This window comes from Hetaerina americana, unplaced genomic scaffold (assembly GCF_022747635.1).
Source record: "Hetaerina americana unplaced genomic scaffold, ioHetAmer1.1.p SCAF_9, whole genome shotgun sequence".
NCBI classification, from domain to species: domain Eukaryota; kingdom Metazoa; phylum Arthropoda; class Insecta; order Odonata; family Calopterygidae; genus Hetaerina; species Hetaerina americana.
The window spans coordinates 76,646,889-76,935,246 of NW_027287538.1; the positions used below are offsets into that span (position 1 = coordinate 76,646,889).

The 288,358-nt window shown below is 40.1% G+C and overlaps 12 protein-coding genes across 21 annotated transcripts in view; 4 read left to right on the forward strand and 8 right to left on the reverse strand.

The window, feature by feature from the left end:
• The first annotated feature begins 980 nt into the window (after positions 1–980).
• Positions 981–49,551, forward strand: inaF-D (trp-interacting inaF-D). 2 transcript variants are annotated; one of them, XM_071597619.1, is made up of 4 exons: positions 981–1,170; positions 17,676–17,989; positions 43,710–43,992; positions 49,175–49,551. In XM_071597619.1, the coding sequence occupies exons 2-3, from the start codon at positions 17,689–17,691 to the stop codon at positions 43,985–43,987; spliced, it is 579 nt and encodes a 192-aa protein (XP_071453720.1). In that variant the 5' UTR covers positions 981–1,170; positions 17,676–17,688; the 3' UTR covers positions 43,988–43,992; positions 49,175–49,551. The 2 variants fall into 2 exon arrangements, with proteins under 2 accessions (XP_071453720.1, XP_071453719.1); XM_071597618.1 differs by lacking the exons at positions 981–1,170; positions 17,676–17,989 and adding an exon at positions 35,122–35,848.
• A 75-nt stretch (positions 49,552–49,626) lies between these two features.
• LOC139698727 (nuclear pore complex protein Nup133-like) lies at positions 49,627–103,826 on the reverse strand. The gene is made up of 23 exons (XM_071597620.1): positions 103,528–103,826; positions 103,262–103,386; positions 102,811–103,139; positions 100,027–100,245; positions 97,735–97,923; positions 96,483–96,615; positions 94,007–94,183; positions 91,629–91,791; positions 89,702–89,855; positions 85,978–86,167; positions 83,605–83,714; positions 81,394–81,500; positions 81,192–81,291; positions 80,584–80,703; positions 77,587–77,721; positions 76,776–76,977; positions 75,811–75,944; positions 68,388–68,482; positions 68,102–68,240; positions 67,554–67,745; positions 67,196–67,299; positions 59,411–59,532; positions 49,627–49,771 (listed from the first exon to the last, which is right to left on the reverse strand). The coding sequence occupies exons 1-23, from the start codon at positions 103,635–103,637 to the stop codon at positions 49,641–49,643; spliced, it is 3,480 nt and encodes a 1,159-aa protein (XP_071453721.1). The 5' UTR covers positions 103,638–103,826; the 3' UTR covers positions 49,627–49,640.
• Positions 103,827–103,911: 85 nt separating this feature from the next.
• On the forward strand, positions 103,912–104,750 carry LOC139698682 (uncharacterized). Of its 3 annotated transcripts, none has more exons than XM_071597556.1 (3): positions 103,912–104,049; positions 104,143–104,387; positions 104,474–104,750. In XM_071597556.1, the coding sequence occupies exons 2-3, from the start codon at positions 104,162–104,164 to the stop codon at positions 104,599–104,601; spliced, it is 354 nt and encodes a 117-aa protein (XP_071453657.1). In that variant the 5' UTR covers positions 103,912–104,049; positions 104,143–104,161; the 3' UTR covers positions 104,602–104,750. The 3 variants fall into 3 exon arrangements, with proteins under 3 accessions (XP_071453657.1, XP_071453656.1, XP_071453655.1); XM_071597555.1 differs by having other exon boundaries at positions 104,156–104,387; XM_071597554.1 differs by having other exon boundaries at positions 103,912–104,387.
• Positions 104,716–128,621, reverse strand: sav (scaffold protein salvador). Its single transcript, XM_071597557.1, has 10 exons — positions 128,255–128,621; positions 128,115–128,185; positions 126,181–126,302; positions 123,017–123,167; positions 120,964–121,095; positions 119,090–119,261; positions 116,587–116,833; positions 111,844–112,049; positions 108,148–108,313; positions 104,716–105,497 (listed from the first exon to the last, which is right to left on the reverse strand). Exons 1-10 carry the CDS (start codon positions 128,343–128,345, stop codon positions 105,380–105,382), a joined length of 1,476 nt encoding a protein of 491 aa, XP_071453658.1. The 5' UTR covers positions 128,346–128,621; the 3' UTR covers positions 104,716–105,379.
• A 1,354-nt stretch (positions 128,622–129,975) lies between these two features.
• On the forward strand, positions 129,976–131,011 carry mRpL11 (mitochondrial ribosomal protein L11). Its single transcript, XM_071597912.1, has 3 exons — positions 129,976–130,252; positions 130,333–130,522; positions 130,631–131,011. Exons 1-3 carry the CDS (start codon positions 130,118–130,120, stop codon positions 130,894–130,896), a joined length of 591 nt encoding a protein of 196 aa, XP_071454013.1. The 5' UTR covers positions 129,976–130,117; the 3' UTR covers positions 130,897–131,011.
• Positions 130,999–140,276, reverse strand: LOC139698943 (ribosomal RNA processing protein 36 homolog). The gene is made up of 6 exons (XM_071597911.1): positions 140,067–140,276; positions 139,493–139,638; positions 139,293–139,407; positions 131,458–131,586; positions 131,268–131,385; positions 130,999–131,180 (listed from the first exon to the last, which is right to left on the reverse strand). Exons 1-6 carry the CDS (start codon positions 140,079–140,081, stop codon positions 131,014–131,016), a joined length of 690 nt encoding a protein of 229 aa, XP_071454012.1. The 5' UTR covers positions 140,082–140,276; the 3' UTR covers positions 130,999–131,013.
• Positions 140,277–154,903: 14,627 nt separating this feature from the next.
• drongo (Arf GTPase activating protein drongo) lies at positions 154,904–181,991 on the reverse strand. 2 transcript variants are annotated; one of them, XM_071597971.1, is made up of 11 exons: positions 181,728–181,991; positions 181,445–181,538; positions 181,246–181,352; positions 180,433–180,622; positions 177,097–177,316; positions 175,620–175,682; positions 167,172–167,420; positions 165,733–166,011; positions 160,991–161,113; positions 157,909–158,141; positions 154,904–156,186 (listed from the first exon to the last, which is right to left on the reverse strand). In XM_071597971.1, exons 1-11 carry the CDS (start codon positions 181,889–181,891, stop codon positions 156,136–156,138), a joined length of 1,773 nt encoding a protein of 590 aa, XP_071454072.1. In that variant the 5' UTR covers positions 181,892–181,991; the 3' UTR covers positions 154,904–156,135. The 2 variants fall into 2 exon arrangements, with proteins under 2 accessions (XP_071454072.1, XP_071454073.1); XM_071597972.1 differs by lacking the exon at positions 175,620–175,682 and having other exon boundaries at positions 181,728–181,990.
• A 178-nt stretch (positions 181,992–182,169) lies between these two features.
• LOC139698887 (uncharacterized) lies at positions 182,170–193,779 on the reverse strand. Its single transcript, XM_071597840.1, has 6 exons — positions 193,066–193,779; positions 192,743–192,821; positions 192,190–192,621; positions 189,494–189,807; positions 184,700–184,915; positions 182,170–183,854 (listed from the first exon to the last, which is right to left on the reverse strand). Exons 1-6 carry the CDS (start codon positions 193,212–193,214, stop codon positions 183,473–183,475), a joined length of 1,572 nt encoding a protein of 523 aa, XP_071453941.1. The 5' UTR covers positions 193,215–193,779; the 3' UTR covers positions 182,170–183,472.
• A 6,361-nt stretch (positions 193,780–200,140) lies between these two features.
• On the reverse strand, positions 200,141–224,537 carry LOC139698715 (propionyl-CoA carboxylase beta chain, mitochondrial-like). The gene is made up of 10 exons (XM_071597600.1): positions 224,260–224,537; positions 224,024–224,137; positions 223,829–223,954; positions 213,449–213,595; positions 212,165–212,284; positions 209,601–209,788; positions 207,924–208,129; positions 206,441–206,649; positions 204,947–205,145; positions 200,141–200,432 (listed from the first exon to the last, which is right to left on the reverse strand). The coding sequence occupies exons 1-10, from the start codon at positions 224,440–224,442 to the stop codon at positions 200,311–200,313; spliced, it is 1,614 nt and encodes a 537-aa protein (XP_071453701.1). The 5' UTR covers positions 224,443–224,537; the 3' UTR covers positions 200,141–200,310.
• A 6,882-nt stretch (positions 224,538–231,419) lies between these two features.
• Positions 231,420–271,484, reverse strand: Cul3 (cullin 3). Of its 5 annotated transcripts, XM_071597599.1 has the most exons (16): positions 270,141–270,285; positions 269,731–269,949; positions 268,692–268,889; positions 259,986–260,171; positions 257,494–257,697; positions 256,373–256,552; positions 254,521–254,799; positions 252,519–252,695; positions 246,449–246,619; positions 245,969–246,076; positions 245,770–245,894; positions 244,793–245,180; positions 242,503–242,811; positions 238,325–238,452; positions 232,205–232,255; positions 231,420–232,118 (listed from the first exon to the last, which is right to left on the reverse strand). In XM_071597599.1, exons 2-15 carry the CDS (start codon positions 269,785–269,787, stop codon positions 232,231–232,233), a joined length of 2,535 nt encoding a protein of 844 aa, XP_071453700.1. In that variant the 5' UTR covers positions 269,788–269,949; positions 270,141–270,285; the 3' UTR covers positions 231,420–232,118; positions 232,205–232,230. The 5 variants fall into 5 exon arrangements, with proteins under 5 accessions (XP_071453700.1, XP_071453698.1, XP_071453699.1 ...); XM_071597597.1 differs by lacking the exon at positions 270,141–270,285 and adding an exon at positions 271,440–271,484 and having other exon boundaries at positions 231,420–232,255; XM_071597598.1 differs by lacking the exon at positions 270,141–270,285 and adding an exon at positions 270,708–270,722 and having other exon boundaries at positions 231,420–232,255.
• A 487-nt stretch (positions 271,485–271,971) lies between these two features.
• Positions 271,972–280,433, forward strand: LOC139698751 (serine/Arginine-related protein 53-like). Its single transcript, XM_071597657.1, has 6 exons — positions 271,972–272,314; positions 273,078–273,206; positions 273,304–273,438; positions 274,062–274,345; positions 278,222–278,424; positions 280,174–280,433. Exons 1-6 carry the CDS (start codon positions 272,229–272,231, stop codon positions 280,264–280,266), a joined length of 930 nt encoding a protein of 309 aa, XP_071453758.1. The 5' UTR covers positions 271,972–272,228; the 3' UTR covers positions 280,267–280,433.
• A 1,792-nt stretch (positions 280,434–282,225) lies between these two features.
• Positions 282,226–288,358, reverse strand: part of LOC139699108 (integral membrane protein 2C) — a 21,523-nt gene continuing 15,390 nt past the window's right edge. For both annotated transcript variants that reach the window (XM_071598132.1, XM_071598131.1), the window contains 3 exons: positions 287,077–287,191; positions 285,130–285,279; positions 282,226–283,871 (listed from right to left, as the gene is read on the reverse strand). In XM_071598132.1, the coding sequence (XP_071454233.1) occupies positions 283,636–283,871; positions 285,130–285,279; positions 287,077–287,191 (501 nt within the window). In that variant the 3' untranslated portion in view covers positions 282,226–283,635. The remainder of the gene's footprint in view (positions 283,872–285,129; positions 285,280–287,076; positions 287,192–288,358) is intronic.

Here is a 288,358-nt window from a genome sequence, read left to right on the forward strand (position 1 = left end):
GTCCAACGGACCTGTGGTTTCCAGGATTCATTACCAATTTGTTTCCGTCCATATTATTTCCAAGGGCACATACATATTTTGTGGTTCACCTGTGCCTTCGTTAGTGGGAGAGGTTACTTTCTCTTGTCACGTGACGCCATCGCTATAAATGTTCCATTCTTACTTACCGATTCGTTCTCTTTTGAATGTCGGAACGCGCTAAGAACTCCAGTCCGATGCCACCGCCAAAACAGAGCGGAGAACGGTCCCCCGTGTCAATCGCTCCCACAATCAAGAAGAGTAGCTAGCACCGGAGGACGTGGCGTGCGGAGAGGGAGATGGGGGAAAGACTGCAGCCGAATGGAATTCGCGACCTCCGCCCACCTCTGGCTCTCTCTGGTGAGCAATCTGTTTCGTTTTTCCACACTTGCCTGTGAGGGAAGGAACAAAATTTGCGATTATTCAGTGATATAAAAGGCTATCATCCTTTGCCTCTCCGTTACAAAATATTATGACAATACTGCGGAAGCATTCTCTTGATCCTGATAATTCAGATCAATGTCGTCGGAAAAAAACCGTGCCGGCTGAAAATCGGACCTCGCGCAGGTTCTTCCACCCCCCTTCCCCCCCCCCCCCGGGACGTGGGGCGAAGGACATGTTGGGGAGCACACCCCTGGAAATGAATGCGCGCTCGATTTTGTCTTTCGGGAGGGGGGGAATTTGTTTCACCGTGAGGAAGAACACCGGCGTGGGCAAACAACGAAGGCTTTGGCAGATTGGCCCCGGGTGGAGTGGGGGGGCGGGCCCCTTCCCCACCCAGAGGCGACCCCAGTTCGTTGTGTCCTCGGGACCCCCTCAGTGTGGGGGAGGAGGGGGGGCGTTCGGCGTTTCGTAAGCCGTGGGAGGAAGCCAAGGGACGGAGCCCTCCTCTTTTGAGGGGTGGGGAGTGGAATTAAGGACAGGGGAAGGGGGAAAGGTGCTCGTCCGTCGGAGCGGCCAGGGTGAGGGCGCAGTCCATCGGGAGTCTTCGCGGCCATCGGTAGGAACGCGGCGTTTGCTCTGCACCAAACGGGAACCCCCCCCCCCCTGTGAGCAGAAGAGGAAGAGGAGACTAGAGCAGGGGGTCGCGCGCCGCGAGAGTTTGGCCAGGCGAGGAGCCGGTGATCGCGCCGTGGACCCTTTCTCTCGACGGTAGGTATTGCCCGCCGAATGGTGCCTTCGTGGTCCCTCAAGTTACCTTCAGGTCAAAGGATAGGCAGAGTAGATTCAGCTCGTCATACTGCTTAATCCGCACACTCCACCCTGACTTCCTTGAAAACATCCTTCATGGAAATCCCCTGCAGCATCATCTGTGGGCCAGATACATGCGTGGGTGATGTATTGCTCCTCGGGCCACGTGCATAGAATGGATTCCCTCGAAACATTAAAGTCCCCCTCAGCGCTCTCTCTTCTCTCGCCTTCGCCTCCATCTACTCTCCCTCGGAAAGCACCTCCCTCAATCTTAATATATGTCTAACCTATCAAAAACTCCACCCCTCTGTTTACATAAAATCCCCCTACGAACATCAATACCCTAACCAGCTGCCACCCTCCTCAATCAACTCAATGAAGGCCCTCCTCCGCACTCACTCTCACCCCGTTTCTTAATGATCCTAACTCCACGGACGCATTCTACACAAAGTTTTCCTCCTCCGCCACCCTTAACCCAACTCCATTCTCTATAAACAATTCCTTTGACGCTCTCACCCGCCTAAACCTTCCCTAGACGCCAAATCGCCCCTTCCGTCTCCATCCGCAAAACACACTTCCCAGGAAAGTAATCCATTCTAACAAACCAAAAGATTGCAACAAACGTAGATAACAGAAAAACACATCCATTCCACAATTAATATTTATTGACGATCGTAGTTTCGCCCTTCTCCTTCCCGTCGACCGCTTCCGACCTTACCCACAGATCCCTCCCATTCCATTCCCAATCGCCTTGACCTGCCCTGCCCGTCACTCGCACCCTCAGTTTTCTTCCTTCCGTTGAGAAACGTGGTCGGGCCACCGAAATACTGAAAAACCAGAGCAATGAGTCTCATTATTTTGTATTTCTAAGTTACATATTATTATTAACATTATTAGTTAATCTACCGGTCAATGTAGGTTTTTGGATGGATATAAACTAGCAAATACATATTCTGTGACTCCTAACAAAAACACAAAATCCAGCAGCCTATTCTACATCTGGTCCCTCCCTTTCATCTCTGAGTACTTCCTTCCTCCCTTCATCCCGTCCAACATCCATATCCTGTTCCTACCCTTTCCACGCTTGCCTAACATTCTCCCGTCTGTTACAGTCTTCAACATCCCACTGCTTATACTCATTAGATTTTCCCAGCACACTCTATCAAACGGTTTTTCGAAATCTACGAAACAGGCAAATACCTCCAGGTTGTACTCTATATTCCTCTCAATTAAGAATCTCATTACTGCAGTGGCATCACGCGTACCTCTCCCCTTTTCAAACCCAAACTGATCATCCCTTAAGTAATCATTTGCCTTGGTCTCTTTCCTTTTGTTTATGATCCTTAGAACAACTTTAGCTGCGTGGGATATCAAACCTATTGTCCTGTAGTCCTCACATTACGTAGCCTTTACCTTTTTGTAATAGGAACTAACATTGATCTCACAAAGTCTTCCGGCAAGATTCCGTCCTCATAAATACTACGGATCAGCCCATATAGCCTCTTTCTCCCACATTTTCCTAAACATTTCAGTAGTTCCGCAGGAATGTTATCCACCCCCCCGGCCTTACTTAGTTTCATCTCCCTTAATGCCCTTTCTATCTCATCGTCGAGTATGCCTGGACCTAAGCTATCTTCCTCTACGCCAACCATTTTTCTACGATAGTACTTAGCTCTTTACCATCCTCCATGATTTCCTCAACAGCCTGTTGGTACTCCTTCATTTTCAAACCATTTAATGCTTCTACATTCCATTTTCTACCCCGCCGCCCCTGCCTTATCTTTTTGAAACGGACGCTACATTTCATAACAACTAAATTTAAGCAGTGGGATGTTGAAGACTGTAACAGACGGGAGAATGTTAGGCAAACGAGGAAAGGGTAGGAACAGGATATGGATGTTGGACTGGATGAAGGGAGGAAGGAAGTACTCGGAGATGAAGAGGGAGAGACTAGATGTAGAATAGGATGCTGGATATTGTGTTTTTGTTAGGAGTCACAGAATATGTATTTGCTAGTTTATGTCCATCCAAAAACCTACATTAATCAGTAGATTAACTAATAATAATATATATAAATACACACATGTGTGTATATATACATATGTGTACATATATGTGTTGTATTTGGGTGTATATATATATATACACACACACACACATATATATATATATATATATATATACTATATATATATATAGTATAAGTAGTATATATATATATATAGTATATATATATATAGTATGTATATTTCTATATAATATTATATAAATTTATATGAAATGGAACGCTCTTCGGCGGCGCACAGATATGTAAAGTTGCAGATGTTGATTTTTAAAGCATGGAAACACAAAGAAAGGACACTCACACTTGAAGTTTCGACGGCACGGCCGTCATCATCAGATATTGATATCTAGGGTGTCGCCGCGGGAGAGGCCTCCTGTTTGCACAGCCGTCTTTTATCGATCTGCATGTCTTTCTTGACAATAAGGAAACCGTCTCAAGTAGTCACCTGCATTTACGTCCCCTCAGCTGCCAATGTAGCTGACCGGACATCTCGGACTGCCCTGCCTCTCTAATTATGCTTTGGTTGGCCATCTTGGCCGCCTAGGGTAGGGCATACGTATATAATTGGGTAGGCGTCTGAGTCTTTGGTTGCTTGAGGTGGCGTGTCTCCAGTCCTGTATGACCCTACCGCGGTCGGTCAATCACGAAACAACGAATGAACGTGGGGAGAACGCGATAGCTTTCTGCATGAGAAAGGGTTTAACCACGACGAACACTTGATGAAGAAACGCAATAGAATTGGAAAATGCCTGGAGATTCAGTGAGAAATATATGAGACAACATTATGGTTACGCACAGATTAAGGAACAGCATAATCAATTCACACAGTCTCCCGGGAACGGATGCGAATTTAGATCATAATTTAGTATTGATGGAGGGTAACGCCAGAATCAAGGGGATGAAATAGAGAAGGTGGCTGGGGAAATGGAATGTAAGAAGCATTACTAAGACGAAAAGAAAGACGTAAGAGTGGGCAGTACAAAATTACTAGTAAGGACAAGGAGACGCGTGAGTTATGGGAATATCTCAATAAAGGCACAACGAAGGGGACAAACGAAATTACGGGAACAGTGCATGCGAAATGGACAAGGAAACCATTGATTTCAAGCAAGATAATTAGAAATATATATAAAGAGATGGAAATGGAAGAATGCAAAAACAGCATTAGGGATAAAAAAGTATGGAGAGTTTAATAATAAACTGAGGAGAAGCGTGGTGGAAGACACAGTGCCAGGGTATGGAAAGTTTACAAGTTAAGTTTGAAATTGGTGCGTCGTGCAGGAAGGTGAAAGCACTGTCATGAAGTATCAAGGATAAATCCGAGAACATTAACATAGGCACGGATACGGCACGTAAATTACTAATTTAATCAGGAAGATATGCAATAGATAAGGAAATAAAACAGAATTTATAGGGTTAAGGTATGAAGGTGAGTAAACTTTGTGAAGTGTACGGAGACGGAATGATGAGTGAAGGCGGAATGAGGCAGCGGTGCATTCAGTTTAAAAATGGCCGAACGACGAGGACCACAGTGGTGGTCAGCCTAGCCTTGTGACAGATGACCGGACGGATGGACCGTTCTTGGACATAATGGACTTCAGTCCGTTCACTCTCGAACAAAAAACACCACTTAAGTACAACACTGTCACACATCACTTAGTCGGTGCACTGCACAAATTCCCTGATGGTGAATATAAGCAGCTTTGAAGTTTATTGCCAGCAAAAACCTTATCACTAAACTGATTTTACGTTTGGTGGGATTTATAATTATATTGTTCATTATGACTCACTACTGCAGGCAGACAACAAACACGCCTTCCAAACACTGCAGCTCCAGGCGTACTACCCTGGTGCGTGCGTCAAATACAGCAAACATTCGGCTTCCCCGCTTCTTTGCTCGATACTTGCAAAAGTAAGTTAGTTTCTGGACAGAACTAGTATTTTAAATCGTAATTTCCTGAATGTCAAAGGTTTTCACTCATATATATTTCATACGTCGTTTTCTTGCCGTAAAATTCGGAACAGTATTTCAGCCCTTCAAAAGTTCAAGGATAACACTAGGAAAACCACAGCTCTGTCTGCTCTAAAAGCCTCTGCCATCACAACTCGCAGGAGTATGCCTGACCTGGTCGAGGGGAGCCGGCGATACGAAAAGAACATTTTTTAGGAACCTCTAATGCAGGTCTCATTTCTGTCAAAGTCTCATTTCTGTCAAAGTTAAATAGGTGAATTAATGCTCTGAACTTTCATTCGTCGATGAATGAAGGTTCAGAATGTTTCACCCCCCTCGACACTGAACAAATGAATGAGGAATCGCTGTTTCTCCGTGGTGTATGTTGAAAGTGGAGCGGCGATGTTTGCACTATTGCTGAGTTATGGCAATAAAGCTAGCTGTTAGAGGCAGGTCTCTCAGTACTCGTCAACCACGGCTATCATTGTGAAAAACGAAAATCGGCTTTCTCACGATGCTTCGAAATTGTAGCGCAGTTTAAAAGCTTTCACTTGACATATCCTCGCATTAGACTGGCAAGTTTAGTCGTAGATTATTAACTTAGATGAGTGTATCATAGGGCCAGGCAAATTTGATTGAAAAACAGAAACGGTATTTAGGGATTTGAAGTGAAATAAGACCATGGAAGTAGACAATATCACATTAATTCACATATCACACTATTCAATGATCCAGGAAAAGGTGGAAGGAAGAGTTATCGTAGACTAATTTTTGGAATCTATTAGTAAGGACATGCCCGAAAAGATTCTTTAAAATACGTTATTTGAAATCTTATAAAAGGGAAAGGCAACCATATACGAGGACTACAGAACTATAAGATTCATTTCATGCGCAACTAAACTTGTTCTTAGGTTCACGAATAAGGGGATAGAGAAGAGGACAAATGATAACTTAGGGGATGATCAGTTTGGGTTTAGGAAGGGGAGAGGTACGCGTGATGCCATTGCAGTAATGAGATTATTAATCGAGAGGAATATAGAATACAACCAGAACGTGTTTGCCTGTTTCGTAGATTTCGAAAAAGCGTTCGGTTGCGTAAATTGGGCCTATTTGATGAATATATTACAGAAAAGAGGAATAGATTAGAAGGAAATGAGGCTAATCCGCAACCTGTACATGTCTCAGACCTCTCAGGTGCGAGTTGGGAACGGGAAGTCCGGAAGGGCAGTGTTAGGAAGAGGTGTAAGGCAGGGTTGCCCATTATCACCGTTGCTGTTCCACCTGTATGCAGAGGAAATTATTAAAGAGGCATGGGAAGAACTGGAGGTAGGAATGAAAGTGGGTGGGGAATTCGTAAAATCAGTTAGGTTTGCTGATGACCAAGCTTTATTTAGTCAATCAGCCAAGGGGTTGCAAGCATTGCTGAGTGAATTGGAAATTCAGTGCGACAGATATGGAATGGCAATATTATCAAAAATAGGTTATCAAAGGTTATGCGGTTTTCCGGAGAAAGAAGGCTAAGTTAAACGTTAAAATAGGAGAGGAAAAACTAGAGCAGGAGGAACAGTTTACTAAAATCTGAAGTGTTTTGCGCCAAAACGGTCGCGGTATTAGGGACGCAAGGAGAAGAATTGCGTTCGACAAATAAACTTTCACAAGGAGGAGGGAATTGATGACGGGAACGTTGGGTAAGGAAATTAAGAAGAGGCTCATTAAAACTTTGACTAGGAGCGTAGTGATGTACGGCGCGGAAACGTGGTCACTGAAGCAGGAGGATAGACGTAGACTGGAGGGTTTTGAAATGTGGGTGTGGAGAAGGATGGAGAAGGTGGAATGGACCAAAAGGAAAACTAATGAGGAAGTACTTGGAAGTACTTGGTGGGGGAGGGGATTGCTGGGATAAATCATAAGGAGACAGTTAATTAAAAATTGGCAATTTTACACGAAATAAAAGTTATCGATACGACCGGTTTCAATGTAACTACATCATCATCGTCAGGTAACGGTCATTACTCCGAGACCAGTATATATGCTGAAAAGCAAGTAAGGGAAAGGTAGTGGAAAAGAGGGGAAGAATGATGACTCGAAGTGATGGCTGTTACATGATGATGTTGTTGTTACATTGAAACCTGTCGCATTAATAAATTTTATTTTGTGGAAAATTGCCAATTTTTAATCAATTGCGATATTCCACCATATCACGCCTGAGACGTCTCTTTTTATAAGGAAGCAGGAGAATGATGAATGAAGAGCATTTTGATTGGCAATGGGATGTTGAAAACTGCAATCGAAAGGACAATATTAGGAAAAAGAGGAAGGGGAAGGAATAGGAGAGTCAAGTTGGACGGAATGAAGGGAGGAAGGAAGTACACGCTGATGAAGAGGGTTGCGAGATTAAACGTCCTCTAAATGGACATCACGAGAGAGTGACAGTGCCTCTTGAACATCCGTTTCAACCTCTTGTATCCGTTGAGGCTGGCCAGCTATGGAAATCGATAACGGTCACGTGAAGTTGTAGGCGTCGACTTCCGATGGCTTGAATGCATTTAAGAAATTGGAAGACTTTGCTAGAATCAAAGGAGTTCCGTCGGTGTCGATCCTGGAGAATACCGGGGAAAAAACTCCTCAAATATTGCCAATATTTCTTCCCGTTTGCAGTGATTGAAATTGAAGACATATTGGCGGGACGAGAGCGCGGCCGCGGAGACAAGCACCCTGGGGGGAGGGGGTTAATTTCACGCATTCCCTCCTCAAAGGGGAGGTTCCCACTCTGCCACGCCCGCCCCCCAACCCCGGTGCGTCCCTCTCTCCAAGGTCACTTCGACACTTCGTTGTGGGAAATGGCTTCCCTACGCGGAGAGCTGTTCTCCGATTGGTGTCCTTCCAATCCCACGTTCCGGTGCTCTCCCATGGGCAATCGACGGTTTCCACCCCGTATAAAAATCCATTCATTTTACACGAATGCAAATACATCAACTGGCAAACAATTGCACCATAGGATGCAGTAAAAAGTTTATCCAATAACGTGTAAGCAAGAATTTGAAAAGTAAGAAGCGAAATTCCAGTACCACATGGACATCCCCGAACGGTCTCCTCCCCGAAGGGCACAGGTAGGGAATGTGACCCGACGCTGCAGGTATAGTTCAGTGCCGTATTTCCCGGCAGATTATTCTTATCTTATTCCGATCTACTCCCGAGCGACTTTAACATCATCTGGTTCCCATGACCGACACGTATGCAACGGAATAAGGACGTAAAGGCGCACTGTTTTCACCCGCCAGCATCGCCGCACGGCGGTGTGCCCTGGTGCTGGCGTGGCCTTCCGCGCCCACGACGGACACGACGGCGCGTCTACAGGATCGCACCCAAAAGTGGTAGGACTGATTTTCTCTGGCGCGAACGGAGCGGTGGAGGGGGGTCTGCCTGGCAGGGTAAGGTGGAGGGGGCTCTTAGCAACAGACAAACACCAACCTCAGTCGCCTGCGGGCTGTCGTTGAGTGAGGACACCGTTTTTAGTGACGCAAGTGTTTTGTCCGCGTCGAAAAACAAAATGAATCTGAATTTAGAGCAACGTTATTCCGTGAAGTTTTGTGCGAAACTCGGGAAGACGGCAACTGAGACCCTCGATATGATCAAGCAGGCTTATGGGGACACTGCCTTAAGCCGTTCCACAGTATTTGAGTGGCACAAGTTGTTTAAAGAGGGTAGGGAGCTCGTTGAAGACGACCATCGCTCCGGACGGCCGTCGACGGCAAGAACCGACACGAATGTGGACAGAGTGAGGACACTGCTGAACACAGACCGACGCTTAACCAGTGAAGAAATTGCAGACCAGTTGGGTCTGTCTGCATCCAACGTCCAACGCATTATTTCACAGGATTTGGCCATGCGCAAGGTGTGCGCCAAGATGGTGCCGAAAATTCTGCCATGGCGCGCTCGTCGTCAGACAGCTCCTGGCCAAATACGGCGTTTCCACGTTGCCGCACCGGCCCTATTCTCCCGATCTGGCACCACCGGACTTCTTCTTCTTCCCCCTGATGAAAAGACAGCTCAAGGGACGACGTTTTGACTCGATAAAGGCCGTTCAAGTGGCTTCGACGAGGGTCATCGACGGCATCCCCAAAGAAAATTTCCAGCGGGCGTAGGGGGAATGGGAGCAACGTTATACTAAGTGTGTAGCAGCTCAAGGAGCATACTTTGAAGATTATTAAGTCGATGTATTTATATATAGTCAATAAAATTCTTGTAAAAAAATTAGTCCTACCACTTTTGGGTGCGACCCTGTATTTCGACGCGTGACAGACGGAGGAGAGGGATAGGTGTCCACCGGCCAGAAGGAGTCGCAGCGACAGAGGAGTGAGGACCGCGCCCACATAAACCCTCTCGTCACTGCACGCCTATCCGACGCCGAATTGACCACTTCTCGGTCGAATGCGAATTCGGGCTCAAATCACGAACCCATCGCAGAATATTTTTCGTGTTCCACTTGATTTGATGGAGAACTTGAAATTTGTTTATTTTCTTAAATGTTTGGCAGTGAAATATTGACTTTTTTTGTACACGAAAAGCAGTCAGAATGGGGAATTTTTGCCATTCTAATAATCTCTCGAATTTAGAAATCACCTTCGCAATTACAAATCACGAATTATGCGTGCATAATTCATGAGTATCCATATTGATGAATGCGAACTCTGCAAAATGAACAAAACCTGTACAAAACCATGAGCATATAATTGGCTATACTGCATTGAATGAGTAAATGTCACAAAAAGTTGATGTGAGGTAATAAATTGCGAGCAACACATGAAACTTTATAAATCTTATTTAGACACCGGCCATTTCTATGTTTTGCGCAATTTCAGGTGATGTGTTGAATAAGAGGCAGGAATTCTGTGGACTTTTGGGGAATGTGGAATCGAGCAGATCACAAGCGCAAAATGGTTTCCTTTACCGGGACTCGAACCTCGGATCTCCGACTTGAAAATGATTTCATGGAGAATACCAATTAGGCTTCATTAAGGGTTTACGCGCGATGCCAAAGTAGCATTGACCGATTCGAAGGAATATGGAGTGCAGCTAGGATGCATGCGTTCGTTTCGTCGATTCTTAAAAAGACGCTCGGGAAATTCGATCGGGTGAATTTAATGGAAATATTGCAGATGATAGGGGTAGGCTGAAGAAATAGACGGCTTAAGACATGCCCCGGAAAGCTCACATGTGGAGAGCAGTTAGAGACCATTCCTGTTGTTCTATTTTATTCATATCAACCCATCATTAACAAAGACTGAGGGCGAATTATGCAACTTCATCATCGATGAATCCTTTCATTTTTGAAGCGTGAAAAAAATTAATTTCCTACAGTCACCGACCCCTAAAAATATTTTGTGTCGATAGTTCATATTTTTTTTAAATTCTATTTTTGGGGAAATAATACAAAACTAACTCCATAAAAAATTCTCAGATACAGGGTTCGTCCGGAAAATAAGTGTACTGAGCTCAGGAAAAAAAATTTATTACACTTTTACATATCTTAAGCTAATATTCCTCAAAATAGGACCCTTGTGAGTCGATACACTTGTTCCAGCGGCGTTCCCATTCCTGGAACGCTCCCGCGAAGGCATCATCGGGAACCTCTCGAAGACACGTCATCACGGCCTCTTTGACGGCGTCCAAAGTCCCGTATCGCGTTCCTTTCAAACTCCTCTTTATCTTCGGGAACAGAAAGAAGTCCGGTGGTGCCAAGTCCGGGCTGTAGGGCGGGTGCGGCAGCGTTGCCACGCCGTGCTTGGCCAAGAAGTCCGACACGACAAGCGCGGTGTGAGACGGCGCATTGTCGTGATGCAGCCGCCAGATGTTTTTGATCGCTGGCCGGACGCGGGCGACTCGTTTTCGAAGCCTGTCGAGCACTTGGACGTAAAATTCAGCATTTACAGTTTGTCGTTCAGGTACAAATTCGTAGTGGACGACTCTCCTTTTGTCAAAAAAGACAATGAGCATCGCCTTGATCCGAGATTTGCTCATGCGAGCTTTCTTTTGACGGGGTGATGATGGGGTGTGCCATTCCGCACTTTGTCTCTTCGACTCCGGGTCGTACTCAAAGATCCACGTCTCGTCACCCGAAACAACGTTCTCTAAAAAATGTGGATCATTTTTGCAGTGACCCGTAAGTTGTGTCGCGATTTCCAAACGATTGAGTCTTTGATCATCACTGAGCACTTTCGGCACCAACTTTGCACAAATTTTTCGCATCTGTAATTGGTGCCTAATAATCTCGTGCACTATTGTTTTTGGCACATTACACTGCTCTGCTATCATCCGAACACTAAGACGACGATCAGAGTTCAGTACATCGCGAACTTTTCGCACATTTTCGTCGGTGAGTGTCGTTGATGGGCGTCCAGGCCGTGGTTCGTCGTCGACCTCTTCTCTGCCCTCCACGAACATCTTGTGCCACCGAAAGATCATGTTTCTGGACATGGCTGACTCCCCGTAAGCCTGGTTAATCATACCGAGAGTTTTGGTAGACGATTTCCCAAGCTTTACCGCAAATTTGATGGAATAACGCTGCTCCAAAAACTTCGGCATCGCGTTCCGTGACGTGGGTCGAGCGTGGAGGTTCGCGTTAACAGAGCTCCTCACTACACCACAGCTCAGAGCCGACTGCCTTTTTCAGCGTCGCTTGCCAACATACCCCCCTCCAATCGCAGCCCGTCAGAGCGGTGCTGGGCGCGCCTGGAGCGGCGGGAAAAAATCAGTACACTTATTTTCCGGACGAACCCTGTATGACGATATATTTTTTTTAAGATTTTGCTTTTGCGATCAATATGTGTGCTCAGCATGTACTTTTTTTTCGAAATTCTCTGCTATTTTGAGCGCATGTCTTTTGTTAATGTTCTCAAAGGGGGAAGAACTTCACGAACAGATCTGTTATTGAAATTTTGATTCCAGTAAATAACAATATAGAATAACCGAAGTGTCAATACAGAAGAACGGATATTTTAAGAAGAAGTTCACAATTTTATATAATTACGTGATTTGCCACATACTTTCTACTAGATTATTTTCACACCGCCGATTGTCAGCAGAGATTAAGGATTGAATCATCCAGGAATAAATGTGATGTATTTCCAAAATACAAGGCGTGATCAAAAAAAGACAGGACTGATTTTTTAACTTTTTTATTTCGACGGATATAGCTTAATCGAACTTGTCGCCCTCAAAGTACATGCCTTGGCTGACGACACACCTTTGCCAACGTTTCTTCCAGCTCTCTGAACCCTGTCTGGTAAGCCGCCTTAGGGATCCTCTTCAGGTCCGCTGTACAATTATTTTTAACAATGCCCGCAATACAGTCAAATCGGCGCCCTTTCGAGGTTGATTTTAACTTTGGAAACAAAGAAAAGCCTGATGGAGCCACGTCTGGAGAGTAGGGTGGCTGCGGGATCCTGGAATATCCAGTTCTGGCGAACAACTCCGTCACGATCAGGGCCGTGTGAGCCGGCGCGTTATCTGTCACACGTTATCTATCAAAATGTCTGTCAAAATTGCCTGACAGGATCCAAAACTAATGTTCAATTCCTCGGCTATCTCCCTAACAGTTAAACGACGATTTGCCCCCACCAAATCGTTCACCAGTTTCACATGGTTGGGGTCTGTCGAAGTGGAAGGCCGCTATGTTCGCAAATCTTCATTTGTCGTGGTTCTGCCCGATTTAAAACGACTGTACCACTCAATACACTGGCGTCGACTCATAGCTTCATTAACAAAGGCTTGCTGAATCATTCCAAATCTCTCCTTAGCACTTTTGCCAAGTTTGAAACACATTTTCAAGCACACACGCTGTTCCTCTAGCTCCTCCATTGCTGCCGTTGCACGCGGCGACGAACAGGTTAAGACACGTACCGCTGCTGCTGCGTAACGACTCGGCGTAAACACAATACGCAATACCTCTCATTTTAGTCGTCACATGTGTCACTAGATGACGCACTGTGTCTAGTTTAGATCCGTTGAACGGTTTGCGCAGAATAAAATCAGTCCAGTCTTTTTTGATCACATCTTGTATACCCCCTAAATATTCAACGCTCGCAAAATCTTTTTTCCGTGGATATCCTTAGTTTTGATTGATCTTTATATTTTCTAATCCAAGTCCGCAGACATACAGCCAAAATCAATGCCATTATTTACTTCAACTACTTCATTTCCAGCAATGCACAAACAGTGAATTTTGTCTCACCGATGCTTTACCTTCGCGCGCATTCCTTTCGCTTCCTTCTAGCCTTTTTCTCCTCCCCTTCCGTCTCTGCCTCTAATGGCTGGAGGTCCGCCTAATGAATGTTTTTTTAAAAAATATTCCTAACCCCATTTCTACCTATTCTATCACTCAACCTGCTGTCGTTCACGCAACAACTCAGCGTTTAATCGAATCACTTCCGCGACTCACCTCCCTAAGTATAAGCAGGGCTTCAAAAACTCCATCCGTTTTGACAATTGCCGCAGGCATTTAGCATCAGTAGTAGCGCTCTTCTGCTGAGCATTTTAAGTTTCACGTATTAAGTCAATAGAAATTTATTTATTAATTGTTACATTTCTTACACAACGAATTCAAAGAAAGAAACTCCGAGAATAACATTTCCCTGAGACGTCTCCTAAATACGCATTACAATTAAACAATTTCAAAGCGTGAAAATCATATTTAATATTGCGCAAGTATATGTATGTATATATATATATATATATATATATATATATATATATATATATATTCCCGGACTACAACCTTGACGTGGTGGAAGGTCTTGTGCGTTCCGATGACCCCTAGATCTTTGATGGCGGGAGTAATAATCATTGCTACTGGTAGGGTCACCCATGCCAAAATGGTCGAAGGTAAGGAGCCAGACGAAAGGTCCAAGAGAGATGGAAGGTAAAAATAGAAGAAATGTATGGCAAAGGGCTTAGACCAACAAAGTTAGACATAGAAAAGGAACATGACGTAGAGGACGATAGGTTAGGTCCAGGCATACTCGACGGTGAGCTAGAAAGGGCATTAAGAGAGATGAAACTATCTAAGGCCGTGGGGGTGGATATTGTTCTAAGGATCATAAACAAAAGGAAAGAGACCAATGCAAATGATTACTTAGGGGATGTACAGTTTGGGTTTGAAAAGGGGAGAGTTGCGCGTGATGCCACTGCAGTAATGAGATTCTTAATCGAGAGGAATATAGAACACAATCAGGAGGTATTTGCCTGTTTCGTAGATTTCGAAAAAGCGTTTGATAGAGTGAATTGGGAAAAACTAATGAGTGTATATATATATATATATATATATATATATATATATATATATATATATATATATATATATATATATATATATATAATATATATAATGCAACAATTTCAGAGGGTAAAAATCATTCGCCTTGACTGGGACTCGAACCCAGATCCCTCAATATCCGGTCGAGTGCTTTAGCCACTTAAGCTACCGAGGCGTCCTCTTAAACTCTGAAATTTTGGGGCTTTTAAAGGAACTAGATGTTATGACGAAATACCGTACATACAATGTCACATGCATTCGTAGTCGTGCGCGAGGCGCCACTGTCCACGAGGTTAAAAGCCAACTTTAAACACGTATGGTGTTTTCCCTTTGACAAATTCCAAAGAAACTGCGGGAGATGCCGCAACAGTAACTTTTAACGGAGTCATCCGCTAATGTGCATTTTAATGCAACAATTTCAGAGGGTAAAAATCATTCGCCTTGACTGGGACTCGAACCCAGATCCCTCAATATCCGGTCGAGTGCTTTAGCCACTTAAGCTACCGAGGCGTCCTCTTAAACTCTGAAATTTTGGGGCATTTAAAGGAACTAGATGTTATGACGAAATACCGTACATACAATGTCACATGCATTCGTAATATATAAGATTTCCCCAAAATTTCAGAGTTTAAGAGGACGCCTCGGTAGCTTAAGTGGCTAAAGCACTCGACCGGATATTGAGGGATCTGGGTTCGAGTCCCAGTCAAGGCGAATGATTTTTACCCTCTGAAATTGTTGCATTAAAATGCACATTAGCGGATGACTCCGTTAAAAGTTACTGTTGCGGCATCTCCCGCAGTTTCTTTGGAATATAATAAATATATAATAAATAAGTCGCTTTGGAATTATTAAATAAGATTCCAAAGAAACTGCGGGAGATGCCGCAACAGTAACTTTTAACGGAGTCATCCGCTAATGTGCATTTTAATGCAACAATTTCAGAGGGTAAAAATCATTCGCCTTGACTGGGACTCGAACCCAGATCCCTCAATATCCGGTCGAGTGCTTTAGCCACTTAAGCTACCGAGGCGTCCTCTTAAACTCTGAAATTTTGGGGCATTTAAAGGAACTAGATGTTATGACGAAATACCGTACATACAATGTCACATGCATTCGTAATATATAAGATTTCCCCAAAATTTCAGAGTTTAAGAGGACGCCTCGGTAGCTTAAGTGGCTAAAGCACTCGACCGGATATTGAAGGATCTGGGTTCGAGTCCCAGTCAAGGCGAATGATTTTTACCCTCTGAAATTGTTGCATTAAAATGCACATTAGCGGATGACTCCGTTAAAAGTTACTGTTGCGGCATCTCCCGCAGTTTCTTTGGAATATAATATATATATAATAAATAAGTCGCTTTGGAATTATTAAATAAGATTCCAAAGAAACTGCGGGAGATGCCGCAACAGTAACTTTTAACGGAGTCATCCGCTAATGTGCATTTTAATGCAACAATTTCAGAGCGTAAAAATCATTCGCCTTGACTGGGACTCGAACCCAGATCCCTCAATATCCGGTCGAGTGCTTTAGCCACTTAAGCTACCGAGGCGTCCTCTTAAACTCTGAAATTTTGGGGCTTTTAAAGGAACTAGATGTTATGACGAAATACCGTACATACAATGTCACATGCATTCGTAGTCGTGCGCGAGGCGCCACTGTCCACGAGGTTAAAGCCAACTTTAAACACGTATGGTGTTTTCCCTTTGACAAATTTCAAAGAAACTGCGGGAGATGCCGCAACAGTAACTTTTAACGGAGTCATCCGCTAATGTGCATTTTAATGCAACAATTTCAGAGCGTAAAAATCATTCGCCTTGACTGGGACTCGAACCCAGATCCCTCAATATCCGGTCGAGTGCTTTAGCCACTTAAGCTACCGAGGCGTCCTCTTAAACTCTGAAATTTTGGGGCTTTTAAAGGAACTAGATGTTATGACGAAATACCGTACATACAATGTCACATGCATTCGTAGTCGTGCGCGAGGCGCCACTGTCCACGAGGTTAAAGCCAACTTTAAACACGTATGGTGTTTTCCCTTTGACAAATTCCAAAGAAACTGCGGGAGATGCCGCAACAGTAACTTTTAACGGTGTCATCCGCTAATGTGCATTTTAATGCAACAATTTCAGAGCGTAAAAATCATTCGCCTTGACTGGGACTGGAACCCAGATCCCTCAATATCCGGTCGAGTGCTTTAGCCACTTAAGCTACCGAGGTGCATTTTAATGTGCATGCATGTGACATTGTATGTACGGTATTTCGTCATAACATCTAGTTCCTTTAAAAGCCCCAAAATTTCAGCGTTTAAGAGGACGCCTCGGTAGCTTAAGTGGCTAAAGCACTCGACCGGATATTGAGGGATCTGGGTTCGAGTCCCAGTCAAGGCGAATGATTTTTACGCTCTGAAATTGTTGCATTAAAATGCACATTAGCGGATGACTCCGTTAAAAGTTACTGTTGCGGCATCTCCCGCAGTTTCTTTGGAATTTGTCAAAGGGAAAACACCATACGTGTTTAAAGTTGGCTTTAACCTCGTGGACAGTGGCGCCTCGCGCACGACTACGAATGCATGTGACATTGTATGTACGGTATTTCGTCATAACATCTAGTTCCTTTAAAAGCCCCAAAATTTCAGAGTTTAAGAGGACGCCTCGGTAGCTTAAGTGGCTAAAGCACTCGACCGGATATTGAGGGATCTGGGTTCGAGTCCCAGTCAAGGCGAATGATTTTTACGCTCTGAAATTGTTGCATTAAATAAGATATTTGAAAATATCAGGAAATATACAGTTGCGGAAAAAATCAACTCAAAACTGCCCCTCGTCTGAATTTGGCGACATCCGCTGACAACTAATTGGAAGTCGACTTCCTCCAATGGAATATGTGAACGCTGGCAGAAACCATTTTAGCCCTAGACTATTCAAAGTCAGAATGAATACGTTCAGCTAACACAATTTCGTGAGACCTATTTAATACCTTTTTAATAAAATGCATTCGAAATCGTTTTTGCATAATTTCGCAGAGCTATTATTCATTTCACCATAAGAGCCTCACGGAGAATAAACACGTGCCGAAGGTTGGTCAAGGGAGAGAGAGAATCGTATTCTCACGCCTCAATCGTATTCCTCTCCGCGCCCAGGTGACCTCGGAGCATGGCGGAGGGCGGCGAGGGAGGCGAGGGCGGGTCGTCGGACAAGAAGCAGCAGGCGCCGGAGGAAAGTGGCAAGCACAAGAAGCTGCTCCGGCTTCTCACGGTGTTCGCCTACCTCTCCACCGTTTCCGGGACGGCCTTCATGCTCTCCCTCTACTACCTCTTCCTGTGGACGCCCAAGGTGCAGCTGGGCGGCAAGGCCCTCGTGCAGGACCCTCCCCCGTCCACCCTCGCCCTCTTCTACCCCGAGATGGCCCCCCAGCTGGCCGCCAGGGTGGACCCCCACGGCGGCGTCACTAAAGGTGGGTGCCACAACACCGCCACCATCTCGACGAGAGGATAACGACGGCTTTAGGAGTAAGAGCACCGGCAGATGATTGGGTCGCGGTCGAAGACGAAAGGGTTGGGCCTCAAAGGGTTGGCTTCACCCGATCGGATTCATCTAAAGAAAAGCTATTCACCAAGGCCTGGCCGACACTCTCCCACGCTCAAAGACATCAAAACCAGATTATCCGGGGCGAAGCACTTTGCTTTGTTTGATGACGGTTGTTTGGTGACGCGTATTCGAGTGACATTCCTTTAATGGGAATTGCTCGAGCGAGTACCTTCGTACATTAATCTTAAAACAATTCAAATGAATCGGGGGAATTAAAATTTATAATGATAGCATTCTGCTTTGGATAGGTAATGAATCATCGTCAAATGATACAGTAATCAGGTCTTAAGCCGAAACGAAAGGAGTGTATTATTTTAAATTCATTAAATAGAAATGTGAATACAATAAATTAAAAGTTATATATAGTATTTAGGGCACAAGCTCGATTCCGATGGAACTAGGATTGATTCGGAAAGATAAAAGTTATTAGCTATTAACCTTAATGACAAAAAATGGACTCTCTCGGGTGATTTCATGTTTAATTTAAATACTCATGCAAGTTGATATCTAATTTTTCGGATCCACGGAGACCACTTACAAAGATTTTGAATAAAGATAAGAGATCTCAGTTGTGATTTCAAACGTGACAGAATTTTAAGGAAACCGATCATTCATAACAGGATCGAAAATTCTAATTAATTTTGATCCCCCACCCATCCACGCCTATCTCACAGGTTTGATCAATAAATGGGTCTCCAATGGGACTGGGCTGGTTGTATAATTAACGAATAATTCTACCAATTTAAAAAAATTAAACTTTTACATTAATTGAGATGGCCGGAATACAGGAATACCTTATAAAGTATTATAAGGGCTTATTTTGACTTTCAAACTGATTCACATATGTTTATATGAGTGATTAAAAAAAACGACTCGTCTGTTGGCATGGAAACATTGTCAGTTCACGTGAAACCCTTGAAAATTTTAAAATAAGTTCATTGCATATTCTATATCGTACATTATATCAGGTTCAACTCGGCCAGAGTTTGGCAGCTATAATTTTTAATATAAGAACAAAGCATATATTGTATTGTCGACTTGCTCAGGATAAAACGTTCTGCATGAAAGTTGGCGGGGGCCAAGGGAAATGCCCTCGTCCCCCTCCCGAAGGCTTCCGACTTAGAAAGGCGCCCTCTCCCAACGAAATCCCACCGCGCGAGGGACATTCTGACCCTGCGACGACCGAGACCACGCGAAGAAATGCGTCTCTCTCTTCTCTAGGTTTCAGCGCTACAGTCACAATGATTTGACAGCTCATAGCCAAACTCCGTACTTCTCGTATGTCCTTTGAAACACTTCAGCAGCATCACATTTTAAAGCCAAACTAAACGACAGAATAAAGCTTTCTTGAAATCCAAACTGTTTAATATTATTCCAAGTTTATTTTTCTATACTCATTTCCAGAAAACCTACCATTAAGTGAGCTTACGATACATCTATAGCGAATAATTTGACCATGATTTTTCGTGATAATTTTTCCGCGTTTGCTTTCATATCGCAGGCACGAAGTACGTTTTCCTCAATAAATCAAAACAATAAAGTCGGGATAAAAATTTGTTTGCTAAAAATTATGGTAAAGTAACAATAAGTAAAGGAAATACATACAATAAGTACGTAAAGACACCGCTAGAATAATTTTGCGAGGCATTGCACATAACATCCAGTTCTAGCGACGGGAGATAGGTCGTTCGCTGACATCGAGATACACATTGGATTCGTAGAAATGATTTGTTTAAAAGTTAGAACTATGAAAGCGATATCATCAAATACTAATGGGATGCAATTTATCTATAGACGCGACCCAATTTCGGCGTAGGAAAGCGTATTAGCATTCCATTTTCTTGTTTTATACAAGTTTTTTGAAGGTGTTAACACAACACGATAAAAAGCCACAACGTTGAAGCGAGGTAGATCAATAAGGACCCATGAAAATGGGAAGTGTTTTTTCTTTAGTTGTGGAACTTGAAACTGTCTTAAAGGCACGCAATACTGCAATCCACCGCAGATACTGCAATGTGAATACACAGCCATATCAATATGATATAACATTCATCCTCATCATATATATTTTTAGCAAATATAACTTACGGCGTACTCTTACTATATTACGGCTTCTCGAACCTGGTTCCTCGGTGCCTTACCTCGGGAAAAATGAGATTTTGGGGCGTTGACCGCAGCGGGAACTCGTTGAAATTAGTAATTCACAACGATAGAAAAATCAAATATCGTGGTTTGCCGAAGCAACCAAACAAAAGCCAAGCCCAATTCAAAAGTTGTATAAAGTTAAACCCTCGATTATCAAGAGCAAAATGATAGCCAAAAGAATTACATGAGTCAAAAAAGTAAATCGAGTCTATATGAAAACCAAAAGAATGTCTGGAATAAGTGCAAAAGTCAGGGCACAGATTGAAATAGTGTCCATATGGGCACAACTGGCGCAACAATGGGAGTGGCTAATTATGGCGGCATGCGTATAACGCGGAGAGGGGGCGATTTCACCTCAAACGGGGCACGAAGTCCATGTTTCCAATCGCGTGTGTTAGAGTTCAAGGGGATGAAAAGAATAATAGCACGACAAATATTTTCAAAATAGGAAAGCATATGCTTGCGTGACATGGAAAGCCTTTGAATGCCTTCACCGATAATGACCCCTCATGTTCGTTACACCTGTTACAAAAAGGGTAACAGTTGGAAATAAATTATACGAGTACAACGTGCATTTCAAAACATGCCGAATACCCTGATAGAGAGAGAGTCCTGAGAGAGTCTGCAGTAAAATGTACTAAAAATGTGTTCATGAAATGTGAGATATCGGGTGATAAACCAAATCTGGTCCTTGTAGACTCAAGGAACACCCCGGGACATATTATTATCAGTTCATAGACCAAATTATTCGTGTCAAGGACCTCCAAGACTCATATCTTAGGCTTCTGTCTTCCCGCTCAATTAAATAATCTTAAGCCCGATTTGCGTAGCCATGGGACTAAATGGGTGATGTTTGAAAACATGAACACGATGAAATAATGACAAGTATTGCAAAACAGAGATGAAATATTTCATTATGGGTCATTTAGTATTATTTAAAAAGCACCATAATTGGACGCAAAGTTGTCCTAGGGTCATACTCATTGAAGACGTCAAAGGGATGGCACATTGACGAGACGAATGTCTTATTTCCCTTAACAAATACACAGATGAATATGCAGCATTAATCACTTGAATGGAAGAGCCATCGCACGTGTACTTGGGGCATCATTATTTGCTTAGTGATAAGAATCAAACAAAGGAAGATATTTTATAAATTTATTTAATGTGAGTGTGCATGATATTATATTTTATCAATTGTTCAAATTTTAAGTTGATTATGTAACCATAGCGCTGATAGTTCTTAGGGTACGGGCCGGAATGCACTACAGAATGATCGAGTGCAAACAAGTACACTCCTAGAAGAGACGAAGACTTCGGTTATAGTATTGAGGCAGCACCGGCTGGAGCGGGATTATTTTACGCCCACAAAAGGGAGAGGGCCGGGGGGGGGGGAGAAGGTTGGCACCTCTAATAGGGTCTCGAGGGCCGTAAATCGGGAGATACGCCACGAACACTCCTTACTGCACTGCAATGCGTATATGATCTCGAGCAACACCGATACCATTGCGGTCGCCTTCACTGGTCCGATGGTGGTGCCGATCCCTTCCCCAGCCCCTCTCCCCTAATCGGATGCCGAAGGGTGGGCCGCGGATGGATGGATTTGTGGGATTTCTTCGAAAGGAGGTCGACGACTGGTGGACACGCGCAGCCCCACACTACACTCCCGCCCCCCGCAGCCTTTCAACTTGTTGAGACGAAGGGGGTTGGGGCAGGGAGTCACCCCCTCTTCCGCCACCTCCTCCACGCTGCAGAATTACAATTCGCAAAACATTTCCGCATCGATGCTATCACTGGGCAGCAGCAACTAATGAAGAATGTCTGAACTTTTTAAGCCAATATTTGTTCCAAATAACAAGCATGGTCGATAAATGAATATTTAAAATTATTATATATGATCGAAAATAGAATAATCGTGATTCACTCTTTAAATATCCGAACAATTAGTTGTAATAATTTTTATGATTGGCAGTCTACCGTTCACGGCAGGATGGGCATCGAATGATGATCGCCACATAGCTCCGACACAATTTGATTCCGAACCTTAGATTAAATGCTTCCTCGATCCCGCATGCTATTTATTCCACCTCCTAACACTACGTCCAGCATCCATCCCCATCCTATTCCCGCTCTTTCATCGCTCATTCTCTCCTCTATCACAGTCTTAAAAATTCCATCGCCAAACAATGCGCTCCGCATTCATCTTTCCTGCTCCCTTCTCATTTCTCCCCTTTCTCCTCCCCTCTCACCACTTCCTCGTTTGTTTCCCTTTCAATCTATTTCGTCTCCTCCCCTCCCAAATTCCAAAAACCTTCAATCTACCCCTATCATCCTACTTTAATGACCACGTTTCCACGCCGCACATAACTACGCTCCATATTAAAGTTTTTACGAGCCTTTTCCTAACATCCTTACTCGACGTCCCTCTCATCTGAACTCCCTCCTCCTAGTGAAAGCTTCTTTGGCTGGTGCAATTCTTCTCCTTATGGCGCGACCACTTTGGCCGCATTAACTCCCGACGGAGTCAAACTCTTCCACCTCCCCTATTTTATGAACTCCCATTTTTACCAACTCTTTTAGGTGCTCGGCTGAACTTCATGATGAACTTTGAAATATAAAATCTTTGTAAGCTACACCGAATCTTTTTTAAAACGATCGGTTTCGACTTATGTTAACTTAAGTTTTTATTTTTCAAATTTCCTATATATTTAAAATAGCTTTCCTCTTTCTTGAAAACCTACTACTTGTGTTTTATTTGCCTTGATTCTCATCCCATACCCTTCGTACTGCCTTTTCAATGCGCAACTGCAATTTCAAATAACTTACACCTGCAGTAGTTTTTACATCTATTTGTCCTGAAGTTTCAATCTTCTATTTAAATTATGCACGGTCGAATTATGTGTAGTGTTGGTTTCTCGGAAACCCCACTATCGGTTAACTCTTCCAAGGAGTACCCCCCAGCATACCAGACAATGTATGGTGATGTAGCGCGGGTTTCTCGGAAACCAAGACAAGACAATGTCCTCTACCCAATCCCCTTGTTGCTACAATGTAGCTACTATGTAGCTACTTTGAAGTCCCTCCCCCCGAAGGCGCGATGCTATGTAAAGCGAGACGCTCCATAGAAAAGCAGCGGAGTCGGTCTTGGCTGTTATCCGAAGAATCTCCGAGGCACAGGTCTGGCCGTGGGATCGTCACAAACGACCCATCGCTAGCCTGGACACCCCTGCATCACTTCCGTCCGGGAAGAAGCCAAGGAAGTGCTAAGAAGACTTCCCTGAAGTAATAAAGCCGCCAAGAGACAACGCAGAAGAACACAAAACGTCTTCATTGTCCCGAGGACTGGTAAGACGAATGGGACGCCTCCACAAAGAGGTAGTCACATAGGGCGAGGAGCAGGACCCCATTCCCTTCCCAATTCCTCACCCAATACCCTGCCTCTGAGTCCGTCGGTCGAGCCTACGACCACGCCAGAGACAACCCATTCCCTTCCCCATTCCTCACCTGCTACCCTGTCTCTTGAGTCCGTCGGTCGTAGGCTCCTGCGACCACACCAGAGATGCCCAGCCTTGCCCCGCTCGCTCGTCCCTACTCCCCGGTGCCTGAGCCCCATTGCTTGAAAAGATTAGGGTTAAATAAAAGACGCATCAACTGAATACGACTCTCTCATTCTATGCTACGCTCCCACCCGCGGCCGCCAACCAGGCGACATATGCATGTTTTTGCTTAGAGATCGTGACGGAGTCCATTTCCCCTTTAAGGCGATTCTTTTATTTTAATCTTGGCTGAATTAAGGGGAAAAAGAATGGATTTAAATGCAATAAAAATGAATTTGTGATGGACTTGTAAAAGATCACAGAAAAAATCCCGCAGAATTCCGTCCATATTTGCATGATTTCCCGTTCACAGTGATTTTGCTGGTCCTCGCTGATTTCCAGGCCGCTGACCAACTTAAAAGGATCCAAAAACACTTGACGTAATGATTAAGAAAATATGTTTTGGAAAATGAGAGGGTCTTTATATATATTAAACAGCGGCTAAGACTAATCCACGAAATATAATCTTCCTATCAATGTCGCTCGTCACCTACAGCTGCAAAGCATGCGCTTCGTAGAACTTGAATTTTTCCCGCTGACTTTATTTGAAATCCGAGCGACACCTCCATATCTAACTCCATATCCCTCCAATCAGGATGAGTCCTCATGTAAACGATTATTTTCCTAACACGAGATCCATTGAGATGGATTACCTTCGTTTTTAAGATCTTCGTGGGAGCAAAAAGTACCATATATATATATACACACACACACGAGGGTCATCCGGAAAGTAGTACCCGTTCGTGCCGCATGAAGTGCTGACGACGCGAGTAGCCGCTGGACGAGGTCAGATAGCTTCAGTGGCTTGTCTGCCTTCTCTGAGCCAAGTTGCGTGACGCTAGCATTGCCTGTGTTGTTTCTGTGATTGTTTACAATGTTTAAAAAAATTGAGAACGCCGCCAGTTGTGAAGTGAGGGCAGTGATTAAATTCCTCAATGCAAGAAACGTTCGCCCATGTGATATTCATCGCCAATTAAAGGAGGTGTATGGAGACAATGTAATGGACGAGTCGTCTGTTCGGCGGTGGTGTCGCAACTTCAACATGGGGAGGGGGAACACACACGACGATGAGCGTTCGGAGAGACCGTCTGTCATTACAGACCAACTGGTGAGCTCAGTTGACGAATTCGTGAGGAACGATCGGCGCGTCACAATTGATGACATCTGTGAGCATTTTCCCAATGTTTCTCGAACAATTGTTCATGAAATTGTTAAACACCATCTGCATTATGCAAAAATTTGTGCAAGATGGGTCCCTCGCGTATCTCAATGAGCTGGCGGCGAAGGACTATGCAGCAGGAATACAGAAACTTGTCACACGTTATGACAAATGCCTTAATTTGCTTGGAGATTATGTTGAGAAGTAGTTTAAAGTATCCTCTTTCAAATAAAATTTTTTATGTTTGTTAATATTTACTTTTGTGTCTTTATTTCACGAACGGGTACTACTTTCCGGATGACCCTCTTATATGTATGTATATATATATATATATATATATTATTTATATATATATATATGTGTGGGTCGTGGTAGTCCAGGGGGTAGAATGTTGGACTACTGAACGGAGGGGCCTGGGTTCGATTCCCGGGCAAGGCACTCTGGGAGCCTGCAGCTCCACCCAAGCCATGTGATTTTTCTGGTACCAGATCTTCCTGGGAAACCATAACCGTCACAGGGAAAGGAACTGGCCCCCCTACCCTGATGTGTGAATTTCACACGCCGTCGGGCTTAGTACTGGATGAACTCAACCATCACCTACCAAACCGACCTTCGGGTTGATTACTGTATACACGTAGATATATACAGGTATGTACTCGGATACTAATCGCATAATTGTTGCCGCACCTCAATGTCCCACGCCATCGTAGTAGTTGTTTATTATTATGTTTGGTGGATTTGACGCGCCAGAAACGGTAGAAATTATGTTTGCATGCATGTTTTTAAGAGAAGGATTAGAGTGAGCTGACTGAATGAAAACCTTTATTTACACGACTCCGCCCTGTGAAAAGAGGCGTAATAAAAAACAGAGAAGAGAATTTTACCATGTTTATTTCCATTAATCATAGGTACATTTCATGAAAATGACCAAAATAATTTAGTCTGGGAATTTGGTTAGATTGAAATAACTAACCCCGAAGAAAAATTAGGCGTATAATAGACAGATAAATACGAGGGTAGTTTGAAAGGTTCTCGGGATCACCACCAGATGTCCGCGCCAGCGCAACGAGTTTCCCGCGCAATAATGGGGAATCCTTCATGAGTAAACACGTAAAGCATCAGTGCTCTCTGGAAAAGATCGACTGGCTGTGGACGCCTGTTTGTTCTTGTTCCCGTGAAGCGATTTGTGAAGAGAAAACATTGAGAATTGAGCAGTCATTAAATACTTCGTGAAGAAAGGTATGAAAGCAAAGGAAATTCATGTCAACTTGCAGAACACTCTGGGGGTGTCTGCTCCTTCATATTTAACAGTTTATTAGTGAAAAAAGGAGTTTGAGTTTGTTTGGTACAGCTTAGATGATGATCCCCGGGGTGGTCGGCCAACATGTGCCATTACCCCAGAAATTATTGCAAAATTGCATAATTTGGGAGATGGTTGAGGCCGACTAGCTTCGCGAAACTAATCGTCGACAATAAGTTATTTCCTTTGAAAACTCAAATACTTTGATTCTTTCTTCATACTTAAAAGGTTTATAAAATCGTTATGGAGGATGCCGACTCAAAGTGCGAGGAATCGCCGAAGCTGTGCGCATGTCGTCATCTGAACGGGCACATCACATGTTAACAGTGGAATTCGATATGTGAAAATTATCCGCAAGATAGGTTCTCGTATATAGTGGGGTATAAACAATCCAACGATATGAATGAATCGATACGTGAGACATGAACGCTAAAAGTTGACCAAAAAAGACTGCTCAAAGTTGAAACGCAATACTGGAGAGCAGGAAGAGCTGACGTTACTCATTTTTGCTGTTGCTCGTCTGTTTTGTTGTCGTCGGGAGGCGGTGGGAGGTGTCATGGGGGGGGAGGAAGCCATGGATGTGTAGAGAGAAAGCTCTGGCACTCTCTACTTTCACGGAAGAAGCACCCAATGTGGGATGGGGGGGGGGGAGCGGACCTTGGGTGCCAGTACTGGGGGGGGGGAAGGAGGCGTAGTTCATAATACAGGCGGCGGTGGCGCTCTCGCTGGGCGTGGGGGGTGGTCTCTTCATGGAGATTGAAGCAAGGTCCCCGAGGAGCGAAGTAAGTCCATGGCTGTGTGTCTACGGGGGAGGCGGGGGTGCCTGACGACGCGAGTTGAGGGAAAGAGAGGTTTTCCACTGGGAAATCAGTTACACAACCCTCTCTCGAATTATGCAACGGCGGCGAAATGAGGATCGAGTGAAGTTTGCTCGTGCGCGCTATTGATGGGACGACGGCTCTGGGGGGAAAATGGGAAATTCTCTCAAGTGCATCACATCAATTATGCCAAATTACATCGAGCCGCGTCCGATCAATCAAGAGCAACCGAGGTGGCATCAGAGAGTAAGGCACATAAGCTGGCCGAACCATTTAAAATAAGGGCTTGGAATGTTAGGACGATGTCGAGGACGGGGAAGTTAGAAAACATAATAAAAGTGGGAGATGGAGAGAGGAAGCGCAGGTACGTAAGATCTGTGCAGGTGGGAAGGAAGAAAGCGGGTAGTACGGTGGTGATGGCTATAGTGGGAAATAAATAAATAGCGGACAAGGGAAGATAGCCAGCGAGCTGCGGAAATGGTATTGAGCAAAAAGGTAGGAAGAAACGCAGTAAACATAGAGCAAGCGACTGATGGAATATTATCAGCAGAAAAATAGCTGAACCAACGAAATTGATCATTATTTGGATCCACATACCAACAAGCAACCATAGAGAGGAAGAAATAAATAGGGTATGCGTCCAATTAACAAAAAACGGGTGTCCCCGGGAGGAAAGAAGGACTGAGTGTGATGTGGGATTGAAATACGGTGGTGGGTGAAGGGAGAAATGGGAGTGAGGAGCGGTTTAGGAAAAAGGAAGGCTATTGAAAAAAGGGAATTAATTAATGTGCCTCACGAAAAGGTAAAAGGAAGTGAGAAGAGAAAATTACTACGGCAGTAAACTAGTAGGATACGGCAGGAAAATTACGAATTGAGTAGTAATAGTGGAAGATGTTATTCGGAGAGGCGACAGACAGCAGAGGTCATTTGCGCCATAGGGGATGGAAGAAAAAGGAGTAGGGGTGGAGAGAAACCCGGTGCATTAGCCAACTCTTGTCGAAAGGCGCCAAGAGGTCCTCAGTTTAACGCCCCATCCGACGGACGGCGAACTCACTCAAAGTGCTCTCCACAAAGCCCTTCAAGTAGGGATTGGGATGCCACTGAAAAATGTCTGCTCCAAAAATAACTGCTGGCAAAAACGTCTCCAGGATTCGAACCCGGGTCCTCTCGGTTATAAGCCAGTATGTTAGACACCGCACTAACCCGATCCCCCAATTACTAAATGAACTAGGAAAGATTCAAGAGAGATGAAAAGAATACATAGAGGATCTACATGGTTTGTATGAAAAGTGTCGATAGTCGTTTCGGGAGAATAGGTTTATTTCAGACATTGCTACAATACCTCCCAAATTTCTTCGAAGTACATCCCTTGAGCGTCGAGACACAGCGGCGAATAGAAGACTCATTGGTAGGCGGATTCCAGAAAGTCCTTACGGGTACGCGGGCAAGCTTCATTGACACTCGACTCTATTCTTGGTCGTCCGTCCAAAGACCTTCGGGACACGAGTTTAGCGCAGATCTTTCATCGCATCGCCAAATTTTCCATGATATAATGGTGTGTGCACTGTCACTGTCTTATATCAATGCCAATACACGATCAGCAATCGTGCGCCCACTTAACCGACGACGGCCTGAATCACTTCCGTCAAACTGCTCAGGTAGTCAGTGCTAGACAGGGATGTGAAACAGGGTTGTTTATTAACATCCGGGCTCTCAAACATACATGTAGAGGAAATGATAAAAATGGCAGGACAGGAACTGGAGATAGGGATGAGAGTCAGTGAGGAATTCATCAAATCAATTAGGATGGTGGAAGATATAGCCAGTTGGTCATCCAATCGAGCCATGAAGTTAAAATCAATGCTGAGCGCATAAAAAAATTAGTTAGATAAGTAAAGGATGAGAGTCTTAGATGAAATAAAGAGGTTATGAGATTTTAGAGAAAGAGGAAATCGAATTTACATATTAAAACAGGAGGTCATATGTAGGAGCAGGCGGAACAGTTTACGTATCTTGGAAGAGTCTTGGACAAAGATGGTCACAGTGGTAGGCATATTAGGAGAAGAATTACGCTAAGCAAAGGGAAACAATAATCACGTTGGACGGAATGAAGGGCGCTAGAATATATTCGGAATTGAAGAACAACGAATTGTAGCATGGGGTGTCAGGTTTATCTTGTCAGGAGAACCTAAAACAATGTAGGTGTATACATGTGTCCATCGACCTTAAACAGTCAAAAAAGATCCAAAATATTGGATTTTGGACCCGATGGAGAAACAACCGTTGGCCGAGAAGACCGCATTACTGATATATGCCCCATTTCTTCCTAAGGTCGCTGCGTGCGTGGGAAATAAAACGTATGGTCCTATCTCCCTCGCGCGATGTGGCTTTCAGCATTCTTGTTGACAGGAATTGATACTGACACAACAACTCCTTCTGGAATAATCCATCGTTAATGGTGGAAACGGCGACTGCGCATGATTTATTTAAATCTCTGTGAAAATAGGTTTATTGATCGTATTTGTACAACAGCTTAAAATTCTTCAAAATGATCTCTCACCCTTGCATCAATAATATACTTGCGGAGACGTGTCTGCCACGCCTGGAAGAAGGCACCCTGAAACTCCTCTCGACGGGAATGTCTCCAAGGAACATTGTAACATGCTTTTGAATGTTTTCCACGGTCTCGCAATGCTTTCTTTTCGACTATCTCTTCAGTCGGGGAAATAAAAAAAAAGTCGCACGGAGCCAAGCCTGTAAGAGGGCTGGCAGACCACCGGTGCTCCGGACCAGGAAGTCAGTAACGATGAAGGACGTGTGGTTGGGGGCATTGTCGTGGTTGAGCTTGACCGTTTCTTTGATGTTAGCCCTCACGAATCCTCGGCCAATATCTCATGTATCACAAATGTGGACACGTGTAGGGTGGCAGCAATTCGCTGGATGCTCAAGTGACGGCCGGAACGATAAACTCGCGCACACGATTCACGTTTTCGTTGGTTCTGGCCGTTGCTGGGCGTCCAGACGGGGTTCGTCGGCGACCACCTATCGGCCCTTATTGAGCGCTTTGTGCCGCCTCCCGGAATGTGACCTTGAAATGCAGTCATCATAGAAGGTCTCTCAAAGCATCTAGAATTTTTCGGTCGTATACTTTCCAAGCTGCACGCAAAACTTGATGGCTTATCGCTGTTCAAGCGAACGCTCCATCGCGCCGTGTTACAAAGTCGAAAAACACACTTCACGCGGAGGCACGCCTTTCCACTTACACTGTTTCTAGGAAACTAGCAACCAAATGCGTTGAAAGGGCAAACTCCCTATCACATTTCCCCATCAGTTTACCATGCTGCCATGAATAGTCGCGTCACAATAAAACCCCGCGCATTATTTTCATAATTAATATAAGTCCACGTTTAAGTAGTTTTGCGGTGATGTCATATATCTGTACGTATCAACAAAGCTTTGCATAATTTTGTTTCCTCTAAAGTCTTCTCTTACTCGCAATCAAGTATGCACGCAGATAAGTCATACTGAGTGTGCCATCAACTTAATATCCTCTCTAAATCCACTGGCCTCGCCTCGCTGCTGTACCTTGAACTACTCATTTTTTGGCGAAGACAGAATCTCACGTCACGACGATGTTTGCGACTCTTCTCTGACCGTTTGACACTAGTGGAGCTTGTTTAGTGGAGAGCCATAAGTATCAAAGTGTACTGGACCAACTTCACATTAAATAGATAGATAGTCGTCTTTATTTGGGGAGAGATTGAGACAATGGAGTCTCATCTACTATCTAACTCTTGAATAGGGACCGAAGGACGTGCAAGTATTTAGCTACAACGATAACAGCTGGATATCAACGTATTTATAAACTTAATGCATAAAAATACCGAGATTTTCAACTTTTTCATTATTTTCCGGATTACATAGACTTTTTTAATTATTGCCTATTCATGCTCTACACTTCACTTATTCCTGTTAATTTGCATAAAAGATGCGCCAAATAAACTACGAACGTTTTCCACAGAACGCCATCCATTGCCCAGAGTATGCTCAAACAAAAGGCTGTAGATAAAGGCAGCTTTCAGCAACACAACACTGATCGAAGCGTTCCACTATCACACTTAGTTTTCGACCATTAGGGTGAGGAGGAGTGCTAAATTCTCGTCGGATTTCTAACAAACTGGAAACAAAAGACCTCGACGAAAAACGTGTTTGAGTTAAATTTTGCTTAATCCTACAAAGACATTTAAATTCCTTTATCCAGCATTTTCTGAAGACTGCATGGTGAGGACGGAGAATTACGAGCGGTTCAAGCGTTCCGAGCATCACCAGCCGATAAAGGTCCCAGACCAGCCAGGTTGACCTTCCGCATCAACAAGTCATCAAACGAGAAGCTATTCGTGCATTGGTTCGAAAATATCACCACTAAAGTCTCCGAGAGATTGCTGGGAGAGTACGGATCGGTAATTCCATGCAATTATGAAGGAAACACTTCCCATTTAAGGCCGCACTTCCCGAAATGAATGGTGTCTCCGCCAAATTCTTGTCGTGTTTGCAGACCGATGATCAAAAAGACGAAGAAACGCGTACTTATGGCTACGAGTATGAAACTAAAATGCAATCGTCGAAGGGAAAGGATCAAAGGACCTTGACAGAAAAAACCCCATGAGTCGCGCGAAGGTTCTGTCGTTATTTTCTTCTGACTGGATGGGCCTGGTCCACTATAAATTTGATCCACGTGGTCAAACGATAAACAAAAAAATTCTACGTGGTAAGTTTTACGGTGTCTGGGTGGTGCTGTGCGCTAGAGGAGGCCTGACCCCACGGGGAATCAGAGTTGGATGATGTGTCGCGTCCCTACTTACCTGCGATTGTCTGTTAAACACAAGGCGACAGACAATCACGCCTTACTCTCCAGACTTGGCCTCAGCCGACGACCTTTCCCTCTCTCCCAGAGTGAGCGTAACCCTGAAATAACGTCGATTTTCAACCGCAGAGGAGAGTGACGTGAATTCGGCGCAAGAAGCATCCCACAAAACGTATTCCAAAGAAAACGTTCGCAAACAATGGAAGAATCAGATGGGGTGATGAATATCCAGCAGCGAGGACAATCACGAATAAAGTTGAAAATGTATCAGCAAAACTTTTTCTTAAAAAACTCTACTTTGAACTCATCTTATATGCGTGCAAAATGACCATTGCAGTCGACGCAACAACAGAAAACTCATTAACTACCAGTAACAGGCCCTGTTCTTTTGTTCTTCATTGTAATTCCTTCATCTCACCTGGATCTTTTTGCTTCGGTTTGAGTCGTATCTCTGAGAGCGCAAAAGGAGTTCCCTTGCTTGCCACCCGACAGCTGCGCCAATTCTCCCGCTCTCTGTTGCGCAATTATTTCGTTCTTCCTCCATAAACTCTCCTCGCAATCCTCTTTCCAGCTTTTGCCCATTAGTTCGTCGTTTCTTATCAAAGTCTGCTTCGCTCCTTCAAGTGTTTTCCCTATAATTATCCATTCCAATTCCTTGTATTATCACAATAATCTCTTCTGCAGTCCACCTGCAGCTTCCTCGTCATTTTTCTAATTACTCTTTCTTTCGGTGACCACTTTTTGGGATACTTCCATATATTTTTCTACCGTACCCAGCACTCTTCGCCATTCAGAGTTCTTTGGTAATGCATTCACAGTTTTCATGTCACATTTTTTCATCCACCGTTTCCTTTCAATCCTCTTGAAGTTAAATTTCATGAGTGCTATACAATGATCGAAGTCTACAAATGAGCCCTCTTTTCCTTCCACTTTTGTCATCATTAAGCTGTCGTGCCCAAGCCAAGGTGTCCAATCAATTCTCCTTTTCTTTCATTCAATGGTTTTTGGATCGGCTTTGTGGAAGTCCATGTTCATGGAATGTATTTTTCCATCGTTCCAAGAGCAGTGGCAAAATACTTTGTGTTCTTCATTCCATCCTCCATTCTTCTTTCGCCCTCCACCGGCTTTTCGCGTCAAGCTTCAAAAGTGTTATATTATGATCGGGGTTTGTAATACTAAATGATGTTTCATAAATATATGCCCAACCATGATATGATCTACCTGATAACTCAAGTGACAAGTGAACCTAAGTCCATTGTGTCGTTTAAACCAGTCAGCGATGATTATGCCAACCCCAAGGGAGCCTGGCGACACACGCACCGGGATCACAACCCCACTGCCTGCTTCAATCTCTGCATGATACTTATTCTCTCCCTCAACTGCGTCCTCCCCGCCCTTAAGTATTACGCCCCGCCGGCTCTCTTCCCCTCCGCCACACCACCCCTAACAACCCTCGCATTAAGGCAATGGTTTTCAGGCTCTACTTTGTGAAAATCCATGATCACTGAATACGCAAACTTGGTGTTTTTTTACAAAAACTTTATAACACCACTACCACCTACTACTAACGGTAGGATACTGCTACATGTAGGTGCCAGAATGCTAATTTTACCATTAACTCCGTCCACATATTTTTCTCTGGAGAATTTTGATTGAGGGGCTCTCCAATTGCCTACCTCGATGGTTCTTTTAACGCGAAAGCATCACTTTAAATGACCGACCTCGCCTCTGGGGTCAGACGCCGTCTCAGCCAGGAACGGACGCTGCGTTGACTCTACCTTTCGCTTGGCCTTTTAGCTCCAGCCTTCGCGTCTTCCCCTTTCACCTTTGCGTTCGGGGGAATCTATCAAATTAGCGGTAGTATCAGGAGCGGCTAAAGGTAAAAAGATGAGCTTGAACCCCTACGAAAACCTTTCCACTGCCCTAAGTGCAAAATCCCTGGCTGCGAATCAGTAAGGCATCTCTATCGAATTCTTCAGAGAGGAACACAATTTGAAACAGACTGACTTGAAAGACAAGAGCTGAAGAGCAAGATCTGAAAGCCAAAGAAGTTGACATTCATCAGGTTTTAATGTGTTGATGAAATCTGAACATCACCAAATTCACGGATGTGTCAAAAAGACGTTCGTTCTACAATGAGGTGTTGGAGTACAATAATGAAAACCGTTTCTTTTCGTATATTAATATCACAAATCCTTGGGGAAAAGAGCGGCTTCCCAAAAGAACGAGATGAGTGCATAAGATGATGCATTTCCAAGGCGGGTGGTAAACAAGCGAAGGCTGCCAAGATCATGTTGATCGACCCCGTGTAAGGCGGCAACCGATTGCACCGCCGTGGGTGCTCGTCGCATACGTCGCAGGGGTGCCCGGAGCAACCGGAAGAGACGCGGCGGCGGCCGTCGAGGGGGGAGTGCATCGCCTGAGCAATCGTCCGTACGCAATATTGCGTATGGGCCGAAGAGGAATCATCCCGTCGGTCGGTCGCAGAGGAGACGTGGCGAGGATCAATGTTTGCAGCGCACGTTCATAGAGCGGCGCTCGGGACGGGAGACAGACGCTATAAATAGAGAGGGGCGGCGGGAGCCGGTTCCCGAGGGGGCCTGCGAGGGACGAAGAGAGGGCCGGCAATCGGAAACATCGCGGGGGAATCCAGACGGTCGAAGGAGCAATGGCGATTGTCCAGCGGGGTCAATGAGCATCGAACGGACGCCTAGGCTGGGGAGAGGGAGAGAGAGGCCAATGGCGATCGCCGGTCATTCGTCCGACACCACGGATGTCAGTGGGTAAGGAGAGGCGCGCAGTGCCGCGTCATCCCGTTCTCCTTCCCTGCAACGCTTCGCAAATACGGTGCGAGGGGTCGCGCACCACGGGGGGGGGGGGGGAGCGGCACCCACGTGGGGAACGACGATGAATCCACGCGTGCGAGAGGAGGGGGGGCGCCGTAAACATGGCGCCCTCCCACCCCTCTCTCCCTGGACCCGTATTGATCGAGGGCGCGGCTGGATGAGAGCGAGGCGGAAGGGCGGGAGGGGGGCCTCGTGTGTGTGTGTGTGTTAACATGAGACACCCCTTCCCCTCCTCCACCGGACACGTCACATCCGGGGGAGTAAGGGTTCTAGTTGACCGCCTAAGGAGGACGTGCCCCCCCCTCTCCCTCTCTATCTAAGACGACCCGGGGTGCCGATACCCCCCGTGGACCGAGTCGGCAGCCCACATCCCGGGCGGAAAGAGGGGCGTGCGACGTTGTTTGCCTCCCCGCCGACGGAGGGAGTGCGGAACATCTCCGGAGAAGGGAGCAGTCTCTCGCCGCGAGTGGAGGCCGAAGATTGGTGCACGCGAGAAGAGAACAGGGGGCAGCGGCGGACGGACGCCCTGAGAGTCGGCCACTTCGGGGGCGCTGAGAACGTCGCGCCCGCCGCCCGAAGGCGGTGGTGCTGTGGCGGCCGTGCACCAGCGTGGCGGGCTTCCCGCACTCGGTGCGTCGCAACCGCCAGGGCAAGATGAGCTCCCGGTCGGGGGGCGGTGGGGGCGGCGGGGGCGGGGGCGTGGTGCACGAGGGCGAGGGCGGGGGCGGCGTGAGGTTCGCCGGAGAGGAGTCCAAGGACCGCCTCTACGAACGCAAGCAGAACAAGAAGATAGTGCGGGTGCTCACCGTCATGGCGTACGTGTTCTCCGTGTCCCTGGCGGCCATCATGCTCTCGCTCTACTACGTGTTCCTGTGGGACCCACGCTCGCGGCCCCCGGGGCACCACAACGCCACCGCCGCCCGCCTCCAGGGCCACCTTCAGGCGCCTCCCCAGGCGCCGTGCTCGCCCCCGCCGCCGCCCACTCCCCATACCCAAGGTACGCCCCATCTCCCCCCGGATGCCTCCCGGGGGTGGCTGCTGCATTGCTTCGTGGTCCACGCCTCGGGAGGGCCAGCGCCTGCGACTCCGCCGCTATTAATACCGCGACACAGCATCGCATCCCAAAGACATCGTCGTGGTTCACTCGCAAAGGATCGCCGCGACACGCCCACGAGGGCCGAATCACGTGCCGGGTTCTCCCCGGTCAACCCTACTTCATTACGGGCATCATGTACATCCGCGTATTTCCGAAAAAGAGCGAACGAAGTCTTTCATTTTGGTGGTTCTTCCGATGAATTTTACGAAAGAGCAAACCGAAACATGGAACACTTCAAGTCATTTAAATTCGCTCCTATATAATGGGTACATTCTCATGGGATTCCTCCTGGGTCATAGTGGGCCACGTCCCTCAATTTGACCTTTCAAACCCCTGCTAGACACCACAGCTCGTAGCGTGTGCTTTCTCAGGGCAACCTCCTCACACGGCTACAGATTACATACGAGTTATTCCACAAATGAATAAACGCGCACATATAAAAGCACGTGCTTGTACGTCATCATATCACAAACACAATGTTAAAATAAATAGAGTAGAAATGCAAAAAATATATTGTAAACTAAAGAAATTTTCTTCTGTTTGGCCGAAGGAAACCGCGCCTCAAGGATGTCCACGCGCATGAACGGATGAAGGCGACGCCCGGGGGCGTGCCTCACAGAGGAAAACAGTTTGATGTTATTATTGTCAGCAGTCTACCTTGTTATTGTATATTTTATATTCAGTATTTAGTACCCTGCAAGGCACCACTAAGTTGTGTGGCAGGCGGTGAGTACACACCAGACTAATTTTGACCCAAATATGACCCTCATGATCCCTTATCATTTGTGGAAAAATTGCATCATAAATCTATCTGTTCTACACTTAATCTCTCTAATTTTATTAGCATGATCTCTCCTACCATAATACGATGGGGGTAATAATACATTTTAAACCTCAGTGCTAAAGAGACCTTCCAATTTATGCAAGAGCTTCAATCTGTAATTTAACCTTTGCTCCGTGAGTTATTCCCAGCCTAGCTGCTCTAATATTTTGGATACCCTACTCAGTTTATCATAACATTTTACCAATGTAGCTCCTCTACACTGCTCGCAATCCAATCCGTCAATCAATCCAACTTCGTGAGGATCCTACAGGGACCATGTATATACTTCTAACATATTTTAAATGAGGTATAACCAGCGAAAGATAACATTTCTCCTTAAATAACTAGCTTCTCCTCCAACTAACGAAACATATTTAAAATAAACGAGCATTTCGGTGTAAACAGAAGCCCTTTGAGACACTCGCAAATGTCATCGCGGCCTATACCTTCCCGTCAGCGCTTTTGCCCTTTCCCGAATGCGCACCATTCTTGGGCAGGACTCCGTGCGCGGATAGCGACCTCCGAGGTTCACGCAGAGCATGAAGTAAGGCCTTGCCCACGATGCGCGGCGCCCTCCACCCGAATGAGGAGGGCGACAATCCGCCCCTCTGGCAGCGAGGCGCAAGAATTCTCCATCACATTCCGCATTACATTCAATAATTCTCCCCATCCGTATTCTGTTCGCTTCTCCCTTCATTCCCATTCCCTCCCTCCGCCTCGCCATCTGCCCGACATTCTCCCTTCTACACGCATCACAATCGCCGGCAATCGACTGATTTCCAGCACGGCCACATGGCCTACCCTCTCGCTATTTCTCCCAACATCATCCTCTCCTGTTGAGACATTTGTACTCTTGATATTCTTCCTTTTTTTCACTCCACTGCAAGTCATCTACAATCTAACATCTCAAAATCATCCATCCAAGCTGCGATTATTATTTCTATTGGAATATACCATTATATATTCTATTGCGTCTATAACTATTGTGTCATTTGCTAAAATCTGATACCTACAGAAATCAAATCAAGATACTCTTGTTAGTCATAATTACATGTATTCACTCATGGCATTGTGCGTATTTAAAGGTAGTTTCTGGACGTTCCATAACAACTGCTAACTTCAATGTCTCCTGAAAAATTCCTCTTTCTTTTGCTTAAATTAGTTCCTTCCTCATTCCTTCGTAGCTTGCTGCTTCTTACACTGTCACTCTATGAACACGGCACAAAATCCACGAAGCGCACGTCCTGATTATGCTTTCTATCTTCCTTTCTATTAATGCTCTCATCACTGCAATAGCGCAACGTGTTACTCTCCATTTCCTAAAGCTTCCCCTGTTTAGGCGTTTGCTTAATTGGGCACCTACTGCTGAAAAATTTTTAATATTACCTTAGCTACATTCAAAATCAAATGTCTATTCCTACAGTCCTCAAATACGAGGGTCATTTAAAGAGTTCTCGGAATGGAATAGAAATAAACGACTTACCTCAGTGACCCTTATTTTATTTTTCAACGTAGTCTCCCTGTAGAGTTATTCACTTGGTCCAGCGATGTCCCAATGCCCATATTCCATCTTGAAAATTAGATTCCTTCAGGCCTGCAAAATGCCTGTCTACTTCGGCTGTTTGTCCTTTGTTTGAAGAGAATCTCCGTCCACCGAGAAAAAGGTTTTGAGCTCGAGGAAGAGATGGAAATCTGGTGGATCCAAATTAGGTGAATAAGCGGGGTGTGGCAACAATTCGTATCTTAGTTCACGTATTTTTGCCATCGCGACGACACTCTTGTGTGGGCGTGTCTTTATGAAAGATGACTTTCTTTCTTGCCAAAAATGGCCTTTTTTCGTGTTATGTTTTTCTGTATTTTGTCCAGGGATTTGGCGTAGCATTGTTCAATATTGTTTGAGCAGTGGAAAGATAATCTACCAGCAGAGTCCATTTCACATTCCAGAAAATTGAAGCCATCCATCACCTTTCCGGCCGACCGTGTTGCCTTTACTTTCTTTGGTTGCGGTGGTGATACAACATGTTTCCACTGCTTTCACAGCTGTTTTGTCTCTGGGGTATAGTAGTGGACCCAAGTTTTATCTGTGGTTACGAACCGGCGCATAAAGTTTTGTCGGTTGCTCTTAAAATGCGTCAAACGTTGTACAGACATTTCCATTCTGATGCCTTCGTGATCCTGCATCAAGAGTCGCAGCACCCATCTTGGAGATGATTTTCTCATATCCAATTCCACTTTTAAAATGCGATATGCCCGTTCGGATGACACCCCAACAGCTCCAGCGATTTCTCGAACTTTCACTCGGCGATCCTCCATGATCATTTTATGCACTTTTGCAATAATGTCTGAGATAGTGGCAGATTTTGGTCAACCACCATCCGAATTATCATCTAAGCTGCCTCGACCAAAATTAAACTAGTTTGTTCACTTGGCAACTCTTGAATATGAAGGAGCGGAGTCTCCCAGTGGGTTCTGAAAGCCGCAATGCATTTCCTTTGCGCTAATATCTTTTTTTACAAAATATTTAATCACTGCTTTTTTCCATCTTCACAAATCACTTCGCGGGAACAACAACAACAGAGGGGCGTCCGCACCACCACAGATTTCATCCCGGAGTACTGATGTGGAATGTGACTACTCATACCTATTACTACGGAATGCACTGACATCTGGTGGTGATTCCGAGGACCTTTAAAACTACCCTCGTGCATCTTCTTCACACTTTTTCGGAACGGGAGTCAAAATTGACTTCTGGCTAAGTTCCTTTCTCATGAAAACTGCGTTTAAGCCTTGAGAATCCCTTCCTTTCGATTTCGCCGAAACTCTTTAGCAATCCGGCGGGGTCTAATCTATTCGCCCTCCAACTATGATTCGACCACATTCCCCATCAAGGCGCTTTTTCAATCTCGCTACCTCTCAATATTCCTGGATAAGGGTATACTCCCTAATCATCTTTGCCATTGCGCTCTTCTCAGTATTTTCTCCACCTTTCCTGAATCTCTCTGGATCTATTAATAACTCATCTGTCTAATGAAAACGGTGCAAAGGCTTTCGCGGCGTGAATATTGTGAAGGCTTCCGGGTTTCACCGCGCGTGATGCTTTCTGCTGACAAAATTTTCGCTAATGCTACAGCTGGCGTCTTCTGGTCGAAGTGACGATGCGATTTTGGCAGTCCTTATACGTGTATTGCGTTACACTTAAGAAACTGCGTTTTAGCAGAGAGCAACACACGCGAGCAAACCCCGAACCATGCAGCCTTCACGGTATCCGTCATATCGTCTTTTATAATAGGTATAGTTTTTCCCTTGCAGACGATTCTCCACTCTGTTATGTTGAGCCTCTACTTTTCCTTGTACCTGAAATTTATTTTGGTCAAGTCGTGGAATTAAAAAAAACTTGTTCGAGTGGGAAGTGAAATGGCATTATAAGTTATGATAAAATAGTGTGCTACAGGTTGCGGAAAGATGACACGAGTGACTGGCACAGGCGGTAAAAGGAAAGTGTATCATTTGCACTCTTTCCGAAGCCTTCTTTGAATTTAACCAAGTCAAGAATTTGAGGTAGCATGCGTACATTGTTTATCTATAAACATGTGATTTTGGCCACCTACATGGACGTTTTATATTTCGTACGTGTAAGATGTATGGGTTAAGATCATTATAAATCAAAGGTCTATCATGAGCAAATATTACGCAGAAAAACCAACATTTTCGGTTGGAAACCTTAAAAATAATAATATCCACTAGCTGCTTTTTATCAGAGGTCCTATGGAACGTCGAGAACGGTGATAATGGCATATTGCGTCTTCAAGTCATAAAAGATCCGATCTCAAGCGCTAATTTTTATTTCCCGCGAGGTCACTGCTTCTCGCCAGGAAAGCCACTCTCGACCCAATCGGCGATTGTGATTTTTAAGCTGTGTCCTCCATAAATCTGGCACCAAATCGTTTTTTAATAACGTGCGTCATTCACCAGAGTCTTTGCTGGGAACTTTCGGAGACACGATTACCGGTGCATATCTCAGCTAAAATTTGCAGTTTGGCACTTGGGTTTGGCGTCAGGGTTACCATCTTTTTGCATCAACCGAACGCCATAAATTTTTTCCTGATCGTAAAGACGACGAATGAATTAAGATCGATTGTATTTCTCATTCAATTTTTACGCAAAAGTCTTAGCAAAGAGAGCCTGTCATGACTTTTCTAGGTAAGATTGCTCTTAGCCTCCTCTTCCACGTCGTAGCATTAGGTAATAATTTATTGAAAACAGGTGTAAGACGCTACCAACTATTAATTGTCTTGAATTCTACACATGTGATGAGGGAAGTCGCATGCTATTGCGTCTGTCATTCTCACAGGCATTCGAAATTCCGTTACTGCTAACCTCAGATCCTTTCAGTTTTATAAGATGAAACAGAAGACTTCATCCCCCAAACATTATTCAGTGTTTCTTTCCGAAATAATCGACTAATTGCAGCTACTCTGTGCGTGTTTTGAAGCACCCATACAAAAAAGGGTAGATGTTACGCTACAACTTCACACTCAAGTTCACAGTGACTGAAGAATACTCGATCGCGCTCCAATAGATAATCTTTTGAACTAGTATCTGGTGGGTATTTTTGATCACTCTACCCATCTTGAAAACGTTTTTGATCATCTACCACACTCTTCCGCGTTTCATGTTAAATGCAAACATTAATGAAATATATTTTTCGGGAGTAAGAAATCGGCAATAAATATTGCCTGTATGCAAACAGTATTGCAATTTCTGTCGGTGAATAATTTTCCTACGTGATTAGTTTCTCTAAACTTTGACTAATTCGCTTAGAAGTTGATAACGACACCCCTAATAATGCCCCCTGCTACTGCCAAAAAATTTCTACCATATCTAGTCGACGGCCTCCTATTTCAATGCTTAGCATTACTCTTTTATTTCTGGATAGCATTACTAACCCTGTTTTGTCTCAATTAATTGTCATATCTTCTTATCGCACTGGTTCTGTTATGCGCCCAGCAATTATTTTATTATTAATATTAATTAGCACCCCCGCTAGGGTGTTCATACACACTAGACTGCTTCCGATCTAAAATTCTTCTCCCCTCTAACATGGTGGGATGTTATTCTGATCCATAATCGTTCGCGGAAAATATCACATCTTCAATCTATTTGTTCTTAATCTCTCTCATTTTATTTACATACTCTCGCCTACCGTAATTCGATGGGGGTAATAATATATTTCAACATCACTGCTAAAGAGACATCCTTCCTATTTATGTACGAGAATCTGCTATTTAACCTTCGCTCCGTGAATGGTTCCCAACTTAGCTCCTCTGATCATTTTGACACGCAACTCAGTTTCTCATAACAACGTTTTATAAATATATCTCCGATACGCTGCACGCGATCTAATTCGGCAAGCTATCCAACTTCCTGAGTATCCCATTCACCAGCAGCATTTTATAAATGAGGCGTAACGAGCGAAAGATAACCTTGTTCTCTAATTTCTTTCTCAGCAATGCACCAAGGGAATGCAACAAGAATGTGGACGCGAAGATAGTTTCACTACCAATCCCTTATCGTTCGTGGAAAAAATGTCCTCTCAAATCTATCTGTTTTCACTTTTGTTCTTCACATCTCTCCAATTTTATTGACATGATCTCTTCTACCGCAGTACGATGGGGGCAATAATACGCTTTCAACATCACTGCTATAGAGACCTTACAATTTATGCTAGAGCTTCAATCTGCAATTTAACCTTCGCTCTTCCTCGAGTGATTCCCAGCTTAGATGCTCTAATATTTTGGATACACGACTAATTTTATCATAACAACGTTTTACAAATCTAGTTCCTCTACGCTGCACGCGATCCAATTCGGAAATTAATCCAACTTCTTGAGGATCCCATATACTTGCAGCATATTCTAAACGAGGCCTACCCAACGACAGATAATAAATATTCCTCCTTGACCTTTTCATCTAATTCTAATAAATAATAATTTTTGTTAGCTTTTATTCCCCGTATATGTTTCACCCAGGAGAGATCGTGAGTGAGGGTAACGCCTAGGTATTTAAATTGAGCCTCGACATTCCATTTCGGTGTTCCCAATGCAGTAGGCATTCGGGGGAGAATTTCTCTTTTTCCAACAATTTATGACTACGCACTTTTTAAGTTTAATTCTAATTGCCAAGTGTCGCACTAGCGTTGTATAGCATTACGGTCATTTGCGAAAGGTTTTTAGTGAAACCTTAAGTCAATGGTAGGCAATGGATTACAAAACAGTCACTCCCGCGCGATTCCCAAATGTCTCCTACGACGTTCTGCCGGCGCATGTGGGCCGTCCCCCGAAGCTATGAGTCAGGAGAGTGCGCCCCGCCGCCCTCGGAGACTCCATTGGGCGTGAGAGAGGCACAGAGGGAGGATGGCCTTGTCGTAGATGTTTTACCTGATCGGTGCCAGCCAAAGAGATATTACTAATTCAATCAATCAGCAAACTCCAAAAGTAAGTTATTCAGCCGTTTCGATACATCCGGGGGCACATCGTCCAGAAAACCATAAAGGTACAAATGGTCGTCTTGTTCCACAATTTCTGGCCACGATTCCGCATTTTCAACGAAAACTTCCGTTTGCTGTCGGGGCTATACTGCATCCGACAATTATTATAGCGTGTTCACATTAATAATAGTAATACTCGGACAAAATGTACATTACAGTATCTGAACTACAACTTCATCACCCCGTTTCACGATATTCCTTCCCCAACTTCCCGATGAGAGTACAATCCTCCGATCGACCAACCCCCGCCAACGACGACGGTGCCATTGCACCCCGACCTTCCTACCCCACTACTAAACCAACCCTCCCCGGTCGCGACTCGGAAGTGGCGAAAAGAGAGCGAGCGGAGGGACACCTTTTCGCCTTTGACCTCTCCCCTTCCCCGCCCGCAGGTGGTGAGGGGGCCGTGGGCGGGGAGAACCAGGTGCCGCCGCCCCCGCTGACCATGTCGCTGCCGCCGGTGGAGCTGGCGTCGGAGGGGCGGAGGCGAGAGGCGCGGAGCACTCTAATGGAGATGAGCACCACCACCCAGCGGGCGACCACCACGGGGCAGCAGGAGAGGACGACGACGCTCCCGCACGCCACCACGCACCGCGCCAAGGGCAAGGGGGGCGGTGGGGAGGTGTGGACCGGCGGCACGCCCCCCCTCCCGGCCGAGGTCCACGCCTAGAGTCGGTAAGAAGTCGGGCCAGGGTGTCTCGGTGCATCACTTATTGCACGAAAGACGGGCCGGGCAGATTACTAGTCCATTCGACGGCATATTACTCACGGCTGTTCCCTCTCTGAATAAGTCAACGCGTTAATTTAAAAAAAAGAGGAAACTAAACGGTGTTCTTAGCTACTTCACCCACCACCAAAGAAATGGGCAGACATGAAAAGAGGAGGGGACAACGGAATTGCTCCCGAGCGCTGTCTCTTAGCCAAAAGATCGGGACATACAACGCCACGGATCCCGTATTACTTAAGTTTCCTTGACAACTAAGTGGTATGAGCATCGCCCCGTCAGGTCCGTAGTTCTATTCCAGTTCAAAGAAACTTTTTTCTGCTTTGAATCGGCACCCTTCAACCATCCTCATTACTCTTGTGTTGGTCGTTCAAGTGTTTAAGCCACTTCTCCCGATGCTTATGGGAGATAAGTACATACTATATGTAGCTTCTCCTTACGGCCACAGGTTGTGCCACTGAAAATTTTAAATCATCAACCCTCGCGTGGGTTTCGCGTTTTTGCCAATCCTTGAAGAACTTTAAAAAATTATTTTACGCGATCTTGTTCAGCTCCTCCTTGGATGCAGTCTTCATCTCGTCAATCGTAGCGTAGCTTTCATGGGCTTCTTCAGTTTCGGGAACAAGAAAAAGTCACTGGGGAATACGGTGGCTGCGGCATCATTAGTGTTTTGTATTTGGCCCTAAATTCGCAGTAATGATGTTGCGCGCAGGGGCATTGCCATTGTGCAAAAGCCAATTTTTGTCCTTCCACAAATCCGGGCGTTTTTAGTTGATTGCTTTGCGCATAACTTGCAGGTAATATTCCTCATTTACCGTTCTACCCTGTGGCAAGAACTCAACGCACCAGGCCCCTGCAATCGAAGAAAACTTTGAGCAAAACTTTCACATTCGACCGAACTTGGCGCGCTTTTTTCGGTCTTGGCTGGTACTGCAGCTTCCATTGGGATGATTAAGCTTTAGTTTTCAAGTCAAAACTATAAACCCATTATTCGTCACCAGTTTTGAGCAAATTTGAGTCGTCGCGGACAGAGTCCAAAACCTCATTAGCAATGTTAATGCTTCGCTGTTTTTGGTCGACATTGAGTATTTTCGGTACGAATTTCGCTGCGACCCATGTCATGCCCAAATCATTGGTAAAAATCGAATGGCACGAGCCAATCGATTAGTTTAGATCTTCAGCAACTTCTCTAGCGGTGATTTGACGATTGGCCAATACTATTTGCTTCACTTCAACAATGTTTTCGTCTGTTGCTGACGTGCTCGGGATTCCGGCACGCTCTTCGTCGTTCACATCTTCTCGGTCATCTGAGAACAAAATGTACCACCGATAAACGTTGCTTCGGTCCAAGGTAGATTCTGCATATGCCACCGTCAACATTCGGGATGCGTCCGCGTACTTATTTACGTTTTTCACATAAAATTTGGTACAGATTCTTTGATCCATTTTTTGGAACAGGCAAAAATCGAATATAAGCCAAAACACGTCCCGGAAAAACAGCTGTTAACAACTGAACACTCAAAATGGCCGAATTTTCTGGCACAAGTGAGAGACCTAGCGCCACAAAAAAATTAAATATACGTGACCCGCGGAAATTCAAAATTCGCTATACTTTTCGAACAGACCTCGAATATTTACGATGCCTACATTCACCAACAAGTCGTGGACAGGGGCTATCGTGATTGACCGTGTGACTTCTTCAGGGCTCGAGTAATTAACTGCCCTCCCACACATTCCCCCTCCTTATTTGCACTGTATAGGTAAGTATCTCGATATTGGTAAAAATAACAATATCATATGATCTTGGTCACTTAAATGCATATTGCACTAACACTTTTACGGTGACGAAATGATTTAGAGCAAACGGAAGCAGCATATAAGGCATTACAAAACTTGGCAGTCGCTTGCACGAAGTATATGGGAGACTAATTTCTTCACATAGTTGAGGCCCTTTTGACAATTGGGGAATAGGTGGGTTACTTGGTAGTAGTAGGCTATTCAGGGAATAACCAACATTTGATTCTTTCATTCAGCCATGCTTACAAAATAATCAACGCACTGCGTGAATTTGGAATGGATGAACAAATACCTGAAGATGACGTTGAACGTCGAAACCCGGGTCATATCGCAATAAATTTTCAGAGGAATCACAAAGTTACTATTTATTCATTTCCAAGAAGAATGTAAAATTGAAGAATTAAGTCTTCCAGGTTATATTCCTCGCTCGTCCATATTTATGGGACAAAAGTTTTGCCAGAATCGCAGTCGGTGCCTACAGGTCAGAGGTACTTTTGACCTAATGATGCAGACTGCAACGCCAGCAAAACTGTTGTCCCATAAATATGGACCAATGCAGAGAAAATCCCAGAAGACTTAGATCTTCAACATCTGCATGCATAGAAGACTTTGCAAGGAAAGTATGTTAGATGTTTTACTGATAATAGCATAACCTATGCTAGGGAGTCAGCTAAGCTCAAATTACCATGGCAAGAGCACCACAAAAAAATTATTTACTTCTAGGTTAAATAGAGAAAAAACAATAATATTGAATACCACCACATCAAAGTCCACACAGACTGCTACAAAGAACATTTTAAAAGCTTAGAGCAGAAGACTGCATCATAATAATTAGAGTAACATCTACATCTACTTAATACCCCGCAAGCCGCCGCAAGGGCGTGTGGGGGGGGGTAAAGAGTAACAAGTGATCACTCACAATTATTTTAAACCAAGGGTGCATTCTAATTCTTGAATTATTTACGTCATCACACTGGGTTGCCAACGTGAATTTCACATCCGAGTTCTCTAGCAGAAAAGGGCCAGCAGCAAGCATACCCGCGCATTGAACACACCAAGTGTGATCAGCGCTAATGTTCAAGCGGGAGAAGCTCGTGACAAACATTCCAAAGTGAGGATCGGAATGCACTCCTAATGTTTGCACTCATTCCATGAGACACAGCATTATGTTTTCAACACACCTCACCTACAAACACGCACATTGGCATTTTATGCAAGCAATCTCTTAGAGCAACCATGCAAGGAAAATGTCACGAATTGTTAGAAGCTACAAAAAAAATGTTGCTAGAATATCATAAGGAACCAGCCACTCGCCTGTTAATCCATAGTGGTATCCTTGTCCATTGTGTTGCCGTCTCCTGACAGACTGTTAATCACCTTGCCCACAAATTCTACAAAAGTGGAAACCAATTGGTTCTTCATGCCACCATGGCCAAGTTTGGCATCAACTTGAGGAGAGAGTGGAGGTTTCAATAATTTAGTTATAAAATTTTCTCTCCCTGTGGGGAAACAGTTAACAAAGCAATAGAGCTTTATTATAAACTAACATTTCAAAAAAAGTCACTTCCAAAAATGTATAGGCCCATGAAACGTGAATGCATTGTAAATGTAACTAATCTCCCATTCAGTCCTCGTAAGCGAGACTTTCCTGGCTGTGTATATTATTGATCGCCCACTAATAACGCAGACTTTCAGGTCTTAATTCTAAATGGATCAATTGCAACCCAGGAATGAAATTATTAGTGGGCTGCTTGGTACAAAATGGTAATACCAGCAAGCAACCAACATATTGAGAGCAAAAATCTCCAAGCCATTACAAAAGTTTTTGTTCTGCATAAGATGTGGCTGCTTGGTATGTACAGCAACTGCAAATGCAGTGATGAGAGACACTGACATCTGTGGCATCACCGCGCAAAATACCCACGAACGATCCTTGAATTAAAGGCGGGTCTATCTTTGGCGGATGAATCATTTTTTTCAATTTACAATATGAACTAATAATGAATTATTGATTAGTAATGACATATTAATAACCTTAATAAAGACAATGAAGGCACAAAATTGTTCCAATTGCCCCGCACCAAATTATTATAATACAGGGTGAGGCAACATGTCTTCCTTTTTTAATAAAGCAAAACCCCTTCAAAAAAGGAATGTATGTATGTCGCTGCACCCTGTACTGTAATGAATTAATTTCATTTTTGCTAACTTGATAACCACTTCCAGTTTCACTGAGCCAAGTTTCATCTTTCCGTATCAATACTTAAGAAAATTAAATAACTCCTTTTGATTGCATCTCTCTCAGCACCGAACAGAATGCATCCTTTCACTGAAGATTCAAATGATATTCTCAAGCTGAATAAAAACAGCACACGGCCACTTTGCCCAAGGATATACATACCTCAATAGCCTTTTATGCATAATTCATACATGGCATAATTCTTCATTAATTATAAAGTTTCCCTCAATAATTTACTGAAAAATCAGAGTATTGCCTTTTAAAAAATAAATCACAGTTATCTGGAATATTCTGGGTTTTACCTTTTGAGACAATCTGCCAATAACAGATCCAAATGAAAATTACCTTTTTTACAAAACTGCCCAGAGTCAATTTAAGGTGAAATAATAAGTCAAAGGCCAAAAGTTGAAGATAACATGCTCCCTAAACCATTTGTTTAAGAGAAAAAAAGCTCTAAATTCAAATTGCCCAATTACATTGCAGACACACTTTAAAATGCAATAACATAACTGGTTTGCAAGAGAAGATTGAGAAATATGAATAAAATTGTTAAATTATCCTTCATAACAAGCCAATTTCAGAAGGTCAACATCCATCAAAACATAATAAATCCCAGCACTACTGCTGAAGAGGAAGTTTAACACCACATTTACAGTAGCTCGGATAAATGGTATTTGAATTATCATCATTGAAATCCCTAAATTGATTTTGGGTGAACACAATACTTACCCTACATCATGAAAAAAGAAACATATCAGGAGAGAATAGAGCCGAGAGAAGTAATAATTAACAAACCAACTATGGCAACAACCATGACTGCCACCACTTTATGCACCCAAGGAATTTTAGATATAAGGAGCTACCATAAGGAAATAACAAACACGAAATATTGGCACAGAGAGGGTGCAAATATATGACTCCCTCCAAATTACAGAAGTGCATCCAAAGAGTTTGTTGAGAGACACAATAGATTGTGAAAAAAGTATAAAAGTAACCTTTAAATCGATCGCAATCTTAGGAGTAATATTTAATCCAGTCAATTGGTTCTTTGTGGTCACCTATGAATCCACTATATGATCTCTCTCTTTCGTTTGCAGGGAACAACGCAAGCAGCATCAACGACTCCCACTTACATGTTAATTTGAGTGGCCATCATACTTCCTGCCCTCATGATGGCAATTATCACTCAATGGAAGGAGATGAATGATCATTTTTCAAATCCCAGTTGTGTCTGAGATATTTAATGGACCATTTCCACAGCTTTAAACTAGTATTCTTCAAAATAAATGGATGGGATCAGAGAGGTCACCTTTATAGGGTAAACCTTACCTTAGTGACATTTATACTTGTCAGTTATTTCTAACTGAATGTTAATACTGTTAATCTTTCTTAGCCTATTAAAATTTTAATAATATTAAAATTGAAAGCAACAATTTGTACAGTACATTAACAAATATATTTTATTACAACACAAGGTGAAAAAATTACCAATTACTTCAGGATATAAAATTTTTCCATAGCATTCCAATTCGATTAGATGGCAAGATGGGAGTCGGGTGAACTTCAGAGTTTCATGTAATGCTCATAACCAATTTGGAGGAGATACTGAAAGCTCTTGCTGTCCCTCAGTGTCCCCAGATCTTCCATAGCCATGACTTTATCGATTGGCGGTAGAACTTCCAGCGGTGTTTTCCCTGCCAAGAGAGAAATAAACGAAGATAGGAAAACAGGTTAAGTACACATTTCAACAATCGTGGTAAGTGTTGGTCTTCATGTTTAGTGTTCAACTGCTACGGTCATTTGAACAGGCGAAAGAACAGTTACGTCAAGGGCAAAATGGGGGAGGAGGGGATTGCTGGTGCTGTATCATCGAGTGCACTTAGAGCTGACTAGGATCATTATCACAATCTACATCACGTGAAGCAATTACAAATAGTATTTGAAACAGTTTGCACACAAGGCTCCGACAGTAAACATGAGCTTAATGTCATAGGAAGTCAGTGGAGTCTGCCTGGCAAATCCCATCATCAGCATTGATTCAACTCGGCTGAATGGTTTCAAGAGATGCATGCATGACACTACACTTATGCAACACGAGATGAACAGACTGTTCAGTTAAGTTGGCGCATTCAGCCAGACTTCTCGAGAGAGTTCACTGACACGGCCAGGACTGAGCAACATAGAACGCCCACAGAATAGTGATCTCCCCCTCGTGGCCTCACTTGCTGTGCAGAGACAATTATATTATTTGAGCATACATTAGTCATTCAACTGGCATCATTGGTGTTATTTGTAAATGGGAATGAAAAAGCCATGAACTTTCTTCAGTCGAGTACTTTCAAATCACATACTTGGACAGCATGTCTGGAGGTGACGCTGAGGCAGCTTTTCGCTGCCCTTGGACCTTTGCTCTCGAGGATGACCATGGCGATGCAACAGAAAGGCTGAGCCTCACACTGCCACACTTTAACTACACCATAATGTACCATAATTTTAGTCCTCATTTGCATTCAGTTTCAATCAAATTTTACTTTTGGTTCTGTCACAGCACCAAGAAGTTGCCAAAAGTCGAAGACCACTCTCCGAGTCCTCTATTTTTGTATCCATGTTTGAAAATTTGAAACCTGCTCCTATATTAGATGTCACTCAAGCCTTCACAGGAGAAGGGATGGAAGAAACAATTCCAAATTGGATCCAACGTCACTCAACTCTCCACCAGCTCCACATGTTCTTCTTATCTTCATCAAGTAAATCAATCTTTACCCATTTAATTTAGCGCTTCACTTGGCGAATAGTCAACATCAATATTTGGCTGGAAAATAATTGATTATTTTGCCTCACAGCACAATATGAATGGTATGAGAGAGAGAGAGAGTTTCAAACCAAAATTCAGTTTGCCTATCAATGGCCATAAATCTATGGTGCACCTCCTGGCAATGACTTCACTTATGGTCACAACATAAGCTGCACACATGGCTTTCATTAAGGCACTATCCAGCTCTGCCATTTCAAAGAACAACAGAATACACAGGACTACCATTAATAATCTCCATTTACTTTTCGATTATTAAATACAACATCGTTTCTCCATCCTTCCCTCACCTCGACTCTTGTCCGAGAGAATTCCTGCATATTTTGCCACAGCTGCACCCCAGTCATCGAATCCATGTGAGACACCACACCGCACCGGCTGCGGGTGCCAAGTGCCTCCTAACAGTCGAGCTAACCTCGCCCCACACAGGGTGCAACACCACCCCCGAAATGGTCCATTCCGGAATGGAGATGCACACAATGATGCATGCCTTGGAATCCCTAAAAATCTTAGCATCAATTAACTCTGGTCAGGCACAGAACCATCAGAAAAGTTCATACAAATCTTTTAATCAGCTGACATCTTCTTACGCTTCAAGTCAACAGAAGAAGTCTCGATTAATCCACTCCCTTTTACACACCTTTGCACAAGAGACAATAGATTTTGACTCAAAGTGTGATTTTTTTTTCCTCAAAGTACGCGCCTAAGGCAACTTCCCTCGCCTCCCCTCCCCCCCGTGGCAACATGACATCACTCCATATGGTTTGACAGCAATCCACCCCTCCAACTGGTGAATGGCAGTGGTGGTTGAGCCAAGGGCACAGGTGGGCCTCGCATGCAATGCACGTATCGATGGAACCCATTCCCAATTATCAACTCCACGAGAAGTTAGCGGCAAATACATAACACGGTTATCTCCACACATTATATCCAAGCCCGTCATGAGAGCACATTACCCTTCCGTGCACCATATTCTGCTCCCATGTTTTATTTCCAGGAAATCCTGATTAATGCCCCAGCAGCGAGGCTGCCATCTCTCCTTCGGGAGTCTCTGAACTCAGCTGCCACACTGAGCATTTGGCCATCACGATTTGTAGCACCAACTTACACACTGTAGTGTCATCCTGGCCCCTATATCTTACATCACGAGACAATAACCAAGGAGACCAGAGCCGAGTTGAATCCCATTGCAGACAAATATAAAAAATATTTCTTTGGTAAAAATATAGTTTGTACAAAAATAACATACCATATCCTAAATTGCAACAAGTTACAAGGGTGCCATTGCTTCAGTCAAATTGTAAGTGCCAGGTCAGTATATGTCATTAAGAAATACCCCTTTGTCCACTGACTTTGCTGACAATCAAACTGAATTAGATTCTGACCCTTGCTGGGGCACCATCCCACTGTCTGACACTGCCCCTGCATAACATCGGCCCTCCAAGGGACCTTCAGCCCACGGATGACCAGTCGTGCAGTTTCAGGCAACACGACCAGCATGCCTCAAACAGCGTCACATCTGAACAAGGGAGAGAACCAGAGCAGTACTGCGCTACGGCCTAATTGCTGCTCTCACCATGGAAAATTTGGGAAGAAATTAACTTTTCCACACTGCCGAGCCAATTTGAATGGAACATTGGAAAGTGTAATTGGAAAGCATGTGCCCTTATCCATCTCCAAAGTGCATATTCAAAACAGAAAAGTCGACATGACCCAAAGACACGGCAGGACCACACACAAACGCAAGTCTGCATTCACATGAATGAGAAAAGGAGCCTCGATCATTCTTTTCCATTCCCACACCTTCCTGAACAGAGAATAAGATATATTCAGCAAGCATGTGCTCAAACGATATAAACTTCAAATCCAACATTTAACAAAATTGATTTTTGCCAAAAATATTCACGGCAAAATGTCTTCCTACACACCTGAATTGACATGGCCTTCATCTTATGCCATCAATCCTACAGATTGGTAATTACAAACCTGCAATGTTCTTTGCTTAATTCATTGATCCAGTAAATGAAAATATCTTGATATGCTTCCATGGTCTATTTACTGTGGGCCTTATACGAGTGCTGGACGTGAGTAATCCTAATAATGAAGTGAGCCACTTGATTGGCAGAAGACTTTTGAAACCCCAGAACTGACCCGAGGGGGAGAGTCTATGATTGAACTATTAAACTGTTTTTGCATTTTATGAGATTTTCAAATTAATAACTGAAATTTTGAAGCTAATGAAAAATAAATATACCCATTTCAGTAGTGGTTAGGCTTAGGCTAGGTACATCCACATTCTTGAGCCAAGGGCACATAAGAAAATATCAGCTGGATCAATATCTTTATGCAATTAAATAATCCTCCAGTCACTAGACATGTCTTCCCCGTGTTTATACATTTTAATACTTCTTTGAAAAGATAATATAATCAAACTACATCATCAACAAGCGTAGTCACATCTCATAAAATGAAATCAATTTGCTAAATTTTTACAAATAAAAAAAATTGCCATATGACCCATAGAGTGGGGTTTTGTCAGCAGAAAAACATGGATGTAGTATATAGCGGTACACTGAGCAGGGAGGGAGCTGAGATGACAGGTAGAAGGCTCAGAAACACCTGGCATACCCTCATAAAACCACCCTTATGCAAAGGAATTATAAATAAAGCTGTGAAAAGTTCCTAGGTGAAAAACACATACCATTGTACTTTGAATGAAAAACATATTACGAAGTAGATACCAGACGTTCCTCTCACTCCACTCCTTACACATGAAGGAGGAAACTGAAGCTTACGAAGTTCAAGACGTTATCAATTATGAATAGTTTCCTGAACTCATGATGCCTCCATGGTCCACATCTGATCCCAACCTCAATCCCATTCCATTTATATACATACATACATACATTCCATATGTATAATTGTAACTAGCATTATATAATTAGTACATTTTCTTAAAGCCATCACTTCCACAAAAATTGCATGTCTGACTGCGATGGCAAATCACTTGTGATATTTTATTGATGAAATGTACAGCCTTTACTATTAAATGAGTTATTCATAAAGACATTTTGTACTTATTACAAAAGCAAATGAAATACTGGGTGTTTGTTACCTTATAAAATTCCCGCGCTTGTAACCTTCTGCAACTAAACCGAATTTATTGAGCATTCATTATTAATTCACATATTCACTCTACTAGGAAATATATCAAAATTTCAGGTTAACCTGATGATGTCTTCAGCAATGGATGAAACAATTTTCGGGTGGTTTATTACTGCACACATGATAATGTATTCGAGTACATCCACCTGGCTCTGGATGGAGGGTCAATCTCTAGATACAGAGATCAGCAGCACAAACAATAGCACAATAAGCAAGTGCACTCCGTGGGCAATCAAAAAGGTGCTCGGGAGGACGTAGGTGACCACCCTTGGGTAAGATGGCCTAACTATTATGCAGACCCCCTTGCCTCGGCTTGGCGAGCGGCTCCTGCCAATTAGTTGGACATGCGGGGGAGAGCAGCAGTGCTCCAGCACCAAGAGCAGCGATGGAACAGCGGTGATTGGTGCTGCAGCACCACTCCCCTCATCGCAGGCACACCTGGCCAAAGTTACTTTCAAGGTTGCCATGTACAGGGCAACAGGAAACAATCCTGAGGAGAGCAGCGGCTCACCCATTTCCTCTTTTTATTGAATCAAATAGAGCAGATGCGATTGTACCCTCTCGATGAAAATATTGTAGGATAGGAGAAGGCAACTAGTCCCCACATCTGCATCTATGGGTGGGGACCACTCGTAGATGCAAACGTGGGGGGGATGATGATTGATTATCGATGCATTTGATGGTGCATCCATCAATCAATCAATCAAATGTGATTTTTAATGCTGCCCAAATCTATGATCACACAAAGGAAAATCGTTATGGAGAAAATTATGTCCTGGCTACACCTTGGATTTTTTTAAATCAAATTTTATGGTACATTAGAATCAAAATTGTAAATATTAATTTGATGATTGAGGCTCTAATTAGTGAAAATTTATCATCACTGAATATATATTGTACGGGTGTAATGGTAGGGGTCCAATGTTAAAAGAGGTTCAATTTGAAGAAAAATAAGACAACATAAGTATTTGAGTACATGTGTTTAACTTCCAGTGCGCATCAAAGCAAGGATTTGCCAACTTCAATTGCATCCTGGGACCCAAGGCTCTCGCTCTCGTCCCAAGAGAAAGCATTTTCTTGAATTCTGTACTGAAAGGATTGTCCTGATTCAAGCCTTATAGAGGAAACCGATTCTGATGTTTAAGTGGGTCAACTTGTTGAAGAAGTGCTTTGGAAAGCCAACGAAATCTTTCTTTACTTTCTCACTATGCACTTTGGGCATCTTATGCTATCTGCTTCCACGCTGTGCAGATAATTTTGCAGAATATGAAAGGGTTTATACATACATACATATATTATTATTAGGTACTCTACCAATTAAGGTAGGTTTTTGGATAGACATAATTACTAATTTAAGAATTTGTGACTCCTAGCAAAACACAACATCCTACTCTACATCAGGTCCCTCTTCATCTCTGAGTACTTTCTTCCTCCCTTCATCCCGCCCAACATCCCTATCCTGTTCCTTCCCTTTCCTCGTTTGCCTAACATTCTACCCTCCATCACAGTCTTCAACATCCCACTAACGATCAATACGCCCCTCATCCATTTTTCCTGCCCCCATAGAATTTCTCCCAACAAACCCCTCTCTTCGCCCGCCATACCAAATACTTTCTCATTTGTTTTCTTCACGGTCCATTCCACCTTCTCCATTCTTCTCCACACCCACATTTCTAAAGCCTCCAGTCTACGTCTATCCTCCTGCTTCAATGACCACGTTTTCGCGCCGTAAAAAGCTACGCTCGAAATCAACGTTTTTACAAGTATTTTCGTAATATCCTTACTCAATGTCCCCGTCATCAACTCCCTCCTCCTTCTGAAAGCCTCTTTTCCTAGCGCAATTCTTCTCCTTACGTCCCTACTACTTTGACCCTGTTGGTCCAAAACACTACCGAGATACGTAAACTGTTTTACCTGCTCTAGTTTTTGCCCTCCTATTTTAATGTTTAGCTTAGCCCTTTTCTTTCTAGAAAATCGCATAACCCTTGTTTATCAATATTGATTATCATCCCACATCTGCCGCACTGAATTTCCAATTCACTCAGCAATACTTGAGACCCCTTGGCTGACTGGCAAACCAAAGCTTGGTCATCAGTGAACCTAACTGATTTTACGAATTCCCCGCCCACTTTCATCCTACCTCCAGTTCTTCCCATGCCTCTTTAATCATTTCCCCTGAATACAGGTTGAAAAGCAACGGAGATATTGGTCAACCCTGGCTTACACCTCTTCCTAACAACTCCCTTCTGGACTCCCACTTCCCAACTCTCACCTGAGCTGTCTGAGACATGTACAGGTTGCGGATTAGCCTCCTGTCCCTCCAATCTATTCCTATGTTCTGCAGAATACTCATTAGTTTTTCCCAATTCACTCTATCAAATGCTTTTTTGAAATCTACGAAACAGGCAAAAGCTTCCTGATTGTATTCTATATTCCTCTTGATTAGTGATACCATTACTGCAATGGTACCACCCAGCATAATAAACTGCCGCACATGAGGTGACACATGAATTCAATCAACAGCAAAGTCTGGTTATGCATCTCCTTCCTCATTTACCTCAATATCGAGATTTCTTGAACTTACACAAATTCGACGTAAAATGTCTTCTTACATGTTATCCTTGTATTTGTACCACATGTCACGTGGATTGGATGGAAAGCATGTCGAAAGGATGATAGCAAATAATGTGCGTATCTGACTTGGAGATGCAGAAATAGTTAGTTGCTTCAGCCACTGTCGTATCCCAATGATTATCGTTTTCAAGCAAATTGAGCTCTTGGCATGCACCACGGAATGTTGGGCACACTATACCATTAACAGTTTGTAGTGATCCGAACGTTGTTGGCCCTCGAACATTCACCAGTAACAACCGAAAATGGAAGGATTCATATTTCTTCGGATGAACTGCATAAATACAGTCCAGATCATCAGTAGAACGCACATCCGGATGACCAGGAACTGCGTGGCCTTGCTTCAGACGTTGAAATTTCTTCGATGAAGCAGTACGATAGGATATTTTATGATACGATAATTTTGCGATATGTTAATTGTTATTCTGCTATCCTGAGCTGAGACGAATCCAGAAAACCAAATATCATAAAAGTCGAAGATACGATATTTTACGATACAATATTACGACACAATATTTTAACGAGTGTTCTGCTACTCTGGGCGGAGATGAATTCAAAATATCAAATATCCTTAAATTCGACAATACGATATTTTACGATACCACACTTTTACGATACTTCAATGGTTATTCCACCATTCTGAGCTGAGGTGCATCGAGAAAACCAAATATCATTAAAATCGGTACCGAGTATGAGAATGGTGTAACTAACACGATTTATGACTTTGTTTATATATATATATATATATATATATATATATATATATATATATATATATATATATATATATATATATATATATAAATATATATATATATATATATATATATATATATATATATATATATATATATATATATATATATATATATATATATATATATATATATATATATATATATATATATATATATATATATATATATATATATATATATATATATATATATATGTGTGTGTATATATATGTATATATGTGTATATGTATATACTACCTTGATCAAAAAGTTCCCGGAATAACCACCGTGTGGCGCTCCCATCGTTCCGATTTGAGTTCTGTTTTTTTTGTTAAATTGGTACATCTGTTGTTGATATTCCCTTTAAATCTTAGTGTCATAACTTGACATTTGCAAAAGTTACGGTCGGTTTTCGGTATGTCCATCAGTGCTTCCTGCGATTTTTCCATTACTTCCTCTCGGCTGCTAAAACGCGTTCCCCGTAATGGTTTTTTAACTCGATTGAACAGAAAGAAGTCACAGGGAGCCAAATCAGGTGAATTCGGTGGCTGTTGGATGGTATTTGTTGCATTTTTCGTCAAAAAATTACGAATAATGCTAGCACTGTGCGACGGTGCGTTATCATGGTGCAAAATCCACGAGTTTTCTGCCCACATTTCTGGTCTCTTTCGGCGAATTGCTTCACGCAAACGTCTCATAACGCCCAAATAATACTCTTTGTTTACTGTCTGGCCTTCTGGCAAAAATTCATGATGCACTACACCGTTGTAATCCATGAAAACCGTCAGCATTGCCTTCTTTTTTGACTGAAAACGACGTGGTTTTTTTGGTCTCGGCTCATTTGGTGAACGCCATTCACTTGCCTGATGTCTGGATTGCGTGTCGTACTCATAAACCCACGTCTCGTCTCCAGTAATGATCCTTTTGATGAATGTGGGATCGGATTCAGCCTCGCAAATCATGTCTTTTGCGACGTCAACACGGTCTCTTTTTTGCATGAAATTGAGGTCTTTTGGAACCAACTTTGCTGCTACACGACGGAAACCCAAATCATTAACCACAATGTCTTGGGCGGATCCATAGGCAATGTTCAAGTCCTCCGCTATTTCTCTGATGGTTAATTTGCGGTTATTGACCAACATTTCTTTTACTTTATCAATTTTTTCACCGACTTTCGATGTCGATGGTCTGCCACTGCGTTCATCATCTTCGATTGACTCACGACCACTTCTGAACCGCTCGTGCCACTGGTAAACGACCGTTTTTTTTAGAGAATCGTTGCCGAAACACTTTTCCAACATTTCCAATGTCCGTGCGCCACTAAATCCGTTTTTTACGCAAAATTTAATACAAGTTCGTTGTTGCAAATTTAAATCCATTTCTGAAATTGTAAAAAATCGCCAACACACAGAGATAGATGTACTCTTGGCTACGTAACTTTTGCAAATGTCAAGTTATGACACTAAGATTTAAAGGGAATATCAACAACAGATGTACCAATTTAACAAAAAAAACAGAACTCAAATTGGAACGATGGGAGCGCCACACGGTGGTTATTCCGGGAACTTTTTGATCAAGGTAGTATGTATATATGTACATATGTATACATGTGTATATATATGTATGTATATATATGTATGTATATATATGTATGTATATATATGTATGTATATATATGTATGTATATATATATGTGTATATATATATGTGTATATATATATATACACACACACACATATATATATAATCAGGGGCAAACTTAGCAACGTGCTTTCTGGATTGATGTGACAATTTCCCAGAAAGAGTTTCAAGAGGTATGGACTTGGGCCTGGAGATTTGGATTCTCCCAGATATTTACCCTCCTCTCTTCTTTGGAGCAAATAGTTTGAGACTTGGGGGTCACTCAAAGCAACACGGCCATGGAAAATAATAAGCAAAGCAGGGATCCGGTGGCTTGCCCCATTGACAGCAGAGGAAAAACCACTCACCCATTAGCAGCGAGAGCTCTACCAACTTAAAGAAGAGCTTCCTTTGGCATGTTTCCACTGGAACACACGAATCCACATCCAACCAGCTGTCCCTCAGTATTGACTTGCACCAAACTGTCAGCCTGGAAAATTTTAACACACACAGGATTTGGTATGAACAAGGGAGAAAACCGTGTTGGTAGGGTAAGATGGGGTGTAAGAGAGGGTGTCCTGTAGCGGACCATAATGAAAAATGCATTTAAAACAATTGACAATTCAGGTAATATTCATATCAGACATGGTTCTCAATTTCATCTTTGGTCCTTGAATTTAAAACAAGTGTCGCACTGGTACTTTTCATTTGGTGCAAATCATTCAGATATCAGACAGGCATGTGCTCAACTCATTAATTCTATAAACAAATTGCCTTGCCATGGAATCAACTATGTAAGTACCCACAGTGTTTACTTAGACCATTAGGTTGGCTAGTGTATTGACTGCGTTCAACCACCTGGAAGAACTTTCTAAAAATTATCTTTCACCATTCTTATAGTCTAACCACACTTCCACATGGACAAACATTCATTTTCTCACTCATAGATAAGTATTTCACTAATACTGGTTTTCTAAGCACTTACATGGAAATGAGTAAGGCGTCTTATTTAAAAATATAAATTTAAAACCTTTAATGTCATTAAAAAAGATTCTGCTATGCACATAATTACTATATATTATCAAAATTTACAGAAAAATAAGTTTGATATCCCACGCAGCATAAGTTCTTCTCAGGATCATCAACAAAAGGATAGAGTAAGGCAAATAATTACTTAGGGGATGATCAGTTTGGGTTTAGGAAGGGGAGAGGTACACGTGATGCCATTGCAGTAATGAGATCAGTAAGCGAGATGAATATTCAGGGTCCGTACAATAAGTATGGAGACTGGTCCGCTGTAGCCTCAACGTTGCTTTCTGGATTGATGTGACAGTCTCCCTGTATGAGTTTCATGAGGCATGGACTTGAGCCTGGAGATTTGGATTTGGAAAACAGCGGATAGGGATCCGACTGGTCAGCTCAAAGGAGGGGTCCCCAACCACTCAGGTGCGCTTTAGTTCAGTCGCCTCCGGTCATGTGTTGAGACAGGAGGTGGGTGGATTTTAGTGACGTTTGATTGTTTGTGGAGTCGTCTGCACCAGCAAGGAGCACACGCCATGCTGTGAAGTTTTGCGTTAAACCAGAGAAATCCACGTTGGAGACCCTTTGGCTCATTTAACAGGCTTATGAGGATGATGCCTCAAGCCTCACTAGAGTTTTTGAGTGGCACAAAATGTTTAAGGAAGGCCGGGAGCTTGTCAAAGATGAGCACCGCGTCTAAAACTAATGAGTATATTGCAGAAAATAGGAATAGATTGGAGGGAAAGGAGGCTAATCCGCAACCTGTACATGTCTCAGACTGCTCAGGTGAGAGTTGGGAAGTGGGAGTCGAGAAGGGAGTTGTTAAGAAGAGGTGTAAGCCAGGGTTGACCAATATCGCCGTTGCTGTTCAACCTGTATGCAGATGAAATGATTAAAGAGGCATGGGGAAAACAGGAGGTAGGAATGAAAGTGGGCGGGGAATTGATAAAATCAGTTAGGTTTGCTGATGACCAAGCCTTAGTTTGTCAGTCAGCCAAGGGACTGCAAGCATTACTTAGTGAATTGGAAATTTAGTGCGGCAGATATGGGATGTGAATCAATGTTGATAAAACAAAGGTTATACGATTCTCTAGAAAGAAAAAGGCTAAGCTTAACATTAAAATAGGAGGGCAAAAACTAAAGCAGGTAGAACAGTTGACGCATCTCAGAAGTGTTTTGGACCCACACGGTCAAAGTAGTAAGGACGTAAGGAGAAGAATTGCGCTAGGCAAAGAGGCTTTCACAAGGAGGAGGGAGTTGATGACGGGGACGTTGAGTAAGGACATTAAGAAAAGACTCGTAAAAACGTTGATATGGAGCGTAGCTATGTACAGCGCGGAAACGTGGTCATTGAAGCAGGAGGATAGACGTAGACTGGAGGGTTTTGAAATGTGGGTGTGGAGAAGAATGGAGAAGATGAAATGGACAGAGAAGAAAACAAATGAGGAAGTACTTGGTATGGTGGGCGAAGAGAGGGGTTTGCTGGGAGAAATCTTATGGAGGCAGGAAAAGTGGATCAAGGGGGTATTGACGGGCAGTGGGATGTTAATGACTGTAATAGAGGGGAGAATGTTAGGCAAACAAGGAAAGGGAAGGAACAGGATAGGGACGTTGGACGGGATGAATGGAGGAAGGAAGTACTCAGAGATGAAGAGGGACCTGATGTAGAGTAGGTTGCTGGATTGTGTTTTGTTAGCACTCACAAAATATTAATTTGGTAGTTGTGCCCATCCAAAAACCTACCTTAACCGGTAGATTACCTTATAATAATCAAACTTTAATTGTCCGTTTGAATGTGCATATGCATTGATTATGCCTGCATATTTCCCTCTCATAAATAGACTCTACTCATACGGACAACATGAAACTTATTTTAGTAGATGAGGAATGCCCACTCTCATCATTTCCGGTACTTTTTCTGTTGACTCTTGGCCACAAAGAGTTAGGGCAAAATAATGATTTGTCATGACTTGGGGACATTTCCAACCTGTTTTCTCCTTCAGTGGCCCGAAGATTACCAAAGGTAAACATACAGCAAACTTTGCTAATTCAGATTTCCATTCAATCCAGTCCGAGTCTGGCCATGCACAGTGGATGGCTCAGCACAGAGTCATCAGAGGCAGCACTGCTGTACTCTGCCACAGTATATACATTTACCCAGCACGTTTCTATGAATATGGTTGGTAGCCATAATATTTCTGTCAATATCTCAGCTACAAGCTTGAAATTATGAATAAACTAGCTACATTAACTACAATGCATATTTTAATCCAAACACTGCATTTTTGCAGATGCAACAGACATATTTGCAAAAGACCTTCAATTCTTTCCGTGCAATGTCATCAGTCTCCATATACCTAGATATTTAATGATTATGGGATTTTGAGACAGAAAAACTACAGCAACTTTTGAAAAGAGCACCAAAGAAGGGTGGCAGCATAAGAAAACAGAAATTTGAACATTTACCCATAAGAAACTTCTTGAGGGTCATTCAATAATTACTTAGAAAATCCATGAGATGGTGCTTAAAGTTTTGGAAAAGGTTTGCTTCTAGTAAGCCTCACCTCTCACTAGACTGCTGTTTAAGGTTCAGCTGTAGTCATTGGCTTCATTTTCTTAGTTGAATGATGAAACAAACGTTTGTGTACTTGGAAAAATGAGTTTCGTGCATTGATTAAACACTTCTATTTAAAAAGGCTTAACATTGAAAGAGATGAAAGCCCGGTTTGAAGAAGTTCACGACACATCTGCTCCTGAGTCGGCGATTGTTTTAACTTGGCCAAATGACGTAAAACATGAATATGATTTACAGTAATTTTAGGCACCGAGATTGGTGAGCACTAAACAGCTTTCACCAAAAAATAAGAAAGATTTACAAATTAAATGCATGGTAGTTCCCCATATAATAAACAGAATTCGTACTTGGTGAAGGTGAAAGAAAGAGAAAAAACACTTTACACTTGCACACACTTTTAAAACCTTTTAAAACAACACAACCATGGTTTCGATGCTGCGCAGCATGGAAACTATGGTCGTGTTGTTTTAAAAGGTTGTCGAAGTGCAAAGTGTTTTTTCTCTTTCTTTCACCCTCACCATGAAAGAATTCCACAAAGTTAAGCCTGAAACTGTTAGATTTTGTACTTCTAAAAACAAGGTGTCGGCATTTCCGTGTGCTAATGCTAATTGTAACCACCAGTTGAGAAGAGTTGCCATGGAATAATACCAACAACCTTGAACTCTTGAGGACAATAATGATTGACCTCTCGCCGCGGCTTATCATCAAAATTGAACGAAAGGATTGTCGGCAGGAAGCATGAAATAGTTGGCGTGGTGAAAGCAAATGCCGGCGTAAACGAGGTGACGAAATATTGCGAGGAGAGCTTGGAAAACTTGACAAGTGATGACAGCGTTGTTATTATGGCTGGGACTAACGATATCGCTCTCAACAAAGGTAACGAAGTAATTGAGAGAATGACTTGTTTGGTTAAAAAACTTTCGAACACCTACGTTGTAATTGCAAATATTCCCCATCGTCATGATATTCCCAGTGACTCGTGTGTAAACAAAGAGACCAAGAGGGTTAATGCTGAGCTAGAAAAATTAAGTAATAGTCTGGACCATGTTAGTGTAATTGATGTTAACAGTTTTGATCGTGCCTTTTACACTAGCCATGGCCTACATCTCAACGGTAAGGGTAAAAATCATTTATGTTCTCTAATTGTTGACTGTTTTGGAATGAAAGTTGTTAATGAAAGTTCTGTGAAAGCCGATGACTTGGTCACCGATAATGTACCAGTGTCAAATATTACTCCTTCTTTGTGACTAAGCGACAACAGTAATAATCCTTTACCAAAGATACCTCCAAACTCAAACGTCCAATGCCTTAGGAATAAACATTCTGTAGTGGAAGCAGCTGTTAATGTTAAGTCCTATGATATTTTATGCTTCTCAGAACATTGGTTGTGCAGTGAGGAAATTCCTCTGTTCAACATTGAAAACTTTAATCTGGTAACATCCTATTCTAGAACTGTTGCTAAAAATGGTGGAACTGTCATTTATGTGAAGAAAAACTTACTGTGCAAGAAGCTTGAAGTAAATCAGTTTTCTAGTGAAGTTAATTGTGAATTATGTGCTGTTACCATAAAGGAGTATAATGTAATTATTGTGTGCATATATCGATACCCATCAGGTGATATTAATATTTTCTGTGATAAATTGGAGCATAGTCTTATGTGGTTCTCTAGGCTGGGTCTCGAAATCATTTTATGTGGTGATTTTAACGTAGATATACGTCATTCATCCAGTGCTTCTATTGCTCTCACTTCTCTGATACAACTTACATTGTGCAAATAGGGAACCAACAAGACTTGACTCCTGTCTGGACAATGTTATTACTTGCCTAAACACTGAACAGTACTGTATCAGGGTCATCGACCCTGGTTTATCCGACCATCTAGCTCTTAATTCCCAATTCTCAAACAAAAAGTGCCAAAGTAACACAACAGGTAGGACTACCCTTACTTTCTGCCATCCAATTACCTTTCATGGGATTGGTGAATTGAAATCACTCCTATCAAACATAACCTGGTATTCTCTGCTCACCTTTGCAAATGGCAATGACAACTTTGCTTGCTTTTTTGAAATTTTTTTGTCCTTCTTCCAACAGTGCTTCCCCAAGAGACTTGTGAATCATTCATATAGTTTCAAAAAGTCCCTGAAATGGTTCACTCCCGAGCTTTCTGAATTACGATTGCAGGTAATCCAGCTGCGTCAAAAGTACACTCGCACTGGCAATGATGAGGATAAAAGGACATGGCGACAACTTAAATCCTTTTATAACAATCAAATAATACATTCCAAACGTAGCTTCAACTCCGATCATATAGGCAATGCTACTAACCATTTAAAAGCAGCCTGGCAGGTCATAAATAAGGAGATTGGTCATTCGAGGGGTGACCTGGACCTTCCATTTAAGTCTGATGACCTGAATAAGTTTTTCATAGAATCAATTGCTGACCTTGTGTCAAATTTTGATTCAACTCCAAGCACTGCCTTGCCTCTTCTTAATAATTCACCAGCAACATTATCTCCCTTCAAATGGAAATGGATTACGGAAGAGGAAATCCGTCAAATTATCAAAACCTTAAAACACTCTAGATGTACCGATGTCTATGGGCTATCGGTCAACTTGATTAAAGATCTTGTGGGTTTCATAGATGTACCCCTGGCGCTAATTCTAAATTCTTGCTTTCAATCGGGCATCTTTCCTGATGCTTTGAAAATATCAAAAACGATACCTATTCATAAAAAAGGAGACAAAACGTTACCGTCCAACTATAGGCCTATTTCCTTAATACCAGTAGTTCAGGTTTATGAGCACTTTCAAGTTAACAATTTATTCTCTCCTTCGCAATTTGGCTTTCGTAAAGGCTACTCCACTACTTCAGCTGTCGAGTCCGCAATTAATCAAATTCTAAATGCTTTTCTAAGTAAATCCTCCATTGTTATAACTGCATGTGACCTTTCTAAAGCATTTGACTGTGTTGCTCATCCAATTCTTCTGGAAAAACTTCATTATTATGGTTTCAATGATCTTGAATTACAATTTTTTGAGTCCTATCTCACTGATCGATCCCAATGTGTTTGCACTAATAACAATCTTTCCTCACCCCTGAAATTAGTCTATGGAGTTCCTCAAGGTTGAGTCCTTGGCCCTCTTTTATTCCTTATTTTAATTAATGACCTACCGTCAAATGTCTCCTGCAAGTCCATACTCTATGCTGATGATACCACTTTTGTTCACGAGACTAAGAATGTTAATTCTAGTACTACAACTAATTTGTGTTTATCAGAAGCATCAAACTGGTTTTCTGATAACGGTCTGGTTCTAAATAATGATAAAACTCAGCCCCTGGTCTTCTCACTAAGTACCATATCTAATCCCCCGAGTACCATTAAATTACTTGGTTTCGAACTCGACCAAAAATTGACTTGGGAGCCTCACATACTGGGCACACTTGGAATATTGTCAAAGGCTGTGTATATGTTACGTAAACTCAAATATATTATTCCAAAAGAGTTCCTTATTCAGGTATACTATGCTTTATTTCATTGCCACATTGACTATGGTATTGTACTTTGGGGCCACTCACCTTCCACAAATATGTTATTTAAGATGCAAAAAAAGGCAGTCAGAATTATTTCCTTTTCACCCCCAAGAGAACATTGTAAACCTCTGTTCTGTAATTCGGGCATTATGACTCTGCATAGTCTGTATATCTATAAATGCCTATGTAATGTTAAGGAAAACCTTAGCTCTTTCAAGAAAAGGTCTAACTTCCATTCTCATAATACAAGGAACAGTGATACACTAGACATTCCCTATTGCAGATTAGCCAAGAACAGCAATTCTTTCAATATTCTAAAAATTCATTTGTTTAATAGATTGCCCTCTGAGGCTAAAGTTGTGAGTGTGCCCAAGTTTAAGAAAGTTATCCGGAACTGGCTGACTAAAAAAGCATTCTACTCAGTAAATGAGTTTTTTGATTCAAAAATTGTGTGGTCCATGATAGACATACAATCATTTGTCTCACCAAATGTATTTTGAGAAATTTGATATTTACCCGTTGTATCTAAATATGTATTTATGTAACCATAATCTCTAAACTATGTATCTCTATGACGAAGACTATTGCAAAACTATTTTGTTTAATGTCCAATAAAATTATTATTATTATTATATCTTAAATGAATTCAAAAAACTAATACTTCACTAATGCATTAATGAAGCATGCATTATCCATTAAATGCATTTCAAATATTAGTTAGATAATTATACCTAGAATTTAGAATATTTCCAAACACCCCATGAGATTGATTTCCCTGTTTTGAAATAATAGATCTATTCAATCACCCTGAATGCAAATTACCCTCCAAGAGGTCAAAGGCCACTACTCTTCATCTACACCGTCCACTTTGGGCAATACCATGAAGCAAACACCCCTCCCCTTTATTGCATGACAAATTGATCATGTCAGAGTGGGGCTGCTTTGCCCTCAATATGAACCCAGAGCACCAGAGAGAGTGTGCCAGTCTCACTGAATCCGATTTGGGGGGCCCCTAATGATACCCACCACAACTCTTCCCTCTCTGAGTCACTCTCGATCATTGGGAGGAGGTCAAGGGCTTTGGAGAACTCGTACTCCGTGGCGTCCACACACTCATCTGCAATGTAGAGCTGAAAAATAACGGAAGAAAAAGACTCTTTAAAGAGAACTAATAAAATCACAAGAATGTTGAATTTCAATCAAATTTACATCAAGGACAATACAAATTTATTTCTAATATTTATTTGGTCATATGTTGGAGACAACCACCTATAACCTATCACCCATGTTAAGAGTAAGCACAATGTCACACCAAGAATATAGCTATCAAAGTGAGTCAACTTACAACTACATTTGATCACCATTTCAAGATAATATCTCTTACTTTGATTATCTCTGATGGAGTCAGCACGGGCATCTTGTCTGGCTCGTAGCCAAAATTGATGACAGTGCTCTCCGGGAGGTTTTCCTGGCTCTCAATCAAAGTCATCTGGGAGTTGATCCAGCCCATGGCTGCCTCTCTGGCCACTGCACTGCCACTGGCCAGCAGTGACAGCTTGGCCATTGACAGCATGTACTGCACAACGAGGGAAAAATAAAATAACAGCAGCCGATGATGACATCAAGGCAAGGAAAAGAATGAACATATTACTAGGTCACAGGCTACTTCTACAACTGCATTCAAGCAATACTCATATTACTGATCCACAATTGTGATGATGGGAAACTATTTTCCACATTTACTAAAGGCATTTTATTCTTCGGGAATTTTTCTAGGGTGCAATAAACTAATACGCCCGAATATCCGCAAATATTTTGAATTTGACAAAAATATTAAAATCTAGATGATTTATACATAATTAGGCAATAGATTTGCTTTGGGTTTGCAAATTTTGCCAACAATAAACACCACCCAAGTTCACACGCACAAACCTTTTTCTTGGTTATGGACTCCTTCTCTTGAGATGCCAACATTCGGAGTGTGTCCGATGCTTTAACATTCTCTCCCTCAAACACATTCATCAGCCACAGCATAGACGGGTGGTTGGACAGGAATGAGCGCAATGCTTCCCTCTGGCTGTCTTTGTGGAACGGCTGGCTGACGGCCGACGCCCTCATTTGGTTCAGCGCCAGAGATGAGATCAGTCTGCTGCCTCCACCCTCGGCACCCCTCGTGCCCGCCAGCCTTGCCCCTCGCCCCCCTCCGCCCTCTGCTGACACTCCCCTCACCGAGCAGCTGTCTCGGAACTTCTCCAGCAAATCCCCCTGCTTGTTCTCGCGTATGTACCACGCATAGAGGAAATTTGAGAATCCCTGGAGAAGAATAAACAGTGCAGCCATGACAGATAGGGAACCAAATGAGCTATGCCCACTTGGACCGCACATTGGGCAGAAGCACACCAATATTTGCAGGAAGAGGAAGGAGTTCAAGAGCCCAGACTCGGAAGTGATGGGTGTGACATAGGACATCATTACAGATAATTTTAAATACCTCCAGATGAGAGAGGACAATCACCTGACTTCCATCGTGCCCATTATGGAATAAAGTGAACGGGTATTTCACATGGCATCAGCAGAATAAATTTTACTCCAGAGGACGGTTCCTATGCTACTTCAAATTGGTACAACTCTCCTAACGCACAACACCATTTATAGCTGAAAAATAATTTCATTCCCGAGAGCCAAATTTATGTTTTTTAAGAGATCTCATGCCGACAACAGTGACATTGCGTTGGTTGGTACGGTTCACAAGACTAGAACTGAAACCAGAGTTGAAATGTTACGCATTACTTCTGGAAACAATATTTAAACACACCTATTATATTATGCTGTTTCCATGCACCAACACCACAAATCAATTTGTAAATACAGCTCAGAGTATTCATGACCCCATGAAACATTGCCAGAAATCATTCAAATCATTACAAAACAGAACATCTGAAAAATGTTTCAATACAGCTTAATAAAGCTCGTTTTGGCATTTCAAGCATTAATAAAGTAATTGGAATGAAAACAAAACTTACTGTGTACTATGGTTATTTCTACCCCATTATGAAATATGGAATAACATTGTGGGGAAATGCAACTGGCTGGGAAAATATCTTTAAAATACAGAAAAAATACATCAGTCTGATAACAAATAGCAACTACAGAGAAACTTGTCGACCTCTATTTAAAAAACTGAGAATATTAACCTTACCATCCCTATACATATACGAATTATTGCGGTATGTCAATAGTAATCTGGATATGTTCTACAGCAACCAAACCCATCATCACCACAACACGAGGAAAAAACACCTGCTAGACATCCCCACTCATAGACTAAAATTTTTAGAAAACTCACCATATTATATGGGCATTAAGATTAATACTGAGTTCAGGGTAAGATTAAAACACTTTGATGGTATAATTACAAACAGTATTATGGAAAAATAAAGAACATTTTAATTGAAAAGTGTTACTATTCAATACAGGAATTTTTTGAAGATAATTGATGTTAAAATATTGTATAATATGTATTTGTATGTATGTTTTTGTAATTTGTTGTTCTATTTTTAAACGTGTTGGACAAGGCACCTATTTGCGGGTAGCTGCCAGCTACCGAAACTTTGTAAATGTAATGTGCTAATAAATGATTTGATTTGATTGATTTGACAAACTCTGTTGCATCTCATATGTGCACACTAGACTGTCTAAAAACTGAGATGAACCAAAAAAATTTTATACAGGAAAAATACATAATAATTTGGAAGTTTAAGAGCTTTTTCAAATGTACATTTGAATTTTAAGAGTTATGCTAACACCCTGATCATTTCACTTATTATTATTAATGGTATTCTACTGGTTATGTTCGGTTTTGGATAATGTGTGTTCGCTTCCAAAAAGTCACAAATTCATGTTTCATCTTTGACTTGGGTTTCCTTCAAAACATCATTGCATCATCCCTCGGGAAACATGATAACAAAGTAGGCCAGGATTCTTGTGGCACCAGTGGCCACTCTCTGCTAATGATAGCAATACTATATAAATGGGGTGGGCCATCTTGTGCCACTCTCTCCCGTCAGAACCCAATCTGGTGACGGTCTATGAGCCAGAGACCCCGCCTTTGATGGAGGCCTCTTCCACCAAGTCCCATTATCAGCTTGAGGGAAGACTCAACGTTGCCAAGAACCCCTCCCCTCTATTCCTGAATCCCCCCGTCTGCACAGAGGACCCACCATCCTTCCCACCATGTTTCACCCCGACCCCACCCACGTGATCTTAGGCCCACATCTACTGAGCTGTGATGCTAATACACCATTGTGTCTTGCATCTGGGATTCTGGGGTGCCCACCAATGGGTCACTCAACGTAACCTGAACAGAGATTGATGTGCTATTGATAAGGGAGATAGATGTTCCTTCAGAAAATTCTTGCTCTCTAGAGGTGAATATCGGTTTGCTTAATTTAAAGAAAGGATTTAAGAGCGTCAAATCTATTTATGATAATGCGCAAGTCAGTTGGAAATTGAGAGAGAAAGACAAATGACAAGGGTGTCACACGCCTGCGTTGCAGGGCTTGTTTGAGAGGGAAATGACCATGTATGTGGGTCTACGAGAAAGGAAACAATACTGGGAGGATGAAAGAAGACACTTAGCTTTTCCGCATAGAACTTTTTTCATTATGACCTAGGTTTACTTACAGCGTAACATCCTTAGGTCCTGACCTGGAGGTCTAGACTTGAAGATGTTATGCTCTAACGAAACCTAAAACGCAATAAAAATAGTCTATGCGGAAAAGCAAAGTGTCTTCTTTCATCATGACGAATTTCCACCACGTTACCCCTGAAACTGTATCAATATTTGGGGGGATGACTTAAAAAGCAGCATTGGGGACCAGAGATCCTGAGGATTTCCAATAGATAATGACAGAATTTCAGCCATTGAGAGGGAAAGTAGTAGTAAGAGGGTGGAAATAGCCAATCAAGTAATGTGCCCAGGAAATTTAGAGGCTATGGTTTCTAATAACGTGAAGTTCATTCAAAATTTAGTCCCCCAGAACTTAGCTTACAGTGATCGATTGAGGAGCACCATGAAGGGCTTTGCTAAATTAAGCTTCAAATCACTCAATACTTGAGTATAGAATGGTTTGAGGCATCACTTTGTGGAAGCAAATCATATAGGAAAAGAAAATACTTAGTTCTTCCACATTCAATTTATCATGCCCAACCTAGGTTTTGACTGACAAAGTCATCATCAGGTGCTCACATCACTTTGTAAGTCGAAACCTAGGTCGTGTATGATAAAATATACGTGGTAGAACTAAGTATTCCTCTTCCGACGTGCAATCCTTGGTCGATGAGGATAAGTTAAGATAGATCGACCATGCATTGGTAAATGCAAGAATTAATTGGGTGAACTTAGGACGGGTGCTAGGCGGCCGTGTCTGTCACAAACCTAGAAGCGTCTCAGTCCCTCTTGCAATGTTTATAGGAATGCTGAAATTTGTAAAAAATACCCCTCTGCAGTCTAGCCCCCTGTGAGCAGGGTTATTATTGCATTCATTTCCATGGAAAATTTAATTATGTTCAAAAGAAAAATTTCACTATGCTAAACTATCCCCACTGAGGGAGGGATGCAATTCTAAGTGCAAAACAGCTGCATCATTCCCTTTCCCCTCATCCACCCACCCATCCCATTTCCTGCCTGCCCACACAGCTGACCTGCTGATACGATGATGGGACTGAGGTATGGCAATGGAGAAATGACAGTCTAGGAACAGGAATAGATCAGAAGAGATGGGCGGGAAGCAGATTTCCTCCTCCTCGAGATTACTCCATCGTGGATAAAGGGGCGGCAGTTGATTGGAGAATGTTGTGCAATGAAGAGAGGATTTCCCTCGGACCACGGCATTAAGCCCATCAATTACTGATCCTTCATTGACGGGAGGACCCATCTCCATCCCATCGATCGATGGATATTACAGAAATTAAATAAATCAATCCCAATTTCCAACCATACAGTGCATTACGAGTTATGTGTGGTTGGAGCAATAAACAGCTTACCAAAAGGCACGAGGACAGGCCTGAGCTGATTCACTCCCGATTCTAATGTGCAAAACCAGCAGTTTTCCCTCTTCTACATTTGAATAGAAAACTGGGGTGAGTTCAGAGAGAAGATTAAAGTATTTTTCACAGACTGATCAACACAACCATGTTATCAGTCTCACTCTTCATATCTCATCATCATCACTCACTCCAGCTCACAGGCCATGGGAAGAAAAACTCACCCTCACGTTCTACAGCAGAGTAATTTTGTTTTAAATGGACAGGAAGGCACGCATCGAGCATAGCAAAACAATTAATTTCATAGGATAGCGTCATGTGTATTACTCGTGAAAATATTTGATTTCCATTCTACAAAATGGATAAAACAAGTCAATGTTTGAACTTATATTTAATACACTGAATATGGTTTCAATGATGTACCATTGTTGAGATAGAAAAATACTCATATACTGATGCCTGGGTCACTCTCTGATGAAGTCCACATGTAACATAGCAAGCATGGGCAAATGAGGGAGGATCCAGGGTTTGGCATGCCGTATTCAGGTAGAGAGGAGAGTTTGAAATGTGGCGACAAAGCTGTAATATAATTTATAGTCAGTCCCAAAACAAAATCTTCACCGACTATTTTTCCCCAAAGCTGAGTATTAGTACATTACGTTTTTCAAAATTTTGCCCTTTCTAACAATTCTAGCAAGTTCCAAAGAAACTGCGGGAGATGCCGCAACAGTAACTTATAACGGAGTCATCCGCTAATGTGCATTTTAATGCAACAATTTCAGAGCGTAAAAATCATTCGCCTTGACTGGGACTCGAACCCAGATCCCTCAATATCCGGTCGAGTGCTTTAGCCACTTAAGCTACCGAGGCGTCCTCTTACACTCTGAAATTTTGGGGCTTTTAAAGGAACTAGATGTTATGACGAAATACCGTACATACAATGTCACATGCATTCGTAGTCGTGCGCGAGGCGCCACTGTCCACGAGGTTAAAAGCCAACTTTAAACACGTATGGTGTTTTCCCTTTGACAAATTCCAAAGAAACTGCGGGAGATGCCGCAACAGTAACTTATAACGGAGTCATCCGCTAATGTGCATTTTAATGCAACAATTTCAGAGCGTAAAAATCATTCGCCTTGACTGGGACTCGAACCCAGATCCCTCAATATCCGGTCGAGTGCTTTAGCCACTTAAGCTACCGAGGCGTCCTCTTACACTCTGAAATTTTGGGGCTTTTAAAGGAACTAGATGTTATGACGAAATACCGTACATACAATGTCACATGCATTCGTAGTCGTGCGCGAGGCGCCACTGTCCACGAGGTTAAAAGCCAACTTTAAACACGTATGGTGTTTTCCCTTTGACAAATTCCAAAGAAACTGCGGGAGATGCCGCAACAGTAACTTATAACGGAGTCGACAACAACAACAACAAGCAACAAGGCGAATGATTTTTACGCTCTGAAATTGTTGCATTAAAATGCACATTAGCGGATGACTCCGTTATAAGTTACTGTTGCGGCATCTCCCGCAGTTTCTTTGGAATTTGTCAAAGGGAAAACACCATACGTGTTTAAAGTTGGCTTTTAACCTCGTGGACAGTGGCGCCTCGCGCACGACTACGAATGCATGTGACATTGTATGTACGGTATTTCGTCATAACATCTAGTTCCTTTAAAAGCCCCAAAATTTCAGAGTGTAAGAGGACGCCTCGGTAGCTTAAGTGGCTAAAGCACTCGACCGGATATTGAGGGATCTGGGTTCGAGTCCCAGTCAAGGCGAATGATTTTTACGCTCTGAAATTGTTGCATTAAAATGCACATTAGCGGATGACTCCGTTATAAGTTACTGTTGCGGCATCTCCCGCAGTTTCTTTGGAATTTGTCAAAGGGAAAACACCATACGTGTTTAAAGTTGGCTTTTAACCTCGTGGACAGTGGCGCCTCGCGCACGACTACGAATGCATGTGACATTGTATGTACGGTATTTCGTCATAACATCTAGTTCCTTTAAAAGCCCCAAAATTTCAGAGTGTAAGAGGACGCCTCGGTAGCTTAAGTGGCTAAAGCACTCGACCGGATATTGAGGGATCTGGGTTCGAGTCCCAGTCAAGGCGAATGATTTTTACGCTCTGAAATTGTTGCATTAAAATTCTAGCAAGGAATGGTGCTTTGAGGTCATCTCATGAAACACATCTAAACCCTGAATTTTGATTCTTTCTACCAAATACAACATTCCCCTCCTCCATTCACTTGATCCTTCAAATGTTATTACATTCGGTACCTGCCACATTTAATCCCTTCCCCCATTGAATACGATGGAAAAAACCATTCTCTCTCTCTGTTGTGGACTTCTGGAAAGTATTCTAATTGCTGCCTGTATAATTGTAAATGAAGAATCACTTGAAGAGAAGAAGTCATCGACTTGGAATCATCTGAGGTAGCCATTGAAAGGATTTCCTGACATGGATGATTAAGTTCACCCAACTCTCTCCCTTGCATGTCACTTGGAAGGGAAAAGACATGCTGCCAACATATATTGCAGAATTTAATGTGTTCACATGCTGCAGTGTTATGAAAGGAGACTGAGCAATCCCTCCCGAGTGATTGAGAAAATAAGGAAAGAGGAATATAGGGTCGAAGAATAGTTCCCAACCATAAATAACATTTTTAACTGATCATAATGAACTACTATAAATGGCCTCTGCCGAACTGCATGCCTTTTAGTTACCATGGACTATAAAATGAAACCCCATTTGCAATTTTAGAGAGGATCAGATAAATTACTGATGCCATACGAGGAAGTACAGAAGATATGCACAGAAATAAGCAGACTAACCCTCTCTTTATTGCCTAATTTAAAACAAATTCATACAACATATTTGATGGCAAATGAGATGCACCCTCATCTCAGTAGTACAAGAAAGATTCAACAATCCACAAAAAAGGGTGGGTAATTTCTTGAAACAACTGGTTCCATGGAGTAAGAAGAGGACAGCCTGGTTTGTTACTATCAGTGGGGATAAAATGTGATCAAGTTTTCTCGATATTTCACTCCCACATCTTTTAACATCCCACATGCAAGAAACGTGACATTCACATCTCATAACAGCAAGCGATGAGCTTGATATTAACAATCCCAGCTACAACTTTCTTTCGGAATAAATTATTATTTTTGGAAAAAAAATACTTCTGATGAAATGAGAATATAAAATCGATTTTTATCATTTGAAAAGGGTTTCTCTAGCAAAGCCACCAGAAAAAGACCACAGTAAGAAACTAAATTTGACCACAATACATCTTTCATTGATATTTTTAAATATCTTTTACAACTTACTTATCAACAAAAAATAAAAATCATCCATTTCAAACTACTATCGTTCGTGTACCAGATTTAACTCTCACAAATATTAGTCTTCAAAATAGTTCTATGTTGATTGAAGTCTTTTGAAAACTGATTTGTTTTTCCAACATGATATCATCATAATGTCTTCGATGCCAAACATTCCCTCACCAATCTCAAACATCGGAAATAAACTAATATGAGAGTAAAAATGCAATAAATCATATATTGTTACATGAAAAAATGAGAACAGACCTGCTCTTCAAATCTATCCTGGTATTCACTCATCCTTTCATCATTCCCAGTGATATCACAGATACGGACAAGAGCTTCAAAGTCACAAAACTTCTCCGCCAGGACTGCGGCTCTTTCATACTCACGCTCATCAACTAGAAAATATAACATTCGGACCAAATTAATGCTCATGCACACATCAACACAATAACATGAGCTTACAACATCAGAAAACATTTTTACATCAGTTAGTTAAATTAAAGTTATCGTGAAATGATTAAAACATACCAGTTTTTTAAAAAAGAACATATTTCCACCAGAGTCAATTAATCAAACAACCGGCAAACAAACAGGTGGAAAGTAAAGTAATGAAAATCTGAGCAAAATGCCAATTTTATGATCATCGTCCTGAGCAGTAAATATTCAAATTAGTCATTCAAATAGCTCGGCTTGCCTACAGATCAAAGTTACACCCATGTACCCCCAGCCCACAAGGTGCAGGCTGATTTCAGAGCACATTTTGGAGTGAAGAAGTGCATCATATGGGCCAGGAAATAAGGTGAATTTCACAGCAGAGAAGGAAGCCCCAAGTACGCGAAATGGGTTTGACAAATGATATTGCCGGAACAAATCAACCGAAAAAATGAAATTTAATAAAAATCTTATCTTACCACCAACCATCAGGTTTCCAAGGATTTGGAATTTGGAAAAATGGAATCCAACATTGTTAATTCCACATTATGTTAACATTAATTTGAATTAACAAAGTTGCAATCTTTCTTTCCACAAGTTAAATTTACTAGAATGCTGGGAGTTGGACGTTCTTCCTCCAGCACATTAAATCATAGTCACCATTGCAAGCCAATGCAGCAACATTCTTAAAGCCACGCTCACGTGGCGCCAAATAATTCTTTCCCCCCCTCCAGAAACACGCATCTTCTTTGCACAAAAGTGAGAGGCACGCAAGGGTGCGCATGTACACTCACAGAATGCCTTGATGTAAGCAGACCTCTTCACTTCATATTGCTGGAGGCAGGATGCATACTCCCCAGTGCCCTTGATGCTCTCCAGGTGGCACCGACATCCATCCAGGATTATATCCACCAGACTCACCAACTGATCGCACAACTGATTCCGTAAACTTGGATTACCCGCCAACCGCATTCCGTTCTTCAGAGTAATGGAATGCTACACAGGAGACCACAAATCTCTCATGAGTGACCAACATTTTCAAGCACAAGAACCACGCATTCTTAACACGGACATGTGAAGATGGGTTAACCACAATTTTCAATTAATTCTATCATAAGAAAGCATCATGAGCAAGGGTCAATGAACTTCATATGCAAGAACTTCTTTTTAATTTTTGAAAGCAATTCAACGATGTCCACATGTTACATCATCCATGAATCACCAAGATGGTGCAAAATATGCAAGTGACACCCCAAAAAGGGAAAATATGACATACTATTGCATTAAAAAGAGGGTGCAATCATCTCCTGTTCAGTCCCCTAGTTATGTCTTTTCAGAATCATTCATGACTCCAGATTTTCCAATATTTTCTGGTGCCTATGAACCCTTCCAATAATTACGTTAGATGTGTAATCATTAATTCATATTCTTTCCCTGCATGTAAATGTGAAAAGGATTCATGATTAATCATTATAAAAAATCAAAGGAGCATAATATTAAACGATTCTCGACCCATGCTTTTCCCAAAAAAAATGGCAACACCCTTAGGGTGCATTGTGCTTGCCACACTTTAAGGGCTCAACAATGCAACAATTAAGACCACACCTGCAGGAAGAGGGCATCTGCAACACCCGCTTTGCCTGATGATGCCGTCCAGGGTAAATACTCCATCCCGGGCAAATTAGGGGCAGATAATCTGTCGTTTTGCCTCCTAAAATTAATCACATCTTGCAGAACAGTCTGGAAGAAAACAAGAAGGCATTTCAAAGCGTGGAGGTCCATTTGCCGATTCACGGAGACTTGAAATATCTGGCCAACCTTTTGTTCGATGAATGGCCATTTCATTCAAAAGCAATATCAATTCATGACGCACATGATTCCACCACGCTACAGCTGAGATACATTCCTGAGAACCTCTTTAGGTTGAATTTGTACTCAACAAAAATTGTTTAAAGAAAAATAGCAATAATCAGTGGTAATTAAAAATATAATGCCCTGAAATAATGTTAAAATATGTAATCATACGATAAAAAATTTACTCAAAAAGTTTAGACATAGGGAATTTCCACTAAGGAACCTTATTAATAAACAGTGTGAGACTAGTGCTTACATAAAGATGCTGTCTCAATGAGTCTTATCACAAAGGTTTGTTTTTTATCCCCAATGTGTTTTAGTCTTTAATTAAAATCTAAAGACAAAACAATCCAGCTCACAAATAAGTTGCAAAGTGAAGGGACTCTTTAATTGCCAGGATTTGACTACCAAACAGGAAACTCAACTTCTCTGCCTTTAGGAAAGAGGGTCACAGGGACTAAGCGACACAGGCCCATTCAAGAGGCAACATCTCACAGAAATTAGCATCATTTCACTTCATTATATGCACACTAGGCACATCACCAATTTCTGATGCAAAGAAACACAAAGAGTTCCACACAATGACAAAGATTGTAGCCAACGAAAAATACACCAAAAAACCGACTAATACACTTTCAGGAAGAAGACACAAGTAGCAATGGAGGAACAATACAACACAAAACCCCAAGGAAACAACACTCCCAAGTGGTGAAGACTCCCTTTCCCCAGGAATATATTGCTTAGAATCCAACACCTAGCCTCCAGGAATAATTCAAGGGCAGTCCACAGCAGACACTCAAAAACATTCTGGGGCACAACGAAGAGAAAATAAACATCATGGAACAAAACAGAGATTATGTTCCCAGCTGTTATGACCACAATCTCATACACATTGGCATACTGATAGAACATTTAACATCCAAACCAAAGAACACCAAACAATGAAAATACTTCTCAATTTGCTAAACACCGATTAACAACCAATCATAACAGTGAATTCCAAACCAGGAACCTACATATAGAGGAGAAAGGTTAAATACACTCCCAAGAGTTGCACTCCCAAGAGTTGCACCCCCCCTGGGTAGTGAGCTATTGTACCATTCCCCTTAGCTCACCCATCTCCCTCAACCACGCAGAACTCTGAAGCCCCCCCCCCACGCAAGCGTTTGATAACCTTTACCCATTAGGAAGTTCCTACATACCCTGATTTTCATCTACATCTACTTCTACATAATACCCTGCAGGCCGCCGCGAGGGCGTGTGGCGGGGGGTGTTAGGACACCAACGGTAATTAAGAAAGAAAAAAAAACCACAAATTTATACCATCCACCAACAAAACATGGCATACATTCATACAAGAACACTTGCACCCCACACACATGCAAACACCCAAACTACCAAATAACATACATCAACATCTACAAATATATCTGATATCTTTGCAATGTTTAACTTTGCTCCGACTTGTAAATTCAATGTTTTTAATATTTCTAAAGTGACTTCGGTTTCTTACTATTATGATTTCTGATTGTTCGGGGAAAGAATAAGTATTTGTACCTATCTGTACTGGAATCCATCTCCCTTATTTTATCTTTGTGGTCTGATCTACCTAAGTAGTAGTGTAAGGCCATTATAATTCCTTTAGTGTCATCACTAAACTCGTTTGTTCTGAACCTTTCTAAAAGTCGTAAGCCTCGCTTGTTCTCTTCGTATTTCAAGTGACTCTCACCTTAATCCCCTAAAAGACCAGTCACACTTTGTTCTTATCAGAACAATTTTTAACGAACCTGGCAGATTTTCTTCGGACTTTATCTAATTCTTTTGGCCAAATCTTTTCCCACGGATCCCAAATACTTGCGGCGTATTCCAAATGAGGTCAAACTAGAGCAAAATAACACCTCTCTAGAAGAGACCTCTCTTTATTTTCCATGTATGCCCACCTGATGATGCCACACGGTGGTGAAAGCATGGCCCTATAGATCAATACTATTCGTGGAATTGTTGCATTTCATTTTTCCTGCACGACATCTTTTCAAAAGTCCCTCACAACCCTCTCTTTGACCCCTATGAATATATTTCAAATCTAACAATTGTTTAAACTCAGACCTGGGTCCCGAAATCTCCCCGCTCTTCCAATTATCCTCATCTAGCCCAATCCCATCCAACCTCTCCTCCCCACAATCAATCACAGAGCAATTCCATTACCACGCTCAGCCTGCCATCAAAACGGCATAGCAACTTCATCTTTTCCTCTCTCTCTCTCCTTTCCATTTTCCTTTGAACCTTGCATCCCTCAGCCCTGCCCTCATCTCCCGTTGCTGCTTGGATGGAAGTGACAGTGCGGCCAGCATCTTATCTGGTCCTGCAAGCACCCATCGCCAGTAAAAGCGACCAAGCCCCATTAGGCTCTGTTCCCCTCTCCCATGGACCCCTCCTTCCCCACTTTGCAATCCCCGATAGCCTACCACAGTATTCCCATTTGGCCATCTGCCACTTGAACAACCATCTTCTGCAGTGCCAAAAACACCTCACTATCCAAGTGATTATTAATATTGATGCCATATTTGCTCCTGATTCATCCAAATGCGGCGGCCAATGACAGCTATCAAATTGTTCACCGTTTCTCAATTGGAAGACTATTGAGATCAATTCCAATGAGTGGACATGACTAGCCAGATCCTTGAGTCTGCTCAACTTCAAATTACAACAATATTAGTTTCATGCATCTTAGAGTCAAATTGTACCTACGAGAATAATGGAATTGGCTTCGGCAAGAATGGTGGCAACTTCATCGGGAGAGCGACTGCTCTGGGCCACTTCCTCCGAGTACTGGCTCAAGAGTGGAATGGCTTCATGGACTCTTGACACCTGGAAAGAAAGGACACTCACCTTGAAATGCACAACATCTCATAGATTCATGCTCAGAGTTATCACATCCAAAACAAAATTACCTTAATATTCCATTTACTCATTTGATAGGGAAATCATTTTAATGAACAGCCACTACAAAATCTCTGATACACATGCTTCTTGGTGAGCAAATGACACAAAAGAAGTGGTTCAGTTTTGTAATACAAAAATTAAGAAACATTTCGAGCCACAGCTTAGCCTTAAAAAGAAGATTTGACTAGCAACTCAAGGATAAGATGTGTAGTTTCAGGGGTGGCTTGGTGCAATCCAAATATTTTTCATTAATCATGGCCTGAAACATAAGGGAGGATCTTATGCACCTGTGCGTCTCATGGGCTGGGAAATATGGCAAATGAATATTCTGCACCCTCAACTAAGGAATAGCCTGCATGTACTGAAGACTTCAAATTTTTTAAATGATTTGAAACAAAAATGTGATGACTTACCTCCTTAAAGAAAAGGTCCACATGTGTCAAACAGCCATCAGCAAGTTTCCCCCGCTCAACTTGAACACGCTTGATAACAGGATCTAATAAACCATTGTGGCTGCAAGCAAAGACATGGCCATCATTAGCATTGCACAGAGGGAGGAGTGGGTTCGTTTGCTTATAATGCAGAGGTATTCCAACAAACAAGGAAGACACTTACATGGGATGAAGAGCCTTCAAACTGATTGCACCAACCAACTTTTCTTCATGCTCGGCCAGCACATGCCAGGTCAAAACTATTCTCCCATTCACAGTTATCGAGGAGAGCTGTGGTCAAGAGAGAGTATAACATCAGAAGTTGCTGACTGACTAACGCATCCCTTTTATAAAGGTAATCATTAAAAATTCATACAAGACCAAATGAGAATGAGATATTTTTGTAATTATGATACTGTTTTTTCCATTACCGAAGAACAATTCTCCACCATAAAACTTGGTTGTTAGTTTCCATTCATAATTATGATTAAATTTTATTTTTCAATCAGTGTAATTAGAATACATCTACAACACCAAATGTGGCCTCAAAACTATCTATTTTTTGCATTCTCAAAATAATTGGAAGCATCATTTTTCAAGAATACTGCCTATTAATCCATCTGCTAAATCCTTTCATTGGTTCTTAATATTCAATTGACTATGGTGACTACTACGGCACGATGCCTCAGAATACCAAGGGCACTTGCTAAAGGGGCTAGCTATGTAGGAGCCATTGTCAAAGGTCTGTTTAATTAGATAGAAGGCATCCGAAGTGGTAGCTCTACCTTATCTAAAAACATATTCAGATGAATGTAGCAAGTCAAAATGTTGCAGGTAATTCAGCTTAACAATTATAGATAGATTTTTCACATATTTTGGAGAAAACAGACAATACTGATATTGGCCTATTTTTTTCTGAATCATAACTGGGACCTATTTTTATGAATTTGAGCTCCTACTGCAGCTTTTAAAAACATGAAGGGAGAGAGTCTTCATCGATGGATAAATTAAAAATGTCAGAGAGAGAAGTTTAGCGATCCATTTAGCAGCACAGTTGACGATTGTCGACGGGATTTCATCATATCCTACAGACCACTCGTTTACAAAGGAGGCGATGACATTTTGGATTTCAGCAAGAACAGAAGGAAAAAGAAAAATGGGATGTGATTTGAATGCAATTATAAAAAACATGCCAAACTTCATTTGGTTTTTCAATGAAAACATATTCAAAACCATTTTCATTCAAAAGCTAGATACAATGCTTTTAAAGGATTTATTACAACCCAGATTACTTAAAACTGAGCACTCATCTACTTTTAAACTTTCCAATTTTGGAATGAGAAAGTTAGAAGCGAGGTTAAGAACTTACACAATTCCACCCATCACATGACACAAAAAATAGACATTTGAACAACAATGGCACATGACAGCTGAACCACTCGCACATTTGTGAGAGTGGTTCTCATAAAATCACACGTCTTTGCCATGATATTACTCTGTGTCTGGGCGATGGGTGTGATGTAGCAGGCAAAGATTCATATGCTGTTTGTGGCAATGGGAGAAGTATTGCTGACACAATCCATTTTTCTACAATTCTAAGTTTCCTCTTTGGCCTTCCATTTTGACTTGCAGTCACAGATACGCTATTCAACCAAATGCAGCGACAAATTCAAGGTCAGGCTTAGCTCAGAGAATTGTAAGTGAATTCAAGCATTCATTTCACAACAAATGTTCTAAATAATACTAAAAACAAGAATGCATGTAGACAGATTTATAGAACTTGAACCCCCTCAATAGGTCTACTTGTGCTAAACAGTCAACAACTTGCGAGAACAAATAAATGTTGCTGCATTAATAGAAAATATTTGACTTTTCCAAATAAATAAATTCATAACTAATCATAATTTTTTCCACTTCTTTCAGTAATTGTTATTTCTTCAATAAAAATGCTTATTTTCAAGTGCCTTAATGTTTCTTATGTTGCAATTGGAAGGAAGTAATAAAATAGAAATTGAAATCAATTTTAAACTCTGTTGTAGTCCATTTAGTTACAGCATCATCCAAACATGTATTTACCAAATATGTATTTATCATTTAAATATGTATTTGTAATTTTGTATCTCTCAATGAATCTCTTATTTTCATTGACATAAATGGTACATAAATATTCAAATTTATTTGGTAATAGCAGATTGGATTTAAAACCTTCTCAAATATTGAGATTCAGATTCAAGAAAATCATGAATTCAAACAATTTTTAATTATGTTAAAATCAGTTCTCCGTGAACATGAATCCAATATTTAAACGGCTGAAAGAAAGTCCAGGCCCACCCTCAAGAATTTGTGCCCCTGACGTGGAGGGGACACCAAAGCTATGGATGTGCAACAAACTCACCTTATCCCAAATGAGCATTGCCTTGAGAAACTCTAAATACATTTCCAAAGCTTTCTGCTTTCCCTGAAGCTGATTCAGTATCTGAAGGGAGCTGGTGGTCTTCAGACTGACTGTTTTGGAACAAAATTGAATTAAAGCACACAATGAAATCAATCAGTTAAAAAAATACAAATCTTTACACTAATGATTTAAAAATTCATTAATTTATACTGAATAGGGGAAATTGTACAAGAGGCTCCTGGTTTAGCTTCATATCCTTCATTCCAAAGTCCAAGTCAAAAGAATGTGGACCCCAAAGTGAGGGAAAAGGAAACAATTGGTATTCAAATGAGGTCTTCTGCCGTGCCCTGTAACACCAGCAGCTTATCATAACAGTCCAATTTCTTAATCAAGTCTGTCATTTATGGACTCTTTCTTGCAAATATATTCCTTGACCCTTGCATCAACTGCAACATCAAGAGTGGTGGAGGGGTTAGTGCATCCTGATAACCCCCAGAGCTGTCCTGGTGAGAGCAATGATATTTGCACCTCGTAGGGTCACCCATGCCAGATAGGTCAAAGGATAGGAGCCACACGAAAGGTAGCCTGCACAGCATCTACTCCTAAGTGAGGTGGCTGCAAAAGGCACCTGACCCCGATGTTGGGAGGCCATTTGTGTAATGGTGTCATGTTACAAACACTATTACGGAAGGTAACCAGAAACCATATCAATTAAAGGTTCCATACAACTATGATGGATTTAGATTTGACTCCTGATAACTACGGGACTATGTGCAATGGCAGTGTGCTGTGCTCGGTGATGGGAAAGGCAAGTCTTCTGCAATCATCACATCAAGAAATCCTTGCAGAGCCAAAACGACTGCAGCAGCACAGAAGAGGACAGAACCAGTTGCAATTGGAACTTGAAATGTTAGGACTACACTGAGGATAGAGATACCAGAAAATATAAACTGAGAAATGGGAAGAGGATATACAGATGCTATAGCAATGTGCAAGATGAGATGGAAGGATAACGGGGATTATTGGAGTGATAGTGATAGACTATAGTGGAGCAGAGGAGAACATAGCCAGCGAAGGTTGGCAATAATGCTGAACAATAATGGGGGAAGAAGCAGAGTGAACAAACATAAAGCACGCAAACGACAGAATATTATTAATAGAAAGAAAAGCAGAACTGACTAACTTGGTCTTTGTTCAAGTCTGCATGCCACCAAGATATTATAGGAAGGAAGAAGTCAATAAAGAAAATGATCATTCACAGGACATAACCACACGTGTTCCTGCAGGGAAATATTTGACAGCGATGGGAGATTGGAATTTGACAGTAGGCGAGAGGAGAGATGGTAGTGGGGTAATGAACCCGCGTAAGGTTTAGGAACAATTTTCAAATTACATAGAAAGTTAAGCTCCCTATGCTTCCTCAATAGAAATATTAGATATTCTGTAAATTTAGAGGTCCTTCTATCCATTTAGCATGGTAAATTTTATTCTCATGTTACTTTTAATATCCTCTTCTGGGGTTCCTCTACCCATGCGGGCACAAACGAAGGAAGGGTGTGTTATACAGGCAGATGGAAGCTCTGTCAGGAAGTAAGAAGGGACATCTCATGCAAACATTCGAAAATAGTACCACAAAATAGTACAAAAATAAATAGATTAATTTAACCAGGGAAGATTTAGGAGAGATGGGAGGTAGTAATAGCCATATTAGCGGAGGAGAGAGGAATGTGGGGAGAAATCCAAGGATGCAGGAAAAATGGCTGCAGAACATTTTGATTGGAGATGAGATGTTGAGGACTGTGACTGAGGAGTATTGGACAAACAATAAAAATGTTGGAAGAGAATAGGCAAGTTTTATCTTATGAAGGGAAGAAGAAATTTTCCTGGATTGAAGAACATTTTAAAACAGTTTGGGGTGTCATATTGTGTTTTCTTAGGACAGGCTAAATGTATCGGTGTTCAGTCCAAGTCCATCCAAAATATACCTTACAGGATACTCTACCACACATAAATTTATCCCTTTAATTATCTAGTCAATAATACATTGACCTAATCCATCATATTTAAAATGCGATTTCACAATAAATATTTTACTTATATTATACACTTTTTATTTATCTAGACCACATATTATTTTAATTATTAATTTATGATTAGAAATGGAAGTCAAGAGTCAAATACATTTCTATGAGGTCAAACACAAATAACTCACACAAAATAAGTAGACTTGAGGAAAGGGAGAATATATAAGAGGAGCTCTTGAAACTTCTACAATTTTCTTATCAAGGCCACGGCTCCTTGAGACACAAAAGCATTCTGTTGCCCTCAACGAATTAGTCGTACTTTTCTCTCGAGGATGAGCAAGCAACTGACCTGACGCCTGCTTTGAGTCCGACCACCGAGGATCACCATCGGGGATTTCATCAATAATGTTGAGGCTGGCCGCGACCACCACCTGATCCAACAGCCTGTCCAGGTCTGCCTTGCTCGACCCCTCTGCTCGGGGACCCCTCCCCACCGACGACTCTGGGATCAATTCCTGCAGAAGGGCCTCGCACTTGGCCTGAAAATCATATAGATTTTCCCCAAATTAAACTCGTGATTCCTAGAGAAAGCCATTGCAAGGAGGCTTACTTTTACACACCGTAATGGATACAAACCTGCAACACACAAGCCCTTCCCCATCTTTATGCCTCGAGATTATTTGTCAAAGGGCATTCATTGCTTTTTACATGTGGTTACATTAATGGTCTTACCATTTCCTGATGAAATTTTCTTCCATGTGGCAAATGTATAAGTTTTATAGGCTTATGAACACCAAATGCCATTCATCCGGTCTGAATTCTCAAAATGAAAGAACACTTGCCCATCCTCTTAGGACTCCGCCTGTGCTACCTGTGGCACACATCTTGTCAGCGGAATCCATCTCCCAACACCATTTGGTAACACCATACAACGCCAGATTTGGCTTCTTTTTTACCACTTCCATTGGATTTGGCCACAGAAATTTGATTGTGTAGGGGTATCATTCAGTTATAACCTTCTTGAGAATATATGACAAAATTAGTGCCATATTTTCTGGAAGCAAAGCAATACCACTACTTACTTACTCCCTGCACATCTTTATCGTCGGAATTCTTTTTTCCAAACAATTCTCACCAATTACAAATTATTACTAAACAACTTTACATAACTTTGGCAGTTACTGCTGAATGGTTAGCGAAGTTCATTAATGAAATAAACTGGACAAATCAGTTGCAAAAGCAAGTACATTTTTGAAAATTTGCAGACATGAAGTCACTATGTGCAAACAAAGAGAAAGCAGCAGGCCCAATAGTATTTATACAACAACACTGTATACAGCAGTCATATTTCAGATGTAAGAGTATGCAATAAATTCTCAACTATCTGTGTTTTCAGGTCATCCATTTTGCTAATTATACATGCCATTCTATCTCTTCCTAATGCCTCAAAATTTTTTTAAAACCACAATTTTAAAGATGATTAAATGCTCCAAAAGCATTTTACCGCTTCAGATGCTTTGAATCAAATGCTTTGATATTCTATTTAAAAAACACACAAGTTTGAAACACCTTTGTTTTCTCAAATGATTTCAATTTCACAAACTCAAAAGCTGTCAACAGTACATGATGTTTTGAATTAAACATTTTTGTACCATCCATACTTTCCCATTATAGTTTCCCTTGCATTCTTTAGCCATGAGATATTCGTATTCTCCTTAAAACAAGCAAATACATAGTTTTACTATACAACAAATAAGTCATTAACTATCTGCACTGCATTCTTTAAATAGGCATCATACGATGAATATGAATCTGTATCACCAATCCTAAGCCAATATTGTCCTTCACCAGTCATTTGTTTTTTCCTTCCTACGTGATTGCTTTAGCTTTCTGAGGAAAATATATTCTGCTATTCACTTGATAAAGAGTTGTGTTCTCGTGAAACTATAATTCCACCCCTATGAAAATCCCAATGAGTCCCTTTCTGCAACCACTGTGATCTTATCTGCAAACTGGAGTATGTTAATGCCTTCACCATTCACCTCGAATCCATTGATGCCCAATTCTAGCGCTTCCTTTGTTGCCTCTGCAAGATACCCATAGAATTGTACTGGCAAGAGGCTGCATCCTTGTCTAACTCCTTTCTTTATTTCCACTTCTATATTCCATTCGTTTTTCAATTGCATGCCTGTTATCAGATTCTTGAAAAAGTTATGGATTATTCTTCTTTTTGTTTTAGCACATTCCAAGCACTTCTAGTATCTTAAACATCTTGCTCCATTTGGTGTTGTCCAAGGCCTACTTCAAGTACACGAATGCCAAATATGAGGGCGGTCCCATAAGTTAACTCCATTAGACTATAAAAAATACACTTGAATAGATACAAACATTTATAACTTTTCATCTCAAAACTAAATATCTTTACTATTTTTATATATATTCGCCAAACAGACTTGAACATTTGCCGTAACCCTGAGCTAGTTTTCAAATTCCTTCAGCATAAAATTGTGCTGCCTGTAATCGCAGCCAACCCCATTGATTGCATCAAGTTCCTCCTTGAGCACAAAACATGTAGTATCCTAACTTTTCAGTCGTGTTACCGTGCAACAGAGTCGTAGAAATCTGTGGAAAACATTCTCAAGATTTCAGAAATCCTAACACACCTGTTTTCACACTTTTCCATCAATTTTCAGGTGCAGTTCATTCTCCACCACGGATGGGCAGCCACTTCTGTCATCATCATGGACATAAATGTTCATTCTTAAACTAACTACAGCATTGACACACAACTTTTGTCACTCATCAGTATATCCTGTTTTTCCTGAATCTGAATTGGTTTTCTGTAAGGATTTCTATCATATTTTCTTCTATTCTTCAGCTTATTCCGAGAACGGCTCCAGGAAGTACAGGATGAGTCAGAATTGACTCCCTGATTTGATGGGTGCATGGCAAGAAAACCAACCAAGAAAATTAAAAAAGATTTTTATTTCTGAAAACTAGATGCAATATCATTTTCTTCATTAGGTTTTGAAAATTATTTCATCCAGGTGATGACCTTGGTGAGCAATGCACATGTTGAGTTGTTCAAAAAAGTTTTCGTAAACTCTTCTCGGCATATCTTGTAATTCCAGTGATGACATCTGTAATTGCCCCCTTAAAGAGCTTCCAAGGTCCTTGGTCAAACTTTGTAAACCTCGGCTTTGAGATATCCCCAAAGAAAAAAATCAAATGGGCTCAAATCTGGGGAGCGAGGGGGCCATGGAACACCTCCTCTTGAGGAGGGAAATTGTTCTTGCAGGGTTTGGCACGAAAGACTGGCAGGATGAGCCATGGCACCATCCTGTTAAAACAAAAGGCTTCTGTGTAATATTCTTCACCATAGTCTTCTATTTTGGGGAATAAAAAGTCCTCCAGCATCTCACAATAGCCCACAGAGTTCACAGTAACAGTTGAACCCTTAGTTTCAAAATAGTAAGGCCCAATAATGCCTATGGAGGACACAGTGCACCAAACTGTGGCCATGGAGACCACTTTGGGGCTATGAAGAAGTCTTGGGTGAATTTCGTGAGGGTTGTCCGTCGTACAGGAATGAAAATTTTGCTCATTTACTGAGTCTGAGAGGTGAAAACGTGCTTCATCGCCACCACACTATTTTCGTTCTTAAAAAACGTTTCTACGATAAAGCCTCAATGTTGACCAGACCACTGCGTGGTACATACTGAAAATGACATTGTTTCCGCCAGCTAACGCCACTACGACCATTCCGCTAATTCACCAGGGTGATCTTCAGTCATTTTTTTAAACTAGGGAGTCCATTCTGTCCCACCCTATATTTTTGGTGCACGAGACTTCAGGCTCAATGCTCTTGATATTTATCTGTTCTCTGTTTCTTCCCTTAAGACATTACACTGCAATGCTCAAATCTGTGATTACTGAAGCAATAAAGAGTAAACATTTTGGACAATATTATCAAATGTGTTGAGACAAAACCTCAAAAATTTAGGCACAGAATAAATCTCATCCATGCCTTTGTGAACTTAGCAATCCTGAAGTGATCACCAATCATTACTCACCCGATCTTTCCTGATGTAATTCAAGAAGGCTGCTTTTAGTTTTGAAGTGCTATCCTTATTCAGTGACATCTCTTCCAATTCTGCCATTGACACTGTGAGGCCATCTGAAACCAGCTGCGAATGTTCCGAAACATTGCTATCTTCCATGATTGAACTATATACAACGAGAATAGAAAAAAGTTAGAGAACACTCAAGTTATAAAGTAACCATTTTAATTTTAATCAGTGATTTGTGTGCTAACTTTAACATAATCAATAAGGTGATTTACCATCAACACAAATTGAAATGCATACATATATGGTGACCCACAAAAAAATGCACCAATGAACTATCATACAGGAGTCACACAGGCGGGTAAATTTAAGTGGACCAAGGTCTCGAGACTTCCTCCACTCTACTTTCATTACGATTGGTTAGATGGCCCCCAAGTCCGATCTTACTGATGACACACAAAATAAAGGAGGGGCTAAATTCGTCATGCCAGCTAACATCAACTTAGAATATGAACCTAAAACTTCAGATTTCTTTGAACAAGATAAGAGAACTGTACTCAAAAGCCACGGAATAAAATTGTGACAGGATTTTACACCTAATCAGTACAGCATGGGGGGGCGGGGGAGAGCAAGAGGTTTTTTGATGCATTTTAAAATGTCAAAGTAACCAAATTTGGACAGTACAACGACGTACCATTTCATACGCCCATTGCAATACCAAACATATTGACCAGGAAAAATATTAATTCAAGCTCCATATTTAAAAAAAAAGGGCTTTTGTCCACGAGGAGAAATAAAGTGATTGAATGCCCATGGGCCTGAGTGAAATGTTACACCGAAATCAATCACAGACTTGACCCAAAACAAATCAGTGCCCCACTGCAATAATTTGGAAAATATATTCCCACACTTGATTACCACCACGACAGATGGATTTAAAAAATTAAAAATCAAGTAGACTTAAGCAGAGATAGTGAGGAAGTCTTAGAATACTGTATAAGAAACAAATAATTCCATCCAAGAGGGAAATCTAAATAGCTCGTCTCGGCAATATTTCCTGGAATGGGCATGAAGCAATGACTTCCACTCAATGCTTACGCTGTGGTTCTTCTACTGTGATAGCCCATCTTCTGGGTGGCCAGAGAGTTAGGAAGCTTAAGGTGTTTCCTCATGCATTTCTCTCCCTCAGCTCAGATTGGATTGAACCCAAGAAAACTGAAATTTGAGGCAAACAGTTCACTACTGCCGCTTTTGGATTTATTATTATCATCGGAGGTCGTGTATAGACTGTATACAGGGATAGGGATACCAAGGGAAACAAATATGAAGGATACAAACATGATAAAACAAAAGATTAAAACACTATGTAGATAGATATACTTTCTGGTTGACCACCGAGGATTCATCAACTGTGCAATTAAGTCTTGTTGACAAAAAATATTTAGGAATATAATACAGCTGACGATCTATAGTATTGCAAAAAATTTGGTTAAAGGTTGTCTCTTCATTTCCCAGGTCTCCATCTGCGTTGGTCGTCACCCGATGGAGAACCCAGAAATGAAGAGTGAAGCAGTTCAACACTGCGGAAACCTTTGCACAAATTTTGGTAAATGGAACTTGAATTCCATTTGTTTTTACCTGAAAACTATTGAGAACATTTTACATTTAATGTATTCTAATTGTGTATTGGGTCATCCATTTATGCACTATTTTTACTTGTATGTTCTACTTCCACTTTCTATGCTTACTTGAGCTTACGTATACATATTTTTGAATTGTTTCAATGCCAGGTACCAAATGAAACTGATAAATATATTATTATTATAGCCATCTTGCACGAGCCCGCTAGCAAGCAACAACAAACTAACAATGTACAGGATCAGCACTAAATATTACCAGGATTCCTATTTATGCAACCGTTTTTGGAACTTACTTGTTAAATGCATCCATGGAAGAGCCTTCAATTGGTAGGATTGACAGGAGCCCATGATTTTTCAGGAAAAAGAGAGGAACATTTCCACAGAGAGCACCCCCTAACACACGATCATCAGAGGTCATAAATTCTATTTTGTCAGGCTCCTCACTGGGAGAAGATACTGCAAATGTGAATAAAATGATAGTCATTGTTAGTTTGGGAAAAGACTTCTTGAACACGCCATCAATTATGTGTACTAGGATATGATAATAATTAAGAGAGTAGAAAAAAGTAATCACCATGAGAATCTCCTGTTTCAGAAATAAGGTCACAAAAAAATTGCAAAAGGTCTCAAAAAATTATCGATTATTTTCCATAATAAAATGACACAATGTCACCAATTTCTTGATAACTGTTTTATAAATTGTCCTTACACCCTTAAGAATACCCGTTTTCACTTCTATGGAGTGCATAATAAAGACCCTACTTTCAGATCACCCTCGTGCCTTGCTTTCCCAGCACCTTCCCTTCTAATTACGTCACAGCAGCCCATTGCCTCTCACTGTATCTCCTGCATCCCCTTGTCCTGCCTTCTCCCAATTCATCCAAACTGCTATCTCTCTTCCACAACCACGCCCAGAACTTATCACACTTTTTCTACAGGGTGCTAAGTGATGATTGTAGCCCCGTTGCTGACTGACTATCAAACGTTTGATCATCTGCAAATCTGATTTACAGAGTTCCCCACCTATTGCCTTTACTCCAGCTGCTCCCATGCCTCCATCACCATTTCCTCTGCAGATGTCATGAAAAGAACAGACATCCCTGTCTTATCCCCAGCCTGCCAATGACCATCCAGACTAACCATTCACAAACTGGAAGTGTGCAGTCTGATACATGTAAAGGTTCTGCATTAGTTAACCTATCCGGTCTACACCCATCACTTCTTCTGCGAAATGTTCATTAATGGTACTAAGTTTACCCATTTTAATGCCTTCTCCAACTTCAAAAACATACAAATACATCCTAGTCATATTCTTTCTATTCATTTCTACTTATGGCATAATAATTGATCTGGCATCACATGCATGTATACCCCTCCCATTTCTAAACCCCAACTTAGCATTCATTTGCTCTCTTCCCCAACTGTTTGTTTACCAACCTAAATAAAACCATTGCTGAAAGTGAGAGCAAAATCAGTCCCCCAGTCCATCAAATAGTGCTGCTTTTTTTGGGATGGATATCAATATTGAGCTCATGAAGTCTTCCAGCCAAATTCCACCCTCATAAATGCTACTAATGAACCCATAAAAGCTCTTCCTTACTCGTTTTCCTATAGTTATCACTAATTCCACCACAGTATGCTCTATTTTCATGGACCTTTCTTCAATTTCATTTCCTTTCATGTTTTTTCTATCTTGTAGTCACACGTTCCTTGTCACAAGCTCTCCTTATCAACATCCTTTTCCCTTTCTATACTCAAACTACCTGGCCAATCATTTCATCATACATTCCCTCTATATATTCTTTCAATTTGGCCAGAATCTCTTATTTGAATAATACTTAACCAGTTGCGTCCATAATAGTACAAATGTAATTTCCTCTCTCATATCCTGACAGTTCCTCATGCTTTCTGTACGAAAAACCTATTTTGTCTGTTTCTTTAAACTCTCATCTAGGTTTCCTTAGTCAACAATTATTATTCAGCTATTTCTTCTGCAAAAAACTACTTTCTCGCAGTTGTCATTCCTTTCTTCTATGGAGTACTCGTGCCTTCTCTCCTTCCAACTACCACTACATTCCAATCACCCTTCACTCTCGAACAATACGATACGCTGATCACGTACAATATCTTCTTATTTCTCCCTGTGACTACCCATCAGCACGTACATCTGAATTATCACTAGAATTACCAAGTTTGCTCTTAAAACTCCTGATGATATTGCCGCTCACCTGTGACACATTTACTTTCCTTTTCTCCAGGTTACTTACAAACATCCCATGCTGACTCTCCAGCCCTTCGTTACATATATTTCAATCTGTAACTATCGTTCATTCATTTTTCAAACAATGAAATTGGATAATAAAAATAAAAGCACTATCTGGGACTTGTCCATCTGCTCGCCCATTCATGCGGCGAAAAGATACATGGTCTAGGATGGACGCAAGCAGAGAGTAAGATAGCATCCACCCCTCACATTTGGAAATTAAAAGCCACCAATATTAGGGGCACAACACACAAAAAGGGGGGAATCAGTTGGGAGGGAGATTTGTGATTTAACTTCGGAATGTGACACCTGCCGTTTGCAAATGGCATGGAGCAGTCATCAAAGACCATGAATTAAACAGTAAAAACAACATAATTCCTTGAAATGGATTAACATTTATAAAATTACCTGGAACAACAATAATGCTCTTGTAATTAAACATTATGGCACTGTTTCCATGAAGAATGAAATGATAATTCCATGATTTCAGCTCCTCCTCTTCCCGATAGAGTGATGTGTACTTGATGGGACAAAATGATGCAAACTTAATGGGAGACGTGGAGGTCTCCTCGGCAAATATGGTCCCTGGAACAAATGAAAAATCACATCCTCCTCCAATACAATATGTTACCATGTAAGCAAGAGTGAGAAATATCAAGATGAAGCACATTTGAAATTCACCAAACATCATAGGGCTTAATGCAAAATTGAAATCCCTGGTTACAGTCATTTTGCACCACTGTCAAGATGATTAGAATTCCAACCCTGGACAAAAAGCTGAACTGGTGGGAGCATATTCGCGTATTACCGGAGAGGTGTCGCCAAACCCTCAATGCTGTGAAGTTTTTAACTCACTCCACACGGGGAGCAGACTGCACCACCATGCTTTTATTGTACCAAGGCTTGGTTCATTCGAAACTTGACTGCGGTTCCATAATATACTCGTCAGGTCGAGAGTCTTACTTGAGACCACTTACGAGTGTGTAGCCCACAATGCCGGGGTACGGTTGGCCTCTGGGACATTTCGAACCAGCCCAGCCCAGCCAAGCCTACTTGCTGATAAGGGGCGGCCTCCGTTGGCAACCCACAGGACGATTTTGTTGGATATTAATGCCTGCCAAGTTTTATCCGGGACCAACCACCCTTGTTTTAACGTTGTTTTTAACCAACAGTTTTTAGACTTATTTAACATGCGGAGAAGGGCAACCCTTGCCGTTCGTTTTAATGATTTTATTCATGAAGTTAATTTTACCTTTCCTCAAATATGTCCTGTCTCCTATGCTAAATATCTGCCTTGGTTAACAACAAAGCTGGATATAAAATCCATCTCTCATGCGCACTGCAAAGCAAAGACAAACTCTCTTTGACATAGCACTAGAGCATGTCTCCATACTTCCGCTTCTCAAAATGCACTGAATGAATGAAACAACTTCAAACCTAAGCATGCGTGTTTAGGGGGAATGTTACTTCCACATGCCACAATGAGTGCTTCTGAATGTCATTTTGTTTGTGGTCTACAAGCATGTGTACATTATTTTTCAGCCTACCCTCGTAGATTAGAAATATATTTACAGAGGCATACATGAACTTCGATATAGTGCAAATTTGAGGACCAAGGATGGAGTACGGAAGATAATGCTTACTGTGAGGTGTGTGGCAGATGCTTCACTGGTGACAGTTTTTATTTATTTTACAAAAATCCATGGTATATTTAAGAATAACAGTCCAAAAACAGCATTTATAATTTATTACAAACCAAACATACATAAAATAAATGAAACTTACTCGTTAAGGTGAATTTTCAACTAGTCATTGGAACTTTATCTCTTAGTTTTGGCCATCCAGAAAATGAGAAATTTTTGCTCTGCTTGTCATTATCAAAATGAGATGAGTCAATGATATAATTATCACAAGGATGCAGGGGAAGTGACTAAAAAGTATGAGAAGCTTCGTGACTTTAGTCATTGAATAAAAAAAAAATGCTATTTCCCCTGGTTAGCAAAAACAGATCAAAAAATTTAGTTTATTAATTCATGACCCCTCACCACAAAACTCATTGGGTCAGCTGAGATATTGAGAGGCCACGTAAACCCAACCACATCGAAACAGGCACCCGAGGCCCCATTCACCATGCACGTGCTTTGGAGATGTCATTCATACAGAGCTCCAATTACCTACCTCTTACACCATACTCCTCAGGCAACATAACAGTGGCCCTATTATATATGTATGCCTTTTCCAGGTCTACTTTATAACTGTAAAAAGCTACCTCTTTCTCACACCCATATGCCTCTCAGCCAACTGCCACAGGGGCTGAAATCCATTTCTGGGCACCCAAACCCAGCCTCGAACCTTCGCTTCAACTCCTGCCACGCTCCCCCTCTCCCCCTTGTGCCAATCTCCCCTCTGGCATTCTGCTTGGGGCCATAGACATATTCTTATCGCGGAAAATTAACCACCACTTAATACAGGTCATTTAACTTTAAGCAATGCTTAAGAGTGACCGCAAAAAAGCACATAAATAAAGAATCCAGATTTGTGTGTATTTTTATGGGGATGCAACATCATATAATGACAGTAAATGCAAAATTATCCATAATTTCATGTTTACTCACTAAAGGACAGAAATCCTGTCACAAAATGAATTGAATCCTTTTAATTTTACAATTGCACCTATTTAGGTTCATCGCTCAGGGACACTCGCTTTGGCCGCCAATGTCACCAGTTACATCTACGAGCAATAATGCTGTGACGTGTTATTTGGATCAGACATCTAGAATGCCTTTGCTCCAGTGTTCTATAATATTGTAAATGCTATCATACCAACAAGATTAATCAAGTGAAATCTCCACCTAACACGAGGGATACATGTTGCCATGCTTACCAAATGCATAATGCATGAGAGACGAACAACTTGGATTGATGGCAGCAGCCAAGACCATGAAACCTCCATCTATAAGCTGCATATCCATTAGCCACACTTTGCTCTCGCTCCCACCAATACTGGGTTCAACTCTCTGCAAAAAAATGACACATTCATGTTTTTCAGTGCACCAACGACTGTCATATCCCAAGTCCAAAAAATGATAGATTCGACAAAAAGGCGACCCTCATTCATTTTAACCTATGGCATCAGAACACAACATGCGCAAGTGCATCACAGTTCCCCAGGGCCTCAAGTTTTGTCATGCATTGTGCACATAATGATCTGCACGAGTGGATAATCCAGGCAAACCAGCTGCCAGAGGTGAAAGAAGCTTTGAGGGAAGAACATGAACCATGGCGCCAGATTAGGTCAACAGTGCACATTCCAATGCAGTACTGAATAGTTTACAGTCCATAATTCATCAGGTACCAATTTTATACATATTTTTTGTGAATTCTGAGTAATCCTACTCTTAGAACTGCCTTGACTGATTTAAATCCACAACCAACACTTTAGAAGAGCACATCAAACAGAGTGAAATATTCTAACGTTTGGGCAAAGTGTGAAAGCATTGCACCAGCAAAACATTTTCACAATGGATACAGCTGCCAAACGCATTATAATTATGGTCTGAATGAAAATTTCACACGTGCCAAAAAGGGAAAGGAAAAGCCTCATGAGGAAAAATATGACACTCTTAACCCACAAATTATGACCTAACAATCACAAAACATGATGACGGGACCAATTGAATGTCACAGGCAATGGGCAAGGTGATTAATTGGGAAAATGAGGGAGATCTGTTTACATCCTGCCATTTCTAAATCACAATGTGGTGCAAATTTTTTATTTTGTCCCGTTGTTTCTATTTCAAAGTGTCTTAAACAAATAATACAACCAATAAATAAACCCCAGAAATGTCAATTTATTACCCTTCCCGAATATATACTCGAACATCAAATTTACAAAAGCAGATGTGTTCCTTTTCAATGTTGCCATCAGTGTTTTAGATTGCAGACATTATTGCGTGATCAACCTGCAGCACTGAAAACCGGTAAAACTTCATAAAAAAGCTCTCTTTAAAATGATACAGGAGCATGAATAAACTAGTGAGAACTGCATGATCCTCCAGTGTGTGTGTGAAGGAATCCCTCCGATGAAAATAATCCAACCAAGTCTCAATCAATGTTTGGGAAAAGCAGTTCCTTACCCAGACCGTTTGCTGAAAGGAGTCCCGTGTTATGCGATCCAAATCGTACTCTGCAATCAGCTGCTCCGAAGCTCCAATCAGCCAATGCTGCAGGGAGTGCCCCGTGAGGAGGGAAACCCTCCAAGGGTGGTCACTGGCGGTGCCACCATCCAACTCCGAGGGACAGACAGCAATCACACGCGAGATCCTCTGTGGATCAAACCAAGACTCAGAGACCACAAAGGCAAGGTCAAAACACCTTGAGTTGGTTCACTCTCAATGACCCAACACACACCTGAATAAGATACGGTTGGCACTAGCATGATTTGTAAGGCAATTGTAGCAATGGTGATAGTTTTTTATAAAACGACTGAGGTTGTACACAATTGCAAACTAAATTCCAACTAATTAGATTAGCTTGGTAGGATGATTATCATCAAACTTGAAAGCAACCAATATATGAGCTTCATTAGGAATTGATGTTAACTGTAGCATTACATACTTTTTACTCTTTGAGCTGATGTGAAAGCACCCAATTTTGTTCCTGAAAGGCTATCTCTTGCACAGATAGGTTGGGGTACTAGGTTCCTGGGCCCTAGGAGTGAACAGGGATAATATCAGTGAGTATGCTTTACCACTGTTTTGCTCTGCATTTTTGGGCTCCAGTACTTGTAGCTGTCAGGGGAGGCGACCAATGGCTGAGGTCATTTGCACCAGTGGGGATAGGTGCGTCCGTAAGGGTAGGACATCTATGGATTAGGGGTGGAGAGTAGCCTGGCATTGGCATCACCCTGCTCTAAACAATGGGTGCCAAGGGGTTCACAATATAACATCCCGTCCAATGGACAGTGCACCCACTTAAAGTGCTCTTCAAATAGCACCTTCACTTGGAATCGGGGTAGCACTGAAAATTCGTGCCACCTCTGAAATTTAAGCTCTTTTGAGCTTTATAATGTGCCACCTTGAGTAATCAGGAGTGGTCAACAATCAAGGGTGCACAAGAATGGTGAGGGAAAGTACTCCAAGGAACTAGACGTCCCAAATTCAGAGATAAGCATGATGCATGAACTCAATGCCAGAGGTAATCATAAACTTGTTATCCCTCATCACAGAACAACTACTTACAATCAGTTATTTGCAGTTGCATCATGTCGTCAGTGGAACGAGCTATCTTACGTTATAACTAATGCACCTTCTCTCCCATCTTTCAAGTGCGCACTTCATAAATCACTAATTTTCCAGTGAAACAAACAGTAAAAATCCAGCAGTAAACAAAATTTGAGATTCTTCCTCTTTCTTTGGTAGGAACATCATACTTAAAATTGGTGTTTGTAAATATAACCAGAAATATTGTTTTACAAGAATTGTTTGCATGTATTGTCATGTGTATGCATAGTATGAGGTATATATTGTGTTACAGTTAGTAACTGAACTATGCAAGTAATGTATTGTATTGCTGTAAGTTAGTCTACTAGGATATAGATACTACTAAGATATTTTAAGTATTAATTTTATTGCTATTTATGCATAATTTGTGAAATTTATCCATAAGTTTAATCTTATAAACGTGTAACAATGGGTTTACTGGTGGAAGAGACTCTCTCGTCTCAATCTCATTCCAAAATAAAGGCAACTATCTTTTTATTTTCAAGCAAAAATCGATGGATACCACGGAAAATTCACTATCATAGTAGTATGAACAGAGTTTATTGCAATTATCATATTAAGTTTACGCCATGCTTTGTATTCTTCAATGTAGACTCGTACACGCATACATACTGTGTATTTCTGCCCCCAAGTTGCTTTTTGTTGCACTCAGGATGTCAAGGCCCAATAGCATCTTTCTGGGCACGTGGTTGCTTATGTGTATAGTATCGCTTTCTGTAAGTTGGGGGTTGCATGACCCGAGGGCCAAAACTTTTCAAGACATCACTAATTTTCAAGAATATACTAACTTTATAAGAATATTCAAGAATATACTAACTAATTTTAATCTTCTAATACAAGTTGATATGTAATGAAATAATTGACTTTGTAATTCCACACACTTTATTTAAAAACACGACCCAGGTTCTGACGTTGAACGTCATCATTTTTTTTAAATAAAGTGTGTGGAATTACAAAGTCAATTATTTCATTACATTTCAATATGTTATGCAAATTCCACAAAGTTACGCCTGAGACAACAAATTTTCTAATACAAGATTTATTAAATTCTTATAGCCACCTCATCCTCACAACCAGGCACATCAATCTTTAAAAAAGTCCATTTGTGCTGGAAAAATGTTGATAAAAACATAGCCAAGAGCTCACCACTTCCATGACTTGTGCTGCGCTGATGGAACCAAATATGAGTGATGAAAATCTTCGACTGATACCACCAAGCCAACCCTGCGGAGTCTTCAAAGCTCGACAAAACACTGAATGCCTGCCATCAATCACTTGCGGCACAACTAGAACTATGGTCGAGGTGGTGGTGGCCAGGAGACACCCGTGTGGGCCCAAGTACGTGAGGGAATCGCATTCCTGCCCCTAAAAGAGGAGAGAGACCAAACTTCAGTCCAATGCAGCCAACACAGGAACACATTCATATTCACTCAATTCCTTTAATGAAACCTGATGGTGGCAATAAAAATACCACACACGGATCACTAAGTATTCTCAGTCACCTGCCTGCCTTACTCTGGAGCATTTTGTACCACTTTAAGTCATTACCATGTAACTATTTCCATTATCTTTACAAATTTATTTCACATTTATCAAAAAACAGCAATTTGGCCTTTACATAGGACTTCTAAAAATGATATAAAAATAGAAACATTTACTAACACCCAAGCCCTGGATAGAGAAAAATCCACCTATCAAACCCATGACCTATGTTTAATTTCATAGATGTTTTACTGCCATATAGATATACAATTATCCCCTACAGAGCACTTGGAGAACATCAACAGTAAGTAGCAATTAAGTCACAGTTTGACAGGTAAGGGCAGAGCTCGCCAACTACTGAGTTTATGACATGTGACATTCTGACATTCATGCATCAGGACATTAAGGGAAGCCAATTCGTGATGGCCTGTGCCCCCCATGGTTTTCCTGGAATATCTGGTACCCAAAAAATCACAGCTTGGGTAAAGCTGAGGGCACCTGGAGGTAACCCTGGGAATTCAACCTGGGCCCTCTGCTCAGTAGCCCAGTGCTCTATCTGCTGGGCTACCACATACCCCTGAGTAGCGATATTGTCTGAATAAATGAACACAAATTTTGAATGAGCAAAAATACTATCCAAGTATTAATCAGATAGCACCAGTGTAATTACGGGATGGAGAAGTGGGAGGGCGAGGGATACTCAAGAGAGACTAAGATCAGCCTTGGAATCAAAAGGGTTATCTGCTGGCAGGCACCCTCACTGTTTAATCTCCATGCACAAGAAATGGAAATGAAGGCAAGGCAATTGGGGGTTGAAAGTAAGATGTGATTTGAATAAGTGTGTCAGAGTTGGAGATGATCAACCCATGGTTAATCAGACAGCCAAAGGATTGCAGTTATTATCGAGTACTTTACAGCATCAATGTGATAAATATGGTAGAAAGAGTAATCACAATTATACCAATTTAATGAATCCTTGAGAACAATCAATTTAACATTTAATTAGGCAGAAATAAACTAGAACAGATGGAGCAGATCACATATTGGCACAGTACAATTTTTTTCAAAAAAATGAGAATAGCAATTAGGACACTAGGAGAATCACATCGACAAAATAAGCATTTACAAGAGAATAGACAAGTACACCAAGTAGAGAAAAGGTCCAAAGAAGTTCCATATCACCAACCAAGTATATCAAAAATGTTATTTGAGGCAAAAGGATGCAGATAGATTGGGAGGTTTCCGAGATGAGGGTGCAGGGAAGAACAGAGAAGATATGTTAGATAGAGCAGGAACATCAAACCAGTGAGTAGACATTTTAAATATTTCACAGAGTAGGGAGGGGATTAGAGGGGATATATTTGTAGAAGGTGGAAAATGCGGATAGAGGAAATATCGCAAGGTTGAGTGACATGTCAAAGGCCATTACAAAAAGAATAATGATGAGTAGGTGGTAAGCGGGGTATAGGAAGGGAGTAAGTTTTCTGGATATCATGAAGACGTGAAGAAGAACTCGAGGAGATTATGTGGGGCTAACAATAAATAGCACGAGTCTTGCAATACTATATGAAGAAGAGAGTTTTTAGGGTATGTCCTAAACCTCCCTTCAATTGGGGCTTGACCTGAATGAATGAATTGAATGTCTCAAACAATATGCGAATTTTACAGAAGAAAACAATGCTTATCAAGTAGAACTTCCCAAGTGCAGATCACCAATTATTATAATGCCCACAGGCTTAACACCATCTGCTCTCCTGGCAGCTAACAAGATCTAAGATTTAAGCATAGAGGAATCATTGATATCAATCGCAAATGCTGTCTCATTTGCACAAATCATGAGTGTGGAAAGAATCTGAGAAAGATTTTGCAACATCAATCCCTTTTGTGCCAATGTGAATACTGCTGCCCCAAAGTTGCACCAGTAAGTTAATCTTAGAGTTCCTCGATAAGATCCAAGCATGTGCATCCATATATACTGCACTGTAACAGGAACCAGTGAGCTCTTCTAAGTCACAATCACATCCACATGGATAGTGCGATGGACTAGGAAACATTCTGGATGCTTTGGATCAAGTGGCTCTTCAACAAAATCGGAAGTGTCAGCAATATCGATTCTTTTTCCCCCTCATCTCTCCACATGTGTTTGACAAATGTGTAGAGATGGGGAGAGTGTAGGGGGGAAAAGAACACATCTCTACGCATTTGAAAAATCAGAGTAAGATGATGTATTCAATGGGAAGAACAGAGGGCAGCTGATATCGGAGTTTGGGCTTGAAAGACTGCCGATGATTGTTTAACAAATATTTTCCGAGACCAGAAAAAGCATAAAATTTAACATTAATAACAGCAGAGAATGAGGCTAATTCAACACGTTCATGACTAATCCTTATCCCTTATCAGTATTACAGGGCTCACAGACTCAAGCTCGGGAAATTGTGATAATCAAACCTGTAAGTCGGCATTGTCTTCCACGGATGTCCCTTCGTGTGCAATGCTGGGCCAGTAGCGAACGGTGCCCTCGGGGGTCACTGCTACACACGAAGGAAAGTGGTTGCCTTCGTTGGTGATCACACAAACGAGGTCTGCCTTGTGCGAGAGGTCACTCGGCGGGAGGTTCAACTCGCGGCACTGACCGGCAGCGACCGCCACTGTCCACCGTCGCCCCTCGTGGCTGTGGGCCCCTGGGAACCGGCGGAACTGCCACACGAACAAGCGACGACCGATGACTAGCCATGCCCATCCCGTGGTGGAGATGCGCACACTCCCAGAAGCACCCCCTGGACAAAAAGCGAAAAATAAAGCCATTCCACAATAAGCATTGTTTTACAAATATTTCCTGTCACACTTCAGCATGTAAAAATACACGAAAAACCACATTTGTCTGTTGTTACACACTTACGATCAGCAAAGCCTAGGGCTTCGGCTACCAGCACAGGCAATGAAACACCACAGCTTTCAACTACATGACGTGGGGTTACTGCCACTACTTTCCTAGACTGAGATGCACGAGATCCAATAGAACTCCTGCAGTCACGTGAAACATTTGAAAAAGTTAGTATTCCATAGAACAAGAAAGTATACTCTCATAAATTAACCAAATCGTGTGAAATACGAGATAGGATATTTTAACCAAGATGTGGAGAGAAAGGATAAACTCAAAATTACCTATTTGTTTTTCTGGAATAAGATGGAAAATTCCTTTTTGAGTGAATAGGTGACCGAGCGCTAACAGAAGATACGTTTAAGGACTTTTTCGTGCTTTGATTCCACTCCATCCTCAACCGTTGCTTTACTCCCGAGAAGGAAGTAGGAAAATGAACTCCCCCCGCAACTACATTAAAATTAGATACAACAATCAAATCTATGCTTATTCAACGAAGTTGCCAACTGAATGGCTAGATCTCAATAAATAGTTCCCCCATACATATACTGATAAAGTTAATGTTTCTTGCCGCGCTCCTCTACTTTCGATTAGACAGTCGAATATTAAATTTACGAACGGTTCGAGTTGACTATCGATATGTGCATTCGTACGATAGACAACTGAAGTTCACAATACGCTTTCGTGAGCCGAATCTTTTAATTGGTGAAACCCCGACTTTTTAAAATTGTAACCCAGACTTGTTAAAATTGTAATCCAGGGCCAGTGATGGGCTGGATTTAGTAGTTTAGAAAAATATTCTTCAGGTCTGATTTGTTATTAAATTTGTGTAGTTAAGTTTTATTTTTTTGATTTATATCATTCTCCTGAGTGTCATAAATGATTTAAATACCGTGAAGGGTGTCTTTATAGGGAACAATGGGTAGCATATGGACAATAAGATGGATTAGACGCTTCTTCCGGCGTAGAATGAAGCCAGTACCTATTGACCAGGCTCATCTATGGAAACAAAGGTTATCGATAGCTTATATGTTAATATCCTGGAATGCTTTCGGTATAGTACTTTATATGATGTTTACTGGTAGAAGTGATTGGGCAAAAGCGTACGGTTTCGCAAGTGAATCAGATGCAAACATACCGCGGGGTAAGATTTATATAATTTAGGAGGAGACATTAAATGATATCTCATGTATATTGCATATACCAAAATACAACTCATTCATCCCGCAGGGCGGCAGTGGGCGAGAACTCTTAATGTTGAAAATGCTAGAGTCATCCAGATCTCCGGATTCAATGTAACAACTGAAGAGGATGCAAAGTTGAAGAATGAAGAGTTTGCCGAGGAGAAGAATGAGTAACATGGAATACTTAACGCCCTTTGTTTTGAGAGCTGTGTACAGACATAACCAGTCTTGCAAATTGCTGTAATATGAAGTAGTGACGGTTTATTGTTAAATTAATACTTTCTTCCGTTAATAAAATAAGACATTTATTACGTGTCAAAATACATGCCGTATTTCATTGATAACAATTTCATAAAATACATAAAATTTCAATTATATCGTTCAAACGTTAATTACACATTGTCTTCAGTGGTAGATATAATATTTCCGTGGTAGAAATAATATATATATTTAACTTACTTCAAACCACTTAAGTCTTTTTCACGTATTGGTCAAGACGATTTCGTAAAAAATAATTTTTCAACATGATTGGGGGGAATGAGTTTAAAAGATACCTTCCTAGGGTGAATTTTTAATACATGCAACTACTCCTTGATTTAGGATAAAAATGTATTTTTAAAATGGTTAAAAATGGCTAAAATGATGACCTGGGTCTTAAACAAAAATCACAGTTGTTGCTTTGATGACAAAGCTAGTGTTCGAATATCTCCTTTTATGTCAAGATATGCTTTAATTTGAGCTTACAATTGCTGTAGAAGTTCAAGCAAATTAAAAATAGTTACCAACATGATGACTTCATCAAACTTCAACCGTTTACTCAAACTCTAGCCATGCAAAATATTCCTTTTCTACAAAATAAGTTCAAAATGAAAGATTTATTTTAAGATAGGAATAGGTGGAGTTGGACATGGGTTAGCTGTAACTTTGACCATTGTCTAACAATCGTCATGCATCATACTTTAGTTTCCACGTGCTGAGATAACGCAGCTTCTTTTAGTATTTCCGGAGGCAGCACCGGGTCATCTTGGTGGACACTCAACCGCATGTCCATTTCACACAACAAGGCTGACCTAATGGTAATGACATCAACTGTAGAATAAAACTCATGATACAATAAACTTATTCAATCACATTTAAATTACATGAAAAACTGAGATATTACTTATTCTACTGTCAGGCCACTGGTTACAATAACTAATAATAAATTTGAAATGTTGCCAAGAATTCTTACTTTCAGTAGAGATTATTATTACTTTTTATTTGCCCAGAGATCACAATAAAAAAATACCAGGTGGGTGGTGTATGTATTTGATATAATGCACGTCAAAGAGGAGCAAGGCTCAATTAAGATACATAAAAGGAATGATGCGCACAGTTACATAATGTTTGGCACAAACCCATGAACATTGGCTGTAACATGCACGTGAAATTTCAATTCAGAAAAATCATTGATCACCAACATGAATCAGACCATGACCATTGCTAGAAACTATAAGTATGAACTTACTGGTCGGGAATATTGTTGAGATATTCTTCAACCAAGTGGAACGTATTGCACTGTAGATATCTTTTTAATTTATGTCTGAATTCAGCAGTTCCCTTTGTATCCTTGATACTTTTGGGTAGTTTGTTATATAATCTGATGCCCATTTCATTGGGTCCTAATTTCAATGCTTTAGTTCTTATATTCCCATAATGGATGGCTTTCCTTCCTCTGGTGTAATGATGATGATAGGCAGAGTTAAGAGAATAGTTGCCATTGTTATTTTTTATATATAGAATTAATAACATAGTGTAGATGCATGGGAGTGGTAGCAAATTTAATTCATGGAAAATAGGCCTTGATGGAGCATTTTGAGGTTTCCTGGTTATGATTCTAATAGCTTTCTTTTGGATTTTAAAGATGCTTTGATAAATAGCAGCTGATCCCCATAATATTATACTGTAGGTTATATTTGAATAAATTCCCCAATAGTATAAATTGAGTAGTACAGTTTAACTTGTAGTTTCATACAGGTGTCTTAATAAGTAGCAAGTTGAACTCAGCTTGTGTTGAAGGGCTTTCACAGAGTATCCCAAGAAAGGAGATGACAGTTTTTAAACAGTGTTACCTTAATATAGTCTACCCGAAACCCCAAATTATAAATTTAATCAACCTATCCATGAAAAAGGTATTCTAAAGATTTCTCAGATTTCTTCGTGAAATAAATAAAATCTCTGTTAAAATAAATTGTAGCATAGCATTTTGAGTCAGTGTAAAATATACACATCGTATTTCAATTATCATTTTTAATGTATATTCAATGCCTGCAAAACTGTATACCTAAGCCTAGGGAACACAATGAAAGGTGAGACACGGAATCTGTTAGATGTAACCATGCACTAAGGAAATGCGTCATTCAACTTATCCCAGTTTGGTGTCAAGGGACAATTTGGCACAGCCTAGCTCTGGCAACTCTTGTGCAGAGTTTCACTTGACACAATCACCAGATTTTAAGGTACCTTCCTTTCATTTTATTTATATACCTATAAATGCAATGTTATTTGGTTGCCTTGATTTGATGATGTGAGCCGGCAATCCATTTTACATTATCATCTTTTACTTAAGAGTCAAGTTATTTCATCTTGTGACAAGCCCCACCCCTAGTCCATTTTGGCCATTTTCTTTATCTGTGAAATCATAAGATCATCTAAAATTTTCCTAACAATGGAACCTGCAATTATATGGTGAATATATGCGTATACTTAATTTTAATAGTTACATTTATTTTATCATGTCTTATTTTGCATTATTTGGCTCCTACTTTTCATAGTTTATCCCTCATTTTTTCTACCATTACATTTCTTATCTCTTTCTGTCTTCTTAATCACCTATCTTTATCTGAGCTACCCCATGATGAATGCGATTCACAGACAAAAAAAAATAAAACTTAGATAAATGATCTGAGAACCAAAAAAGGGAAGTTGAATTCATTTTTGAGTCATCTGGAAATGGAAGCTTGGGGGAGGGGGGGGCGGGGAAGGAAGAAATTCTGTGGAAAGTGGGTGCCCTCAATGCTGGGGGAGTTGAGGGTAAGGTGTGCGCCATCATGTGCAATCACAACAGGCTCACCAAATTGAGTAATCATCTTCAGATCCTTGCAGATGACAGAAATTGTCACATTTATTCACTCGTAACTTATTTTGGTTCCTTAACCTATCTACTCCCTTGCTTGATCAGATCTTTTATTTACATCAAAAATTGTTTTAGAACTGTCCAGTAGATTGCAGCAGTCTCATATGATACCATATACGTATACAGAGATATGCGGGTGGTCTGAAAGCTTTTTGACCTCAACATGAAGATGGCAGCACTCTTCAACAAACATTGGGGAATATGTTTGCACAAGGGTTCAAAGATTCTCAACTATATCTCAGCCATTTTGGACACTCAGTTGTTGTTAGAAAAAAACGTTTGAGTGAGTCGTCGTAGGGTTTAGTGAAAATGGAAAAAATTGAGTATCAAGCCGTGGTTAAACATTTGTTTTTGAGAGGCAATACACTTTTGCAAATGAAAGATGAGTTGGATGCTGTGCACAGATATACTCTGCAGCATCATTTACGACCATGAAATTTTGGGCATTCCATTAATTTTCAGTTGCGCAGGTAAACACCATTCATTAACATAAAAGCTGATTGTACAGTGCAACAATTTCCCCGTAAAGTTCAACATGAACTAACCTGTATGCTTCGTACCGCATTACTATTTCCTCCAACTCTTGCTTGTACAGTCTTTTCAACATGGCATCAAAGCAGTCCAGCTCCGGCAGCCGAAATAATTCCCATCGAAGTTTGTGGTCCAAGTCTTGTGATGCTTGTGAGTAAACAGCCAACCAATGAGGTATTTCTAAAAGCAAAGATTATTATTATTACCATTACGTGAACGATTAAACTACCTGAAAAGTACTGCTCTGAATAATTACATTACAATAAGAGATAACTGCCATACCATTTAATGCAGAATGCCTACACATTCTATACAATTGAGAAACCACAACTTAATGAAACAAAATTCAGTTAAGGAAAAGACATTCCCGGAACTTGAAACAGCATCCTTCATCTTTCAAAACATATTGTCAAACTATCTAACTTAAGGAGCAGACTAAAGGCACTGCTACCGTAAGTTAAGGAATGCCAGGCCAGGTGTGCAAGAGCATGGGATAACGATGTTTATATTACTCGAGGTAATATAAACATCGTTATAATTTTTGTGCTATCAACCCAAAGGTCGGTTTGGTGGGTCATGGTAGAGTTCAACCAGTACTAACTATTATGCGAGGTGAGAAATTCACAAATCAACGGGGTGTTAAGAGGGGCCAGTGCCTTTACTTGTGCCGGTTATGGTTTCCCAGGGAGATCTGGTATCCGAAAAATCCCAAATTTTGGGTGGACCTGAGGGTGCCCAGAGAGGCTTGCCCGGGACTCTGACCCAGGTCCTTTGGTCAGTAGTCCAATGCTCTACCCCCTGGACTACTGCGACCCCCAGTGTAGTTGTATATTGGTGGGTGTGTGTGTGTGTATATATATATATACATATATATATGTGTGTGTATATATATATACATATATATATATATATATATATATATATATATATATATATATATATATATATATATATATATATATATATATATATATATATATATATATATATATATATATATATATATATATAAAATATCTTCGAAATGGAACGCTCATCGGCGACACACAAATATATAAAAACACAGATGTAGATTTTTAGAATATAGAGACACAAAGAAAGGACACTCACAATTTGTTATTTTACGTTTCGACAGCACGGCTGTCGTCTTCAGAATGGCGTTCTCGGGGAAGAGCGGAGAGGGTGTGCGGGGGAGAGGTGGGGGAAGGAGAGGTAAAGGGACCAATAGGAAATGAACAAGGGGGTGGGGGGGATATGTAGGCAGCCAATTGATGCATTCAGTGGGCTTGGTTCAGCCCGGGCGGTTTGAATGATTGGGCCACCCAGATATGCGCCATCTCGCGGGTTCTCACCTCTATTATACTCGCAGATTTGGGAAGGATTTCAATCACCGAAACAGAGAAGCAGTCGTCAAAAGATTGGTTGTGGGAAGCGGTGTGAGTAGGGATGGGATAATTAAGAAAGGTGGGGGATTTGGTGGAATAACGGTGGTTATTCATGCGGAGGGAAAGTGCGGTCGTGCATTCGCCCACGTAGAAGGCAGGGCAGAAGTTACAGGAGAGGCGATATATAATATTTTTTGAGGTACAGGTGGCGAGTGGTTGGGAGTTGGTACTGAGTGAGGGGGAGGGTCTTAAAAGATGACAGCATTTGCAGCGTGGGCGGTTGCATGGTGCGGATAGGGGCGGGGGAGAGACGGGGGTGCTTGAAGTTGGATTTGTGGACTTAAAGATGTCTCGCAGGTTCGACGGGCGTTTAAATGAAACAGAGGGACAGTGTGGGAATAAAAGTGATGTGGACTGAGTGTTATTGATAATTGGGAAGAGGTCACGGATTAGATGTTTAATTTTGTGGGTACCGGGGAAGAAAGTGGTGATAAGATTAGGGCATTTTGGGCGGTTTGGTTTGGGGAGGGGAGTGTATTGTGTTGACGGTTTGAGGATTTTACTGTTTAGCAGTTTTTCCGGGTACCCACAGTTTCTGAGGGATTCATGCAGCTGGTCCAAGTATTTCTGTTGGGAGGGGGTGTTGTTGCAGAGACGGAAGCCACGGATAGAGAGTGAGAATGGGATGGAGCGCTTTGTGTGAGGAGGATGGCAGCTGTCGAAATGAAGATATTGTTGCTTATTGGTTGATTTAATGTGGACTGAAGTGTGAAATGTATTGTTTTGGAGGTGAATATCGATATCTAGGAAGGTAATATTCGAGTCGGATATAGAAGAAGTGAATGAAACTGAGGAGGAGGAGTTGAGAGAGGAAATGAAAGAGGATAAAGTTTCGCGTCCGTGGGACCAAAGGAGGAAAATATCATCAATATAGCGGGCCCAGAAAAGTGGTTTTAGGGTTTGTTGTTGCAGAAAGTCGTGTTCTAGTTTACCCATAAAAAGATTGGCGTATGCAGGAGCCATACGCGTGCCCATTGCAGTGCCTTTTATTTGTAAATATATTTTGTCATTGAATTGAAAAGCATTTTTGGTAAGAACGATTTGGCTTAATTCGAGGAGGAAATCTGTGGATATATATATATCCACATATATGTATATATATATATATATATATATATATAATATATATATAGACACACACACACACCAATATACAACTACACTATAAACATATATATGTATATGTATGTCTGTATATATATATATATATATATATATTTATTATTTATTAAGGTAATCTACTGGTTAAGATAGGTTTTTGGATGGACACAACTACCGAACAAACATTTTAATACTCCTAACAAAACACAAAATCCATCATCCTACTCTATATCAGGTCCCTCTTCATCTCTGATATATATATATATATATACACACATATATATATGTATATAAATATATACACGTATAAATACATATATATATATATACATATATATATGTATATATATATATATATATATATATATTAAAATAATCACCTGCTTTGAAACTTTGCTACACTTTACGTAAAATACCAGTTTGCAACACCTAGACTTTCTTTGAAGTTTTCAATTTCACAAAATCAAAAGTTGCCAATGATATTTTATGTTCTAATTAATACATTTTTGTGCTATAAACACTTAATGCAGTTAATCATTTCCCTTGCATTCATTACCCCTGAGAATTCAATGTACTCCCATAAGACAAGAGCTAATACATAGCTTTACTATGCAACACATAAGTCACTATCTACATTGCATTATTTTAAATAGTATCATATGATGAATTTGAATCCGTATCAGCAATTCCAATATTCAGCCAATGTTCACCCAGCGAACATTAATTTCTTTCCCTTACTACGTGATTGGTTAAGCTATCTCAGGAGAATATGTTCTGCTATTCAATTTATGGTAAGTCTGTGTTCTTGTAAAACTACAATTTCACCCCTATAAAAATGGCTGAAAAATGGAAAAAGTTGTACTTTCCATAGCAAAAAAAATGCAAAATAATTGCAAGAAATTAATAAAGAGAATCTCCATTTACACCAGGACCACATTTTCCATGTATTTCAGTTATCCATGCTTCATTCTAGCATCCATTAGCACAGATAATCGAGAGTTTACTGTATTTGTCAGTCCCTCAAGAAACTGATCAATGACGCAGGGTCACACAGACGGGCAATGGTCGGAGAGCACTAAGGGAACCTCCAAACATCTTTGGGCATCTCTCGGAGGGGCAAGACCCCACCGCGGTGCACCATGTGGGAAGGGCACTCTCTCTCACCCTGGTTGAGGTACGGGCTGGCCGGCACGAGGACACTGTGCGGGTGGAAGTGGGTGTGGCGGGGCGGGGGCATGCCCAGACCCCCGGCCCCTCGGTGGTGGGCCACCTCCAGCTCTCGCAGGTGCCCCCCTCGCAGGTCAGCCGGCTGGTGGTAGATGTAGTGGGGGGCACATGGGTGCTCATACTGCGCCTGCCGCGTGATGTGACTGGACGCAATGCGGCACGCAGAGAAAGGGAGAGAGGCGAGCGCATTATTAGACATGGACGGATTGCATTCCCATTGGAGACTGACTAATCGCCAAGGCATTGCAAATGTTGACTCCAATGGGTGAGGGCACGTCAAGCCACGTCCTAAGCCATGTGATATCTGTGTGGTATTTAAAGGGGGCAGGCAGATCCTTTCCTTGTGCACACGATTTCTTTTCCTTTCATTTCTAAAATCAAAAATTTGTTATTTCAGGTATAACTTTGTAAAATCTGTTCATGAATGAAATGAAAAAGCTTGAGTTTCCGACAGCTTCCATTATTTATAAAACCTATGTTCCAACGCAAAACGTCACCATCAGACGAGCTGAATACAGAGATCTCCAAGTGTACGCATGAGTGCCCTCAAAGGCGGTCCTTGGACCAGAAAATTGCTCCCCTTGGATTTTAGCTCGCCCAGTACAGAGGAATTGGACCAAACACTCACCTCACCATCTCTATTATGCCATTTCAAGCAAAAGGCACAAATTATGACCATCAGTTATAAAAGTCATTAGTAGCTTGACGCCTCCCCTTATCTGACGGATGCCGTACTCGCTCAAAGTGCCCCCAACAAAGCACCTCAAGTAGGGGGGATCGAGATGACGCTGAAAAACATCTGCTGCCGCTGGAATTCGAACCTTTCTGGGTGGGAAGCCAGTACATTAGCCACTGCACCATCTCGAGCCCCACTGTTTGGTTGGAATTCATTCTCCTGGACTGTTTATATATCTACCAATTAAGGGGTTGAAATACTACAGGTATTCTGTGCAAGGACCATCGAGGGTGAGTCGTGGTCAAATAGTCCCTGATTTACATCACCTGATCTTGCCTACCTACACATAAGAACCAGATTTTTGGTCCAATATATGTCATGAATCCACCAGAGGAAGTAATGGTAAATGCTCACAGAGTGCCAATTCATACAATGCAATTTCACCGGGATGTGGTATACCTCTGCCAACCCTATTTCACCACAAACATTTATTCTTTCCAGTAAAATGCAGTTTTATGTGCCATTTCTGAAAGAACTTTAAAACTCAACATCATTTCAAGATGGTGTAACCAAAGAACACACAGCACGAAAGAGAAAGGGCTCTCTAATCCATAATTTCTTTTGACAAATTGATTTCTTTATTTTTGTGTAGTTTTGCATTTAATTAAAGTGCTGCTCCCCAAACAAGTTAATTTGCGCATCTGGAATGCTCTCAAAGCTCTTACTGTTGCAATGGATACTTCTTAGAGAAATTGTTGTACAAATAAAGTTTTCATTTATGAGAATCGCCAATAAAACCTTCACAAAAACAAAGAAGGAACTATGTATTGGAAACACGTGCTTTTCTATGTACATGTCATGTTGCGTCAAGTGATAAAGTAACTACTTCCCCTTAGAACTACCCATTGAAGTGATTTATTTTGTTTTAGCTAGAAAATGTATGACTTAATGCAAGAGGCAAGATTTTCAACCTATTTCCCATCCATTTAATATAGTAACATTGGCAAGGAAACTCAAATTCTACTATTGAGAAGAATTCTTATTTTTTCCACATTTTGTGAAAAAAACCCAGAGGGAGATTTATCTTTTTAATTGTCTCAAGTTTGCACCTGCAATTTTTTCATTAATCAGTAATTGAATGTCAGCAGCAGCTCCCACCCAAATTGTTCTACATTATCTACAAAAAACCCCGCAAGCCGCCACAAGGGCATGTGGTGGGAGAATGATTTGTCACAAGTGCTGGAACTTTTAGTTCCAGCACTAATAACAAATTATTCTCAATGGAACAAGAATGTATTGTGTTGCAGGAGAAGAGAAAAGTGGAATGTTTAACCATCACATTTGGCTGGAAAATTGAAATTTTAGAAAAATAAAATGGATCAAAAATAATCACAATCCCCAGGCAAGAATATAGGGCAAATGAATCTTTTTTTTGCTATCTACATCACTACCCTCTGAGCCACCAAAAAGGTGTGTGGCAGGGGGTGCAGCACCAGGAGAAATGGGTAAGAGGTGAGGGGGTTAGGGTTTTTCAAATGGGTTGGGGAAAATGGGGGGAGCCTAAAAAAAATATACATATATAACCGTGTGCAGACCCTACCTTGGAGATCAATACTTATTGTGTCGTACTGACTCCTGAGGCATTTCCACTACAAGCATTCTAGTCTCTTATTGTTCTTGGAAAAAATGACCATTTAAACCTGTCAGTTTTGCAGTCTATCTCTCTAATCTAATATTTGTGATCCCTGCGACCGTAATACGTTGGGGTTCGTATTATGTTCTTAATGTCATTGGAAAAGGTCCATTCCTTAAACGTTTTTAATAAGTTTAATCTATATTGTAAACGCCGCTGTGTAAGGGAATCCCAATGTACAAAGCGAACAGTAACTACGGCCGTATGAATGTAATGGGAAGAGACAACCCCAGGCGTGCCCTTATAAATGGGCAAAGGATAGGTGAGGGAAATTAGAGAAGATATAAGCAGTAAATCGATTATGGTTTCAGCTTCTGGGCACTCCCATTACCTTTCCACAATTGATTGACTGCTCATATCTTCTCTAATTTCCCTCACCCATCCTTTGCCCATTTATAAGGGTACAGCTGGGGTTGACTATTCCCATTGTAAGGGAATCCCAGCCTAAATTTTCTATAAAAGTAGTTACGCTACTGTATTGGTCATAATAATGTTTGACAAATCTAACCCCCTTCTGCTGAACTTGATCTAATTCCAAAATCAAATTTATCTCTTGAGGATCCCATATACTGGCAGCAGGTGTGCCCTGACTAGGGTAAGAAAACATCAATCCTTCACTTTTTCGTCACATTTACCTAGCACTAAATCGCAATTTTTTATTAGTACGACCATAAATTTCTTGTATGTGCTTTCCCAAAGACAGATCATGAGTAATGGTTACACCCAAGTATTTAAAGGACTCTACCCTCGAAATTTCCATTTGTTTCACTTTGTAACTAAATGGGAGGGAATTACTGTTTTCCCAAAAATGCATTACTATGCATTTTTTCAAATTTAATTCCAATTGCCAGGTGTTGCATCAATTCTGAATTGCATTTAGGTCGTTAGCTAACGTGACTCTGTCATCGCGACTTCGAATGTCCCAATAAATCACCGCATCGTCGACAAAAAGACGGAGCCTGCTATTAACCATGGTACTGAGGTCATTTATGTAAATAAGAAACAAGAGGGGGCCTATGACACTTCCCTGTGGTACACCCGACGTGACCCTAACAGTATCGGATGATACACCGTCCAGGACGACTGTTTGAACACGATTTTTTTAAAATTGTCTAATCCAGCATATAACACTCCCGTGTATTCCATAAGTTTCCAACTTTGCGAGTAGCTTGCAATGAGGGACTTTATCCCTCATTGCAAGCTTTTTTAGAATTATAAGCTTTTTTAAAATGTAGGAATGTCGCATCAACTGGAATATTACTTTCACCGGAGTTCATTATATCATGGAGAAAGAGGGCGAGTTGAGTTTCGCAGGATCTACCTTTACGGAACCCATGTTGGTTATTAACCAATATATCTTGACTATCGAGGTACCTCACTATCTTTAATTCACACGATAAGAAAAAATGAGGGCAGATAATGAGCTGGTGTGGAATCCAGCGACAAGCATGACATTTTAAAGGATGTCCAAACAATACGTTCAGTAGAGTGTGGTAGACCGCGAATGGAACTAAGGGCCAAAGCAGAATGCACACAGTGAACATAATAAGAAGGTATCCAGGGCAGGCAACTGATGATATTTTACGCTACACTATGATTAATGTTAAGAATAAAAGAGCTATCATTTAAACTTTCCTGGACAAAGTCGCAGATAGAAACTTCGCCATTGTCTCCAGCAGAATCGGCAAAAATACATATTCACTTATGAAGTAACTACTTTTCTGTAAGTTTCCAATAGTTTGCTATTTTAAAATGCTATATTTCTAAATAATACATTTTGGTTTCATTCATGTTTAATTCTAGTAAGAGCTCTACTTTTTTCCAGCTTTCATTACGCAATCAATAAGAGCATTGAAGCGATCATCAGGTTAACTGAGCAGCCAATCAAAAGATGATGCCTTTCACCATTCTCACTAAATTCTCTTGACAAGGTAGGAAAGACAGCATCAAAAACAGCATTACTGGTCAAAAAAATCACATTTGTATTTAAATGTGTCAGAGTCACATGGTTTCAACGTGCATACCTTTATTTGAAGAAGAAACCACATAGCAGTCAGGTACTTAATGAACCATGGAAAAAACTATTGATGACAGCACCATTTGCCAGCATAAATTTTACACCAAAATAATGCGATTGGAGACAACATAAATCAAAGCTCTATTTAATTGTTTATGGCACAGCCAAAACTAAACTGAGACAGAACAGCATCCATTTGAGGGATGAAAGCCAGGGCACCATTCGATTCAATCCAATGATTGATGAATCGTGCCGTCAAAGAGAGAGAGTGCAAACTCTCAGCCTGGAACTCACTTGACATAGTAGATGCCGTACTCAGGGGACTCTATCCTCTCCCAACCTGTCGGCAGGCCCTCCTTCTCCAACGGGTGGCTCCAATGGGTCGTCTTTGTGTTGTGGTCTATGTAGTACTTGCGGCCTCGAAGGGTGTAGTCCACAGACCACCCCGGGGGAAGTGGGAGCTCCTCCTCCTCCCCACCACCACCACCACCCCCCTCCGCCCCCTTGGCCACTCCCTCACCCATCCCCGGACCTCCACCACCTGCAACACAGAGCACCAACATCAAACATCTCTCTCAGCCATTAATATGCAGAAAAAAGCAAACAAAACAATGAGGGCACAGGTGAAAAGAGGACTCTTTTCTAACACTACTTTTTGGATGACTTAAAAAAAGTTGAAGAAATGCTGGGAAAAGTATTAAGCTAAAAGGAGACCATGTTGAAATATTAAAAAAATAATCTAAGCAAAATTATTGGTATTTCAATTTTTTCCAAAGGATTTATTGAACGACCCATGTACATGCCCTAAACAAAAGATGAAATTTTACTGCTACGATCAATGGGCTTGACGGGTGACCAAGGAACGGGGGCAATGCCTCCGCCATCGCAAAGCACGCCATGGAAACAGACAGAATACAAATGTAACTTCATAACGGAAAGTCTGCGACATGCACATGGAGAGAAAAGGGAAAAACGCTAGATAAGCCCTCCAACAATGTGAAATGAAGCACCAAAAGGAAAAACACAAGTTCACAGCAGCTCCTAGATGATAACATATTCCACTTGGTGATAGCACACAATTTTCCTGGTCTCCCTGGTCCTCACACACACACAAATAGGTAGCACACCCCCGCTCTAACCATGGTTGGGGGCGATGAGGGCCAGTCTTAAGTGCAGTGTTCATGATGGCCTAATGAACAATCTACCAACTAGTTTTTTGCATTTGTGCTGGGCACTGGTGGGAGAGTTGTTGACACAAAAGGGAACACGCAGGGCCTGATGGTCTGATAGAACAAGCTCTAGAGTGAAGCCTGGTTTAAATGTCAACGATTTTCACACATTGACTTTTTCTATGAGAGATCCCATGTCTCATGACTCAAGCTGGACTTGAGATACATATAATCAGGCCGATGGATGCTGTGAAGTCAAGAGCGGTACATATGTAGTTTTGACGTTTCGACGGCACCACCGTCATCATCAGAATGACGCTCTTGGGGAAGAGCAGAGAGGACATGTTTGGGGGGAAGGGTGAGGGAAGGAGAGGTGAGGGACGAAAAGGAAATGGACAAGGGGGTAGGAGGGGATATGTAGACAGCTATTGGATGCATTTAGTGGGCTTGGTTCAGCCCGGGGGGTTTAAATGACAGGGATACCCAGATATGTGCCATTTCTGGGTGTCCCAGTCATTTAAAACCCTGGGCTGAAGCAAGCCCAATGTATCAAAGAACATAGAAAAGGCTATATTACAGGTCAAACTAATTCTTTATTTGCAAACATCTACTTGATTCCAACTATTTCCGTAATTTCAACTTCAAAGTGCTTCACAACTTGGGTAAAGGAAAGAAGCAAGATGCCATGGATCAATTACAAATCATACATCGCAAGGTCTTGAGAGCTCATCTACAAAGTCCAATTTTTATTATCATCCTCCCCCCTCCTTTCCATGACGTACAAGTGACATGTCATCCCTTGTCTCTACTCATAAGAATTTTCCCCCTCTCCCCTGTGCATACGGAGACCATGCTTTCCCAACCAAGGTGGGAAAGCATGGTCTCCGTATGCAAAGCCCTGACTCCACACTCTTTCTTCACGGACCAAGATGGAAGGTTCTAAGCCGCAGGACCACCCCCCCCCATCCGCAATTTGAAAGTGTGAAAAATCCCTCCTCCACCCTCCCGCTAACCCTCGCTAGGGCATGCCCCTTAGAACCATAATATACAAGTGATCCCAAATCCCTAGTTACCAGTTTTTACCCTTTGTGCTCAGTGCTTCTTTATGCATTGACACCATGTGTCCAGTCAACGACCAAGGGGGAAACCCCCGACGTCACCCGCTTTCTCCATGGCCCTAGGAGTTTGACGCTGCTCTGTGGGACACACCCCAAATGAGAAAATCCCCCTCCATCCAGCAACTACGTTCTCTCCGGACTTTGGAGAACTTGGCACCTGTTTACTTTGCCTTCCCCACCCCCTTCCCTTCCCCCACTAACGTACATAGTTACCCATGCTGTCTTCCTTCAACCTTTCCTCCCTCTTCCCCACTGCCCTGCCCTTACTTGCTTTTCAACATATATACTGGACTGAGTGATAACTGCTACTTGATGATGACGTAGTTACATTGAAACCGGTCGCATTAAATTTTGTTTTGTGGAAAATTGCCAATTTTTAATTAATCATACAGAAGTTAGCCAATTCCAGGTCACTCTATTACTACGAAAGTGAATTTTTGAGGAGGAGAGTATGCCTAGCATTGGCCCCGAGCGAGTGGATTCATGAGTAACAAGAGCAATGGCGGAGACCTGGTGCAGGCGGAGGGGGCGGAGGTTGCTGCTGCTGCTGCTGGTGGCTGGCCATTGTGGCGTTGGGGAAGTGAAGGCCTTGGTGCTGCGGGAGGGCAGGGTGGTGGAGCGGCTGCTGGCCATGCAGCGAGAAGGAGGGCACCACATGCTGCCCATACGATGGAATGGGTATCTGGAAAGTTGCAACACCACATCACTCACTCAACATCCAGCGGAGAACTACATCTCCGGATATTCCATGACTCTTTCAACATTTCTCATCCAAAGAATAATTCCTCGAGTTGTCAATAAATGATACCATATGCATTTTGCCACAAATAAAGCTTTACTCAAGTTTCAATGTTGATACATAATCAAAAGGTGACAAAAGTGAAGGTGTCACATGCTTGCATGGTGATTTGGGGGGGATGGCTGGGATTGGCCCACTGGAATCAATTCGGTAGGGAGGGAGGGGAGAGGGGGGGAAGGAGTTCCTTCCCATTGGTCCCTCCCCCTCAAATTGCCTGTAACACCTTTGCTACCTCTCCAGAAGCAACATTGCCCCAATGATATACCCTCACCAAAAATTCCCACCCTCATTTTGGCCATTTCTGAGCCACGGGTGGTGACAGAGCTAAAACCCACTCACCAAGATTTAATGCCTCTCATCCTGGGACAGAAGGTGGAACGGATTGCTTTTATTTATTTTTTAAAATTTTTTTGTCAGTCACCCTCCATAACTCTCAATCCCAACAAAGACACAATCCTCCATTACCCTGCCCCAGAAACTCGATACATATAAACATCCAATCATAGTCACTTTATTCACGTGATAATGATTGATCAAGAATGAAACCTGGGTTCAGAGTCAAACGTTTGTTATGCAACACCATATTAGTATCACTTCTTCACAATATGTTTGAATCCCAAACAATATCACTTGAATATTTGGAGTTTCCACATTGAAATAAGCTTGCACTTAAGCCTAATACTAGAATGAGTCATGCGAGAGCAGAAAAATATTATTAAAACCCAATTGAACTTGTCGGTGGCAAAACCAAAAAACAAAGAGTGTTGGCAGCTCCTTACACCATGCACTTGGTGGCTACCAATGCGACCACATGCGTCCATGGTCATTCATTCATTTTGACACCAAACATAATGTCTCCCAGCCATTTCCTGTGGTATCTACCATTGAGTACAATTAAGCAATTGGCCTCTTCATTTTACGATTTCTGTTTTGAGATACTTGTACGTGGAGCTTACACCTTTCCAAATGAGTGAACTGAGCTGATGCCTACAATATTTTACTCATTAACATGTAAAGTTTAAACCACATGCCTTTCTCAGAATATTTTGTTTTTGAATAATGTAATTTATTTACAATTTTGAGTACTAAGAACTTATTTCTCATGAGCAAGAATTTATTTGAGCATGGAAGCCAAGAGTGGAAGGCCTATCATCTGTTGAAGAGAGGACAAAGAGGGCCATTTTAGGGTGTACTATGCACCGCCCCCTGCCTCCCTCCGAGGCCCTAATGTCACCCCACCCTGCCCCTTCAACAGGTCTCTCTCTTTCTTCCTCCAAAAAGGGGCCAGCTGTGAGTGTGAAGTGAGATTCCACATTCCACGGAACCCAGAGGAAACCCATCTGCCCCCCACTGCTCCGAGACTCTCTGGGCCATGGTTTCCCAAAACAACATGCATATATTTCCACTCATTTTCAAATGACAACTCAAAACATATTGAGAACTGACAGAATAATATTTTGGAATCTGAAGGGGTGTGTCACAATGCGTTTCAGCCACACCTCTACTATAAAGATTTTTTTTGGAAGCAGGTGGAGAATTAAATTTGTTGATAAAGTGAATATTCGCAATTCACACTTATGCTTACTTGCTGGTAAGACAAATAGTGATGATCCTCTGGATGGTGATATGCTGATCCATCCCTTTGGAGAACATATTGGTCAACTTGGTCAGCATAGTCTGATGATGCCCCAGACATTGGCAAGTATGATGCACCTATCTGTGGAGGTTAAAGGTTAATCAATTCCAAAACCATGAATAAAGATAAAAGAATTTCATTACATATAGGGCAGGACTGACATGATTGGCACCAGATATCAGTGGTGGTGTTTGTTTCATGAACACGAGAGATTTTGGATGGAGATGAAGTGTTGAGGGAGACCAAACTCGGGAAGTCAACCACCTCGTAGGAAGAATGGACTTTTGCTTCAAGGTAATAGCCATGCAACCATCACTTGACATGAGGATGAATTTACATTTGTAAAAATGGAATTCCTGTAGATCTTTCAAATTCTAAGAATATTTATTCTTTTAAGGATTTTTTTCTGAGTCAAATTTTATCATTCCCTTGAAGAATTTATGGATGATAATTCAATTGTTTCCACTTTTATCAAATATCCTGTTTGTGCCTTAAACGGCTTTATAATGACATTATCACATTTCCTTTTTAATTTGACATCCTTTATATCATGTATTGCTCCAAAACAAATCACTTGGGCAAATAACAATTATTTATATCGTAATTCCTCGGCAGACAATCATAAATGTTCTTCTTTTATTCACATAAGCAGCCAATCCAAAATTCAGCCTTACTTACTCAGAGTACAATGGTTAGAATCAAAAGCCTAAGTTACCTTAGCATAATCCTAAGGACAAGTATGTACGTAAATGATCTACCAACATTACTGAACTCTGTACCAGGCGTGCTGCCTGTCGTCTATGCTGATGACACAAATGTCCTCGTGTCTGCCTCCTCTGTAGACACACTAATATTAACCTCTGTTTCCGTTACCCAGCTGTTACATGAGTGGTGTCTCCTCAATTCCCTCCTCCTCAATGTTAGTAAATCTTCTTTAATTTACTTTGCTAATAAGAATAAATCAGCTGCTTGCATAACTGTAAATATTGATAACGAACTTATTGTACAAAAAAGTAAATCATGTTTTCTAGGCATCTCTATTGACAGTCGTCTGTCTTGGGATGACCATATTCTCAAACTTCGTAATAAGTTGAGTTCACTCTGTCATCTTATCAGATTCATTAGGCATACCGTCAATACTGAGGTCTTATTGTCTCTTTATTTTAGTGAATTTTACTCTCATGTTGTTTATAGTATTCTTTTATGGGGCCCTACACCTAATGCAAATATTATATTTAAAATTCAAAAACGGATCATCCGACTTATTTGCTTTGCTACTCATGCAGCATCCTGTCGTCCCCTCTTTAAAAAATTGAAAATTTTACCCATTCCCTGCGTGTATATGTATTGCGCATCTTTGTATGTCAAAAGCAACTTCTCTAGTTATCTTTCCAATGCCAACGTTCACAATTATAACACAAGGCATTTTGCTGACCTCCACCAAAACTTTGTCAGAACCTGTACCACCGCCCATGGACCTAAACATATGGGCCTCAGGATTTTTAATAAACTTCCTAAAGAACTGAAAGCACAACATAAGCTGCCTATATTTAAGCTCAACCTTCAGAAATATTTACTCTGTAAAATGTTTTATTCTATTAATGAACTTCTTGTCCCATGAGTTTCTTTGTATTTAAACATGTACTCAGTATTTATCATTTCTTTATATAACATTGACGTGTCCTATATCTGTGCTTGTTTTTTACAATTGTACAAATCTGCTGGGCAAATAAAATTACTTACTTACTTAAGCATGGTGATGTTGATATTTTTATAAATACTAGTTTTAATTCATTGAAGGAATGGCAATTGTTGTACAGTAGTGCCATTAACTTGTTATAACCTACATTATTAAATTGGTCCCAAGATTGACCAATTCAGTGGATACTCCACCTGGGTCAAAACATTGCCTAAGATAAAATCGATACTTAACCGTAATGCAAGATCCACACAGTATTTTGATCAATGGAAACATAAATCAAGAAAGGATCTTCACTAGTACCTGAATTTGTTCAGAATTATACTCTGAACCTGTACACTGGTTAATGTAAGTATGGCTCATAGCAGGAACAATGCCATTAGCATATCCATTGTGAATGAACTTGGGGCCACCAATAGCCTCACCTCCGGGACCAACTGACATGCTGGCAAACCTGCGGGAAAATATAATTACAGATACATATTCAACACGTCAACACTTTGAAAATTTTACACAGGAATTCATGTTAGTGGGTTCATTCAAAGGAAGAGTGCTCAGTGAGGAGAGGCGACTGGCTGAATTCTGGTACCTTCTTATCATTACGAGTTTTAATGCGCAATCCCATGGTTGGGATACGAGTGAGGCCCCTTGAGCACTTCAAATGACATAGCAAAAGAGGCATGACTGCCAAATTTCAAGTACAGCAGGGAAAGAAGGACCAATGGAGTGAGTAAAATTTAACAGATTTAAAATTTCACACAGTGATAAGTGAGTCGTTCTATAAGTCCTTAGGAAAAAATAGAAAAAGGAATTATTTTGGTTGGATTCCTGTTTGCTTTCCAACGTAATGTCCTTTTAGCCTGATTCAATTTTCCTGCATATATCATCAGACTATCTTTACTAACTTTTTATATTCCATCCCAAAAAGCAGGATTTCTGAAGGTCCTCAAAATAGGAATCTATGATGACCTTGTACAATGTGAATTGTTTTCGGCTGAGCCATTTTTTCTAGTTTAGAAATTCAAAAAGGTCACCGAGAGCCAAAACAAGTGAATACTGCACATGCTGTAATAATCGGAACATTAATTCCATAATTTTTCCATCAATACTGTGCAGGTTTGTGCACCTGTGCATCCTCTTGATGGAAAAGAATTATTTTATTTGCCAAATGAGAATGTTTTTTCTTGATTTCCCAGCTCAGTCAATGCAATAATAGCACATAATACTCTCCATTTATCATTTGTCCTTTTTATAAGTAATCAATTCAGATGCAGACATCAATGCAGATCACTCCAAGTGCATAACAAAAAACCATGTCCATCACCTTGTCAGCCCATTTCACCATTCTTTGGAGCTGGATCGCCTTTTGAAACCCACTGTTTTGACTGTTCCTTTGTCCCTGGAGCATAGCAGTGTATCCATAGTTTGTCCACAGTTAAATATCAAAGCAGAAACTGATCAATATTGCCATTGCATCAATTGCAGTGCCAAACCAGCCTCCAAATGGATCACAGGATTGAGTTGATTCTCCACTGAGGGCATACAAGGCACCCATCTTGCTGGGATTTTTTTTTACGTCCAATGTTTTGTGCAGAATTGAGAACCCTGTATGCCAGTGGCCTTGACTATTTTTCCAACTCTGATTCTTCGATCATTCAATACAATATCGTGGATTTTATTAATCATTTTGGAGGCAGTCACTCCCACTGGACATCCCAAACGATGTTAATCATTAGTGGATGTATGACCATGTTTACACTAATATACTCAATTTTAAAAAGTTGCAAACACAGGAGCAGATGTTTCATTGCCTTCATACAACTCAGATTTGTTCCCTTCACTATTAAGCCTTTTGAAAAGAAATGTTAAATTACCACACAAGGCTCTTTTTTTTTCATTTTTCTAAATAAAAAAAAGATCGTTGCTTCAATCAACCATGAAAATGAAACCACACGACGGATATAGCTGAAACTTTAATAGCAGTCTACTGAGAGATGAATTATGCTAAAAACAAACTTTTTCCTAGACTACAAGCACACTCACTCCCTTTCTCAGATGCCTCAGAACTCCACGTAACAAGGAGACTTGATGGGATGGCCCTAATCCCTTACATACCCTTCAAGGTCTCTGTTTTGGCTGAATTATAAGGTCCAATAGCTTGCAAAGAGATGAGTATACACTGGGAGGAGAAATCCATTCTTCCAACTTTTTCAAACCCCAACTACTCCTCTGAACAGAACTACTAATATGTTGTAGGTCACAAGAAAAACTTCAATTCCACCATTTATGATTATTCCATAATTTAAGTTTAGATTACATCAACCCATTTTGAACTAATTAATAATGACACCTTTGGCCTTGGAATCTTCTTTATTTGTTCTATTGTTTCAGGCTTCACTTCGTGGAAGTATTTAATATCCATTACTAAAAAGAAAGAAAGACTCGTACCTTCCAACCCTCCCCGCCCCCACTCTGTCCTGAGGGTATATATGCTTGCTCTGTCTGTTTTGCAAATTTGTACCTGATGATGCCGCAAGTCGGTGAAACGCGTTGTACCGTATAATAAAATCTGTGGAAAAGTACGAGTTTTTCTTTCTTTTTAGTAATGGATATTCTTTATTTGTGATAATTTATCTGTGTTTGCTTGTATTTATGACATTTAATTGGAACTTTACGAGAATCTCTACATCTCCTTCAACGAAGTCCCCTAAATCCTCGAATGGATAATAGCACAACACCAGGGACATAAGCAAACCTGTGCGCATTGGTGCATGCATTTCTTCTATCCTTATTTAGGAAATGAAGTTTACACTAATGTCACCAAAATATTTGCATGACTTTATCCTCACTTCAACAAAAATATATAGAACTTGCCCATTAACATACACGCATGGAGTATCCTTGCAGGGAGTAATTAAAATTGAATCCAAATAAAAATAAGGAAAATTTAAAAATTAAATAAAACCAACGGCTTAACTCAATAGAAGCTTTTAATATTCATGGAACGAATTCTGATTAGAATTAACCAAGCCAAAAAATTTGCAGAAGACCATAATATTCATTAAGACTTTCTTGATATTCAAGACATTCTGACAAGCATTTAAGATACAGCTACATCACACCACTCTTCAATCCAAACATCAAATGGATTGCAATCGCACAACTAACTTAGGGCAGGGAGTGCCACAGATGCCAAAATTTATAAGTGGAAGCAAACCCAAATAGCTGGAAATGGCAAGAACAGAGCAGACATGGACACTCCGCCATGAGCACCCAGCACTTGCCCATCCATCATGACAATCCAGCCACCCTCATTTGCTTCCCTCTCTACCACACACCGTGCCATCCCTTGGCACCACCAACCAGTGGTTGCACTGGCTTCCCTTTCCCTCTCTAACCCCGTTGAAAAGCGCTAGTCATAATAATACACAAACTATCTATTCGCACGACTAAAACCAGTAACATACCTCTGTGCCAGGTCTGGTACAGAACTACTTGGGGTATACTTTCCCTCATGGCCACCCAATGTGCTTGGAGTCCCCCTGTTATTCCCAAATTTCTGCACAATGCTTGTTTGCTGCTGGATAACCTGAAATCAAATGCAAAGAACTTATATCCTTTTATCATCGCCCGTGTGAATTAAGTAAAACAAGGATTATTTTCATCAAGAAATTCACAAAACCCCACATAAAAAGGGGTGATGATTGAAAAGTGCTAATTTCAATGTGAGAACACACAAAGAACTTCAATGCGCCCACAACTTCCGCCATGATCAAATGCTCTGATTCACAAATATACAACTCTTGTAACATGAAACAGCAATCCCTGAACAAGATGTTTCTCGAGGGGGTGCTTGATTGAATGCTTGCGCATTACTGCAGTGCCTCATGTCTACGATAGCATGAAATAAATGCTGGCATCTCATTGTTCTTTTTCATTTAACCATTTCAGTAATGCTTCAAATAATTTATGAAATTGAAGAGTGCGTGATTATGGATGGAGTGTGGTGATGGATGGAGCCCTGTCGGTATGGTGTGAACCTAGACCATGTGTGATGGTAAAGGTACTATTGGTAATCTTAAGGTGTCTTTGTATGTAAGAGCATTTTGACTCACATCTGCTCTTCTTGAGTATATACGTATTGGAAGAGTGACCGTTGACCAGACTTGACCATTGCCACCCGGACAATTGCCTCATTCCGACGAGATTTATATTATAATAATAATAAAAGATAAAATATTAGCTAAATCAACATTTCCAAAAGATGTTGGGGTGCACTTCAATTTTCAATGAATGTCATAATCGTCCTCTATAGAATCAAGCGGTAGGGGCATTTATTCCTCCCGAGATAACACGGTTCAAAGATTTGAAATAGATGAAAGAAAGGGTGATGTTTTTAAATAATTACAGTCACATTTATAGGTATTTATTTATCTACTTTCATTTTGAAGCACCTGAAATATTAATACAGCTACGTGCGTCATGTACAAATCAGATACCAGCTTAACAGTCTCTCTATTGCCCTAAATTAGGTGCACGGTTGAAAGTAAGTGTTTGATGATCAATATTAACACTGGCGTTGCCAGAAGAAAACAAATTGATAATTCATGGTTTAAACGACATGCTTAATGATCAATATTATATGGCATTTTACAGAATACAATGGTAAATGTTCACATCCATTTGAAATGAGATATCGAATACCATCAACCCGAAGTTTTATTTGATGGGTGAGCTCCCTCAACAGAATTTAGGCATCAAGGTATTTGTGGGGCAGTTCCTTTCCCTATGCCAACTATGGTTTCCGAAGATTCCTTTCCCCTTCCAAGGCCTAGGTACAGAATTTCATATCTTCCTAGGAAAACCCATTTTGGTAGGGATAATCTGGAAATGTATTCAGTGAAGTGGCACTTAATCGACGCGAGCCCCCCCGGACTTGACTATCACGGCCCTTGGGGTGACATTAACATTTAAAATTAACTATAGAAGAAAGTAATGCATGGTAATCCGGAGAAAAACTTTGTTGAACGCAATCATTATACGGAGCACAAAGAAGTGACTTATGCATGGCAAGTACGAACAACTGCAGCTGGATTACAACGGAACTTCAACTGACGCAAAACTTTTTGGATGAGCAAGTTGCGCAGAAATACGCAGGGATATGTATCCAAATTTGGGATTATTACCATTTCAAATGTTTCTACTGCAGGTGTGAGACATAAGCTAATACAGTTGAGGTAATTTTTCAATACAAAAATCTCCAACACCTAATTACAACATAACATTAAAGATCAACTTTCCAACGAGTCAATGACTCGAGAAAACCTAAAATAAACATATCAATCTGAAATTCCTACTTCAAAATTGAGCAAACTTCATATCATGGGACTGATTCACTTACCATTGAGGAATGCTGGTTTTGGCCACGTCTGTGGCTCTTTCTCTGTGGTTGCGTGGGCCAAACATTAATTACTGCAAGATAAATTTAAGTCAAAAGCTAGCAACAACTTAAGGTCAGCAGAACATACAAAAGTCACAAACTTGGCATTTCAGGAGGAGTATCTTTCTTGACATATTTTCCTACGACTCCCTCCTTGATAGTTCTTAAGTCTTTGTTCTTTCGAGATAACATCGGTGGAAAAATACGGTGCTTTCTTTCACAAAAATATGATTTTCTTTAAAAACACGGCGGGGTTATAAACACAATAAATAGGTTTGATCACATATAAACATCTTAAAATAAAAATGCCTGAGCTAGGAAACACTTCGCAACATGCTTAAAATGATCGCCGGGGGTAACCTGTGGTTACAATATATTTCCTGAAGTCTGCAATATTTAACCAGCATAATTAAAATAATTCAACGAATACATCACCAAAAGAAAACATAACGATTCATGCTACTTAGTTGTGCTACCTTAGCCCAGAGTTAAGAAATCAGTAGAACCAACAAAAGAAATATCAAATTTTATTTCATAAATGTAAAAATAACAAGGGAATTGATATGTAATATCTATTTTGATATTCCGTAACTTTTATACTAACCATAGCATTAAAACAACAACAAAGTTAGAGAAACAAAAAGTATAGCATAATCACTTAAGCGTGGAATAACGGTAAAATGTTCATTTTTAAAAGAGATGTGGCGGAATTTTCTGTATTTAATTACAAATTCAATTGAATTTAATGCAGAGTAGTCCAACTGTATAGCTAAAAATTATATGATGGATTGAGCACTTTTTTTTATAAAATAGGAATATTTTATGTCTTATAAAGTTTAATTTTGTTTCACAGAAACAATAATACACGGCGGACAATAAATGATACACATTTAATAAGTAGCTCTTTATTTAACAATCACAGAATGAAGCCATATGCATTTTAAACCTCCACATTCTATTGAAAACCTCCATGAAAATGAAGGTCAAAATATACAAAACGGCGATGAAAACATTAGAAAATGTGTCTCGGTCCTACTAAGACAACGGGCACAGAATGCCGGACGGTGCATCACGGACAGTGTGATGCCTCGTTTGCATGACTGACCTACCGCCCGTTGTACGCACATGCATCGGCGTAAAAGGACTTGTAAACCCAAGTTACTATTTTAATGTGAATTTCCTAATGCTGCCAACTCGCAGAGTAAACGTTAATAGCCCAATGAGATGAGTTCAGCCGCGTCCAAACTCATCAGTTAGGCGCCTAAATCGATCAGGTGTGGATCTAGGGTGTCCTAGTATTCGCTAGGCAGCGAGAGGGCGTCAATTTAGGCCCCCGGATTTAGGGCGTAGCAATAAAAACGGCAGTGATTACACGAGTTTTGTTATGTTGGTACGCACTTAAGTGGTATAATTGTAGCAAAACAATATTGAATCAACTTTTTACTTTCAGGCTTCACTTCGTGAAATTGTTCGATGTCCATATCAAAAGACTTTGTAATTTTGCACGAACTTAAAGTCTGTGGGAGATTGCAAACTCTTTTCATTTTGAATGTATTCGTTTGTTTTCCGACTTGATCGTAGAAAACTATCAAATTTGTATGATGAACATGAAACATTCAGAATTACAGCCACCATTTCGATTAGTTCGTCACGAGAGCTAAGCAGTGTCGACTGTGCAAAACAGGTCATAATAGAAATTGTGTTCGCACGAAGTTTTCCGGCGACGCACCAGCTCCGCGCGCAAACGGGGCGGAACATTGTTACGATGCCGATGCATAAAAAACGATCGTAATCATTATTTTGACCATTCATTTGTTTTCAGTTTGCGAAACAAACCACAATCAAAAACCATTCTCTCTGACTTTCGACTGGAACTCCAACTCGGAATTTAAAGTGTAAGTAACCAAAATCGCTCCGAAATATTGGAAAGAGTTGTGATTCAAACGTGGAATTAGTTCATAACAATGTCGAAAGCCGTAAGTAGGTTAAAAGCCATGAAAAAAGTTGTCGATAAGATACAGCACACCAGCAAGTTAAGGACAGATATTCCAGCAGGAATGGCATCTGCGGGGCCCCCACTCGGCCCCATGCTAGGGCAGGTAAGGAGATACCTTAGGAGAATTGCTCGGTCCGGTCCCACTCATCGGCAGTCTTAAAATACAAAATTTTATTTTGGCAGAGAACCATCAATATTGCGACGTTTTGCAAAGATTTCAACACAAAAACTCAACACTACAAGGAAGGAATTCCATTACCATGTCGCGTATCTGTTAATCCCGATCGCAGCTATGAGCTGACAATTCACAAACCTCCAGTAACGTACTACCTTAAACAGGCAGCCGGGTTGGTCAGAGGTGCTATGGAACCAGGTAATTCAATGATTCGATGCAGATTTGGTAAATTTATGACTGGCTAGAATTGATAGGCAATGGATATGTATGTACCCATTAACATGTTTGATTACGTATTTATTTCAGGCCGTGAAATTTGTGGGAAAATTACGTTGAAGCACGTGTATGAAATAGCGATAATCAAATCTGAAGATCCTCCTTTGTCAGTTTTTTCATTGGAGCAGATTTGCAATATGATTATTGGAATTGCACATTCGTGTGGTATTGAAGTAGTTAAGGATCTAGATCCCAAAGAATATGGAGATTTCTTGAATGAACGCAAGGTCGTGGTGGAAAATCAGAAGAAGGAGTTGCAAGAAAAGAGAGAAGCTAAACTGCTGCGAACAGTCTAAGAGATATTCATCGTGCACCACTGTGGTGTGAGCACATTTTGTGCATGTATAGAGCCAAGTCTGTAAGAAGTTTTATATATTAAGACGAAATTAATAAAAATACGAATGCAAAGTACATTAAGATTCTTTATTTTGATGCCCCATATTAACACCTTCAAACTTAACAAGCTTTTTTCTATCCTTTTGGGTGTTTCTCTTTCTTTGCTTTTCAATATGCTTTCTTAACTTTCCACTTTTCTTCAGCTTCTCATAATTTTCTACTAATTCTTCCATTTTTGTCTCCGCTAAAAAAATAAAGAAACATTGTGTATTACATGTACATAAATATATTGCAAGAGAAGAAGCCAGGTGATTCTTAATGTAACACTCACCTTTGTTCTTAAATTTTGGCCGTTTGCCCTGAAGAAGTGAATTTATTTGTCTTTCTTTTTCAATTCTCCGCTTCTCCTCTTTCTCTTGTTTCAATTTCTCTTCTCTATCTTGATTTTCCTAAAGTGAAACATTAGTGCAATTGCTCGTTCTGGCACACAATAATTTGCTCAATTACATGCGTGTACTCACCAGTCGGGTCAACAGATACTTTAGTTGTGCTTTTCCCTCGGGATCAGATTCTTCACTCAATCTCACTTTTAAATCCTCTTTTTCCTTTGAACGAATTCCATCCACAAAACGATAGGCATTTCTAAAAACCTGGAATCAATCAATAATACCTAATCACATCAATGAATATTTATTTTTATACAAACAACACAAAAGAGTATATATATATATATATATATGTATAGAATAGAATTATTTGCCTTATAGGTAAAGGTGGTAAAATGACTCAAGAGAGTTGTACTGGTAGATGGATTAATTATTTAAAACGGAATTGCAAGGCAATATTCTGACACTTCAAGCTAAATAGTAAACTTTTTATGTTTTGGACATCTCCATCATATATGTCACAATTTTTAATCAAGCACAACTACGACTCCATATCAATATTCAAAATAAGGCAGCACTTACGATTGAACTTAATACCTGACTCCATTATGAGCTTCTAAATACTCACAGTTAATTTAATGTGTTCCTTGAGTAATGTTTATATACATAAAACACATTTCACCAATTAACGTAACTTGCTGGAGTACAAAAGAGTTATCACTACAGGAGTATTTCCCAATATATTTTCAACAGCTGAATATTTTACATGCTAAGGTGAATTGTGTATGGATGCATGATGATTGAGTTGGGGAAGAGAAATTTTAATATTTGAATTAAGAAGATAGCATAGTATGGCTTAATTAAAGAGTTAGGTTTAAAAAAAAATTTCTAGATATAATGGCCTAAAATTGTGCAACAGAGTCAATTTGCAAATTTAAAGAAAGAAAGTAATCACCAAAACACTGAGGCTACATGGAATCACTTCCTTGAGATCACGCGCCCAGCAGTCAACAAGTTATTTCCCAGGAAATTTATAAAAGATAACGTAGACCCAAATGGCACAATGTGGAAGTAAGAAAAGCATTGCAACATCAAAGGCTCTGTCACACCAAGATGACAAATATATGGGGTAATATCTCTAATGACAAAAGAAATGGTTTGAGTTTTTATTCTGTACACTAACTTATATTTTTATTTTACGAGATACATGCTGACTGTAATACCCACTCCTGGATGTCTGCAAGGAATATGTGCGAACAATGAGACGTGTCCCTTACTTGTTACAATGTCTTAAAGGAACCAATTAACATTATTATGATTACAAGATTCTAGGGCGAATGCCAGGAGGAATTTCGGAGAGTGTTAAGCGAATTCAAAAGGAAAATTTGAAAGAATCTGAAAGCATTTTGGACATATGTCAGAGAGGTTCAGGGAAATAAGTCAACTGTTAACTCATTCAAAATTGATAAAGTCATTGAGTAACCAGCAGTTTGGAAAAGGCTTGCTCATTAAATACCTTATTTCAAAGTGTCTTCACCAATGTCTCACCAAATACATCCAATGGCTTACCACATCGTGCTAACCAACCGATACCCAAAATTGAAATTTCATATAATGTAATAGAACGTTTGCTGAAAAATGATAAGCTTAATCCTACTGGCCTGATCAAATAACCGCTTCTATATTTAAGGAACTAGAGTTGGAAATTAATTAAAAAGTTAACAACTAGTTAATATGTATAACAAGTTTGTATTTCCTAATCCTTATCACTTAATTGTAGTTTCTCGATTTTTTGGTGGTTTGTGTGCATACTACCTTGATCAAAAAGTTCCCGGAATAACCACCGTGTGGCGCTCCCATCGTTCCGATTTGAGTTCTGTTTTTTTTGTTAAATTGGTACATCTGTTGTTGATATTCCCTTTAAATCTTAGTGTCATAACTTGACATTTGCAAAAGTTACGTAGCCAAGAGTACATCTATCTCTGTGTGTGTTGGCGATTTTTTACAATTTCAGAAATGGATTTAAATTTGCAACAACGAACTTGTATTAAATTTTGCGTAAAAAACGGATTTAGTGGCGCACGGACGTTGGAAATGTTGGAAAAGTGTTTCGGCAACGATTCTCTAAAAAAACGGTCGTTTACCAGTGGCACGAGCGGTTCAGAAGTGGTCGTGAGTCAATCGAAGATGATGAACGCAGTGGCAGACCATCGACATCGAAAGTCGGTGAAAAAATTGATAAAGTAAAAGAAATGTTGGTCAATAACCGCAAATTAACCATCAGAGAAATAGCGGAGGACTTGAACATTGCCTATGGATCCGCCCAAGACATTGTGGTTAATGATTTGGGTTAGCAGCAAAGTTGGTGCCAAAAGACCTCAATTTCATGCAAAAAAGAGACCGTGTTGACGTCGCAAAAGACATGATTTGCGAGGCTGAATCCGATCCCACATTCATCAAAAGGATCATTACTGGAGACGAGACGTGGGTTTATGAGTACGACACGCAATCCAGACATCAGGCAAGTGAATGGCGTTCACCAAATGAGCCGAGACCAAAAAAACCACGTCGTTTTCAGTCAAAAAAGAAGGCAATGCTGACGGTTTTCATGGATTACAACGGTGTAGTGCATCATGAATTTTTGCCAGAAGGCCAGACAGTAAACAAAGAGTATTATTTGGGTGTTATGAGACGTTTGCGTGAAGCAATTCGCCGAAAGAGACCAGAAATGTGGGCAGAAAACTCGTGGATTTTGCACCATGATAACGCACCGTCGCACAGTGCTATCATTATTCGTAATTTTTTGACGAAAAATGCAACAAATACCATCCAACAGCCACCGAATTCACCTGATTTGGCTCCCTGTGACTTCTTTCTGTTCAATCGAGTTAAAAAACCATTACGGGGAACGCGTTTTAGCAGCCGAGAGGAAGTAATGGAAAAATCGCAGGAAGCACTGATGGACATACCGAAAACCGACCGTAACTTTTGCAAATGTCAAGTTATGACACTAAGATTTAAAGGGAATATCAACAACAGATGTACCAATTTAACAAAAAAAACAGAACTCAAATCGGAACGATGGGAGCGCCACACGGTGGTTATTCCGGGAACTTTTTGATCAAGGTAGTATTATTAATTGAAATATACCTGGAAGTAACTTAAGTACACTTTAAATAGTAACTCATTAGTGTATTTACTTAAATGTTTTTTGCAGTTTCTGAGCGTGTAGTAGTGATGTGGTGGGGCTGGATGGTTAGATGTTTATCGAAAACAATTCTTTTTGCCATCTAGTTGTAAGATACATGAAACATCTACTTGCAGTTTCTCAATAAAAAAATATTGCACTATACTAAGAAATCATATTTAATGAATCACTAGTAGATCACAAGAACAATCATGAGATCTCGCGAGTCAGGAATTACTGATGAAAAATCAGCATCATTTCCAAAAGGGTAGATCCTGTAAGACACAACTTGCACTTTTTGACTATGATATTCTTATTTCGAGAGAGATAAGAATAATCCAATGGATGCAGTTTTTCTAGATTTTAACGTAGCCTTCAAAAAAGTACCTGATAGTAAACTACTCACAAAGCTAGAAGCATAAGACATACATAAAAATTTCCTGACCTGGATTAAAGACTTTTTGAATGGTCGAGGTACAAAGAGGACTTAGATACAGTTCAAATGCAGTAGAAGTCACTTCAGGACTCCCTGGGGAAGTATTACCTCATTTATTCCTACTTCACATTAACGACATTGACTCTGTTTTGAGAAAAACAAATTTGCACTTTTCCACAGATTTTTGTTTTTCCAACCACACCACTTTCTACAGAAAATTTGATTTTCCCATGATGACGCACTTCCACTACATCTAGCCTGAATCTGTTGATTATATTAACTCCATTGCCACTGGTAAGATACATTAATTTGATGATGATGCATAAGTTTACCGTGATATCGTTATATCCTGAGGACACAGCAGCTTTATCATATGACCTTAATGCCATAGAAGCCTGGAACACTTGGCAATTAGAATTTAACTAAAAAAACTGCATAGTCATAAATTTTTGGAAAAAGAGCAATTCCCACCCAAACACCTACTTCATTGGAAACACCATAATGAAATGTGTAGACTCGATTACGTAAATACCTAGGAGTAACAATTTAACATTTTCAGAGTGTAAAAATCATTCGCCTTGACTGGGATCCCCAGTCAAGGCAAATGATTTTTACACTCCGAAAATGTTGCATTGAAATGCGCATTAGCGGACGACTCCGTTAAAAGTTACTGTTGCGGCATCTCCCGCAGTTTCTTTGGAACCTAGGCATAACCCTCGCTCATGGCATCTCCTGGGTATAACAGATGTGGGGAATATGTTGGACAAGCTAACAAAAAATTAGGATTCATTATAAGAGTACTGGATGAATGTGATGAAAAGGTCGAAGAGAAATGTTATCTGTCGTTGGTTAGGCCTCATTTAGAATACGCAGCAAGTATATAGGATCCTCACGATTTTGGATCAATTGCCGCATTGGATTGCATCCAGTGTAGAGGAGATAGATTTGTAAAACTTTGTTATGATAAACTTAGTAGTGTATCCTAAATATTGGAGCAGCTAGGCCAGGAGTCACCAAAGGAGCAAAGTTTGAATCACAGATTGGGGCTCTTGCATAAATTGAAAGGGAGTCTCTTTAGCAAGGATGTTGAAAATGTAAGCTGTAATTACAGGAGCTAAACTAAACAGGAGCATTTCTATTGATTCTTTTGCCTGTTGAAAACAAAAAAATTCTTCAATCCAAAGGTGCTACATCATGAAAATTTCCCTTTTTAGGATTATTATTACTCAAATTGATGATCTACCGGTTAGGGTAGCTTTTCAATGGACTCGGCTATACAATGGCTCAACAATGATTCTCCAGTATTTCCTAGTTAAACAAAAGTCAACATATGACACGGCAATGAACTCCTCCATTTCAGTATACTTTCTTCATTTTGTTCAATATCCCGATCCTATGCCTCCCTTTTCATCATTTGCTGAATGTTCCCCCAAATATATTGCAGTCTTCAACATTCCACTGGCATTCAGAATACTCTGAATCCATCTTTCCTGCCTCCTCATGATTTCTCCTAACAATCCTCTCTCCTCCCCCACCATGCCTCGCACTTCCTCTTTTCTTTTCCTTTCTTGTCATTTGAACTTTTTCATCCTTCGCCACGGTCACATTTCACAAGCCTCCAATCTACTTCTATCATCCTGCTTCAGTGGTCATTTTTCCACACCATACATAACTACGCTCCATTTCAAAGTTTTAGCAAGCCTTTTCTTGATATCCTAAACTCCACATCCCTGTCATTAATCCCCTCCCCCAGGGAAACCTTCTTCGCCAAACATAATTCTCCTTACATCCATACTATTTTGAGCATTGTGGTCCAGAATATTTGTGAGGTAGTTTAACAATTTCACCAGCACTATTTATTGAACTATTACTTTAATATTTAACTTCCTCCTCAAAAACTGCATAACCATTGTTTATATTTATTCTCATCCCATACTTGTTGAACTGGCTCTCCAAAGCACTCTGTAATACTTGCAATCTCTGGGCTGACTGACTCGCCAGAGCAGTCTGAGACGCACAACTAAAAGATGTCTCTTTATCCCTCCATTCAATCTTCTCCTTTTTTCCTAATATGCATGCATTAATTCTACTCAATTTTCTCTACAAAATTTCTTTCTTAAATCTACGAAACACATTAATACATCCGGATGGTTTCTTTTCTTCCTCTCTATTAGTGACTTCACTATTACCGTGGCATCGTGAGTGCCTCTCCCCTTTCTGAACCCAAACTGATCATCCCCTAAAGTAAATAGCACTGCTCTCTGTTGAAGATTCTGAGAACCACTTTAGCCGCTAGCGAAATAAAATGTATTGCTCTTCAGCCCTCACATATGGCTGCCTTTCCCATTTGGGGAATAGGAACTAACACTGATCAAACGAAGCCTTCCAACCAAATTCCTCTCTCATAAATGCCACAAATCAGTTCATAAAAAATCTTCTTCCCACCGTTTCCTAAACTTTTAAATAGTTCTGCAGGACTGTTTCTCACCCCTAAGGCCTTAATTAATTTCAATTCCCATATTGGCCCTTCTATCTTAGTATCAAGTAAGCCTGAACCTAAGCTATCTTCATCTACATCATATCCTCTTTCTGTGTCTAAACCTGCTGGCCTAATGTCCTCACCTTGCAGTTCCTTTATATCCCTTCCTTCTGGCTTGAATGCCCTGGTTAAATTAATAATGACCTTGACTTTTCTTTGATTTTTTGCTTGGATTTTCCCTTCTTACTTCCTCTAAGTACGCTCACCTTCCTGTACATCAATAGCAATTTCACCCTTTGTAAACTTTCATATCTTTGCACTGCATCTTCCATCATGCACCTTTCAATCTTTTTGGTTCGCTCCTCAGTTCATTATTTAACTCTTTATATTTCATTCTAATATATCTGTGTTTTAATTCTTCCATTTCCATCTCTCATCTATCTTTCTAATCATCTCATCCTGAGTTTTCTTGCCCTTTTCCTATGTACTTATACTGTTCCTATAATTTCATTTTTAGCTTCTGATATGTTCCCACTTCTCTTTATAGTACCCAGTTCCCTTTCCCCATTCTTGATTTTCCCTAAAGCCAGCTGATACACCTTTCTCATCATTCCTGTAAATACTTCTTTACTCCATTTCCTATACAAGCTTACCTATTCTTATCTTTTTGAAAAGTCCACATCCACTCCCAGGAAACTGCATATCCTAAATTTGCATCTAACCATAACATATTATAACTGATTTCTTCTTCAAATCCCAAGGCGTTTTCCATGCACACTAATGCCTTCTGTAGTGTCTCAACCAAGTGCTCATTATGAGTAACCCATGTCTCCTTAACAGATAAAATGTACAAAACATTTTCCTCCATAAATTCCTTGTTTAGTAGTAGAGGTAGAATGATTCCACAATGGCCATGCCATCATTGATTAGCCCTAAGCCATAGCATTTGGGGGGCAGTGTGATGGGAAAGGAAGGGGAGGAACAATTGCACACTCCCCTACCCGGCTAATTGAGGAGGAATGCCAGGAATTGGTCAGTCATAGTGAAAATAAAAAAATAACCCAAAAAGACCGACCTATACTTGCACGTGCCCTCCATCAATGGCATGTAATAGACCATGGGAAGGTAAATACCCACAAAAAGACATCAGGCATTCTCTATTAAATCAGGTCCTTGAGACGTTAGGGGGCGTCAAGTAAAACAAAATGTAGTAAGATTTTTAGAGGTAATATAAAATACATTATCTAAGAGGAAAACCTTCCACCGTCTTTTGAATTTCCTCTTGGCAGAAATGTCTTTCAGTTTTGGAGGAAGATGGCTGTAAATACGAGTACAAGTGAGCACAACCTTCATTGATTGGCTCTTCCCAATGCCTAACCTGGAAATTTCACCATCGAGAGCGTAATTCGCATCCATACGTAAAGTATGGCTTTATAAACTGTGTTACATGACTTCTACATTTAACATGGCGATGAAAGAGGACACTATAAGGTTTTCCACATAAAAAGTTTTATTTCTGACCTAGGTTTCGTTTCAGCGTAACATCTGCGTGTGTAAGATGTTACGGTCATTTCCACGTAAAGATGTCATGCTATAGCGAAACTGAGGTCGTAAATTAATGTTTTTGCGTGGAAAAAAAATTATCTTCTATCATTATGAAGGATTTTAAAAGTATCATGCCGAAAACTGTATTATTTATTGACATGTCATCACATTGCAAACAAATTAATACACTACCTAATGCAATTTTAGATGCAAAGTTTTGCGGCCATAAGGGAAAAGGTATTCCATAAGATGGAAGTTCTTCTGAAGCAGTTTTGTACTTGGGAGATGAAGAGGGGAAATATGTAGAAAAAAGGGGCACATACCCTCTCATTGAAAGAACCACAAAGGCTGTCAAACCTTGGGTCGCGGCACTTCTGCTTATGCGATGAAATCTTGGGTACTATAGGAACTTTCACTTTGGATGATATTTCTTGAGGCCTGGGCAAATATATCAATTTATCAGTTATCAGTGTTCAATAAAAATATAACAAAACTGTGCATTCATTGATAAACTATAACTCACCTATTTTTGTTTTTTCTTTTGCAGTTACTTGGGCTGCCTTTTCTCTGTCCAAACATGGCCTCATTATACACTTTGGCCCCAAGTTTTTCTTTCAGTTTTTGAAGCTCTTCAAAGCTCATTTGGGAGAGCTCCTCCCTAATAGAAGACTGGAAAGCATAAAAATAAAGAGTTATAACTTTACCAAGTGATTCACATGATAAGGGCATTGGCAGTATAATAATTAATCAATTTAAATTTGTTTAATGAGCAATGACTAGTTAAAAGTATTTATTCTTTGGAGATCCCTCCCGAGAACTGAGAATGAACAATGCTTAAGTTAGTTAATAATATCAAATCAAAGCTTCATAGCTTTCTATATGCTGAAATAGAAAGAAGTGTGGTTGAGTATTTATTTAATTCAAACACACAATGTCTGAACATGCGCAGGAAACTACTTCACTGCTATAAGGAGCAAGCAGAGTTACAATCCCAATCGAAAATAAGAGTTAAATAGGTTCAGAATTTCCATGAAATTACAATCAAAGGCATTGGATCAGAATATAAGTTACTCCTTCAAATAGAAGTCCATACTTACTCTATCACTATACATTTTAAATTCAACTGGTTCGCTGTATATAGCTAACACAAAAACAGCTTTCGTTAATAGGTTTTTTAATTATCAGCGCATTTTTACGATCTGGTAAATTCAATAATCGATTTCCAGAGTTTTCGCGAAGAATCAATGATTTCTTACAACTTTCACCAACGTAAACAACTCATTGGTGCGACTCGCAAGTACACCCTACTTTAATTTCGAACTGCAGTTGTTTCGTCAGAATATAGACGACGGTAACGTTCCAACAACTATTTAAGGAACTAACGTGGCGAGCGGGCGATTCATGTTTTTTCAATCAAAGGTGTTGGAAACGGAAGTACCAGGGGATTCTTCTCTAGCTCTCAGTGTTTTTCGATATCCTCTTCTTGTCGCCATATATCTTTCTTCTTTGAGCAGTGTAATTATTTCCTTTTTCTTCTTTTACCGTACCTTTGACACTAGTTCCTCATGAGATGGGCATACAGTTGTTTAATGGACTTTACACCGAACTTCTGAAACAAAGAGCATTTAAACTATAAAAGCCAAATTGATAACTATATTTATCAAAATAAACGTAACATTTTTCGATGGTCGAAAAGTCCAGTAATTGTCCTGAGTGAATTATTTGAGTATAAATGTGCCTTTAAATTTTAGGATTGTCACTCAGAACAAATTTTAGTTGCTTCATTTCTCTTTTGTGGCGTGCCTTATGTCCTATATATATATATATATATATATATATATATATATATATATATATATATATACACACACATATATATATATACATATACACACATATATATATATATATATATATATATATATATATATATATATATACATATATATATATATATATATATATATATATATATACACACACATACATATATATATATATACATATATATACATATATATACATATATATACATATATATATATATATATATATATGTATATATATATCAAGGAGGGCAACCTGCGGCTCTTTGAAGGATTATGTTTGGCTCTCGATAAATGTACCCGAGTTCCCTTTTCATTTTTGTGTTATTATATTTTTTAAATTACTATCGTTCCGTATGTGTTTCAAAATGTCTTTTAAATTGCTGACAACAAATATGAAAGACTACGTGTGATGTTGTAACAAATTTCATTTCCGTATAGATGAAATGACTCATCGAAAACTGCGCGAACGAGCATAAACAGTCGCGTAATCGACCACTCCGGAACGATTTTGAATTTGTATTTGTACTTTCATTGCACAGTTGACATTGTGCTCTGGCGGAAACAATTTGTGTCACTCTTGTTATGGATGTAATTTGTAATCTGGAATTTTTGACAAGTTGAATATAATCTGTTTCGTAGTATGTAACGCGTGTTGTTATTGTTTTAATAACACAAAACTTGTATTTTCTAAATTTCTTTATTTATTTCCCGTTCTTTTAAAAATATGCTGCCACAACGAAATTATAAAAGAAAATACGAGCAATAAAATAAAAGTTTTAATAATGAGTGGGAGGAGAATTTCTTTTTTATTGACACTAACGGAAAAGCATTATGTGTTATCGGTAATTCTACGGTCAAAAATTATAAAGCTAGCAATTTACGTCGACATTATGAAACCAATCATCCTCAGTTTTCTAATTGGTATCCACCGTATTCACAATTAAGATCAAATATACTTGCTTCTTGAAAATCAAATTTAAATAAACAACAGTCAACTTTAACGACCTTTAGCAATAAAGCTTAGAACGTGGCTAAAGCCAGTTTTTCCCTGGAATTTTGCTCGTGCGAAACGCCCGTATGAAGAGGGAGAGTTAATTTTTTTTAAAACTTGGGAAATGTACTTAAAGTTTTAGATCCAAATAATGCAGTATTTTATTAAGTTGTATGCAAATTCCCATCTCGATACACACAATCGAACGACGCATAACAGCAATCAATACATCTCTTGAACATAATTTTTTAAATGATTTGAAGAACTGTATTGCTTAGCCCTTGACGCATCAACAGATATCATAGATCTTCCGCAATTGTAAGATGTCATACGCTTTGTTTCACGTGACTTCATTGTTAAAGAAGAATTATTAGATTTAGTAGCACTTCAAGAGCAAACCCGCGGCGTCGATATTGAAAATTCCAATGATTCCATAATGAAAACTTATGGTGTGCCTCTAAATAAACTTGTAATCATTGCAAATGATGGAGCTCCGGCATTCCTGGGCAAAAAAATCGGTCATATTGGGCTTTTAAAAGATGATTATCAAATTCCACAATTCATACCGATTCACTGCATAATTCATAGAGAAACAAGCTACTTCTCGTTACAAAATATTAAAATATCCTGATGTGTAATAAAGGGTCCGTAGAATGAGTATGGTGACTGATTCGCTGTAGCCTCAATGGAGCGGTGGATGGGGGTCCGACCAGTAGGCCCGGTAGAGGGGTCCCCCACCATTCAGGCGCAATTTAGCTAAGTCGCCTCCGGTCATGTGTTGAGACAGGAGGTGGATTTTTGTGGCGTGTGATTGTTTGTGGAGTCGTCGCGCCAGCATGGAGCGCACCGTCGAGCAACGCTACGCTGTGAGGTTTTGCGTTAAACTCAGGACATCCGCGTCGGAGACCCTTGAACTCATTGAACAGGCGTATGGGGATAATGCCTTAGGCCCCACAAGAGTTTTTGAGTGGCACAAAATGTTTTAGGAAGACCGGGAGTTTGTCGAAGACGAACACCGCGGCGGACGCCCGACGACCGCTCGAACCGATGCTCAGGTGGCCAAAGTGAAACAAGCTTTGGACTCCAATAGGCGTTTAACCACCGCCCTTATCAGTGAGGAGACCGGCCTTACAGTTGGAACCGTCCACACCATTTTAAGAGAGGTTCTCGCGATGAGGAAAGTGTGCGCGAATCTGGTGCCGAAAGTCTTGAGCGAGGAAAAAAACTGTCGCGGGTAGAAATTTCGCAATGCATCCAGGAGGAGGAAGATTTTCTCGACAACGTTATTACCTCAAAGGATAGCTCAAAAGGAGCTCAAAGGATATCGGTTTGACTCCATTTCGGCGGTTCAAGCTGTGTCGACAAAGGCTCTCAACAGGATTACGGAAATCGACTTCCAGCGGGCTTTGACGAGTGGCAGACGCGCCGAACTAAGTGTATCGGTGCAGGAGAAATGTATTTTGAAGATGATTAAGTGACTGTAATGATAACTACAATACATTATGATTTTGGAACAAGTCCCGATACTAATTTTATGGACCCTGTGCATTGTAAATTACATTCGCACCAATGCAAAAAATCATCGACAATTCAAAAGAAAAAAGAGAAAAAGGACGACGAACTTCCAAATGATATTAATTTCTTTTGCATTGTTGGATGGTTATCTAGCTACAACGTATGAAATCGATTTGTAGATTTATTTGATCCGATAACTGCATTTCTAAAGAGAAAAAAAATTACTTATTCAGAATTAGACGATGACGAGTGGTTACAAGACAATATTTTTGATTGCTGTCATGGAACATTTGCAAACACTGAATTCACAATTGCAGGGGAAGGATAAAATAATATCTGACTTCTCACAGTACATAATTATTTTTCAAACTAAATTACAACTTTTTTAAAAGGGCAGCAAAATAAAACATTTTGTTATTTTACTCGAATTAAAAAATGTATCCCAATATTAAACAAGATAAACTCGACGATTATATAAAAAAACTAGAAGGAATTATAAAAGAATACCAAAATAGGTTTCAAGACTTGAATTATATTAAATCGTCTCTTGATTCTTTTCTGAATCCATTTGAAATTAACATAATTCAAGGTGAGTTTTCCATTTTCAATATAAATGTGGCCCAAAATGCACCTGGAGAATTATACCTGTAATTAATATAGATGCAAGAAGATCCCGCTCTACAACTAAAATATAAGTCGACGCCGATTACTGAATTTTGGGAATTTGTACCAGACTCGAAGTATCCCGAATTAAAAAAAGCTGTTTGTCGAATTATTTCAATATTCGGAACAACGTACTTACGTGAATCATTTTATTCCGCTTTAAAATTCGTGAAATCCAAGCACCGATCAGTATTAACTAACCAGCATCTGAAAGAAATACTGAGAAGGGCTGTCCCCAGTTATTCACCGAATTTTAAAGAATTAACAAAAAAATGTAAAACAAATGTGCTCAATTTTTAATACCTTTTTAGCACACTTAATAAATACGTATTTAATAGCGGCTCGCGAAAAATTTCAAATTTTGAAAAATGGTTTGAACTAGCCACTTGGCCAAGGAGCTTGGCCACCCCTGCTCTTTATATCTGTATATATAAACCATAAGCATAGTAATCAACCTGAAGGTCGGTTTAGTAGGTGATGGTAGAGATCACCCAGTACTAAGTCCTATACGGCGTGTGAAAATTCACACATCAGGGTAGGGTGGCTGATTCCTTTCCCTGTACCGTTCATGGTTTCCCAGGAAGACCTAATACCCGAAAAATCACATAGCTTGGATGGAGCTGCAGCTGCCCAGAGTGCCTTGCCCGGGAATCCAACCCGGGACCCTCCGCTAAGTAGTCCATCGCTCTACCCCCTGGACTACTACGACCCATTGTATATGTATATATATAAACTAAATATTGCCGTGGGGGTGGATAACATTCCCGCGGAACTATTAAAATGCTTAGGAAAATGTGGGAGGAAGAGGCTATATGGGCTGATCCTTAGTATTTATGAGGAAGGAATATGGCCAGAAGACTGTGAGATCAGTTTTAGTTCCTATACTGAAAAAGGTAAAGGCTACATCATGTGAGGACTACAGGACAATAAGTTTGATATCCCACGCAGCTAAAGTTGTTCTCAGGATCATAAACAAAAGGATTGAGAGTAGGGCAAATAATTACTTAGGGGATGATCAGTTTGGGTTTAGGAAGGGGAGAGGTACGCGTGATGCCATTGCAGTAATGAGATTATTAATCGAGAGGAATATAGAACACAACCAGGAGGTATTTGCCTGTTTCGTAGATTTCGAAAAAGCGTTTGATAGAGTGAATTGGGAGAAACTAATGAGTATATTGCAGAAAATAGGAATAGATTGGAGCGAAAGGAGGCTAATCCGCAACCTGTACATGTCTCAGACTGCTCAGGTGCGAGTGGGAAACGGGGAGTCCGGTTGGGCAGCGTCAGGAAGAGGTGTAAGGCAGGGTTGCTCATTATCACCGTTGCTGTTCAACCTGTATGCAGAGGAAATGATTAAACAGGGGAATACGAAATATCAGATAGGGTCATATCAGTCAGTCAGAAAAATCATAAATTCTTCTCCTTATGTGCCTGCTACTTTGACCGTATTGGTCCAAAACACTACTGAGATACGTAAACTGTTCTACCTGCTCTAGTTTTTAACCTACTATTTTAATGTTTAGCTTAGTCTTTTTCTTTCTAGAAAATCCCATAACCTTTGTTTTATTAACATTGATTCTCATCCCATACCTGTCGCACTGAATTTCCAATTCACTCAGCATTGCTTGCAACCCCTTGGCTGACTGACAAACTAAAGCTTGGTCATCAGCAAACCTAACTGATTTTTCGTATTCCCCGCCCACTTTCATTCCTACCTCCAGTTCTTCCCATGCCTCTTTAATCATTTCCTCTGCATATAGGTTGAACTCTCCCCTTCCTAAACCCAAACTGATCATCCCATAAGTAATCATTTGCCCTACTCTCTATCCTTTTGTTTATGATCCTGAGAACAACTTTAGCTGCGTGGGATATCAAACTTATCGTCCTGTATTCTTCACATGATGTAGCCTTTACCTTTTTCGTAATAGGAACTAAAACTGATCTCACAAAGTCTTCCGGACAGATTCCTTCCTCATAGATACTACGAATCAGCCCATGTAGCTTCTTCCTCCCACATTTTCCTAAGCATTTTAAAAGTTCCATGGGAATGTTATCCACCCCCACGGCCTTATTTAGTTTCATCTCCTTTAATGCCCTTTCTATCTCACCGTCAAGTATGCCTGAACCTAACCTATCGTCCTCTACGTCATGTTCCTTTTCTATGTCTAACTTTGTTGGTCTAAGTCCTTTGCCATACATTTCTTCTATTTTTACCTTCCATCTCTCTTGGATCTTTCTTGTTTCAAGTATTACCTAACCCACCTTATCTCTAACTGTTAGCATAGATCTTCCTTTCTTATTTCCCAAAAAAGATTTAACTTTACTGTTCAGCGGACCAATTTTACCCCTACTCTGCAAACTTTCCATATCCTCACACTGCATCTTCCACCATGCTTCTTTTGCTTTATTGTTGCCCGCCTCAATTCATTATTTAACTCTTTGAACTTTATTTTGCCTAACTCTGTGTTTACATTCTTCCATTTTCTCCGCTCATCCATCTTTGTAATCATCTCATCCGTGATCCATGGTTTCCTAGTCCTTTTAGCATTAACGGTTCCAATAGTGTCTTTTGCGGCTTTCGATAACCCTTTCTTGATCCTTTCCCATTTTTATTCGATAGTACTTAGCTCTTTACCATCCTCCATGACTTCCTCTACTGCCTGTTGGTACTCCTTCCTTTTCAAACCATTTAATGCTTCTACATTCCATTTTCTAACTCACCACCCCTGCCTAATCTTTTTGAAACAGACGCTATATTTCATAACAACTAAATTGTGGTCAGAGTCTGCATCTGCTCCCAGGAAGCTGTGTGAATTTATTACACTGTTCCTAAACCTGTGTCTAACAAGAATATGATCTAGGTGATACCTTTCTGATTCACCTGGCATTTCCCATGTATACCTGCGTCTCTTGTGGTGTCTAAACCAAGTGTTGGTGATGACTAACCCCTATCTCCTGCAGAACTCAACTGCTTTCTCCCTGCGGTCATTCCTTGTGCCTAATCCATAGTCCCCCACCTCATCACCATCTCTTCCTTCGCCTACCGTGGCATTCCAATCCCCCAATACTATCAAATGTTTCCCTGCGGGAACACATGCGATCATGTCCTCTAACTGATCGTATGTCCTATCGACCTCTTCTTCCTTATGGTTGCTCGGTGGCATGTATACCTGAATAATAACCAAGTTCGTCGGTTCTGCTTTTATCTCTACTAGTAGTATTCTGTCCATTACCTGCTCTATGTTGACTACGCTTCTCCCTACCTCTTCATTTAATACTATGGCAACCCCTCGTTGGCTCTCGTCCCCGCCGCTGTATATTATTCTATACTTATCACTCCAGTAATCCTTGCTATCCTTCCATCTCACCTCGCACAGAACTAAAGTATCTATTCTTCCCCTTTCCATCTCTCGCTTAACATTCTCCAATTTCCTTGTCCTCATCATTGTCCTAACATTCCACGTTCCTATTCTAACTAATTTGGTCGTCTTCTGTGCTGCTGCTGCCTGTTTTCCCTTGCAAGGGTTTTGTGGGATGACGACCGCGGAATCCTTGCCTCCCCCGCTGCCGGGCACGCCACACGGCCGATTGGGCCGAGCCTCATAGTTTTCAGGACTCAAAATCTCTGTATTGTCCATCATTTAAATCTTGGGAATGATAATTGAGGTGGTTTCCCGTTGCCTTCCTCAATAGTGTTTTTAACGTGACACCATCACTTACTGGCTACCCCACTGGGGTCAGACGCCATTGCATGGGTGACTCTACCAGGAGCAATTATTGTTACTCCAGCCAGCACAGCTCTAGGGGTCATCGGAATGCAGAAGCCCTTCCACCACGTCAAGGTTGTAGTCCGGGGAGGGGTACGATACATTAATGAAGGCAATCGATGATGGAAATGGTGGCTTATTTTCCTGGTTCCCCCTGGTGGAACTGTGAAGACATTCCGTATTGATATCATTGCTTTTAGTCATTGTTCTCGCGAGATCGGGCATTGCGGTAGCAGTTACTTCTTCTGGCATAGCGGCCACATTTTTGAAAGGATGCCATGCGGCTCATTCAATGTTAAAGTTGCCGTTAAACCAAGAAAATTCTGAACCAGTGACATGTAACATTTCGAAAGAGTCCGCAAAGACCAAAATTTTAGGAGCATCTAAAATCATCAAATGGGAAGAATGCACAATGGCGCACAAACATGCATTGTAAGCACTTGACCAGACATTGAAAGATCTGCGCAATGACTCGAGATACTTTGGTGGCGCAATGATATTACTGTATGGTAATTTCCTCCAAACACTGCCAGTCATTCCCATCAAATCTGTGGTGCTACGTGAAGAAACTTCAGCTGACAACAAGCATGAGAGTTGCTCATCTGCTGAAGGTATCTCCAAGCAATTGCTGACTATCGGTAATGGCCGTGTTCCTGTCTACAAATCGATCGGATTCATTTCATTTCCTTGGAATTTTTACAATCTTTGCAAAAATTGGAGTTGTCAGGACTCAAAATCTCTGCATTGTCCATTATTTAAATCTTGGGAATGATAATTGAGGTGATTTCCCGTTGCTTTCCTCAACAGTGTTTTGAATGTGGCACCATCACTCAATGGCCGCCCCACTTGGGACAGATGCCATTGCAGCCGCCTCACTGAGGAACAGACACTGCAAGGACTACCTTTTTTGTCTGGCTCCTAACCTTTGACCTATCTAGGCATATATATATATATATATATTTATAAAGATGTTATGTTATTCAATAAGTATAAAGATCTTTGTGAAAATTGAATGCAGTTTTGTGTACAAATTTTCCTTGGACACATTCCATTTTGAACTTAGAGTATGAATATGGAGTTTTTATTAAGGTGACCTAACTAATGAGATGGACTAACTTTAAATGGCTTCATGTGATTAAAGTTCTTACATTATCAGATGATAAATCCAAGCAATTTGTATGCTTTAGATTGAACATAGTAATAATATTGATGGAATGTTATCTGTGAGTCCATTTTTAACTCCTAGGTCTTTTATATTTGTTGACCTTGCCTTAGGATAATTGAATAGTCTATATACATAATGGTATGGACTCTTTTTCCGGCTGAATGTCACGGAATAGCATTTTTTTCATCGAAAGTTAGGTAATTATGCTCAAACCTTGTTTTTAAGGCTATTAAGGCAGTTTTACAGAGTTAGGTGATCGTCAATTGATTGAACTGTTCAAAAAACTTTTAAGACATCAGCATGTTAAAGAAAAGTAATTGGGTCTAATACCATTATAATATCATTTATAACAACATTAAATAATAGTGGACCCAGAGGAGATCCTTGGGGAACGCCTAATAATGGATATAAACTATTAATTTTAAATGCATTTATATTTACTACAACTTCTCTGTTGGGTTAATAACTTTCCATCCAGTCAAGTAAAAAATTCCAGTAGCGAGGGATTTATTAAACTGTATATACAAAGGATTAACCAATGGCTCAAGATACGTACTAAGAAGTAGGGCTAGAGATTTATCAGGACCACAACCCTTTTGGAGGTCAAGTTGGTTAAGTTTAGTTTTGATGTCTTCTACTGAGATTATTATAGATGAGATAGAAATAGAGGTGTGAGTATGAAAATTATGCAGAGGAGTACTATAATGTTTTACATACACAGATGAGAAATACTTTCCAAAAAGGTTTTTTATGTCATCATATGAACAAGTGGAAAGATCATTAAAAAGCACTACATTGGGTAATCCATCTTTCTTCCTTAACCTGCTGACATTCCAAAATGTTTTGTACAATGTTGAATAGCTGAAGTATTCATGCATCAGCTGTAAGATGATTGTGCATTGTATTCAGATGCTTAGGAGAATGAAGTTAAGTAGTCAGTCATTTATGTAATTATAGGTAACCTACTGATTAATTTAGGTTTTGGGCGGACACAGGCTGCACAGCAGTACAATGATAATCCCCTTGCCTCTCCTTCAAAACACAACCTGACATCCAACAACACATTGAGCCTCTCATAAATTCAGCCTATTTCCTTCATTCTTGCCAACATGCCTTATCCTATTCCTTCCTTGTTTGCCTAATATTCTCCCCATTGAATTAAAATTCATAATCATTCACCAGCGGGCATAAAGATACCAGCTCATATCAGGTGTTTACATCTAGGTTAAAATCTTTTTTAATCAGTGGTTTTTATGACCTCAATGAATATTTTTCGTCGAGGTATGAGAGGTGGTAATTTTATTATTGCCATTTCTCAAAATGTACGCATATATTTTTTGCATGACATATTTTACCACTGCAATGATAGTTTGTGTTTTAATAGAAGTGTCTTCAAAATCCCATTACCAATCAAAATGCTCTGCATCCACCCTGAATTTTCAAAAATAAATTACTTTTGCTTTATTCATTCGTGTGTTGAATAGACACCCATTTTTGGGCCAAATGGGAGAAGATTATTTAGATGGTGGTCGTGAAGTGGGGCAAGGTGAAGACAAAATAATTCATGGGGCTGGATTGCCTGCTGGAGACTAATTTCACAATAGGTGCCTGCGCAACCAGCTGGATGTTGGTGGCATTGAATATCATTGCAGCAACAGTTTTCAGAGTGCAAAAATTAGCGGACGACTCCGTTAAAAGTTACTGTTTCGGCATTTTGCGCAGTTTCTTTGAAATTGAATATCATATTTTATTAAATACATTTTCGCCTAACTAAGCCTTACACAAGAAATCTGAATCCACCGTAACATCTTCAAACTCCTTCTTTTCAGAGTCCATTTCTCTCCCGAAGGATTCAAAATCTCTCTCACTGCATGTATAACTATGGTATTAACAATTCACAAATTCCTATGCAACAGCCAGCGTTTAATGATGAAAGCCCGCATTTCCAAAACCATATTTTATGCAAGTAACAACTACATTGGGAGAATCAAGATTATTCCATAAAAATTACGGCATCAAAGAAAAATGATTATTGCATGATCAATGCAGCAAAAATATTATTTAATTTATCATCAAAGAGAGACAACAAAAATATTCACCTTCATTTCCAACTTGAAAGAAAAATAGTCAAAAACACTAGTTCATAAATATCAACATTTTATTCAGTTTTCTTTTTACAGCTACCTTCAGGGAACAATCAAAATGTAAATGCATTGCTGGTAAATGTTTTTTCTGAAACGGACAGAAGATGACTGCCAAATTAAACCTAGCAAAAATATTTTGCTGAATCTCTATGAGAAAAAAATCTTCTTTGCAAAGAATTTCATCCCACAACTCAGAGACAGTTAGTTGGTAGCTTGAGACACACGCATTTCATCCAGCCCTTTCGTATTCAAACTGAGCATAGAAACAGTGCTATTGACACTTAAGTAAATAAAGAAAACGTGACCCACTGCTCCCAAGTCATTGTGGATCACAAATGTGCAGAATATATCATATGTGATCTTCATTTCCTTTTAAGTCAAATATTTAACAAGTAAAGAAGAATTAATGGGTACTGAAATATGAATTTATACCAATCAATGAGAGGGTAATTATCAATGAGAAAAATGACAACTTTGGTGAAAATGCTGTAAAAATACATTTATTTTCATGTTTCTACTGAAGACTATATCAGTTTACTGAGAATTCTTGAATGGGTGAGTATCAACGGAAGGGAAGGTTAGACAAAGTGCTAACTTAATGCAGCAACAAACAAAAAACAAGGTTGAGAAATATCACCATCTCTATTCAATAAATCTTCATTACATCAAAGCATTTATGAAATTTTATATGATAGTTCGCTGGGGAAAATAATTTCCTACTCAAGAGTGGGTTTTGATTTGAGTTTATTTGTTAATAAATTCATGAAGAGAAGATTTAAAAACAATTGCCATAATGTGGTCAAGAATCAAGCCCTTGGCCTGGGGTCTAAGGGTGGCGAGTGGGGCTTGGTAACCCACTCTGCGATATGCCCGAGGTGAATGGGCCCCCTGAAGGTCCCCTGTACTGTGTGAAGGGGAGGCTATGCCAAATTTTTTCCGTGATTATGACCCACTTAAGACCCTCCCTCCTTCCGTATCTCTTCTCTCAACTCCCTGTCCCATGTTCACTTCCGGCCAAAATATGTCCATTTGCCCCAGAGCAAGTACATTTATAAAAACACAATTTATAATAAGGCACATCAGTATTAGCAATTCATTTGCAGGAAATATGTACATACATACAAAAGGAACAAGTTCAGACTATAAAATACTGATAAATAATCAATGTCAACAAATATGGTAGACATAAGATTAATGAAGATGACTGATGCAATAATGTAGTTGTAATGCAAAATAAATAGTATAATATCATTTATAGTTCGCCACCTAAATACAGAATAACACATTATTTCAAAATGGAAATTTTAAGCTTAGACATATATAAGCATTCACAATACTAAGACCTTTAAAATATCCCTGTAACTTATTGTGGCCTTTGACCCATTCCTTGGGTCTATGGCTTTATCCTGGAGTCATGTATACATAAGGGTGTTTAAATAGTTCTCCGCAGTCCCCTGAATGATTTAAATTATTACTCAATTACTGCTTACACATTATTTATTTTCTCATTTTCGTTCCAAGCCATTGTTTCCCTCTCCTGGAATCACTTAGGGCAAAAAGTGATATCTTTGTGACTTTCTTCCTCACAGCCTTCCAATCTCAATTCACATACTCCTCTTATGTCCTTTCATTTACAATCATTTTTCTCAGATATTTTGATTTTTCTTCTTTCTAAACACTTCTCTCACGTTCGAAGTTTCTAACCCAGTCTCTCTCACTTGCTCTCTCCCTCCCTTTCCTGATGTTCATTGGGTATTTCACGAATGCAGTCTCTCCAGCAATCCTCATGGCCTCCCTTACGATGTCACTGCCCCTATGGGGTTTCCCTGGAGGCAGTGGCCACCTCCTGCCTTTCGCTGCCGCCACTCCCAACCTGGCTCTTCTCTTATTACTATGCACTTCCTCTCCTTTCAATGGAAAATCACCTTTCTTAAAGTCAGAGGTCTTGAAATTAAACTGGCAAGATGGTTAACAGTGATAGTAACCAGTCAGCAATATTTGGATCACGGCAATTCAGTTTGTTAAATGGTTACGAACAGGATTTCAGTCGTAGTTGCAAGTTTAACAGAAGTTTGTATTTTGGCTGCACATAATCATAATTGTCGGGGAAAAAACATTTCAGCTATAAAAAATATGACAAATAACATAACCTACACCCATTTTGGTCACAATCACACCACAACTGTAATCAAAGTGCTCAGTCAATGCCCTTTAGGTCGTGGCCACTGGAATACCACTATAATTAGAACTATAATAATAAATAGTAATGACCACCTACATGCAATTGACTGAGCACCAGTTAGAGCTAGGATGTGACCAAGACCAAAATGGGTAGATGTCTATTGTGGGAAGGATCAACAGGCTATTAATGACTAAACCGCACATATTTGTTAAAAATACAAATGTTACGAAAACTGTCAACAAAATCACTTTGACTTTACTCTCGGCCTAATAAATTCATTTTGAAAGAACAAAAAAAAGTATCTGAAAACAAACCAAAGCTTTCAGCCAGTGTAACATGGACTGTGAAATAAAAGCAAAGAAAACATCAGTAATGATAAATTATATTGCTCAAAATTGATTTGAGAGATAATAGACCCAAACTTCACCATATAACCCACAATGGATGTGGCTCTAAATTGTCACATTCTTAGGAGAAACTACAAATTTCAAAATTTAAAGATGAACCCGTCAACAATTAAACCATTAAGTCCATTATACCAAGTGACTGTGTATAAGCCATAAGCCCACAGCAAAATCAATTTAGGCAGAAAACTCTGTTAACAGAACCGCAAAACTGCTGTAATTCACTTAAATTTCATGTAGATTTTCTCAAAAAAACATAATTACCATGAAAAATTTCAGCAAAAGTTAATGTTTGAAGACTGTCCTGAGTATTCCATTCGACGTTTTCATTCCATTCACAACATATGGGTTAAGAGAGAAATGTTAAATACTCAAAAGGCACTTTTGAGTATTGTTGCCCAGACTAAAAATAAAAGGTAATACTTTTCAATATATACATGTATATATATAAATTTAAAAAAAAAAAAAATATATATATATATATATATATATATATATATATAAATATATATATATATATATATATATATATATATATATATATATATATATATATATAAATATATATATATATATATATATATATATATATATATATATATATATATATATAATATATATATATATATTATTATTATTTAATACAAACAATAAAACAATGCCACAGGCACACCAAAGAATGTGAATTTAATATAGTGCTGAGTGAAATGATCATTAGCAAACTCGGCTGTTTTTGACATTAGCATTTGGTTAAAAAAAATGATACTTGATCTTTTAGTCGAAATTAATATCACAGCAATATGTACACAAAAACCCTGCATATTTTAAATCAATTCAGGTAAAAAAATATTTTTGTAACACCCTTTTGAGTAACATCTTTAAAAGAAAAATATTTGTGCACATATATATATATATATACACACATGCTTTTAGAGAAGAGTTATCAATTGGCTCGAGTCCATTCTGATACAAATTCTGATGACATTTTTACAATTCATATTTGTAATATACACGCAACAGAGGCAAAATAAATATTTGGCAAAATTGCTTCAATTTCTAAGCATAATCATGCCAACCAATAGACATGTATGCCTTTTATAAGGCAAGGGTGTCAATTATTTAAAAAATGTAGTTATAAAATACAAGCCATGCTATAAATCCACACACTTCCTTATGAAATGTCCACTGCATATTCATTAGGAACAAAAGCACACCCTCTTTCATTGATTAGACTGCTCAATATGGTTGACTTATTGGAATAAGATATCACAGAATTTTGTCTCTGCATTCATTCCATCCATTATGGAGGATTTATTAACATAAACAAACCCTTTACTGTCAAAACCATTTACTCAACTACTCGTGGAACCCAAAGTTACATGCAAAATTATTTAAATATAATGAATTCTACTTTTCAAGCAGGAGTAAATGATTTTAGTCTTCTAATAGTCCTAGGAGAAAAATAATATAATAACAATAATTAGTAAAAGACATTTACAAGTTTTATACAATGCTTAAAAGCCACTATTTCTCAAATGCACAGATTAACTAAAATGCAACATACCAGAGTTAAAATAAAAATTAAATTTGAATGCACAGAGAAAAATCAAACATTAAATACTTGATCATATGGCTAAATTGTTTATAATAAAGGTGCATTAGAGTTCATTAGATGTAGCTTTGTTCATTTTTATCTCATTCATGCAATATTTTTTCCAAAATCATCATTTAGCCAGCCACTCAGCCCAGCGAGTAGGCCTCGTCTGAGAATTGCAATTTCACAAGTGTCCATGATCAACCAATGAAACAAGCTCTCATAATTGATGAAAAATATTAACAGATCACTTATATTCAACTACAGTGTATGTGCCTACAAACAACTTGACGACTCTTACAGAACATGTTCAAGTCTCCTTGGCAGGAATCACAACTATGCAACAACAAACATTATCTTTGGTCTAACAAAGGCTCATCTGGAAATTAAATTCCTGCAGCAATCATTTTAAGACATTTGAAGAACTGCATCACATTGCACTCCTCAACTACCTCACACTTCATCAAGTGAATCTGTACTCAACTAACCAATTTTCCCATTACTGTTTGCATAGTCATCTTTAAGTCTTCCAAATGGTTTCAATCATTTATTTTGGACATAAAATACCCAAATCCATGCCTCGAGGGTCAAAACATTTTGGTAAAATGCAGAAAACTCAGTATTTTGTGAGATTAAAAATCTCTCTCTCTCTCAAGTGTTAAAATTATTATACAATTTTCACATACTATTATTCTACATGGAGATAATTTGGTTAACAGTTTCTTCATAAGATCTTGCATTGCTTCTTTGTTTCATTTCCTATTTTCACCATCACAAATCAGATGGACTCGTATATGTCTTGTGATTGATAACTGGATAAAATACACTAATTCTTCAATCAAGGCCACCATCATTAAGCTCAAAGAGCCATTAAAACTCACTTCCAAGTGTAAGTGATAATCATCCATTAACTCACAAGAATGGGTTGCTGGAATGGGTGGGAGCTTGTGGCCTGGAACCAACCTGAAAAGATTAAGCCACAGTTTCAACTTTCCACTCAGAAGAATACCCTGACTCAAATTCAATGTGCAAGTGAAGCACACAAGTTTCAACATACACTAAACACATCATCACAACAGGAACAACAATGCATAGGCTTGATAACACAAACTCTAATTTTAAATAAACACAACTGCAACATGCATCATTTTATCATTAATGGTTGCCAACCGCTTATATTAGGTTTGCAATGGGCACAAGAGATACCACAACTACACTACTAAGCTCTACTCAATGCACTCCTAAACATTGGAATACCAAACAATACAATAAATCATTCTTCAACTCCACATTATTTAATACATCCCCCTCCCCCATCACATTAAGCATTCCTAATATTTTTCTCTCCCCACTTCGTTCATCTGCCATCTCTCCATCCTTTTATTGATGATCCCAAGAACCACTTCAGCTGTATGCAAAATCAAACTTATAGTTTTATAGTCCTAATACATTCTTTCATCTCCTCCTCTTGTTTATCTGCATAATCATCTCATTTTTAATACATGGTTTACTTTTCCCAGCCATTGTTCCTGTAGTATCTTGCACAGTTTTCTATACATTCTCATTTTTCATCTACTGTACCAGCTACCTATCCAAACTTACTCAAATATTCCCACTGTCCCGTGGTACTCCTCTTAATTGTACCAGTCAATGCTGTTACACTCCATTAGTACTAAATTATGAGCTTAATCCATTTTCACTCCTGGGAAACTGTGAATTAATCATGCTGCTCCTTAATCCGTACCTAAACATAACATAGACTAATTGCTATTTCTACAAATCCCCTACATTTTTTGGAATTCTCTACAAATTTTTAATTTTTACGCTGAAGTTTAAACCAAAGGTTCCTTGTGATAAAACCCTGTCCCCAGCAGAATTTTATTGATTTTTCCCAGCTGCATGGACTACCTGTGACCCTACCGGAAGCCGGCATGCAGCAATTACAAAATAGTTACACAATCATAACGAAGAAATACATGTAAGGTGACATTTTGATAGACCGGTAATAAAATAACTTTTGCATTCATCACAGATATAGCATTTGCAAATAATACTTGTTAAGCAACGTTTGGATGAATTTTATTTGAGACTAAGCTGAAAGCAAGGGAATTTCCTTATAATACGAGAGTAATCTCAAAAGTAAGGCCTCCAATTTTTTAGAAACAGAAAAGAACCATTTATTTTCTATGATATATACATCATTTCAAAGAGTGATCAATTATCTATTTTTCTACGTGAGCAGCCAACTAACTACATCAGAGACATTCAAAGGCCAAACAACAGCTAAGCATAGTAATGACAATCACTTTGGATCCACATATCTAACTGCTGATTCAGGTTACCACCAAATCACTGAACTCGAGCAATATTGGAGGGGTCACCACCTGACCTTTAACGTGGTGCTCTTGTCTCAAGTCTGTCTGTCATGTGGCAAGCCGATTAAACGTGGGTCAGCGCCATGGACCAAGTGGTCTGAAGAGCCAGGGGATCCCACCCCCACCCCATGCCAACAATCACTTGCTGATCCATGCTATTCAGATTATCGCACAGCAATAAATCCAAAAAGGACACTTATCCCAAATGCTTCAATCTCCAAACTGACACGTGAGCAATAATGACTTGACACCAGAGCAAAGCAAGGGGCATGGGGGAATGCAGCACCCGAGTAAGCCGCGGTGCACTCACCAGAAATGGATTTCCCATCATCGCTGGCCAACCCCCCTTCGATGCCGAATAAGCAGGCAAAAAAGATGAGTCGACTGGTGAACCATAAAAGGGCTGGTTGGACTGGAAGGCTGTCCCATTGGCACCAGCTGGCGCAGCCCCAACAGGATGCTGGCCGTTTGCATTTGCATGGACTGCTGGTGATGCTGAACCCGCCAACCCACCCCAAGCTACTTGGCCACCCACTGATCCATCTAGAAAGTCAATGCAGTTGAAAATTACCAACACACAACGGTAAAACCAAGTGTGCTGCACATGGCATTCATCCTGATTGGGGATGCCATTCTGAAAATAACATAAGTGTTGATATAAGTTAGTACTGGCAACAGGAAGCAATGTTTAATCATTACAAAATGTGCACAAAGAAATCACAACCTTAACAGCCTTAAAACGAGTAGCAGCGTTGCTTGCATGCATCTTGGCTGATTTCTCATTCCAAATCAAGCCTACATGCTGACTGCTGAGAATCCTATATTAACCCCTGCCCATGGAGGCGGATGCCATTTCTACCAATTGAAACACCATCAACACCACTTGCCTCACTCACACACAGAACATCCATCCGTCTTGCAAATGTTTCACTCAGCAGCTCACCTTCCTTCCCATGCACAGCTATCGCATTCCAACCATCAATATTCATTTTGGCACATGGCATGCCCATCTCTCGGGACTATTTCACGTGCGTTATATCTAAAGCAGAGAAAATTTTGGAACGGGAAATGTGGCTATGAAGTGTTCTTCCTAAACCAAAAGGTACAATGCCCTCGTCTCCAGTCCTGCCCTCGACTGACACTTCTTTGTCTCCTCCAAGTGCCTTTCGAGTCAACAACAGCCTCCGCATGCCCTACCCTCCTCTCCCTCCCGCCATCCGATTCTCTCCCAACGACTTCCTTCCACACGTGTCACTTTACACACTCTTCCCATGAATGTTCCCGTCACTTTCCAATACCATGTATACATACTGATATATGAGACACTTGACGTCTTGAGATACAAACTGAAATATCTCTTTATGCTGCACCACCATTGCGCCCTTGCCATGGAATTTGATGTGCACCCATAGCTCAACCAGATAAATTCAATGTAATTAGGTTTTAAATACTACCAACCTGATAACCTTTTTGGAATCTTAAAATGTAGTCCAATACAAAGAATACAAGTGCAAACTGTGATGCAGTTCACAAAGACATGAGAGATATTTGAATTTTAATCACGAAATATTAAAGAATGACTATTATGTTAAATTTCATTGATTTTAACAACCAAATTTACTTACTACATACTTCAGTATCATCATGGAAATTATAATGACAATGTGATTTCCTGAAGCTAATGACTTTTCATTTAAACTAGGTTCCTCTTCCATGAGCTAATAGCATTTCCGTGAAACCACTCCTTAAAATACATCATTTGGTTAATGAATGACTTTAAGGTGTCAGAGAGTAATTTTAACAAGATACCACAGTGTACTGCTGATAACAGGATCCACAATCTTCGTGGTTTGCATACCGTCAGACTGATTTGCCTCCCTGATCCTGGATCTGTCTGGTAATACCACTAGGCCAATGCCAGCCGTCATGACCTCAACTGTTGCATTCATTTGTTCAACTCGCTCTCAGTGATGAAAGATAGGGCACGCAAGGTCACCAGCCTTGGCACTTCCTATGCCCTGAACAGTATTCACTGACAACGGCTACTCACTCCAGAGGTTAGTTTGGCATGCTTTAGGCAGCATGCCACAAGTGAAGTGAAGCCTAGGAAAAGGTAAATTCAGGCCTGCTTTCAATATTCCAATCTAGCCAGCCTCCCTTCTCCAGGCATGTACCTCGATGGCCAGCACACTGTTGTCCATACCATACCCCACCACTAGGAGGTATGTGCAGAGCACTATAATACACTAGTACATGTGCTGTTATATTATTGCAATGTTAACATTGACTATTGGAAAATTATCCAAATACAGGGTCGCACCCAAAAGTGGTAGGACTGATTTTCTCTGTCGCGAACGGAGCGGTGGAGGGGGGTCTGCCTGGCAGAGTAAGGTGGAGGAGGCTCTTAGCAACAGACCTACACCAACCTCAGTCGCCTGCGGGCTGTCGTTGAGTCAGGACACCGGTTTTAGTGAAGCAAGTTTTTTGTCCACGTCGAAAAACAAAATCAATCTGAATTTAGAGCAACGTTATTCCGTGAAATTTTGTGCGAAACTCGGGAAGATGGCAACTGAGACCCTCGATATGATCAAGCAGGCTTATGGGGACACTGCCTTAAGCCGTTCCACAGTATTTGAGTGGCACAAGTTGTTTAAAGAGGGTAGGGAGCTCGTTGAAGACGACCATCGCTCCGGACGGCCGTCGACGGCAAGAACCGACACGAATGTGGACAGAGTGAGGACACTGCTGAACACAGACCGGCGCTTAACCAGTGGAGAAATTGCAGACCAGTTGGGTCTGTCTGCATCCAACGTCTAACGCATGATTTCACAGGATTTGGCCATGCGCAAGGTGTGCGCCAAGATGGTGCCGAAAATTCTGCCATGGCACGCTCGTCGTCAGACAGCTCCTGGCCAAATACGGCATTGCCACGTTGCCGCACCCGCCCTATTCTCCCGATATGGCACCACAGGACTTCTTCTTCTTCCCATTGATGAAAAGATAGCTCAAGGGATGACGTTTTGACTCGATAAAGGCCGTTCAAGAGGCTTCGACGAGGGTCATCAACGGCATCCCCAAAGAAAATTTCCAGCGGGCGGACGGGGAATGGGAGCAACGTTATACTAAGTGTGTAGCAGCTCAAGGAGCATACTTTGAAGATTATTAAGTCGATGTAAGTATATCGTCAATAAAATTCTTGTAAAAAAATCAGTCCTACCACTTTTGGGTGCGACCCTGTATATATCCAAAGAAATTATTTCCCGCATCAGCATACAAATGTAATTATACAATGCACATATAAATGGGTGAGTCAGCAAGTAACGGCATGTTAGAGTGGCAAGTGGATGCAAAGCAGAAAGAAAAACAGGAAACAACAGTACTTGGGCACGTACCAAAAGATGTCCTTGGGACTTGGAAAGGATTTAGTGCAACTGCCGGGGCAGGCACAGTGGTAGGTGCGGCGGCTGTGCAAGGCACCCACGGAGAATTTGAATCCACAGGCAGAGCACCACCCCCTGCGAATGTCACCTTCGTTTCAGATACAAGCGACCACACAACGAGGAACTGCAGACAAACTTAATTTAATGCATTGCGCTCCCCTGGGAATGCCTCCCCTCAAGACGCTTTGCCCAGACCCTCGCCTCCCACCCCTCACGGCTTAATACACAAATGGGATAACACGGACTGAATACCAACGGGGTGATGGGGACATGACCTGCTCAGACACTGATAGTCACCTACATATTATCACTCGCAATGGTACCATGAAAGAGCTGTTCCACAGGTTCTGGATGAACTTCACCTCCGAGAATGTCTTTAGGTGATATCAGTATTCAAATCAAACCCCTGGTGAGAACTAAAAAATAAATACGGTACCAATTGAAATCATAATACCGGTAAAGCCAATCAATCAAACCTCATCAAATACAGGTAAAGCCAATCAATCAAACCTCATCAAATACAGGTAAAGCCAATCAATCCAACAAACTATTCATTTCCTTACATGTCTAATAAGTGTATTACATTAATTTCCAAATTCCGAATTAGAATTGATCAACATCATTAATAAATCACCCAAATCATAAGCTTCCATTTACTCATTATTCCTGGTAATGTCTTAAAAATGGTTTAATGTAATTACGAATATCACTTATTATTCCTACTCAATAAATCCCTGAAACTTTTGAGTTTGCCCTGACACTCTTAGCATAGGCAGACTTCTATGATCTTTGAAGGCAAAGCACAAATATCGCATGAATCCCTATTAATCAACATCTCCATTGAATTAACAAGGGAATATCTTTATAAAAAATTTGCAAACAGCTGACACGTGTCATACTTTGAACCCTACCATTTGCTGTCCGCTTCTCAACATAGGTTCAGAAAATCCAAGTCTACTACAATGACCACTTCTCACATTGTGATCCAAGTACCCTCAAATCTCCACTATATGATATTAACCCTATCGTTCTTTGCTTTATTGTGTCTTTCACATCTTCCCAGTGATGTACCCTCGTTACATTTTTGCATTTTGAGAATAGGAAGAAGTCGCAGGGGGCAAGATCTTGAAAATAAGGAGGGTGGTGATTGAATTTTTTGCCAGAAGCAACGGCGAACAATCAATGCTGAACGTGCAAGTGTATTCTCATGGTGAATGATCCATCCATCATGTTCGGTTAAAATAGTGTGCACAGTTAATTTTCATAAACTTAGTTCATCAGCTACCATTTGGACAATTTTTCGACGATCGGTAAGGGCAAGGGACCGCACACAATCAATGTTGTCGTCAACACATGTGGCTGAAGGTCGTCCCAGCCTTGCATCATCCATTGTCGGCCATCCTTAAAATGATTAAACCACTTGAAAATGGACGTTTTATTCAGAGCATTACCACCGTAAACAGTTGTCAACATTTCAGTAATTTCTTGATAACTTTTACTGCGCTTCACCAAAACCTTGATGTTGATTCGTTGCTCCATGATTTCGTCAATTTCCATTTTCGACAGACAGTAAAAACAAGGACAATAATAACTAACATAACTGGCGTACCATACGCACTGCTCGACGATCCGCCAAGCACGGACGGCTCATTGGGTCTCGGGCAACTAGCGCCACTAGTGGACGGGGCTGTAGTCTGCGTCATGGCCGCTAGATTGCTCTAGATCGTGCATTTATTGGGCAGACCACGTATATCATGTCAGAGAAAATAGCTTGACTGAGTTTTGCATTGCAAGATGAATAATAATCAAATCAAAAAGTGACACCTACTGCATCGGCTTTATGTATTTTGAATCCAAAGTAAAATTTGAAAATGAGTACCACTTGTAAACCTTTTTGACAGCAAAACATCTCATACAAGTGATGAAGACTTGCATTGCGTACAACTAATGCTTTTCATCAGTTGTTCACCAGACAAATAAACATTTATTATTATTAATCAAATCAAGTACCCATAACGCACAGCAAATAGATCACACATCCTCTCGTGCACATGTTTTCACGTCCCTCCATTCATCGCGAGTCCATTCTATTGGACTGATAATTTACCCCAACAACAGTGGCAGCGAAAAAACTCAGCCTCAAAACTGAATCCCCTCACCAGCCTGGGAAATGGTGAGATTCCCATTATCGCACTCAATGGAAAACATATTGGAGTAAATCAATACTTTTCAGGTTTAAATTGAGGAAATACCATTAAAACTTCGACTTCAACATTAAAACTTCGAGTAAAAATTGTCTCTGAAGAAAATTCCTCTATTTAAAGATAACAACTAATTGTGGGGTAGAAAAATGAAGAGTGAACAACAGGAAACCTCAAAATCAATCACAGGAACAAGAAAATTAAACTTGGCAACTAGATGGCAGATGCACAAAATGATACTTTTCTACAAAACCACAAATATAAAAATGGCAAATGAAATTGAACAAATTGCCGGCGACAGCCAGAATATAAAATAAAAATGCATGGGAATGCGTTAGTGCTTAAACCCTTCCTTTAACACAAATCAAGAGCAACTAACTTTGTCCATTCTCAATGGAGTTCCCTCAATGGAGGTGCCAAAAATTTTCCAATGATTAAAGGTTTCTCTGGCAGAAGCACACCAGGAAAAACAGCAATCATCGTCTCTTTAAAAAACTTCTTTCTGATGAGCCCCCAAATATGCACTGAAGCCACCTAAGGTTCTTTCACAGGTGGGATTTTTAATGACAACTCTTTTCTCTGTAATTACTGTCATAGATGAGAGTGAGGTATGCCTTGCCGGGACCCTTAGGATCCTCTGAAGGCCTTCTCGGGAGGCATTCCTTGGGAGGATGAGAATTTCTTCCCTACTCCAGCCCCTGGCGACAATCGACCATAGGGCTTCAGGGGTGATTGATTGATTGATTGATTTATCAAGTTTATTGAGACGAATTGAGACTTAATAGTCCCTTCTTCCACCTAACCCCTACACGTATGTCCATTGAAGACAGTTGCAATCACCCAGGCCCTAGATGGAGGGAAACCCACCCGGGCGGGAATCGAACCCTTGACCTCTGGATCTATCGTGCTGCACTGTAAGGGAGGGTTCGACTCAATTATACTGGGGACTTGGGAGGTGGGCGGAGAGGTACGAGCAGTGAGGGGCCTGCACTCACATCAGACATTCACCCTCTTTTCTGGTGGCCATATCTGGGAATTCAGGTGTGCGTCATGCACCGACAGGTTTAAGCAATCAAAGTCTCTCTCCATCTTCTCCTTTCCCTTCCAGGTCAAGGGCATGTGTACGCTTGACAGCCGTTAGGCACTACATCGACGCCACCTGCCCCAAAAATACCTAAACGCCCACAAACTATAGAGAGACTTGTTCCCAAAAATGATTCATGCTTGTTTTTTGACTTATTCTCACACTGCTGTGCTACTATTTGCGCTGGTGGTTGGTGACTGCTTAAGAAAAATGAGACTATCTTGGACAGTGGCTTGAGTGGTGCCAGCTTCCAATCTAGGGAGAGAAAGCTTAAAATATTGTAGACGAGTTTACTGGGAGAGAGAAGTACACAATAAGCTAGAAACATTTTTATCAACATGGAAAGAATTTATATTCAATTGAATTTTACTAATGGAAGAATGGAAAATACAATGGTTTGCCACAGCACTTTTACTGAGACTATGTTTCCATTGCAATGAAGTTAAATAATCAATTTTCCCAAATTTTGCCTCCTGTACACTCTCAAAATTATCCATGCTGCATGAATGCATGATGAAGCACAGATAATCGAAAAACCATTTACTTGAAAAACGTGATAAATATTGTCGAGATCTAAATGGATATGCACAGAAACTCTCCTTTCTTCATCCTGGGTCATTAAGTCCAGGTTTTTAGAAATGGAAAATCCATCTTTTCCCTCTTTCAGCCATTTTTATAAGGATGGACTTACAATAACACAGAACTAAGAGAATAGCAGAACGTATTTCCCTCCAAAAAATAAACCAATCATGTAGCCAGGAAAAAAACAAATGACTGGTAAGGGATGAATTTTAAATAGGATCGCTAATGTAGATTCACATTCGTCATATGATAGTGATAAAAATTATGCAATGCAGTCAATTGATAACTTATTTGCTGCTTCGTAAAACTACTTATTTGCTAGCTTCAAAGGAGACTATGGAATTATCAGGGCTAATGAATGTGAGGGAAACAATAATACGTAAGTAAAGATAGCACAAAAATGATTAAATTCAAACATTAAATACTATTGACCACTTTTGATTTGGCATCATTAAAAGCTTTTAAGAAAGTCCAGGTAATCTAAACTTGCACTTTACATAGAGTACATTAAATTTTTCGAGCACTTAATTATCTTTATAATTCTCCCTTAAATAAAATTTTGAGGTATCAGGAAGAGAGAAAATAGTGTGGATAATTGAGAGTTAACTGCACTTGCTTTCAATTCCTAAGACACATTTAAAAATAATTTGGAATCAAAATGTCATTGGAGAACTCAATAATTTAATCTATTCCATTTCAAGGCAAAATGCATGATTCACACATCACTAGTACAAGCCAATTTTGATTAAGGAGCACCGAGTGTAAACATACACAATTCTAGACACATTGCGAAGGATGAAAAGGACAGTGCGAAGGTGAACACATACCGGTAAATGGGTTTGACGTGGCACTGGCAAATGCTGTACCAGCGACAGGAGGAAATGCACCACTGGTCATGCCATTGGAAGTGGCGGTACCGCCCTCCATTGCTGGTGCGCCAACAAGAGCAGCACCCCCTTGGAAGAGGGCTGCCTGCTGCTGGGTGCCCACACCCAACGGGGACGACGTGGGAGGGGAGCCAAACGCACCACCACCCCCATAGATGGTGCCAGCAGCCGTGTTCCTCGGCTGAGGGGGGGATGACCAAAGGGAGTGTGACGATGGCGCTGCATGTGGAACAAGGGAGAACAATCATTGTGGCATTGCAGGGGCAACTGCACTAAAGTGAGGGAGACAGAATACATGGCAGCACAGCTTTAAAATTATTCAAAATCACATACTGCTGATATGTTAACTAGTTAACAGTCCACAATGATGAGCACTGACAAAATTTGATTTTATAGTTCTAAACAGTTCTTCCTTCCATAATTTGCCTTATACACCCAGTGTAAGTCGACCAAAGGGGGATTGAATAATTATCAATTAAATTCATCCTTAGGTACCAGCAAGCGTTCAAATTGCAAAGGAGGGCTAATTAAAAAAACAATAAAAAGTAGTACCAGCAATTAGATAGAAAATACAACTTTGAGGAACAGTGACCCACATTTAAAATCTATTGCCCTTGAGAAAGTGGCAACACTCGCTGCTCAAATTTTCACTGTTAAATTGAACTGATTCATCAGTGGCCTAGTAGTAAATATTCACAAATATACCAGGTCTGCCGAAAAAGGATCCAGCCATGCAATATTTTGAGAAATATAGCCACCCTGGAACAATTAGGAGGCCCTAGTTGTCCCCTTCAAAGTACTCCCCTTGGGACCTCACACACTCATCCCAGCGTCTCCCCCACTATTCAAAACAATTGACATAGTCCTTCTAATCGGATTGGTGGTCATCAGCTGCCTTGTCATTGCATTCTCCTTTCATTTCGTCAACCGACTGTTGGGAAGACTGGGATTTTGTTCCAGGGTCATAGCTGTACACCCATGACTCATCTCTGATTATGGCTTTTTTTTAGAAAACCTGGGTCATTGTTTGCAGCTTCGAGCAAGTCCCCAAATTCCCCAAGAGCAACACGAAATTCTTCACATTGACAAGAAAAAAGAGAATGCAATGAGGCAGCTGATGAAAAAACGGACTATGTCGATTGTTTTGAAAAGTGGAGGAGACGCTGCGATGGATAAGTGTGTGAGGTCCCAATGGGAGTGCTTGGAAGGGGACAACTAAGGCCTCCTCATTGTTCTAGTTTAGGCTATTTTTCACAATAAATTGTATGGCTGGATTATTTCTAGACACACTTTGTATTTGTTTCAAATTCTCTTCCATAATAATTTCCACTTGGATTATTGAGGGTCTCTCTGTCACACACATTCTCCGCTTTGCTCACCCAGCGCCCAGTCGGGCTGGCTGCTGCTGCCTCCGCCACCACTGCCTCCATTCTCCAGGCTGCCCACGCTCCCCCCCCCACCGCCCTTCATCAAGCTGTCAAGATCCTTGAGGGCAGCATATCGATCCTCCGAGGGGGGTGCACTGCCACTCAGGCCCCCCATCGACGACGCCCCAGAGAGGGCCGCCCCTTGGAACGGAGAGGAGGCAGCATTCCCCATCGACGTCAAGGCTGCCGGAGAGGGCATGCCTGCAACAACACAAGACAGCTCACTCGTACCACCCAACTCAACTGCACCCATCCCCTCCATGACAAGAGCGCCACTCGACCACACGGACAACGTCGAGGCACAGAGGAAGGGCTTAAGTCGGACAGAAAAGGGCCTCTTCTATGGGCTGGTGGAGTTCAACTAAACCGTCCCTCGCTACCTTTCGAATGTCATGAGAAAAGTAACTGGACAAAGAATCTCAAAGCTCAGTTATTTTAAAAAATAAATACTATTTGATAGTCAGGGTAACTTTTAGAGAAGTAACTGACCACGAATACAAGCAAATTTCAATTGAGTGGAGAGGGATATTGGCATGGTTCATACGAGTATCCAAAATTAAAAATCACTTTTACAATACAAATAAAATTGGTCAAGAAATTTTATGAAAGAGAAATGGGTTCCCAAGTGATTCGATACATTTAAAATAGAAGAAACTACACAATTTCCATTAGAGAGTGCCTCAGTCTTGACTTGGAGGAAGCATTTGATATTAATTAAGCTTAAAAGGCATTTCAGTTTTAGAAATAATTTTGAATTTAGCCAACCCCATGATTGCAACAAGGAAGTCGACCTTTAAAAGAACACCCTGCATAAAAAACGTGGTCATTAATCAATAGTTCCTTCCTTTCTTACCAAAGTATGTCTGCTTTCGGAAGCACATTTTAACTACCACGTGGAGGACTTCCCACATCAAATCCAATTACTTTGGTGTAAAAATCACAATGCATTTGAAAAATATTAATAATGGTAAAATTTTAATAGAAAAAATTAATGATTACATTTACAAGAAACAGTACTTCCTGGGTTTGAGAATATTTTTGCGCTCAGCAACTTCCCATCATGATCAACTGATTACTGTTAATTCAAAGTTCATTTCAACAAAAAATATGCATTGAAATTTAAACATATCAAATAGTATGAAAGATTTCACTTCCAGCCAAATTTTAAGATTAAATTTACTGTTCACTTTGTGTCCAGGGCAACATTATTGGGATTATCTACCCTTCGGTGATATACTCAGCCATACACTACATCATTCTCAGGGAGCTCGTTGTAGGGTCAATCTAATCTGATCTAATTAAAACAATTCAACACTAATTATAACAGCCCCAGGAGAAATTGTCATTATTTGCATTCAACTCAATAACTACTATCTGTTCAACAACTAATTACAACACTACAGTGCTACAGACAAACTGAGGGTGCTGAGCTGGGCTTTTAACAAAAGAAAACAAATGTAGTAAAAGAACGCTAATGTGTAATAATAATAGCATATGCTGTCTACCTCATACAAAATGGCTAAATTCTTTACACAAGAGAAAAATAAAACAGACATGCATAAAATATAGAAGTATTACACAGAAAATCTTAAATTACAGAACTAAAATCAATTTTCTTGCGAAAATAATAACATTTTGGGGCAGAAAATCAACTGGATATTCCACTGAATTTAGGAACCTGCAAGAAATGCCATAAGAGGAACAACAGTGGGTTTCTCCGATACACCAACTGTCCAGGCATTTTTGTGCATAAACTTTGGCTTTAACTGCATAGATTGTGGTGCAATATACACCATACACCACTATGATAACTTTGTCACAAGTCTGCATGGTAATTCGTTTCAAAATCTATATAGCATTTACGGCTCAACCATTTCAGTGCCAGCGGGTCAATCTATCGGCCCATGGGGTATGTGCAAAAAATGCCGCAGGCCGATCTATCAGCAGCCTGGTGTTCTCAACTCACACCTTTACTTTTCTGTGCATCGCATAGCTTTTGTAGACATTGTTTGAGTATCTGTCATGCTTTCTTACTGTTTTTGATGAATTGCCACCATGAAAATGTAATATAGTACGTTCAAATTTCGGTTAGAAGAGCATCTAGAGTTTCCTGCAGGGTAGCATATCTGCTTTCCCTGCGTAACAGATTCCCTTTCGACATAAGTTTTTATACAAGTTTACACTTTAGCATTCGTCCCTGTAATACTTACAAGCTTGTCTTTGTATTACTATTAAGTCATCTATGTAGTGCCATTTACCTCACCCCTCTTGTCCTTAACACTTTCCCAACGGCTCTCATGATTATTTATCCCAATGGAAATTAAACATTTTATCTTCGCTATGACATGGGCTCATACTCAGTAGCCCTTTTCGTGTTGCTTAGGAAAGATCATAATAGTAAGTTCTTTTCTTTGACAAGTTATTTTAGACTTTTATTAATCTGTAAAGGATTGCCAGCAATAAAAGGTATGATATTCCTTTATTAATTATGTTTTCCTAGAGCTCCACCAATGTTTTTACTATCTTCACTTAATCATTTAGCACATTAGAATGTGTATGTTATTGTTATGCATCATGTTCCTCATATCTCTGGGATATTTTTAGCTCTGTAAGCTATAATGGCGAAGCTTTTAAAAAATGAGACTATCAAAAATTTGCTTTTCGAATCATCTAACAATGAGAGCCAGTTTTCATTGGACACTGATGATGAAGATATTAGCTCATCAGGCAGTGATGATCCAATTATTCATCCTGAAGGGCTCACTTCAGCAAAAATACGAAGAATATCTTCCTTTTAGAATTCCCCATTTAGAGATTTGGATAGAAGAGAATTAATAGCAGATTCCTGGGAAGATGTCTGGAAGTATTTGAGAACAAATATAACGCTCCCAAATCCCAACGTGTGCATCCAGAGCTACCAGGACCAAACCATGCGTGCCCCCTTCTACTGCAGCTCTGATTAGTTACTTCTATCCATTTTTTACTGATGCTCTTTTCAAACACTGGCGAAAGAAACAACTTCTCATGTCGTGTGCATATCAATCTCTGGAATCTCATTCATGTAAATGGAAAAATATAACGTTAGAAAAATTGGCTGTAGTAGTGAAGAGGTATTTCCACCAAGGTGCTAATTCTTGCTGTTGCTGCGTGCAAGAGGAAATCTCAACATTTTCCAGTTTTCTTATTATCCTCCAATTCCAGAGCAGAAAGAAGTAAACAGTCACTCAAACGTAGAGATAAGAAGAAATTGTTAACGAAACCATCAATTAGACAATCATTAAATGATTACAAGGGTGGAATCGACATATCTGATGTGATGTTGTCCACATATCTTGATGAGAGGCGGAGGGTGAAATATTGGAAAAAAATATGCTTCAACATATTTTCACAAATGATCCTCAACAGCTATATAACTTATAGAGAAAACTTATCATCTGAGGAAATCCCTGCTAATGCTAATAGCATTGTTGAAGATCTTGGAAATGAATGGCTCCTTGAGAAAAATAACCAAAGTGGGAAATGGGGAGGACGTTTCAGAAAAGAGAAGAGGCCATAAAAAAATGTTGCATAAATAAAGGAGGATTGTTGTGTGTGCAGCAAAAAGAGTGAACCAGGGAAGGACAAGCATAGAATTAGCCATACAATACGTAATAAATGGAAGAAAGGTCTTCATGGTGCATGTTGCAAAGAACATAACTGCGATTGTTAAATTACATGGTCTGGGGCTTGAGCAGGCATTTCGGTACGTTCAATTTAACTATTTAAAAAATGACAAATGCATTAAAATTTTTATGCAAGCTAAGTAGTTGCATAAGAAAGTAATGCTTACACAATTAAGAATATTAAAAAATATTAAGAACAAATTTTCTAATCTAAATGTAAAACTTCAAATTTAAAAAAATAACTAAATTTTAAATTCATATTTTTTTCCTAAAAGCTCAGAAGAGATAACAACATAAAGGAATTTTTTATAACACACGTATATTATTAATGTATTAAAATGTACATAAAAATCTTAGGCATTAAAAGTATATATAAAAATAAATTAGCTTGATCCAATCTCCATTCTCTTAATGATGATCCTGAGAACTTTAAACTGTGGAAAATCAAAATTAATTGTTCCATCATCTTCCCACAGGCCTATCCATTTTAGGGAGTGGGAACTAACACTACTGATCCCATGAAATCACGTGGCCAAACCAACATATATTATAAAAATTGACCCATAAAAACTCTACATTCCATGTTTTCAACCCTTAATGTATTTCTACAGTTTTCTGACTTCAATTCCCTATATGTGTTAAATATGCCTGAGCATAGGCTATTCTCATACAATGTCGCAGGCATTCGTAGTCGTATGCGACGGCCACTTTCCACGAGGTTAAAGCCAACTTTTAAACACTTAGGCTGTTTATACCTTGGCATATTTCCATAGAAACTTTCCAAAGAAGGTTTCTTTGGAAATTTGTCAAGGTATAAACAGCCTAAGTGTTTAAAAGTTGGCTTTAACCTCGTGGAAAGTGGCGCGACGTACGAGGTACGACTACGAACGCCTGTGACATTGTGTGTACGGTATTTCGTCATAACATCTAGTTCCTTTAAAAGCCCCAAAATTTCAGAGTTTGAGAGGACGCCTTCAAAGCTTAACTGGCTAAAGCACTCGACCGGATATTGAGGGATCTAGGTTCGAATCCCAGTCAAGGCGAATGATTTTTACACTCTGAAATCGTTGCATTGAAATGCACATTAGCGGATGACTCCGTTAAAAGTTGCTGATGCGGTGTCTCCCGCAGTTTCTTTGGAAATAAATAAAGCAAGATCACTAACAGAGTAGCTTTATGGACAACTAAGTGAGAATGCTAGAAAGAAGTAATTCTTAAAAAGACTACTTATTTTCTGAATTTTAAAATTTGTTGTCTCAGGCGTAACTTTATGGAATTTCCATAACATTGCAATGAAATTAAATAATTGACTTTGTAAGTAAAAGTGTCTGGAATTACAAAGTCAATTAATTCATTTCATTTCAATATGTTCTGAATTGTATACTTAAATTTAAACAATTCAGCACAATTTCAAACTTGAATGAATGAATCTAAACAACAACCATCTTCAATAGCAAATAGGGGAGAACCTTCCCTTTCTCCCCATTCACGTGTCGACACCAAGGTTACCATAGTTTTTATGAGACCAGTTGCCAAAAGATGACACTGAAGAAACCAAAAATCACCAACAATACATGCCATACAATTGCCATGATTGTAGTCAAGTCCTAAGTATTGTTGAGTACTTTGGTAGAAGGTGGCAGTAAGAAAAAGGATTTTTTAGAAAAAACTGTGGCAAACGCAGTGAATCATTAACTATGGTATACCTAACTTACTGCAATTAGCTTCAGCAGCTCTAATTTGAGTATATTTGGGGTAAAAATTGGTCGGGAAGTCCTCGTTTCCATTTCATGCACCTACAGAAAAGCTGACCACGAGCCAACAACTGTTAAGCATGCCTCGGATTACTCTGTCAAAGTCACAGCTTGTGCGCTCAAATTTGTTAATAGTATTCTTACATCCAGAGGATCACCACTAATATTTATCTTTCCAATTTCATCAATGTGTGGTAAAATGTAGTCAACAATTCAGGTCCCCTTCGAAAAAACTCAAAAATCTCCAACGACTAGTGATTTGAGGAAGTGTGGAAATATTGCATGCAAGACATGATAATAGTGATTTCCACAAATCAAATCAATCCTCATCAGTCTTGCTTGAGTTTTTGCTGGCATCAGAATCCCCACTCACCCATTCGTTACAAAGGCACACTCCCTTCCCTTCGAGCCATTCCCCCCCACCCTCTACGGGTAGTCAACACTCCAAAGGGCCCGACGTTTAAATGGAAAATCGCTCCATCTTCACGATTCCCTCCACGATTCTTTCGACTAAGTCACACATTCACATCTCGTTTCACGCGCCGTCGTTCCATCCCTGACCTCTTGTGGGTCACCTCCACCACAATCACTCCTGCTCCAACCCATCCATTCAACTTCAAAAATTGCCCATTCCCACCTCCAATCGTAATTTTGTGATGAATAGCACACATTTCACTGCAAACGGCACAAAAATGGAAATTATTGCTCATGCTTGAATTTATCACAGAAACCATTTCAAATGTACACTAATGAGTTTTGGGCGATAGGACGAAGTAGTTTTACGGCTCTGCTTGCGGTTGATTTGTGTTCACCAATGCATACCCTCAAAGAAAATGGATCCAGCCTAGCTCAGCCCCAGAGAATCTCTCAAGTGAGGCGTATGCGAGAGCACCAGAGGCCAAGAGACAATTATTCAGCATTGCGTGAGGGGGGTGTCAATATTTCATGCACCACAGACCATTTTGGGGGCAGCTGAAAATGGTGAGTGGTTTCAAAAACAAACTTTAGTGAATGGAAGCACAGTCCAGCTTGATAGTATTCAGTAGTTCAGAGTGATACGTAGGGCGGCACACTGAAGGAATTCTCCAGCCCATTTGGGAGAAATGAGAATCCATCAAAGTGCTCCACCCTAAAGCAGTCGGATCAATGAGGTAGAGAAGGGCGACAAATTTTTTGAGTGATGCTCACCTGGCTGGTCTGATCGCAATGACCCAGCAGCAACCCAGCAATGCATGGGACATGAGAACCCAAATGGAATGCCGACCGTGGCTCAGAGAGCAGCCCATAAATTCATGCGTGCTGGCTTTGGGGAAGAGCAATGAGGCACACACATGGCTGCTGCTGGGAGGTTAAGTTAATAATTTAAAATTGATTCCAGGTAAGCATAGAGTATTAATTTGACAGTCATCTGTGAACTAATGATCAACTTTCCCTCAAAAAACCATGGAAAATGGAAGATTTTTGCATTCTCTTCTTTGGTATTACTTTTCCAGCAGCAGACAATCATTTTCTCCCACATGGGCAGCCGGATTCAACCTCTAATAGTAATAGCAGTTATCGGTGGGGAGGTGACCAGCAGCCAAGGTCATTTTTGGAATTGGGGGGATGGGTGAGACATTTGGCAGGGGGAAGGATATTTAGGGAATGGAGGAAGGATGGAGGGAAAACCATGATTGGCATTAACTTGCTCACAATGAAAGGTGTCCATGGGTCCAAGTTCCACTTAGTCTACGGCTTTCAATACTTGAAATGCTCTCCACAAAGAGGGGATCGGGATACCACTGAAAAATCCGGCCACCTCCAGGATTTGAACCTGGGTCTTCGGGATGAGAAGCCAGTACGTTACCCACAGCACCATCTCAATTCCTATAACCCTAGCAAATGAGTGGGATGGAATCCAGATGGAAAAAGGAGGCTGGAGAGCACATTCAGCATGGCCGTTTGACAGCCAGGAGAGAGCATCGAAGAGCGTAGCCCGATTGCATATACTCTCTTGGCTCTCAGCCCGGAGTTGGTTTCCCAAAGCAAACGCTCCCTCATCTGCATTGCATCAGTATGATGCCCCATGACACAATTTCAAAGGGGCGATCAAGTTTGGGGTTTTCCAACACGATTCTGGTGTCTTTCCATGTCGCAACAACAAATGAAGGAAAATCAAAGATTAATTCCAAAATACACGTCTCAATCACAAAGAGACTTTTTGGGGTAAACGAGGTGGTAAATTCAATGAGCTTCCCCACTTCTGATGATGTGTCACCCTGCCTTAAGCTCATGCACATGTCAAAGATATCACACTGAAAAAATGAACTGACAAAATCAGAATAGTCTCTCATTTTTCTTTCTCCCTTGAACCTCAAGCCCAATACATGAGACTCAAATATAGTGAATGAGCCATGGGGGCAGGCATACCCATCGCTGAGGATCATTAGCAAAACCCTTCAGATAACTCTTGTGGACCAAAAATAAAGCAGGTTCAAAACTAAAAGCATCAATCGACCAGTTAAAATCCAATGAGAGGGCACACCTCTTTGAAGAGACGTCTGCTGATTGCTTCTCTGGAGAGAAGACCAGCGTGATCTGGCATAACCCCTGCAGTGGAAGCCCCAGGAAGAAGAAATGAATTTACTGGTGCAGCACTCTCAACACCTGACTTCAAGATCAATAAAACCCAGAACAAAAACAATGAAACGGAAGAAAATAACATTTACAACATGTACTGAGTCATATCTACGGAGCAGGCAGAATAGATATAAAGAATATAACGTACGATGAAGGAAGGCCTTCTTACCAACTTCAATGTATCTAGTGTTAAATATATGATAAATAATATAATGAAAATTAAAATGACTATAGCTCTAACTACAAGTGAGCAGAAGCATCAACCTATTGCTAGCATAAGGAAGCTACAAAAGGCATTTAAGAAGATAAAGCATCAGAACATATAAACTGGAATATAGAACAACTTCAAATCATTCAGCACTCACTCCATCTGTTGGTGTTATATCTTGGATGGACAGATTCACTTTTCACTGACACACTCTGAAAGGCTGCGAATAACAAATGGTAGAAATCAGACTTCTGCAGAGAGAACATCCATATCCACTCCCGCACATTTTTAACACCTTTATATGTCGACCCTCACCATAATCAAGTACAAAATAAATTAACAGAATCTGTCATTCAACAGTTACACTCAAATATCCACGGAGAACAGAAATCTGTTACCTGCGCTACACTCATCACCACCCCCAACTGTTCGGTTAAAGGTAGTAGCAGTATTTAGGGGAGGCGACCGACTACTGAGGTCATTTGCGCCATAGGGGATGGACAGGAAAGGATGAAGGGTGGAGAGAAACCCGGCGTCGGCATTAGCCTACTCTTTACGAAAGGCGCCAAGGGGTCCGCAGTTTAACGTCCCATCCGACGGACGGCGTACTCACTCAAAGTGCCCTCCACAAAGCACCTCAAGTAGGGATCAGGATACCTCTGAAAAATATTCAACACCGCCGGGATTTGAACCCGCGCCCTCAGGGTGGGAAGCCAGTACGTTATCGGTTAAAGGTTTGGAGACAAATTGGCCAACATGAAATTATCGTTTATGAGCTTAAAAACATGAACCCCAGAATTGCACAAGTGAGCCCATTATTTTAAGCATTGCAAAAAGTCACAAAATTAAGAGTTGCAAAATTCATACTAGTCAAACCAGTTCACAATATGACAAAACCACTTGAATTCTGACAACTACCAATGTGAAATTTATTGTATTCTCATTCCTTAAATAAAATATAATACATATCTTTAGTCTTAATCTATTACTCTCATCTTTAACTTTATTGATGATCTCAGGGTCAGCTTCCACTTAGGACAAGCTATTGGCAACCATAGAAAGAAAATAGGATTAAAAAAAAAGTCATTAAAAAATCCAAAGTTAATTCAAGTGATACTCACTAAGGTATTTCTTCATTCATCCTGCCTTTTGAGCAAAATGTTGATTGAGCATCCTCAACAATGAAGAGTAGAATAGGGGCCAAAAATCAGCTGCTTTATGGCACAAGAGCCCAGCAACACAAAAACCTCTCATCAAACAACCACATGAAGACTGCAAGCCCTTCGTTCGGTTGAGTGCTCTTCAATACGTGAAAATACGGGGATGACATGAGGCCAGCGTGCCCATCAGTGAGCCAAGCACTGCGCCCAACCCCTCATCATCATCATTTTGTGTTATCAACAGAGAAGTGATCAAGGACAACAAGGGTGGCTTTGTTTAAAAGACCCGAGACCAGTGAATTTGACACTATCATTCTCCAACACAAGAGCACTTAAAAACCACAACCTTGGTACAATTCACTTTTTTGGCCACGTCAGTGATTGAATCCAATGGATTATAATAATTTGTAAAGACCACGCCAAATTGACTTTGAAAGTTAAACCACCGATGGAAGTATCAAAGCGTGTACTTACTTTGAGAGCTGAAGATTGGGTTGTTTTCAAAGTTGGCAAAAGAGGGTTGCTGGGGAGTGGCTGCAGATGCACCAGATGCAGAGGTGCCCGTTGTGGCAAGGGACGGCGTGGACGTGGAAAACGGGTCCTTAGCACCAAAATCTCTCAACCAGGCAGCATTCGACGATTTATTGTCCAAGTTGTTTAAAGCACTGTGGATGTTGTCCGTTGAGCTGCTCGTCTGCTTGACCCACACACACACACACATTAATTTGGGTAAATGACATATCGCACACCTTTACTCTAGGCATTGGTTTACATCAGAAACCAGGTTTAAAGATTTAAAACAATCATTAAAAAATGTACACCACAAAAACACTACTTGGGCACTATGAACTAAAAACCATGTGGCAAAGTAAATTGGTGATTCTGTCGCCATATTACCTCTGAGAGCGGATATCTGGCGTGATCCCTAACACCCACATTGTGGCAATCATTTTGTGTGTCAGAAGATGTCAAACCACTTGGATGTTTCAAACGTTCTAATGCTACGCATGAAAATATCCAAAGCCTAGCAGCGTAAAAGCATATCCGAAGTCAAACCTGCCTTGGCTAATTTCCTGGCACTCATTTTGCACAAATCTCTCTCAAAGGGTCCTTTCTTAAATTAAAAGAGAGGCTACTCTTGAATTTTGCTCACCCCTTCCACCTTTTCAAAACATTAACTCTCCCTTGTCCCCATCTAACATAACCATTAGCTCTATCAAATCAGAATTGAGCTTCACAACACTCAAAATATTCAAAAGACAAACTCTATTTGGGACCAAAGAGGAGGCAGACAGCAGGCATGACATGAGCCCAACATTTCTGATATGGAAGAAAGAATAGGATCCTCAACACTAAAATAGGCCAGAAGTACAATGAAGGCCCAAAGAATAAAAGAGCACCCAGAAGAAAAGAAATACTCTCTGAAGTGAACAAATCAGGTGAAGAGCACTTATTTCAATGATTACATGCTCTGATTACAAAAATATGGAAAGAAGAGACAATCCCTGATCACTGGAGAAATTAAATGCCTTCTACATACATACGAAAGGGTAGATTGCATTGAAAAGACAATAATCAAGGGTCCTCTCTTCTATGCATAGAATTAGAATTTTAGCAATATTAACCAATGGCTCCAGAAAGTACTATAGACTAATACGTGGCTCATACAATGATTCCTTAGAAAATCCATGAGGAAGTGGTCATAGTTTTGGAAAAGGTTTGTTTTTAGTAAGCCTTATCTCTCAGTAGACTGCTGTTGAAGATTCAGCTATGCCCATCCCATGGTTTCATTTTTATAGTCGGCTGAAGCAACAAACTTTTGGGCATTTAGATAAATGAACAAAATGAGTTTAATGTGGTGACTAAACACTTCTATTTAAAAGGCTTAGCACTGAAGTAAACGATGCAGAGTTGGATGAAGTTCATGGTACATCTACCAGTGTTTGAGACAGTCACAAATGGGTAAATTGAGTTTGAATGTGGCTGCATATCGACAAATTATGAGCATCATTTGGGACATCCAGAGAGAGTGACTTGCACCAAAATGATTGACGAGAGTTTTTGCATCAAATAAAAAAACTGTTGATGAAACATGGACACACTACTACACTCCAGGGACAAAGGAACACTCAAAACAGTGGGTTTCTAAAAGCAACCCAGCTCCAAAGAAGGAGAGGACGTGAAATCAGCTGACAAGGTTGATGCCCATGGTTTTTGGGATGTGAACGAAATCATCCACATTGACTGCTCGCAAAAAGTACACATGAAAAATGGAGAGTATTATGCATAGCTGTAGTGCTGGTTGAACCAAGAAATCAAGAAAAGAGCATCTTTATTTGTCAAAGAAAAAAATTCTCTTCCACCAAGAGAATGCACGGATGCAAACACTCGCAGTTTTAATGGTGAAAATTATGGAATTAATAATTCTAATTATTACAACATCCGCCATATTCACCGGCCTTGGTGGCAGCAGAGTAATGTCCTCATCAGCCAATCCATAGGTCGTGGGTTCGATTCCCGCATGGGTGGGTTTTCCTCCGCCCAGGGCTTGGGTGTTTGTAATTGTCTCCATTGTTTTTACTGATAATATTCCGATGTAAAGGCCAAAGAGTGCTGTTTTCAGACTAAGGCTAAATAAATAAATATACACTAGATTAAGCCTCCAGTGACTTTTTTTAATTTCCAAACTTGAAAAAATTGTTTGAACGGAAAATGATTCACGTCGAACAAGATCATCACCAACACAGAAGCTCATTTGGAGGACCTTCCCTTCAACGTTGTCCCAAAACAATCGACCAAACAGCTGGCCTAAGCTGACGGGACAATGGTTCGCTCGGTTCCACTTAAGAGGATGGCTTGAAAAAATTGGAGAAACACTGGGAAAAGTGTATCGAGCCAAATGGAGATTGTCAGAAAAATAAAGCCAAATCAACCCAAAATAATTTGGTTTTCTATTTGTTCCTTGAGACTTATTGATCGACCCACATATCAAGCAGGAGGCAGGAGTAGTGGGCCCATGATTGACCATATTTTTAGAGTAAAATAAATCGGGTGTAAAGCATAGGAATATGATATTGATGCCCATCAACTCATCAAAGAGCTCAAGCAGGTAGATAGATATATGACTCACTCAATAAAGGAAAACAATAAATATTGCTTGTCTGGAAATTTAATACAAACTGAAATGATTAATCAAAGTAAAGATGAATGAGTAGGGAGCAGAGAAACGTATTTAATAAAAACTTATGGATACCTTTAAAATATTCAAGTGTCTCAAAAGCAAGGAGATAGCCACTTGCTGCTGGAGAGAGACAACACACAGATCAGATCACAAGACCTTATCAAGTCAGTCGATTGACCAAGTTCAATGAGCTTTCCTCATCTTGTTGTATCCCATATTATTCATAGGCTTACGGTGTCTAGAGAGATTTAAATGTTTATTTTTCATGCAGGTGAGTTTGGAGGCAAAAACTTCCGACATTTGTGAGGACTAAATGGTAGATTGGATTAAGTGCAAATACTACATGTCTGAAAAATGTTTGCATAATGATGTAAATAGGGCAATGGCCCGTTAATCATTGTAAAAATAAATTATATACTTAAACAGAGACAAACTGCTGAGCCAGCCTTGAAAGGGGCAGTAAAATCCATTTTAAAATTCCTAACCTAACATTCGGTGAGTGATCTGATGGACTGTTCTACGATGATATTGGTATATTAAACGGGCATTCTTTACCTTGCACAAGTATACTATGCATGGATAAGAGCAGGTAATCACAACTACTATTTCCAAAAATATACATTGCTCACCGGATGTTGTCCTAAAACAATCGACCAAACTCCTGGCCTAAGCTGACGGGACAATGGTTTGCTCGGTTGAGATACACCGGAATGGACGAGAGGACTGGACTTGGAGACGACTGGGGATGCAGGTGGAGGCGAGGTTGGTCCATTCTTTTTACTGGATATCACGGCCGCCTGAGATGGCTCAAGGTAATATCTAAGAATGAACGGTAAAATACAAGCATTAACATAGAACTTCAATAGGAGCTTAACAAATGGAAAAGCCAATAACAGTGAATGGTATTTTAAGATAAACAATTTTACGAATCACATATTTTTAAAAACTTACTCTGAATGCACACGAATCTCTTGGCATTCACTCTTTCCTACCTTAATCATTCATGTAACACCCTAATAATGCTGTGAGTATGACGCAAATGGTATTTCCGGGAACAAATATCCTTGGTCATAAATCAACGAAAATGCTATTTGCTCGAACATGAAAGTATTCATTGATCACATTCAATTCAAAAGAGCATATGTACCTTTGGTACAAGAAAGCGTAGCCTTATGGCATGAAAAGGGGACTTTTTTAGCAGTAACTGATAACATGAATAGAAGGGTAAAAAAAGGATAAATGTTCGGCTTGGGACTTCACTAAATAGGCGCACGATGATGTATGCTGCATAAAATATACTCCATTTACTTTTAAGCTCCAATCAGCAGGTAGACAATTTTAAAACGAATTTTCCACCGTGTAAATACAATTATCAAACTCAATATTATGATGTCATGAAACTTGATAATCCGAGGTGAACAGTAATGTGAACTTGTACTTGCCTTCGCTTCTCGTACTTTGCAACCATAAAGTCTTTAATTTGCTGTTCATCTTTGGCCTCTTGCTGGTGGGAAGGTTCGTACAATCCAAGCCAAATATGCTTGCAGTACTACGAAACGAACATTTCAGGTAATATATAGGGCACGCCAGCATATGTCGGCAAATATCAATGAATATCACATATGGCCAGGAAATACATACCTCATTTCCTTTTGACTTTATTAATTCTATTTCTTCTGGTGTAAAACTTGCCATAGAAATGGACTTCACCCGATGGGGTGGTGTCAAACCTCGTCTAAAATAAAAACATTTCTTAGAATGGAAATATAAATAGGATTTATCGAAAGTTCATTCACGACTATACTTAGTATACCATCTATGTCCTTGACTTCCACAAATCATACGGGCAAGAAAGCCATTGGATAAACATTAAAAGTTCTAGTAACTATACTAAGAACTAGTAACTTCAAACTAGGTGACTCACAGCATTCCCGAGCAAGAAGTGCACACGAATGAGCCTATTGTCATATTTACGTATGTAGGACCTCTTTGGTGGCAATCGAAACATTGTTTATTCCCAGATAGAGACACTAATTCTCGTAATATTTTGAGGTGTTTCTCGTCCTGTTTCTTCCTAGCGGAAGCCATGTTTTCCAATGTGATGTCAGCACAAGCAGCAGGCGTAAAACGAACTGCGAAACGTAACTAGGCAAGACATTCCAGCATATTTCCAAATTTCCTCCAATGACGTATTTCAGAAGTCTCTGCCTTTACATGACTAATTTTCCTGATGCATGGCCAGCTGACGCCTACATAAAAACACGCATTCCATAATTCAGATAGTACAGCCGCGTCTTTCTTGTGGAGATATCCGTGTCGCTAAATTTATTTAGAGGGCCGAAGTGAGCGTAAATAAACTAATGTCATACGTCATTGTATCATTTTAATTTAATCATGTAGCACATAAAGACAAAAAACAAGATTTGAAAAAGCAGAACATGACTTATATCAGTGGAAAAATACAGGATACTTTCAGGGTTAATTTAGTATAGTCAATCTGACGGCGACATCGACCACATTTGTCTCGGCACTCAAGAATGCCCAGAAAATTCAACAATGCATAGTGGATATGATGGATAAAGCTTTTCAACTGTCCAAACATCTATCTTGGTTACAGTGTTCACTCTACTTGTAATACGACTACCTAATAACCTCATTTCTAAGTTCAAAAACACTTATGAGCACATAAGACTTCAAATCTTAGCAATGATATACAAAATAATTCAACTATAACTAATAGTACGAGAGATGACACTATGACATCATTTAACAATAAAGACTAGATAGTCACAACAGAACTAGGTACATCAATCTGAATGAGGCAATTGATTCCATAAATATGAATTTCCACAGAAAATTAAATATATTGCATTATTGAAGGGTATACATGCTTTCATTTTGATCCAAAAAATATTCAATAAATACAGATGTTTCCTTTTAGTCACTTCGTGCAGTGAGAATCCCAGCAATACTATATTGCATACCTACTCAATGTCATAGCATGAGGCATAAATGTTGTCGTCGCCACATTCTAATGGCAAGTCCACCATTTCCAGCATTCATTCACATCATACAAAAACTAAATTCAAATCCAGGAAGTGAGGACACTTTTCTTAAAATTACAAATACACACAATGTGAAGCATGCATTGCACAAGAAATAATATCAATAGATTCTCGACGACAATCAGAATGATAGGCACACAAATTTCATAGTTACCCGCTGAAACAAATAACAACAGGAAAAATGATTACACCATAACATAAAATTTCTTTGTAGCTAGTAACTAATGTACCCATAAGGGAATAGGAAAATTTATTTCAGAGGAATAAAAACATTAGCACTTTCACATAGCAGCAAGTTTTCCATTCAATTACGTTGTAGACAAACAAGTTTAAGTCAAATCCACAAATGCCATACCATTCTGAAATATTTGCACATTAAGTGTTACTACAAAAATCACCACAATAGAAATTAAATCTAACATACCATAATGATATGAGGTTAAAATGGCATCTTTAATTACGAGGAAGAATTAAAGCATTGATATGGGGACACCAAGAAAAACCCTGGAGACGCCAATCCACAAACGGTCATCCTCTCTTCCAGATGCTCTCTGCACCTTGCCAGAATGCCACTCCAATCTCACTCATTATTAAGTTGTGGGTTTCACCTGCTCCCCACCGACCCTTCCTCATCCCGCCTGCCTCCCTCCGACATCTCCCTCACTGAGGTTTTAAGTGTTTCTGTCGTCATTGACTCATCTGCTGGTTGAGCATTGGAATCTTTCTCCATTTCCATTAAATCAGTCACCCTTTCTCCTTCACGGCACGGCTGCTGCCCTAACGATTCGCCCAAATCAGCGGAATTGCCACCGCCACCCAATTCCATCGCCACCACTTTGGACACAGAGTCTTCCCTCGAGACAGACGCCATTTCACCAGGTGTGCTCTCTGCTGTCACCGAACCCACAGGCCTAAATGCAAAACCAATGCTGGAGTCGTCACGAACATCGGAGGTATCACCAGAACCAGCTGACGATGGAAAGACCCTTTTGGAAGAAGAAGAAGAGAAAGAGGAGATGTTTAGAGAGAGGGTCACACACACACACACACACATTGGGGATCACCAATAGGGGCTAAAAGAAGGCCATCCAAGGCTAAAAATGCCATGGTAACCACGTGTTTTCTAGATTTGCAATTCCTAGACTTTGACCCCATCTTAATAGATTTTTCTTCTCACTTAACTCCTGCCTGCAATAGAACTCCAAATGATAGTGCATACGATTTGAAAGTTAATAGCACAAGCATGCAGATGAAAAAAGAAAGTTCAATGATGAAAAACGTTTTGGGGCATCATTACTACTTAACTCAAATGTGTCAACATCACGAACAGCTGTCTATTTTGTGAAAAAGTAAGTTTCCTTTCAACATCTCCTTCAATTCCACGCCTGCATATATATGGAAATATAAATTTCAAAATATTAATATTCCAACTCTATTAAGTCATATGAATTTCATAGGAATGAAATGGATTTTGGGTCCAATAACAGCACTCCATGACACCTTGAAATTTAAATTGAGTAAATTTTCAAAATACACATAAGCATTCCCTCCTCTGCTGACAGTTCTAACCGCAAAGATAAGTAATATCTGGAATGATTTGGCAGAGAATCAATTAAAGGGCATTTGAATCACGATGGGTTTATCACTTTTTATAAAATTTTGCCATTAATTAATACATAAATTACAGCCGAGTAATGACTGCTGTCATACACCTCTGGAAAGACAGTCTCTGGGAGGTCATGTGCATATATCGTGAAATGCCAGCGGCTCAGATGACTTTTCCCCTCTCGGGAAGGGCGGAGGGATAGGAGGAGTGATGGCAGCATCTCACCTTGCGTTGGTGTTGGCCACCAGCAGTCCCAGGTTGGCCCTCTTGGCTGGCGGATAGAGGTGGTGCTCCCATGACCCCCCAGCCACCCCGACCATGGCTACAGGTGCATTCCCGCCCAGCGGAGATGACCTCTCCTCGCTCGCCTCCCCCAGCTCAAACTTTCGCTTCATTGGACCCAAGGAACTCGGGCGCATGGCAATGGGACTCAGGCTGCGTCTGAAAGGCCCACAGAAGAGCACCCCATGAATTAGGAACAGAGAGTTGAGAAGCAACATCACATAATATCAGCGGTTCAATTACCAAGTGCTCTCGTCCATCATTCAAAGAAATAAGAGCAGGAAATGTTCACACACCCCAAATGATGTGCTTTGCGGTTGGCATCGCAGTTACTAACGTACCTCCCTCACTCCTTATGAAAGGGATGATTGACTTAATGTGCAAACAGGTAAATGTGAATACATGCATTCAATTAAAAAGATAAAAGTGGAATTATTTAAAAATAACAGGATACAATTCAGACTGTGAACAGAAGTTAACCACAGTAACCCACATCCACAATTTAGGTAATCGAAATTTCTAAACATATTTAATGGTATCCCCACTGGAACAGTGGCACTAAAACAGGTATCCATCCCTCTCATCAATCACAGGGTTTAGCTTTTCTAAAAACCCTTCTGTTAAAAAAAACTGATAGTAAACCACCGAGTGAATGAGAAACCAAACCATATGGTAAGAGGAGGTTAGGTTTCCTGGTCCCTAATATTACGAAACACATAAACCAAACTTTATTGAACATCTAAGTCTCCTGGGATTGAATGAACTTCTGACCTGAAGATGTCGATTGCTCTACCGGTGAAACTGTTGTCCCAGAAATATGGACCAACACGGAGTAAACCCCACAGGACTTAGGTGTTTAAAATATGCACACCGCAGAAGCTTCACATGGAAGCAAAATTTTACTTCTCCTCGAGACACCCACACAAACATTGATGTAGTGTGGGTTTCTCGGAAACCCACACCGCTATTGGTTAACTCTCCCAAGCATACCAGACAATGTATGCAGCGTGGGTTTCTCAGAAACCAAGGCAAGACAATGTCCGCTACCATCTTCCCGATTCCCATTCCTTCCCGATTCCTCATCCTCTGGGCCCGTGGGTCGAGACACCAGAGATGGCCCCGCCTTGCCCCGCTCCCTCATCCCTACTCCCCGGTGCCTGAGCCCCATTGCTTAAAGGGTCAAGTAAAAGACGCAATAGCTGAATACGACTCCCTTTCTGTTGCTACATCCCCACCAATGATGTCACGGCCGCCAACCACGTGACATTACAGCCAAAATGCCATCCCTTTCAATAGAGGTGCTGCCTTATAGATAGCCGACTGCCACGTTGAAAAGAGCAAAGGAAGGAATCATTGCCATCAACATGAGATTCTCGTATGGATATGCACTCCTCCAGTCGCCACCACAACTGCAGGAATGAATTTGAAGAATGAATGGCCCCAAAGGTCACTGTTACTTATCTCCCAGCATTCATGAATTTAAGTTTGAATTGCTACCTCATGCACCCCGTTCACCAGATTTAATCCCCTCTGATTATTTTTCTTCGCAAACTTGAAAAAATGGCTCGGATTTCAAAGACTTTCCAACCGTGAAGAAGTGATGTCGGCAGTTAATGGCTATTTTTAGGAGCAAGACAGTTCTTATTGTAAAAAGGGTATCAAACTTATTGAACATTGCTGGAAAAAAGTATATAGAGCTGAAAGAAGATTATGTTGAAAAATAAATACATTTTTTCCCCAAAATTTTTGTTTTCTTTGTAGGGTCGGGTACTTCTGGGACCACCCTCAAACATATACATCCACTGATTCCCCTTTACCAAAAATCTTCTAATAAATAAGATTGCATCCCTTACAAAAATTCTTACATCAGCACATGCTTGCTGAGAATTTTTTGCTTTCACAAGGGCCAAGGACACTTGCTGTCACATTATGCCTACTTCCACTTCCAAAGTATCATAATTCTTATTTGTCTCCAAGGCAAACTCACTCTTTCCTATTAACCATTTGACCAGAGAACAGACTCATGTAATGTTATTACATTTCCTGCTCGTTTTTCGGCCCACACATGTTGCAGCATTGCAGTAAGCTAAACCTTAATCTAAGAGATGAAATGCCAAATCCACCAACAAATGCAAGAATTCCCACCAACTGTTTAGTTAACAGTACCCCAACATCAAAAGAGTGTTTCTTGACACTCAGCCGACTGCTAATTCAGAGCCAAGCATCGTGCATTGAGGATGAATACTATTCAACCAAAGACGCATTCGGTGCACTTGCCTCATCCGAGGGGAAAATAGAAATGTAACATAGGATTGCTTATTTACTCTTCATATGCATTTCAATAGACTTAAACTATGTCATATTATGAATTGATGCACCTACTAAGTTTTTAAAAATAAGCAAAAAGACTCATTTTAGTGAGATCAATTCCCAAGAGTCAAGCAGTTAGTAAGAAACATTTATTCTTCAGACAGTTTTCTTTGGGTAGAATCAAATATGTAAATATAACAGAAATATCCCGCAGCCAATTAACCTAGTACTCAAAACGAAATGTCATTCACGTCACAATAAGCAAAGGCTGTGATAGATAAAACCGCAGTTGACAGGGTAAACCTTAACATTCGTACTGCCAGACAGAAAAGAATTTCCACTTGATTGTACGAAAGTGCTAACACACAATTTGGACATGACTCACTGGTGACAAATGTAATGTCAATACACATTTGCACTCCCCAAAATTTCTACGGCAATAAGAATGCATTTGATTTTTCATTATTTTGTAGCACAGATTAAATGTTCAACCCGACATACAATTTTCTATTACATTCCTTAGAAACAGCATTGCAGTACAGAATGTTGACAAACCTATGCCACACCTAAGCAGTGAGTAGAACAAAGATGCTTCTACAATCCATTTCTTCAACTGCCGTATCTATTTTATCCTATCCTTGTATCGGACGCTACACTTATCAGTACTGAACTAAGAACAGAACCACGTCCACTCACGGGAAATTGTGCAAATGAATAACGCTGTTCCTAAACCTGTACTTTATGATGTTACAGTCGTATCTCTCTGACCCCCAGACGATTTCCACACATTCTACTACTGCAGTATTTAAATTAGGTGTTCATTATGATTGAAACCCAGCCCCTGAAGATCCCTACAGACTTCTCCCTGCAGTAATACCTTCTTCCTAAACCATAGTCCCCTTATTCACTAACATCTCTCCCTTCATCCACAACTGCATTCCAATCCCACATCACTATCAAATGTTTCCTTCAACATGCACAATTATTCCTTCTTTTGTTAGCATGCCCGGCCTATTTCTTCCTCCCTATGGCTACTTGTTGGCATGTAGACCCGATAAATGACCAAATCGGCTAGTTCAAATTTCACCACTAAAGTGAAGACATACATATATATTCTTTAATTTCAAAGTTAATCAAATAGAATTCAAATAAAATTAACAATTAAAAATGTTGAACAAAGTTTAAAGGGCATAATCTTCAAAATCCAAAAGAGGATTATACGCATTATGAGCAATGCTCCTTGCGATGCACCATGTAAACCTCTCTTCAAAAGACTTGGTTTATTACCAGTACCTTGCATATATATATTTAATGTCATCTTACATGCAAAGGGTAATATTTCCCATTACAAGTCCAACCACAATTACCATAGTCACTACACAAGGACCTGCAATGACCTGCACCAACCATTTGTCAGGACATACAATACTGCCCATGGGCCCAAAGCAATGGGCTTAAGGTTATTCAATAAACTTCCCCATGAAATCAAATATGAAACAAAAGTACCTGTTTTCAAGAAAAAGCTGTTTAACCTTTTAAAAAATAATATGTTCTATTCTGTAAATGAATACCTTGAATTGTCGCAATGCATCAATTCCGGCTTAAACAATTGATATGTAATTATACTAGTGTATTGGTATGTATATATATATATATATATATTTATATATTGTATCTCTTCTATTGTGAAATTGTGAAAATTATATTTGACGTGTCCTATATTTGTGTATGTATGAATATGCAACAAATCTCCGGACAAATAAATGTATTATTATTATTATTATTATTATTGACTGTCTTCGTCAAATGTATTGAATATCTCTTCCTTTCTTAAAATACTTCTAATACGTATAATTAACAGTCACATAACATAAAAGAGAAGTCTGTTAAGTAAATAATCTAAAAAAAACTGTAAATTAAATGGAGAAGCTATTCATCAGGTACCAATGTAGTAATGATTTTACAGCTATATCAACACAAGTTTTAAGTTTGGAAAGGGCTTATTAAATTAGCTATCTCAGTCATATTCTTCCATGAATATCATAATGGAGAGGTCGCAGGCATTTGGGAGATACTCTGAATGTATTCTCCTGTGAATGAAACAGTACTGCAACAAATGTGTTTTAAATGAATTGGGAGGCGTCTGCATGAGGAATCTTTTCTCATATTTAGAATAGAAGTTAAGGAAACGACGGAAGGAAAATAAACTTGCATTTAAATACCATATGCTGGATGTAAAAGCAAAAGCTGCACTGAAATGAGAGTAAAATAGATCATGCACAACAGAGGTCTCGAGATGATGGTATACTAGGTAAGTCAAAAGTACCATGAAATTGATGGAGAGGGCCATAATGTGCTGGGTGGGTGAAGGGCAGTGGGTGCCACGCACGAAGAGTATCATCGGAGGCAGCCACCACAAGCGCTTACCTGGTCGCGAACGCCTTTCTCGTGGGACTAGGAGATGCCATGGCGTGGCTCCCTGGGGAGAAGCACTGCCGACCCGAGAATCCAGGCCTGGTGGGGGAGGGGAAGCTGGAGGAGGAGGGGGAGGCGAGAGGGGGGCAGCACGAGGCGGAGGGCGGGGGTGGGGGCGTGGAGGAGGGCGATGAGGAGGAGAGGGAGAGGTGGGAGAAGGGGGAGGAGGCCGAGAAGAGGGAGCCACACAGCAGCGAGGGGGGCAGGTGGACGTGAAGCGGGTCCAGCAGCCCACGGGCCTTCCCGCCGCTACCCTCAACCCCCACCTGCAAACGACACGGACACCATATCAAGAACGTTTGCCACGACACGGCTCTTCCCAGTCAACTCACCGTTCATACAAAGTGATGGCAGAGCACAGAAAAACAAACATAAAATTAGGAGAGATGATTCATTTGAGTATTTTGAATTACCATTTGGATAAATCTAAGGAAAGCCATTCGAAACTGAAACAATGTCAGAGAAATAGAAACAAATTTAAGCCATGGCAAATGCACCTCTATTATTACCTATCTATCTATCCTGAGATGCGATGCACGGCACAAGTCGTACACCAAAGAAAGCTCCGGGGAAGGAAAAACAATTAATTTACATAAACAGCAGACGAGACCTTTTCACGGATTCAAAGGTAAAATGCACCAGTCAAAAGATGCAAATTTTTCCCGGAGCACAAACAAGAAAACGCATGGGCAGGGATTGCATGAGGGGGGAGATGATGGTGGCCCCCGCCACGAGGAATGCATTGCCTTTCGAAAGAGAGCACAATCCATTTTTGTTTTTTGCTGCCATGACACAAGGCCTGCCTTTGGATGTGACTTTATTATCAATACTATAAAGTTTTCCTTACTAAAATGTTTCATTATCACAATTATCAAGCAAGCTGCTAGAACTATTCTCAAAAACTTTTTTAACTTCAAGGCCTCGGATCCCAATCCATCCACAATCAAGATCAAAGTCCTTTTAATTTTAGGACAAAAGTGAAATCCCAATAGTCCCCATTGACGTTCAGCTGTAAAGATCAAGCCATTCAACTCAAAATCATTTCTTTCCTCAGAATATTGACAACCATTAACAAAGCATTGTTTATTACCAATCAGATCTCCCAAAGTTACATCTGTTTACGACTCTTGTGGCCCATAAGTAATCATCCTGGACCTTTAGCTGGCAACAACACTCAACAAAACACTTTCTTCTCATTCACATATTCTGATGGAGAATTATCCATGCTCAGTTCTGATAGCTTATAAAGGAAGTGGTTGCAGATGGATTTGAGAAGTGGGCCACAGTCCACAGTATTACCAGATGAAATGCATCCATGAACATAAAAGACTGCACTGACCCAGATGACCCGTGAGTGAAGCCCAATGAAACATTTCACTAACAGACCACTATTTGAGCAGACATCCACCAAAACATGCCACGTGCTTTTGAGCAGTGGAGGTCAACACGTCTGTCAATTGGGGTCATCAACTAAGGTTGAAGAGAGGAAATTAAAAAGTTTTATTTAAAACATTGTAATTTCCTCTTATAAAACCAAAATCACCACATATCATACTGGACTTCCACTGTACTTTTTTTGGTCTTTTGCCAATGGAATAATCATGACGGTCCTTTCAATAGAATACCAAATTGAAAAGAAAGGAAATTAGGATTAGCATTTGAGATCAGATGGAGATTCTCGGGGGGATGCTCACTAAAGTTCATATTGTGCATGTCTCGTCGGTTTGCATTTTAACCTGGCCAAAGGCATCAAGGAACTTGAGTGGGGGGAGAGTTGCGAGCTGGTGAGTGTGAATTTGGGGGGGGGAAGACGAGGATTAGATGCCGAAAGCAGTGATTGATTGATTGCTGGTTGAGGATTCATATCTGGCACCTGAGGGGGAATCACTCTTGTCGGTCATTGTAAACTCACCTCAAAAATTCCAAAAAACTGCAGGAGATACCGCAACAGTAACTTTTAACAAAGTCATCTGCTAAATGGGCATTACAATGAAACAATTTCAGAGTGTAAAAACCATAATCTCGGAGTGTAAGAGGATGCCTCCATCGCTTAACTGGCTAAAGCACTCAGTCGGGTGTTGAGGGATCTGGGTTTGAATCCCAGTAAAGGCGAATGAGTTTTACACTCTGAAATTGTTGCATTGCAACATCTCAACAAGTTTGTCCCCTCAGGATAAGAGGGGGGGGGGGAAAGAACCTCCCGACTTTCAACTGTTCCCATCAGGATAGGCACATCACATCTCCCCTCCAATTGAGCCACAACCACCCCGCCTCATATTAAATGTGTGCTTGACTTGTGGCCCGCCCTTTCAGCGGGCCAGTGACCATCAACCAGAACACACCATGAGAATCCATCCTTGCAACAAAAACTCATGTCATCACGACTCATACTTGTTAACAAAATTAGAGACAACTGGTGCAATGCATTTCATTGGAATACCATTAAAATTTTCTGCAACATTCATTTTTAATGCTGCAAGATGATAACAAGTTGAAAAATACGGACAAGCATAGTTTCCACTAAATTAGACTGACAGTGCATTCGATTGCACAATGAACATTGAGAGCTCAAGAGTGGCCGTCAATGAGGCCAGGATGAGGGACGAAGAGAGAGAGAGCTTTGAGTGCATGAATGAGACCGTTCTTACCCTGGGTTGGATGGTCAGTGCAGAGGAGGCTCCGGGGGCAGAGGAAGGGGAGAGGGGCATGTGGGGCGGCGTGGAGGAGGGCGGGTGCAGCGGGTGCCCGGGAGAGAAGGTGGTGCCGGCGCTGGTGGTGTTGGGGGGCGAGGCTGAGTTGCTGGAGGGCGAGGGGGTCAGCAGGGTCAGGTCCTCCCACGACCGAGAGATCTGCATGGCGGAGTTGAGTTCCCGCTCGTGGGCCGCCTCCCTCACCCGCACCCCGGCCACGTCCACCAGCAGACGGCCCTCCTGCCGAAGCTGGGTGACGCGGGGCGCCAGGCCCCTCGGGGGCGGCGGTGTCGGCGGGGGCGACGACGGGTCCGGTGGGGAGTCGCTACCCGACGAGGTGCCGCTGCTGACCCGGCTCCCATTCCCGGTGGCAGCGATCAGGGGGCTTTGCTGCGGAGGGGGCAGAGAGAAGGTAAAATCGAGAGTGTGGTCGTTTGGCCGATTGAGTTGACTCCTCGAGTGCTATTATCACCGAGTCCACCTGAGAATGTTAAAAGTCACTGGTAATTACCAAGAGTGGGCTGAAACTGGCGCTAAACCTTCTGGTACGCGGCTGTTCTCTTGAAAATACATTAAATGCAAATGAGTCCCTGTAAATAAGTTTAGAAAAATGGTGATTATGCATGGAAAAACATTGTCGATGGACATAAAACTAGAACACTCACCACAACAAAATTGAATTATCAGGTGTGAGAATCATTGAATATATCAGGTGTGAGATGTAATTTTGCTTTGTAAACAATATGAAAAGTGTGCGCGGTACATAAAATGAATACACTGTAAATAAGAATCCACAAAATTATGCTTTGGCATCAGTTTCGATGCCATTCATACCTTGACGCCGTGCTAGTCGTTGAAGTGGCAGTGGACATCGTTGTGTTCAATTCATTAATCATTGGAGCACTATTACAACGCTTCAGGTTTGCACTGGCGCTAGAAATGGGAGAATCTACGTCCATGGTATACTGGCAATCATTGGACATTATTTGATCCAGTCCCAATTCGAGAAATTAGTTTTCTCATGAATTTTTTTTCCGGTGATTACATGGCACATAACTACAGCCTTCAAGCTATACAAACTAAACCACCATGCACAGTATACAAATACCTTTTTGAGATACGAAGCTCGGTGGTTACATTAAAATAATCTCGCAAAAAACTTCAAAATTGAAAGAAGCCAACAGAAAATACAATTTTACTATCCTCCATGTTTTGGTAACCCCTTACTTATTCCATCACCACGCACGGCGATGCCATAATACCTCCATCTCCATTTTAAGCCGATGAAGGTTAACAAGTACACATTTACTAACAGGTGCTCGACTATTCGGTCTGTCATACATGAAATCCCATCGCTCTTGAATGATCGTCGACAACCATATTCTGCACACCACCCACAGTCATAACTACAACGAACGAACTAGCGCTTATAATTTACGATGGCCTTCACCCAATATCTTACCCATTTTACAAAATATGATAAAAATTTTGAGCTTATTCGTTAAAACTACCAATGATTTAGGGAGTATATCAAAATTATATGGAAATAACGACATTGAACACAAAAAGTTGATAATATGACGGATAGATGTCACACTTGTACAAGCGGAGCACAACGTTAACGGCTAAATTGGTAACTAGCTGCACACTGGCGTATGGCCTATTTTTAAAATTTGAGTCATATGTAAGGGTTCGAATACCACAAAAAGTTTATAATTCGAGGTTATACTGCACACATATTTTTCACAATATTCACGAGAAACAATTAATATAATTTTGATTGAAGATTTTTTTATGACGATTGACAATATTTTTCTTGCTTTGAAAAGCAATCATTCAAAGCCGCAGATTTCCTTGAAAATCCTACTCGGTATAAATTTGCAGCTTTTCGCCGAGTGTCACCGTGGGAGAATATCAGAGAATGTTTTATTTCAAGGAAAGTTCGTGAGGTCTTCTTTTGGTAATTTGAAATATGCACCTCTTCTGGTGCTTTGCAGTTGTGAAATGTAAACCACCTTCCATCGGGAGACTAATGATGCAGGAATACTTTAGCAGTCATTGCAACACCGCGACTGCGCTCAAATTAAATATATTTTAAATTATTTATGCGTGCATTTGGGCGTCAAGTTTTCCAACATACCTTGTTAACACTTGAGGCCCATTGATTTTGTTGCTGCATTGGGAATTATAGCATTATTTGAATCTTTTTTTGTATTTTCACGATCTAGTGCTTAAATTGATGTTTCATATATTTTTTTAATCTGTTACATCACACATCGGTAAAAGTGCAAAAAGAACCTTGATGTGCGTGCAAAACTGAAAAACGTAAATACTAACACAGTTATTGACATGCTTCCCTGATGGCCTCTCAAGATTCTACCTCAAAAGAGAAGACACTCTGAAGCAGAGCAAGAACTTATAATTAAATAAGCCAATATTTAAATTAAACGTTGCGTCATCTTCGTTTTGCACCTCAGCCTTTCTACTACTATGGTTATGTTATATTCACCAAAAAACAATTTTATATTCAATTGATCAGGCTATATTTTAACAACCAATTTCTCTTCTGGTTAGTGAATCAACATTTAAAATGATTTTAGGGAATTGATTTCTCTGGGGCAATAATCGATTTTTGTAATGTCCACAGAAAATTATTTATTTCTGAATAAATGAGACCAAGAAGACTTGAGTATGTGGTTGCTTCACTACTTAAGGCTTTAATAATGGGAGTGACAAAAGAATTGTGTTATTCCAATGACTACTTTGTTGGATATTTTTGATGTCATGCAAGAGATCTCTTACTATATCACCATCTATCTATGTTGTTTGAATATTTACGATGGCTTGGGATACATTAGAACTCTGTAATCAAATTGCCCACAAGATCGTCCAGATGAAGGGATGGCGAGATAGTATCGTATTGAGCGTATGAGTAATTCTGTTTCTAACCCTGGATGTCGGGTTCTCCTAGGTCAGGTGAATAATCTACTCAAACCTCACACACTAAGTACCTGTTAGATGATGACTTTTCCTTCCAAGTGTAATGTCAAAGTTATCCATAAAAAATTTTTATTTGGATTACAGTTGTATTTTGTCATTCCTCTCATTAAGGTTTAAATAGTGGACCAACCACACAATCTAGTCATTTAAGTCTTATTTAGTTGGAGAGAAAGACTTTCCCATGGACATTTCAAAATTCAATTTATTATGAAACTAAGATGAAAGGACATTCTTCATTGAAATCCCCCCTCCCATAAATACTTGAACCCTATGTAAAAATCCCAAAGTCCACTTGCCGGGAGGCTAACCAATGCAATATTACTGTGTTGAAGTAAGGTCCCAAATAGAGTAATTTTGTATGCCACTCTCTGGAGGAATATTATACATTAATTTTTACATGAATTTTAAATTATGTAAAGTTAGTATTCAAATAAACAACAATACAATGAGAAGTATGCAATGAAATAGGCAATAACTAAAAATAAACACTCAGATTCCCTGTTTAAATTACCACCAGGTACATAATTTACCCTGAATCCCGGACTACTCAGATACACAATAGAAGGAGATCAATGGCAGACACAAATTATGACATAATAGTCATGAGCATAGCTGCAATATCAACTAGGCAACGTTCCTTTCCACATAAATGCATCATGCAGCCTTTTACACAATTCAAGCATAAAAAATCATCATTAAGGAAGCAGAACTGTTCTAATGTTGCAAACTAATCGGGATGGTGAACATTCAGAGTTACTTGGGGATTGTCCCGCCAGCACAGGTGGTGTTTCGGTGCATTCTGGTCTCTGCCTGCTTGTGGGCCTTGCATGACCACTCCTCTTGACCCATAAACTGGTTTCCCATGTCATTCCCGTGACTTACTACAATCTTTGCTGTGTGAGCATCATTGTTCATTGGAGCCATTACAGGAGGAGGGAAATGAATGACGCCATCACCTTGATATTTTTGATTCCATTTCTACCCAATAAATCTTGAGCCCTGCCCCTCGCACACCTCCCGCCTGCTCCCTCGGGGACATTGCCACTCTCGCTATGCTGCCTTCTTCTACCCTCTTTGAGCTTCTCCACCTCCCTCCCCACCCCCACTTCCTATTTCTCCCTTCTTACATCCATTTCACTTTTCCCATCCATCTCCACTTTCCATCCCACGTGTCAGAAACCTCCCAACTATGTATGCTTATCCTCTTGTCCCAATGGCTGAGTTTAAACACAGATTTAGGTCGTGAAAAGGGATGAATAATCAACTTAAGTGGGAAACTAATGGTGCGAGAGCATGGATATGGGAGATGTAGTGGAGGGCTATGGAGAGTCTACGGAGGAACTAGTACTCCCAGGAAGTAAGAAGGGCAAATTTGTGCAAACAATCAAAGATTTAGTGAGGCAAATCATATGCTGAACCATACAAGATCAAAGAGTGACGGAAAGAATATATTTGGAGATGCTAAACACAATGATGGGGGTCCGACCGGACGGCTTGGTAGAGGGGTCCCCCACCACTCAGGTGCGCTTACTTCAGTCACCTCCAGGCATGGGTTGAGACAGGGGGTGGATTTTTGTGACGTGTGGTTGTTTGTGGTGTCGTCTGCGCCAGCATGGAGTGCACCATCAAGCAACGCTAAGCTGTGAAGTTAAGCGTTAAACTCAGGAAATCCACGTCGGAGACCCTTAACTCTTTAAACAGGCTTACTGGGATGATGCCTTAAGCTGGACAAGAGTTTTTGAGTGGCCCAAAATGTGAAAGGAAGACCGGGAGCTCATCGAAGACGAGCGCCGCAGCGGACACCCGACGACCGCTCGAACCGATGCTCAGGTGACCAAAGTGAAAAAAGTTTTGGACTCTTACGGGCGTTTAACCATCCATCGCCTTTACCAGTGAGGAGACCGGCCTTACAGTCGGAACCATCCACGCGATTGTAACAGAGGATCTTGCGATGAGGAAATTGTGCGCGAAGCTGGTACTGAAAGTCTTGAGCAAGGAACAAAAACTGTCCAAACAAAAAAAGATGAAGATGTTCTCGACAACAGTATTACCTCAAAGGATAGCTCAAAAGGAGCTCAAAGGATATCGGTTTGACTCCATCGAGGCGGTTCAAGCGGCGACGACAAAGGCTCTGAACAGGATTCCAGAAACCGACTTCCAGCGGGCTTTAGAAGAGTGGCAGATGTGGCGAACTAAGTGTGTTGATGTAATTGTAATGATAACTGCAATAAATTTTGATTTTTAGAACTAGTCTAGATACTTATTGTACGGACCCTGTATGTTAAATATATTATGCTGGCATGTTCGGGCATAATATAATAATACACCAAATTCATTTTGAAAAATGTTAAAATCATATTTAATGCTATCAAGAGAAATAGTAAAATGTGTAATCTAGCACAGCATAAATTATTGAATGACATAAAGAAAGTAATAAAAAAAAACATCAACCAAATAAAGCTGGTTTGCAAGCAGCCAGAGATATACCATATTCTCGAAACCAAACACATACAATATAAACCCATATAATGCAAATTCAAATGAGTTGGCAACCATTTGTACTAATGGATGCTGACATTATAAAATGAGTAATAATTTGAAGGGAGAAGAAAGAGATAGACGTAGAATGAATGAGAATATGACATAGATGACAATAGCTTAAGACAAGGTATACTTAATGGGGAGATACAAGAAAGGGCATTAAGGGAGTTGAATCAAGTAAGGCTGTGTGGGTAGTCAACATTCCTGTGGAACTAATCAAAGGTTTAGGAAAATGTGAAAGGAAGAGTTTTTATACACTAATTTGTAGCATTTATATGGGAGGGCAATGGCTGGAAGATTTTGCTAGATTAGTTACTATTCAAGAAAAGGTTAGGCAGACATATGTGATGACTATAGAAAATAAGTTTTGAATTTATGAACCATAAGTTGGAAGACCTTTTCATTCAGTACTGAAATTCATTCCATAAAAGGGAAAAGCAGCCCTATGTCAGGACCTAAGGAACAATGAGTTTAATTTCTCATGCAGTGGCGCCAGTACGTAGGGTCATCAGCAAAGGGATGGAGATGGAGGGAAGATGATTACTTAGGGTATGATCAGTTTGGATTCTTAAAATAGAGAAGTGCACATGATGCCATAGCAGTAATAATATTAACAATAATTTATACGCCCAGTGATCCGCTTTCCAGATGTAAGCCAAGTCATACACAAGCAAAGAAAAATAGCAAAGACATTAGCATGTAGACTTACGTACACAGATTTATATACAGTTTCATTGCTCCATGAATTCCTGAACGTTATGGAAGCATTTATTCGGAAGGAGAGCTCTTACCTTGCCTACAAAAACAGGTGTGCTCATGGGAACTTTTAGCACTAATGGCAGTTTATTATACATAAACAAAACCCAGAACCTTAGGACCCATGGAGGTTTTCTTAGGATGGACATGTGGGACATGCAGTTCCTTCTGTGGTCTCATACTATAACTATGTGCACTGGAATATGCTGAATATTCCTTCGGGTTAGATTTTGCGTACATCAAACACTTAGGTATGTATATACACACATGGTGTGTTTAAATGCTTAATTTTTCAAACAAGGGAGACAGGGTGACATGATAGGCTTCATGAGTTATTAAAGGAACAGCTATCATTTGTATTCTATATATGTTGACAGGTTGGAGTGATGATCCACAAACAAGTATGCTATAGAAAAGGTGAGAATCCATTGAACCATTATATACGAAAGTACCAAGATATTTAAAGACACAGATGATCTAATGGTCCTGATAAGATAGCATACAGAACTCAACTGGGTAGAGAACTGTAGAGATAGGAATGAAAGTAGGAGGGGAATGCCTGCCAAAAATCAGGTAGATTTGTTGATGATCAACCTTTTGTCAGCTTGCCAGCCAACAATCACAGTTGATTGCAATCAAAGATCAATGCGATAGCCATGGGATGAGGCACCATGCAAAAAAAAACGAAGGTGATGAGGTTTATGAGAAACCGCAAAGCTTTAAATGTCACCACGTGGGCCTGCAGTGGATAACTCAACGTACATATTAGTTTGATGCAGGAGCTGAGCTAATATTCTGAGCTCAACTGGATATCGCCAGGGTCCAAAGACAACTGCAAATCAGTACATTAAATCCCATTACTGTAACAATAATATGAGGAAATCAAAATGCTTAAAATTGTGGGAAAGATAATATTTTAAGAATTTCAACTTTAACAACTTGACAATGGTTTTATACATTTTTGCATTCATTTGAACAACTGTGTTCATTGTTCATGACGTCATGCTGCATTTACCTGCTGAGTAACAAGCTCCAAAGTAGTACAATTAACAATTTCAGAGGATAAGAATCATATGCCATGACCGGGATTCGAACTCGGATCCCTCGACGTTTGGCCATGTGCTTCAGCCAGTTTATTTGCTACCGAGGTGTCCTCTTACACTCCGAAATTTTGACCTGCATTGACCAGGTTCAAATAAGAGTCGAGGAGAATGATTTTTTAACTCTGAAATCGTTGCCTTGTAACGCACATTTTGTAAGTGGATGACTCCGTGAAAACACTGTCGCGACATCCACGGCAGTATTTTTATCTGTTCAAGCAAGCGATCAACTTTATGGCACGCACCAAAGATTCTTGGGCAAGTCACTCGAGAGTTGTCCTCATACTTACTGCATTGCTCCTCGAAGTAAGTGCTTCATACATCTTTGATTGCTTTTGATTATACATATTCCAGGACTTCAAATATTGCATTCACAGTGAATAAGTCCAAACAAATAAAAACGCTTATTATTCTGAAAACTCCTAAAAACAATTTGATGATTCATGGAAGGAAACACAAGAATTTCTCTGGATTGCATTTTATTATAAAGTCATATTACAATGAGACTTGGTGTACAAACTGATATGGTTCTATGCTATAGAAAACAATGTATCACAATAAATAATAAATAACTAAAATGAAATAGTCTTAATAAAAGGAATATAGCTCTGATTATGTCAGAAAATGTTCAATAAAGAAAATATTTTTGGCATACAACACTTAACTGACTCACTTAGCCAAATCATAGCGGTATATTTCCATGTTTCTTTGGTGGATTGGTCAAAACTTTGTTGGCCAAAACATCAAGGTCTTGGCAAATCCTCATTCTTGTGGTCCTTGGTTCAATAATGTCATCCACTAAACCTGGAAAAATAAATTATAATTTTTGTTGTTGATTTATGCAATCAGAATGTATATAAGAAAAAATGAAGTTTATCTAAAATTAAATTTACTCAGCAATTGGAAAAATTTCTTCGACGCAATGAATTCTCCTGTTCAATAATTAAATTATTTTTCAATGATTACAAAGACAGATGTCATCAGCAATCCTTTGTGATGGCAATCGTTATCGGCAAGCCCCACGATGCAATCAGTCATGCAATGAGAGAACCTCTCGTTCCAATGATGCACGTCTAATGCAGAGCCCCTTCATATTCACATCTCGGTCGCAGTGCATGAGGTCCAGGAAGCGAAAGGACGTCATTGCCCAACGTCCTCAGGCTAGCATGGACACTCTGCAATGTGATGGGCAGAAGCTTTGTCATGCTATGCCAGCAGCTGGTTTCCAAACACAGGAATGGAGACAGTTTTAAGTGTAGGTTGTCTCTCGGGGGTAAGAAAGTGTGAGGGGGGGGGGGGAAGGGTAGGAGTGGATGCAGGGGTGCAGCAAATGAGGGCTCTTCTTAACTGACCCCTTCCACACACACACACACACATGCGGCCAGATATGCACTGCTTCTCCTCGCTACATTCCGGCCACAACCCTCCTGTCCTGCATAGATATGGACTGTTTCTCTTCTTGCGGGGACCCACCACAAACTATTCCACCCTCGTCTGCCTCCATAGGCACAAATTGAGACAATTGGCAAACCTTGGATGAATAATTGCATTTGACAAACTTTTGCAGTGCATGAAAAATAAGATGCATGCATTGTAAAATGATGGTGGGCGTGGGACATGATCCCTGGGCACATCAGACCTCTTGGTCCGTTGCATCAGCCCACTGCTAACCTGCCTGCTGCATGGCAAACAGACAGGGGACAAGAGCACCACGTTTAAGGTGTGCACGTCACCCATCCAACCTCCTCCAAGGTCAGCGTGATGCATTCTCCCTCGTCCCGTGACTGGGGGAAGGGGTATGTCCCCCTCCCCTGAACAGTTCTGCGCCACTGCCTTATAATGTATGCCTACATTGGACAAGTCAAATTTTACAGAGCATTCCGATTGCATTAGAAATATTCAACAAAGAGTGCTCGTGCAATTTTTTATTCACATAATTAATTATGCAGAAATTGAATTGGGCGCTGGACTGTTAGCTCAATATGTAGTGTGGAACAAGTTTCATTGATTGGCTCCTGTTTCACATTGGTGGCAGGAGTTGCAAGTTAGAGGGTGGTTTGAAACATTCAAAAGGGCAGGGTGACCAATTTCAAATGGACCCAGACCCAAAGGAGGAGCGACAGTCACCGTTCTTAAGTTCAACAAACTGGTGTGTGGAGCATTCAAGTTTAATGATCTCTGCTCTAAACTTCACACTGCGATGAACACTATTACGTTCCCACATAATGCAGCGTCTCTAGAGGTGTTGAAACCCTTGTATTAATCTAATTTTATCTCCAGGGCATCATATAGATTAGTGTCTTAGAGATCATCTCTACGCACGTTGCACAAAGTTTTATTGATTCAAAAAAGATGGCATCAGATACTTACTTGGTGCTTCTTTAAGGGCACCATGAAGGCCCTTATTCATAAAATTAAGCCTTCCTACCATTCCTTATACAAGTTCCGGCCCAAAAATAAGTAGAATAAATCTGGGGGGGAAGGGGAATTCATTGCAGATCAAAGAAAAATTTCTAAAATTCTTCATTCCTATCAAGACATCAAGCCACTGCCTCCGCCAGTCATGGTGAGCTCCCTGTATGGCATCAATGTGATCCTTGTCATGGCACCTTTGACATAATCCAGTGGTCCATAATGGTACTCAATAGGGGTTGTACTTGGGTCGTACCCGAAGACCCCTGGCTCGTCACCAGTAATGACCTCTTCTAAGAAAATCGGGTCATTAGTGATCCAAGAAGTCCAAGGCAAGATTGTCACACATGCAGTCTTCTGAGAGCACCTTGGCATACCTTTCTAATGGCTAAAGCTTCTTTGAGAATGCAATGCGCTGTGGTTTTCTGAATATTGCACTCTTCTGCCGACATCCTGACACTAACTGGGGGTCAATCAGAATCGAGCATGAGTCTCACTTTTTGCACATTTTCATCACACTGTGTTGTTGTTGATGGATGTGTCCAGGGCATTATTCCTCCCTGGTCAACCTCCTCTCTGCCCTCCCAGAACATCCTGTGCTGAAGCTGAACACCATCACTTGGGACATTTCTCCATCTCCATAAGCATCCTTAACCATCGCCATGGTCTCTGAACACAATTTTCCAAGCTTAATTCACAATTTTATTGTATATCATTGCTCCATGGAAAGTGGCATCGTGAATTCGTGACGTGAATGTCAAACAAAGGTCCAGTTTAGAAGCAACCCGCACGCTGCAAATGCCCACCGTTAACTGACGAGGGTCACCTTGCTTTCCCAAGGTCTTCCATTACCTTTCCCACCACAAATCACTCCACTCCAGCCTTCTATATCGGTGACAATAAATCATTCTACTTATTTTTGGGGCAGAGCTTGCAGGTACATCTTTGCCATGTCTGTCTTCATCAGAAATACATATATCCATCTCTCCCTCACTAAAAACCGATATTCACAGATATTTAATTTGATATCATCACCATAGCCACACAAGTTACCATAAATCAGCAATTACACTCAAGAGCCCAAAGGCAATAGGAGTCAGAATTTATAATACATTACGACACTCATTGAAAACAAGCGATGAATTATTTTAGTTTCAAAATGAAACTCAAGAACCTCCTTCTATTGAGGTGCTATCATTCATTGAATAAATTTTTGAATGACAAAGCATTTTCGAATAGTGTACTGTTTATATTACCTACTTTAATGTTCTTACATGTTCTTTTTTAAGCAAGTTCATAGCACTGAAATATAACTGTATCTTGTACTTTTCCTTGCTTTTGAGGACCTTCCAAAATCCTACTTTTTGGACGGCTTAAACAAGTTGGAGAAATGCTGGGAGAAGTGCATCAAGCTGAAAGGAGACAGTGCTGGAATATTTTTTATTAAATCCACCCAAATTAATTATATATTTTTATTTTTTGGGGCTTAATGAACGACCACTCTTGACATGATGGGGAGACACGGGCATCAAAAGCAGAAAAGTAATGCACAGGGTGCCTTCCGAAAGTAATACAATTCAATTTTGCGTGCCGCTCCTATTGGTCAGAGTGGGATCAAACCACTTTCAGAAGTTGGGGGGGGACGACACTGAGCTTTGCGGCAAAACCGTTCTCAGTGCCCTCCAAGCTGAGGAAGCAGCAGGACGTCAGTTATTGTAAGCCTCTGCTCGTCGACTGTGCCATGGAAAAAATTGAATTGACGATCGAGCAACGTTATGCGATTAAGTGTGGTGCTTAACTGAAAAAACCTCTCGAAGGGACTAACAAAATGATTTGTGAGGCTTTCAGGGACTCTGCACTGCCAAACTCACAAGTTTCGAGGTGGTTAAAGACCTTCAAGGACGGCCGGGAAGAGGTTCATGAACAGCAACGCTCTGGGCGGCCGTCGACCAACAAAACTGACAACAATGTGGCTTGTGTTCAATAATTGTTGGACTCTGACCGTCGATTGGGTATCAAGATGGAATGCCAATGGACTAAATTTGTCCCCTGATGTTGTATTTCTCATTGTTACTGAAGATTCAGCGATGAGGATAGTGTGCACCAAGCTCGTGCCTAAAGTGTTGTCAAACGACCAAAAGACCAACCGAGCGGAAATTTCAAGTGAACTTTTGCAACGTATTGAAAATGAACCTGATTATTTGGACAACATCATCACTGGTGATGAAACCTGGGTTTTTGAATTCGACCCAGAAACAAAACGCCAAAGCTCTGAGTGGCACACCGACCAGGCCCCCACGCCCAAAAAGGCAAGAATGAGCGAATCAAAAGTGAAAACAATGTGCATTGTCTTTTTCGACAGTAAAGGAGTTTGTTCCTCAATTGAATAGACAGTTAACTCTGCCTACTACGTGGATGTGCTGGAGAGACTCCGAAAAAGGGTCATCAGGATGAGAAAAGACATCTCCGCTACCTGGCAACTCCATCACGACAATGCACCTTGCCACAATGCCCTATGAGTCCACGAGGTCCTGGCCAAACAAAAGGTGCCAATGCTGCCCCAACCCCCTATAGTCCTGATGTCGCCCCACCAGACTTGTACTTGTTCTTGCGGATTAAGGCAGCCGTGAAAGGAACCCGTTTTTCGCCCATAGAAGAGATCCAATCATCAGTGACGAAGACCTCGCGAGAGGTCTCCGAGGACGCCTTCCAGGGTGCGTACCGGTCATGGCAGAGTCGCTGGAGAAAATGTGCAGAGGCCCAAGGAAAGAGTACTTTGAAGAATTTTAAGTGTTTCTGCAAATCTGTTCAATAAATTACTTTCTAAAACAATTCAGAATGCACCCTGTATGACGACACACATTCCATGTTTGAATTATGAACCACTTCACCCTTTTTGCACTCACCCCTCACAGCCACAGGAAAAGGGTTCCCAAACTTCTCAATGTAATCCACTCTGTACTGAGATTCCTCTTCCCGTTGGCCTTTGAATAGGACGGAGACAGCCCCTTCGGCACCCATCACCGCAACCTCGGCAGTGGGCCAGGCGTAGTTGACATCCCCCCTGAGGGGTTTTGATGACAGGATGTAAGCACCGCCATAAGCCTTGAGAGCAAACAAGAGAGCCAAACAATTACGACTTGTGTGCACTACCTGATTGAGATATTTACGTAATTTAATCTGGACTTCAGTGCGTACCCATACGCTTCAGATGCAATTCTGCAAAAGCATCCTCCGTGCTGCATCTCAGCAAATCCTTTTGAACTAATCTCATTTTTTTATCGCAGTCAAAGGGTAATGCGAACCTTTGATCAAGTTGATTGGTGAAGCAAATCTAAAAGCAATACATGATGTATCTGAAATTTTAAACAACCGTTTTTACGTAATACATTGTCTAACTTGCACTTTTTTCTCGAAAAATTTATTCTGTGAAATTTATCTGATATCTGCCGAATGTCATGCCCCAACAAGAATGATAACTCACAGAAGATGCTTTCTCTAATTTATTTTATTTGCTTCCTATCATAGACCCTGATACTTTCCACATAAATCAACTAAGCAAATCGTGATGGTGTGGTGGCTGACGTAATGGCTTGCCAGTGAGAGGGACCAGGTTTGCATCCTGGAGATGGCAGATATTTTTCAGTGGTATACTGATCCCAACTTCAGGAGCTTTATGGAGAGTACTTTGAGTGAGTAAACTGCCTGTCAGACGGGACGTTAAACAACGGATCCCTTGACACCTTTCGTTATTAAGAGTAGGCTAATGCCGATGCCGGGTTTCTCTCCCCCCTTCCTCCTTTCCGGTCCAACCCTAATGGCGCAAATGACCTTAGCTGTCGGTCTCAGCCTCCCATAAAAGCTACTACTGGAAATTAACTAAGGGTGGGTTCTGACATTGATGCATACAATCGTACATTAAATTTTTTACAATGCACATGAATAATCCATTCTTAAATAATGAATCCCTGCTTAATGATGGCAATATTACATAAACGGATGATGCCCCCACATTCCTGAGAGCTTGTTCACAAATGCTCTGTGAAGAAGCTCACAGCCGAGTACATAATTAAAAATAGCTTTGACTGAAGTTATCCGCTAATGAGCATTAAAATGGAAAAAATTTAAAAGTAAAAATCAAAACTTTGGATTTTAATGGGATGCCTTAGTGGCTTAACTGGCTGAAGCACTTGGCCGGACATTGATGTGTTCAAATCCCAGCCAAAGGGAATGATTTTTACACTTTGAAAGTTTCGCATTGCAACTCGAGCCCTCCAAAGTTTTTTCACTGACTTGGAAAACAAGTGAATTCCTAATCATTTCCATCGATTTAAGATTACCTACATGGACCTGATGTCATAAATAATGAACAGATGAAATTTCAGGGGATATCCACTTACTTTGCGAGTGATCACAGTAATCTTCGGCACGGTGGCCTCGGCGTAAGCATAGAGAAGCTTGGCCCCATGACGGATAATGCCCCCACATTCCTGCGCACTGCCCGGGAGAAAGCCAGGGACGTCCACCAGAGTCACGATGGGAATGCTGAAGGCATCGCAGAAGCGAACAAAGCGGGCTCCCTTGATGGAGGCATTGATGTCCAGGCACCCTGCAGCGAGAGGGCAGCACCACAAGTGTACGTGGAAGGATGCTTTAATTGAGCATGCGCCAAATCCATACCCATGCACCCATATTTTATCGTGCTTCCCAATCCACTCTATGTCAATACATTTCCTTCCGAATATCAATTGAAAATGAAAACTTAGGAAATGATAGATTCCTGATCCCAAGTGAATTAAAAATAAGTAACCATAAACGGCTCCTGAAATAAACGTGGTCAATTGCAAGCAAAGGCAGCAACAACACTCCCCTCTTCAAATTCTTAGCAAAGAGTGAACTTAATCATACCTTTGAACATTCAGCTTCATGGTCAAAAATGTCTTGGCAGGTTAATATTTCTTTTTAGCTAACGCATACCTCCTCAAATCTGACCAAGGCACATACAGAACTATCTCTGCTGCATTTATGTACAATACATATCACTGCTCAGGTTATCATATATCAGTCCCCTAAAAACTCAACTTATTCACCTATCAATTGATTCTGACGGTTGGCGTGGACAAATATTGAATTATAAAAGATGAAATGAACTTTTTCAAAGCTACAGTAGTACCGCTGATGTGCACTGTCCAGGACAAAAATGAGAAAATTTCCTCCTCCTGTCCAGAGCACATTCTGCATCCGTAGGTTTTTTTGTTCTCTTGTGCCTGATGTTAACTCAGGAAGCTGAAATGCACATCACAATGGTGTACACTTTCTCTTTAGTGAAAAAATGCAACACTCTTTTGGTTTTACGCCATGGGAAACCATATCAAATGGGGACACTGCGAATCTTCATGAAATTTGTACTCTACTCCTGTTCAGAAATTCCTCATGTATTGCTCACAAAATTAGAGATTAAGAAAACTGCTCCTTTTTGTACTTGTTTTTAGTACTGCTACCACCATAATTTGAAATGTGAAAGAATAAAAACTAAACGTAAACAAATATTTTTTGAGAGCTTCCATGAGAAGGGAGAGTCCTGAAGGATTTAGCACTCCATGGAGACACCAAATGTGTACGTCAACCTTGGAATTGGATTTGGTTCATAATTATGCAACAGGCCATGCCAACGACTAGCCATTTATTAAAATGGGGCTTCAATATCTCGAGGTGGGTGATGGAGTACAATTGACACATCCCAGAGTTCCCATTCCTTTACCATGATCACACACTTTCAAGCCGTAACCTTGAATAAATGAAACTAAGGTCTGTTGGGAGAAGCCAGATGAGGTTTCATCCATTCAACGAGGAAAACAAGTCCTCGTGGTCACAAAACATTACCTGCAGCAACTTTTGGTTGATTTCCAACAATGCCCACTGTCCTTCCATCCATCCGGGCAAATCCAACGATGATGCTGCTTGCATGCAGAGGGGATATCTCAAAAAAATCTCTCTCATCGACCAGACAACGTATCACCTCATTCATGTCATAAGGTTCCATGGTGTCAGCAGGGACTATTGTGTCCAAAGAGGGGGCCAGGCGATTCCTAAGGGGAATCAAGGAGACATCAATGCACTCTTACTCATCAAGTAATTCGGCTTTTAAACATTACTTATGATATAAAGAAGTTTAAGACTGAAATTGAAGAGGCTATGGCTAATCAAGTGCCATTACAGCATGGATAAGTTTATGAGTGATAACTTTTCAGCCATTTTACATGCAAGGGGGTGTATGTAGTGATGCAGTGCAATTTTCTAAATTTTAAAAGGACACGACTGCTATTTTTATTTCATTGAAGTGCATATTTTCATTCATTGTTCTAATTCTATTTTCCGTATTTCTTTATTTCTACATTCTCTGTTGCACAGAACAATATAATAAATAAATATATTGACATTATTTATATTACATGTAAACAGTATATATTACGGTTATGTTCACCCAATGATTAAATAGAGTAAAACCTTATGGGGAAAGGCAAGCAAAGAGGTGAGTATATTTAAATTATAAAATAAATGTTTGCAGTTTTAAGACACAAAAAGTGGCCACAGAGGGAGCCTTGACAATGCTCATTCAGGAAAAAACTCTTTAAGTTCTAACTTAAGGTTACCATTGTGATACCATTGAAAGATGGTCATTGAATTCAGCTTCTTGCATTTCCTCAGACCTTTTCAGTCACCAATCTTGACTTACCTCAATCATACTTGCACCAGCAGAACATAATAGAATGTCTGAATATATATACTTCACTATTATTTCCTCCAAATTGCCAAGTTCAAAATATCAAATGACATTTTACCCACGGTGATGCTTTCAATAATCACAAGGCCATTCTTGCATTCAATTAGACTGTAACACTCCCTTGCTTAATTTCTTCTTCTCATCATATCAAAAATGGAACACATTAGATCATCCAATACAAAACTATTTACCAGAGGCCACTAAGAAATAATGCTGGAGAGCCATATTGCACAGAAAATTTAAACTAAGAGAAAAACTAAGGTTATAGAGGCCTATGTACAAATTGTACAGCAAATGAAATAAACAAAAATTGAGCTGGAAAAAGTTCAATATATCAAGTTCATCCCTGGAAACAAAATCTATGAAATGAAAGAACTGGTGCATTACATGACACACCAAAGATATCTTAAAGCAAATTTTCAATGCATATGAATCTCAATGTCCATCACTAAAACCGTAGAGATGACTTACTCCAATGAGAGATTTGTGGTAACATTGAGTTACATTAATGTTTACACTAAGCTCAAAACAAATTTACTATGAAATAGAATGATACCAGTTTTTCTCTAGCTTGCAGTAGCCTTGAAATGAATCGGCATAGGGACACCTTATCACCCTGCTCCTTTGACAAGGTCACCCAGAGGACAACAGCTACTTGTGTTCCAATTCATGGATTGAGATAGCACCCAAGTATTTCATGCCTAAAAAAGCCAAGCATGCCATGCAATTTCCCCCATTACGAAGGGGAAAAAGCACACTCTCTCTCTCTCTCTCACCATCGGTCCCAACACTTGCGAATGGGTGCTGGATCCCTGCTGGAGAGGGGAAGGTAGTTCAGCAGCCGACGGAGCTGCAGCAGGGCAACCACATCGTTCTTGAATGCACCATGTGCCACCCCAGAGACAGTTGAGTGCATCCATGCACCACCAAGCTCTTCCTGAGTCACAACCTCTCCTGTAACAGACTGACGTGGAAAAATACCAAACACACACACACATGCTGAGCTACTACAACTTAGCACTAGTGCAAAAGAAAAGTGAAATATGAATTCCAATCTTGGTCAAGGCAAATGATTTTTACATTCCGAAATTGCTGCTTTGTGGAACATGAACTTAAAAAAGAGGGGGAGGAAATGTCATCCCATAATTTGATGATAATAAAGGAGGTCACATTAGTCCTCCTCGTGGTGTACCCGACCACAGTGTTGGCCGACCAATGTCTCGCACAGGGATGACATCTTGAGCTCTAAGGAGCAGAACTTCATCTCGCAACGGACAATGTATGAAAACACTGTAGGTGCTGGGCTGGGGTTCAGATTGGAGAAATTTGAGACAGAAAATCAACAGGAAACAAAGAATTGGTTCAACTTATTAAGCAAAATTTCACTCGTCCTCTCCATGAGGAAGAGACAAGTGAATATCGCAGTTTTCCCTGGCATTCAAGGGATCGAGATGGTGTGGTTGCTATCATAGTGGCTTCCCACCCAGAGGGCCCAGGTTCATATCCCGGCAGTGTTGAATATTTTTCAGGGGTATCTCGATCCCTACCAGAGGTGCTTTATGGAGGGCACTTTGATTGAGGGCGCTGTCCGTCGGATGGGACGTTAAGCTGCGGACCCCTTGGCGCCTTTCGTAAAGAGTAGGCTAATGCCAACGCCGGGTTTCTCTCCACCCTTCATCCTTTCCTGTCCATCCCCTATGGCGCAAATGACCTCAGCTGTCGGTCGCCTCCTTCCCCTAAATACTACTACTACTACTACCCGGGCATTCAAATCATGGTTTTAAAGCAGCGCATGGAAAGCAAGTGAGAATGACTGACCATCAAAAACAGAGAGCCTCTCAGACACACACCATGAGTTCTTTGCAAGGCATCAAGCCAGGGCTGAACCATTGAGCCCATGCATGACTGATCCTCACCTCAACAGAGCGCCAGAGGGAAGATTGGTGTGGGGAGAGAGGGGGGGAGATTTCGAAGCAAAGGAGAGAGGGATGTGTGGGTCTAGAAGGGGCAGTGGGAGGCAGGTGAGAGGAGGGATGTGGGTCGGGGGCACAGAGAGCAGCGGATGGGCATGTGAGCATCATGCCACCACCATTTTATTATCTGAATAATATCTTCCTGAATCCCCTGATATTTTCTAAGAATACCTATGATTGCTATGTTGCCCAAACCAAGTGTTGCTGGCCATTACCCCTATACCTTACAGAACCCTAATGCTTTTGCTTTCTCCCAGCGACCATTTCTTGTCCTTAACCGTAGTCGCTGACCTTACTACGACTTCTTTCTTGGCCTACTGTTGCATTCCAATCCCCCATCACTATCAAATGTTTCCCTCCAGGAACACCCACAATTATGGCATCTAACTGATCATATGTCCTGACGACCTCTTCCTCCTTATGGTTGCTTTGTGCCATGTAGACCTGAACAATGACCGAGTGCGTCCGTTCTGCCTTTATCTCTGCAAGTAATATTCTATCCATCGCTTGCTCTATGTTCACTATGCTTCTTCCTACCTTTTTATTCAATAATATTGCCACCCCTCGCTGGCTCTATTTACCTCTGCTGCATATTACTTTATAACTATCACTCCAGTAATCCCTGCTATCCTTCTAATTCACTTCCCACAGCCCTAAAATATCTTTAATTCTTCTCTCCATCTCTGGCTTCATATTTTCTTATTTTGGCTTCCTTAACATCATCCAAACAGCCCAAGTTCCTATTCTAACTAATTCAGTCCACTTCTGTGTCTTCTGGGCTGCTACTGTCACTTTTGTTTACCATGGATTTCGTGAGATGACGACGGCAGAAGCCTTGCCAATCCCGCTGCCAGGCACAACACATGGCTGATTGGGTTGGGTCCCGTAGTTGCCAGGACTCATACTCAAATGTATGTCCATCACTGTTTCATTGGTTAATTAATTGAGGTAGTTTCCCATTGCCACCCTCAATAGTGTTTTCAATGTGCCACCATCAATTTAATGGCCACTCCAAAATGGGGTCAGATGCCTCTGCAGCTGGCCTTGCTGAGTGAGAGACACTAGGCAGACTACCTTATGTCAGATTCGTATCCTTCGACCGATCCAGTAAGGGTGACCCTACCAGGAGAAATAATACTTTCTCCCACCAGCCCAACTACAGGGATCCTTAAAAAGTACAAGCCCTCACACCACGTCAAGGTTGCCATCCTTGGGGTGGGAAATGTTCATTATTAGGTGCTCAACTAGTTAGTGGGTATTCAACCTGTTGAACATATTACCACAAGAGTTTACCGACTATGATATTGACTTATGGCTCATCTATATAGCACAATTTGAAAGGGTTAAAACTCTCGAAATGAACTCACCTTGACTACATCAGGTCCAGTAATGAAAAGATATGATGTGTCTGCAACCATAAATGTAAAATCTGTCAAAGCAGGTGAGTAAACAGCTCCACCTGCACACGGCCCCATTACCACTGATATCTGGCAAAGAGAAACCAATCCTTGCATCACAAAACCAATACTGCCCAATGATATGAAACATCTATTTGGCAAAGCCAGCTTTGCTTGGGAGCGTGCATTTTACTGCAAGATTGAGCATACTATTACACAAACATCTTCACTGTAACTTACATTTAAACTTCCTTCAGTTGTACATAAACAATTGTTCGTTTGGTTACGATATTTTGGTAAATAATGGTTTAAAGTGACTGACCAACTGAATCTTATTTATTCAAAAATAATTCATTGATTCAATAAATGATTGAAATATGAACTCCATTAGTATAAGCAACATTGTGGCTAACTTTCCATTAACGTTCACCCAGTAAAAGGAAAATAATAGTGTAAATAAAAACATCACAACAGCTATAAAAATGTAAACAGAAGTAAGTTAGTCTCTATGATGGGAGGTGTGCCAGAGCTGAGCATATCCATTTAAACACAAGAAGGCTGGTGTTTTGGTGCACCCTTGGAACCAGAGTGGTCCAATTTGACCCATCTGGCTACACTGGAAACATTTGTTCCTTAATTTATGTTTCCTTTTGTTACGTGAGCGACACTACATCAAAAAAGAGCATTTTCTGTCACACTTTGCCAAAGTATGCAATGCACAAGCCCTTCCACTACGCCAAGGCTGTAGTGTCCACGGGGAGGGATTATACCCCTCCCCCACCGTGCCTCTCACTTTTTTTGTTTTCTGCTTATATCTTTGCTAATAAAGGTATTTAAAAGTGGAAAAGCAAAGGGTTATTTGCCATCAAAATCTACTCGCAAGATATTTAAAGAATTAGTGAAATTGAAAGAGAAAAGAAGCCATTTGTATCTACTGCTGGAAAAATTGATTACTTCAGCTAAAGTATGGCCTATCCAGTCAAATGGAACGATGAAATAGGTCCTGAGTTAAGTTTGCTTAGCACTTCATAAATGCTTCACATCAAAATCAATGAAGCACCATATCTGGTTTCCCTGAGTAAATGAATGCGTAGAAACTTCTAATGTTATTTTGTTGTCCAAATTATCTATCACCACTTCACACTATTATTTCTTACGTGGCAATTTAATATTTTATCCATTGAATAAAATGAAAATATTAGATCCCTCCCGGCACACATTATTCCATTCATGAAATTCGCAGCATGCACCAACCTGAGGAATGGCACCGGATGCAAGAACATTCCTTTGGAAAACGTCAGCGTATCCCGCCAATGAGTCCACTCCTTCTTGTATCCTAGCACCCCCAGAGTCATTCAGCCCAATGACGGGAGCACCTACAGACACTGCACGGTCCAGGACCTTCAGCGGAGAAGACAGCGTGAATGGCATTCGAAACATGCGTACGCTCGGTCACGCTCTTATCCCGAGTACACCGTTTCATCGCGCCACTTCAACTTCGATTGAGCCATTGAAATTCAAAGCAAGGGCCAATGATTTAGGGCAAGTTGGGCGAGAAGAACGCAAGACACCATGGGGTTCACATAGCTCAACATCTTACAAGTCTTAAGAGTGGCCGAGCACATTGAAAAGACTTGACTTGCAAATGACTGAAAAAAGTTTCAAAGGCACATGTAATCTGGAAAAGGAGACTCAAATGAGTTCAATGCCCATCATATTACATAGCATGACAATTAAAGAAATTATATTTGGTCAATTCAAATACAATACTCATTGTTTAGCCCATATATAATTGCAAATCGTGAGAAACAATAAAGGGGGACTGAAATCACAATGATCCATTAAGAGTTTCCCTTCACTCCAGATTGCCGTTTAGAAAATACATGCAAATCTATTTGTTGATCATAGAAGTTTCACAAGTTCTATTCTATGACATGTCCATATGCATTCTCAACTTGATATCATGGAACACGGCAACTATTAAATATTAAGTCAACTTTTTCAGGGGACTTTAGTGTATTCACTTGCAGGCAACTACTGATGACCAAAATAAACTTCTATCTCATCATTTTCCATGACTAAATAACACAAGAAAGGAAACATGTTGAGGAAAATTGTTTTAGATGCTTACAAATTTTAACTGTAGACTACATGCCAGTAAAACACCAAATTTAGATTCAATGGCCAGCAACTTACCCTCATTGCCTGGGGGCAAAGATGATATATACCCATAGTGATACCAAAAGCTGCAGTAAAAATATAAGAATTACAGACAGCAATCTCAGTGAAGCTTCCATTTGTTGAAAAAGAGGTTAAATGCAGTATTCCAGGGAAAAATGAAGACTTTGAAGACTAAGTAATAAAAAGAAGACTTTTAGCCTGTAATGTGAAAGAAAGACGAGCAGGGTGAGAAGAAAGGCTTGCCCTTGAGGGCTGCATCTAATGGACAGAGGGAGTGGCACCATTTTATCAGCCCGTCCTATTGTCCTGGCACCCCTGCCGATAGGCGTGGATTACATCCAAATGCCGTGGTTTGAATACCTTCATCCACTACAATTCATGCCATCAATGGAACCCCCATAAATCCAAGATACCATATGCAATAGCTCTCGATTTGTTTCATAGTTTCTCTCTATTTATGTACTGTTGGACTGAATGCAGTCTCCCTTATTCCTCTGCCTCCATATTGCTCTTCCAACAGGATACTGTAGAAGACACAGAAGGCTCACAGGACAACCATTCCACCCAAACAGAAGTTGTTCCGCTGAGGCCACAACCATGGTCCTTTGACTTGCTGGGGCAATGTGCCAACGATTAAGATATCAAGGAGAAACGTAATTACCACTAAAATCAAGGGAGGGGGAGGTTTATTCACGTACCATATACACACATGCACAAATATATACACATGCATTTGGTATGGTCTTACAGAAGAGTAGGTGACATAATATTTCTGAACTAACATCGGGTAGAAGTCAATTTCCACTTAAAAATGTATACAACCCAGATCTGAACCTAGGGCCTCCAAATTTCATTGTGAATTGGGGCAGTAATTGTGGTATCCTCTCTGCAAAGTGGCAGTCACAATACCTTCTAGCGATGTGCCCCTTTCTTGTGGAGAGTAGGAAACAATGGCACAAAGGGTTCTTATTGCATAAGTACACTGCCTTTAAACTGAGTTTTGAGAGATTGCAATACATGATACCATCCGAGAGGAAAACTTCAAAATTGCATTGCTATCTTCAAAATGAAATGGTTATAGCTTGCAGATGTCAGCCAGCTTGCCGTCATGAAATCATTTAAATCAGACTGTGCTCTTGAAAGATTCAAGTCCCTAGCAGGGCCATGAATAAAGTGGTGCGGAAGCATGAAGGAAGAATCAGAGACTTTGCGTTTCCATGCGAAAGAATTTATTGCATCGACACTAGTTTCGCATGACTCACTGTCACCCCTATTTCGTCCAAAATATTTTTAAATGGTTTAGAAATAGGATTATATGGGAACACCCTCTTTAAAATGTGCAATATTTGTTCCAATACGTAGACGACATATTACGCTTATGGTCAGGAAAAAAAAGACGGCTAAAAATATTTTTAACCCTTATTAACACACTCCACAGAAAGATTACATCAAAGTGGAAACTCAAGAATATGAATCGCTATATTTTCTTGATCTAAGCATCTCCATAAAAAATAGAAAACTCATTCTGCCATGCCATAAACCCACACGAATGGACGTCATAAACACCACTTTTATGCACGCCATAACCCAATGCACAGCAGGTTTCCACAACATGATTCACCGGGCTTTTACTATACCCTTAACACCCATTGCACTTGATGAAGAAATAGTCACCATCAAAAAAACAGCAGTGGCCAACAGTTACAACAAACAAACCATAAAAGAATTAAAAAAATAGAAAAAATTAGCACAGAGAGAAATTTATACCTCTATATCCCGACAGAACAAAAGTGTTGGCGACACAGAAAATTCACAAGAAACGTCTCAATCGGCATTAAAAAAAAACTCCTAAAAGACTTAAATAAAACAACAGCTTTGACAACAGCAAAATCTCAAAAGCCTACGACCATCAGTAAAAGATCCTGTGGAGACACTTCTAAGGAGTGGAGTTTACCGCCTCCAATGTGGGGATTGCGAGACATCATATATTGGACTGACAGGAAGAAGCTTTTGGGTGCAGGCAGAGGAACATCACCAAGACTACAATAAAGGAAAAGGAGGGCCACGTTCACAGCCTCAGCCAGGGTCATCTTGTGGACTTCATGCCACAAATGACGAGCGAGGAGAGGAAGGGGACCCGGGTGGACATCCGAGAACAAGTCACCATTCTCACCAGTGTATGAAGAGAAGAAAACATCATCAACCTTTCCCCTCTCCTAGGCATTCCACAATTACTACCCAAGGACAACTAATGACCGATAACCCCCTCTTTGAAAGCAGTGACTAACCACCATACACCAAACCCTTCCCCCTCATCCCAGTCACATCACACCCACCCCAGTTTCCTCCTCCCTTCATATATCACATAGCTTGGGTGGAGCTGCAGGTGCCCAGAGAGCCTTGCCCGGGAATTGAACCCGGGACCCTCCGGTCAGCAGTCCAACGCTCTACCCCACTGGACTACCACGACCCACATATACATATATATATGTGGGTCGTTGTAGTCCTGGGGGTAGAGCGTTGGACTGCTGACCGGAGGGTCCCGGGTTCAATTCCCGGGCAAGGCTCTCTGGGCACCTGCAGCTCCACCCAAGCGATGTGATTTTTCGGGTACCAGATCTTCCTGGGAAACCATAACCGGCACAGGGAAAGGAACTGGCCCCCATACCCTGATGTGTGAATTTCGCATGCCGTTGGGCTTAGTACTGGGTGAACTCTGCCATCACCTACCAAACCAACCTTTGGGTTGATTACTGTGTTTACGGTTTTTTTATACATATACATATATATATACATACATATACACACACGTAAAATATATAGGGGCGTTGCTACTGCCATTAGCAAGCTGTTTGGAACTTCGTGTGTAGAATAGTTTGTAGCACCATTACTCTATGCCTTCTTTATTGATGATTGAACCACTGGGAAGGCAGAGGAGTGAGGGACTATAAAAAAGGAATGGCAGTATCATTGGAGGCAAGTTCGGACATTGAATTAAATACTTGGATTTGGGAAGGGGACCCTTCTAAATTCATCGGAGTTAGCAGTCACTGATGTGGTCTTATTGCTTACATCATTCTAAATATTGGTGAAGAAAAAAATTAATTTCCCAAGCACCAAAACAAAGATTGCTCTTCAATAATCAGGTCAGACTGTCTTCAAGGTCACACTCAAAGTTCTCCTTGGAAAAAATAAAATAAACCTCAATGTATTTTATGGAAGTTTTTAACAAAGATTCAACAGATAACCAGAAATAATCAAGGAGACTATAGCACAATGTAGTGAACACATGATATCACATTCTATTGACAGATCCAGGAATATACAGACGAAAGTGATGCACTGTGGCTTCTGAAAAATGACATATTTACTTTTTTTTTAGTTGGCAGTAGAAGATGGAGCGTGGAGGACACTGATGTTGGCATTAAAAAGATGTAAGGAAGTGATAATAAAACCTAAGTTCAAAAGTATGTGAATTAATCTCATAAAACATTGAAATGAGAAAAAATTCAATTCTGATCAAAGAGTAGGTTTAAATAACGGTTGTCAACCAATTGAGGTCAATACGTTTAAGATGGATGCACAGAGGAACCACCACTGCATTCCAAAGCTTCTTCATATTAAGTGACACCATGCCATTCACCACAGTAAACACTTCATATCCCCCGACTTCCTACCTCCCTCCTTCCCCTGTTCAACATCCTCCGCTCATATCCATACTAAAAAGAAGGACTTGTACTTTTCCACTGATTTTATTATATGGTACAACGCGTTTCACTGACTTGCAGCATCATCAGGTACAAATTTGCAAAACAGACAGAGCAAGCATATATACCCTCAGGACAGAGTGGGGGCGGAGAGGGTTGGAAGGGCCTGAGAGGGGTGGGGGCTCGCAGGTGCTTTGATGGATTGTTTTGACCATTTCCAGGCTAGTTTTTCTGAGAGGAGTGGGGAGGGGTATGGGAACAATTGCTCGTTACAAAGTGTCGTGTTGGGGTTTACCAAGTGCCTTCTAATCTCTAATTGCTCGAGAGCGTCCATTTTTAATCCTTTTGGGAGTGTGTGTAATATCTCTGGGACAAAGTCACTGCTGTGGTCGAATTCCAGTAAAAGCTTGGCAAAGAGAGAGTTGTTATTCTGATTTTTGTGACACCTTGTGGGTTCCTTCACTTGTAACTTAATATTCCTACCTGTCTGACCGACATAAACGCTGTTGCAATCCTCGCATTTCAGTTTATAAATGCCTGATTTGAGAAGGCTATCCTGGGTGTCTTTTCCATTGGCTAGAAGTTTGGAGAGGGTTATGGGTGGGTAGAAGGCTGCTTTGAGTGAGGTGGGTAGGCAGTTGGAAATCCTATATGAAAGATCTCCCAGAAACGGGATCGAGCACCACTTAAAATCTTTAGATACTGCGGGCTGAGATACGAAAATGCTTTTTATGGCCATTGCTTTTTGTTTTTTCCGTAGTAATGTGTCAACTAGTTTGGGGTTGAAACCATTGTTGGTAGCTATATTAGTGATAGTCAGGATAGCTCAATGTTGAAGTTTTTGGGGGAAAGGGGGATGTGTAGGAGGCAGTGGATGATCATGGAGTGGAGGGCTGCGTGTTTGTGAGAAAAGTGGTGTGCGGAATCATTAGAAATTATGTGGTCTGCATAAGTGGATTTCCTATAAACTGCAAATGAAATAAAAACCCATTTTAAAAGCCTCCAATCCACATTCACCCTCTTCCCTCAATGACCAACTTTCTGCATCACACAAAACTGCACTCCACATCAAAATTTTCAATTATCTTTTCTACACAGAAGAGGGCGAGGCAGGAGACAGCCCTGCCTCACCCTCCAGCGTTGTACCACACATCACGACTTTCCATCCAATTCACTCACCAGTCATTTCTTTCTTTCAGTGACCTCATTGGTGATTAACACTCGCTTGTTCTACGACTGCCACAATTCTTCTTGCCTTTAATTCCATTACTATCGCGACCCCTCACTGGCTCCCTGCCTCCCCTCCGCTGTATTATACTATTTCTTCAATAATCTCCTTTCATATAACCTTGCAAAGCAATAAAATATTTAATTTCCTCTCTCCATCTCTTGCCTTATATTTTATTATTTCCCTTGCTTCAACACAGCTATTCTTAACGCTGAGAGGTCAAATTCTAAGAGGCTCAATCCCCCGTGCTATCTTCTCTACTGCTGCCATTAATTCTGCTTTGCAAGGATTTCATGAGGTGATTAATTTTTTTAAGGCTAAACTGAGAGTACTTTGACAATTTATTAAGGGGAAGAGGGAGGACTTCTGAATGTTAAATTTGTGTGAAACTATTTTGAATTGGAGATGAAATGTTAGTTTTTCAGTCAGGGTGATGCCTAGGAATTTAGCGGTTCCTTTAGATGGAATTCCTGAATTATTTAAATGAAAGGGAAGACCAGTTTGCCTTGATTGTTTTCAAAAAAGTGATTTCAATGTATTAGGAGGGATTCAGTTTTATTTTCCACTCTGCTGCCTTGCCAATTCAGGAAAGTTGATTTTGCACTGCCTGAAGTCTGGAGCCAAATTAGTTATTTGCAAACATGTATGTGTCACTGTTTTTAGTAATGGGAATGTTGTTAATGAATGTACCGTAAAGTATGGGAGAGATGACAACTACTTGTGGCACGCCAGCTGTGGTTTGAAATGTGTGTGACCGTGAGTGTCCTAGTAAGGGACAACTCCAATCCACAACCACTTTCTAACATGAATTTCCTCAATACAATAACCTTTCTCCACAATCCATCAAAACTCCATTCAGCCAACTTATATACCCAACACTCTGAAATTGTCTGACACCACCCATACCAACTGCCCTCCAGTCCAGGCAAGGGGGTCGACAGCGAGCATAGCGACCAACACAGCCATTTCCCTGGGCACAATCGTCTCCCTTCTCCCTCTCTACAAGGCCACCCCACATCAATAAACTTAAACCAACCATTCTGGGCTTCCCACCCAGAGGGCCTGGGTTTGAATCCTGCCATCGTCGAATATATTTCAGTGGTATCTCGATCCCTACTTGAGGTGCTTTGTGGAGGGCACTTTGCCTGAGTACACCGACCGTCAGATGGGACGTTAAGCTGCGGACGCCTTGGCAACTTTCATTAAGAGTAGGCTAATGCCGATGCCTGGTTTCTCTCCACCCTTTCCTGTCCATCCCTAATGGCACAAATGACCTTAGCTGTCGGTTGCCTCCCCTCAATACTACTACTACCATTCCTTAAGTGCAGCTTCCCCTGGTAATGCTCAGAAGGAAAACAAAAAAAAAAGAAAAAATTTCCTTGGATCAAAGAGATAGATCTATGCCACTGCCAATTCCGATTTGCAAGGATTTCGTGAGAATTCCCTGGACAGAAGCCTCATATCCACTGCTGCCTGATAGGGCATCTCTCGCCCTACCAGCAATCCCATGCATTTCAGGGCTCATTATTGTGTCTGTCAATTGTTTTGTGGGATTATTAATTGAGTACTATTCCAGATGCCGTGCTCGATAGTGTTTAGTATATGACACCATCACTCAATAGACACCCTACTGGGGTCACATGTACTTGCAACTGCTTCACTGAGGAACATTGCCCATCTTTTGTCGGGCACCTAGCTTTTGACCTGAATAGCATGGGTTACCCTCCCAGGAGCAAGTATCTGTGCTTCTGCCAGCACAGCTCTAGGGGTCCTCGGAATGAACAAGCCACCCAAAACTTTGCACATAGTCCATGGGAAGGGAAACAACAGAGATGGAATAAAACTACAAGCATGTTTGAATTTTCATACAAAATTTAATTAAAGACATGACTTATAAAATAGAGGGTGAAAAATATATTTGGTGTTGATTTGCTAGCATTTTGGATGAATCTGACACCTTGGTCAACGTTTGGGGCTCCTAATACCTTTCTGCCTTCACTTTCTTCAGTAATCAATCATGACACTCTTTTTTAAGTCCTCCAGATATATACCAATCTGATATGTCTTCAAAGAGATTTGGTTATAATGTTGGCCTACTGCCGGAGGGCCGGGGTTTGATTCCAAGGGATTCCCCAGTCACCTTCATCACTTCATCCAAGCTGAGTGATTTTTTGCGAACCAGATCTTCCTGGGAAATTATAGGTGGCACAGATAAAGACACTGATCCCCACTTTCCACCCTAATGTGTACATTTCACACACCAAATAGGGCTTAGTGCTCGGCAAGTTCTACCCTCACTCATTTCAAACTAACCTTTGAGTTGATTACAGCACTGATAATGGTTAGGTAGTGGATATACCTCCACAGGAGCATTCTGGTGTGACAATGCACTGCACATATAACCTCCAAGTACTTGAGGGACACAGGCAATAGTATACCAGCTATCAAGGTAGTAGTTCCTTGAATAGGGATGGAAGCTTTTTAGGACTGGTGAAAGCAAGCTTGCAGTATTTTTAGGCTAAGGTTTTGCTGGTGGAAATGTGCCAAAACTAACCAGTGTAATGAAAAATCATTAGAATGGGATACTGTATCTGGTTGAGGTACCACCTAGGTTGGCAACTTATATTATCCTAACTTACATAACTATTGATTGCCAATGAAAAGTCTCCGAGTAATGAAACCACGATAAGTTGCATCACTCATGCATGATAGGTCCATCAAGAAATGGACATGACAATACCTGGACAAACCGTGGCCGGAATGGGAGATGTGCGAATAGAGAGGAACAAGAGTGGTTGAGGGTCATGATTGCTCCGATATTTGTGTGCAAGACTAAGAATGCCTCGTTTATGCATGAAACTAAGCACAAAAAGCATCAGGTTGTCATAATAATGGCAATAAAACAGCATTATGGTCAGGAGTTCCCATGCATGGCGGTCAGGGTGTCGACTTGATTCCAAAATAGAGACAAGGGAGTGCACAAATAAGTAAATATGAGCCAGCCTCCACTGGGTTACTCTGGGCTCACAAGGAAATTGGCCATTCAAAGAGCTGTGATCGTCGCCCGTTGTGCAATGCAGCAGGTGGTGGGACTGCAAGCATGAAGGATAACTACGGAGGAAATTGAGAGAATACTCGAATGGGTCCGAACCTTTTCAAAGAATAACTAAACATGCATGGCTAGGGTTGTGTCAAAAGGGAATGAATGGTAGTGTTAACCGGTGACCCTGAGGGAAAGATTATGGAGACACCTAATTGCATGTGCACATGGAAATAAAAGTTTTGCATTTATATTGAATGTATGGTACAAGTATAGACTTTAAATGGCAAAAGGACGTTTCTAAGGGCATGGCTGATTAGACTGTCGGTTGGAGCAATGAAAGGAGGGCTCCGGGTGCAAATCCTCATCCAAGCAAACGATTATTTTCTCTGTGTTTTTTCTCGGTATTTTTTCACATTTCAGAATTGCACAGTTTAAGAACACATGAAAAAGTTTTTGACATCCGTATGATGTGAACCAGATCTTAAATGCCACAACAATGAGAATTTTGGATAACAGCAAAATATTCTAGCATTGATTGGATATTCATATTTTGACGTGCAGGTCTCTTAATACACACGTGTGAATTAACTTATGCTTTCAAACTTGGCAAAAAAAGGAAAACTTCTATAGCCATAATAAGTTAGACATAATAGCTTTCAAACTTAGTTGTACCAAACATTAAGAAGAATTAATTATTTGTGAGCTAGCATGAAGGGGAGTCAGATGGAATATAATCACTACGCAGCATTTGATTTTCTTTTAAATATGCTGGGGAATTTGTTTGGTAAAGTGTTCATCTAATGAGAATGAGCATTCTAAAAAGTTATAATTCCAGTGAAATGAAGTGTGTAGAGGTTCTTACGGAGCCCATGCAGTAAAAACAAGAGCAGTTGGGGCAAGGTACAGGTGAGTCATAAAAGACTGTGCACCTATAACACACAACTACTAATGAGTTCTGCGATAATGGCCAGGTCATGCCAAGAGAATGGTTAACAGGCAAATCGACTAACAGATTAATGGGAATAAAAAATAGTTTGGGAGGGTTAAAATGACAATGATTTGAAAGAAACTCTCCAAATGAGGAATATCATAATTCAAAGGCACAAAAATGACTGCGTAAACCAATGTATGAATTTTCCAAAATGAGAATATGAAATCAATTATTAGTTAAAACGATGTTAGTTTTCTGAAACCACATCTCATCAATTTGACACGGGCACACCTTGTGAAGTGAGAGGTCATGAAAGGTTATCGAGACTACAATATACAGGTACTACAGCGATTAGAAAGTTAGGTATTAAAAAGCTAAATACCTTTATGTCATCCGGAAAATACTCGAGTCACAAATTTAAAATTCATCCACTCGTTATTTTTATTATGGCAGTTAAGGTTTTCTTATTTATGCAAGAGTACGTCAAGTATCTCCAAGAGAAACGTGTTGAAGTTTATGCAGTTTTAAATAGCACAATGCTCACCTTGCAAATCTTTTTGGCGTGAACACTCGAAAGGCTCCCGCCAAACACCGTAAAATCTTGACTGAAAATGTAAGCCAGCCGACCACTTATCATTCCATGGCCAGTAATCACCGAATCGCCTGGAAACTAACGTAAAACCTTAGTTTTGAGCAGAGGCATGTTAATACTGGGGCAAACCAATACTTTTCCGCGCACTTTTGTTTGATGCATTCCGAAGTCTGTACAGGTATGTTCGACAAACGCATCATATTCCACAAAGCTTCCGGGGTCACAGAGCAACTCAATCCTTTCACGAGCCGTCAATTTTCCCTTTTAGAGAAAAAATACAATAACAAGTTGGAATGGCAATAAAAACTGCAATATTCAAGTTAACGCTATTTGAAAATCAGCCATTTAGTGGAAGTAGGTGAATACAAGCTAAAACTAACTACCTTTTTATGCTGAACTGCTATTCTGTGCTCACCCCCACCAAGAATTGCCTTCTTCCTTTTACTCTCTATTTGTTTTCTAACTCTTACCCACTGAGAGGCCGTGCACATTTTCATGCTTACATTTAAAACGCACGATACAGACCTCGTAGTTTTAATGAGATAAAATAAAAACGTCATATTCATAAAATCTTGCTCCTAGTAAATTTTTATTGGGGAAAAAGGTAATTTAAACTTTCCTTGAAAACACACATAATTTGAAATAGCTACACGGACATATCTTCCAGTATTACCAACTGGCAATATTTCGAAAGACCTACCTACACATGACGCCAGGGCTATACTAGCGCCAGCCGGGTGAGTGACCTAGTGATCAACTAACGTGAAGTTGAAGTAATCGCTGCTCATTACCCTAATGAGGCGATAAATATGTTGTTCTTACATTCCTCAATTATTTTAATTAAAATAACAAAGGAATTGAAAAAACAGTCGAATAAGTCGGTATTACGTAGAAAATAAAAATGCGCGTATTGTGATCTCATGGGGGAAACAGTAGGTGCCTAACAAAACTACAGTAGAGGGACGATGTGGTCTCTGATATGTTAACATTAAATTTCATTTACGTAGGTAACTAACTTATATAATATAAAACCAAGGGCAATACGCGCACATGCATTTTTCAATATACTAAAGAGGATTTCGATCTTAAATATCTTTTAATAAAGATGAAGAGCATTGCGTTGACGAGAACTGTCGCACGTAACATGCTTTCGGATATATAATGGATTAATGATGTGCAAATGTGGTATTGATTATTTTGCTTCAGTTTTATCCGATTTACTGTTTTGGATATCGGGATCATATACAATGGAATGTGTATTCAGACAAAACACGATCAAGATCTTGAATGAGCTGAAGACTCAAATTAATTTGATTAAAGAACATTTATTGCTTGAAAAACCTGCCCCTTTAGTGTTCTTTATGTAGTGGTGCATCATATAGAACCATTAACTGGCACATAAGGACATAACTTTACCGGCAAATTTAGTGGTTGGAATGCGATCTATTTGTTAGGAGTTCTCTCTTTAATGGTTCTCATTCTTGTACCTATATCTTCGTCTTTTTTACCATCCATGAATTCCAGCCTAAATGTTCCCCTTTCCTTTAATGCTTCTGGTCTTCCCTATAAGATTTAGATGCCAATCTCAATGTCCTACTAGCCTGCTGCTTCTACTCTATTGGTACTTCTCCCCACTTCGTCAAGAAATTCTTAATTGAATATTCACCCCGATTATCCTAAACGTGGAAACATTCAAGTATTTAAAATTCCTGCGATGTTGACAAGTCTGCTTTTGATATGAAGTGCTTCTTTGACCAGAGCTATTGTCTCCTGTTTTAGATCTGGTTCTTTTGCTTGGTTATGATTTTTATCACAGAGGGCTTAAATTCTGAAATCGGTATGATTTGTCTAATTCCTTTATATTGGAAATTAAAAGTTACGCCGGAAACCATCAATTCCTTCATCTGGAACTGTATGCTCTATTTCCAGGATATAATTTCTTAATTATCCTGTACATAATTCTTCCTTTTACAATTCTAACCATTTTAATGCAAATTCCTCTTCACTAGTTATTATTCCTCCAATTTTCTCTCTCCAAGGTTTTTTTTCTCATTGTGGATATCCTTCAGGTTTGGGAGTAAGTGCGTTTGACATTGGGATTCCTTATAATTCGTTTCAAAGGAGTATCGGCATGCTATAGAGAAAATTATCACCAAGAACAGGGTGCTGGATACTGTTGAGGAAAAATGGGGATATCAAAAGCAACAATAGAAGCTAGAGTACAGGGATAAAGGATGAGGAAATTGTGGATTATGGGCAAGATGATTAGAAAGATAGACGAGAGAAGGAATTTGAAGAATTTTCACACATAGATTAGTTGGAGAAAATATAAAGAGCCAAAAAATAAACAGGTGGAAAACAAAGAGAGGAAAAGAAGCAGTCTAGGTTGTGGAAAGTTAACAAAGGGTGAAATTGCTATTGATGCACAGGAAGATGAAAGCACTGATAGGAGGTAAGAAGAAAACACTGCCAGAAGAAATTCTGGGCAAACAAAACAAGATAAGTCAGGAAAGGTATTACTTTCAACAGGGAAGATTCAGCAGAGATGGGAGGAACATATAGGGGAACTACATGGTAAAGACATTAGGCCAGCAAACTTCCAGAATTCCAGAATTCAACATAGATGAGGATACCTTAGGTCAAGGCTTACTTGATTGCAAGACAGAAAGGGCATTGTGAAAAACAAAATCAAATAAGGCCCTGAGGGTGGACATAACTTTAATGGAACTACTCAAAGGTTTAGGGAAACTTGGGAGGAAGAGTTTTTTTGGCTCATTCACTGCATCTATGAGGGAGGAAATTGGCTGGAAGACTTGGTAAGATGGTTAGGTCCTCTTCCAAAAAAGGTAATGGCTACATCGTGTGAGGAACACAGAACAATTAGTTTGATTTTGCATGCAGCTAAATTGGGTTCTCAGGATTATCAACCAAAGGATGGAGATCAGATCAAATGGTTACTTTAGGGGATGATCAAATTGGGTTCAGGAAGAGGAGAGGCATGGGTGATGCCATTGCAGTAATGAGATCACTAAAACAGAGAAACGTGGAATACAATAAGGGTGTAATGGCTATTTCATAGATTTTAAAGAGGCATTTGATATGAGTGAATTGGATAGAATTACCAGTAATGAATGCATTTCAGAAAATAGGAGTAGATTGGTGGAATAAGAGACTTAACCACAACCTGTACATGTCTCAGACTGCTCAGGTGTGATTGGCAGATGGAAAGGCCAGATGGGAGTTGTAGGGAATAACATTAAGATACGGGCGTTCCTAATCACAGGTGCTGTTCAACATATGTGTGGAGGAATTGGTTAAAGAGGAATAGCAAGAACTGGAGATAGGAATGAAAGATAGAGGGGAATTCATAAAATCAGGTTTACAGATGATCAAGCTTTAGTTTGTCAGTCAGCTAAGCGGTTGCAAGCATTGCTGAGTGCATTAGAAAGTCAGTCTGACAGGCATGGAATAAGTATCAATGCAAAGAATACGAAGGCTTTGCAATTTTCAAGAAGGAGGAAGGCTAATCTAAATGTCAAAATAGTAGGATGGCAAAAACTTGTACAGATGAAACAGTATAACTCTCCTGGTTGCCTCCTGGACCAAAATGGTCAAAGTAGTCCGGATATAAGAAGAAGAATTACATTAGGCAAAGAAGCTTTCACAAAGAGGATGGAGTTGACAACAGGTACCTTGAGTAAGGATGTTGCGAGAAGAAGTATGATCTTGAGCTGTGCCGGCAAATAGCAGTGGAAAAGGCTTAGGGTCTTCCAACAGGTCAGTTCCTCCATCGACGACACCAATGTTTCGGAAAACAATTTGTTTTCCAGTGGATTCCTGCCTTTTTCATGTCACCTTGATCTTCCCCAGTGCGGGTTTCCACATGTTACTGAGGGAGTAACCTGCGTCTCGATGGAAAATATTTTCTTCAAGTCGGATCTCGATTGATTTATCTCGGTTTATCTTTCCCAAAACTTTTCCTCTCAGCATAAGGTTTTAACCTTGTCCTATAGTATGGCATGGTCTTGTTGGATGGAGTGCTCAGCAACGGCAGATTTTTCTGGTAGGTAGAGCCAGTAGGGTCTGCGATGTTCCTTGATCCTGGTTGCGATCATTCTGCCGGTTTCCCCCACGTGCACCTGTCCACATTCACAGGGTATCTGGTAGACACCCGAAGTCGCAAAGCCACAGGGATCTTTGGCCTTTACCAGTGGGTCTTTTATTTTACAGGAGGGCCTGAATAAGGTTTCGATGCCCTGCTTCTTGAGGATCCTTGATATTTTTCAAGAAATGATACAGATGTAGGGTATTCCAGCTTTCGCTATGGGTTCAGGCTACTTCTCTTCCCAGGTGGCAACTCGGGAGCTAAAGGATTTTTTTAGGGCCAAAGTGACTTTCCGTTCACTATAACCATTTTAGCGGAAGGTGTTTTTCAGGTGTCGGATCACCTTGGGAAGGCTCTCAGGGTCGGCTACGGTCCTGGCTAGGTGAAGAAGTGTGGGCAAAACAATCTTTTTTTCTCCAAAGGATTCCATGAAGAAATTCACTATCACCAGCGAAAGTGGAGATCCCATGGCCACTCGGTCCACTTGTTCATAGAAGCAGTCGTCAAACTTGAAATAGGTGGTTGTCAAGGTAAGACGGAGGAGATGCATGGTATGACCACATAACTTGTTCTCTAAAAGCCTCATCGTATCAGTGAGTTGAACCTGGATAAAAAGTGACATGGCATTGAAACTGACCAGAATGCCAGTGTTCTCGGGTCGGATGCCCTCAATGGTCATCACAGGGCTCATTTTCCAAAACCAAGGTGTCATCGATGGAAGAACTGACCCAGTGGAAAGCCTGAGTAGCCTTTTCCACATGTTACGAAATGGTTGGTGAAAACTTTGGTGCAGACCAAGGTTTTGTATGGTGTAACGCAAGATGAGTGGCTTGGATGGGAATATTTTGAATAGTGGGTTCAGAGAAGTGTGAATAAGATGAAATAGACTAAAAAGGAAGTGTTAGGTATGGAGAGAGGATTGCTGGGAGAAATTGAAGTGGCAGGAAAGATGGATGCCAAGCATATTGACTGGCAATGGAATGTTGAAGACTGTGATCAATGGGAGAACGTTAGGCAAGTGAGGAAGGAGAAGGAATAGGATAGGGATATTGGACAGAATGGAGGAAGTAAACCGAATTAAAAAAGGACCTACTGTACGTGTAGTGTTGGATGCCGGGCTACGTCATATGGGAGAGGCAAGGGAATTATCCCTCTAAAAGCTAACCATTATTCCTTGACATCTCCTTCTTCCAGAGATCCACTTAGGAAAGTACCAAATGGTGGTTGATTCCACATCCAGAGTCCCTCAATCAATCAATCAGCTGAGCCTCTCAAGCACATATCACTTGCAATATTTTAAACAACCAAGCATTTATCTTGAAGGGGATATCACACTAGCCAATGAACTACCACCCTTTTACCACCAATATGTATAAACAGTTCACCAGGATGCACTTGGGGTAATATGAAATCAATTTAATTTATGCACAGTAAAACATCTAGGCAAGAAATGAGATGTAAATATGTTACATAAAAAGTTTAAATAACGTACTAAAAGTAAAAGAATGAAATGGTTTAACATTTTACTCAAGTAACATTAAATAAATATTACTCTAAAAATATGAATCATGTATTCTTAATGGTTAACCTATTATTTTAATAATGTTTTTTGTTCAATGATAATCTGAAGATGGATTAATAAAGTTTTTTCTTCCATTCCTTCTAATTTATATAACCAATAAGAAAATGAATGTGCAAAACATTTGACAAAAAGGTGCTATTTTTTTAAATACATTGATTCATTAAATAACAGCAATTGACCTTTTGTATCCATTGGTTAAAAAATATCCCTGCATAGCCCATACTCTTCTCCAGCAAAATGTTTTGTAGAAGGTCAGAGAACATAAATGCACTCCCCAATACATCTGACAGCTAAGAGTTGAAGTGCCTAAGTGCAATCTAAAATGCAAATTATGCTAAATTTAAGATGGAATACAGTCACAGAAAACAGAGAAATACGAGGATAGTTTGAAAGGTTCTCAAAATCATCACCAGATGTCAGAGCTAACGCGATAAATTTCCCATATAGTAATAGGTAATCTTTTATGCGTAAATACGTTACACATCAGTGCTCTGAGAAGAGATCTGTGGTGCAGATGCCTCTCTGTTGTTGTTCCTTTGTAGTGATTTAAGAAGATAGATAAAATTGAGACTAGAGCAGCAATTAAATACTTCGTAAAGAAGGGTATGAACGCAAAGGAAATTCATTCATGTCAACTTTCAGGCCACTCTTGGAGACTCGGATCCTTTATATTAAACTGTTGCCAAGTGAACAAATGAGTTTAAGTTTTCCAAGAAACTGCAGGAGATGCCACGACAGTAACTTATAAGGGAGTCATCCGCTAAGTGTTTCGGAGAGTATGAGGATACCTCGGTAGCTTAACTGGCTAAAGCTCTTGGCCAGATATCGAGAAATACGGGTTCAAATCCCGGTCAAGGCGGATGATTTTTACACTCTGGAATTGTTGCAACGTAAAGAGTTCAAGTTTGGTCGGGACAGCTTAGATTATGATCCACAACGGTGTCGGCCAAAATATGCCACTACCTGAAGATGTTACGCTGTAACGAAACCTAGGTTGTAATAAAAAAAATTCTATGGTGAAAACAGTGTCTTCTTTCATCATCAGCGACCAACAAGACTTCCCACGCATGTTAAGGACCATAGATGACACTTGGGTCCAGTGCTAGACCCCAGAGACAAAGCAGCAGCAGCCAAAGCAGTGGAAACGTGTTGATTCACCTCCGCAACCAAAGAAAGCCACGGCAATAAGGTCGGGTTCTGCAGATAAGACTGCCTCCTCACTGGTCTGCCACCACACTAACCTCCTGGACCAATTACAGCAAATGTAAACGGAAAAAAGGCCAGCTTTTGCAAGGAAGAAAGATAACTTACATCGAGACAATGCACGCCCACATACGTGTCATTGCCCATCAAGACATTGGAACATTGCTGAATCAAATGCACTAATGTACAGGGAGATTACATTGAAAAATAAAAAAGTTAAACTGAGGCCAGTCGTTTATTTCTATTCCATTCCGAGAACTTTTAAATTTACCTCCGTATAACGGCAATATTGCCAGATAAATTGTATTGACTGAGACAGGAGTAATTTAGATCAATCATCACCAAAGAGCGACAATTTCATCTCCGCCCTCCATCCCATCCTCACCTCGGTGATTATGACATTTCATAATGGATGAGTCCAACTGCAGCCATCTTATGTAAAAATCTATTCCAAAATGTCTATTAGGGGAAGAACAACTAAAACAGGAAACTCAACAAGGCAATACAAAAATACAATGCCCGACACCACTTTGGAAAAACAATGCCCAAGCGATGATGATGGCATTAATATGCAGCAAAGGGCATATACCAAGCCATGACAATGAATAGCTTCTATTCTTCCCTGAAGCAATCACAATATAAATGATGGAGAATTGGCTGTACAAGTTCATGTTTATTTAATTTTCATTGATTTTGTTCTGAATTTAAACACATACAATCACTTTTCATTGAAACTTGCCACAAGGAAAAAAATAGCCAAGAGAGATATATTGAGAACAGAACATGATACAACACCACACAGACACCATTAAAACAGCATCCATGATGGAATAATTTAAAACAAAAATTTACTACATTCCTTCAATTTAATCATGATCTAACAGAAGTTTTTGACAAAGTCCTCCAAATATAATTGTATGTTAAATATGTTAAATTGAGGGTTTATTGGATAGGCACACAAATTGAGTCTGTTAAGCAACTTCATAGCAAACAGAATAGCACTTCCTCACTGACACTCATTCACCTCTTTCATGCACAAATTGTCCACTCACACTAAACAAGTGCAGTTGGGAAACACTTCATAACAGGTCGGTTGAAAGGAGCAGATCTTGCAACACTGCACTGACAGGAGGTCGCTCTCTGTACGTACATATGTTTGTGTGTGTGTGTGTATGTATGTATGTATGTATGTATGTATGTATGTATGTATGTACGTATGTATGTATGTATGTAATGTATGTATGTATGCATGTATGTATATATGTATGTATGCATGTGTGTGTATGTCTGAAGAAGCCTTTCTTTCCATGGGAAAATAACTGCAGGCCTCTTTTTGAGTATTAATATTTGCACTGTAAATTGAAGAGGTTATTATTATATTAAGGAAGGAAGGCCACCTTTAATCCCACATAATTCATAAATATACATTGCTTTGTACCTGATCCACTTAGTCTGTCATGCTTTTCAAGCAACATACGTATAAACTTTCCTGAAATGGAGAAGGAGAAAAAGATCATTACAATTATATATTTCAATTTGATACATTAAATTTGTAAAAATGATTTTGATTTAAGTACACATTTAGCAACAATCACCCCACGGTAACTAATAATTAATATGATGAACAATTTTTAGAGTTAAAAACCCAGCTTTTGATTCCAAATCATGCTAAAAAATTGTTTCATTTGCTATGAACAGTTATTTCACTGAATTTTACATGAAATGCAAAGTAATAAAATACCAATGAAATTATCAATTGATATTCAGAAGTTAAGGCTCAAAAAGAATTGCATTCATTTGTAGAAGCCTGATGCACTTTTAAGTATTCCGTAATAATTTAAAAAGATTTTCCCATTTTGTCAAAAAAATGCACATTAGTATGCAAAATAATTTTACTGGAAGTTAGAAGATCAGCTTTTAGGAGAATATAAGTTACAAAATCCATACCTGACATTTGATTTTGGACCCAATGTGACTTTATAGAACATAATAGCATTTGCTGAGCTCATTTAATCTTTGAAAAACATATGATATGCTGTTCTAAGTAAAAATCAGAGTTCATATTCCCAAAATCACATCTGACTTGAGTCATTAAACACATTTTTTCAAAACATAGCAGTTCACATAAAGTTCTTCTTTTCTTCTGTTTTACCTCAATTCAAGGATCTTTAAGAGTAATTTTCAAACCAGTTCTACCCAAAATCTCATTCAGTGGCCACCAAACAGGAGCACTGATCAAGCAATGCATTATTTAATGCTGTCAGAACAAGAATTTGAGATGGCTAAAAATAAATCTCATGAGATCTACCAACAGAACCGGAATTACTTAAAATATAAAAGCATAAAATGCTTTTTTATAACTCATACTCAACCACTGTCAACGTGACAATCATCCATTATATTTCTGCATCACTGAATCAAGTTCAGAAAAAACTGAACATGATTCAGAGATGCAGAAATGTAATTGATGGCTGATGTCAGTGAACCAAGTTATATTCTCCCACCTTGAATCAATTTTCAAAATAATATGTCTGCGTAAGTTTATGAGGTGCTTCACACAAGTTTCCAAAATGTAATATTTACAAAAAGAATGATACATTGTTAGTATTAATGAGTGTCACCATACGTAAAGTGAAATCAAGCGTATATTCAAATGGATGAATACTGTGTGCCCTGTAAATTCACCATGTGGCATATCCATGCGCTACTCAGGCCAGGCATACATGATTGCAAAAGCAATAAAAAATTAAATATGAGCCTAAAACTGCCGGAACCTTCAACTTCCCACCCTGTGCCACTTGTGCTGATGACAACTTCTGTTGCGTCTTTGGCAGCATCCTTTCCATAGCATCCCGAGCATTTCATGTTTCTGAGTGACTACACTGCATTTTAAGTTTTGTAAACAGGATGAAAATATTGATTCATTTCCAGAATTACCCTTCTTTGGAAATCTTATCTAAATAGAAGGATATAAAAAAAATTATTGAAAACTGAAGAAAAATCAAGAGCAAAAACATGCCTGCTTATGCCGTAAATGCTGTTGAACTTTTAGACTTTTCAAGATGATGTGTTTTAAAAGTTGTGTTGAGTTGTATCCAATATTTAGTCACCTCTCTGTTTGAATCATGAACCACAAATCTGAATGTTACAGTTTCTTACGTAAATATGGAATATCCTTATTGAACTGGTTTCAAATTCAATTCCCTGCTTCACTCAAAGTAGCCAAAGTTATACCCCTATATAAGGGTAAGGGTAATAAACTATGTATGGCTTCATATAGGCCAATCTCCTCATTAAATCGCTTGGTAAAATTTTTGAAACAGTTTTTTACAATTGGCTAATGTTCTACTTGGAAACTCAAAATCTACTCTTGACCTCTCAACACTGCTTTAGGAAATCAAGATCTACTTCCACTGCCTCATATTAAGTTGTCAATCAAATATTGTCTGACTCAGACAACAGATCTGAATCTGCAGCACTCTTCTTTGACTTCTCCAAGTCTTTTGACCATGTTAACCATCAACTACTATTGTCATAACTCACTAGCTTTGGCATAAGAGGTGTATCCTTTCATTGGATCAAGTCGTATTTAAGTGACAGAAAACAATGTGTTTCCCTATACAAAAATGGGATGAGATACATATCACCTCCCAAACTTGTCAAATCCCCTGTCCCCCAGGGCTCTAACCTGGGACCAGTTCTTTTCCTTTTGTACATTAATGACCTCCCGGGTAGACTAAATCCCTTGCCTAGGATACTCCCCGTGCTCTATGCTGATGACACCAATATTTTAGTGTCAGCTTCTTCTATCAATGGCCTGCTATCTAAGTCAATCCATGCCACACTTCTGCTAGACGAGTGGTACCTGCTTAACTTCCTCCCCCTCAATGTAGATAAATCAAGCTCAGTATACTATACTAACAAAAATAAGCCAAAAGCTAACATCTCTATGAATATTGATGGGGAAATTGATTCTATAAAATACCAGTTCTTGCTTCCAGGGCACTGAAATAGATAGTAAATTATCTCGGGATAATCATATTAGCAAGCTACTAAGCTATAAGCTACCAACTACTATTAAGCTCCATTTCCAAGAAACTGCAGGAGATGCCGCAACAGTAACTTTTAACGGAGTCATCCCCTAGTATGCATTTCGGTGCAACAATTTCAGAGTGCAAAATCATCCTAGTAAAGGTGAATGATTTTTACAATCTGAAATTGTTACAATTGTTAATATTCTCATCAGAGTGACCAGACACTATTGGTAATGATGTCCTATCAGCTGTGTATTATGGTTATTTCTATGGACATTTATTGTACAGTGTCATTTTCTGGAGTTCCTCACCGAAAGCCAGTACAATATTTAAAATACAAAAAAGGGCTGTCCAAATAATGTGCAATGCATCTTTTAATGCACCCCAATTTAAAAAAAGCTTCACAATCTGCCTCTTCCATATGTGTACGTATGTATATGTGTGTATATATATATATATATATATAAAATGATTTTTGTGTGTGTGTGTGTGTGTGTGTATGTATATATATATATATATTACATATATAAAATTATACATACATACATATATATATATATATTTTTATACATATATATATATATATATAATTATACATATATATATATAATTATACATACATATATATACACACACATACAAAAATCATTAGCGTTAAGTGCAACATCCAATTCTACAATAGTAATGAAGATTATCATACTTATAATACCAGGACCTCTAAAAACCTGCACCAATTATTTTTAAGAGTTAAAAATGCAGCAGATGGGCCTAAAAATTTGGACCTCATTCTTTTTAATAAATTACCTGACAATGTGATGACTCTCAATAAAATGTTACTATTAAAAAAAAAACTTTGCAAATATCTGTTGAAGCATACATTCTACTATGTAGATTGAGTACTTGCAACTATAACTTGAAACTACATTTTCTTTGATGTGTCCTATACTTAAACAACAAATCCTTGGACAAAAATAAATTGACTGGTTGATTACATACTTGTATTTACTATATTATTATGATTTAAACTGTTGTCCTATCCCATTTCTCCAACTCATATCCCATTTTGAGCGATAAAAATATTAAAGCTGGAGACAATTGCAATTTTAAATAACTAGTTTATTAATTTTAAAACAAATAGAAAACTGTTGCTCTCTTATAATTGATTTGTACGAATTGTATCAATGTACACTTTTGCTTACAATCAATTTTTGCTTGAATTGCATAACATAAACACTTTTACGCAAAATGATTGTCATATCACAATCTTGCAGTCTTCAAGAGGACCCACACACATGCACGTCCCATTTATGAGCAAAGGACAAACCCTAATACATCAGAGATTTAGCATAATTCATCTATTAGTGGAATCAAATGCAATTATATCTTTAAAAATGTATGATAATTAGTACCAAATGTGCTAAGAAATTTATTTTATCATTAATGCAAGAACATTTTGCCGACCCCGGTGGCGGCGGGGTAACGTCCTCGTCTGCCATTCCAAGGGTCGCGGGTTCGATTCCCGCCTGGGTGAGTTTTCCTCCATCTAGGGCTTGGGTGTTTGTAAATGTATCCATTGTTATCGTTGTTAATAGTTCGATGTAAAGGCCAAAATGCGCTGTTTTCGGACTAATACTGAATAAATAAATTTTATGACCAATTGACCCTGTCCCTTTTCAAACTCATCCCATGCCAGGAAGGATTTACATGTGACTTTGGAATCAGACAAATTACATTAATTAAAGAGGACCACCAATTGATGCATAAAGCTTTATTCACTGCATTTGATGGTTTCTGGCTCAACATTCTTTCAACTGGCTTAACCGAGCCGTAATCTTAACCACCACTCCTTCATTTCATTCAACTCTCATTGGTAGAACTAGGTCTTTAGTTTAATAGACAGTAACTATTTGCATTTGCTCATATTGAGAATGCATCTGGGTATGTAATGAGTAAAATGAATAAAAATGAAATATGCACAAAAAATAACATCACGATTGAAATGTACAATTACCACTTAAAATGGGAATTTCTTCTGGATTTACCCAGAACTCTATGGTTTGCAAGTTTATAATACAAGGTGCATGTGGCCATCAAATTGACTCCAATAATTGACAAAAACATCAAGAACATCCCCCTCGCTACTACATGCTATTGGGGGGGGGGGGGCACCTAGCACCACAATTGCAAGCATTTTAGTTTACTCTGAAGAGGAAACTGTGATCACAAGAAAATTGGGGAATGTATTGAAAAGGAATGACTGAACCAGGTATCCCTCTACTCCGCAGATAGGCCTCAAGGCTTTGCAATACTCTGAAACCTTGTTTCTTTTCCATTTCAATGTATCCATGTTCTGAATAGAAAGAGGCACTTAAATATTGTAAGCTATCGGAATAATACGAATCTGCATCGCTGCTGCACTCGGTGGATTTACTATTTAAAGCACAAGCTATCGTTTATGTTTTATGAAATACATCTTGTAACATAATCATGCCCCGAAGCTCCTGTGCCCAAGAGTAAAATGAAACCTAATTTCAGACTAACATACATAAACATACGGCCAATTCATGCTCATGGGACGTCTTCCTCTGTAATAAGAAAATTCATCCACACACATCAATGGCACAATCATGGAAGATATCTCTTGGAGGACATCAAGGGGTTTTAAATGTTAATAAAAGAAAAGAAAAATTCTTTTTCCAATTTATGTGAAGCAACTGTGTTAGTGTTGGATGTCTGCCTTAAAAGATCTATTCATGATAGTTGTACAATGTAAAGGACACCACTGTAGCCTGCCAAGTGCTGCCCTCTATACCGGTCTCTCACCTTCCACTGTCCCCTCTCTGCCAATTGCCACACAAGCTATGTCAAGAGCCACCTGTCAACAGAGTGTCTCTCTTCGCCTTACTAAAGTGGTTCTACCCCCCTAACCCCCCAATCCAAGGCAATCTACAATGCCACTCATCCTTCCTCAAGCAATCATCTCATAAGTTATCGCAAATACACACATTCACTTCCCCTTTGTAGCTTCCGACACTTAAAACATTTCAATAAATACATTAGATAGGAGCAATAAAATAATGTGACGAAGAAATAAAATCTATTATAAGCATTTCTACTCATTAATCTACAATAGAAAAATACTGTCAGTTGACCAATGGGCCAAATTTTTCGTTAGAAACGGAGAAACCAGTCACCCCGGGGCTAATTTTTCAAAACACATCAGACGAATCAGAAGCAAACTTTGACTGCTTTTTACAAGTGCACACATACTTAACAAGCCACAATGAAAATAAACCAGAGTATGCAATGCAACTTTATTATGAATATTGAAACTGTTTTTAGCCTGCGATAATTTATAATTGATTCAATTGTAATATTTGCAATCATTAAATACATTTCATGCATTCATATTCCATCTAAATTATCTTGTTACTGCAATACTAATGCAAAATCTGATAACAAAACTCTCCTTCATAGTTGTTAATAATTACTCAGCACCCTCAACATCAACAAATAATACAAACCGGTCTTCTGGTGTCCGGGCAAGATACTCTCTTTCAATAAGTCCTTCAATTCTTTTCTTAATTATCACGGGAGATGGGAGAAACCTACTCTTGAGCTGCTCTGTCACCTCTGCAACCAAAATGTTGTGCTGAAAATAATTTGATTTTCATTTAGTTCGGCCATCGACAGCATAAGGGAAACTCTTATTCACCTTTTTTAAAGTTTCATTTACTCATTTCTTACTCCTTGCCAGAAAATTTCAAGCCTTTCAACGTCATTCCATAAGGCCCATTGCAAATAACTAACACCAGTTTAAAATATTTTAATCATGAAAGAACAAAATCAATGCTGAATACTCACACACTAAATATATAAACCATTTATACTGCCATGAGATTTAAATTTTGCACATGCAACATTATAAAACAAAATACATATTGGAATATGTGTCTCAATTGAAATATATCATTGAGAAGACCAAGAGGATCTGAGGCTTTATCTTATCACTTATCTTAAAAAGAAGTTCCAGAAAAATGTGCTCTGGTGACTGGAATGGAAATAATGCAGGATATAACATGCTGCACTAAGCAGATTATACCCATGCAAACAATGCATTTTTGGTAAAAGGTAATATGCCCATCAAATATTTTCTATCAATTGTATTTGTATCTGTTGTGACATAAAACTTCATGCTATGTATTTCAATTCTACAGCACAATCATAAACATAGGAGACCCACCAGGAAAGCGATTGGAATTGAAACTGCCCGCCCCTTGGGCTATTTGAGAAGCACACGAAAGCTGCCATTTTTGCTGAAATTTGCTGTTCATTTAAAATTTGCATTTGCTGTTACATCAAAATTTATATTCATGAAAATGAATGCTTCCCTAATGGACAAATACTTGGTTTCATGAAGTTTTCACACCAAATTCAAGTAAAAAGTTCATTACAACAAAAAAGACACCAGGGCACTATGAAAATTTAATTTAAAACAGAAAATTTTCCATTAAATTTTAAGTTTAAAATGAAATTCACTGTACTTTGCATTTGAGCAGTTCCTCACTAGATCAGCATGATTGAAGACATGAACACTTAAAAGCACTCCGTGCGAGACTCTTGATTATCACCGAATCACGGGGGGAGGAGGACAGGTTACCAAACACATTGAACTTGTTTCGTGGATATTTGCCAGTATTCTTACATAGTTCAAAAAACTCACAAGGCCACAGAGCCTCCCTATTTGTGCCGCAAAACCAACCCAAAAAATGAAAATGGCAGACAGAAAATCTCTGCATTTGGTGATCATATGTCATGAACTGCATGGTTTGAGATGCATGCAAATTGGTTTAATATTGACCTTGAGAATAAGAGAAGGAATTTACTCAACTTATATAAACAGTATAAGCTATGTGGTAGCGATGATCTTAAAAAAGCCTACAATAACCAAAAGAAGGACTACTATACTGAGTTAAGATTGGCTAAATGTCAAGCCAATGTTAGCTACATTAATAGTGCATCCAACAAATGCAGAGCAGCCTGGACTATCATTAAAAAAGAAACAGGATTCAGTAAAAACTCTGATGATGTTCCAATAGACTCTGAATCTTTTAATAACTACTTTATTAGTTCGGTTGACAATATTATAGCTGATATAAATAATATTAATCAAACCTCAGCTGACACTGCTAATAACCTATTATGCAATACTCCCACCACCAATTCTATATTTAGATGGAAAGAAGTTTCTCAGATAGACATAATTAAAGTAGTGAAAAAGTTCAAGAATTCTAATTGTAAAGATATGTTTGGGCTTTCAAATAATTCAATCAAATCCGTAATTGACTGGTTAGCATACCCTCTTGCTATTGTCATTAACTCTTGTCTCCAGTCTGGTTATTTTCCTGATCAGTTAAAGTTTTCCAAGGTCATTCCTATTCACAAACGTGGTGATTTCAGTTCTCCAAACAATTATCGTCCTATTACAATTATTTCTCCACTTGCAAAAATCATTGAATCAGTTGTATTTACCCAAATCCTGGACTATTTTGAATCTTTAAACCTATTTACACCGACTCAGTTTGGTTTCAGACCCAACAAATGTACAACCCAAGCTGTTGAATATGTTATAAAGCAAATCATTAAGGCTTTTGAAGGTAATCAATGTTTGGCTCTCTCATTATGTGATCTCTCTTCGGCTTTTGACTGTGTTAATCACACAATTCTCATAAATAAGTTGAAATATTATGGTTTTAAGGATACTGAACTAAAATTTATTTCTTCCTACTTATCTGATCGTAAGCAGTCAGTTTATGTAAATGGTAAACAGTCAAAACCATTAAATATTAAATATGGTGTGCCTCAGGGCTCTGTGCTTGGACCTCTTTTATTTCTGGTCATGATTAATGACTTGTGCCCCAATATGATTACTGACTGTGTCCTCTATGCGGATGATACTACTTTCCTACATAGTTCCCCCCATCATTCTGATGCGATGAATAGAGTTCCTACTATACTTAAAAAGGCAGTGGACTGGTTTGCTGCCAACAATCTCCATATGAATCCCAATAAAACTCAGCATCTTATATGTACTCTAAAATGTGCTACACCAGACACTGTCCCCGTGAAACTGCTGGGATTTTATATAGACTCCAAGTTAACATGGAGTACTCATATTCTATACATTAGGAAGAAACTTGCCCGAGCCTTATTTCTGCTCAGGAAATTGAAATTATATGTTAGTAAGGAATACTTAATTAATGCCTACTATGCATTCTTTCACTCAAATATTACTTATGGCATTAGACTTTGGGGGCATGCATCTGATATTAAGCTAATCTTTGTGATGCAGAAAAAGGCAGTCCGTACCTTATCCAATTCATGTCCACTTGAACACTGTAGACCTCTCTTTTTAAATTTAAAAATTATGACTGTCTACAATTTATATATATTCTATTCATTAGTTCATGTAAAAGAAAATACAAGTATGTACTCCACTAGGGCTGACGTTCACAGCCATAACACCAGAGCAAAGTCTAATATGGATTTTCCATACTGTAGGCTAGATAGGACTTACAAAGTTGAAGGTCTACCTATCAAATTGTTTAATATGCTTCCAAAATCTGTAAAGTCAGCCCGCAATGTAGTGTTCCGCAGGGTGCTGCGTGATTGGCTTACCTCCAATCCTTTATACTCAATAGAGGAGTATTATGAGCTCGACTTTACTAGCCTAAAATTATAAGGTCTAGCGTGAGTAGAATACTAAGTGTATGTATGCAAATATTTTCAAATAAGTATTTTATGTGATTGTATATTGTGCTGTATACCATATTATCCAGGAACAACTGTATGTTCCTAAATGACGACATCTACCATATGTGAATATGATTATAAGATGAATAAAGTATATTATTATTATTATTATTATTATTATTATGCATTTATTCCTGAATCCCAGGACATTGGTGGGCTATTATGAACTCTGTTCAGAAAGGTGCCACTGATACAGTCATTATACCATTCAGAGAGAAATTGTTAGTCCTATTATTTAGCCGAGCTTTATGCAATAACTTTCACATAACTTGAATTTTCATTTTGTACGTATTCATATCATGTGAAATGGTCATTATGATAGTTGAACACCATTTATGCTCAGAAACATTGTTTAAAATCTTGCAGGGAAAGGTTTTGACAAAATGGTGCCACGTGGAAAGCATTAATTTTGCACCTTTCTTTAATTTGCTTTGGCTTTTGACCACGTTTGTCCAACAGTAATACCCAATGAGCTGTACTCCTGCTCACAGTATTTCTTGATCAGCAATATGTGCTACTACAGCATATAAGATTCTTCTCTGGATTCTTCCTCAAAATATTGCTCTCAAAGATGAAACAATGTGTAAGTTAAAAAAAAAAATCTAAAATATGCAATGCAACATAAGTTTTAATATTAGAAATTTAGATGCTTGGAGAATGGAGTTCATACTTTAAAAGATGATAAATTATCTTCCTAGATGAATATATCTTCTGCAGAATGGTCCCGTTTGTAGTGCACCATGATACTTTGATGCATAGAATCACATGCAAGAATATAGCCAAAAAAATAACTAATAATACTTTTAATCTGCCAGGAAGGTGTTCCTCAGAGCCTTGGTGATCATATAAAGAGAAAGCTAAACTATTAAATGTTAAAAGGGAAACTTACGGGCATCCTCTTTCTTGCCTTCATAATTCTAACAATAGCAGCCTCAATCTCATGCTTCCTGTCTTCGTCAACCTTTGACCTTGTCTCCCGTCTCTCTGGCTCTGATTCCCCGCGTGCCGCCACCGTTTGGATCTTGACACGGTGGAGTTTCGATGAGAAGGAGTCATTGACGACAAACACATGCGACGGCTCTATCTCTTTGGTCCTCGGACTTTTGACTAGGATCCTCTGAGTCGCTTTCCCCATCGCCAAAGACTGCAAGGCTCGGATCAAGTCTCTCTCAGGGATATCCGTTTCACTTTGGATTTCCTGAATGGAAACAAAGTAAAAAGCATTAATCAGAAGTAAATTAAATTTCATGGATTTAGATCCTCATATAACATTCGTATTATTCCAAGACATTCATTGAAAATACATAAAGAGATGTACTATCAACTATATTTTTAAGGATAAGGCCCATGCATAGAGCGTATTGGCCCAAATATAGTGCAACGTTTTTCTCCCCAATATGAACCTCTGAAAGTCACAGTTGTACCACAGTTGAGCACTCGTAACTAACTTTAAATATGCAAGTGCCTCAAAGGTACCTTAACATTGATTTTGGATAATCCATTCAATGCATTATGATTCAGATGGGCTGTGGTATTATTTGGCACAAAAATACTGGAAAAGGGCTAAAGGAGAATATCAAAATTAGACCAAGGCAAAATTGTAGCAAATTCACTTTCATGCAACCTCAACAATCCAGAAGTCTATTGCGTGTCTCAATACACATTTCACCCTGCATATAAATATATAATCGATTGTAAATTAAATGGGCATTCATTTTACAATGCAAAAATTAAATGTCATACTGCATTATTTGATTAAATTGAAATGTATTAGGGGTGACTTCAGCATTGCATGCACAGCAGCCGTTGCAAATTGAAATGCTCAGTTCCTGTGTGGCAACGATGGAGGGAAAACAACGTTCAATCTGCTGCCTTGAAATGTTGCTTTTACCCAAAAAAAATCATCAGCCTGTTTTGCTCAACAAGAAGCTTATGGAGAAGTGGGTTGGTTTCACTACATCATGTCTAGAAGATGTTTTAAAATCTTTAATGGGGGAGCCATTCAATTTCAAAGGAAGGTGGAGCCAGAGCTTCAGTCAATGCTCTCACAGAAGCAAACATTAACGCCACTGTTGCCATTGCGAGAGAAGATCATTATATTACATTGAGGGCACTGCAAGAAATAGTAATTATTTCCATGGGTGCCACTCACACAAGGGTAACAGAGCATGATAATGCGTTTGAGCATAGTGGGGTCTGCAAAAATCAATGCAAAATCACTGAGCGGGCATTGTTTGTACAGTTACAGAAAAATTATATGGTATTCTACTTCATTGCTGCTGTTTTCTAGATAATGTGTTATTCTTTGAATGCATAATGTTAAATAATCCACCAAATGCACAATGTCAATGTTTCGTACATTATGTAATATCTCATTCTCCAGGACTTTTCTTTCACAGAGGAGCTGAAATATTGTACATTTGTACTCATTAAGTGGGCAATTTCCAGAGTGAAATAAATATATATATATATTCTATTCTATGCCTAATGTTATTAATTTAGGTGGTATACCAAATACTTATCGCTACTGTAATCATAGATACAGTGGATTTCCTAAGATAGTCAATTGGTTATATACCATATTTATCCCAATTTTTCACATGCAATTACCATTCTGTAAATTTATCATGCACCTAAATGCCCATGTACCTCTGATTTCTAACCCTCAGAGAAAAACATCGGAGAAGCACATCTTTCTTTTATTCATTTATTATTTTCCCATAATCCCTGCAAGAATGTCTAAGCCCTTTGTTGTAATGATTTTGGAAGTATTTATGCATGTAAATGATGGATCAGGTTGAAGCAGTGTCCATCTAGTCTCCATCTCGGCCCAATGAAGACGTTTTATTATAATTATTTCCCAGAAAATATTAGACAAAGAAATACGTTGGCACAAAAATATTCAATGAAGGAGGTGATTAATTTTAAAATTAGGAATGCCTGACAATGGAAAAATCTTCTACTGACAAAAAGACTTTTTTTCGAGAAAGGGGGATTCTGATTACAATTTAGGAGAATCATATGGATTGAAATAAAATTTTAAAATCTTCTGACACATGACTACGCTAACCTAACGGGGAAAAATATTTGATCAGCTTTAAAGCGCTTTAGTCTTCTAAAAGTTAAGAGCCCTGGATGTAACTGATCAGCCTGGCCAATTAATGGTAGCACATAGGTACCTCATAGGTTAGCCGGTCCCTATTGTTGAAGAGCATGAGGACACACATCTGAAAGGTGGAAACTTGAATGATATGCTTCCGTGAGCCACTCCCTCCACCACCACCTCCTCCTCCTCCACCCCCCCCACTGCCATTGGCCGTCCTCTGGCCCGTGGCCGATGAGGACGCCGACACCGAGTTGGAGGAACTTGAGGACGAGGAGGCCACCGAAGTGGATGACGTGGCAGCGGCACTCGTCGGCCCTGGGGACAGGAGGCCACTGGAGCCAAGGGCTGGATTGACGTCGCCCTCCTCTCTGCGTGGGCCATAGAACACGGCATTCAAGTCAGCCGAGCCCAGCTGGGGCTGCAGGGTGAGCTGACGACCGCTGTGCTTGGCCAAATAAAACCTGAAAGGGGGAGAGCCAATTCAAGGACAGGGCGCAGAGGAAACACCCCAATTGGGGTTCCCCCGGTCAAATGAGGCACGCCATTGCCAGGAAAAATGCATTGAAACAGAAAGCATCACTGAGACTTGAGGTGCATGATAATTTTGCCTGTGACTCCACATATACTGATGCACACTGATAAAGTTTGCCACTCAGTGCTGGGTTTCTTTCACGGATCCAAGATGGCATGCTTCCTTACTGCTTTCACAGCACTCAAATTACACTAAGTTTACAAGTCTTTACCTCTGAGACTAAGCTTTTGCCACCGATTTCACGTCTGCAGTGTTGCCAAGTTGCAAGCCACACCACCTCAACAATTTTTAGTCAAATACATGACGAAGTTTTCAAAGAAATGATCCAAAGGATGTGACAACCTCCACTTTCGAACATTCACAATTCTGCTCAGCCCTTTACCTGCATCTGGCTCACTCACAGGCTACGCGAGCACCATCTGACTCCTACGCTCTTCTATACACATCAAAGCATTGGAAAATGAACTGCTCATTGGCCATTATTTTCACATGATTTAATGGATGAGGAGAGAACTTACCTTCGGAAAGCCTCAAACGCGTCCCTTGGCGTGGAAGGTATGGTGCATTTAGGGGTGGCTGATTGTGTCGGCCAAAATCCCGTCGTTAGGACCCTTACGCTTAAATCAACACCATGCAGGTTTGTCTGCAAGCAGAAACATTGGTTTCATTCAAATAGGAAAATATTTGTGCAATTTACGATTGAAATATTTTACTCACTCCTGATGTCATCACATGCTCCTTGAACTCCTCCATTATGGTGTTGGATACAGTCATGTCCTTAAACATCCCTTCTAATTTGGATGTAAACTGACAACCGCATTCGGTCTGCAACAGAGAAAAGTTAGAACGGACTGCATTTAACAATGGAATACTCATGTATTTACTGAGAAAAAAATTGGCTGTGAAGATGAAACTGAGGAACATTTAGTAAAAGTAACCATGTTTACAAGTAGTAGAAATCAAATTATGCAATTTAAACAACCAAGCAAAAATGTAACAAGCACTTAAATGAATCTCACAGGCAGTAGCCAATTAATACCATGACAATATTGAATAATACTATCATAAATATTCATGCCACAGTAATCATAACATGGAAATAAGTAGTACACTTAAAACACCAATTGAATATTTACAAAATTGGTCAATTCATGATACCATCAATAATATTACATAAAAATTAGAAGCAAAACATACCTTCAACTTTGAGATCATGTTCTTTTCACTATCATCAGAAACAGACTTATTAAGGAGCAGCCTTTTTGCTAAATGCTGTTTGTAGTAACGCTCAAAAACATCCTTCTCCTGGAGAAATCGAAATAGCACCATCGTCTTGTCTAAAACACATTCAATTTCTTGCTCGGTCATCTGTTTAACACAAAAAGAATGTTAATTAGCAAAAACAATATACTTTCAAAACTCTCCAAAGACATACACAGTAAAATCTCTTAAAAAACCTGACAGAACAGCAAGGAAAAATGGTAGCCATCAAGAAAAAAATTAGCAGCAGGAACCAACTTTGAATACAATGTAATGAACTGCAAAAACCCATCCACAATCTACACAAAGTTCTATCTGATGCCATCAACTTCATTTGCAAAAATCTACCAACAAGTCTGCATGGTTTATCCTTGTTGTTTCCGCCCCACTAAATTTGAAATGTCTTGTAATCAAAAGCAGTGCAGCCTGTCCAAAGACCAACTGCCTTCTAGTGTCGATGAATCAAATTGCCTATAATCAGGTTCAAAACCATGATACAGTCCAGTAATGGGCGCCCACATAATCTTTTTACCATGACATTGCATCCTTAAGTGTATTGTACATTTCAAAGGTTCATATAACCACATTTTGCAGACATTGTGATTCCACCCTCAATTTCTGACAATAAAAAATATTGGTCCTGTAAAATATACAACTTTCATGCTCAGTCTGAAGAAGAAAGGAAGTAACAATCAGATAGAATGAGCAGAAACACCATATCTCAACCTTGAATTAGTGATATAATTATTGGTATTCTTCTGGTTAGGGTAGGTTTTGGATGGACAAAGCCTAAACCATTGTAAAAAAATAAGAAATTAGTACAATAATTATTGAAATCATCAAACGATATGCTACACCATCATGAACAAGTCATGAAAAATAAAAAAGGGTGTAAGGTTATTTAAGCACCGAAAGAGAAGTGACAATTTTGAATAAAAACACTAGTTTATTTTGAATCCATGACCTTCGACGTCTAATTTCTTGGGTCCTTGAATAATACAATAATCATCATGATTTCCCTCCCCGGACTACAACCTTGTCGTGGTGGAAGGGCTTGTGCGTTCCGATGACCCCTAGAGCTGTGCTGGCGGGAGTAAGAAAAATTGCTCCTGGTAGGGTCACCCATGCCAGATAGGTCGAAGGTTAGGAGCCAGACGAAAGGTAGTCCACGCAGCGTCTGTTCCTTGGTGAGGCGGCTGCAATGGCGTCTGACCCCAGTGGGGCGGCCAGTAAGTAAAGGTGTCATGTTATAAACACTATTGAGGAAGGCAACGGGAAACCACCTCAATTAACATTCCCAAGGTAAAAATGATGGACAATATAGAGATTTTGAGTCCTGGCAATTACAGGGCTCGGCCCAATCGGCCGTGTGTCGTGCCCGGCAGCGGGGGGAGGCAAGGCTTCCGCGGTCGTCATCCCACGAAACCCTTGCAAGGGGAAACCAGCAGCAGCAGGACAGAAGACGCAGGAGAAGAAGACCAAATTAGTTAGAAAAGAAACGTGGAAATTTAGGACAATGATGAGGACGGGGAAATTGGAGAATGTTAACCCTCTTAGTGCGGCGGGGATTTCAGGGGTACTAGTGAGAAGTGCGAAGTGTAATTTAAGAAAATGTATCACCTTAGGAAAAAAAACATTATGAAGTTATTTGTTTAGATATCCATATGCAGTTTATTTATTTTAAAATATAATATAGTAGTTAATAATGATGTAATACATTTACATCATCTGAATAATAAATGTAATTATTACAGTATCATAAATTTGAATAATATTTTTTTAGCAATAATATTTCGATTTTTAGACACAAAACTAATATTTTTTTAAAAACATTTTTCAATTAAACTACGATATTTAAATAAAATAAAGAATCAAAAAGACATGTAGAAAATATTATAAATAAATAAAGAAAAACCAGTGAGTTACAAATTTTTTTGTCAGCCTCTGCATAGTTCGATTTTGTTGAAAAGGCTGATCTCACTGAGTCAAATTGGGACTTTTCCCCTTTCCTTGAGACTGCGGCAATGTGCTTACAATCTAAAGGCAGAAAAAAACTAAGTTCTAACTCACAGAGAACTGCTGACAATGTAATCCATTACACAGGGCGCAATTCATTAGATACGACCGACGGCAAGAGAAACCAAAATGATTACAAAGCAGTGCTCTCATTTCCATCGTCTCAACAAAGTCTGAATAAGCAGGTATATATCAACACCACGACACCACAACACATTCAAGAGATTACAGATGAAAACAGATTAGTAGCCTTTCAGTGGCTTTTCATAGTGGAAAGACTACTCAGAAAAAAAAACGAGCAAACAATTAGGCAGAGCTTCCCGACATGTACAAAACTGAACGAAAAATTATGGTAAGAATTATACTTTTTTAAAAGCATTTAAAATTGCTAATAAAAAATGTAAAAAATAATTACGTAATACTATGGAATTAACCCTATCGATAGCACAAAAACCATAAATTATTAAAGAAAAAACCATAAGTTACAACGATTTAAACAAAAGCCTACGCAAGAGCCGATATATCGGCCCGCCGCACTTTTCGCCAGGGATACGAAAGCCGATATATCGGCCCGCCGCACTAAGAGGGTTAAGCGAGAGATGGAAAGGGGAAATATAGATATTTTAGGTCTATGCGAGGTGAGATAGAAAGATAGCGGGGATTACTGGAGTGATAAGTATAGAATAATATACAGCGGCGGGGACAAGAGCCAATGAAGGATTGCCCTAGTATTAAATGAAGAGGTAGGAAGAAGCGTAGTCAACATAGAGCATGAACGGATAGATTATTACTAGTAGAGATAAAAGCAGAACCGACGAACTTGGTTATTATTCAGGTATACATGCCACCGAGCAACCATATGGAAGAAGAGATCGATAGGATATACGATCAGTTAGAGGACATGATCGCGTGTATTCCTGCAGGGAAACATTTGATAGTGATGGGGGATTGGAATGCCACGGTAGGCGAAGGAAGAGATGGTGATGAGGTTGGGGACTTCGGTTTAGGCCCGAGGAATGACCGCGGGGAGAAAGCAGTTGAGTTCCGCAGGAGACAGGGGTTAGTCATCACCAACACTTGGTTTAGACACCACAAAAGACGCAGGTATACATGGAAAATGACAGGTGACTCAGAAAGGTATCAGCTAGATCATATCCTGGTTAGACACAGGTTTAGGAACAGTGTGATAAATTCGTACAGCTTCCCGGGAGCGGATGCGGACTCTGACCACAATTTAGTTGTTGCGAAATGTAGCGTCCGTTTCAAAAAGATAAGGCAGGGGCGGCGGGTTAGAAAATGGAATGTGGAAGCATTAAATGATTTGAAAAGGAAGGAGTACCAACAGGCTATAGAGAAAATCATGGAGGATGGTAAAGAGCTAAGTACTATCAAAGAAAAATGGGGAAGTATCAAGAAAGGGTTTTTGAAAGCCGCAAAACACACTATTGGAACCGTTAACGCTAAGAGGACTAGGAAACCATGGATCACGGATGAGATGATTACAAAGCTGGATGAGCATAGAAAATGGAAGAATGTAAATACCGAGTTAGGCAAAATGAAGTACAAAGAATGAAACAATAAATTGAAGCAGGCAACAAATAAAGCAAAAAAAGCATGGTGGAAGACGCAGTGCAAGGATATGGAAAGTCTGCAGAGGAAGGGTGAAATTGGTGTGCTGCACAGCAAAGTTAAATCTTTATCGGGAAGTAAGAAAGGGAGATCTATACTAACAGTTAAAGATAAGGCGGGTAAGGTAATACTTGACACAAGAAAGATCCAAGAGAGATGGAAGGAGTATATAGAAGAACAGGCATACTAGACGATGAGATAGAAAAGGCATTATGGGAGGTGAAACAAAATAAGGCCGTGGGGGTGGATAACATTCCCGCAAAACTATTGAAATGTTTAGGCAAATGTGGGAGGAAGAGGCTATATGGGCTGATTCGTAGTATCTATGAGGAAGGAATTTGGCCGGAAGACTTTGTGAGATCGGTTTTAGTTCCTATTCCAAAAAAGGTAAAGGCTACATCATGTTAGGACTACAGGACAATAAGCTTGATATCCCACGCAGCTTAAGTTGTTCTCAGGATCATAAACAAACGGATAGAGAGTAGGGCAAATGATTACTTAGGGGATAATCAGTTTGGGTTTAGGAAGGGGAGAGGTACGCGTGATGCCGTTGCAGTAATGAGATTATTAATCGAGAGGAATATAGAACACAACCAGGAGGTATTTGCCTGTTTCGTAGATTTCGAAAAAGCGTTTGACAGAGTGAATTGGAAAAACTAATGAGTATATTGCAGAAAATAGGAATAGATTGGAGGGAAAGGAGGCTAATCCGCAACCTGTACATGTCTCAGACTGCTCAGGTGCGAGTGGGGAACGGGGAGTCCGGTTGGGCAGTGTTAGGAAGGGGTGTAAGGCAGGGTTGCCCATTATCACCGTTGCTGTTCAACCGCTATGCAGAGGAAATAATTAAAGAGGCATGGGAAGAATTGGAGGTAGGAATGAAAGTAGGAGGGGAATTCGTAAAATCAGTTAGGTTTGCTGATGACCAAACTTTAGTTTGTCAGTCAGCAAAGGGGTTGCAAGCATTGCTGAGAGAATTGGAAATTCAAGGCGACAGGTATGGGATGAAAATCAATATTAATAAAACAAAGGTCATGCGATTTTCTAGAAAGAAAAAGGCTAAGCTTAACATTAAAATAGGAGGGCAAAAACTAGAGCAGCTAGAACAGTTTACGTATCTCGGTATTGTTTTGGACCAACACGGTCAAAGTAGTAGGGACGTAAGGAGAAGAATTGCGCTAGGCAAAGAGGCTTTCTCAAGAGGGAGTTGATGACGGGGACGTTGAGTAAGGATGTTAAGAAAAGACTCGTAAAAACTTTGATATGGAGCGTAGCTATGTACGCCGCGGAAACGTGGTCATTGAAGCAGGAGGATAGACGTAGATTGGAGGCTTTTGAAATGTCGGTGTGGAGAAGAATGGAAAAGGTGAAATGGACCGAATGGAAATCAAATGAGGAAGTACTTGGTATGGTGGGCGAAGAGAGGGGTTTGTTGGGAGAAATCCTATGGAGGCAGGAAAGGTGGCTGAAGGGGGTATTGACCGGCAGCGGGATGTTTAAGACTGTAATTGAGGGGAGAATGTTAGGCAAACGAGGAATGGGAAGGAACAGGATAGGGATGTTGGGCGGGATGAAGGGAAGAAGAAGATACTCAGAGATGAAGAGGGACCTGGTGCAGAGTAGGATGTTGTGTTTTGCTAGTAGTCACAAAATATTTATTTAGGATATGTGTCCATCCAAAAACCTACCTCAACCGGTAGATTACCTAATAATAATATTAATACATCATGATTTAGAGAAAAGGGAAGCCAAAAACAAGGAAAAAAGGGGGCCAATGTATAATACTCCTTATTCCAGATGTTTCGCAGCCATTATAAATGTTTATTATTAGCAATGAAAAGCATGGAACATGAAAAATGCGTTATCTTCCTGGGAAGTTAATACAACATCTATTGATGTTGTCATAATGTTTTCCACCATCATTAAAATTACCCCCATTCCTTTGTCACACTAGGGAGTGTCTACTCAAAATGATAACAGTGGCCCAGTAACCAAGGAAGATAAATTGCTGGCAAGTATTCCAATGGATATTAGAAAACTTGAGGAACAAATTTAAAGAATTTATACTACAAACATTACAGAAACCAAACATGTGATTAAAACATTGTAATCCATTTGCACACGCCATTTTACCCCTAGTGATACACATGCCAAAATATCACATCTTGGCCACCTACTTACCCACATATATAATGGCCAGCAGAGGACAAATAAAGGTCCACTCATTGGGACTGGGTGAGAGAGACATCATTTGGCAAGAGATACAAATTCATGACTCTAACAAATCATACTTTTTAACCTTCCAATGAGCTTGACATGATAGAGATATTGAAGCAAAAGTAGTGATAAATGAGATACTCACCCCTTTAACACCCTTCTTCAGCTTGTCATCAATGAAAAGAGAAAGATACTCTGGAGATTTCGGATTCAAATTTAAAAAATGCTCAAAATCTGATGCTATCCTTTGCTTGAAGAGTTTATGGTTGTTGAAGGAATTATGCAGGAAGTGGTCGAAGCGATCCTTGAGGTCTAACAGATTCTGTAAATTTCAGAAAACAAAATCAATTTCTGGATGGCTCTTCACAGACTTTCAGTACTAAAATTAATTCTTTACATGGTAAAATAACGAGCACACAAGTAATGTTTTCCCATACCATGCTCAAACAGTGTTTACTGTGTCATACCAACACCTGAATGATTGACCCAGGGCAGTGGAATGCTTTGGCTCCTGCTTATGATTTGCCAGATGAGAAGATTTTATAGATAATTGGAGTTCATCACAAATGTTTAAGGTCACATTAAATATGCCTTTTTGACAGTTCGTCAGTCTGTTATCCTCTCCATGCAAATCACCTTTATGAAAGGTACCGGTATCATATCAATGGTCATTATTCACAAACTGACTAGCTATTTTAACTGACCACATTTTTAATTTCATAAAAGTTATGGATTGCAAATTCAAGGAGAGAAACATTAGGATTCCCAAAGATTTAAATATTGGTTAATCTTGAGACCAGTATGACACTAGGGTGATTGGCACACCAAAAGATGCAGCCATACACTGCATGACACTGCACTTTAACATACAAAAACAATTGTAAAACATTTCCGCAGAGAATGCCATGAAGACATCAGTCGACACTTTTTTTTTGTGTTGGAAGGGTTGGAAACACCACTCTATGCAGTGTTTGTGTGCCGAAATGGTGGGAATTTGTCTATGTGAAATTGAATGCATGACATTTTCTTTTTTTGAGCCATAAATTATAAGAACGTGACCACCTAGCCATGTATTCAACAGAGATTTTGATATCAGACGTTGAATGGTTTCTAAGAGAGGGAATAGTACAGTAGACATTATCTGAGTATAGTATAGGCTCACTCCTAGATGAATGATGGGAGAGATCATGCGTAAAAACTGTGAACAGTAGGGATACAAGAATTGAGCACTTGGGAACACCCACGATCACTTGATTAAAATTATATTGACTCAAGAGACTATTTTGCAAAAATCTCACCACTTACTCCCTCCCTACAAAGAAGGATTTCACCCAAACTAGACGTTTACCCAGGAGCCTAGCCACCATTTAAGTTTTTGAAAGAGTAATTTACAATCTATACCATCAAAGGCCTTCGTCAAGTCACAAAACATCACAATGGTGAGATCTTAATCTAATTTCATGTAAATATTGCTCAGTGACAACAGGCAGAAAGATAAAACTTAGCTGTATGAAACCCATGTTGCGGATAATTAAAGTACAACCGATTTTCCTGGTATTTCGTTATTCTATTACAAGACTTTTTCAAAAACATTAAACAAAAAACAATGCACCACATTTACAGTTACTATGCCACAGGAAGGAGTCGGTCAAGAACGGCTTGATGCCATGGAGAATGCTCTGATTCCATGTTTTCTGGAAGTGTTTCAATATGATCCTGCATATTAACAATAGCACCAAAAACATCACCAAAAAAGGTGTCACCACCTTGTATGCTTTTGTTTAAAGAGAAAACTTCATTTCTAAATTTAATTACAGCTTCTGCCATGTTTTTGGACTCGTGGAGCATTAGGAAGCAGGGAAAAGCAAGGCACAGAGGTCATGCCATTCAAGTGATTTGAATTTCAAACGCAATTATTTACGTGACTGCAACAGTGATGCAACAAGACTTTACTGCTCTACAACAGTTGAAATAAATGTGTTTAAGGCAAGCAGGAATTGGTGCAGAGTAGGTAACGATGCAGATGGAAACAGCTAATTTTTATGGCAATTATTTATCGGCTGGCATTGAGGAAGGCCAGAGAGGCTGCCCATCCATCACTCTCACCCCACCAGTCCGGCACACATGTGGCTTGCGGTGGGACTCACCTGGACGAAGTTGATGGCGTTATTGCCTCCGCCTTGGGCCCCACCACCAGAGGAGCCCGGGTGCTGCGAGACACCACCCGAGGCCGATGACGATGCCGCCTGCTGCTGGTAGTGGTCATCCTCCTGCACCAATGCTCGGCCCTGCTCCCTCAAATAGGCACTCACGCAGTCAGCCATCGTTTCAAGCCCATCCTTCACTCGTCCAAAGAGCTTGTACATGCAACCCACATCCTCCGTTTTCTGGCTTTTTAACATGTGAACCACACCAGAGTTTTCCATCTGAAAGGGCATATTATATTACGATTGAACTTGAGGCTCTGCTTTAAATCACATGAACTGGAAAGGATGCTCTTCAGATTCTTGGCCAAAAGAAACTCTCAATCCATGCAAATTATGACAAGAAAATAGCAACATTATTAACAGTGGTGTGCCATTTGAAATAACAATATTTGCATATTAGTATGCAAACACAACCACCAAAAGCAATAAAATGAACGGTTAACACTTGTCTGAATTTCCTCAACATTTTCCATCGAACACCATTGGCAGCAATCAGAGAGGAGGTTTATTCTTGGAGAGTCCCATGCATTTGACCCACATTCCAGCAGCTTTAACATTCCCAGCAACATACTATCAGCTAATTAAATATACATTTACCATATAATCTCATATTAATTTTAGGTTTTCAAGACTGTAAATTTCTGTAAATTAATTTGAAATGAATTCATGGATTATTTTTTTTTCAGTTATAAAATTTGTTGCCAAATCTCTGAACAATTTATACAACCAGGTGCACAAATGCATACATATATGAACTGGGGGGCATAAGTTTTGTGGTATACATGAGTTCGAGGGCACAGTGTGCCTTAAATCCTAATTATCTAAAGAGTTAATATTTATCCTAAGCACCAATTAGCTGAACAGGAAAATTTCAAAAACGCAGTCGCATTATGTACTTTGAACTTTTAAACAGTAAAAGTTTTTCCTCGAATATTACTTGAGTACCTCCACTCTAAAACATACATCTCAATTTGTTCAACCACAGTTGACAGACACCGACTCCAGGGAGAAACGGTGGCATTTTCATCCGAAATGGATGAAAGATTGACTGCTTCCAGCCTATTACTTTCACGAGATGGCAAAGGTACTTCATGCAAATGCGAGACACCCCAGCTCATTATACAAAAACAGTACATTGGGTCCTTAATTTTCTGATATTAATATCCATATCATAGTGCGGAAATATTGGGCAAAAAATCCTACATTTCATTTTGCACCACTTGCTTTAAATACTTATTGGGACATATAATGTAATTTGAATTTTAGATTTCACAATTGTTTACAAATTACAGGGGAAATTGTAAAACACAACTCAAATCGCAAGGAGAAAGTTATTATCCGCTAGAATTGCACAGGCATATTACCTTAAATGTATGAGAATAATGGCAGAAAAAGCCTCTCCTTAAAAGCTCTCTCAGATTGCCGTGATATTTATAGATCGCACTTTTCATTGGGTGTCCACAAGCCCAATATTGAAAGTTTGAAAATGTAGTAACATGGTAACAAAGCTAATCTTTGAGCCATATCACTAAGAAAGCTGTATCTTTTGCCAAAGTGATAGAATCTGAGAGCAAAAAGAAAATGGGTGAAAACTCTTGAATTGCACTCCATGAGACAATGTTGGTGCCACTGACAAGGAAGACTTCCAAAATGGTGCAGTATAATAGAAACTATTGTAAATGAAACACAGAGTTTGGAAGTCGCTAGCAGTCAAACGTAGCATGCAATTTGGTGGGACACTGGCACGCTGAACAGCAGCCTCATCTTTTGGACAAGAATCATAATTAGATACCTCAACAATGGTCTTCATATGCTTCTTGATAAGCTCCTCTTCAACCACTTCAACTATGTGTTGCTCCGTTGATTCATCCAAATAGTGCTTGGCCCTCTCTGCTTCTTCATTGATTCTTGCCTCGACCCGCTTCATATAGACAGATGCGCTGTTCTCGCCAAGAAATTTCTGACTCTCCATCTGCAGGAATGAAGAACAGAGCAATGTTAGAAAACAGTCTTTAGATTTTAAGGCTATCTAACAAGGACTAGTGGTTACCAAATTGCAAGACAAAGACTTCCATCAAGAATTACAAAGACCTATTAATTTCAGCATGAGGACCGAAAATTCAATGAATAAGAATATCGTAAACTCTTAATTATCAGAGAGCAGATTATCCAGGTTGCAGTTAATCCACATTATTCTCTCTTCCAAGAATGTTAAATTGTTAATAAAATTACAATCATAAAGATAGTTTAATACTTAGAAATTTTGACATACTTATTAAAATATACAAGTTTGAAATATCTCAGCTTCCTTTACAGTTTTTAACAGTTTGGTCGTTGCTATTTAAAGCTTTAATCCAAACATTTTTGTTCCACACGTCCTTTCCCATTATCGCTGGGCTTGCCCACTTAGACGAGGGGAGGCAATCCAGAGTGGTTATTTTAGAAACACAGGCATGGGGCACTAAAACTCTGGCAAACATCACATCCTAAACATGATATGTTTATAGTAACATTGAGGTCAGCCTAAAACATAAGTGACTTGAAAGTATGTTACAACATGAGAAACACTTAAAAGTGCCAGTGATAAGGCAAAAAAAACTGACACTTTTGCCTGCCAAACTGCCAATTAATGTGTATTTGCTTTTGACTTATTTCCCTAAAGGTATATATCGCTATCGGTATACATACAGCACAAAGAGGGATTTGGAGCGCTTGCTTGTCTCAAGGGCAACATGGTCTATTTCACACTGATCTAGGAAGAAACAGATGAGATCTGCAACTGGAAATTGCAGCAATATAAACTCGAGAGAGTTGCAGGAATTTTTCCTGGAGCAGAGGTCACTTGATGGATGGGTTTCGGTCCCATTACGAACACAATGAAGTATTACCGAGCACTACTTCATGAATACACACCTGATAAAACTCTGCTGACTGAAGAAGGAAAGGCCTCTCAAAGTCAACCTCATAAACGACCCTGGTGTTGATGCCCAGCACCATTAGCATCTGGCAGGCATTCTTTATGGCAATACGGTCCACAACCTCTCCCTTGCGCTCCCTCATGACCATGTCCAGCAGCGTCACACGTAAATGGTCCCGGATACAGCCATAGCGCACCACCTGAGAAGAATGTGAACACTTGGATTATACACTCAGAAGTGTAATCTGCAACCTTCCAAGTCAAGTACTCTTCACAAAAGGCAAGCTACAAAAAAAATTCAGAATTATATATGAATGGCATGGCTCCTTGGACGCAACAGGAGGGAAATAAATGAACTAAGGATTTTTTCTTAAGTTTGGGCTCCAAGAAAGATGAGTGCAAGAAGAGTGGAGAGAGAAGATATTAAGTAATGGCATGCCGAGGGCTGTGGAGGAAGAATATCAGGTAAAATTGTGGCGTAAAAAGAGCTGAGGTTGGGGATAAGTGACTCATAAAATGTGCATTAGCCCTCAGAGAACGTCCAGAATTACCTTCTAATCTGCACAGCAATCCATAATAAAAATACAGTAAAACCTCATGACTACAATCCTAACACAACTGAAATGTTGTCCCATTCAAACTATCATTTTCCTGCCAAGTATATGAAAGGATTACACCACTTGTGACAGCAGCCATAATTCCTGGAAAATAGCCAGAGATTTGCACTGAGCAGAATTAAAACTATATTCTACCATAAAAAAGTAAGCAATAACTTTGATATGAAAAATGTGAGCTGCATATTTGAAGGAATGCCCAAGGCATGCTATTTAAATAGTATCTTGCTGGTTCAGGAGAGGGCACCCTTTGGTAACTGCATCTGAAGGAGAGGCCCCCACCATATCTGTTCCTTCCCGTTAGGTAAATGGGAATAGTCCAAGGAAGAGCCAAGTGAGAGACGGAGACCAGTCACTTTGGAGCATGACGCATACATGCATACATACAGACATGCACCACGGCTAGGAGGGAATAACTGAATAAAGATAGAAGTATGGGTTGCGCTGTTCTCATGGGTGAAATTTGCATCTTTTGAAAACTGGACTGCTCTTCTGGACAACGCTGCTATCTTCAGCAAGGAAACACTCTTTAAAATATGGAAGGTCTTTTGGATAACTAAAATGAAACAGATTATGAGCAGCTCATTTCTCATTCAGTCCAGCTATGGATGCCTGCCCAGAATGAGCATGCATCCATCACTGATTTGAAAATGCTGGCTTCCAGGGTTTAACTGGGCAAATAAAGGTTTCCCCACACCTTTCCTTAAAATAACTTCATACCACCACTTCATACCACCACTTCATAAATCACACTGGGAACTTTAAAAGTTCATTCATTGTGAATGATGCATTTTACATCACTTAATGCATAAATTATGCCAACCATCAAAAGTAACATTTGACCCAACTAACTCAATACACCTTTTATGAAATACAGTGAACATGGAATTTGGAGACACTTAAATAGATGTCCCTCTCTGCCTCCCGCTTTAAAATGTGATATTATTGAATTTCATTTGAGAAGCATGGCTATAACTATGTATGTCCAGCACAAACACAGTTAAACCTAATAAAAGCACAACATACCAAGCAGGAATGAAAGTTAAGTTGACAAGAGTCATCATGGTGCTGTAAAAACCATGGGACTGAAGTTGATGCAATTATAAATAACTGATCATAGCTACTAGAACTGCACTAATCAAGTGGAAAAGTGCTATGATCAGTTATTCATTATGTTTGACTTCCACCACATCACGCCAGGTGCTACTCAATTTGAATTTGATGCAATGGGTTCACTTTTATGCGTATTATTGAATAATTCAAATAACTCATATTCAAATGCTTGGAACAAAAATTAAATATGCATTCTCTCAATTTAACTGATAGTTATTAATAATTTCATGTAATTGCACATGAAATTTCGGATGGATAAATGCTATTGTAGTGCGGAAGAGTTTCTGGAGTCTTCGGAACACTGAAACAGCTAATTGTCTGTTCTCTGACTTGTCCTATATTTTACTTTGTTTAGTCCTGAAACCAATATTTTTTAAAATTTTATTTTAATATACACACCATCTAAAAAACCTGAGGTTCCCAGTGTCACAGAGTTTCACAGATTACCGTAGTTATTCTTTCATAATCCATTTTCTTCAACAACAAATTTGGGTTGGAGTTTACATATAAATCTTCAGTAACATAAAAATATTCCCACAATCATAACCAAGATATCATGTAAAAAGTTGCTACACCATCTAAACTTCATGTAGTAGCAGATGAACCCCCTTAAAAAAGACATCTGTGCCATCATAAACAGACAATTGATATCATTACAAAAAATTAGAGCAATATTGGTCGTAAGTTAACATTTCATAGAGGAATAATCAGACAAAAGTATCTTAATCAATATTATTAGAGTTAAACCTAATGGAAAATACCTGATCCCTGAATATAATCAGCCCAAGGTGATAAACATTGTCTACATCATTTTGCTGGACGTAGACCCGATCCATGTACATAAGAATGTCACGTATCATGACCATTGAAGTCTGGTGGTCATTCCAGGCCGCATTCAATGTCTGAAGGAAGTTGTTATGAAGGGACTTGAGCACCTCTTCCCGAACCTGAAAGAAAGGAAATTTGTTTCTCAGTGATCAAATTATTCCTTCATTTATTCAACATTTGGTTTACCATCATTTCCCATGTAATTTTTAAATAATAGGGCTTTGTGGTATAACTTATACGACCATCAGTTTATTTAAATGCAAACTGGACAAATGAACGGGAGTGGGAGGAAGACCAGGAAGCAAGCATATCAAAAGTAAGAGCAAAATGTTACATGACCCTTTTTTATTGGTTTTATCACATGTTTATTTCTGAAATGCATTCAAAAAAGCTGCACCGTTCAATTTCAACAAGCGAAAATCACATTCAATATTTGCATTATATCTGTAAATAGAAAAACATTAAAAAAATAAAATTAGTCCAAAAAGGAAAATCTAAACACAATAAAAAATCTCTTGGCATGAACTTCAATCCAAAAGAACCCCTTGGGGCAATGGGAACTGAACACTGATACAATACCAGTTTGCCACGTACCTCTTGAGAAGAGGAATCAAAATCACAAACTTGTGCAGCAGAATGAAATGGTGCTTTTATAAGCAAGGCCTTGCGCATAATGTGATGGTAAGAAAATGTGCTCAATTAGCGATCCATGTTTGTCTATTCTAGGAAGATTTTATGACCAACTCATCAACTCTCCTGTCAATCAATAAATGATGGGATGAGAGGTATTCAAGCATCCGTTTCAATTTCCATTCAGAATATGCACTGATGGATGCAGACCACGTATTAAGCACTTGAGGAAATGATGGGCAAGTGGGTCCCTCCCCAATAAGTCCAGCCAAACTATGAATTCACTGCCTACATATTTCACCTATATGAAAGGTTGCTCATGATAGTTGCTCCAAAATTCTCCCTCAAAATGTCCTGTACATAAGTAGGCAATCACTAAATAAAGCCACCACCTTCCCCTATAATAAGCTTAGTTACTCATGGTTAGATTAGCTACGATTAATTCCAACTATTCACTACCACTAGTTCATAGAATAGTTCAATTATTTTTCAGGGCTTGAAATATGCAAAACCTAATAACATTGTCCTTCAATTCATTACTATCAACAGAGTAGTTTCAACGGCTGGTAGGCATAATTCAGAGATTGTTTTAGACATCTGATTACACCATCAAAATCAACTCTCTCTTCAACTCAAGCCCATACACTCCTTTGAACAAAAATCCCCAAATAAAATATTCTACAAAACCAAATGTATCCTAAAGTCATTCTCCACTCAGATCAACCATGAAGTAAAACAGCCTATCACCAGCATATACTCCGTAAAAACTCCTATGAAATCACTCAAAATTAGACAATGCATCCAGCTATTGATGAAATTATTTCCTATTCATCTTGACTGCAACAAAAACCAAAACTGTTCTCTCTCCTTTTCAGACATACACACTAATAAAAATTATCCTCACCAAAAATGCTTTTACATTTGAAATTTTCAGAAAACTGACACATCCTGACATCTATATTCCTTCATATTCCTTTCACAACATTAAACAAACACACTTTTTCACTTCTCAATAATAATCCCTCTCCTATCCATCCCACAAAAAATGCCCTTTCCAAGAACTTGAAGTACATTGAAAACCTTGTGACTTCCCCAGGATACAAAATTAATATTATACAACATTCTGATAAAATATTAAGTTAATAAACTCACCGCCTTTTCCCCATCCTCCAGACAAAAAACACTTAAAGCCCCCCAAACTCAAATAAGTTTTACCAACATTTTCAAACACATCAAGTCCAACAAAATTAGATTAACAAAAAACCATCCACCCTACACAAAAGACGTAACAACCCTCCACATAGGAAAATATGAAAGTTACATGATAAAATGCCCCTCATCCTAAAAGAGGGCATAGTGTAGACAAACAAAATGTAAATTCAGAGTCAGATTCATAGAACACATGGCACACAAGAGATCATAAAAAATTCAAAATCATCGAACATCTCATAGATACAAACCATTCCACAGCCACCATTTCCATTGTCTTAAAAGCCCCCCTTAGCAGACAGCTAAGGGGGGCGAAAATATCCCCGTGACTCCCACCACATTGATAATTTAGAAACAAAATTAAACTTGCAGACATAGGTTCCATTGATTCCCTCTCCTCAAAATAACCGCATCAAACACTACCCAATAAGACCAGAGCCATGGCAAACTTCCTGTGACCCACCCTACGCCTTGGCCTCGTTCCCCATGTGCCACAAACTCAATGGCCCATCCTCCCCTCCACTAAGTGGTTTATTTTCCCCCACTCCTCATCACTCCCCTCTTAACCCAACCACCCTTAGTATCTCTCGATTGTGAATGCCAAGTACAAAACTACGCTTTACCAGATGAAGATGCAATCGGCCTTGAAATGGCTGTAGCTTCAATCTTGGTCCACAAACTTTCCCATTACCTGCAACACACACCTTCTCTTTCCAAACCAACTCACATCGATTCCACTTCTTCCACCTCACTGTACTCACCACCCTCCATTCCATCTAAACCCACAAATCGTGCCACCAGTGAATCTTCAGGAAACAATCCTCTACTTCATGCAGAACCTTCATCAAACAATATCAAGAGCAATATATTTCTGTTATTTTATAGTTTTAACAATGTATTAATTCCCTTTCCCAGCCTGCTAATTTTCAATGTTACCATTCCTCCTCCTCCTCCGCCCCCTCTTCCTACCTCAACCAATCCTTGCTTTCCTCCCTCCCTCCTCTTCTCCTCCGTCCAGAGCTATATATACTGTGTTTGACTAGTATTTTTACCTGATGATGTTATACCATAACGAAACCTAGGTAGTAATAAAAGTGGTTTATGCGGAAAGGCGAAGTATTTTAAATTTAATTTCAATATCAAGAGCCTTTGGTGCAAGTGAGGATAACCAGAGGTTTCTGCTCCCATTGGTGAAAGTTGCTATCCCACCTCTCTAAACAGGCTTATACCATGCCGTTACATGTGCTCATGGCTCAAGCTACGTGGGACATGTGCTTGAGGAAAGGCAGCGGATGAATTCAGCCATTACAGGCCATATCATGCCCAAACTGGGGCACAAAATACTTTTCCATGAGGATGAAGTTTTGGCAAAAATTGGGCTCTATTATCCTCATGTCTGATACAAGACGTAATGCAGATAACCAAATGGAGATCTGATTTCAATGAGGAAGAGGGTACCTGCATCAGAACTTGGTGGAAAAGAAAACCAACCAACAAAAAGTAATAATACTACTAATAGACTACTTGATATTTTAAATTTCGTCACCAATGGCCATCTCAGCTATGCACGCATCTAAGGAAATCAAAATTAAACAAACTCTTCCATCAGTTTGGGACAAATAGAGGAGTAGGAGGAACAAAGTAAGAGTCTTTTGAACATCCTGCAGGAGGGAATAAAAAACATATACACAGTCAGCACATTATTTGCAGTGAAAGCCTTCTATCAAAGAAATTTTATTCTCCTGCCAAGCAATTAGTGCAGCAAGAATCTCTTTGTCATGGATTGATTCAAAAGTAATAGCTAAACACAATGAGACATAAATTTACTGCCAAGTAGACTATGTTGATGCCTTTAATGTTTAGGAGGTAACATAATTTAAAAATACTACTTAAGACTAGCTTATAGTCAGTATCTGTGAAGGAATACTCAAGCCCTAACCAAAGGCATAAGTTTACATGAGAATGAGTAACTTAGGAAATGACTGGACTTGGTATAGAGATGATTTCGAATAAAAAATATCATTGTTAACTAAGGCATCAGATCTGCCACAGTGACAAGGATGACAAAAAGCATTATCGCAGTTTGACAATACAACATATTTACTGCAACTAGATTTAATGCTTTGCATGATGCTCAAAACGAAAATATATATTGTTTAGAAACAGCTGAACCTTCCCTTTAACCCCTCTGTGCGGTTCTCAGTATGTAATACATCACAGTCGGCAGGCTTTATTTGCGGATCAACGTATGCCGTACTTACTGCTCCTCTCTCTCGGTTTTGAATTTTTCTCTGCAGCACCATCAAATTTTTTAAATATCAATGGTTGCCCTCAGCCTCTTTGACAATGAGTCTTCCTAATCGCCCTGCTCTGACTGCATGAAAAGGCACCCTTAAAGGAAGATAAATTTAGCAAGTCTGTCTTTATGAGATAAGTGAGTTCTTTGCATTTACGCTTTGTCCTCAGGTTCTGTTTGTCTTTGTTGCTAGATATGATCTCCCAATCAAATTTCTCTGGAACCATGCGTGCACCACTCTTTCTTTTTGTTTTGTCAAAATAGTTGCGAGGGCAAAAGGCCTCCCCACCGTCTGTCTACAGCCTCAGCTGTTAAATTTCTTCTTGAGAAAGAGAAGTAAAAACGCTTCTTGTACAACACCCAACGGACTTCAAGAGGGATTCGCTAGTTTTGAGTGAAGATGAAAGAGAGAATTTAGTTGAAGAATTGGACGTAGAAAGAGAAGTGAGTATTGGGTGTGATAGTGCAAGTTCAAGTGAGGAGGTTTGGTCGGGAGGCACTTCGTTGAAAAAATAACGCCGACCAGGAAGAAGTCCAAGCCTCAAAGAGGGTGCCCGGTGTGCTCCGCATGAGGTGAAAGGAGGGATACAGTGTACTGACGCCCCGGCTGCAAAGCAGGCCTATGTTTAGAGGATTGTTTCAAATTTTATCACACAAAACTGAACTTTTAGAATGGAGGTTCGAAACTTAAAGGTGAATAAAGAAGTAAAAAAATGAAATATTACATAAGTAAGATTTTTGCTAAATAGAATAAGCAGTATAACATAACGTTAATTTTTTCAAAAATTTTAGAATAAATATTAAAAAAAGATACAAATTATTTTCTGCAATGCAGCAGACAGAGAGGTTAAAAAACAATTAAATACCGCGAGTATGGCCCACGCATTTAAATTCCTATACCGGCTTGAAGGGTTAATATTTTTTTCTTGCCCTCTTTATGTAGGCATAGGAACAGCAGCTAACCATGTAATACTCGTGATATGTGTAGGCATAGGAGTAGCAGCTAACCATGTAATACCCATGATATGAGTAGGCATAGGAGTAACAGCTAACCATGTAATACTCGTGATATGTGTACGCATGTTGCATGATTGGTTTCTGGTCGCCCCCTTTCCACGTGGTTTCTGGTAGATTGTGGGATGCTAGGTGCGCGAGGAAATAGAGGGAATATACATATGTAGATTTGCTAGTCACCAACCATCCCCTGCCATACATACTTGCGACAGCTTGCAAGGTATTATGTATATGTAGATGAAAAATGTCAACATATGGAAAACAGCTTGCATGCTTCTTGTCATTAAAACATTATAACTGGAGATTTATTGTAATTTACTGCAATTATACCGGGTTTAGCAGCAATGAATTTAAGATTAAATCCCTTGCTCGGGAATCATTAATTTTCTCAGGGCTTGCAATTATTACTTCCCTGATTAGATCAAGTAAGGTCATCCACTCTCTACCGTGATCAACCTAAATACTGGATTCCCTAAGTGGGGGTTGACATCATCCTAACAAAAACCCATGCCATAGGTGCGTGTGTGTGTGTGTGAGGATCACATGGACACACATATTCTGCAGGGGTTTCAGGAGTCACTGCTTCCCCTGGGTACGATTAGGTCTCTCATAGGAGGCCGAGTAACCAGGAGGATACTTTCACTTGGATTCATTCTGGTAAGGATATACAAGGGCATCATCATCCTGGACTTGAACACAGTACCCAACAGTGAGTGCCGCACAGCTAGGCTGCCACGCCTCTTTTGTCCGATGGCACCACCCCAAAAAATCATAACAATGATTGCCAACCAAATGAATGGTGCACACAGGGGGCAAAGGGAGACAATATTCCAACAAGAGAACATCTTTCTTTCAAGAATTTCATTGACCATCAGATTGGCATTTTAAAGTACACTAGTCATGACCACAGTATGCATACCCACTTTCAGTTGTTAATTCCCATATTAATTAATGCATCATTTTATGAAAGACAAGGCATGCTAAGTGACCACACTTTGCAATACCTGAGCCACAAGTGCCATCCTCCACTTAAGGTCATAGCATACTCCGAGGCAGTTTTAGTACATTTTCACTAGCAAGCCACTGACAAAACGGAAGCCTAGTAATAACCCAGAGATGTTTTAACTCTAATAGAAAATCGAGCACCCTTTCTAAAGAGATTCCCTTGATAGCCAGCATCCTGCAGCACCCACACCTTACCAGTTACATATGTACAGTGCATTGACAAACCAAGATGCAAGGGGATCGAGATGGTGCGGGGGCTAACGTACTGGCTTCCCACCCTGAGGGCGCGGGTTCAAATCCCGGCGGTGTTGAATATTTTTCAGAGGTATCTCGATCCCTACTTGAGGTGCTTTGTGGAGGGCACTTTGAGTGAGTACGCCGTCCGTCGGATGGGACGTTAAGCCGCGGACCCCTTGGCGCCTTTCGTAAAGAGTAGGCTAATGCCGACGCCGGGTTTCTCTCCACCCTTCATCCTTTCCTGTCCTTCCCCTATGGCGCAAATGACCTTAGCTGTCGGTCGCCTCCCCTCAAAACTACTACTACCAAGATGCAAGCTATCTAAGCTTTGCCTACAGCAGGAAGAATGACAGTCCATGAAAGTTTACTATAACTTTCTTGCAACAAACCTTAAGTACACCAGGATAAGCCTAAGTGCTGTATAAATCAGGTGCACGTGAATCATTGGAGGAGATTTGTGGTAGGAGTAGAGAAGATGAATGAATGGTACTGAGAGAATGTCGATTGGACAGGCAGGTATGTACAAATATGAAAGTAACATGCTTGACTGGTTCAGTCAGACTGAATGGAGATGAGTGATATCACCAAATGGTGGCATACCAAAGAAGAATAGAGAATGTTTTGGGAGAGGGTGGGTTGGAACCAAGACAGCAGTGACAGAAGTCTATGTGGATAAGGAGACTCTCGAAACATGAGGACTACTCAACGGGAGTCACAGGAAGAGAGGGGCAAGTGTGTGAATTAACGGTGCATGAATGTGACAAAGGTGCTCGAAATATTCTAGGAATCTGGGGCCAAATGAAAGAAAAAAGCTTCATGGAATATCTAAAAGGATGCCCTCTGCTTTGGCCAAGACTGAGAGAGAGAGAGGTGGGAACCACACTCCCATGAATGCAACCTGCTCCGATGTTTGACAAGAAGAAAGTAGGTACATGATTAAGAGTTGCACAAATATATTTACGACATGAAACAAAGTCAAATCTATGATTTAATGATTTGGGTATCACACTTAACAATAGCATTGGAACCTTTCATCAGGAAACTAGTCAACAGTTCCCTTCCTCCCATACCTACCACCTGACCATAATTTTGATAAATTACAATAATTTTCAATGCTGATCAACAAGAAATCTGTATAAACTATAAATACAGGGTAAATTAGGGTAAGGAAAATTACTTTATTATTGAATTATTAAGCTGGCTAATAAATGTACAGCCTAATCATCATTTATCTTTCAAATTAAATTAAAAGAACCACAACAGCCAAAACAATTTGGAGATGCAATCATACAAAAATTAATTGCATCTCAGGGGTCATATGTTGGGATTTAAGATTAGCCCCATTCCCAGGATTTAACAAAAGCACACACGCTCTGCTCACAAAAAGAAAATATGAAACAATTACAGTGGTGATCCGCAGGGAATTAATCCTTCCCATGGATCCACGCATAAGCCAAACACACAAGGACACGCAAATGCATCTTGTGACTGCTGCCATGAGAATAAACCCTTTTCAAATATCAATTAAAAGGACTGATTCACTCCCCTGCATATATTTCCCTCACTAGCTGTCCCTGACAAAGAGCTTACCCTCCTGGAAACATTCACAGGATGCATCAAAATAGGGCTTTGTGCTGAATTGCACGTATCCCTTGGGGAGGGATGCATGCAATTCAGCACAAAGCACTATTTTGAGGCAGCAAAATTCAGTGCATGAGCTACAAGTAATTCTCAAATGCAGGATCTCAAGAATGGGGCAAAACCCCATTCATCTTAACATTAAGCCCTCAAGAGGTTGAACTTATTTCAAAACATGTTTCAAATTGTTATGGCGATTGGAGTGCCTTTCATTTAACCTGAGGTAAACATAGAGCTCTCATCATATTTTTGCCACTCTCCAGAAGATAAATTTCTAATTAAAACATACTTATGAATGGCAAAAATAACAATATTCACACAACTGCACAAGGACCATGATCATTAAAAATTCAAAAACCCTTCTATGTAAAGCACACACAACATTCATTAGCATACTTAATGCCACATCAGTGATTCCCAAATGCCTTAGAATTGAGACTCAAGGTGATTTTGTGATGACAGACCAAAGCACATAGGGGGGATCCCTACATGCATATGCACAGAAACCTATTGCCAAACCTTGGGAATAACTCAAATTGCAAAGGATGAATCAAAGCCCGAGGTTTAGAAAACACTAGTCTACAGTAGTATTACAAATATGTTAGCATACCTTGGATTCTAAGTGTTGAGTCACTACTTCTTTTAATCCAGTATAAAGTCTCTCTCCATGTTTATGCAGAACCATGGTATAGGCATTCCTATATAGTTCTTCAAAACTTAGGCCAGAATTGTTTTTCCTCTGAATTTCTTGAATAGCATTTTTGAGGAGGGCCCAAATATTTTCCACATACTTCTCATCCATGGTCATCTAAAATGTAGGATATGACAATTTAAATCTTCTTAAATGATTTTTTCACTCCACCACCTTAATAATTGATCGTACAACATAAGATCCTAAATACTACCATTCTTACAAGGCAAAAAATAAAAACCCAACAGTAAAAAAACAATCTTTATGGTAAAATGTCAATGCGATTTCGGAAATAAGAGGTTTATTGGGACTAGAAAATCCAAGATATACAACGAGGTACATGTCATTCTCCAAGCTAAGGGGAAAAACACTAACAACGAGAGAATTCGATAGTCATGTATTACCAAGCATTCCCGACTGCCTTTGAACCTTGAGAGCATGTAGTGCGGTTTCCATTGCGTCCACGCTTCAAAGGATTGATTCATCGCAGTAACAATACAACGGTTGGTGTACTTTTAAAATTATTTAATCAATAAATTAATTTTGTGATAGGCTGGCTTGGTACAATTCATGGCAGAAACTAAACAAACAAATTCTGGCTGGCTGCCATCACAACAATGAAATATTGAAAGAAGAGAAATAATTTACTATCCAGGAAGAACTATTGAAAAATAATATGACGGAAGATTTAGAATACGGGCATATTTGAACACAACTTAGGGTAGCACAAATCACAATTATCATATATGCCACTACGAGACGATGTACACAAAACTTCCGACTTTCGATAATGTTTAAGGTATATAAATACAAATCAGAAGTACCGGAACAAAAACAACAAAATGTAGCCATTTTAATTCTTCTAATTATCTAAACAAAGAAAGTGTATACAACATCACGCAAAAGGTACATCGTATCCGTTTTACATCGCTGGAAATATTGTCATAAGTTAACTTACCGGGAAAGCCCTGATTCTCATCTTCCCTTCTTTTTTAGGAAGCCCACTTTTCATCATTTTCGCCTCTTCTCTTTAACAGTTCTCTTTAGAAAACATAAGACCAAAGCTCACAACACATCAACTATGGCTCTGTAAGCGTAGGAGCTCAGTAATTACTCAGGTCTTCTGCATACATTACAGGTTTTCAGGGGCACATTTAGCTAAACTTCTAGCTGAAAACTAAAAAGAAATGTGCAGTCTATATTAGACACAATAAGCCCCCAGATGTCGAAACAACCTGTCTCTCATGGATTATAGTTGAGACATGAAACACTTCAGACAAAACATTTTATAACTTCAAACACATAAGAATCGGTGGCGTATATTATAAAACGGATCTTAGAACAAAAATGAATAATATTGTTGTTTACACAAAGACTGATTGATTAACCAAAGCTTTCTCAAATGCACTTCAACATTTTCTTGCCAAAAATTCTTGACCGTATCCTCAGTATCACACGAACATGGCACGTTCGCCAACTATAAATATTTAAACTACTGATTTACTAAGATCTCTCGTCCACTTATATCACTTACAAATAAATTTACTTGTGTCGAGTCATATAATGACTTTCGGATATAACTATTTCACAGACGTCTTGTTTTGTGCGGAACAGTGGATGTTGACAGAGAATACGATATAGTGGCCCTACTGTTAAACATGTAAAATATTTAAATAATCGTGAGATATGATTATATTAACATTTTATAAATAATTTTACTGCAATTTCGACCGAAATAAATTAAAATAAGTACATTTATCGGTTTTAAATCTGTTCTAAATCACTGAGTTCTGAGTGTTCTGACAGCAGCGCTTTAGTGGACAATAATGAAGTTACATCAATATCACGAGAATCGATGGTTGACGAGTCTGTTGTAAATCGTTTTTTATTCGTAAATAATGCATTGTCATACGAATCCCATGAACGAGTACTTACGAATTACCGTTCTGTTATAATGGAGATGTTTTCCTGTCTTGTGATAATAATAAATTACGCGCATTATGTTTTCATTTGATTTTGTGTGCCCAGAAATGAGGCAGAAAGTCTTTCACAATGTAAAATCATAATATTATTACACGACTGATATCTCTCTAAGATTAAAATCTGAATTTTATCGAGTTTCTACGGTTCAGGTTAAAATACAGCAATTATAGTATTGCATTTGCCAAATCGTCTATGGAATCCCTACCAGAGAACTACCACGTTCACACTCATCCTATCGTAAAAATTACAGGCAAAATCAGAGAGAAACACAAATCATCGCGGAGGCAATATGCTGCTCGTCGCCGAACAAGGGAGACCGTGCAGATTTTTGCATGGTACGACGTGACCTAATTAGAATAAATACCATTGCTAACACACCTAAACATATAGTATATATACCCTAAGACTCAAATTGTACCCTGTTGCAATGATCAGAGGCTTGCGGAATTAGCAAATATGTTTTATTCGGCTTTTTTCTTGTTTGAAATTTGCCGTACCAGTCCTTTGCGCCCGCAAACTGTCATGAAAGTCATTAAATCTTTCGAAAAGGTTGAGCATTTACTGTGTACACGTTTCCCGGGAAATAATAGAATTTTCTTACTTTAACTCAGGGGAGAGTACAATTTTGGGCCGCCATAGAAAAAAAACACCGAGTGAAAAAAACACCATATACACACTACCTACTTCTCATAATGGTTTCCTCAGAAATATTACATGCATATTAAAAAGTCTGCATATCACATTTCATGCCACATTGTTGAAATGGCATATCCAATTTCTCCTACTTCTTGGCGTTTGAAGATTTTGTCAAAACATTGCTGGTAAAAAGTTATGGGATATTTATTACAACTTGGCTCTGCTTCAGCGATGCTGCCATACTCCGAGGCGTTGATATTCGGGACAATATATTTGGTTTATTATTTTCCAGGAAAATATTTGATATTATTGTATATTCGTGGGTATATATGCTTGAACAATAATCTTTTGTTTATGTAGGTATTGAGACGTTGTATTATGGTAATACTGTAAAAGAATAATCAATAATGGAGTACACAGTGAATCTACGCCTAACGAGTAACGTAAAAGCACTGAATAACATCACCAATGCAAACAAAAAATAACGTACACATGATTAATTTGCACGTTAACTAATCCTCAAATTTCGTCAAGTATATTAATACGGAATACGTCTAAAGAAGAGGCGCTGGCATCATACAATTTGTGGGTTAATCGGTATTGCCAACGTTAATATGTGTATAGCTTGTTTTGTTTGTGCTCCTCGGAAAGATCGTGTGCAAGGTTTTAAAAGTCGATTTAATTGACTTGTTTATTGGAGATTTTTATGTTCCATGTGATGAAGATACTATTGATTGCCATCAGTAAATCATAAGTCGCGTAAAAACGTAGTTATTTTAATGTCCACTCTCAAATATGGCTAGAAGGTAAGATTAGTCGGAACTGTGAATTTCGACAATGAGCAAGTATACTAGTGATTCCGATTCCTCCGGAAATGATTCCTATCACCGCAGAAAGAAAAATTCAGGAAGAAATAAAGGAAGGTTTGTGTTCAACAGTTGAATATTAGAATTTTAGTGCCTCCATTGAATATTGCTACTTTTGAATGTGACACATTTTCTCTGAACATCCTCTAAGGTAGGCATGCCTATCATGATAGAAACAGCAAAAAATCCGGATAGATGCACACTGTTTTTACTGGTGTTTCCGCACTGCTTTGCCTTTGCATAATTCTTTTGCGTCCATCAGATCTATGCACACATCCTCATTTGTCCAAAAGACATGGTACTCAGCTTATTTAGAGTCTATGTGACCGTCTTCATCAATGAATTTCTCAGTCCAACTGTCAAGCCGTTTACTCTTCACTCTTCTGTTGGCTCATTCGACTCATTTCCATTATGATAAATATGATCTAACCGGCGTGGCGTACGTCATTAATAACTGGCAATTTTAAGTGCATCCAATGTATATGTTTCCATGGCATGCTCTTTCCGACCTTTACTTCGGTAAACTCCCAAGTACCTCATACACACACACCCGATATAATGGAAATTTACTCCTATCTGCCACCCCATGTTTTACTGTTTACAATAATGTGGATACCCGTTACCTTGCTATTATTGCAGCGTTTGACATGCATCCATTTGTTTACGTTATGCGTAAGCATACTGCCAACGGAGTCTCTTCCTATATCCTCACCTTTTTTATTTATGTTTTGCTAATATATACAAATGCATCCACTCCTTTGTTTACTTCGCCCATTCTCCCATGTTGCAATCATCTTCTCTCATACCCATTTTTACCCAGATCTAGGAGTACATCGGAATCGAGTAGTTCAGGAAGTAGACATTCTACTGCAAGAAAGCGTTCACGAAAGAAAAGGAAATGTAAGAGCCGTCGTTCCCGAAGTCGGGATAGGAAAGTAAAATCAAGCAGGTACATTGAAGTTCTTGTATTATCTCATATCCCAGTCAAGTGCTTTTTCTTTGTGTTGCAGTACATTGGGTACTGAAATTGAAATGTCTTGTCACAGGAGTCGCCATAACCGCAGTGGTGATGACAGATCGAGGAGCAGCTTGAGGTCCAAGTCATGGTCCAGATCAAGATCTAACTCGAAATCCAGGTCAACTTCCCCAACCAGCGGTAAGCGGTTCAAGAATTACAAAAGGTAAGATCAGTAATTTAATCATTCAAAATTATCAAATTAATATGCCGTTGTCATTAATTTGAACTATACAATGGCCATGTCATGATAGATTATCATGAGATAATTTTCACTTCTATATATTCACATCATTGATAGCTTGAAACGCATTAACGAATTTTAAAATGTGCAGGTTATACATTCCTTGTGTTGTATCACCATAAAGTTCAACTTAGCTCTTTCTCTTCTTACAAAAACTCTTGTACTTCTCATGCATACATATGTCACTCATTATGTATTAATGAGTAGCTGTGTAAAAAATTAGGAAATTCTGCAACATGGGTAACTTAAGATTAATGGTTGGGAATTGTCGAGAACCCCCAGTTGCATGGATCTCTGCTCTTCTAAATAAATTGTGTCAAAAATGTTTTCAGGCTGAAATTGTGATAAGCTAATTGGCTCTTGGAGAACTTAAGTTTGTGGAGGAGATGTGATAAGTTCTATTTGTGTGCTTTGTGGATAAAATATGGAGCTGCTTCTTGCGAAGCAGGGTATCACAATGAAAACATGCTGCATGCACCAATGTGTGCAACTCTGCATGCAGCAAAGTGTGGGGCCCTGAATTCTGTACAAATGCTTGTTTGCAGGTCCCCATCATCTGGATCCCAGGACTCACACAACCGCAATGAATTTAAGAGCAGTGCAAGAGTGCCTTCCCTCAGGGAGGCGGCATTAAGCTCATCAAGTGGTGCCGCAGGTCGGGGCAGCAGCGAGGACCAGATGAGCGCCAAGTTACAAGCAGCCAAGCGGGCCGCACAGACAGCGGACCAGCTTCTCCGCCAGCAGGGAGTCCTCTTGCCATCGCCACAACTCCCCACTAGCAGCTACAACACATCAGCCAAACCACTAGCATCGAGCAATCTAAGCAGAAGTAAGCACCATCTTTGAGTGGCTGTAGTTATTGGGGGAGATTTAGGACACCTAAGGTCATTGGTACCATTGAGTGGGGTTAGGACGTTCAGAAGGATGGAGGGATGAAACCCAGTGTATGTATTAGCCAAGCATATTTTAGCCAGAGGTGTCAAGGAGTCACAAATTTAAAGTCACCTTCAACGGACAGCAAACTCCACTTGAAGTGCTCTCCACATAAAACCCGAAGTAGGGATCGCGACTCCACTGAAAGATCCTCTCACATTCAGGATTTGAACGTAGGCCCTCAAGGTGGAAAGCATAAAGTAGCCATCACACCATCTTGACCCCATCATCTTCCACTTTCCACACTGGGGTTCAAGAACTGTTATAGAATGCTGGTAAAATATTGTGTGGGGGATAACCTTATGGAATAGCTACCCAATGTGTCAGGTTGTGTGCAAATGGTCAATACTGATATTTAGTGGGTTTTCTGATAAAATTGAGTTTTGACATATTAAAGAAAGCGGTATCCTTTGTCAGCAATCTCCAAAAACCCACAAAACACCTGCCAAGTGCACTTTTCTTTTGTTGCTGGCATTGGGCCTAGCCATGTTGAAACAAACACCAGTAATCCTTTTGCTGAAGTTAGCAACACTGGCCCCAGATGGGGTTGGGTGGGTAATCGCCATATTTATTACTTTGGTGCAGCTCTGGTTACTGTCTACAAGTACTATGTAGGAGAAACATTGGCCTTTACAATGGACCTCGAGTGCATCAGGACTCCTGTCGAAGAACGCCTCAGCAAAAAACAATGTCTGTACTCATACTGTGGTGGTATTCTACTGTTAGGTTTCAAATAAACACAGAGTAACTACCACTACATTTCTAAGCTTTTCCTGGAAGAACACTTCCTGACACTGCAATGGACCCCTCGTCATTTCTGTGTACTTTCCCCATCCCATTATTCTATCCAACGTCCCTATCCCATTCCTTCCCCCATCTGTCACTGTCTTCAACATCCCGTTCCCAATCAAAATGCTTTGAATCCATCTTTCTTGTCTCTTTTTGATTTCTTCGATCAATCCTCTTTCCTCCTCCAACACGCCATTCACTTCCTCATTTGTTTCCCTTTCCGTCCGCCTGACCATCTCCACACACACAGTTCAAAAGGCTCCAATCCATGCCTGTCATCCTGCTTCAGTTACCATGTTTCTGCGCCATACCAAACCACACTCCTTAACAAATTTTAATGAGACTTTTGTTAACTCAACGTCCCTGAACACAATTTTCCTTCTCCTTGTGAAACCTTAGTTGCCTAACGTAATTCTTTGTCGTTTGTCCCAACTACTACGACCATTTCAGTAGAAAACACTTCTGAAAGAAAACTGTTAAGCTGTTCCACATGCTCTAGTTTATGAATTCAAATTTTAATATTTAACTTAGCTTTCCTCTTTTTCAAAAATGGAATAACCTTTGTTTTGTGTACATTTACTCTCATCCGATACCTATATCACTGGCTGACAACAGATTGATCATTCCCAAACCTGATTTTATGAATTTTCTCCTTCTCCTCCTATTTTTTGCAATATTTTTATTAATTCCTCCAAATTTACTCTATCAACACCTTGATATCTATGAAACAAACAAATTCATCCTGATTGTGTTCTATGTTCCTCTCTGTTAGTGACCTCATTATTCCATTGCATCATATGTGCTTCTCCCATTCCTGAACTCATGAATTTTATCCATTCCCATGGCCTTATTTGATTTCAAGTGTCCTCATGCCCTGTCTATCTTGCGATCAAGTATGTCTGGACTGAAGCTATCCTCATTTAAGTCAAATTCTATTTATATGTGAATCCTTGCTGGCCTAAAGTCTTCTCCATATAGTTCCTTTATCTGTTCATTCCATCTCCCTTGAATCTTTCCTGGTTCAATTGATAGCTTGCCAATTATCTAAATATCTTTGATTGTTTGCTCAGATTCATCTTCAGCACACCGAATTCACCCCTCATTTGTAAACTCTCCATATCCCAGAACCAAACTTCTTTCACCCAATTAGTTCCACCTCAGTTTATTATTCATTTCATGAAGGATCCATGCTGCTTCCGGGAATTAACATCGCGTAGGTGTGTTGATGGGCAATTGCTTTGACCCCCAGTCCTGGAGGGGTCTTCAGGTCAAAGTGATCTGCATCGCAATTTGGCAGCTATATATAGGAGATACTGACTGGGCCAGAGCTCTCTGATTGGTGGTGATTAGGAATCAACCTTTCCCATGTGGAAGTCTGGATGTAGCTGCCCTAACAGTTGAAATTGTTGGGATTCTTCATTATATCTACCGCTTCTCTTATGAGTCTCGGGAAATAATGCCTCTCTCTTGCCAGCGCTTTAGTTTGGTCGAACTTAATCATGTGTCCAGGTTCCGACCACATATGCTTAGCAATTGCCGATAGTCGGCTCTGTTTTCTCTCTGGGGCCCTTTGGTGCTCCTTGGTCCTGCATCTAATGGACCTTCCTGTTTGGCCAATGTAGGATTTGCCACGTGTGCACTTGATCTCATATACGCTTTCGCGCGTGGGATCTGGGATTCGATCCTTTTGCTCAGAGATGATGTCACTGATTTTTCTTGCTGTGGAAAGCCTAATTGTTACATTATGTTTCCGTAGGAGCTTACTTATTTTTTTTGCCATTCTGGCAACATACGGGATGGCAGCATATGTCATCGGTTTATCTTTTACAGAGCTTCCACTCGCTTTGTTTCTTGGCCAGAATCATATCTTCCACCAACTCCTTTCTTTTTTGGACCATGTGTTCCGGGTATCCGTTTTCCCCCGGCGCTGAGATCAGGTAACTCTTTTCTGATGTGAGCGATTCAGCGTCTGAGATGGTGTAGGCATGATGAAGTAGTGTGATTTACTTGTGAGGTCTTCTGGGCGGGATGGTGGTGTGATTGGGCATCTAAATACAGGTTGTTATGGGTTTTCTTGCGGTATACAGCATGGCCAAGACTGCCATTAGGTTTTCTGCTCACCAACACATCTAGAGAGGACAGAATACCATTCTGTTCAATTTCCATGGTGAACTCTATGGCAGGATATTGCTAATTTAAGTGTTTCAGGAACAATTCTAGTTCTTCCCTCCCATGTGGCCAGATGGCAAAGGTGTCATTGACATAACAGATCCAAAGAGGTATCTTTGGGTATGGGTTTTCTTGACCTTTCACCTGATTCCTACCACTAGCCCCTTCTGGCATGGGGGACCCTCACGGGAGCATGTATCTCATTACCCCCAGCATAACGGCTCTAGGGATCATCAGACACTCAAGACCTTCAGTCCATTGCCACCTGTCCCCCTCACAACTGAAGGTGTTCTTGTCCTGTTGCCTTATCATGGAGAGAATGGATCACATTGCCGTTTTATCATAATCATTTGCCCAAACATTGTCCTGCCGTCATGTTTGATTTATTTTGTGTTACGTAGATAATCTTGTGGGTAGTAGTAGAGTAGTATTTAGGGGAGGCGACTGACAGCTGCGGTCATTTGCACCATAGGGGATGGACAGGAAAGGAAAGGGTGGAGAGAAACCCGGCGTCGGCATTAGCCTACTCTTTATGAAAGGCATCAAGGGGTCCGCAGTTTAACGTCCCATCCGACGGACGGCGTACTCACTCAAAGTGCCCTCCACAAAGCACCTCAAGTAGGGATCGAGATACCTCTGAAAAATATTCAACACCGCTGGGATTTGAACCCGGGCCTTCTGGGGTGGAAGCCAGTACGTTAGCCCCCGCACCATTTCGATCCCCTTGATCATCTTATTCTCTAGTTTTTTCCAATTAAATTGTGAGCCCTAAGGTGTCAAATGGCAGTTACCTTCACAATGTTTTCCATTTCAGATATTAATGTTTCGGAGCACACGGACCCTGGGGCCTTGGATGAGATCAATGCACCTGGATTTGTGCAGCGAACTTTTGTCTCGAATGGAAGGGTCGAGACAAGCTCGGAGCAAGCTGCGGATATCATTTCCTCTGTTGTAGCCAATACCCTGGCCAGCAAAGTAGATCCCTCTTCTGAAAAGGACTCATTAATTCATCCAAATGTTAGTACTCTCTGGGTTCATCTTGTGCAAATTATTTCGTGCTTGAATTGAAGCATGGCCACCCAGTGCACATTGCGTGGCCCCTCCAATCTTCACTCCTCCTCAATCACTTCCTTTTTTTGCCTGTTGCACCCCCCCCCCTCCCTCCCTCCCTCTCTGCCCGTTATTCTCTGCACTGTTGTCGTTTGACTTTTCCATTAATTATGGAAGTGTATCCTTAAATGTGGTCAGCTATTCTTTAAAATAGCATATCAAAGTTCTGGAGAGATATAATAACTGTAAAACTAATGAAAAACTTGTGATAATAATAATCAAGTCCCATCAAAGAAAATATAGGGCAAGTCAGAGAACAAACAATCACCTGTTTCAGTTTTCCGAAGAGTCCAGAAATTCTCCCACACTATCAAAGCATTTATCTATCAGAAAATGATAATCTCAAGAAAGAAGATCCTAAGGCCAATAAAAATAATTAAGAAGAAACTCCTATACCGGTATTTCGGTCACACAGGTGACCATCAAGTTGAGGTCACGTGGGAAGGAGTGGGGGAAGAGTGGCGGATATTAGGAGGGGGCTGTCTGTTTCTGAAATGACTAACAAAATTAAAAAGTGAACTGTTGATGATGCCTCAACAAACAACAAACTCCCCCCCACCTACGGACCATCACTTAACCCCTCCCCCCTTGCCCCTCCAGGTATATATACCTCACCCCCCCCCCCCCCCCCCCCGACCTGAACACCCACTTGACTTTGGACGGTGCCTGTGCACATTCCTCTTCTTAGTTCAAGTGCCCTATTTGATTTTCTCCCCGTTGATGGTCACCTGTGTGACCGAAATACCGGTATAGGAGTTTCTTCTTAATTATTTTTATTGGCCTTAGGATCTTCTTTCTTGAGATTATTACTTTAACAGCCAATAGCTCCACATCTTCCATTTTTTATCAGAAAATGCTTGAAATATTTGTTAAATGTACCTCTAGAAGGAGCAGATTTTATGCCTGGTGGCAGATAGTTGAAAATGTTGACGGCCACATGAAAGGGACTCTTATTATGCATAGCAGAGTGGCAGAGTAAATGTACATCGACACTATGTTGAGTATTATAATGCCCTTGTACTAGGGCATTGGTGATTGGTTGTTTCATATTATCCTTAGCATCATGCATAAGTAATAAATATACATACAAGGTACAGATAGAATTTTAAATTCTTTTAAATAAGGTTTGCCATGAGGGTATTTTCGCAGTGTATCTAATGCATCTTATTTTTATTATATGGGTAAATTACACTTTTTTCATTGTGGTTCTGTTTTGGTTCATAGCTATGGCTTTTGGTTTTGGTTCCAATAGTTTTGGGAAATGGGTGAGTGTTTAGCTAATCACCCTCAAAGAAATTATCACCTCTCTAAGTCATACATTTGGTTTAGGAGAAGTGTCATGTTTTAATGTTTTGCATGCAATCTTTTTGTTTTATTAATTGCCAAAACTAAAAGGCAATTATACAAAATTTATAGTCACCCATGTATCGCCCTATAATTTTTTTATTGAAAGAGTCTGATCAATTTAAATAATATTTCCTTAAGCCATAAATCACCCCTTATGGCTTGGAAAAATATTATTTCAATTAGTCAGTCTGAAAAAGGCCATGAGAAGCTCCAATGTATCCATTCCCTTGAAAGTGTGTATTGAGAAACATTTTTAAGTTTAGTCGATTCTATTCTCAATCATTTTAAAGGTGTGATTTTAAATTTCAGTTATTAGTCAACTCGCAAGTGAAGATGGACAAATGGGTAAAGAAGCTTTTCAGCCTACGACAGAAAGCCATAAATGGCGAGCCTTTGGTGTAAATTTTGCCATGGGGACGGACACAACATCGTTCATAGCAGGACATACTGATTGTCTCTCATCATCTGAGTTGTAAAAAGAAATACAGAGGTATTCTTATATTTCTAAAATATAACAACATTCAACAGCTTTATGAAACCTAATATCTTGAATAAATTGTCCAAAACAACCTATAGTGTTTCCTTTATTTGATTGAATGGGTACGGTCCATGGTTTCTGAATAGAGTCTATTCCATTTGACACCTTCAGAGTTTTGAGGTGAGCTTAAAAACTTGGTTTAGATGGTAATGTAAACTTAAAACTTCCATTAAGGAAAAGCAAGGGAAAAACTTGGGGGCAGTAACTGGGACTAAGTCCGAATGAGGATTCATGAACTCACCTTAATGCTACTCGGCAAGAAGAAATTGTGAATATTAGTTGAGAGGAACACCCTGTCAGAAGAATTCTGCTGACCCTGTTAAGTGATGTCCTTGTGAAGCTCATTTTGATTTCATGATTTTCTTTTAATCTTCTTTCTTTGGAAATGCGATTCTGAGGTGAATGGTTAGAGAGGAGTGATTTTTGATAAATTTATCGATTGCTTCATGCAGTTGGATCATTCAGCAAATTCGCAATAATCATTCCAGGGGCTTGTTTGTCATCTAGGGGTAAGGTTTACACCCCCCCCCCCCCATCGTGCATCTTATGGGCTGCGAAATATGTTCTATGCATTTGACTGTTTTCTGGAACATATTTTGAATTTACAAAGATGCCTACGGTACAAATGTAATGCAAGGAGTTTGTTGAAATTTATTTGGGGCCATACCCTTCCTTCACAGGGCAAAAATTTTATTTGGTAGTCCCTTGTTAATCAATAGTAAAAGAATTAAGTAATTGATGTTCCACTTAAATTTTAACATAAAAGGACCCAGGTTTTGATGCACATTGGCATCGCCAGGGAATACAGAAGAAATTGCGCCAATCACAAATGGATTGTCATTCATAGGGGAGTAGGTTCAAGATTGGAAGCCTGTTGGGATGTGGAACAGATGAAAAAGATTGTTTGAGGTGGAGTTAGCGGGAATAACACAGAATGCTGTTGAATCTTGGGATCGAAGCTTCTTGAAATTTCTCCCTTGGGAGCACTGGATGTTAGCTTTGGAAACAGATAACATTTATGAAAAAATGCAAAGAGGGATGGGCTTCTGAGCAATATGAATGAATAATATCCCTAAGGAATAACGTTCGTGGGAAAATGCATGGAAGGGATTTTTTTGGAAATATACAAGAATTTATGAGAAAAAATTATCCCCAGAGAATTTCTCTTGGCCAATTCTGATCCTACTCCAGAGAAGTATGTAGCCATAAGTGAGGACTATAGGTCAATAAGTTAAATTTCACATTCAGCGAAAGTAGTTTTGATAATCATCAATTGAAGTTAACAAAATAATTTGACACAAGGCTACTTAGGCAAGGCTCAGCTTGGCTTCAGTAACGGCATGCATGACACCATCGCAGTGATGAAAGAATCAGTAGAGGGGAAAATCGAATATAATCAGGATGTTTTCGTGTGCTTCATGAATTTTGAGGTATTCAACTGTGTAGACTGGTCAAATTTATTGGAGGTATTGTGGACTGGAGTAGATAGGAGGGATACAGTTCCAGATGATGTCGTCTATAATAGCAGGCCTACAAAACATTAATTCCAACGTAGCATGCCAAACAAAAATAATGAAAAGTAGCGAACCTCAACTTTCCCACTTCCCAACAAACTGAAGTGCTATAACTATGAATTTAATGTTGAATAGCCTGGGAGAGTATAGATGTATATTTATATTGTAAATGAATGAACATTTTTCAAAGGTATTTTGCTGTTCCTGACTTTTATAGTAAAAAAGTTTGCAATTAATCCATATTAAATGAAGGAACAAAGCAGCACTTAAAAAGACAATCCTTAACACTTAATAGAACTGGTTCGGAGATGATATTTTAATAAGTTTATTGTGAATAATTCCACATATGAACTTTACAGTAAATGGACATTATATGCATATATAGTTATATGTAATTTGTATATAGAGTATCTTGAACATTTCTAAACATATTTCCCCATTGCACAGGCAAATTTTTTAAAGGAAGGAGTGTAAACCATAGGAACCAAATAATATACATTACAAACTCATTTTGGCACCATAACGAAAAACTAAGGACAAGGTGAATAATTCTTATTGCTGCGAACAATGCCATTTTCTTTACAATAATATAGCTGAAAATTTGATAGTAAAAAAAAAGAATGTTCATGAAACTGGCTGAAATTTTAAAAGCTCCTAAGAATGCCAATTAAGGTTTACATTGGCCACACCCTACTCTTCCTCTAGTATACATTATAAAAGGTGTAAAATAATTCACGTACCCTTCCCATGCTGCCTCAAAACACTACCATGGAACTAAAAACCACACAACCAACTAAAACCGTGGTCCTCAAATGTGCAATCCTGCGATTATGACAAACCCTTTATGCATACCCCGTATTCCACACCCACCATGCGTGCCATTCAAGCAGGCCAAAGGTCATGGCCATTTGACAGAATTCACATCATCTGTGCCGCAACCGTGCCATAATTGAAGTGACTGGCTCATCAGCCCTCTCTGCTTTGACCGCAGGGAAAGACTTGACCGCAAGCCATCTCACGCCACACTCCCTCTCAACATTGTGACCCCCCCCCATTGCACACGCACACACAATTGAGAACCACTCATGTAACAATAATGGCATATTGGTCTCCTATTGTTTCACTTGAATAGATAAATGCACTAAACATTGAATACATAATGAATGCAATCAAAAGAATAAAGAAATCAGCTAAACATGTGGAGATCTCAAGGAGAGGCATTTGACATTTGCCCCAGGCAAGCGCTTAAATTAACAGCACTTAAAACTCACTACCAATAATAATCGGTAAAATTTCAGTCTCATTTGTCCTACATCACATCCGTCACAGGAAACAGATCACACCACGCAGACACACTCACTTTTGGAAATGCAACACAGCAAGATAACAGGGGAGATAAGGGTTGTTCGGTTAAGGTTTACGCAACATAGGAAAGAATTTGCACACTATCTTTCCATAAGGTTGACATCCATTTAGAGAAGATAGAGGAGTAACAATCAATAGAGCAATTATTATAGTAAATAATGAATGTTGTCGATATTACTCGGGGCACAACTGCGATGGTATTTAAGTGGGAGGTTGTGGTGGTGTTTGTTGGGTGTCGGGGGGAGGGGGAGAGGAGAATGGGTGGGTGTGGTGAGCGGGATTGGAGGAGGGGAATGAAAGGGTGGGTGGTGGAAGGGGGGGGGGGAACAAACCTCCCCTGCACCCCCCCGCCTTCTACTCCTCGGTGGGGGCGCTCTCCCCTGGCGTTCGCTTCTCGCTCTCCTCGAGGGGCTCGCCAACCCTGTCCTCTGCCTCCACGCTCTTCCCACCCAGCCTTTTCTTCTCCTCCGAGAGCTCGTACGCCACCACCTCATCCATGTTCATTATGTTGAACTCCACGAAATTCTTGCCGGCAAACTCCACAAATTTTGCAGTCAATGGCACTTCGTTGCCAATGCTTCTCTTGAACACTGCAATTCAAAGTTCTTTCATATCACTAATTGCATGTAGTGAGGTGGGTTTAAAAGATTATCAATGGGAATAAACACTCCTGGTAAAAACAAAATAAGCATTGGACAACTAATGGACCACAGAGGAGGAAGGTGGCGGGGATGTTCGTGAATGTATTTAAAAAAAAATTAAGGATTTCTAGAAAACAATTTGAGGTGGTCTCTAACTTTGGTCATTAAGTTGACACAAATAGGGACACACTGATGTTTACAGAGTCATCAAGAAGTTATTTCTATTGTTTCCTCACGATGTCTAAAGTGCAGGTGAGAAATGAATCAAGCCAAAGGTGAAAGTCATAATTATAACACAGCCACCAGCACACTCAAACCATACATGCCACCATTCTCGAGCCTTGAGAAAGAATTTCGGGTACACAGCCAAAACATGAGGATACAGCACTTCTAAACATTTAGAATCTCCAAAATAAGGCTCAAAGGAGCCTTTTGGGTATTGGCAGTGATAAACCAGCCACATTGATTGAATCAACTCGGCTCTGTTACGTTTGCCTTACTGATAGATGGATATATTTAGGTCTTTGATAGGGTGAAATTATTTAGGTTTCTTTAGCCGAACTGAATTCACGGAGGGAGTGTCACACAATCCACATCTACTTTTTGCTATGCTTTCCTCTTACCTTTTCCTAAAATGATGCATCTCCTTCACTATTCAAGCTTGTTGTTTATTTTCCTCAAAATATTTTAAAAATTTGGGATTTGAGTTTGAATGGTGTCTCAGATTCTATGGCGAGTAACTATCTGACACACCCTGCACCATCTCCATGAATATGCTACACGTTGTAATCACTGCCAGTGTGTGACCACTAGTGCCGGGTGTGCCAAGCTCCCGATCTCCTTGACATACACTCTACTCAACACTTGACAGCATGGACACGACAGGAAAGGAAAGGCACTCCTCATTGACTAGCAATCCAAAATACTTTATGTAACGGAACACAACAACAATATTAAATCATGGCTCCAATAACATTAATCATAATTTCACATACTTCTTTTTAAAAAGTATTGATTCAACAGCATCATAATATTCTGGCAAAACTTGATACTTTGTAAACCACTGAGCTCCATGGAGTACTCAGTACAATCAAACCAATCACAAATCATTGCAAAAAAAATTAGCAAATTGATTGGAAGGCATCTTGGGCGCAACAATGAATATCTTAAAGAATTAGACAAACAGGACATCAGAAGAAGGCTATACCTGGCTGAACGTTGTAGCTCTCCAGTCGATATATTGGCACTCCGTTGCATTCTCTGCTTATGTATTGCCCGACGCTCTGTTTGTCAGAAATTGGCGGTGTGATGACCCTCATGGTATCACGCACTATTTCTGTGTCCACATCATAGTAGCCTGCAAGATAACATCAGCCGGGGGAATTAGAACATTTGGTGTCGGTGAGTGATCTCCTCATTCAACAGATCATTTTCCACATATAAGAAACTCCCTTTCATATGAAGTGGGTTTTCACAGGATAATATTAGACGCACATATATAAATTTTTAAACAAAATTCATCCTTGCATTTTTAAAGCACACATCTTAGAAATATTCACAAAAATAAAAATGTTTGCACAGTAAATGGAATTAAATTCAACATCTTGATCCTAAAAAGAGAGATCCTTACAAGATGAGTCTTGACCTTTGGGTCACCAATTGCATTTGCAGGTCTGACAGTACTTGGGCCGTAAATAAAATTTCCAAAGTGAGAGGTTCCACCTCTCCTCACTTTCGTTGAAAATTTCATTTGATCAATGAAGAAAACCATGGGGTTGGACATAAGTGGTAAAAAATGAAAACAAGGTCATTCACAGGGATGCTGTGAAGTGGTGGTTAAAAAGAATTGCCGTTCAAGGTTATGCTTTTTGCCAATTTTGATGGATACCATGAATATCCAATCACACTATTGAAATTATACATAAATTTGACCGTTGAAAATGAATATCTAGGTACTCAACAGGTTATGGATCATCGCATGAAGTTGGTTGGTAACTCCTCCATATAATTCAACAATATTGTTGAAATCCATCCTCCATATGAACTAAACACCTGATTTGAAGAGAATAGAAGACAAAAATATGACAGATCAATGCTACCTACTTATGTTACCCAATGGCGGGGGAACGAACAAAAAGTGTGTACATTTTTTTTATTGGACAAGGCGTTTGAGCTAGAGGTCAGTGGCGAGCAATTTATTTTGCTCATAGGTTCCAGGGGACGCAGAGAAATCCATATATTTAAATGAAAAAATATTTCTGGACAACAATAATGAAATATTCCTCAGACATTGAAAATAATACTACCAAAATGCACCCTGTTGTGCCATGCCTCTGTGACTTACTTCCACAGGCAATTAAAAGCATCAAATTAGTTTTTAAAAACTCCTAGCGTCTCCTGGGGCAATAGCAGGAGTCATGAAAAGATTGCTATCACACTTCATGGGTTGATCCATCACTGACAGAGTGCCTTGATTTTCAATGGTATGATTTTACATGCCCAGTACGCATCAAAATTGGTCGACGATGGGATATATTTTTGAAAAATGTCAACAATGCTTCCCCAATAAACAGGGGACCGGTGAACAGTGGGTGAACGTAATAAAATTCTTAATAATGCCTGATGGACCCCTGGGAGCATTGTGCGGTACTAACATGCCCTTTAATTTACAGACAATTCTACTTTGAACCCCAAGGACAGTGTGTCGTAGTACTAGGTATATTAAAACAATTAGGAACATAAAAATGTATTATGTTACAATAAAAAATTGAGTATTTGGAATTGAACTTGCAAAAAGTGTGACACTGAGAGACAATATGCTAAATTAAGCCCCTCCTTGACATATGAGCTGAGTATATAATATAGATTGAGTGAGCGAATAATAGGAATGATATAATGTGGAATGTCTTCGCATTTACAATGTAAAATTACAACCATAAGCATGCAATATATGCTTGGAGACGTGCATGGATGGAGCGGCCCTTCCACTGGGGTGATGAAGGGGTGAAAAGACGGCCCCGCGAGCAAGAGGGGCTGAAACTGGAGGTTGTGGTACACATTTATACATCCTCTCCCTGAGAAAGAGTGCTGTTCATTGTGTTACAATCAGATCATAAAAAATCAGAGTTAAAAACTGAGATGGGTGGTCACCTACCTTCCCACATTTTTTGAATGAGATCATACAAGGATCTTGGTGGGAGAACCTGGCGTTGATTCAATGGCATCACAAAGCACCTGTGCCCATCAAGGTCAATGATTCCAGTCTTATTCTTCACCCAGCAAGGCATTTGAAAAGAAATAAAAAGAGTCCAGTGACTCACTGTTAACTTATAATGCACGACTAAATAGGCCGTGACCTTTTCCAGCTGCAAGGGAGAGTTCAAATTGCAGCATAAAAACAAGCACAAAGTGATAAATTCACTAATTTCAATCATCTTCACCTAGTAATTGGAGTGCAACTGCATTAAAAACCAAAAGTGGCAACTTCATTGCATGATCAAATATAGTATGCAGTAAAATCCCTTTTTTACACTCTTCTATGTTTCACTTATAAATTCTTAATTACCGGACTTAGGGTAAAAATAAGAAACAGACAAGCCGAAAGAAGAGTAGGATTATAATTCATCTATACCTACATAATATGTTGGTCAGTGGACAAAAATATTACAATTATTACCTCTTAAACTGAAATTGTTCTCATTTATTTATAAATGATGAATGAATATAAAAATAAAACAGATTAAACATCTTGGATGCATAAAATATCTGAAAGTAAATTCTTGCCGCCTTCCTTATCAAGACATTAAAGAATAAGTTACATCTTCCATCATTTTACACAAAATGAAGGGAAAATTCTGACAGAAGATATTCAAATACATAAGAAAGAATGAAGATGGACCAGTCACTACAGCCTTATTTGTCATTAGGAACCATTGAAACCAAACATATTTTCAACTGTTTGAACTCACTCTGCCCGTTGATTTCATTAACTTTGTTTTTACTTTTCTGCAGTTCATCGAGCATCAAATCAAGGGAATTTGTTCCAAAATTTTTATTTTGACCTCAATCGAAAATTTTCTTTTTTTGCCTCATCTTTCCATTGCCAAGCAGTATGTAATTTATGTTCCAGAGTACTCAAGGAAAACTTGACACATGAGAATATGGGGTTTGATTGTATATACCCTTAATAATCACAACTCACACCCATTAACAGGAGCACATACTTTCTAGATAGGGACTAAAAAAATATAACTTGATTGTAAACCATGCCATTGCACACCCATTCCTCTTCCACTCTAACTACACTTTACTTACAAACAGTTACTATGAAATCCCAATATTAAATCCTCATGTTTACTAATGCTTTGATAACTTGATATTGTATGAAATAACTGCACCAAAGTCAACATGCTTCACTCATTAATTTCAACCTAAAA

Bases quoted from the DNA above. Each gene is read 5' to 3' on its own strand.
- inaF-D (XM_071597618.1), top strand. From the start codon at position 35,506: ATGAGCTCCCGGTCGGGGGGCGGTGGGGGCGGCGGGGGCGGGGGCGTG. The intron at 35,849-43,709 runs GTACGCCCCATC...CCCCGCCCGCAG, and splicing joins GCCCACTCCCCATACCCAAG to GTGGTGAGGGGGCCGTGGGC.
- LOC139698887 (XM_071597840.1), bottom strand. From the start codon at position 193,214: ATGTCCAATGATTGCCAGTATACCATGGACGTAGATTCTCCCATTTCT. The intron at 192,622-192,742 runs GTAATTACCAGT...CCCCCTCCGCAG, and splicing joins CCAGTTTCAGCCCACTCTTG to CAAAGCCCCCTGATCGCTGC. The intron at 189,808-192,189 runs GTAAGAACGGTC...TGTCGTTTGCAG, and splicing joins CACTGACCATCCAACCCAGG to GTGGGGGTTGAGGGTAGCGG.
- LOC139698727 (XM_071597620.1), bottom strand. From the start codon at position 103,637: ATGGAGTGGAATCAAAGCACGAAAAAGTCCTTAAACGTATCTTCTGTT. The intron at 77,722-80,583 runs GTAGGTACAATT...GTTTTCTTCCAG, and splicing joins AAGCCAATTCCATTATTCTC to ACTGTTCTGCAAGATGTGAT. The intron at 67,746-68,101 runs GTTTGTGCGTGT...CTCGTTGTGCAG, and splicing joins AGTCCATAACCAAGAAAAAG to TACATGCTGTCAATGGCCAA.
- drongo (XM_071597971.1), bottom strand. From the start codon at position 181,891: ATGGCTTCCGCTAGGAAGAAACAGGACGAGAAACACCTCAAAATATTA. The intron at 177,317-180,432 runs GTGAGCAATGTA...TGGGTCAAGCAG, and splicing joins TTGTTTTAGGACAACATCCG to ACGAGCAGCTCAACGGACAA. The intron at 156,187-157,908 runs GTGAGTGCACCG...TAATCTTTTCAG, and splicing joins TGATGGGAAATCCATTTCTG to GTTGGTTCCAGGCCACAAGC.
- Cul3 (XM_071597597.1), bottom strand. From the start codon at position 269,787: ATGATGAAAAGTGGGCTTCCTAAAAAAGAAGGGAAGATGAGAATCAGG. The intron at 252,696-254,520 runs GTGAGTCCCACC...TGAAATTTACAG, and splicing joins ACGCCATCAACTTCGTCCAG to AATCTGTTAGACCTCAAGGA. The intron at 246,077-246,448 runs GTATGTTTTGCT...TCTCTGTTGCAG, and splicing joins ACATGATCTCAAAGTTGAAG to ACCGAATGCGGTTGTCAGTT.
- LOC139698943 (XM_071597911.1), bottom strand. The intron at 139,408-139,492 runs GTGAGTTATAGT...ATATTTGCCCAG, and splicing joins AAAAGAAAAAACAAAAATAG to GCCTCAAGAAATATCATCCA. The intron at 131,587-139,292 runs GTATGTGCCCCT...GATTGATTCCAG, and splicing joins GTGGTTCTTTCAATGAGAGG to GTTTTTAGAAATGCCTATCG.
- LOC139698682 (XM_071597554.1), top strand. From the start codon at position 104,162: ATGGGTAGCATATGGACAATAAGATGGATTAGACGCTTCTTCCGGCGT. The intron at 104,388-104,473 runs GTAAGATTTATA...TTCATCCCGCAG, and splicing joins AGATGCAAACATACCGCGGG to GGCGGCAGTGGGCGAGAACT.
- LOC139698751 (XM_071597657.1), top strand. From the start codon at position 272,229: ATGAGCAAGTATACTAGTGATTCCGATTCCTCCGGAAATGATTCCTAT. The intron at 273,207-273,303 runs GTACATTGAAGT...GTCTTGTCACAG, and splicing joins AGGAAAGTAAAATCAAGCAG to GAGTCGCCATAACCGCAGTG. The intron at 274,346-278,221 runs GTAAGCACCATC...TTTCCATTTCAG, and splicing joins ATCGAGCAATCTAAGCAGAA to ATATTAATGTTTCGGAGCAC.
- mRpL11 (XM_071597912.1), top strand. From the start codon at position 130,118: ATGTCGAAAGCCGTAAGTAGGTTAAAAGCCATGAAAAAAGTTGTCGAT. The intron at 130,253-130,332 runs GTAAGGAGATAC...TTATTTTGGCAG, and splicing joins TCGGCCCCATGCTAGGGCAG to AGAACCATCAATATTGCGAC. The intron at 130,523-130,630 runs GTAATTCAATGA...TATTTATTTCAG, and splicing joins CAGAGGTGCTATGGAACCAG to GCCGTGAAATTTGTGGGAAA.
- sav (XM_071597557.1), bottom strand. From the start codon at position 128,345: ATGTTATCTCGAAAGAACAAAGACTTAAGAACTATCAAGGAGGGAGTC. The intron at 119,262-120,963 runs GTAAGCATAAGT...GCAACTTTCCAG, and splicing joins ACTATTTGTCTTACCAGCAA to ATACCCATTCCATCGTATGG. The intron at 108,314-111,843 runs GTGAGAGAGAGT...CTTTGCTTTTAG, and splicing joins CAGCCCGTACCTCAACCAGG to AAATACCTCATTGGTTGGCT.
- LOC139698715 (XM_071597600.1), bottom strand. From the start codon at position 224,442: ATGAATATGACGTTTTTATTTTATCTCATTAAAACTACGAGGTCTGTA. The intron at 206,650-207,923 runs GTAATGTTTTGT...CTCTCGCTGCAG, and splicing joins TCAACCAAAAGTTGCTGCAG to GGTGCCTGGACATCAATGCC. The intron at 200,433-204,946 runs GTGAGTGCAAAA...TTATTTTTCCAG, and splicing joins TTTTCCTGTGGCTGTGAGGG to GTTTAGTGGATGACATTATT.